Genomic DNA, 288,358 nt, shown 5'->3' with positions numbered 1-288,358 from the left:
TTCAGGCATGAGCAGGCGCACTTTCTGATTGGTCCTCCTCCACTCCGAGTATAACTGACAGTGATAGCGGAACGATACCTGAGGTACACGGAGACAGACATCAACAAAACTATCAGACGGTTTCATATGCACTGCAGATTCATTAAATATACCGTTGCTATCGCAGGCACGCAAAATACAAAGTTAGACAGATTGCATGACAAATTTGTATTTGGTCTGAATTTGATGATTGTGTAACTATTGTAAGCTTTTTTTCAGAGTACAAACAAACAATTCTTGTTGCAGACAAAAAAGATTTGTTGGCACATTACTTGTCTCCCCTGAATATAAAATGGGAAGGGCACAAAATACCATAGACAAGAAAACAAAACAAACGATGCGCCACAAATGTCTAATTTGTCTCACAATTGTAATAATAGCAATTGTAAAGCACACATTTACACTGCAAAAATATGCTGTCAATTAACAAAGGTGGAGTAAAGTAATCCATGGTAATGGTGAGAAGGGGTGTGTGTGTGTTAGTTACCAGTGTCCAGAGGACGTAGATGGTAAAGAGAGCAATGGTGAGGGCGATGAGGCCCACAGCCTCCAGCCGGCTGTTGAGGAACAGGTGGTCCTGGGCTCCCCTCAGACACAGCCAGCCAGATATGGCCGCTAGTGGCGTGATGAGCATGAAGCAGGCCATGTCGCACAGAAGCGTGCGCTTCTCACTGCGTGGGCCTGGGTCCCGCAACCACTGGGAGGATGCAAGGAAAGGCTCATTATTAATATGCTAATTATTCTGTCATTACTATGGTGATGGAGGACTTAAACAGGATTAACCATCAACCTGTCACTCACTCACACACTGCCATTTTACCTGTGTGAGGGGCTGGGGTCGCCGTTCGACGGTGAACTCGGTGTGGCAGAGCTCACAGTAGCTGGTGTTGGAGGAGGACAACCACTTCTCCAGGCAGCTCTTGTGCACCTTACCCAGGGTCCCTATGCAACTGCAAGGGGAGAGCAGCATCTCACCACTGGCCCCCTCGTGGCAGATCCGACACATGCCTTCATTACTAGACAAATAGGGGAAGAAATTGTGCCTGGTGACCACTCATTTCAAAACAAATGACACATTAAATGCACTATAAACAAAATACATTATTTTCATCAATATACAACATTTTTTAAATCAGATATGCTGAATCTGAAAATGAGTATGTTGCCCTCTCCTATAAGCTTTGAGATCTATTTGTCCATTGTTTATCTCCATTCAAGGAATTGTTTATTTATCAGATCGAAGCCACGGGTCACATTCCCAGTCATCCAGATTTACAAAGAAAGATAAGAACCCTCTCGAAGAACCTCCTTACCTCTGTGAGCCCATAGCCTTGACAACAGTGGAGAGTGGGCGGCCATCTTTGGCCGTAACCTTAGCGACGTACTGGGCCTGGCCGGCATCTGGCTCCTCTACCTCCTTGGGCAGGTCGGCAGCGCTGCCTGAGTAGTCACACAGGGATCCAGGCAGGTGGCAGCAGCCTGGTGTAGTCATGGCGCCCTGGTGTGGGTGACACGCCTCTCCTCCCACTGCTGTGGGCAACTGTTTGGACTGAGTGACAATGTAAGAATGTAATATTGTTACAAGTTACTTGTGATGGTTCATGACATGTGAGCTGATCAGTCCATAGAAATATAATCCATATTCTATTGATCATCCTTTTATCATGACAAAAACCTTTGGCAAAGGCTTTGCTGACAATGTCAAAACAGGATTTGACACGGGGAACTATGTGATAAAGAGGATTCGAATTAAAGGCCAGGTGCATACTTCATTTTGACAAGCTTATGTGGTGGTGCTCAACATGTCATCAACATCAAAGATAAAACTGACCGTCAGCAACTATAGACAAAGCTCGGCTCCAGTGAATCAATAAATGACCAACAGACACAGCCAGACAGGATAAATGGTTGGCTGTCTAGTTACTGTAGCTAACTAACTACGTTACTGTTAAGCATTCATGTTTTCACATCCTCTCTACGTTAACGTTAGCTAGCTACGACATTTCCACTAGTTAACAATCTATCTAAATAAATCAATACAATACAATGAAAAGCTCTGCATGATGAACAGTTATCTAGATAGCGTTTCTAAACAAGGGATAACGTACCGTCGACACCAGCTCCCCCTGGCCTTAGCTAGCTATTTGGCTAGCTAGAGACGAGAATGACATTGACATTTAGACAGAAAACGATGCTTTGGGAGGAATACAATATATGATGGCAAGTCGTGTATCTGCTGCAATGGCTGGAAAATGTATTCGTTCGTAACCATCTCCCCGTCTTCTTGCAGAAACGGTGTATTATTCACGGATTTATGACAGTCAGCTGACTTGCTCGCATCTCTCTCAGCTGTGCAGTGACTGTATCGTTATGGTCACGTGATCACCGTGTCTGGTGACGCATCACTATTACCACCATACAAGGGTAGCATGATTATTCATTTGGTACCAATTATTATACAAATTAGGCTAATATGTGAATACCCTGAAGTGGCAGTAGCCACTGTCTTAAGACACTATTGGCAAGAGAAAACAATGCAAGACAAGATGGTATACAAAAAGTGTGTTATATAGTATAGATACCTTAATAGAAAGTTACCCAAGTAAAAGTAAAAGTCACCCAGTAAAATACTACTTGAGTAAAAGTCAAAGTATTTGGTTTTAAATATACTTAAGCATCAAAAGTAAATGTAATTGAGTATTAAAAGTAAAAGTATAAATCAAACCTTTTCTGCTTCAACGTATGAATCTCAACCTAAGAACCTCATAGACAAGTAGCTGTAGCAATGTCCAAATATAAAACTGAGAATGTCCAAATATAAAACTGAGATATTGTCAAATATTTTGACAAAAGTATAAATGGTGTCAACCTAAGCATAGACAAGTATTATTCTCATATATATATATATAGCCGCTAGGTGACACCACTATTGTCAAATATTTCATATCTCAGTTTTATATTTGGACATTGTAGGAATACAGCTACTTGTCTATGAGGTTCTTAGGTTGAGATTCATACGTATATATATATAGCCGCTAGGTGACACCACTATTGTCAAATATTTCATATCTCAGTTTTATATTTGGACATTGTAGGAATACAGCTACTTGTCTATGAGGTTCTTAGGTTGAGATTCATACGTTGAAGCAGAAAAGGTTTGATTTATACTTTTACTTTTAATACTCAATTACATTTACTTTTGATGCTTAAGTATATTTAAAACCAAATACTTTGACTTTTACTCAAGTAGTATTTTACTGGGTGACTTTTACTTTTACTTGGGTAACTTTCTATTAAGGTATCTATACTTTTACTCAAGTATGACAATTGGGTACTTTTTCCACCACTGTCTACGGAAACACGGGTAACAACTCAGGGTAGAGTCTAGAGGAGCTGCAGTACTAAGGGGTCCTGAGGGTGGATACATGTGATGAGGTGGAGGTCAAGGTGCCAGTAGACATTGACTGAATCCTCGACAGCGCTGGACCAGATAGCCTCCTTGAGGAATCTTCAGGAGGAGATGAACAGACTGCTGGACATGGACACTTTGGATTGTCTCTCGAGAACAATTCGCTTTGAACGCAGCCTAATTCAGGAGAGGAATGGAAGCGCAAAGATATATTGCAGTGGTGTACGCACGGCCACCCCCTTCAAAACCAGAAGTATTTTGTTTGTTTACCCATCCTGTGACATGCCTATGCTTTTCTCATTCTTACTTTAATTTGAAATGTGAAAGTTGAAAACAAGTCCTAGATTTATATAAGTTATCTGAATAAACCAAATGGTGTTGTCTAGTGTAGATCCCTTACATCTATTGACGCAACACGGGGCTGAAAAGAAGGTGGAGGTCAAGGTGCTCTATATCGACTTCGCTTCATTCACCCTGAACCGGATTTCCTTCTCCAGTACTCTTCAGGAGAACGACAGAGTGCTGGACATGGACAAGGTGAATTGTCGCTCCCTGTTTTTACATTTTTATTTTATTTAACTCGGCAAGTCAGTTAAGAACAAATTCTTATTTACAATGACGGCCTACACTGGCCAAACTCTAACGACGCTGGGCCAATTGTGCACCGGCCTAATGTCGAGAACAATTAACCTTGAAACCAGACCAATTCCCGAGAGGAATGGAAGCGCAAAGACTTATTGCAGTAGTGTACGGTCGCCAGTCAAGATTGTAAGTTCATTTTGTTTGATTACGTTATTCATTCCATTCTTGAAAACAGGCCCTAAACAGATCAATGACAGTCACTTATCTGATAGTCAGAGTTTTGTTTCAAAACGCACTATCCACACACTCATGTGTTTTTTATCGCCGTTGTGTGTAAAATATTACTATATTATTCTCAGATTTTTAATGAGATTTTAGCTTTAAAACGTGTTTAGTTGCAAAGCGGTATATATCCAATGTTCAACAAATACATACACCATATAAGTGTAGTATACCCAGCTGAATGGTCACCTCTCATACTGATGGTTCATGAGTTTAATGCGGTACCATTTCCATACATACCGTTAGAGCTGGAGAGTAACATACCAAAATGCTCTTACAATATGAACAATACAGTCCACAAACAATACTTGTGTACGTAACTTTACATTAGCGTGATTCATACATCAAATACATCCATATGCGTGAGAATTTCTACCCACATAGTTGATTACATGCTAATGTGGCGCAAGTATACAAATATCCGTTCAGTACACGTTCAAAAGAATTAGAAAGATTTCTGAAACAAGACCAATATTGAAACACAGTAAATTCATTGTTCTCTTTCCAACTAGATGCTAAGATTGACGTTGTTTCTTGGACGCTTGAACAACGTTAAGTTATTTTCCTTTTTCTCTCGCGCCCGTTTCCCATATACCATTTGCGCGTAAAACAGATGGCAAAAAGCTGCTGTCAACATAAATGTCACACTAAACTGTCAAATATACAATGACGACTGAAAGCTTGTACAAAGTAAATAAAAGCCTGAAATTAAGAAAATTGGTGCAAATTGTAAGAGGAGATTTTATCACCCTCCCAGTTTTGTGACTGTATTATATTACTGATTAATATGGCTTTTTGGAATGAAACTATTTGTATGTTCCCAACAATGTTCTTCATAGTCTTTTGCATATTCCTTATCTCCACTGAGGCACATGATCAGTTTGCACACAGCTCAGGCAAAAAAGTGAGCCTCCGAATCCTGATTGACTCTCCGGAGGAGCTTTTTGGTATCACTCAGGATGTGATATATACACAGATGTCCAGGATAGAGTGATTGAAGTGCTGCAGGACATCTACTTGGCGGCTAACCAGCTAGAGCAACAGCTATTCCAGAGTGTCTCTGACAGGCAAGCTAGAGCCATTGTAAAGTCGGTAGCGCAGCAGATCAATGCCGCCCTGTCCAGGGCTCTCCAACAAACCCAATTACTTGCTATAGTGGGATCTGCAAAGATGGGCTGGCAGCGGTTGTCACAGATCCCTCCGGAACTTTCATTATGCACACCTGCCCCCTATTCCCACGGATTAGTACTTGTATAAGTGTGCCCTTTGTAACAATAATGGATCACCCAATGGAAACCAATGTGCGTGTGAGTACCTGTGCTGTGAGTTTTGGGGTGTCGTGCCCTTGTGGATTGCGCAGATGATTACAGGTCTCGTCCCTTGTGTTAATCATTGTGCGCGTGTTATTTATTCTAGGTACTCCTCACTCTTTTGTTTGGGTTTCAACCCTGTGTTTTTGTTACGTGTCTGTTTGGTCTTCGTTCCCGTGCCTTTACATGTCACGCTGTAATTTGGGTTTAATAAAAAAAACTATTACGCATTCCTGCGTCTGTCTTCCGATCCTTCCTACCAACGTGACAGTGGTTGAGGGCCAAGGAGTTCCTTTGATCACCCCCTCAGCAGATGGAGACGGGGATGGCAATGAGGAAGGAAACTATATTTTGTAAAAAATATAATTTGATCTGAGAAATAAAGCTAATTGATTACACCCGAATTGGCCATTTTAATTTATAGGGTTCTATAATATTCAATAATTATAGTACGTAAAATCTTGCTTGACGACTCAAACTGAATTCTTCTGCTGCTCAATGTTTGCGACATACTTCAGTCTGAGTGCCATCGCTGAAGTCATTTGTGGTGACGTCAAAACAAAGTAATTAGCGATTGGATCATCTCTAACCAATCAGAGTATTAAAGTCAATGACAATTTTCTAAATGCTGCATACCTTCGTGTGTTCTGGCTCTGGCACAACCCATCGGTTTCTGGGACCAATCAGAACGGTTAGATTGTGTTTGCGTTCTAGAAATTGGTAGGGCAGTACTCAGATCCAGACTCATTGCGGAGAAGAAACTAACATCTGTGGGCGTGGCATAGCATTTGGCCAGAGCAAGGAGTCTGGGTAGCTAGGCAACCGAACATCCAATTTGGACATTTTTCTAACAATGAGTAAGACATGATGAATCCAAAAACGTGTTCAAAAGCCATCCACGGACTCCCCACACCCATGTCAATCTCACCCCAACAGTTATTGGGTTTATGTCCCATCCTACAGCCTGTTACCAGGTTCTGACCACTAGATGGTGCTATTAGGTGATTTTTATTTATTTTAATATATATTTTTTACCCCCCATGGTTAAAGAATTCACCCAAATTCTAAAATTACATATGGGTTTTCTTACCCTTGAAGAAGTCTATGGACCAGAGCCCTATACTACGAATCAGGTTTGAGGAGTTAGCGAGGTGGCTCACCTTTTTAGCCAGGTATATTTTCTTTGATAACGAATCCTTGAGAACTAAACCTGCTCTGGGGCAGGCTAACTCGGGAATAACTCAAATTTGATCCTAAATGAAGTGTCTACCACAAGTTAAGGACCAATGAAATCAAATACCCTCCCTCTCACAAAGATTGTCATCATCCCCTTTATTTCAGGAAGGCAACTGATTTAAATATTTTATTAAATGTGTTTTTGTGTAAAAAAAAAAAAGTCATGTTAAAATACCTATCACATTACATATTTAGCAATGACAGCATTTACTTTCCAAACGGAATGTTTTTCGCCCAATTGTATTTTGCTTAAGGCAAACTTACAACGCACCCAACCATAGACATATAATCCATAGATGGTAATTCCCATTCAAGTCAAGACTGACAGCCATTGCAAGCGTATCTATGAGTTTAACAGTCATATTGCCAGAGTTAGAGGTTCCAAAACCCTTCTATGGATTGTGTCTATGGCCACAATGCAACAAGCTGTTCCACAGATAAAAGAAGCGATAGGAGTGGGGAAAAAGGTGATGGTGCATTGATAAGCACTCCAAAAGCCGCATTAATGACAAGTAATAAAATAAAGACGGCGCTTCTAAAAGCCTATTTCACACCATAGCCTGCTGAATTTGCAAGATAACTTTAATTTCGGGACAAATTAAAATGTGGCACTGACTCACCCGTGCATTGACATTTCAGCATAGAGTATCACAGTATGAGTCATAATACCCATAAAACCTAGCAGTCAAACAAGGAAAAGATTCCAATCGTATTCCCACCATTAATTTTCCCATAGGGGACTTTATGAACACTTAAAATAAGGGCTACGTTTTGTGTAATCTCTTGCGTGATGTTTTGATAACCATGTAAATCTCCATGACAAGTTGATTTAAAAAAAATCTATATAGTTGCCTGTATTTTCCCCCCCAAAAATGAAATGCTAATTAGCTGCTAATGTGGCTATCATAAAGAACTACAAATGTCACGATGATCTGGACGAGACTGCCAAATTGATTAACTAAGTGTAGTAATGAATATATTGGCTACATTTCTTTAAGATGACAATTATGTGAACTGTCTTGTGCAAGTTTTAAATTGACACACTACCTGTTAGCAAATATGTCAGCTAGAGATGATTTGGGTGCAATCAATTAGCTTAATTTCTCAGAGATAATTAAACCGAATAGTGTTAAAGGAATGCTAATCTTATCTGTTTCTGACAGAAATTATTTCCTGAAAAATGTGGGATGGTGGGAGTTGAAATCCTCTTTCTTCTGCTTTTTGAGCTGGAAGGTGTTCATTATTTTGGGCAAGGCATTGAGATCAACTTGTACAGTAAATGTATTGGTATTTGACTGCAATCAAGCTTGTTTGACATTCTCCTTTGAATTCTCATTTCCTCACATTTAACAGAGAAAGAAAGTCAACAAAGGGGATATCTCTCCCGTTGAGACCACCAAGGATCCTGCTGATGTTGACTAGAATAGTATGTATCTAATAGATTGCTATCTTTGCTTTCAAAAGCCACATCCTTTGTTCACAATATTCTGCACTACTCCAACACTGAGAATGCACCATGACAAGAGCAAGATCTTGCCTCCTGTTCCTCAGAGGAAGGAGAGGCCAAATAACCAATTATTTTTAATCAGGGTATACTCTGCCATGTCTAGGCATGACAACAGCTAGCGTCAGTAGAAATGTCCTTTTGGTTATTGATAGAGGAAAATATGTTTGAAATGACTAATTATGTATACATTCCAATCAGAAACTGATTAGTCCAAATGCTATAATGTACTGTCCCTCTTGCTCCCTTTCACAATTGTATATAATGTAGTCAGGAAGTTTAGTAACAATGAAGGTCTGTTCCTTAAGTTCATTCAGTTGTACAAATCTCCAGGTGGTGGGAACGGGCCATCTCCAAAATGGTCGGGAATGTTGATTTATGCTGACTGGCCTTGACTTCGTGCTGATAACGCGGAGGCTTGAGAATTAGAGGGGCCCTCTGTTTGTGAAACGGAACGTTTGGAAAACGCTGACGTCATTTTCAGTTTATAACCTGTGGTAATGTGTGTAAGCATGTAGTACTCACTTGAATTAAACGCTATTTACCTGGCTTTTAAGACTGGTCTCAATCTATTTCATGCATAATTAATGAACTTACAATTCATTAATGAATTAGATATGAGTGTTAATTGGTTTCGGCAATTAAAGCAAACAGGAATTTAGAATTCCTCTATCAGTTATTTGGCAACACAACCAGAGGACCATCTCGTCACCTACTCCACAACGAGGAAGTAGAGGCTCAAGGCGCAGTCCTTTTTCACCGCCATAACCAATCATTTCAACTCAGTCCTACTGTTATTTGCTGTTGTCAGTCTTCTACACTGATTTGGCAACTCAGAGGATCTTCCCTCCTACTCAATGAGGGAGGAGAGACCCAAGAATGTTTTCATTTGTCAACCAGTCCTTTCAACTCTTTCAAAACTGTCATTCCAAAACTCTCCTTTATCTATTAGTTCCCATTACGAAGCTTCCGAAGATCTTTATTTTTCAACAATACTGTAAGTGGATTTTAGGCAATTCCGGGTGAGACCACCAAGGATCCTCTGCATGCCCTTTTGATCATCCAGAGTGAGACGTAAAACACAGGTAGTTCTGTGCATGATCGGTATTTGCTATAATCTTTTTAAAACGCCACTTCCTCTTGTTCATAGTGTCTACACCACCACCAGAGGAGGAACTTGCCTCCTTCTCTCCAATGAGGAAGGAGATGCCCATGAAGCGTCCTTTCACTTCAATAATATACTGCCACTTCATGCATTTATAAGTGCTTTAGCGAAATTTAAAAAGTAGTCAAAGAGATGAACAAAACAAGGGAATTCATAGGCGTTCAAAGAAATCCTACATGACATTCTATGACAATTAATGAGACTCCAGCGGTCGAGTTCAAAACAGACTATGTAGGCCCTGCTGCCAAGCCTGTACATTCTATTCTAGTCTAGTCACCCCTTTGGACTCAAATATTGAGAAAGACCCTGGCAATCGGGTTCACGTGTGACACGAATGGTCTGACAAGAATATTGGCTGAGTAGAACACCACAGCAAACCTTGATGCAAGCTGACAATCTCCAATAAAGAAGATGTCCATCAACATTGTTACTGTTTAAAATGCTGTCCATAATATGTGATTCTATGTTCAATCACACATTTGGTTGTAACAGAAGATATATGTGAAGTAGGGGCCTTCATTGTAATTCAGGGTTTCCTAAACTTGGTCCTGGGGACCCCAAGGGGTGCATGTTTTGGTTTTTACCCTAGCTCTACATGGATTATTTAAAATAATTAACTAATCATCAAGCTTTGATCATTTGAACAACATTTATATAGCCCTTCTTACATCAGCTGATCTCAAAGTGCTGTACAGAAACCTAGCCTAAAACCCCCAAAATCAAGCAATGCAGGTGTAGAAGCACGGTGGCTAGGAAAAACTCCCTAGAAAAGGCCAAAACCTAGGAAGAAACGGAGAGGAACCAGGCTATGAGGGGTGGCCAGTCCTCTTCTGGCTGTGTCGGGTGGAGATTATAACAGAACATGGCCAAGATGTTCAAATGTTCATAAATGACCAGCATGGTCAAATAATAATAATCACAGTAGTTGTCGAGGGTGCAACAGGTCAGCACCTCAGGAGTAAATGTCAGTTGGCTTTTCATAGCCGATCATTGAGAGTATCTCTACCGCTCCTGCTGTCTCTAGAGAGTTGAAAACAGCAGGTCTGGGACAGGTCAGGGTTCCATAGCCGCAGGCAGAACAGTTGAAACTGGAGCAGCAGCACGGCCAGGTGGACTGGGGACAGCAAGGAGTCATCATGCCAGGTACTCCCGAGGCATGATCTAAGGGCTCAGATCCTCAGAGAGAAAGAAAAAGGGTTAGAGACTATACTTAAATTCACACAGGACACCGGATAAGACTGGCAAAATACTCCAGATATAACAGACTGACCCTAGCCTCCCGACACAAACTACTGAGGCATAAATACTGGAGGCTGAGACAGGAGGGGTCAGGAGACACTGTGGCCCCTTCCGATGATACCCCCGGACAGGGCCAAACAGGCAGGATATAACTCCACCCACTTTGCCAAAGCACAGATCCCACACCACTAGAGGGATATCTTCAACCATCAACTTACCATCCTGAGACGAGGCCGAGTATAGCCCACAAAGATCTCCACCACAGCACAACCCAAGGGGGGGCGCCAACCCGGACAGGAAGACCACGTCAGTGACTCAACCCACTCAAGTGACGCACCCCTCCTTGGGACAGCATGGAAGAGCACCAGTAAGCCAGTGACTCAGTAATAGGGTTTGAGGCAGAGAATCCCAGTGGAGAGAGGGGAAACGGCCAGGCAGAAACAGCAAGGGCAGTTCGTTGCTCCAGTGCCTTTCCGTTCACCTTCACACTCCTGGGCCAGACTACACTCAATCATAGGATTTACTGAAGAGGAGTCTTCAATAAAGACTTAAAAGGTTGAGACCGAGTCTGTCTCTCACATGGGCAGACCATTCCATAAAAATTGAGCTCTATAGGAGAAAGCCCTGCCTCCAGCTGTTTGCTTAGAAATTCTAGGGACAATTAGGAGGCCTGCGTCTTGTGACCGTAGCGTACGTGTAGGTATGTACGGCAGGACCAAATCATAAAGATCGGTAGGAGCAAGCCCATGTAATGCTTTGTAGGTTAGCAGTAAAAACCTTGAAATCAGCCCTTGCCTTAACAGGAAGCCAGTGTAGGGAGGCTAGCACTGGAGTAATATGATCAAATATTTTGGTTCTAGTCAGGATTCGAGCAGACGTATTTAGCACTAACTGAAGTTTATTTAGTGCTTTATCCGGGTAGCCAGAAAGTAGAGCATTGCAGTAGTCTAACCTAGAAGTGACAAAAGCATGGATGAATTTTTCTGCGTCATTTTTGGACAGAAAAATTTAGATTTTTTGCAATGTTACAAAGATGGAAAAAATCTGTCCTTAGAACAGTCTTGATATGTTCGTAAAAAGAGAGATCAGGGTCCAGAGTAACGCAGAGGTCATTCACAGTTTTATTTGAGACGACTGTACAACCATCAAGATTAATTGTCAGATTCAACAGAAGATCTCTTTGTTTCTTGGGACCTAGAACAAGCAGCTCTGTTTTGTCCAAGATTAAAAGTAGAACATTTGCAGCCATCCACTTCCTTATCATCAAATCAAATTTATTTCAAATTTTCATTTTCATCCACTTCCTTATGTCTTCCTTATGTCTGAAACACAGGCTTCCAGGGAGGGCAATTTTGGGGCTTCACCATGTTTCATTGAAATGTACAGCTGTGTGTCATCCACATAGCAGTGAAAGTTAACATTGTTTTTGAATGACATCCCCAAGAGGTATAATATATAGTGAAAACAATAGTGGTCCTAAAATGGAACCTTGAGGAACACCGAAATTTACAGTTGATTTGTCAGAGGACAATGGTCCACAAAGACAAACTGATATCTTTCTGACAGATAAGTTCTAAACCAGGCCAGAACTTGTCCGTGTAGACCAATTTGGGTTTCCAATCGCTCCAAAAGAATGTGGTGATCGATGGTATCAAAAGCAGCACTAAGGTCTAAGAGCACAAGGACAGATGCAGAGACTCGGTCTGACGCCATGAAAAGGTAATTTACCTTCTTCACAAGTGTAGTCTCAGTGCTATGATGGCGTCTAAAACCAGACTGAAGCATTTCGTATACATTGTCTTCAGGAAGGCAGTGAGTTGCTGTGCAACAGTTTTTTTCTAACATTTTTGAGAGGAATGGGAGATTCGATATAGGCCAATAGTTTTTTATATTTTCTGGGTCAAGGTTGGGCTTTTTCAAGAGAGGCTTTATTACTGCCACTTTTAGTGAGTTTGGTACACATCCGGTGGATAGAGAGTCATTTATTATGTTCAACATATTAGGGCTAAGCACAGGAAGCAGCTCTTTCAGTAGTTTAGTTGGAATAGGGTCCAGTATGCAGCTTGAAGGTTGAGGCCATGATTATTTTCATCATTGTGTCGATATAGTACTAAAATACTTGAGTGTCTCCCTTGATCTTAGGTCCTGGCAGAGTTGTGCAGACTCAGGATAACTGAGCTTTGGAGGAATACGCAGATTTAAAGAAGAGTCTGTAATTTGCTTTAATGATCATGATCTTTTCCTCAAAGAACTTCATGAATTTATCACTACTGAAGTGAAAGCCATCCTCTTGAGGAATGCTGCTTTTATAGTTAGCTTTGCGACAGTATCAAAAATACATTTTGGATTGTTCTTATTTTCCTCAATTAAGTTGGAAAAATAGGATGATTAAGCAGCAGTGAGGGCTCTTCGATAATGCACGGTACTGTCTTTCCAAGCTAGTCAGAAGACTTCCAGTTTGGTGTGGCGCCATTTCCATTCCAATTTTCTGGAAGCTTGCTTCAGAGCTCGGGTATTTTCTGTATACCAGGGAGCTAGTTTCTTATGACAAATGTTTTTGTTTTTTTTAGGGTGCGACTGCATCTAGGGTATTGCGCAAGGTTAAATTGAGTTCCTCAGTTAGGTGGTTAACTGATTTTTGTCCTCTGCCTACATCCTTGGGTAGGCAGAGGGGGTCTGGAAGGGCATTTGGGTTGTCTGAGCAGATTATTTGTTGCGATTGCAAACATAATAAACTGGTGGTCCGATAGTCCAGGATTATGAGGGAAAACATTAAGATCCACAACATTTATTCCACGGGACTAAACTAGGTCCAGAGTGACTGTGGCAGTGAGTAGGTCCGGAGACATGGACAAAAGCCACTGAGTCGATGATGGCTCTGAAAGCCTTTTGGAGTGGGACTGTGGACTTTTCCATGTGAATATTAAAGTCACCTAAAAATAGAATATTATCTGCTATGGGAACTCCGTGAGGAACACTGTATATGGCCCAGGAGGCCTGTAAACAGTAGCTATAAAAAGCGATTGAGTAGGCTGCATATTGTATTGTTTAAATTTCTAGAATCCTAAAATGTCCATTTATTATCACATGCAAATCCATTTAATTGATATTTTCCAATCAGTACAAATCAAACTTTTTGTCAAATGCACCGAATACAACAATGCAGTTCAAGAACGAGTTAACAAAAGATTTACCAAATAAACAAAAGTAAAACATTTTTTTAAAGTAACAATAACAAGGCTATAACGAGGCCCCTGAGCAAGGCAGTTAACCCCCTGTTCAATGGGCGCCAAAGACGTGGATGTCGATTATGGCAGCCCCCCGCACCTCTCTGATTCAGAGGGGTTGGGTTAAATGTGTTCATTTCAGTTTCAGTTGAAGGCATTCAGGTGTACAACTGTCTAGGTATCTATACAGGGGGTACCGGTACTGACTGAGTTTGGGAAACGCTGCTGTAATCTAGGTATCTCTACAGGGGGTACCGGTACTGACTGAGTTTGGGAAACGCTGCTGTAATCTAGGTATCTCTACAGGGGGTACCGGTACTGACTGAGTTTGGGAAACGCTGCTGTAATCTAGGCATCTATACAGGGGGTACCGGTACTGACTGAGTTTGGGAAACGCTGCTGTAATTTGTATAGTGTGTTTTATATTTCTAGGATCCTAAAATGTCAAATAAACTAAGGTAAGCAGTTCAAATCACATGTGCCGAATACAACAGGTGAAATGTTTACAAGGCCAGAAAATATTTACCAAATTAAAGTAAGAAATTATAAAAAGTAACAATAACGAGGCTATATACAGGGGGTACCAGTACCGAGTCAATGTGCGGGGGTACAGGTTAGTCAAGGTAATTTGTACATGTAGGTATGGGTAAAGTGACTATGCATAGATAAAACAGCGAGAAGCAGCAGTGTAAAAACACATTTGGGGGTGGGGGTTCAATGTAAATAGTCCAGGTGGCCATTGGTTTAATTGTAAAGCTCAGATCAAATTGTATTGGTCACATACACATATTTAGCAGATGTTATTGTGGTTGTAGCGAAATGCTTGTGTTCCTAGCTCCAACCGTGCAGTAGCACTGTTTTTCAGTATCTCAGTCCCAGCTTTGATGCACCTGTACTGACCTCGCCTTCTGGATGATAGCGGGGTGAACAGGCCGTGGCGGTTGATGTCCTTTGATCTTTTTAGTTTTCCTGTGACATCTGGTGCTGTAGGTGTCCTGGAGGGCAGGCAGTGTGCCCCCGGTGATGCGTTGGGCAGACCGCACCACCCTCTGGGGAGCCCTGCGGTTGCGGGCGGTGCAGTTGCTGTACCAGGCGGTGATACAGCCCAACAGGATGCTCTCAATTGTGCATCTGTAAAAGTTTGAGGTGCTGTTGCGCCTTCTTCACCACACTGTCTGTGTGGGTGGACCATTTCAGATTGTCCGTGATGTCTATGCCAAGGAACTTGAAGCTTTCCACCTTCTCCACTGCGGCCCTGTCAATGTGGATAGGGGTGTGCTCCCGCGGCTTTTTCCTGAAGTCCACAATTAGCTTCTTCATTTTGTTTACGTTGAGGTTATTTTGCTGGCACTCCGACAGGGCCCTCACCTCCTCCCTGTAGGCTGTCTCATCAATGTTGGTAATCAGGCCTATTATGTTTGTGTCGTCTGAACTTGATGAGTTGGAGGCATGTGTGGCCAGACAGTCATGGGTGAACAGGGACTACAGGAGGGGGATGAGTACATACCCTTGTGGAGCCCCTGTGTTGAGGATCAGCAAAATGGAGGTGTTATTTCCTACCTTCACCACCTGGGGGCGGCCCGTCAGGAAGTCCAGGACCCAGTTGCACAGGGCGGGGTTCAGACCCAGGGCCCTGAGCTTGATGATGAGCTTGGAGGGAACTATGGTGTTGAAGGATGAGCTATAGTCAATGAACAGCATTCTTACATAGGTATTCCTCTTGTCCAGGTGGGATAGGGCAGTGTGCAGTCCAATGGCGATTGCATTGTCTGTGGAGCTATTGGGGCGTAAGCAAATTGAAGTGGGTCTAGAGTCAATTAAGGTAGAGGTGATATGAGCCTTAACTAGCCTCTCAAAACACTTTGGGATGACAGAAGTGAATGCTATGGGGCGGAAGTAATTTAGTTCAGTTAACTTTGCTTTCTTGGGTACAGGAACAATGGTGGGCATCTTGAAGCATGGATTACGATTGGTCAGATCAGCATTGAATAGACCTTAGTATGAGTACTTCCTGTTTGAGTCTATAGGAAGGGAGGAGAAAAATGGAGTAGCGATCTGATTTCCCAGACGGAGGACGGGGGAGGTTCCCCAGAATCATGCTGTATATTGTATGTCTAACGAGTGAAGCCACTCGTGATAATAACATAGCTATGTCAAATGGCATTCTGTGTCTTTCCATTGAATGCTCTAATATGTCTCAATTGTAACATACAGTAGATAATCAATCCACTGATGGTGTTCCCTCTTAAATTATCTTCAAAGTAATTGAATTTGTGATGATTAGGTTATGAATGGATTGATTGTGTCAAAATGTTCCCATGAGCAATTTGTTATATATCAAGATGTCTGGGGTCAGTCTGCAATTTGTTCAGCAATGACTCAATGTATACATGATTCAGAAGTAAACATAACCCAGTGACTTTCTCCCTATTTATAGAAGTACTACAAAGCTGCTGTCTGCATTACACACAGTGGATGAAGTATATCCTAAGTATAGTATCTCTTTCACACACACAAAAGCTCATACACACAGCCATTTTCTTGTGTTTCTATATCTTCCACACAAAATTGTGGAGATAATGGTTACCTAACAATGCAGTAAAATGTGCTTTTAATCACATAATTCCACTGCTGCAATCTGGTGATTCTCCTAAACTGTTAGTGTGAGCGACTGCAGACAACTTCGTAGTGGTAAAACATGTCATTCCATTTCATTCATTTACTGTGCAATCGTCCTCACAGCAAGGTGACTTACATAATGTACATTGAAACCATGATTATTTGAGCTATATATTTACTCTTGCCAAGAACCTCACTTGGGTGGGTAAATGTAGAATTATGATCAAGGTTTTGATCTGTCAGCCCAGATTTATCTATCTGGGTTGCCAGTCGGGTACCATCATTTGTCATCTCAACTGTCAATGGGAACACATAACCCCTTATTCATGCCCTGTATCATGTTTACCAGCTATCACTGTACTGCAGTGTCCATTGTTGCTGACTTGTGCGAGATAACAACAAAGGGAGCTGGATATTGTTTAAAGGAAAAGTTTAAACTGGTTCCCTGGGATGTCCAACTCTGAAAGTGTACATTTAAAACAGTTACGATTAGGGTTGGGTAAGGGTTATGGTTAGGGGTTTAGGGTAGGGACATTCCAAGGATCCCAGATAGCACTAACCATTAAGAGATTGGTGTCCAGGAAAACTATAGGCTTCTTCTCCTCACACATTGCAGACCTGATCACATGGGTCCTCTTTGAATATTAATGTTTTACTAACTCTGGAAGGAAAAGTGATATGTCAAAGTCATTGTTGCAGTCTTTCAAGACGGTTGTACATGGTGGGAGCATACGCTATATAATCTATGCAGATGAGCCGATCTTGTTTTAGTCTGCCAGGATATTCATAAATAACGTTAGCCTCCATGCATGTGACTTCAACTTGTAAAACTGTGCCTCCAATTAAGAAACCACGAGATCCATTCATTCCATATGAGTTCAGCCTACCAGATATTCCCATAATGGATGTTACAACACACAGGAGGTTGGTGGCACCTTAATTGGGGCTAACAGGCTCGTGGTAATGACTGGAACATAATCATTTACATTACATTTACGTCATTTAGCAGACGCTCTTATCCAGAGCGACTTACAAATTGGTGCTTTCACCTTATGACATCCAGTGGACATAATCAGTGGAATGGTATCAAACTGTACATCAAACACATGGTTTCCATGGTTTCCAGGTGTTTGATGCCATTCCATTTGCTCAATTCTCGCCATTTATTATGAGCCGTTCTCCCCTCAGCAGCCTCCACTGCATTTTGCTGTAGCGTTGCAGGTGGGATGTGACAATTGTCCAGAGTCAAGTCAATTTCACATTTTGATTGGACCTCATATTTCTAATTTGACTGTAAATTGTAATCAAGCCCTCAAACACAGATAACAGTTTACCTCAAACTGTCACCAAGATGACGGTAAGAGACAGAAGTCAGGCATGTTTCTCCACCTGTGTGAAGCGAGCATTCGCTCAGCACTCGTCTTGGGCTTCAGCGGTGAGGGGTTCAGCGGTCAGGGGTTTAGCCTCCTGTTACAACCTCTCTCAGCTGATCGGGCTGCTCTCACAGGCAGAGACTTCTAGAGTAAGGCCAACTTTGAGAATTTAGAAAATTGTTTTAAATTTAGACATTCAGTTACATAGCATTGTTTAAATATTCCCAATGTAATATTAATGGGGAGCTCACATGGCTGCCATAGAATGTTAGTGTCATATAAATGCATCAATGCAGAAACCACATTGGCCCAACTCTCTAAATACATTTCTCTACTCACAGAGTTTCACATCATTGCCAGTCTGCAGCAAGCATGCTTTATAGGGCTATAGCAGGAAGCATGCTTTATAGGGCTATAGCAGGAAGCATGCTTTATAGGGCTATAGCAGGAAGCATGCTTTATAGGGCTATAGCAGGAAGCATGCTTTATAGGGCTATAGCAGGAAGCATGCTTTATAGGGCTATAGCAGCAAGCATGCTTTATAGGGCTATAGCAGGAAGCATGCTTTATAGGGCTATAGCAGGAAGCATGCTTTATAGGGCTATAGCGGGAAGCATGCTTTATAGGGCTATAGCAGGAAGCATGCTTTATAGGGCTATAGCAGGAAGCATGCTTTATAGGGCTATAGCGGGAAGCATGCTTTATAGGGCTATAGCAGGAAGCATGCTTTATAGGGCTATAGCAGGAAGCATGCTTTATAGGGCTATAGCAGCAAGCATGCTTTATAGGGCTATAGCAGGAAGCATGCTTTATAGGGCTATAGCAGGAAGCATGCTTTATAGGGCTATAGCGGGAAGCATGCTTTATAGGGCTATAGCAGGAAGCATGCTTTATAGGGCTATAGCAGGAAGCATGCTTTATAGGGCTATAGCAGCAAGCATGCTTTATAGGGCTATAGCAGGAAGCATGCTTTATAGGGCTATAGCGGGAAGCATGCTTTATAGGGCTATAGCAGGAAGCATGCTTTATAGGGCTATAGCAGGAAGCATGCTTTATAGGGCTATAGCTTTGGCTCCCATGCCCCAATTCTCCTTTTTATTACCACTTCCAGGCATAAATGTTTTCCCCCATATATTTTCAATAACAGTATAGTTTTTATGACATCCCATAAAGCACACAATTTGCATACAAATGTTAAATGCAGTGTAGGTAAACCTAAAGATTGTGTATTTGTTATAAATGTGCAATATGCCACTAGGGCTCCATTTACACAGGCAGTCTAATTCTGATCTTTTGCCAATCATTTGGGTTAAAGAATGAATTGGGCTGCCTGTGTAAACGCAGCCTATGAGAATATGACTAAGAATGACAATGTATTTTTATTTAAACGGAGCCACATTGAGATTACAAATATTTTACAAGAGACCTGTATACATTACAATAATTGAATAATTAAACTAATTCATTACAAATATTTAATAAAAGCAATTACGCTCAACTACATAGAGGTCCTCAATAAGTTAAACCGCTTGAGAGACGCATCTAACTGCAGTGAACTCCAAATTAGGGGCAAAAACACAGATTTTCCCAAATCTGTGGAGACTTAAGGGATCTCTAGTGTTATCTAGTTCTAAGAACGGGTTTGGTAATTTATGATCTTAACTTAATTAATGAAGTAACATATGGAGGGAGTTTCTGTAAGATTGCTTTGTAAATAAAGAAAATAGACTTCTCACCGACAGAGGTCCATTCCAGACTACAAAGAGTCCTAACATGGTCCCATGTGATAAAACGGATTGCGGAATGGTAGACTGCGTCCAAGGGTTTTAAAACAGAGTTTGTGCCGCATCCATGTAAACAATATCACAATAACCAATACAGGGAGAAGTGTTGTTTGAACAATCTTTCTCCTATTGTCAATACAGAGGCATGATTTATTTTGATATAAAAAAAACTCTTGGATCTTAGCTTCTTAGTCAGATTTTCTATATGCATTACCAAGGACAACTTGTCATCAATCCAGACACCAAGGTATTTACAGTGGCAAGAAAAAGCATGTGAACCCTTTGGAAATACCTGGATTTCTGTATAAATTGGTCATAAAATTGTATCTGATCTTCATCTAGGTCACAACAATAGACAAACAGTATGCTTAACTAATAACACAAACAATTATACGTTTGTCTTTATTGAACAGTGTAAACATTCACAGTGCAGGGTGGGGAAAGCATGTGAACCCTTGGATTTAATAACTGGTTGACCCTCCTTTGGCAGCAATAACCTCAACCAAATGTTTTCTGTGGTTACGGATCAGACCTGCACATTGATCAGGAGGATTTTGGACTATTCCTCTTTACAAAACTGTTTCAGTTCAGCAATATTCTTGGGATGTCTGGTGTGAACTGCTCTCGAGGTCATGCCACAGTATTTAAATCGGGTTGAGGTCAGGACTCTGACTGGGCCTCTCCAGAAGGCATATTCTCTTCTGTTGAAGCCATTCTGTTGTTGATTTACTTTGTGTTTTGGGTCGTTGTCGAATCTCCGAGCTAGCAATGTAAACATCTGTCATTCTGCCCCTGAACAAGGCAGTTAACCCACTTTTCCTAGGCTGTCATTGTAAATAAGAAGTTGTTCTTAACTGACTTACCTGGTTAAATAAATAAAAATGTACCTCATTGAGCATTCTGTGCTGTGCTCTTGCAGTCATCTTTGCAGGACGGCCACTCCTAGGGAGAGTAGCAACAGTGCTGAACTTGATCCATTTATAGACAATTTGTCTTACCGTGGACTGATGAATATCAAGGCTTTTAGAGATACTTATGTAACCCTTTCCAGCTTTATGCAAGTAAACTATTCTTAATCTTAGGTCTTCTGAGATCTATTTTGTTTGAGGCATGGTTCACATCAGGCAATGCTTCTTGTGATTAAAAAAAAATTGAGTTTTCTTTTGTGAGTGTCTAGGGCAAGGCAGGGCAAGGCAGGTTAGCCTAGTGGTTAGAGCATTGGACTAGTAAGTTCAAATCCCCGAGCTGACAAGGTACAAAATCTGTCGTTCTGTTACCCACTGTTCCTAGGCAGTCATTGAAAATAAGAATTTGTTCTTAACTGACTTACCTAGTTAAATAAAGGTAAAAGAAATAGGGCAAGGCAGCTCTAACCAACATCTCCAATCTCATCTCATTGATTGGACTTCAGGTTAGCTGACTCCAATTAGCTTTTGGAGAAGTCATTAGCCTAGGGGTTCACATACTTTTTCCAACCTTACACTGTGAATATTTATATGATGTATTCAATACAGATAAGAAAAATACAATAATTTGTGTGTTATTAGTTTTAGCACACTGTTTGTCTATTGTTGTGACTTAGAAGAAGATCAGATCAAATTGATGCATAAATCCAGGTAATTCCAAGGGGTTCCCATACTGTTGACTGCCACTGTATATTGAGAAACAAGCCAAATTAGGCCTCAATTTATAGTGCAAATATGCAGGTTCTCAGGGTCAACATTTTGTGACCTAGAGAACAGCATGAGTTTAGTTTTACTTGTATTTAACACTAATTTAAGATCTGTAAGTGTTTTCTGAATTGAATCAAAGTCATGCTGAAATTCACGAATGGCCTGCTGCACTGAGGTGGCACAGGAATACAAAAACTGTGTCATCTGCATAGAGATTATTGTTACAAGTATTAACAGTGTTTCCTATGTCATCAATATACAAGGGGAATAATAATGGACCCAAAATCGAACACTGAGGAACACCTTTTTGAATCTTAAGAAATTCAGATGTAACCTGTCAAGATGGCCTGAGTTATGTCGCCAAGATAAGTCTGAAATCATAAACAGGCTGTATATCCCAGGGCTATTCCTGATAACTTCTTCAGCAAAACAGAATGATCAACAGTGTCGAAAGCCTTTGACAGGTCAATAAACAAGGCAACACAGCTCATTTTAGCATCCAAGGCATTGACAATATCATTAACAACTAGCGTGGTTGTTGTGGTAGTACTATGCCCAGGCCTAAACCATGATTGGTTTATATTAAGAATCAATTATCAGATTAAAAGGAACGAAGTTGTACATTTACCAAGGATTCATGAATCTTAACTAAACAAGGTAGTCTTGAAATAGGGCAATAATTGTCGATATCAATTATATTCCCACCCTTATGGAGTGGTATGCAGATTTCCATGCTTTTGGAATACTTCCTGATAACAATGTTAAATAAAAAATGTGGGCTACTGAGCGAGCAATAAGGGGAGCTGCACACATAAACAGACCAGGCTCCAAATGACCAGGCCCTATGGATGTTTCTTTGTCTGTCTAATGTTAGCAAAGCATACAGGACTTCTTTATCAGTGAATTTCCCGAAAAGAAAACTCCTGACCAGCATTTTCAGTATCATTCAATAGATTTTCCCCATCAACCCCATCAACTACTATTTTCAAAGATGGCTTTGAAATGCATTCAAATATATAGCCCACCAAGATAAAATTGTGATTAAATGCATTAATTATATAAATTCTGTCAGTAATAGGCAGAAGCTAAATTAATTTCTGGGGGGAGAGAAGAGGAGACACAAACCTTCAGTGATGTAACAGCTTTCCAAAATGTAGCTGAGTTCCCTGTACATTCAGATAGTGTATTAACATAAGAATCTGATTTTGCTTTTTTAAACTAATTCAACACATATTTCTCAATTGCCTGAAAGACTGCCAATCTGGGTCCGAGTCTGTGAATCTAGCTTTAGCCCAGGCAGGCATCTGTGTATGACTTCAGATAGCTCTGGACTGAACCAAGGACAATACCTATTTTTAATTCTCAGTTTTTAAAGGGATCATGTTTATCTACAATACAATTGAAAACATTTGCGAACTTGTTCAGAGCCAACTCTGGGTACTGTATAGATGCAATACAATCAAAGTCACCAAAATAAAGGTCACAAAAAAGCCTGTTCATTGAAATGTTTAATTAATTAATATTGTTGATAAAACGAGGTATGGCTCTGGGCATCCATATATCCCTGACACATACAATGGGAGAGTGGTCACTAATATCCAAAGGAAATACTCAATATTTCTCTGGAGTATTTATCAAATATGAGGTTAATCAAAGTCAATTTTGTAGGGTCCTTATGCATTCATGCAGTGTGCATGACATGTCCATACAGTAGGTTCATCAGCAAAGCATTTTGAATAGTCAGGTATGACCACCAGCCATATTGTCACAACAATACTGTTAAAAAAAGTTAATCAGTTATTTATTCCTATAAAGCCTAAACTGCACCCTGTTTATTGCCCTGTGGCTGATTGATCGCGGCGTGATCATGTGAAAGATGCGTGATCGGGCGGAGACAAAGTGACGTACTTACGCTAACTGGCCAATAGCCGGCTCTGTCTTGCAGCCTATTCTACAGTACATACTGTGACCTATCCTCCCTCATTGCAGCGATGAACAGAACAGATAAGAGATGCGAGCGAGGGTGACTGTAGCAAATACCGATGGATAGAACTGAGAATACACAGAACATGTTAATTTATAATTCCTCATGTTTTGTAGTTTAACGTACATAGGAATTAAAATAAAACCCGTCCGTTCAAAGAGGGGATTGTACGAAACAGAAGGGTTTGTGTGACGTTAGATGACTAGCTAACGTTGGGCAACGTTAATCAAATCAGTTTTACTGATTTTCTAACCGACGTCGCTGATATTACGAAGTGCGCATATCGTCATCCAACCCGGTCTTCCTCATTGACGCAGTCCGGAGAGTGTGCTGGTTCGGAGAATGCTAAAAAATGAGTCAAAGGGATACCCTGGTTCATTTGTTTGCCGGAGGGTGAGTTATTTGTTAGGAATAATGTTAGCTAGTTAACATGACCTGACTGTCTTTTATAGAGTCAAAATAAGTTTGCATGGAGAAAACAATACATTTTTCCAGACGCGCGTGCATGTAACATTAGCAGCTGTCACTACCTATGCCATCCTCAGCAGCTAGTTAGCAAATTAGCTCTGTCTTGCAGCATCAAAAAAGGCAACCACGGTTTAGCTAGGTAGCCAGGCGCTAGCCACTAGTTTATTACACATCGCATTATTAAATTCGACCGAAAACAGGTTGATATTAGTACACATCACACTCCACAGGGTTCGTGGTTTGCCTTAAGACAGATGAGTATGCTCGTGAATGAAGTCCACGACAGTGACGCACGAGCCATTGTTGTCCTCTGCCAGCCGTTGACCGAGTAGCTATATCGTCGAATATTATGATTACAGTTCTTGACACTTTGTGCTTTGGCATACTCCGACAAGCCTTATAAAACACACCATTGAAAGATGGAGAACACGTCTTGGCCTATGCAATGCATCCTCTGTATCAACCACTAACCTACAGCAATATCTACCTTATTTGCCTTCCGAGGTGTTCAATGGACTGGATGAAAAGGTCAGGGCAAAACACAGGTTTGGATTCAATATAGCTAGCTACGTCAATCAATCAATTGTGTTTATAAAGCCCTTCTTACATCAGCCGATGTCACAAAGTGCTATACATAAACCCAGCCTAAAACCCCAAACCGCAAGTAAGGCAGATGTAGAAGCACGGTGGCTAGGAAAAACTCCCTAGAAAGGCAGGAACCTAGGAAAAAACCTTTAGAGGAACCAGGCTCTGAGGGGTGGCCAGTTGTCTTCTGGTTGTGCCGGGTGGAGCTTATAACAGTACGTGGCCAAGATGTTCAAAAGTTCATAGATGACCAGCAGGGTCACAGTGGTTGTAGAGGGTGCAACAGGTCAACACCTGAAGAGTAAATGTCAGTTGGCTTAAGTTGCTTGCATGTCAGTGGAAATATTGTGTTTACACAGTTTACACAGGTCTCCCGGTGATATCGTCAAGTGTCAATGTACAGTAGCTAGCTTATTTTTCATTCTCATTGTAGGAAAAACACAAAAAGAACATCTGTTGCGACTTTGACCACACTACCGGAGTGTCTGTTTCCGTTCCTGTACATCATTGGCATCTTCTGGTCAATGTGATACTGAAGTCATGTTCTACCTTTGCTACATTGTAGACTTTCACATTCAATACATTATGTTGACAATGAGGACATTGGAAGGGTTGAAGGGCACCTGTCTGAAGACTAGATTGCTGAATTTACTTTTTTTTTTTTTATCAATGTCTGACTGCTCCAAGTAAATTGAGATTGTAGATTTAAATCAATAAGTTAAGTGTCATTGAAAAGCAACCTGTTGGTTATTGGAGCCATTCTCACAATTGGACAAGAATATGCCTACTTGTCATGGAAATTGAATTCTAGTATGGTTTTGGCTCAAGTCTTAGGATAGCCTAACACTAGATAGCCTGTTTTGTATGCCAGTCTTTTTTAATATATTGTTTTACCTCAGAGAAAGGCTAGATTTATTCCATTGCAGTGCCAGCATATTTTCTTCCTTTTATCTTTTCCCCTTTGTCTTGTTTTCCATCAGCCTCTGGGCAAACGTTAAAAATGTCAACAAGTAAGGCCCATCTTGTCGAACCTGATGTTTTATTTTTTATTAATTGAGTTCTGAAAACGCAATGTTAGGGGCACAAATTGAGTTACTTCAGCGAGAAACAAATAATGATCTCTAAATCCCCTTGATGTTCCTCACAACAGGTCTCAAGGCCTGTGTGTCTTGTTTCCTCTCACTGTCTGTTGGTTGTACACTCAGGCGCAGGCAGCAGCAGCAGCAACCTGGAACAGCCCCTGAATCTGGGCCGAAGGTCGCTCTTGCCTGTATTTGGTTCGGTCTTTTGAAAGGCAGCAGCGGTAAACGGCCTCAATCCCAATAACCCCCTTAGCCCTCCCCCTCGTTTTCAAGTGTCCCTTGGTGGGGGAGTGACTCTCAAATGGAGCTACTAGTGTTAGGGAGAGAAATAACCCTAGGTAATGAATGGGACATCACTATGTCACTCGTGCACAGAAGCCGCCAAAGGATTATTCTAGCGATGCACCGATGTGACATTTTTGCCCGATACCGATATTTACCAGTATATTTACAACTTTAGCGGCCTTTTAAGCATTCTAGTACAGTTAAATAGTTAACACACACATGGATGCAGTGGTCTAAGGCACTGCATCTCAGTGCAAGAGGCGTCACTACAGTCCCTGGATCGAATCCAGGCTGTATCACATCCGGCCTTGATTGGGAGTCCCATAGTGCGGCGCACAATTTGCCCAGCGTCGTCATTGTAGATAAAGGTTACACATACACTGACCAAATTGTTATTTTGTTGGTATTTACATATGTCCCCATTACCAGTAAAACATAATCAAAAACAATTTATTTCACTTACTTGCTGTGCTGTTTCGTTGTTTTTGTTCAGTTTCATTCTCAACCAGGATTTCTATGGAACGCCGTTTGGGTCTTTGCGTGTCAAAAAAGATACGTGTCAAATAACACGACATCTGTTTCAGTAGCTATAGTTAGCTAGCTAACTATATAGCTATGTGTCATCTGAAATAACCCTAATTTATAAGACATTTCTTATTTGATTAATGGTGGTCGGACCCATCTATGTGAAGCTAGCCACGATAAAGATTAGCTACAATAGTAGACTTTGCGGTTAGCCTTCAAAATAAAAGTATGGCATAATTATATGTATTTAATTTGCATTACTTTCAATTACATACTTTTATTTTGAAGGCAAACCGCAAATTCCACTATTGTGCCTAATCATTATTGTGGCTAGATTCACAACCCGGTGCGGTCGAGCCTTACTAGACAGATGAAGCTAGCTGGCTGCTTATAATGTTAGCTTTGGCCAACAGGATTACGTAGCTGACTAGCAATTTATTTAAGTTAAATTTCAATAGGCGAACAACAAGTGGCAACCTAGCTAATACTTACTCACAAGGATTCCTAAAATCATTGCTAAGAATAATGAAATTGACTGCAGTTTCTACTGGTCATTGTTTTCAGGCTGGTTGTATTGGTGCTAGCTAGGTACCAAACTAAAGCTAGCTACTCCAGAAGTTGCGGTCGAACAAATGATGCTTTATTAACAACGTGGTATTGTAAGCACATCGTTCGCGGCTGGTGTTTGCTTGTTTGCAGACTTTTTTTGTACAGCTTTGACAGTGCTACTGTATCTTTTTTGACACGCAAAGACTCCGTTACTGTGCAACTCCAGTATGGAAACATCTGAAAAATAGCGCACTTGGTAGTGTGTACCGGTGCTTGATCATCACCCACGACAGAGAATGGTTGATTGTCAAGGGCAATGAATTCTATTATCTTGGCTTTAATGTATTTTGCCTTTTGAGTTATCTTGCTGAAATGTTGTTACTCTTTCAAATGACTGCTCGATCCACATAGCAGACATTGTTGGCTAGTTTAGGAATGCTGTGTTGCATGTGTCAAGTTCCTTGCAGACAGGCCATGCGTAGCCAATGGGATTTTTATTTTTATCAGGACATTTTCTACCTGCGGGCTACAATGTTTTTATTTGTTGGCTTTATGTAGGCTATTTTTACATATTGGCAATAGAAGTTCCTTTTTAGATTTGTATAATAATTTTTGATATAATTTTGATTTACCACACGACATTGATTTTGAGCGATGGAAGACTTATTATAAATTAAACTGTTCCACAAAAATGTATGTATGAAAATCAGAACTGGCACACAGATCAGTAGAAATGGTACGATAACTTGACACTCCAAATGGGAAAAGGTTGGTGTAGCTTATTACTGTTAATTTCAGGTAGCAGAAGGAGAGTCGGGAACAATTTGATGTTTTATTTATTTATATACATTTTTTTTTAAATCTGTGAAATCCCTTCTGGTCACACCATACCCAAACTGTCCGCAGGCAAATTGATTTCATCCCCCTACACCAAACGCGATCATGACACCGCAGGTTAAAATATAAAAACAAACTCTCAATCATTTATATTAATTTGGGGACAGGTCGAAAAGCATTAAACATTAATGGGAATTTGGCTAGCTAGCTTGCAGTTGCTAGCTAATTTGTCCTGGGATATTGAGTTATTTTACCTGAAATGCACAAGGTCCTCTACTCCGACAATTAATCCACACACAAAACGGTCAACTGAATCGTTTCTTGTCATCTCTACTAGAGGTCGACCGATTAATCGGAATGGCCGATTAATTAGGGCCCATTTCAAGTTTTCATAACAATCGGAAATCTGTATTTTTGGGGGCCGATTTGCCGTTTTTTTTAAATAAAAATTTGTATTTTATTTTATTTATTATTATTATTATTATTTTTATACCTTTATTTAACTAGGCAAGTCAATTAAATACACATTCTAATTTTCAATGACTGCCTAGGAACGGTGGGTTAACTTCTTGCGGCGAGCCATCCCGGATCCGGGATCGTGAATACAGCCTCAAGCTCATTACCATAACGCAACGTTAACTATTCATGAAAATCGCAAATTAATATCAATATGCTAGCTCTCAAGCTTAGCCTTTTGTTAACAACACTGTCATCTCAGATTTTCAAAAATATTCTTCTCAACCATAGCAAAACTAGCATTTAGCGTTAGCATTTAGCGTTAGCATTTAGCGTTAGCATCAGCAGGCAACATTTTCACAAAAACCAGAAACATTCAAATAAATCATTTACCTTTGAAGAACTTCGGATGTTTTCAATGAGGAGACTCTCAGTTAGATGGCAAATGTTCAGTTTTTCCTGAAAGATTAATTGTGCAGGAGAAATCGGTCCGTTTTCTGCGTCATGTTTTGCCAGCAAAAACCCCCGAAAATTCAGTTTAAAAAACGCGGAACTTTTTCCAAAATAACTCCATAATATCGACTGAAACATGGCAAACGTTGTTTAGAATCAATCCTCAAGGTGTTTTTCTACGTATCTCTTCAAAGATATATCGTTCGTGGAAGTGTGCTTTCCCCTCTGTATCCCATGGGAAAATGCTTGCAGCTGAAAATTACGCACCAATTTAGACAAAGGACACCGGGCGGACCCCTGGCAATTGTAGTCTCTTATGGCCAATCTTCCAATGATATGCCTACAAATACGTCACAATGCTGCAGACACCTTGGACGAACGGCAGAGAGCATAGGCTCCTTCATGGCACATTCACAGCCATATAAGGAGACGATGGAAAAAGAGAGCCTCAAAAATTCTGCTCATTTCCTGTTTGAGGTTTCGTCTTGGTTTCGCCTGTAGCATGAGTTCTGTGGCACTCACAGAACATCTTTGCAGTTTTGAAAACGTCAGTGTTTTCTTTCCAAAGCTGCCAATTATATGCATAGTCGAGCATCTTTTCGTGACAAAATATTGCACTTAAAACGGGAACGTTTTTTTATCCAATAATGAAATAGCGCCCCCATAGCTTTAACTGGTTAACTGCCTCGTTCAGGGGCAGAACGACAGATTTTCACCTTGTCAGCTCGGGTGATCCAATCTTGCACCCTTACAGTTAACCTGTCCAACGCAATAACGACCTGCCTCTCTCTCGTTGCACTCCACAAGGAGACTGACTGCCTGTTACGCGAATGCAGTAAGCCAAGGTAAGTTGCTAGCTAGCATGAGTAACGCTCCTTCGATGGTGGCTTGTCGTTGTGTTGCTGGTTCGAGCCCAGGGAGGAGCGAGGAGAGGGACGGAAGCTATACTGTTACACTGGCAATGCTAAAGTGCCTATAAGAACATCCAATAGTCAAAGGTTAATGAAATACAAATGGTATAAAGGGAAATAGTCCTATAATTCCTATAATAACTACAACCTAAAACTTCTTACCTGGGAATATTGAAGACATGTTAAAAGGAACCACCAGCTTTCATATGTTCTCATGTTCTGAGCAAGGAACTGAAACGTTAGCTTTCTTACATAGCACATATTGCACTTTTACTTTCTTCTCCAACACTTTGTTTTTGCATTATTTAAACCAAATTGAACGTGTTTCATTATTTACTTGAGGCTAAATTGATTTTATTGATGTATTAAATTAAAATAAGTGTTCATTCAGTATCGTTGTAATTGTCATTATTACAAATACATTTTTTTTTAAATCGGCCATTTAATCGGTATCGGTATTTTTGGTCCTCCAATAATCAGTATCGGCGTTGAAAAATCATAATCGGTCGACCTCTAATCTCTACTCCTTCCAGGATTTTTCTTCTTTGGACATTTTTTGGCGATTGGCATCTAACTTTCAAAGTTACCACGATGACCGACTGAACTCAGTTCATCTTTCAATCACCCACGTGGGTATAACACATGAGATGGCACATGGGTATCTGCTTCTATAAACCAATGAGGAGATGGGCGAGGCAGTACTTGCACCGCGTTCAGTGTCAGAGAACTGACTTCTATTTTAGCGTAACGCAGACACTAGTTGGTGCACGTGAGTGAAATAACTGAATAACATGTATGTTTAAATGTATTTTGCGACGTGAGCGGTGTGGTCAGCATGTTAGGCTATACTGATCTCTGGAGCTCTCTTTAGTAATTTGTCTTCAATTTTAATCGCAGTGCTTAAAGCAACAGACAAGCTCAGTAGCCTACATTTAGTTGATTTTATTCAGTGTTTCTATATATGGAAAAATACACGTTTTAAAATGTTGACCAATCGATTAGACAGTAAAAAAATTCTATGCGTTGTTTTTGACCCTGTTTCACACGGGATATTTTGGCACAATGTTTCTGGGGATAGCGCCAAAAAGGCAGTGCTAACTCTGCTGCAGGGCCAGGTATCCCTGGGCTAAGGTTGATGCTAACTCACATTAGAATGTGCAAGTACGAACACTCTCTTCGCCCCGGGCTAAGGAGCAGTGTGATTGCGCCCAAAGAGTATGCGTTCTACACAGCCCATGTTGAGGTTCATTGACAAATATTATTTGAAAGCGGAGGTGGGAAAACCTGTAGCCTAGCAACCACAGACGCCAGCCTACACCAACAGACATAATATGCCAAGGCGTTCATTACAGGCAGAAGGGCCACCACCTTAGTTTACACTGTCAGAGACGAGTAAATCCAGTTCAAAGTCTCCCCAGGTTACCACTGTTTGTCTGTATTTACAGTTGCACGTTTTATGTTCACCTCCAGTTGCGTAGTCTGTATTCTTTATCTGGCCCAGATCCAGCTGCTGCTAGCAGGGAACTCAATGAAAATCAATCTAGTTTCCAGAAATATCAGGTCTAGATGTGGGTGGGTCTTTCCCTACTTCTCAACAGCGTTGTTGGACCTTTCCTCAATGACGTCAACGGTGAATGATCCACCATTAAAACTTAAGAGGTGTTATGGCCAGTTTAGTATAAAAAAAGCATCAGAAAGTGTAAATACATCATCCCCCTTGGCGTTTTTGGTGTTCGCTTTGTATAAAAAATTATTTGTTAAATGTGATTGATGGCTTTGAAATAAATGCACTGTTCATAATAGCTATTCAAAATACATTTGTTTGTGACAACTCTGACAAATCATTTATTTTTTGTTCCCGTTTATCAAAAGCACTGCTGTGGGAGCTTATTTAGGCTAATGCCAAGTGTGCAATTCAAGGATATGAATAAACACTTCGACAATAAAATAAATGTTAGGTGATAAGTTTAATTTACACAGGTAACGTTTACTGCCACATTAATTGACCGTAGCCTAGTATAGGCCAATATTATTGGCTGTTTGGTTTGCAAGGAGTGATTTTCCGGCGGCACACTTAGGAAAAAACTAAGGCTTTGGTCAGGTGGACGGCAGAAACTTCCAAATTGATTATTCTCTTTACCATACCATGTTTTTATTTTGGCTATTCACAAACAACACACAACTTTCCGAGAACTCTGTTACTGGCCTCCTAGATTATTTGTACTCTTGCATTATGATAATAACAGGCTACCTACCTACGACATGTTTATTGAAATAGGCTATGGGAATGGGTAGGTCATTTGGTATGTCGCCCAGCTGTGCGCTGCCCGACTTCAGCGGTGCCAGTCAAGTTCACATAGGCTAAACTATCGTCTGTCAAATAACGATGACGGTCAAACATGGTTGATTTCCAATTGTACCATTATCACCCAGTTTCATTTAGTTTTATATATATATATATATATACTCTATTACACACAAGTAATTAAGACCAAAAAAACAAGATTCAGTGTTGCGGTAAAGAGTGAAATGACAAAATACAAATTAATAATTTAACTTAAAATATATTTGCTTTCAGTGTCTTACTCAGGCCATTTCATCAGGTGAGCAATGTAAAAATAATATTACATAGATTTAGTTTATTTTTGGGACTTTGAAAACTGTTGCATAATATCTGGTCAATAAACAATTATGAAATGGATGAATACAGATCCTAATCTTAGTGATCCGAGAGCAATTATGGGGTTTCTTGTTTTTGTAAAAATAATAATAAACAGTCTTGTGTACTCTGGCTATTCTGACCTGCTTGTCTTCCTCCCATCTTCTTTCTTTCTCTCAACCCATCTAGGTGTGGGGGAACAGTGGGTGCTATTCTGACTTGTCCACTGGAAGTGGTAAAGACCAGACTACAGTCCTCTCATGTCACCTTCTACATCTCTGAGGTGCAGCTCAGCACCGTCAACGGGGCCAGTGTGGCCCGCATGGCCCCCCCGGGACCCCTCCACTGCCTCAAGTAAGTTCACCAACACACAGGGGTCACAGAGAATAGCCTACACATTCCATTGTTTGGACAGGGTTTGTTGGGTCACCGTTTCAGGAAGAGTAGAAGTTTCTCGCCACGTTTCACTCAAGGCCACCTCCAGTATCTCACATGTCCTTTTGACACTTAACACCCAATGATTCAAAGATGAGTTTCTGTAGAAGAGTGTTGTCAGACAAACATCTTGACTTTTCCTTTTTAATGGTCATGAAGCGGTCGTCTTTTTATTGTCCTCTAAGCTTAAAGTTTACTCTTCCGCGCCCCCCCCCCCCATAATAGACTACGGTCTGGGAATCTTGCTTTGCTTTTCAGCATTTTGATTGCATCAATATGGTTCTCCCACATATTGAACCACATAGTGGGGTTCTATAATCTCAGATTGGGGATGTAGTTTAGCAGTCATCATTGCTAAGGCTGAAATATCCCTTATCATATTGGATAAGTACAAGTTGTTCTATAGCATACTTAAATCTGCATCACTCACTTGTAAAAATAGAATGAGAACAGGGCTTACTGTGGTTCTGTTTTGGTTTGCTGTGGAACGACCCACGTAAGTATCGTAGAGGGCAACTTTCTCCTTTGCCTTAGTTTTTAAAAACATTTAGTCTATACCACTGCACTGTGACTATTCCAACTCCTTCCTATCCTCCATATTGCTAAGGGAAAACATTAACCCCTTAATCTTCTCCTTTCGTATTGCTCTGTAAAAGCCCTCTGCTGATCGGACTAGAATAGAGGCTGAAATACATAGAGGACAAGGAAATAGACACGTTCTTTGCAGCTGTTATTGTAATGTGGACAGTGGCACAGTGAATGAATGTCCCTCATACCAACAGCTGTTTAGATGCCCTCACCTTAAACATTTTCCACACCACGGGGCCAGAAGGCACAGCCAGTTTCATAACTGGCGTAGTAAAGGGAGCAAAAAGCTAGGGCTGGCACGGTAATCTGGTAACCAACGATTATGGACATTTAAAATACCTGTTTTAATACAAAACAATATATATTTTCAAGTCTACAAACTACCCAACAGCAGTAAAGTAAAAGTAAGCCTGGTTCACATCTAATAGCCATTGTTTATTTTTTGAATAAGGCAAGAGGAGAGACATGAATATCCAGTTTTAGAATTTTGTGTGTGGAATGAGAAGCTGACTGAAGACGGCCAGACATGCGGTTGACTCCATTTCCGCGGTAACATGGACTCTTTATGACGTGATGAAATTGGTGCTTCTTGTTTTAGCAAGGTGGTGTGGCAAATGTGTGTGTGCATTGTAGGTTGAGTATTTTTTTTAAATAATTAGGCTGCAAAGTAACAATGTGGCAAAAGTGAAGGGTGGAATACTTTCTGAATGCAATGTATCATGAAATACATGCACCCAATGGCTTACCAAGAACAGGGCCCAATCTGACAGAAATATCTTCAAGCCATCCCCTCTACTAGCTGTCAGCTTAGCTAAACAGTAAACACAGGACACCCCCCCCCCCCCCCCTGCAGCACATACAGTCTGGAGCGAAGGAGAGGAGAAAATATGCATATTTTTGGGCTATTTGACTGATGACCATGGTCATCGTTATATGACAAATAACCGTCATCCAAAGTTCCTTGACTCACAGCCCTACAGTTTGAGGGGTAATACCAAATACATTGGGCCATAGACCTTGTAGTTGTATGGGCATATAATTTTCTTCACAAGGTCTGTTCAACAAATCTTGACCATCCAACCAAACATACTCTTTTTAGACATAATTAGGTGTTTCAAATTTTCAGTTAATATATTAACCTTGGAATTCAACTAGTTATGTACAGTTGAAGTCGGAAGTTTACATGCATTTAAACTCACAATTTAAATTCCTGACATTTAATCCTAGTAACAATTCCCTGTCTTAGGTCAGTTAGAATCACCACTTTATTTGAAGAATGTGAAATGTCAGAATAATAGTAGAGAATGATTTATTTCAACTTTTATTTCTTTCATCACATTCCCAGTGGGTCAGAAGTTTACATACACTCAACTAGTATTTCGTAGCATTGCCTTGTTTAAATTGTTTAACTTGGGTCAAATGTTTCAGGTAGCCTTCCACAAGCTTCCCACAATAAGTTGGGTGAATTTTGGCCCATTCCTCCTGACAGAGCTGGTGTAACGGAGTCAGGTTTGTAGGCCTCCTTGCTTCACACACTTTTTCTATGGGATTGAGGTCAGGGCTTTGATGGTCACTCCAATGCCTTGACTTTGTTGTCCTTAAACCATTTTGCCGCGATGTCGGAAGTATGCTTGGGGTCATTGTCCATTTGGAAGACCCATTTGCAACCAAGCTTTAACTTCCTGACTGATGTCTTGATGTTGCTTCTTCAATATATCCACATAATTTTACTTCCTCATGATTCCATCTGTTTGTGAAGTGCACCAGTCCCTCCTACAGCAAAGCACCCCCACAACATGATGCTGCCACCCCCGTGCTTCACGGTTGGGATGATGTTCTTCGACTTGCAAGCCTCCCCTTTTTCCTCCAAACATAATGATGGTGTGCATACACTTGTGTGTAAAAGGTAGTTGTTGTGAAATTGTTAGGTTAGATTACGCGTTGGTTATTACTGCATTGTCGGAACTAGAAGCACAAGCATTTCGCTACACTCGCATTAACATCTGCTAACCATGTGTACGTGACAAATAAGATTTGATTTGGTCATTATGGCCAAACAGTTCTTTTTGTGTTATCAGACCAGACAACATTTCTCCAAAAAGTATGATCTTTGTCCCCATGTGCAGTTGCAAACCGTAGTCTGGCTTTTTTTATTGCGGTTTTGAAGCAGTGGCTTCTTCCTTGCTGAGCGGCCATTCAGGTTATGTCGATATAGGATCATTTTACTGTGGATATAGATACTTTTGTACCTGTTTCCTCCAGCATCTTCACAAGGTCCTTTGCTGTTGTTCTGGGATTGATTTGCACCTTTCACACCATAGTACGTTCATCTCTAGGAGACAGAATGTGTCTCCTTCCTGAGAGGTATGACGGCTGCGTGGTCCCATGGTGTTTATACTTGCGTATTGTTTGTACAGATGAACGTTGTACCTTCAGGCATTTGGAAATTGCTCCCAAGGATAAACCTCCACATTTTTTTGTTGTTGAGGTCTTGGCTGATTTCTTTTGATTTTCCAATGATGTCAAGCAAAGAGGCACTGAGTTTGAAGGTATGCCTTGAAATACATCCACAGGTACACCTTCGATTGACTCAAATGCCTATCAGAAGCTTCTAAAGCCATGACATAATTTTCTGGAATTAGCTGAAGCTGTTTAAAGGCACAGTCAATTTAGTGTATGTAAACTTCTGACCCACTGGAATTGTGATACATTGAAATAATCGGTCTTAACAATTGTTGGAAAAAGTAGAAAGTAGGTGTCCTAACCGACTTGCCAAAACTATAGTTTGTTAACAGGAAATTTGTGGAGTCATTTGAAGAAAAAAAACAGTTTTAATGACTCAAACCTAAGTGTATGTAAACTTCTGACTTCAAATGTATCATTAATTGCCTCATCACCATAAACGCCAGTTCATTGATTAGGTACAAAGATTTTCCTTCTAGTGAAATATCGATGAAGATTTTTTTATTAAGATGGCTAAAGTCAGGTTTTGGCTGAAGGCTTCGTTCTGTTGGATCACCGCTCTGCTGCAGTGTTCTTGGGCCTGCCCCCCCCCCCCCTCCCCCCCCCTTTTCTCCATCAGTCAATCACCGTGCTTTTGCCCTGGAAGCACTAACTGAAACCCAACACCACCACTAAGCAGCACAGGGAGAGGAAAACAACTTGCAGAAGTGGGTCACCACCGACTGCAGCGTAGGCCAAATCGCATTTAGAACAGAGTAGCTCTGTATGAGCAGTCCTGACTGCGTAGTAGACTGAATTCGCAGATGAATTTAGAGGCCTTAATCCTTGAATTGAAGCTTAGCTCTGTCACTGCTTTGAATATCTCCATGAATGAAGTTAATGGTGGAATAACCTTGGGTGACACTAAACAACATGAACCCCATCAGCCATTACCATGTTACGTAGAGCAGCTCATTGCATTGCTGACCTTTTTATAATTCACATTTACATGTTAGTCATTTAGCAGATGCTCTTATCCAGAGTGACTTACAGCAGCAATTAGGGTTAAGTGCCTTGCTCAAAGACACAACAGATTTTCACCTAGTGTAGTCAGGGATTTGAACCAGAGACTGTTCGGTTTCTGGCCCAATGTTCTTAATCGCTAGGCTACCAGCCGTCCTAATAACGTCTTGTCTCCATTCGAGGCCTGCTGTCTTACCTGGGGCTAACTGGTCGGGAGGCCACCTAACCCTAGCTGACTGAGCCAGATCGTTGTATGTGAATAGACACCGGCTGGAAAAGCGGTTTTAACCAAACAGCATTCAGGATTAAAACAACACACTGTATTAAAAAAAAGGTCACATACACAAATGCTGAAATCCATCATCTAATGTAATGCATCATCAGCTAGCTATGTTGATCTGTTTTGACACTTTTGGTTCCTTTCATCCATCTTGCAAAAACACACAGTATCAGGAAATGTACCATAAATGCATCTGTTTATTACTGTATTAGTCGCCAATGGACAAATTTAGGCAATGGCCGATGTGCTATGGTCATGGCAGACTGATTATCCACGTTGGCACTAGCCCACTATCTTGATAAACATCTTTTCTCATGTTTCAGCATATCAGTAATCAACACTATGCTAGCTATTCATACACCTCTTCCTCTCTCCCTCAACAGGTTGATACTGGAGAAGGAGGGACCGCGCTCGCTGTTCAGAGGCCTTGGGCCCAACCTGGTGGGTGTGGCTCCTTCCAGGTATGACCTCCCAACCTGTGCAGTAATTTGTCCTGTTGTGGCTTCTGTTAGCCTACACAGAAAGACAAGAAAATGCTATTTTATGGAGTTTTTTTTCTGGCTTCAGATGTAAAGGGGTGTGGCTAGGAAACCTAGATGTATTTTGTATTTGGTTTTCCATTATTTGACCTTGATGATAGCAATTCCTTTTTGTAACCACATCGGAGGACGACACAATTCCCACAATTTTACATAATCTTCTTCCAGGTAACCCCCCCCACACCCAAATGAATTTCTGCAGTTTAATTGCCAGTAAAATTCCACTCCCTCCCTGTCTTAATCTTCCATCTCCACAGGGGCATTATTCACACTCACCCAGACTGAAATGACTGTTCTTAGTGTTAGCCCTATTACGCAACAGTAGCCTCCTGGTCCAGTCTGTTAATCACAGTCACTGTGGGCAGAGTATTGGCTGTCCACTGGGTCATGGCTAAAAGGGATACAGCTTTTGTCAAATTAATGACAGATTTGACTTTGCGTAGCAGGTTATTCAAATGAGGTTGTTAGGAGAAGGGTTGGGGTTAGCTGAAATGCAAAAAATGCGCTTTGTCAATTTTCTTTGAGTATCTGAATTTCTCTTTCCTTCTCTGTATGTAGATCATCTCTCTCGTTCTGCTAGTCTGGTCCTCTGTGGGGCGTTAAAATGCCCTTGACGGTCTTCCCTGTTTCCGTCTGTGTGTGTGTGACAGGGATTTCCGTTAGGAAAATGTGAAGCCGAACAACATGCCCAGAAAGATTTAAATATACCAGCCATTTGAGAAATGTACCGGAGCTGTCTGCGTTGCGTGCATAACCCATTAGGGCATCCACCCACGGTGCTCAGAATAACAGACATCACATTTACACTGGTAATACATCTGAACAGAACATGCAACTACTGTGATGAAGCAGACAATAAAACTTCATTTTCAAACTTTTGCCAAAAATGCCATTCTAAACAGCGCACTTGAAAAAACACGATTCAAACTGTGCACCTGCAGAGGTTCCATGACTTAGAAAGAGGGGGAATCTAAAGATCCAACAACTAGGATGGGTTGTTAGTGACGAGGGTTGTGCCTTCGGCTTCTGGACAATGAAATAATGTTGATATGAAAACCAACAGAACAGGAGAGAAATGGCATAGTGGTGGGTCCAATAGGGAAGTAAATGGAAATGCATTTGCCAAAATGATATAATTACTCCTGTCTATACAGAAATAGAATAATTCAAAATACTTCACCAGAAAGAATGACTTCGACACAGAGGAATCGAGGATCATTCGTTCCTTAATATTTTGTTGTTGTGGGTGGGATGGGGACAGGGGAAAACGAGGAGGGTGGGAAGAGGCGTGGAGAGGGAGGAAAACGATGTCGGGGAGAGGTAGGGAGGGTTGGGAGAGGGGATAACGAGGAGGGCGGGGGAAAGCGGGGAGAGGGGGGAAACGAGGAGGGTGGGAAGAGGCGTGGAGAGGGAGGAAAATGAGGTCGGGGAGAGGTAGGGAGGGTTGGGAGAGGGGATAACGAGGAGGGGGGGAAACGAGGGGCGGGGGAGAGGTAGGGATGGAGAGGTGGGAGGAAAGCGAGGAGGACGAGGGGAGGGAGGAGGACGACGACGAGGGGAAGGCGGGGAGAGGGAGGAACACGAGGAGGGATGGGAGAGGTAGGGAGGAAAACGAGGAGGGAGAGGAGGACGAGGAGAGTTAAGGAGAGGGGTGATAACGAGGAGGGTGGGGGAGGGAAACGAGGAGGGAGGAGAACCGGTGGGGAGAGGGGGAAAGCGAGGAGGGAGGGGGAAAGCGAGGAGGGAGGGGGAAAGCGAGGAGGGCGTGGAGAGGTAGGGAGGAAAGCGAGGAGGACGAGGGGAGGGAGGAAAGCGAGGAGGACGAGGGGAGGGAGGAAAGCGAGGAGGACGAGGGGAGGGAGGAAAGCGAGGAGGACGAGGGGAGGGAGGAAAGCGAGGGAGGACGAGGGGAGGGAGGAAAGCGAGGAGGACGAGGGGAGGGAGGAAAGCGAGGAGGACGAGGGGAGGGAGGAAATCGAGGAGGACGAGGGGAGGGAGGAAATCGAGGAGGACGAGGGGAGGGAGGAAATCGAGGAGGACGAGGGGAGGGAGGAAAGCGAGGAGGACGAGGGGAGGGAGGAAAGCGAGGAGGACGAGGGGAGGGAGGAAAGCGAGGAGGACGAGGGGAGGGAGGAAAGCGGAGAGGTAGGGATGGAGAGGTAGGGAGGAAAGCGGAGAGGTAGGGATGGAGAGGTAGGGAGGAAAGCGGAGAGGTAGGGATGGAGAGGTGGGAGAGCGAGGTGGGAGGACAGTGAAGTGGAGCGGTAGCTGAGGACAGGGAGGACAGGGAGAGCGGGGTTCTGGAGAGTGGGGGGGGGAGAGGTGTCGGAGAAACCGGGAAGGAGCGAGGTAGAACGGCAGGGGGGGGGTAAGGAGACAGACTAACCTAAGCGCACACTGCCATAAAAATTACTGCAGTGGAAAGGGGGAGAATAATGAATCATCCTTCATTACTCCTACAGGGTTCTGTTCCTCAATACTCTCCTCAATGTTGCACTGGAACAGAGCAAAAACACCAATGCCATTTCCTCAATAAGCCCTGCCAGCGACTAGACGCTCACCAGGCTTTACCAACATTAACACAGCAAGGAACCTTATCCAACCAGACAGTGACGTGACTGTAACACTGCTGCGTGCCATGGCTGTGGAAAGGTCCTGGCTGATTGGTCTCCCCCTTGGCCTTTGCAGCCTGCTGCCCAGCAGAGCATATTGTTTGCCATTAGAGCATGGTTGGCTGGGCAGTCAGCTGTTCATCTACAGCACACTCCACATCACAAGCTTTAGATGAGTCCGCGTCACCACTACTAAGATCGGCCATCACTTAACAAACACGCATGAATATGCACCCAGTCTCTCACATGCACAGTGTACATAATCTCACTCTCACAAACATACACTTGCACACTAAGGGCAGGGTGAGCGAGCCAAGCGCTGGCGGGTCGTTGGGTTTTAATCCCCACAGCGGATATGTTTACTTGCGTTAATCCTCTGGAATATGAGTTTAGTAGAGGAAGCGTTGGAGTTGCATGGGAGATGAATCTCCAGCTAAAGCAGGACATGTGATTTTGGTGCCTGGTTGTGGATGAATTGTACTTTTTAATAATAAAATGTATAATTTTTGTGTATATCGTTGACAAAAATAACAATTCAATCTGTTTTTGTCTTACTTTGTAACACAACATGTGAAGAAATCCAAAGGGTTGTGGACTTTCTATAGGTGCTGTAGATGTTTATTTTTATATAGGTTGGTAACACACAAACGATCCAAATGAATGCAACAGGAGTTCCAGGCCATATCAAATTGTGTTGGTCACATACACATATTTAGCAGATGTTATTGCGGGTGTAGCAAAATGCTTGTGTTCCTAGCTCCAACAGTGCAGCAGTATATACACAAATCTAAAAGTAAAAGAATGGAATAAAAAAGATAAGTATTAGATCGCGCAATGTCGGAGTGGCATTGACTAAAATCAAATGTTATGTCACATACACATGGTTAGCAGATGTTAATGTAGCGAAATGCTTGTGCTTCTAGTTCCGACAGTGCAGTAATAAACTTAGCGCGATTAAAAAGAAACGTCCTCTCACTGTAAACTGCAAACTTAACACGTGTAAATATTTGTATGAACTTAAGATTCAACAACTGAGACATAAACTGAACAAGTTCCACAGACATGTGACTAACAGAAATGGAATAATGTGTCCCTGAACAAAGGGGGGGGTTCAAAATCAAAAGTAACAGTCAGTATCTGGTGTGGCCACCAGCTGCATTAAGTACTGCAGTGTATCTCCTCATGGACTGCACCAGATTTGCCAGTTCTTGCTGTGAGATGTTACCCCACTCTTCCACCAAGGCACCTGCAAGTTCCCGGACATTTCTGGGGGGAATGGCCCTAGCCCTCACCTTCCGAACAAACAGATCCCAGACATGCTCAATGGGATTGAGATCCGGGCTTTCTGCTAGCCATGGCAGAACACTGACATTCCTGTCTTGCAGGAAATCACGCACATACCGCGTAGTACGGCTGGTGGCATTGTCATGCTGGAGGGTCATGTCAGGATGAGCCTGCAAGAAGAGTACCACATGAGGGAGGAGATTGCTTGCAATCACAACAAGCTCCGTCCGATGATGCTGTGACACACCGCCCCAGACTATGATGGCCCTTCCACCTCCAAATCGATCCTGCTCCAGAGTACAGGCCTCGGCATAACGCTCATTCCTTCGATGATAAACGCGAATCCGACCATCACCCCTGGTGAGACAAAACCGCGACTCGTCAGTGAAGAGCACTTTTTGCCAGTGACTGTGGGTTTGTGCCCATAAGCGAAGCTGTTGCCGGTGATGTCTGGTGAGGACCTGCCTTACAACAGGCCTACAAGCCCTCAGTCCAGCCTCTCTCAGCCTATTGTGGACAGTCTGAGCACTGACGGAGGGTTTGTGCATTCCTGGTGTAACTCGGGCAGTTGTCGTTGCCATCCTGTACCTGTCCCGCAGGTGTGATGTTCGGATGTACCAATCCTGTCGGACATTGGAATGTATTGCCCTGGCCACATCTGCAGTCCTCATGCCTCCTTGCAGCATGCCTAAGGCACGTTCACGCAGATGAGCGGGGACCCTGGGCATCTTTCCTTTGGTGATTTTTCAGTCACTAGAAAGGCCTCTTTAGTGTCCTAAGTGTTCATAACTGTGACCTTAATTGCCTACCGTCTGTTAGCTATTAGTGTCTTAACGACCGTTCCACAGGTGCATGTTTATTAATTGTTTATGGCTCATTGAACAAGCATGGGAAACATTGTTTAAACTCTTTACAATCTGGGAAGTTATTTGGATTTTTATGTATTATGTTTGAAAGACGGGCTCCTGCAAAAGGGCCATGTCTTTTTTTGCTGAGTTTATCTAACAACTAATCTAACAATCCCCAACAACGACCTAATACACACACATCTAAAGGGGTGAATGAGAATATGTACATGTATACATGTGATATGAGTAATGTAAGATCTGTAAAAATAAAAATACAGTAGAATAGAATACAGTATATACATATGAGATGAGTAAAGCAGTATGTAAACATTTATTAAAATGACTAGTGTTCCATTTATTAAAGTGGCCATTGATTCCAAGTCTATGTATATAGGGCAGTAGCCTCTAAGGTGCAGGGTTGCGTAACTGGGCGGAAGCTGGCTGGTGAAGACTATTTAACAGTCTGGTGGCCTTGAGAGAGAAGCTGTTTTTCAGTCTCTCTGTCCCAGCTTTGATGGGATGATAGCGGGGTGAACAGGCCGTGGCTCAGGTGTTTTGTTGTCCTTGATGATCTTTTTGGCCTTCCTGTGACATCTGGTGCTGTAGGTGTCATGGAGGGCAGGTAGTTTGCCCCCGGTGATGTGTTGGGCAGACCGCACCACCCTCTGGAGAGCCCTGCGGTTGCGGACGGTGCAGTTGCCATACCAGGCGGTGATACAGCCGGACAGGATGCTCTCAATTGTGCATCTGTAACAGTTTTAGTGGCCAAGCCAAATATCTTCAGCCTCCTGAGGTTGAAGAGGAGCTGTTGCACCCTTTTCACCACACTCTGTATGGGTGGACCAATTCAGATTATCATTGATGTGGAAGCTTTCCACCTTCTCCACTGTGGTCCCGTCGATGTGGATAGGCTTGTGCTCTCTGCTGTTTCCTGAAGTCCATGATCAGCTCCTTTGTTTTGTTGACGTTGAGTGAGAGGTTATTTTCCTGGCACCACTCTCCCAGGGCCCTCACCTCCTCTCTGTAGGCTGTCTCGTCATTGTTGGTAATCAAGCCTACTACTGTTGTCTGCCAACTTGATGATTGAGTTGGAGTCGTGTGTGTGACTATGCATTCATGGGTGAACAGTGAGTACAGGAGGGGGCTGAGCACCCACCCTTGTGGGGCCCCTGTGTTGAGGATCAGCGAAGTGGTGTTTCCTACCTTCACCACTTGGGGGCACACCGTCAGGAAGTCCAGGACCCAGTTGCACAGGGCGGAGTTCAGACCCAGGGCCCCAAGCTTAATCATGAGCTTAGAGGGTACTATGGTGTTCAATGCTGAGCTATAGTCAATGAACAACATTCTTTCATAGGTATTCCTCTTGTCCAGATGGGATAGGGCAGTGCGATGGCAATTACATCATCTGTGGATCTATTGGGGGGTAAGCAAGTTGAAGTGGGTCAATTTGGACAGAGGGCATTTGCCTGTGCTTTATACTGTGCAATTTTGCCCCAATCTCACAAAAATGAAAAATGTTCTGTTTGCCATATTGGTATCGACCGTCATGACCCCCAAAAATATAGTTTAACGGTAACGGCTCAGTTACGATATCGTTATTGATTGATTCGCTCTATTAGCTCACATCCATTCCCTCTTGTATCAACAGGGCCATCTACTTTGCATCCTACTCCACTGCCAAAGAGAAGCTGAACGGCGTGTTTGAGCCCGACTCGACGCAGGTCCATATGGTGTCTGCAGGCCTGGCAGGTAACAGTTGTTCCACAAACTCCTCCTCTGCTGTCTATAGCCTGCTTGTCAGTGCAGTTTCTACTGCTTGTTGCTACATTCAAAGTTGACTTGTTTAGACAATTCATTTCCAGCTACTTATTTTATTTTGACTGATTACATAGAGAAGGGGATATGTTAAGTATTTATTTAAAGATATTTTGTTTTTGTTTTTTAAAGTAACTGGCCATATTTGTTTTTTGATTAAATGTTTGTTTTGTACATTTGTATCTTGCGGTATGGGGTGAATGGGGTTTCCTGTTAATTTGAAGATAATTCAATATTTGATTAACATTGCTCTAGCCTCTATCCAGCTAGGTGTTAGACATTGCCACTATATGGGTTGCCTTGTGGACGTTTTCCAGTGTTTTGAATATCAACCACAGATGGTTTGCCCGAAAGCACAATTGAAGACTTTCAGGATCAGTCTCTAGTATAAACCCTACTTTATATCTATAGTGAAAGTGAAGAGGTTATTCTGCCCTTCAATATTGTAGTTCTTAAGTTGTATGTGAAAAAAATAATCTGTGTTCTCTGTCAAAGCACTTGGTAAGAAAAGACAGTGTGAAAAAGACAAAGCACAGAGTTAATTAACACTGTCAGTTACATTTTCTACTACTTCCACTCATATAGTGAACTGCTCTTGTGATTTCACACGGCAAATAGACCCACTGACCCACATTACTGCCTCTGTCCTACAATTCTATACAGCCAACTTGGCAGAGGCCCAACGCTTTAACTACATACAACTACAAGACGTACCACTAGCTAGCTGTCTGTTCCAGCAATAAAATAAATAACATCCTCAAAGTATGGGTTGTGCTTTCCATCCCACCCCCACTTTCCCCAGTTTTTTTCTCTTGAGGCTCTTCGACTCTCTCGAAGGACCCTAAATTGTGTTAACGTACCAGTTTGTTGCTAAACAGTGAGTTTGGCCCTTCAAGCGCTGTCTATGCTGTGTGTGTACAGTAGTAAAGGCCCCAGGGTGCTAACATGTCAGGGCCCTCACTGCGGGAGCCCCCGCCTCGCGGCGACACACCGGCCGGACGCCTCAGGTAGCACTCCATTTCCTTTCACTGGTATGACCATGATGATGCTATTGATGCTAATAATGATGATGCTGGTTATAGGTCACTAGCTGGTTTGCAGCTCTTTCATCACCTTTAACTTCTACATGATTGCACAGTCTTGATACACTGTACCCCTTCCCCCTTTTTTTACCAGTCTGTTTACCCCCCCCCCACCCCCACTGAAGGTACATGAACAATACGCATTTTTAGATGTTTCTTAGTTGGCATATGAAGTGAAATGCTAACCTTGTCACTATTAGGTTTGAGGGTCCTTATTTGGTTCATCGTCATTTACTCTTGAACCGCTGACACCACAGATGTAGGTTATTTAAGTTCAGCGATGTACGTCTGCCCTGTCCACTGTGCTGTAGATATCACTCATATAACATACGTATGTCTATATACAGGATATAGGCTATCGGTGACAACCTAATTCCAGACACTAGAAAATCCCTATGGGATTATGGCACTCCCAAAATGATTTGAAACACCTGAATCCTTTCCCTCAGTTACACATGCAGATATAGAATAATTACCCAAAGATGCTTTTTAGTCAGCATTTTAAAAATTTGATATAGTGCCAGTTCTCCAAGTACAAATTATAGAAACATGCTTACTGACTTTTTCAATTACAGATGTAGAATGAATAGACCATTTTAATTTAGACAACATACACCGAGTATACAAAACATTAAGAACACCTGCTCTTTCAATGACTGACTGACCAGGTGATTCCAGGTGAAAGCTATGATTCCGTATTGATGTCACTTGTTAAATCCACTTCAATCAGTGTAGATGAAGGGGAGGAGACAGGTTAAAGAAGGATTTTTAAGCCCCCAGACAATAAAGACATTGATTGTGTATGTGTGCCATTCAGAGGGTGAATGGGCAAGACAAAAGATTGAAGTGTCTTTGGATGGGGTATGGTGGTAGGTGCCAGGCTGCAACACTGCTGGGTTTTTCACGCTCAACAGTTTCCCGTGTGTATCAAGAATGGTCCATCACCAAAGGACATCCAGCCAACGTGGAACAACTGTGCAATGCTTTCGACATCTTGTAGAGTCCATGCCCTGGCGAATTGAGGCTGTTCTGAGGGCAAAAGGGGGGAGTGCTCAATATTAGGAAGGTGTTCCTAGTGTTTGGTATACTTGGTGTTATTCATAATCATACCCACTACTGGCCTATAAATCACGCCCATTTTGCACAGTCATTCAACTCCCTGAACCCTCTCTATAGGAGTTGAGGAGTGGAGCTAAGAACTGTTCTCCAGCTGCACATCTAAACCATTTTCCCTAGTAAATGTAACACATGAGTATGAGTTGCCACACATACTCATGCCTTCTCTTGAGTTCAACACAACCACAGTTTGCTCAGGACCTAGTGTCTATTTCTGTCCATAGACCTCCTGTATAGACTTGCTAGTTCATGTGGTTAATTTATGCTGGATCAGGACCCCATAGTATGTCAAGAGCCTTGAACTACGTTGTGGACTCTTGACAACCTCGAGCATAATATGTGACCCTCTTTGTGCACAGATATCACATCTATCATATATTTTAAGAGGGACCCCATTCAGCCTAAAGCACACTGCATTATAGCAGAGGTCTAGTGCTGTGCTGTAATAACACTGGAACTAGGTCACGCCATTGAATTAGTTTAGATATGAAACGGCTGACACTCCAGTAATATGTTTCATTTGGGGGAAAAGTTCTATGTATTTGAGACATCTGGCCTCCACACAGTCCTTTGTCTAACATAAAAATGGCATTAATGCTTAACTTTTAGAAGTTGTTCAGGCGATCAGAAACCGATGGGTGGGTCTTGTTGAATTGGCGTATCACAACACTGTTTATCAGAGAGAAACAAATTCTCCACTCAGCGATATTCCGTTTAACTTATTCCGCTTTGGTCCTCTTGAATAATTCAAGAAGGCCAGACTCCATTTAGTTTCCTCATGGCAGCCAATGAGGCCTTCAGCTGAGGCTCACACCATGACGTCGTTCATACAAGGACTTTCTCTTAAGATGTAGGCCTACTGTAGGGCTGAGCTCACCTCATCTGGGAGCTAGCTATTATTGTTCAAATTACATTTACTCAATTCAGTGACTAATTTATAGGGTAGAATTTAATCGGGCACACTTAACAAAGCTTGTCATTTTATAGACTTAAGTCTGCTTGACAAGGTTAGCATTTCAACCCTCGCATTATTTGACCTTTTTTTTTATTGTGACTCTTTCATTGTTGACTTTGTCCCCCATTTTATTTGACCCCATCGTTACTGTTTAGAATCAATAAAAGTGACTGTGGTAATGATGCCATTGGTTGACAATGATTGGCACCTGTAGCATTGTTGAAATATATTTTTTATTATTGTGTACCACACATGTTTATTTGTTTTGTCCTGCACCTAATGAATATACCAGTGGGGTGATGTTCATTTACAACAGATTTGCATGTTTCTTCCCTTACCAAGAACAACATACAGAAAACGTAGGGGAGAGAAACGACACGAGACGGCCTCTTGCATTTTAAAACGGGTGTGGGTTGGGCAAGGTCAAGAGTTTGAGGGTTAGAGTGGGGAGGAAGAGACCCCCCCCCCCCCCCCCCCCCCACACACACACACACCTTTTCTCCTCTCCCATCTTGGTAGGTTTATAAAAGGGTGGGTAAAAATGTGGGAGTGGGGAGGATTCTTAAGTTTATATATAAAAAGGGGGATTTGGGGAGGCTTAGGGGATCTTACCTGTTTATATCAGATTGGGGGAGATGGGGGTGATACCTGTCATCCTATTTTACCTGTTAAAAAATACAGGGATTGGGTAGGATCGGTAGGTTTCCTCTTCATCTATGTAAATAAAGGGAGTTTGTGGGTGGGTTGGTTGGTTGACTGCTGCCTGTGTGTGACTGGTCATTTTAGGGATTTACTGTAGCTTTCACCCCTGCGTGAGGGGGGAGAGCCCCCGCCACCTCAGCCCCCCCATATCTGCAGGCTTCTAGCTGCAGCTGTGAGGCGGAGTAGCTTTGCCCCTACTCTGTGAGTACACGCCATAGACGCTATCTCCTTCTTCTTCTTCAACAGACTTGTCATCCTCTTCATGCAGTTTCCTTAGGACTGTGTCCCTTGATACAGTAGAAGCTCTAGTCGTGCGTACTGTACTGTAGACGTCCCCTGGTTTCTTGTTTAGAGAAAATGCTATGTAGTGATCTAAATGTATGTTGATTTTCAAATGGTCATGTTTTAAATTATGTTCCTGTTTGGAGGTTTAGTATCTTGACCACATCGGTACAGAGCACAAGTGATGTGCAGGATTTACTGTCTGTCTTTTAAAAATGCACACATTATGATCACACTAGAATGACCTGCACCTTACACATTTTTCATATACCTTGTAATGTATATGACATAACACTCCTGTGTGAATTAGCATACTGACTTGTTGCATTGTCAGGAGACTCATTGGTCTCTGTTATTTAAAAAAAAAAAAAATCAAACCCAAATTTAGTACAAGCAACTTATTAATAACACTATTAAACTAGTAAATGTTTTGGTATTCATAAATACACCTAGTTTCCCTGGGAAATAACATCCGCCTACTTGTCCACTTTGTGATTTTTTTTCCCTCTTTGGTCCTCTTGAATAATTCAAGAAGGCCAGACTCCATTTAGTTTCCTCATGGCAGCCAATGAGGCCTTCAGCTGAGGCTCACACCATGACGTCGTTCATACAAGGACTTTCTCTTAAGATGTAGGCCTACTGTAGGGCTGAGCTCACCTCATCTGGGAGCTAGCTACTATTGTTCAAATTACATTTACTCAATTCATTGACTAATTTAAATGGTAGTATTTTATCAGGCACACTTAATCAGAGTGAAGTATAATAATGATGTTCATTGAGGGGGCTGAACAATAGCATAGCACTATGCTATATCATTCTGTAGTGCCTTCCGTGTACATGAGATTCAGGCCCACCTTGTTTATTAACACTAAGGAATAGTATTTATAGTAATTATAGGCTTTATCTTGGTTATATTTGTTGCAACTTGTAAATATGAAGAATGTGGACTGTATCTTTAAGCTGAGTTTTTGCCTGTACTGTAATAACCTTGAGGAATCTAATCAGTCCATATAATACCATTCCTGTGAGGGACAGTCTGCCCTTAACAAAGGTAATCAAGTTTAAATGTTTTAATCTCTGGTACCAGAGCACCAGCGATAAAAGGAAATATTTTACAAGATTGCCTGGTGAAATAGAGGTAAATAAACTGCTCGTAAAAGGCCAATAAACACAGCTTAAAGATGTCAACAAAGCTTACACACACTGCTGCCAGTTGCGAAGGAAATGTTTAGAGTGCACCGGGGTTGTATTTCACAAAACGCAGGATCCATAGGTAGGCCAGCAGTCAGTTCTAACTCTTACTTTTCTAGTTCATAAAGCCAGCTGAAGTTGAATGTCGTTGGGTTACTACTGCAAGTATTGAATCTGTAATATCCTTCCCTATATTCAAGTTGATCTTCCTTTATCATCCAGGAAATACAGTTGTTAGATGGCTGGCTTACTCATTGGTGGTGCTTTGTGAAATACACCCCCCATTGTATATATCTCTGTCCTTGGATAGGCTGAGTCCTTCTCACACAGTCACTCCCCCTGTCTGAACCTCTGAACTCTTCTTCCCAGGGTTCACTGCTATCACGGCGACCAATCCCATCTGGTTGATCAAGACCCGGTTGCAGCTGGATGCCAGGTAAGCACTGAGGAGGGAGGCTGTATCTAGGCCACATGCTGTAAAAGTCTTTGATTCCCCAAAGTCAGAATGCAGCCAATTTTAAATTCCCTAAGCTTTTACGTTAATCCACAGCTGTTTCATATTTTGTTGGTTCTCTAAATACTGTATGTTATGCATTGTCATGTTTATTGTAGCCTAGTGGTTAGAGCGTTGGACTATTAACCGAAAGGTTGCACGATCGAATCCCCGAGCTGACAAATCTGTCGTTCTGCCCCTGAACAAGGCAGTAAACCCACTGTTCACAAGTAGGCCATCATTGTAAATAAGAATTTGTTCTTAACTGACTTGCCTGGTTAAATAGAGGTAAAATAAAATATTGTTTTGATTCATTGTGCTAAGGGAAAAGGTCTTATTCTGAGTACTAGTAGAGCATATTACGTTATTGGATGTTGCGAATCCCTTAACATGTTACTTACTTGCCAAATGTATCCCGTTTAGCTATAAAGACCCCCCCCAAACGTGTTTTTACCACAGGAACCGTGGCGAGAGGCGCATGAATGCGTTTGAGTGTGTGCGGCGGGTCTACCAGGCGGAGGGCTGGCGGGGCTTCTATCGGGGTATGTCTGCCTCGTATGCCGGCATCTCCGAGACTGTCATCCATTTTGTCATCTATGAGAGCATCAAGCGCAAGCTGATGGAGTCCAGGGCCCAGGCCAGCATGGATCAGGACGAGGACGAGTCGGTGAGGGATGCCTCAGACTTTGTGGGCATGATGCTGGCCGCCGCCACCTCCAAGACCTGTGCCACCTCTCTCGCCTACCCCCACGGTATGCATGTTGTATCACCCTTATGGTTATTGTTTGATATATTTGTATTGCCAATGATACACATTTTTAAACTGAATCGGGGTTAATCAGTCTATCCTTTCTCTCCTGCCCTCCCCCTTTCTCTCCTGCCCTCCCCCTTTCCTCACCTGCCCCCCCTTTCTCCCCTCTCTCCTGTCCTCCCCCTTTTCTCTCCTGCCTCCCCCATTTCCTCTCCTCTTCTCTCTTCCCTTTGTAGAGGTGATCCGCACCCGGCTACGAGAGGAGGGCAGCAAGTACCGTTCCTTCTTCCAGACATTACTGACAGTACCTAAGGAGGAGGGCTACCGCGCCCTGTACCGTGGTCTCACCACCCATCTGGTCCGCCAGATCCCCAACACCGCCATCATGATGTCCACCTACGAGATGGTGGTCTACATGCTACAACGCTAGCCCCTCCCCTTCCTGTCTGGAGTACAAGTAGGAAGTGACTGACTTGGTTGGGCATATCTAAGATGGAGACCAAAGGAAAACTGATATGGACCAGAACCAAGAAGAAAGAACAGGAGCCCCCCTACTCCCCATCCAACAACCTCACACCCGAATCCTACAGGCTGACCCTCAAGGGGGCTCTATGGTCTGGGGACAGAGAGAAACAGTTGGGTCAGTCTTTTTATAGAGCCTGTCAAACAGGAGATGTCTCTGAAGGAAAGACGGATATCATGTTGTGGCCTTTAAAGAGTTTTAAGTTTGTCGCTGTGTCTTTTGTAGAATGAAACCAAACTGCTTTAGCCTGTATCGGAAATTACAATCTGAAAGGGAATGCTTGAAAACAATCGATCAAAAACTGGTGTCATAACACTGAACATTACATAAAATTCTCCAGTAGCTGCATTTGATTAAATTAGCGCTTTTTCACTAGGATTTAGCATGTAAGCTAATATTTGAAACAAGCTTAGCATGCTCTGTTTCAGTAACTTAAAACCAAGTTTGGTGGATGGGTATCTTTATTTTCAACTGATTTTTTTCCCCAGATCACTTTTTCAAGCAAGAATTTTGCTAGGACTGTTTGAGTGGGGAGGGGAAAGCTAGCTACTATTGGAAGAGAGGTTTGGAACTCTTTCTTATTGGTCTATTAACTGATTTCAAAGCTCCATCCCACCTAAACAGGCCGAAATTTCAGGTCTCTTCAAACAGCTCTTACACTAAAAGGGCATTATCATCATTTTTACAACTTCACAATATTCCAACCTCCATTGTGTATAAAACACAGTAAAATCATGTTTTTGACTGCACTGGGCCTTTAAAACCTTGTAACAATAAAGCAAACGCCAACCTAGTGTCTTAATAGGGTGTTGGGCCACTACAAGCAACCAAAACCGCTTCAATGCGCTTTGGCATAGATTCTGTCTGGAACTCTATTGAAGGGATGCGACACCATTCTTTCAGGACAAATTTCATAATTTGTTGTTTCGTTGATAGTGGTGGAAAATGTGGTCTCGGGCGTCGCTCCATAATCTCCAATAAGTCTTCAATCAGGTTGAGATCTGGTGACTAACCCCTCTATTTTCCTATGAAACCCCTCTTTTAAAGTCCCTGAGAAAAAACTGGGCATTTTTATACATGACCCTAAGCATGATGGGATGTTAATTGCTTAATTAACTCAAGAACCACACCTGTGTGGATGCACCTGCTTTCAATATACTTTGTATCCATTTACGCAAGTGTTTTCTTTATTTTGGCAGTTACCTGTATATCAAAAGAAAATAGCAAGCAAACCATACATGCACTACAACGAGTTTGTCTTCAAGCATTCCCCTGAAGGTTCGAGTTTCCCGTTATAGTCTGAAGCAATGCATATGGTGCACTGCTGCACAAGACTAGTGATCGCCGATCACAACACATGCCTCACACTTAACCAGTGGTTTATTTGTTTTGAAAGCTGACTATCATTTCAGTGTTTTTGTATAACGGTATTGTTTCTCTGATACTAGTCATTGTGAAGGACCTAGTTGTCTCGTGAATGAACTAGACTTCACTGCCCTAGAAGGGTACCAACATTTAGCAGGTTAGAGATCTATCTATCGGTGTGATGCCGCTACTTGATGATAATTTAAGTGTTGAAGCCAGGTTGTGTCAATGTTTATTTCATCACTACTCCCAACCTGAGTGTTTGCAAGACTCTGTCTGTGACCATAAGTGCGTGCAAGAGAAAGTGTGTGTGTGTTGCTGTGCATTTGACTCCGTTTGTGTATTTTTGTGTGTTTGTGGGGTGAGAGCGAACATCCCTGATATCTGGTAGAGTTCCCTCCACTAAAAGTGAATCATGTATACTGAACAAAAATATAAATGCAACTGATTTGACTGAGTTACAGTTCATATAAGGAAATCAGTCAATTGAAATAAATGTATGAGGCCCTAATCTATGGATTTCACATGACTGGAAATACAGATATGCATCGGTTGGTCAGATACCTTATTAAAAGAAGTGGTCCTCGCAATGGGCCTCAGGATCTTGTCACATTATTTCTGTGCATTCAAATGTTCATTGATCAAATGCAATTGTGTTCGTTGACATCAGCAAACGGCTCACCCACACAACGCCATACACGTGGTCTGCGGTTGTGAGGCTGATTGGACGTGCTGCTAAATTCTCTAAAATGACGGAGGTGGTTTATGGTAGAGAAATTATCTGGCAACATGTGGGCATTCCTGCAGTCAACATGCCAATTGCACACTCCCTCAAAATCTGAGACATCTGTGGCATTGTGTTTGACAAAATGGCACATGTTAGAGTGGCCTTTTATTGTCCCCAGCAAAAGATGCACCTGTGTAATGATCATGCTGTTTAATCAGCTTCTAGATATGCCACAGATGTCAGGTGGATAGATTCTTTGTGCACAACATTTTAGAGAAATAAGATTTTTTGTATGGAACATTTCTGGGATCTTTTATTTCACCTAATGAAACATGGGACCAACACTTTACATATTATATTTTTGTTCAGTGTAGATCATTAAGGTTAGGAGCAAGGCTGAGCTACTGTACATTTGTGGTCCATCCCAGCTCCTACACCCGAGCCCTGCCTTACCAATGGCTTCCAACTCAACATTTATGACCTTTTGGGTCTTGTGCTTAACATTCTTGTGTGTGTGTGGGACATTTTAATCTTGTATTATAAGAATAGTGTTACTGTTTATGCAAAAACTGTATTTTGCTCAACAGTTCCCATTGCAGATATTGTACAGTTGTACTTAATCTTGCAAAGGATTTTCATTTGTGTGTGTTGATATAGTACATGTTTATGCATATCAACTATTGTGTATATTTAGCTTAGATCCATGTATTATACTGCAGTTCAGTTGCAAATGATTTGTTTTGTTTGTGTACTATTGTCAAGATATTTTAACCTGTTGCAACATGGTGTGTTGACATTTTTATTTTGTTAAAGTTGTATATTATAATATTGTATTTAATTTGACATCATGTAAGGCTTGATGCTGAAAGATGGCCTTTAATTTTATGGCATTCATAAAATAATTGGATTTGGTGTAAAATACTTAATTTTTTGTTTTGTTTTTACCCTGTTTGCTATCCATAGTAACCTCCATATCTAAGTGTGTAGACTGCTACAACATCCTATCAGCTCTTAACATTATAGTCATTCAGTAGACGCTCTTATCCAGAGTGATTTTACAGGAGCAATGAGGGTTAAGTGCCTTTGTTCCAAATTCTCAATCAGGCATTTCAATAAAAACAGATGGGGTTCAATCTTACTGAACATTTCTATTATTGTAGTGTCAATATGACAAGATTGTTTTGGCATTCAAGTTGCCCTGAAGTAGTTTTAAACTGATTCTGGATTCCTGATTTTAAATACTTTTCGGCAGTGCAGAGGTTACATGGGATTATGATGCGTATAATTTAGATGGATGTAAATATCCTTCTGTACATGGAAGCTTTCAAGCACAGTGTCTTTATCTACAATAGTTGCTCATTTTCTCATGCCAATTTCAACTTGTTTCCTTTCCACTGAAATACTGTATTAAAACCGCAATGTGAATGAACATACTGGAGTCTTTTTCCCACAGACTACAGCGTAGGTGTAATCGTTACTGTCAGCGCCCTGATAGTCATACGGACTTGAATAACTAGTGTACAAAGGAATATCATTTTCACAAACCAACAACAGTTCCATGAACAATCAACTGTGATGTATTTTGTTGTAGAGCATAGGCTTGCATATAAATGACTGTCCTGTTCTGCTTTCAATTCAAGACTCTGTTGTATTGGAAATAAAACACTATACAGGCCATCAGATCTGCAGTATCATGAGCTGTCTTTCTCCACAGAGTCTTGGGTGATGGTGTATACAAAGACAACTGGGATCTCGGGGGAAAAAATGTAGTCATGACATCGGTGATCTTCAGGTCGGAAAGTCAGGAACCCTAGAAAGAGGCCCAAGTTTCTTAGTTGGATGACGGTTCCAAGTGATTTGTTGTATCCATGTTTTTTCCTGAAACATATATTTTTCTCAGATGCTTGATGACTCAATATTTAAAGGAGAAATACGGTAACTTGAGGTCAAATCTTTCAAAATGTGTAAATAGAAAAATGGATTACTAGTGATCTCATTTATTTCAAATGTTTTGTTTAGACTCTGCCATCAGCCTGTATCTGAAATGCCATTTGATCTCACCTGTTTGCTGTTGGTTAACGTGGTCTTTACTTTGCCGCCTATATCATCATCCCTCCTTTTTGTTCAACAGTTGATAAAACCCAAATTGTAACTCAAATGGCTTGCTTGTTAATTTATTTATATATATATAAATGGCCTAGAAGCAAAGCAAAGGCCATGTTTGTTCAGGCAATTTTACTATGGACTTTCTTGACTGCTGTTGTGTTGGCTATTTTATGCTGAGCCTGTTTTACACTGTAGGACATTGTACCACAAGGTGTCAGCAAAGGCAAAGCCAACGTACGTACTGCCTACATCCCATTAAACCATAAACTCCAGTGGCGCTCTGTCGCCATAACTAGATGCAAGGAGGTACGTTTCCAACCTGACCGATGGGAAGTGTCATCCAAACAACATGAGGTCCTGAAAATCTATTGATTAGTCGAGCTACAATTTTAGTCTCCTCAAAGCAATACAAAGGCATTGATGTCCTGTTTTTGGTCTTTGTGAGAAAATTTGAAGAACTCACAATTGTGACCATAAGTAACTTGGGTAGTAGACCATGTAGCCAACAATAAATCGGAGTAATAACAGTAATTACCTTGCAACGTTGTGGGTTAAATGTATACGTAGGTAGCTTTATAATAAACATGACAGTTACAGAGGCTCTAACATGGACGCTTTCACCAATCTTACCTTGCGAGGTAGGTTAATAGAAAGCGATTCCATAGCCTTTGTCATTAGAGTTGATGGTATGTGAATTATGTTGTATAAAATCCCATCAAACATTGAGTAGCCTACCTATATTCTATTAAAAAAAAAATCTACAGTCGGATTGTATAATTAATCGGGTCTGAGTGGGTGTGGTATGCTTGGATACAACCCTTAGCTGTGGTATATTGGCCATATACCACAAACCCCCAGGGTGCCTTATTGCTATTATAAACTGGTTACCAACGTAATTAGAGCAGTAAAAATAAATGTTTTGTCATACACGTGGTATACTGTCTATTATAAACTGGGTGGTTTGAGCCCTGAATGCTGATTGGCTGACAGCTGTGGTTATCAGACCGTATACCATGTATTTTTATTGCTCTAATTACATTGGTAACCAGTTTATAATAGCAATAAGTCACCCTGGGGGTTTGTGGTATATGGCCAATATACCACAGCTAAGGGCTGTATCCAGACACTGCTATGCGTCGTGCATAAGAGCAGCCCTTAGCCATGGTATATTGGCCATATACCACACCCCCTCGTGCCTTATTGCTTAATTATAAACTGGGTGGTTGACAGACGCGGTATATCAGACCATATACCACGGGTATGACAAAACATTTATTTTTACTGTTGTAATTACATTGGTAACCCGTTTATAATAGCAATAAAGCACCTCAGGGGTTTGTGATATATGGCCAATATACCATGGCTAAGGGCTGTATCCAGGCACTCTGCGTTGCATCGTGCTAAGAACTGCCCTTAGCCGTGGTATATTGGCCATATACAGTGGGGAGAACAAGTATTTGATACACTGCCGATTTTGCAGGTTTTCATTTATTCTGTTCATCTTCCTTTTGAGTTAGAGAGTCAAAGCAACTCTGGATCTAAACTCATCAAAAAAAGAAACGTCCCCTCACTGTCAACTTCATTTATTTTCAGCAAACTTAACATGTGTAAATATTTGTATGAACATAACAAGATTCAACAACTGAGACAAAAACTGAAAAAGTTCCACAGACATGTGACTAACAGAAATGGAATAATGTGTCCCTGAACAAAGGGGGAGTCAAAATCAAAAGTTACATTCAGTATCTGATGGTGCCACCAGCTGCATTAAGTACTGCAGTGCATCTCCTCCTCATGGACTGTACCAGATTTGCCAGTTATTGCTGTGAGATGTTACCCTACTCTTCCACCAAGGCACCTGCAAGTTCCCGGACATTTTTTGGGGGAATGGCTCTAGCCCTCACCCTCCGATCCAACAGGTCCCAGACATGCTCAATGGGATTGAGATCCGGGCTCTTCGCTGGCCATGGCAGAACACTGAAATTCCTGTCTTGCAGGAAATCACGCACAGACCGAGCAGTATGGCTGGTGGCATTGTCATGCCAGGATGAGCCTGCAGGAAGTGTACCACATGAGGGAGGATGATGTCTTCCCTGTAACGCACAGCGTTGAGATTGCTCAGTCCGATGATGTTGTGACACACCACCCCAGACCATGACGGACCCTCCACCTCCAAATCGATCCCGCTCCAGAGTACAGGCCTCGGTGTTACGCTCATTCATTCGACGATAAACGCGAATCCAACCATCACCCCTGGTGAGACAAAACCGCAACTCGTCAGTGAAGAGCACTTTTTGCCAGTCCTGTCTAGTCCAGCGATGGTGGGTTTGTGCCCATAGGCGACGTTGTTGCCTGGTGAAGACCTAACTTACAACAGGCCTACAAGCCCTCAGTCAAGCCTTTCTCAGCCTATTGCGGACAGTCTGAGCACTGATGGAGGGTTTATGCATTCCTGGTGTAACTCGGGCAGTTGTTGTTGCCATCCTGTACTTGTCCCGCAGGTGTGATGTTCGGATGTACCGATCCTATGCAGGTGTTGTTAAACGTGGTCTGCGACTACGAGGATGATCAGCTGTCCGTCCTGTCTCCCAGTAGCGCTGTCATAGGCGTCTCACAATTTATTGCCCTGGCCACATCTGCAGTGCTCATGCCTCCTTGCAGCATGCCTAAGGCACATTCACGCAGATGAGCAGGGACCCTGGGCATCTATCTTTTGGTGTTTTTCAGAGTTAGTAGAAAGACCTCTTTAATTGCCTACCGTGTCTTAACGACCATTCCACAGGTGCATGCTCATTAATTGTTTATGGTTCATTGAACAAGCATGGAAAACAGTGTTTAAGCCCTTTACAATGAAGATCTGTGAAGTTATTTGGATTTGTATAAATGATCTTTGAAAGACAGGGTCTTGAAAAAGGGACGTTTATTTTTTTGCTGAGTTTACAATCACAGGCCTTAAATGACCTCCATGTTGGATGGTATTTCCCAGTTCAAAACATGAATGCACCAAAGTCCTATTCACTTCTTCACAACCTTTAATTACCACCTCTCACTTGGTTATGAAAGCAGCATTAAATATACCACGGCTAAGGGCTGTTCTTTAACCTCAATCACACCTACAGTGTTTTTGCACAAAATGGTACGGATTAGTGTCCAACAAAAGTTCAACCTTCACGCCTCGATGACCCCGACAGCGTCATTGCATTTTGGTCCACCAGAAGAACATTCCCTTCCAATGGAACGCTGCACGGTTCATTGCAGTGCATTCTGTGTCACTAATATGTTGGATTTATCAAATGTATGCATTCAATTGTATGTGTAGACAGCTTGACAGAAATGGTAGCAGAAGGTCAATGTTTAATTTTTGTTGCACACATATCCAGATGATGCTGCATACAATTTTTCCAATGATGCTGTAGGTGTGATCGAGGAGTCACCTTCTGCAACTATTTCTGTCAAGCTGTCTACACATACAATTTGATGCATACATTCAATAAATACAACATATGCACCACACAGAACGCACTGCTACTGGCTACTGACTCTGCAACGCAATGCTGCAAGGCAAATGCAGCGTTGCATTGGAAATGAATCTACTTCTGGTGTACCAAAATGCAATGATGCTGTCGGTGTGATTGAGTCAGTTCTCTGCTTTGGGTGCATGGATAAAGCCATTACGCCTAGATCACACCGGTAGTGTAGAGAGCAAAATGGTATGCAGCATCATCTGGATATGTGTACAACAAAGTTCAACATTCACCTTCTGCTACCATTTCTGTCAAGCCGTCTACGCACAGTTTGATGCATACAGTTAGATAATTCCTAGGTATGCACCACACAGAACAGAAAGCAGTGCAACGCTGTAGGGCAAATGCAGCTTTCCATTGGAAATGAATGTACTTATGGTGTACTAAAATGCATAAACCTGTCGGTGTGATCAAGGCGTTAGCCGTGGTTGCCTATATTAGCCATATATCACAAACCCCGAGGTGCCTTATTGCCATTATAAACTAGTTAAACATAAATACAACAGTAAACAAGTATTTTTGCGTTATACCCGTGGTAAATTGTTTGATACACATGAATCAGCATCCAGGAACCAAAAGTACCCGGTTTAGAAACGCCCATTGAAGCGTGAAACGGGCCGACACTAGGACACACAAATAACCTAGCCAATCGCGTCACTCTTGATTTGTGTGTTGTGGTCGATAACCTACCTCGTTGAAGCGTTGTAGACGAGGTGAATGGATATTCACAATGCATCGACTGTTGGGGCGGTTCTGAAGTTACAATCGAATACGGTGAGTTGCTACGTTTGTTAAAATTGTATTCATATCAACCGTTTTTTTAATGCTTAACAACTTTGCGAGTTTCCTGTGGCGTTGACATTCTACGTAATGTCGATTTGAAGTTGACTTCTCGGCGGTGTTCTAATGTTTACATAGCTTCAACATAGAAAGTGCGAGCGTCTTGGCTTCAGCGATAAATTCCGTCATTTTAACAGTTTGACTGCATAAACAGCAAAAAACGTAATTATGTGACCAAACTTTGCATCTGCACTGTATTTTAGTGGACATTGTTACAAGTAGTCCTTGTGCATAGCGATATGGTTTGTTTAACTTTGCAATGAGTGGTTTTTGTTTGACAAGTAAAAGAATCAAGAGTCTCAGCATCACTCTGTTTACATGGAATTGGCAATTGTCAAAGCCCTCTGCCCCGGGTTGGGTTCAGAGGCTGGCGCAGCTGGCTGCCAGGCAGTCATTGACCAGGGAGGGTTTAGGCACTGAACAGCTGGGTACTGGGGGGGTCCACAGGGAGGGGACCAGGTGCAACATGTAGACTACTTTTTAATTTGACTAAGTGTGTGTGTATGGTGGGCGGCCAGCATTTTACAACCCTTTGACTTGGCTGTGCAAGTTTTAAAATGTATTGGTCGCCTTGGTGCACTAAACATCCCCTATTTTTATAGGAGGCTAAAGCCATGATTTGGTCAAACGGTAAAGTATATTATCCTCATGATTAATGTAATGGAAGGGTCTGCCTGCCTTCCCCTGTAGGATAATGTTACCTGTTTTGCTGGGGCCTGCTGCTGTGTTGAGTGAGCCACTCTCCCATTTCTGATTATATAACAATGAGTTCTGATTGTATAACATTTTAAAATCCAATTGCGGGGAAAACACCACTATCCTCTTGTCATGCTTGGAGAGGAGCGTCAGCTTTCTGTAGGTATACTTTTTACTTCTCAATTCTCACCTCTATAGCAACTACAGTGCATTTGGAAAGTGTTCAGACCCCTTGACTTTTTCCACATTTTATGTTACAGCCTTATTCTAAAATTGATGTTAAATTATTCCCCTCAATCTACATACAATACCCCATAATGACAGCAAAAACAGATTTAGACATTTTTGCCAATTTGTTTGAAATAAACTGAAATGGTACATTTACATAAGTATTCAGACCCTTTACTCAGTACTTTGTTGAAACCTTTGGCAGTGATTACAGCCTCGAGTCTTCTTGGGTATGACGCTACAAGCTTGGCACGATCCTCTCAAGCTTTGTCAGGTTAGATGGGGAGCATCGCTGCACAGATATTTTCAGGTTTTTCCAGAAATGTGCGATCGGGTTCAAGTCCGGGCTCTGGCTTGGCCAATCGAGGACATTCGGACACTTGTCTCAAAGCCACTCCTGCGTTGTCATGGCTGTGTGATTATTGTCGTGTTGGAAGGTGAACTCGGCGCCCCAGCCTGAGGTCCTGTGCATTCTGAAGCAGGTTTTCATCAAGTATCTCTCTGTACTTTGCTCCTTTCATCTTTCCCTCGATCCGGACTAGTCTCCCAGTTCCTGCCGCTGAAAAACATCTCCACAGCATGATGCTGCCACCATGTTTCACCTTAAGGATAGTGCCAGATTTCCTTCAGAGGTGACGCTTGGCATTCAGGCCAAAGATTCAATCTTGGTTTCATCAGACCAGAGAATCTTGTTTCTCTTGGTCTGAGAGTCCTTAGGTGCCTTTTGGCAAACTCCAAGCGGGTTCTCATGTGGCTACCGTCTGGCCACTCTACCATAAAGACCTGATTGGTGGAGTGCTGCAGAGATGGTTGTCCTTCTGGAAGTTTCTCCCATCTCAACAGAGGAACTCAGGAGCTCTGTCAGAGTGACCATTGGGTTCTTGGTCATCTCCCTGATCAAGGCCCTTCTCCCTCGATTGCTCAGTTTGGCTGGGCAACCAGCTCTAGGAAGACTCTTGGTGGTTCCAAACTTCTTCCATTTAAGAATGATGGAGGCCACTGTGTTCTTGGGGACCTTCAATACTTGCAGACAGTTTTTTTTGTACTATTTTCCAGATCTGTGCCTCGACACAAATCCTGTCTTGGAGCTCTATGGACAATTCCTTTGACCTTCATGACTTGGTTTTTGCTCTGACATGCACTGTCAACTGTGGGACCTTATATAGACAGGTGTGTGCCTTTCCAAATCATGTCCAATCAATTGACTTTACCACAGGTGGACTCCAATCAAGTTGTAGAAACATTTCAAGAATGATCAATGGAAACAGGATGCGCCTGAACTCAATTTCGAGTCTCATCAAAGGGTCTGAATACTTATGTAAATAATAAAAATTTTTTTTATACATTTGCAAACATTTCTAATAACCTGTTTTCACTTTGTCATTATGGGGTGTCGATTGAGTAAAAAAAAAATATTTAATTGATTTTATAAGGCTGTAACGTAACAAAATGTGAAAAAAAGTCAAGGGGTCTGAATACTTTCCGAAAGCACTGTGCTTTACAAACAAGATATTTGATATGGCTTTGTGAAATGCACATTGGTCATTGCGAGTGCATAGCCTCATTTGACAGTAGGCTACAACTGCAATTGAAATTGACATAAAATGTACTGTTTGACTAAAAAACCCTGGAGATGATGTCCGCTCCCACACGGAAATCTAATTAGCATAATAAAATCCCCATACAAATCTGTCTTTTTAAGCTAGAGATGTTTTGTTGTCTTAATCCATTCCATCCGCCGATGTTGCACTTCCACATCTGTGGTGAAAGGTGACAGAGCTAAAGCAGTGTTTGACAGAGCTAAAGCAGTGTTTGACAGAGCTAAAGCAGTGTTTGTCAGACCATGCCACATCCAGAAAATCCGTCTTCTCACAAAATCGTCTGCAGCGTCCAAACGGTTTTGCCTACAAACTATTATGACCCCCCTATGGAAAGATGTCACTCTCAGTTTTGCTCTATGACCCCCAACAAACATATTGGGACTTGTCTGAAGTTTGTACAGCTGTTCTGACAACTTTTTTTGGCGGTGGGCTTTATCTGTTCTATGTATTGAATATGTTCAATGCATTTGTATGGGCTAATAGCAGTAAGGCCAAATTACATTTGATTTTTTATACTTCAAGGGGTTTTACAATTCAAAATGAAAATGTCTAAATGATCCTTGGTATGGCCTTAAAACAATTGCATATACAGTGGCAAGAAAAAGTATGTGAGTCCTTTACAATTACCTGGATTTCTGCATAAATTGGTCATCAAATTTGATCTGATCATCTAAGTCACAACAATAGACAAACTGTGTGCTTACACTAATAACACACAAATTATTGTATTTTTCTTGCCTATATTGAATACATCATTTAAATATTCACAGTGTAGGTGGGAAAAAGTATCTGAACCCTAGGCTAATGACTTCTCCAAAAGCTCATTGGAGTCAGCAAACCTGGAATCCAATCAATGAGACGAGATTGGAGCTGCTTTGGCCTATAGCAAACTCACATTTTGAGTTTTTTTTTAATCACAAGAAGCATTGCCTGATGTGAACCATGCCTTGAACAAAGGGATCTCAGAAAACCTAAGATTAAGAATTGTTGACTTGCTGGAAAGGGTTACAAAAGTATCTCTATAAGCCTTGATGTGCATCACTCCACAGTAAAACAAATTGTCTATAAATTGAGAAAGTTCAGCTCTGTTGCTACTCTCCCTAGGAGTGGTTGTCCTGCAAAGATGACAGCATTCTGTGCTGTGCTCTTGCAAAGTGAGGTTAAAAAGAATCCTAGAGTCCTAGAGAGACTCTGAAACATGCTAACATCTCTGTTGACGCGTATACGTTACTTAAAACACTAAACAAGAATGGTTTTCATGGGAGGACACCATGGAAGAAGCCACTGCTGTCAAAAAAAACATTGCTGCACGTCTGAAGTTTGCAAAAGAGCACCTGGCAAAATATTCTGTGGACAGATGAAACTACAGTTGTGTTGTTTGGAAGGAACACACAACACTGTGTGGAGAAAAAAAGCCACACACCAACATCAAAACCTCATCTCAACCTCATGTTGGAGGGAGCATCATGGTTTGGGGCTTCCTCAGGGCCTGGATAGCTTGCTATCATCGACGGAAAAAAATATTTCCCAAGTTTATCAAGACGTTTTGTAGGAGAATGTTAGGCTATCAGTCCGCCAATTTGAAGCTCAACAGAAGTTTGGTGACGCAACCAGACAACCACCCGAAACACAGAAGTAAATTATCAACAGAATGGCTTCAACATAAGAAAATACGCCTTCTGGAGTGGCCCAGTCAGAGTCCTGACCTCAACCCGATTGAGATGCTGTGGCATGACCTCGAGAGCAGTTCACACCAGACATACCAAGAATATTGCTGAACTGTAACAGTTTTGTAAAGAGGATTGGTCAAATTCCTCCTGACCGTTGTGCAGGTCTGATCCGTAACCACAGAAAACGTTTGGTTGAGGTTATTGCTGCCAAAGGAGCGTCAACCAGTTATTAAATCCAAGGATTCACATACTTTTCCCACCCTGCACTGTGAATATTTACACTGTTCAATAAAGACATGAAAACATATACTTGTTTGTGTTATTAGTTTAAGCAGACTGTGTTTGTCTATTGTTGTGACCTAGATGATCAGATCACATTTTATGACCAATTTATGTAGATATCCAGGTATTTCCAAAGGGTTCACATACTTTTTCTTGCCATTGTAGCTTAGTACAGTGGTTCACAAACTTTTTATAGTCCCGTACCCCTTCAAACATTCAACCTCCAGCTGCCTACCCCCTCTAGCACGAGGGTCAGCGCACTCTCAAATGTTGTTTTTTGCCATCATTGTAAGCCTGCTCCACACACACACAATGTTGTATTGGAGTGAGTCTCAATCTTAAATCATTTTCCACACAGTCTGTTCCTGTAATTCATTTTCATGCTAGTGAGGGCCAAGAGTCCACTCTCGCATAGGTACGTGGTTGCAAAGGGCATCAAAGTCTTAACAGTGCAATATGCCAAGGCAGGATACTCTGAGTGCAGCCCAATCAAGAAATCTGGCAGTGGCTTCTGATTTAAATTCAATTTTCACAGAACCGCTTGTTGCAATTTTGATGAGGCACTCTTGTTCAGATATCTATAAGTGGACTGGAGGCATAGCATGAAAGGGATAACGAATCCAGTTGTTTGGGTCATCCGGTTTGGGAAAGTACCTGTGTAATTGTGCACCCAACTCACTCAGGTTCTTCACTATGTCACATTTGACATTTGTCCGTAAGCTTGAGTTAATTTGCACACAAATCATACAATGTTGGAAAGACCTGTGTGTTGTCCTTGTTAATGCAGACAGAGAAGAGCGCCAACTTCTTATTAATAGCTTCAATTTTATCCCGCACATTGAATATAGTTGCAGAGTCGCTGTAATCCTAGATTCAGATCATTCAGGCAAGGGGGAAAAAACATCACCCAGAAAGGCCAGTCCTGTGAGAAACTCATCAGTCAAGTGGTCAGACAAGTGGAAATAATGGCCAGTCAAGAACTTTTAAGCTTGTCTCTAAATTCCCCAAAATATGTCAATACTTTGCCCCTTGATAACCAGTGCACTTCTGTATGTTGTAAAAGTCTTACATGGTCGCTCGCTGCCCATATCATTGCATAGTGTAGAAAATACACGAGAGTTCAGGGGCCTTGCTTTAAAAAAGTTAACCATTTTCACTGTATGTCAGGGCTTAGTCTGTAGAGGGTTATTAATACATGGCTACTAGCAGTGGCTATTATCTTTGGAGTTTGTGATCTAGGTAATGGGTTTTGAATTTCCACTTAGGCCAACTCGGGTGATGAATTAGCCCCAAATAAATTTGCCTATGATATTAGATCACATAAAGATGTAGTCAAATTCATCTCTATTTAACCAAAAATATATAATTCTGGAGCCTTATTTTAACAGTAAAATATAACAACAATAGCATAATTGTCTACCCACAATGCATTTCAATCACTGGAATAGGTTGCACATTAAAATAGTTAACAACATAAGATGATGAAATAAAGTATTTATTCAATACCATCTCAGTATATTATACTTTTCAATAAAGCACTGAGAATGATACTCATATTTTCTATTGCGTGACAGATTATATATATTTTTTGGGTGCGACCAAATCATGGGCTGGTGCCACAAACTGAAACTTAGTGCCACCAGTGGGAAAATGTTAGTCTGGAACACTGTGTGGGTCCTCATACCATCATGGCCACCTAATCATCCCCAGCTTCCAACTGGCTCATTCATCCCACCTCCTCTCCCCTGTAACTATTCCACAGGTCATTGCTGTAAATGAGAATGTGTTCTCAGTCAACTTACCTGGTAAAATAAGGATACAAATGTTTTTTTGTTCGGGATGATTGATGCCATGTCAAGGGTATTGGAGAGGAGCGGCAAGAATGACGGATAGGAAGAGGGAGGAAGAGGGATATGGTGACATGGAGTCATTTATCTGTGTGCTGGATCTGCCCAGCCAGTCACTACGGGAGACCAGAGGCACCTCAGGACAGTCTGTCTGTTTTAGCAGCGCGCTCTCTCTCTCTCTCTCCTGTGCCTTCATCTCTCATTCTCTCTTCCATCTCATATTCTCTGTCTGACTTTCTCTGTGGTGTTTTTAAACACATGAGCATGTCTCATTAAAAAAAGAAAGTCAGACCGAGATTGACTTTGTTTCTCCTGTCTTTCTCTCTTCTTTCATTCTGTCTGCCTCATTTACTGTCTTAAACCCCCGCAGCGCTCTCCCTGCCCCAACCACCCCCGCGGCGTTCTCCCTGCCCCAACCACCCCGCATCGCTCTCCCTGCCCCAACACCCCGCGGTGCTCTCCCTGCCCCAACCACCCCGCGGCGCTCTCCCTGCCCCAACCACCCCGCGGCGCTCTCCCTGCCCCAACCACCCCGCGGCGCTCTCCCTGCCCCAACCACCCCGCGGCGCTCTCCTGCCCCAACCACCCCGCGGCGCTCTCCCTGCCCCAACCACCCCCGCGGCGCTCTCCCTGCCCCAACCACCCCGCGGCGCTCTCCCTGCCCCAACCACCCCGCGGCGCTCTCCCTGCCCCAACCACCCCGCGGCGTTCTCCCTGCCCCAACCACCCCGCGGCGCTCTCCCTGCCCCAACCACCCCGCGGCGCTCTCCCTGCCCCAACCACCCCCGCGGCGCTCTCCCTGCCCCAACCATCCCCGCGGCGTTCTCCCTGCCCCAACCACCCCCGCGGCGCTCTCTTTGTTTTCATCACTGTCCTTCCTCTCAGCCAATCAATCTATCATACCACAACTTTCTTTCTTGTTCTTTCCTCCCATCCACCCTCTTCTCTGTCTTTGCCACCATATCGGTGCACAACTATATTTCCTCCCTCCATCTCATTCTCATGCTATCCAACTCACTTCCCTGTAGCATATATTCTCTTTTTTACTTCATTCATTTGTCTTGTCATCTCTTTTTTGCATTTTCTTCCCTCTTTCATGCTCTCTCATTTTCTGTCTCTCACAGCTAAAGTTATGAGAATGTATTAAGGAGAGATGTTTATTGTGAAGTGAAACGTCTAGGAGCAACAGCGGCTCAACTGCAAAGTGGTAGGCCACACAAGCTTACAGAACGGAATGCCGAGTGCTGAAGCACGTAGCGCGTACACATCTGTCCTCAGTTGCAACACTAATTTATTCTCATACACAGAGAATAAAAAAAATCTTTAGCGACATCAGTTCTCATATGTGAAGGAAAAGCAGCCAACAAGTGCTCAGCATATGTGGGAACTCCTTCAAGATAGTTGGAAAAGCATACCGGGTGAAGCTGGTTGAGAGAATGCCAAGAGTGTGTAAAGCTGTCATCAATGCAAAGGTTTGGCCACTTTGAATAATCTAATATTTAAAATATATTTTGAAATAACACTTTTTTGGGGGTGGTTACTACATGTTTCCCAATGTGTTAATTCATAGTTTTGATGTCTTCACTATTATTCTACAATGTAGAAATGGTAAAAATAAAGAAACCCTTGAATGAGTAGGTGTGTTCTAACTTTTGACTTGTATGTGTGTGTGACTAGTAATTAAAAGGTTGCTTGAATCCCGACCTGACAAGGTAAAAATCTGTCGTTCTGCCCCTGAACAAGGCAGTTAACCCACTGTTCCTAGGCCGTCATTGAAAATAGGAATTTGTTCAGAACTTGCCTAGTTAAATAAAGGTAAATAAATGTGCGTGTTGCAGTGTGATATGGAATGTGTGTAATGCTGCAAAATGATTTACTGTGTGATCCAATACCAGTGTGTGTGATTGTGTGTACTCTGTAAGTAGGCTATACCTCATGTATGTGAATGACTGTGGTTTGCCATGTCTGGGGTGTATGTATTCATTATGTACAGTGTGGTTTCATAATGTCTCTGTGTTCTTCTAACACAGACTTACAGTGCCTTCAGAAAGTATTCAGACCCCTTGACTTTTTAAAACATTTTCTTATATTACAGCCTTATTCTTAAATTGATGAAATAAAAGAAATTGCAGTAATAATACACACAATACCCGATAATGACAAAGTGAAAACAGGTTTTTATAAATGTTTGTAAATGTATTAAATATAAAAACCGATACCTTATTTACATAAGTATTCAGACCTTTTGCTAAGCGACTCAAAATTGAGCTCAGGTGCATCCTGTTTCCATTGATCATCCTTGATGTTTCTACTAGAGGTCGACCGATTTAATCGGTTTTCATAACAATCGGAAATTGGTATTTTTGGGTGGCGATTTGCCAATAGTTTTTATTTTAATTTTATTATTATATATATTTTTAAACCTTTTAATTTAACTAGGCAAGTCAGTTAAGAACACATTCTTATTTTCAATGATGGCCTAGGAACGGTGGGATAACTGCCTTGTTCAGGGGCAGAACGACAGATTTTCACCTTGTCAGCTTGTCTTGCAACCTTAACTAGTCCAACGCAATAACGACCTGCCTCTCTCGTTGCACTCCAAGGAGACTGCCTATTACGCGAATGCAGTAAGCCAAGGTAAGTTGCTAGCTAGCATTAAACTTATCTTATAAAAAAACAATCAATCAAAATCACTAGTTAACTACACATGGTTGAGGATATTACTAGATATTATCTAGAGTGTCCTGTGTTGCATATAGTCTGACTGAGCATACACGTATCTGACTGAGTGGTGGTAGGCAGAAGCAGGCACGTGAACATTCATTCAAACAGCACTTTCGTGCGTTTTGCCAGCAGCTCTTCGTTGTGCGTCAAGCATTGCGCTGTTTATGACTTCAAGCCTATCAACTCCTGATATGAGGCTGGTGTAACCGAAGTGAAATGGCTAGCTAGTTAGCACGTGCTAATAGCGTTTCAAACGTCACTCGCTCTTTGCCTTCTAGTAGTTGTTCCCCTTGCTCTGCATGGGTAACGCTGCTTCGATGGTGGCTGTTGTGTTGCTGGTTCGAGCCCAGGGAGGAGTGAGGAGAGGGACGGAAGCTATACTGTTACACTGGCAATACTATAAGAACATCTAATAGTCAAAGGTTAATGAAATACAAATGGTATAGAAGGAAATAGTCCTATAATAACTACAACTTAAAACTTCTTACCTAGGAATATTGAAGACTCATGTTAAAAGGAACCACCAGCTTTCATATGTTTTCATGTTCTGAGCAAGGAACTGAAACGTTAGCTTTCTTACATAGCACATATTGCACTTTTACTTTCTTCTCCAACACTTTGTTTTTGCATTATTTAACAAATTGAACATGTTTCATTATTTACTTGAGGCTAAATTGATTTTATTGATGTATTAAATTAAAATAAGTGTTCATTCAGTATTGTTGTAATTGTCATTATTACAAATACATTTTTAAAAATCAACTTTTTTATTTTTAAATCGGTATAGGCTTTTTTGGTCCTACAATAATCGGTATCGGCGTTGAAAAATCATAATCGGTCGACCTCTAGTTTCTACAACTTAATTGGACTCCACCTGTGGTCAATTCAATTGATTGGACATTTGGTATTTTATTAGGATCCCCATTGTTGCAAAAGCAGCAGCTACTCTTCCTGGGGTCCACACAAAACATGAAACATAATACAGAACATCATTAGACAAGAACCGTTCAAGGACAGAACTACATAGCCTACATATCTATACACACAAACTATCTAGGTCAAATATGGGAGAGGCGTTGTGCCACGAGGTGTTGCGTTATCTGTTTTTTGAAACCAGGTTTGCTGTTTATTTGAGCAATATGAGATGGAAGGAAATTCCATGCAATAAGGGCTCTATATAATACTGTATGTTTTCTTGAATTTGTTCTGGATTTGGGGACTGTAAAAAGACCCCTGGTGGCATGTCTGGTGGGATATGTGTGTGTCAGAGCTGTGTGTAAATTGACAATGCAAACAATTTGGGATTTTCAACACATTGCATCACTTTTTATAAGAAACAGTCAGTCTCTCCTCAACTCTTAGCCAAGAGAGACTGGCATGCATAGTATTTATATCAACCCTCTGATTACAATTAAGAGCAAAACGTGCTGCTCTGTTCTGGACCAGCTGCAGCTTCACTAGGTCTTTCCTTGCAGCACTGGACCACACGACTGGACAATAATCCAGATTAGACTAAACTAGAGCCTGCAGGACTTGCTTTTAGGAATGAGGTGTCATCTCTTTATTAAGGCTAGACTTCCCCATCTTTGGAACCATTGAATCAATATGTTTTGACCATGACATTTTCCAATCTAAGGTAACACCAAGTCATTTAGTCTCCTCAACTTGTTCAACAGCCACATCATTCATTACCAGATTCAGCAGAGGTCTAGAACTTAGGGAATGATTTGTACCAAATACAATGCTCTTAGTTTTATTATGTTCAGGACCAGTTTATTACTGGCAACCCATTCCATAACAGACTGCAACTCTTTGTTAAGGGTTTCAGTGACTTCATTAGCTGTGGTTGCTGATGCGTATATGGTTGAATCATCAGCATACATGGACACACATGCTTTGTTTAATGCCAGTGGCAGGTCATTGGTGAAAAGAGTAGAGGACCATGATTTGGAAAGGCACACACCTGTCTATATGATGTCCCACAGTTGACCGTGCATGTCAGAGCAAAAACCAAGCCATGCTGTCGAAGGAATTGTCCGTAGAGCTCCAAGACAGGATTGTGTCCAGGCACACATCTGGGGAAGAGTACAAAAACATCTGCAGCATTGAAGGTCCCCAAGAACCCTGTGGCCTCCATCATTCTTAAATGGAAGATGTTTGGAACCACCAAGACTCTTCCTAGAGCCGGCCACCCGGCTAAACTGAGCAATTGGGGAGAAGGGCCATGGTCAGGGAGGAGACCAAGAACCTGATGATCACTCTGATAGAGCTCTACAGTTCCTCTGTGGAGATGGAGGAAACTTCCAGAAGGACAACCATCTCTGCAGCACCAATCAGGCCTTTATGGTAGTTTGGCAAAAGGCACCTAAATACTCAGACCATGAGAAACAAGATTCTCTGGTGTGGTGAAACCAAGATTGAACATTTTGGCCTGAATGCCAATTATCACGTCTGGAGGACACCGTAAGGATGGTGCCAGGTTAAGCATGGAAGTAGCAGCATCATGCTGTGGGGATGTTTTTCAGTGGCAGGGACTGGGAGACTCGTCAGGATTGAGGGAAAGATGAAAGGAGCAAAGTACAGCGAGATCCCTGATGAAAACCTGCTCCAGAGCGCTCAATCCCAGTCTGAGGTCCCAAGGTTCACCTTTCAACAGGTCAACGACTCTAAGCACACAGCCAAGACAACGCCGAGTGGCTTTGGGACAAGTCTCTGAATGTCCTCGAGTAGCCCAGCCAGAGCCTGGACTTGAACCCGATCGAACATCTCTGGAGAGACCTGAAAATGGCTGTGCAGCAACGCTCCCCATCCAACCTGACCGAGCTTGAGAGGATCTGCAGAGAAGATTTGGAGAAACTAATACAAGTGTCTTTGACAGTAACACCATATGACCGTGTTGATGTTATCTCTTAGCACTGTGTGATTTGAGATTAACAGGACACATGATCCAGCAGCACCGTATATATCCTAATGTCCATCTCTTTAACCCTGGCTGTATCATGAAAGTGTTTATAGTCATGAATATTTAGATCTAAAGAGAAGATGACGGTGGAGACTCGTGGCTGGACTGCAGGGGTGGACGTACACACACCTTGCCACCAGTCGGCAATGGATGATGCACCTGGTTTAGGGCAGCAGCTGGTTCTATCTGCTCCCTACTGTTAGACAATGAGGAGATGACAGAGGAGGGTGTTTGTCTGGAGAGTGAATGAGACGGAGACCAGCATATAAGACTTCTCATAGTTATGATGATGATAATAATAACCCATTAATAATCTTCCCATATGTCAGCCTACATTAGTCTACCACGCACGTATGTATACACGCACACCTTGCGTAACACACATGCAGACCAGATGTGTTGTGACGTCCTGTTAAAGAGTATGTTGGGGTGGAAGCCGTCATGGGAGAGTGCCTTTGATTAGTCTAGGACCAGCAGCCCTGTCTAAGATTTTTCAGAGAGGGGAAGAGAAGCAGAAGCAATGTTCACAGTAAGAATGCAATACATCCAGTAGACTTGTGTCTAAGTGAATGATAAAGAATTAACTGCTATTTCCACCCTGACGTTGTCATTGAAGGCATCTCACTCCATGGACTTGATCTTACAGAATGATCTGATTTCGATACGATGACGATCTTGGCTATAATCTTAATTTTCGATGAAATGGGCCTATAATATTCCAGAGATTAACATAAACACACATTCTCTCTCCTCACTGTGGGGCGTACTCGCATAGTGTTAAAAAAGACTTGAGGACTCCAAGGTATTATGTAATCCCAATTAGTTCTGAATATTCTCTTTACGAGGAAGACTTGTGTGGCGTAACTGGGCATGTGTAACTGTGTGGTTTGAGCTAGGGGAATTAAAATTTAAACGTTAAAAATTCTAAACAAAGTTGGGATCCTTATCGTTAAGAAAAATCACTAACCGAAAAACTTTGTTCCCCCCACATTAAAATCAGTGCCATTATCACAAACTATTATTTTCTGTGTTATAGCCTAACTAGATGATAGGCTATGAAGGTCTGGGGAAAGTTTTCATAACTAGAGGATAAAGCAAACTTTAGACTACTTGTTGGAATTTGCGAGGCATGCAAGACAAGACATTATGACATGCAGATTACCAAGACATATGTCAGTGAACATATCGGAATCATACGATATTAGCTAAAAATGCCACCATCGGTATCGGCCGATGTCTAGTTTAACGCCGATGTGCAAAACCGATAACAAAGCTGACGTACATACCTATATAACGTAGGTACATGACGTAATGACGCCACGTAAACTTTTGGGCTACACGTGCAACACAGCATTCCTAACCTAGCCCACAATGTCTGCTGTGTGGATTGAGCAGTCATTTGAAAGAGTAACAACATTTCAGCGAGACAACTCAAAGACGAAATCCATTAAAGCCAAGATAATGGAATTCATTGCCCTTGACAATCAACTGTTCTCTGTCGTGGGTGATGTTGGCTTTCACTGACTGGTCGAGCACCGGTACACATTACCAAGGGCGCTATTTTTCAGATGTTGCCCTACCGGAGTTACACAGTAATAGCGCCATTGCTATTAGCTTCACGACAAACGATACTATGGAACACCGCTTGTCTCTTTTGCATGTAAAAAAAGATACACTGGCACTGTTCAAAGAAGTCAGCAAACACCGTCCACGAACGATGTGTTTACAATACCGCGTTGGTAATAAAGCATAATTTGTTCGACCGCGACTTCTGGGGTAGCTAGCTTTAGCTTGCTACCTAGCTAGCACCAATACAACCAGCCTGAAAACAACCAGTAGAAACTGCAGTTATTTTCATTATTCTTAGCAATGATTTAAGAATCCTTTTAAGTATTGCCTAGGTTGCCACTTGTTGTACGCCTATTGAACTTCAGTTAAAGAAAATAAATGGCTCGCCAGCTACTTAGCTTTGGGCAACAGGGTTAATGTTATGAGCAGCCAGCTAGCTTCATTCATATATTTTTATGTACATATTCTTATTCATTCCTTTACACTTGTTATTAAGGCAGTTGTTGTGAAATTGTTAGATTCCTTGTTAGATATTACTACATGGTCGGAACTAGAAGCACAAGCATTTCGCTACACTTGCATTAACATCTGCTAACCATGTGTATGTGACAAATAAAATTTGATTTGATCTGGCTAGTGAGGCTTGACCAGACCGGGTTATGTGTTGTGAAGCTAGCCACGATAAGGATTAGGCACAATAGTGGAATTTGTGGTTTGCCTTCAAAATAAAAGTGTGTAATTGACAGTGATGCAAATTAATACAAATAGTAGAATTATGCCATACCTTTTATTTTGAAGGCTAACCACAATGTCCACTATTGTGGCTAATCCTTATTGTGGCTAGCTTCACATAGATGTGTCCGACCACCATTAATCAAATAAGAACGGTCTTTTTATAAATTATTTTAGATGACACCTAGCTATTTAGTTAGCTAACTATAGTTACTGAAACAGATTTCGTTTTGCTATGTTTTTGCTAATGAACTCGTTAAATGATTGTGACGCACAGTCATATTCAGGTCCTGATTGGTCAACAAGCTTATTTGGCACGTCAAACTGTGTTATTTGACACATTGTTTTATACAAAAAATACAAATAGTAAACGAGAGGACGACAAACCACATCTGCACTGCTACGTCATCTTGGTCCATTAGTAGAAAGAAAACACATCTAGCTACCCTAACGTAAAAAAACAGCATAAAAACAACACAGCAGCACATCAATCAGCAAAGTTTATTGTTGTCAGGGAAACAATAAAACATTGTATGCCAGAGCAGAATTCTACTGTCTGAAAAGGTATAGGCGCTTCTGATGTGGCACTTTTGAAAAAATTGTCTGAGAAGTGATCAATTATGGACATGTTACTGTAGCTGCATTCTATGTCCGTAAAGGGTCACGGATTATATAATTTCAATGCCCATTTCAATGCCCTAGCGGTCATACATATGTAATCCATTGTGAATTGATGTAGAATTTTATGTAAAAAAATAAATAAATAAAAATGTTTCAGCGGAAAACCAGTTTTAAAAAATGGCCTGTTTTTAAAAATGTAAATGTCCATTTGTCAAATCCCTAGTTTGAGCGTTTGTGTGAGAGAGTGAGAACCCACCGCTGATTGGAGATGAGCTCTGCTGGAGAGTGTGTGGGTGGGTATGCACATGTAAAATTGTAGTGTGTGTGTCCATATATTTCTATGTCTATGTGTGTGTGTGATAAACCACCACTGCCTTCTGTAGTCTCCATTAGCTGGAGATGGTACTGTAGATTAGTGTTGTGGTCAATCCAGAAAGTAAACCTATTTCTGTTTCTTGTTAGCTTGCAAACATTATTCTAGCCAGTTAGCTAGCTACATCACGTGGGCAAATGTCAACTGCTTCACCGGCAGAATCTACAATTGATGGAACATTTACCTAAACCATAAATACTTGTGTAGTATGCTTTTATTTTATATAACTTTAATATGCAATTAATGATGTGTCCTTGCTTTGTAATACATTGAGCTGGTTTAAGCTTGCCCCACCCAGCTGGGAATGGAATGTTTGAAATGGAATAAAATTTGAAAACGCCATATTTAATTTCGGAAATGGAATTGAAATGTCATTATACTTCCTGAATTTAAATGGAATTGACCCCTGCCCTGCTATTGAGCCACCCAGGTATGTTGAGGTAGGTTGTATCCATCCACCCAGACAGTGTAGTAGCAAGGCGCTGTGCGAGGGCACCAGGTTCAGAGAATATAGAGCACATCCCGCACTCGTGATTTATTCATTCATTTCCTTTGGGAAAGGGATCTAGGTCAGACCCTATAGTGTGATACAGAGGAAAGTGAGAGGGAGGGAAAGAATAAAAAAATCTATTAAAGTCCCTGGCAGCTAAGTGCCAGACGTGACAATCCATCTGCTGGTACTTGAACAATTTAATGAAGGGTAAATGGTGAAACAATGTTATTAGCTTCCCACCTGGCAGGTTACAATGTGTGTCAGGTTGGATGTGTTTTTGGGGGGCGGAAAGCTGATTGTTGTGTTGGATGGTGTTAGATTACCTAATTTCCGTGAAAGGAAAATTAGCAAGTCAAAAACCCTCACTCGCACAGAGTCAGTTCCACACTAGACAACCCATCTGGATAGCTTTTCTCTAGGTCTCCTGGGTCACATAAAACCGCAGGAGGATGTTGGCACCTTAATTGGGGAGAATGGATTCATGGTAATGACTGTAGTGGAATCGGTGGAATGGCTTCCATGTGTTTGATGCCATTCCGTTTACACCGTTCCAGCCATTATTATGAGCCATCTTCCCCTCAGCAGCCTCGACTGCTTAAAACGGTGTTTTCCCAAATAGTGACACTGTGCAAATTTAAAAGCAAAATTTGTAGACCTGGTGCTGCTCAAATACATTTCTATGGCTTTTTTTTTTAGGTGACTATATACTCTAAAAGCATACACATCCTGCAAACTCTTGTTTTTAGACCATGTGAGTATAGAATCTCACCTTACACTGGCACCTTGTTAGTCTCACATTAATTCCATTTCGAAAATTGTAGAGGACACTGCTGCTGGCCTGGGGAGATGGGGAAGGAAGGAAGGAAAACGTTTTCTACGTTTTGTTAGGTTACCGCCTTATTCTAAAATTGATCCCAAAAAATGTCCTCATCAATCTACACACAATACCCCATAATGACAAAGCGAAAACAGGTTTTTAGAAATGTTTTCAAATGGATTAAAAATACATAAAAGAAATACCTTATTTACTTAAATATTCAGACCCTTTACTATGAGACTCGAAATTGAGCTCAGGTGCATCCTGTTTCCATTGAGCACCCTTGATGTTTCTACAACTTGATTGGAGTCCACCTGTGGTAAATTTGGACAAAAAATTGGGACAAGAGTTGGAAAGGCACACACCTATCTATATATTGTCCCATCGTTGACCATGCATATCAGAGCAAAAACCAAGCCATGAGGTCGAAGGAATTGTCCGTAGAGTTCCGAGACAGGATTGTTTCGAGGCACAAATCTGGGGAAGAAGACAAAAAATGTCTGCAACATTGAAGGTCCCCAAGAACCCAGTGGCCTCCATCATTCTTAAATGGAAGAAGTTTGGAACCACAAAGACTCTTCATAGAGTTGGCCGCCCAGCCAAACTGAGCAATTGGGGGAGAAGGGCCTGGGTCAGAGACGTGACCAAGAACCCGATGGTCACTCTGACAGAGCTCCAGAGTTCATCCAGAAGGACAACAATCTCTGCAGCACTCCACCAATTAGTCCTTTATGTTAGTGGCCAGACGGAAGCCACTCCTCAGTAAAAGGCACATGACAGCCCGCTTGGAGTTTGCCAAATGGCACTTAAAGGACTCCCAGACCTTAATAAACAAGATTCTCTGGTCTGATGAACCCAAGACTGGCACCATCCCTACGGTGAAGAATGGTGGTGGCAGCATCATGCTGTGGGAATGTTTTTCAGCAGCAGGGACTGAGAGAAAGGAAAACGACCCTAAGCACACAGCCATGACAACGCAGGAGTCGCTTCGGAAAAAAGTCTCAATGTCCTTGAGTGGCCCGGACTTTAACCTCATCGAACATCTCCGGAGAGACCTGAAAATAGTTGTAAAGTGATGCTCTCCATCCAACCTGACAGAGCTTGAGAGGATCTGCAGAGAGGAATGGGAGAAACTCCCCAAATACAGGTGTGCCAAGCTTGTAGCGTCATACCCAAGAAGACTCGAGGCTGTAATCGCTGCAAAAGGTGCTTCAACAAAGTACTGAGTACAGGCTCTGAATACTCATGTAAATGTGATATTTCACTTTAATTTTTTTTTTATACATTTGCACAAATGTCTCAACTACTTTTTTGCTACGTCATTATGGGGTATTGTGTGTAGATTGATGAGAAAACAACAATTTAATTAATTGTAACGTTAACTGTGGAATAAGTGAAGGGGTCTGAATACTTTGCAAATGCACTGTATGGGAAGAGCGAGTAGAAATAGATGGACAGTCAGCAACATTTATAGAGTGAAAGCATTGGAGGAGATACAGTGCATTCGGAAAGTATTCGGATCCCTTGACTTTTTCCCTAATATTTTGTTAAATTACAGCCTTCTTGTAAAGTTTATTAAATAGTTTTCCCCCCTCATCAGTCTACACGCAATAGCCCATAACGACAAAGCAAAAACAGGTTCGTAAAAAACATCCCCCAAAAAACAATTAAATATCACATAGTGGGTCTGGGCAGGTGTGACGTAATGATGTTTGTATGGGTATGTTTTGTATGGTTTATAAAATAAAAAAATAAATTGAAAAAAGACAAACTTTCTAACCTCTTACCCTCTCACCTCTATATCTACTAACTGCTCCCATTTCATTTAGTCAAATCTATGAGTCTCATTGAGCTGTGAGGCTGTTCAGATTGGGCCACTGCCCCAGATCCCCAAATCTCCCTAATCCCTCTGGTATTAACAAAGCCACTTAATCCCCAGGGAGCCGGAGCCGGAGAGTTTGAAGAAACAACACTGGAAGCTTGGTGATGCAGGGCCGTATATACAAAACAGAGTAACTCAACCCTCCATCTTGGCTCCTAACATCTCCCATGGCAAACATTCTACTGTAGTTTACATTCTGAATAAAATGTTGGTGTAATTGCCTTGGGATCTCTGATGTCATGCAGGTAGAACATTCTAAATCTCAAATAAATTTGGTGTTTTCTTAAAAGGAGGAAGGAGAACAGATACTGTATATCCATTTCATTTGGATGTATTCATTATATTTTATGGTTCCACATCTGTACTTTAGTGGCAGTCTCTAGCCTGAACCTCGACCCAGATGTACAGTGGGGCAAAAAAGTATTTAGTCAGCCACCAATTGTGCAAGCTCTCCCACACTTCAACTATGACAGACAATGAGGAAACAAAATCCAGAAAATCACATTGTAGGATTTAATGAATTTATTTGCAAATTATGGTGGAAAATAAGTATTTGGTCAATAACAAAAGTTTATCTCAATACTTTGTTGTATACCCTTTGTTGGCAATGACAGAGGTCAAACGTTTTCTGTAAGTCTTCACAAGGTTTTCACACACGGTTGCTGGTATTTTGGCCCATTCCTCCATGCAGATCTCCTCTAGAGCAGTGATGTTTGGGGGCTGTTGCTGGGCAACACAGACTTTCAACTCCCTCCAAAGATTTTCTATGTGGTTGAGATCTGGAGACTGGCAAGACCACTCCAGGACCTTGAAATGCTTCTTACGAAGCCACTCCTTCGTTGCCCGGGCGGTGTGTTTGGGATCATTGTCATGCTGAAAGAGCCAGCCACGTTTCATCTTCAATGCCCTTGCTGATGGAAGGAGGTTTTCACTCAAAATTTCACGATACATGGCCCCATTCATTCTTTCCTTTACACGGATCAGTCGTCCTGGTCCCTTTGCAGAAAAACAGCCCCAAAGCATGATGTTTCCACCCCCATGCTTCACAGTAGGTATGGTGTTCTTTGGATGCAACTCAGCATTCTTTGTCCTCCAAACACGACGATTTGAGTTTTTACCAAAAAGTTCTATTTTGGTTTCATCTGACCATATGACATTCTCCCAATCTTCTTCTGGATCATCCAAATGCTCTCTAGCAAACTTCAGACGGGCCTGGACATGTACCGGCTTAAGCAGGGGGACACGTCTGGCACTGCGGGATTTGAGTCCCTGGCGGTGTAGTGTGTTACTGATTGTAGGCTTTGTTACTTTGGTCCCAGCTCTCTGCAGGTCATTCACTAGGTCCCCCCGTGTGGTTCTGGGATTTTTGCTCATCGCTCTTGTGATCATTTTGACCCCACGGGGTGAGATCTTGCGTGGAGCCCCAGATCGAGGGACATTATCAGTGGTCTTGTAGGTCTTCCATTTCCTAATAATTGCTCCCACAGTTGATTTCTTCAAACCAAGCTGCTTACCTATTGCAGATTCAGTCTTCCCAGCCTGGTGCAGGTCTACAATTTTGTTTCTGGTGTCCTTTGACAGCTCTTTGGTCTTTGCCATAGTGGAGTTTGGAGTGTGACTGTTTGAGGTTGTGGACAGGTATCTTTTATACTGATAACAAGTTCAAACAGGTGCCATTAATACAGGTAACGAGTGGAGGACAGAGGAGCCTCTTAAAGAAGAAGTTACAGGTCTGTGAGAGCCAGAAATCTTGCTTGTTTGTAGGTGACCAAATTACTTATTTTCCACCATAATTTGCAAATAAATTCATTAAAAATCCTACAATGTGATTTTCTGTTTTTTTTCTTCCTCATTTTGTCTGTCATTGTTGATGTGTACCTATGATGACAATTACAGGCCTCTCTCATCTTTTTAAGTGTGAGAACTTGCACAATTGGTGGCTGACTAAATACTTTTTTGCCCCACTGTATGTAGCCTGGTGACTAGCCTCCAGTTTAGTAAACTAGATTGAGGCTCATCAACTTGCTCTCTGAAGCCATCAGCTCTGTGGTTGTGACCCAGTCACTTTTGCCTCAGCTCCGCTTCAATCATGTCCATGATAAACACTGTGATAAGGTAAACCCCAAAACATTCACAGCTCTTTTCATTTAGGAAAATGCTATGGCCCTGTTATGATACTTTTTTAAATGCTTCCTTCCCTGAGGTAATCACTGACCTCACACTATTGGATAGATGAAAGAAAGGATCCAGTAGATAGTGATATCCTCAGCTGTTAGAGGAGGTACTAAGGATGCATTTTCCAAATAGCCTTTTTAAACCTAGCCTACCTACACTGTCAAGGGCCTTTTCTAATTTGTGCAAAAGTCTCTCCTCCGTGACCCAGAAACCGATAAGTGGTCAAGGAGAGTGTCAATTCATTAGTAGGGGAACGGAAGAGTGGCCTTCAACTGACTAGGTATCCCCCTTTCCCTACTCGATAGCCACCTTTCATTGAGTATCGTCAGTCCTTCACAGTTTTTAAAATGTGCCACACTCCCTTTTAAATCAGCTGTTGTGTTGTCGGAGAAGAAAAATATGAACACGTTAAACAATATGCTACTTATTTTATCTATAAAATGTAATGTACAAGTGCATTTTCGTCCTCTTTCCCTCTCCTCGCTGCCTTTAGAACTGGCTTTGCTGAGAACTTCTTTTTGAGGAGATATGCACTGACTTCGACTGATATGTGGCACTGACTACGACTGTAATATGTGGTTGTGTCACACTAAGTGTAAGACTCTGGATAAGACCGTCTGTTAAATGACTAAAATGTAAACATTTAAAAAATGACCATGCATATACCTCTTTCTGCCGCAGGGGGCCTCTGGGAAATGTAGCAGTGAGTGGGATGATGGTTGCTGCCGTCAATTGGTTGGGCATGTGGATTAAGTGAATGGTGGGAGAGAAGATAGTGTGGAGGAGGACATGGATCTGATGGAGAGATGATAAGAACCCAGCTCATTATACTGTTCCTATATTTGGCCTACTTCCTCACCCTCCCTCTGCTTTCCCTCTTTTCATCCCCTCATCCCTCCCCCTCTCTCTTTCCTGCCTTCATGAGAGAAGTCGTCTTCAGCGCGCATCAATCCCCGACAGTACGCGCGTGTGCCATCCCTTCCTCCATGGTTGTCATAGAAACATTAGAAGAGCATCCTCCTTATATAGGGTTAGGGGGTTGTTAGATGGGATGGATAACATACAGTATACGCCTTTGTTTCTCCCATCAGGATATTCAGCAGAGTTTCATACTGTAGCTTTAAAATGGATGTATGGAGTCATGTATGCCACTAATTGAAATGAGGAGCCTTGTATGCATTGTCACAAATATTGTGATCTATTACGGTTATTGATTGTATTTCTACTGGCTACTTAAACATTCTAGACAACAGTGATCTGAGATCTTTGATAACATCTGTTTTGTAGAGATTGTGCGGTCGTGTTTCTGTACGCATCTGTATTTGTAGTTATTTGTTACGGATCCCCAAAGCAGCAGCTACTCTTCCTGGGGTGCAAACACGATTTAAGGTGATTACATACAAAACATTGCACAACACATGATGTACTACACACAATCCATAATACAGCCATATAATAATATTACAATGTACAGTACCAGTCAAAAGTTTGGATTTGAGAGAATGCCAAGAGTGTGAAAAGCTGTCAAGGCAAATGATGGCTACTTTGAAGAATATCAAATATTAAAATATATTTTCATTTGTTTAACACTTTTTTTTGGTTACTATGTGATTCCATATGTTTTATTTTATAGTGTTGATAATTGCACTCGTTCTACAATGTAGAAAATCGTACAAATTTAAAACCCTTGAATGAGTAGGTGTCCAAACTTTTAACTGGTACTGTGTGTGTGTAGTCTGTGTTTGAGTCTCCTCACAGTCGGTGCTGTTCCATAAGGTGTAGTTTTAACTGCTTTTTTTCCAATCAGATTTGACTGCTTGCATAAGTTACTTGATGTGGAATGGTGTTCCATTTAGTCATGTCTCCTATGTGGAATTGTGTTCCATTTAGTCATGTCTCCTATGTGGAATGGTGTTCCATTTATTCATGTCTCCTATGTGGAATGGTGTTCCATTTAGTCTGTTCTGGACTTTGGCACTGTGAAGAGACCTCTGGTGGCATGTCTTGTGGAGCATGCATAGGTGTCTGAGCTGTGTGTTGGTCGTTTGAACAGACAGCTCGGTGCTTTCAACACCTCGCACAAAGACAAGTAGTGATGCAGTCAATCTCCTGTTATTGATGTTAGCTCTCCATGTACATTTAAAGGGATACTTCAAGAATTTTTGGCAATGAGGCCATTTTTCTACTTCCCCAGAGTCGGATGAACTTGTGGATACCATTTGTATGTCGGTGTCCAGTATGATGGAAGTTAGGGGTAGTTTCGTGAGCCAATACTAACTAGCATTAGCACAATGACTGAAAGTGTATGGGTATCTGCTAGCATGAGGTTTAGTCTCCAACTTGCTCAATATTCACATTATTCATTTCAAGATTTAGTTGAGGATTGGGGTTTAGTGAATGTACCAAATATAGTGTACCAAATATAGTGTACCAAATATAATGCTTTTATTTTTTTTTAAACATTTTGCTTATTTCTTGCCACCCATTCTAAAACTGACTGCAGCTTTGTGTTGCAGTGATTTCAGCTGCTGTGGTAGTTTGTGGAGAGTGGTAGCTGATGTGTATAGTCTTGAGTCAATAGCATACATAGACAGTCTTTACTCAGTGCCAGTGGTAGGTCATTAGTCAAGTTTTTAAAAGGTAAGAGGCTTAGACAGCTCCCCTGGGGAATGCCTGACTCCACCTGGATTTTGTTGAAGAGGCTTCCATTAAAGAACACCCTCTGTATTCTGTTACAGGTATTTTTTTATTTAACCTTTATTTAACTAGGAAAGTCAGTTAATGAAGAACAAATTCTTATTTACAATGACGGCCTAGGAACAGTGGGTCAACTGCCTTGTTCAGGGGCATAATGACAGATTTTTACCTTGTCAGCGCGAGGATTCGATCTAGCAACCTTTCAGTTACTGGCCCAATGCTCTAACCACTAGGCTACCTGCTGCCCCAGGTAACTCTCGATCCTTGATATAGCAGGGGATGTAAAGCTTTTTTTCCAGCAGCTGATTATGATCAATAGTGTCAAACGCTGCACTGAGGTCTAACAAACCATCTCCTTATCAATTTCACTCATTTGTGTAACCTGTTGAGTGTCCTTCCCAATAAGTGTGCTGAAAGTCTGTTCTAAATTTGTTTACTGAGAAATATCTGGTCTAGAGGTCTACCGATTTATGATTTTTCAATACCGATTATTGGAGGACCAAAAAAAGCCAGTACCGATTAATCAGCCATTTTATTTATTTAATTTATTTGTAATAATGACAATTGCAACAATACTGAATGAACAGTTATTTTAAGTTAACATAATACAGCAACAAAATCAATTTAGCCTCAAATAAATAATGAAACATGTTCAATTTGGTTTAACTTCTTGCGTCGAGCCATCCCGGATCCGGTATCGTGACTACAGCCTCAAGCTCATTACCATAACGCAACGTTAACTATTCAGGAAAATCGCAAATGAAATGAAATGAATCTATTTGCTCTCAAGCTTAGCCTTTTGTTAACAACACTGTCATCTCAGATTTTCAAAATATGCTTCTCAACCATTGCAAAACAAGCATTTGTTTAACAGTATTGATGGCTAACGTAGCATTTAGCGTTAGCATTCAGCATGCAACATTTTCCACAAAAACCAGAAAAGAATTCAAATAAAATCATTTACCTTTGAAGAACGTCAGATGTTTTCAATGAGGAGACTCTGTTAGATAGCAAATGTTCCGTTTTTACAAAAAATATTATTTGTGTCGACTAATCGCTCCGTTTTGTTCATCACATTTGGGGAGGGAAAAAATATATATATATATTAAGTCATTAAAACGCAAACTTTTTTCCAAATTAACTCCATAATATCGACAGAAACATGGCAAACCGATGTTTAGAATCAATCCTCAAGGTGTTTTTCACATATCTATCGACGATAAAATCCATCGTGGCATTTTACTTTCTCTTCTGAAGAAATGGAACGCGCATGGACCTACAGATTACGCACACAGGACACCGGGCGGGACACCAGGTAAATGTAGTCTCTTATGGTCAATCTTCCAATGATATGCCTACAAACACGTCACAATGCTGCAGACACCTCGCAGAATAGACAGAAACCGCAGGCTCATTCCTGGCGCATTCACAGCCATATAAGGAGACATTGGAACACAGCGCCTTCAGAATCTGGGGCATTTCCTGTATGAAACTTCATCTTGGTTTCGCCTGTTGCATTAGTTCTGGGGCACTCACAGATAATATCTTTGCAGTTTTGGAGACGTCAGAGTTTTGTCTTTCCAAGGCTGTCAATTCCATGCATAGTCGAGCATCTTTTCGTGACAAAATATTGCGCTTAAAACGGGCACGTCTTTTTATCCAATAATGACATAGCGCCCCCATAGGTTGAACAGGTTAAATAATGCAAAAACAAAGTGTTGTAGAAGAAAGTTAAAGTGCAATATGTGCCATGTAAGAAAGCTAATGTTTGAGTTCCTTGCTCAGAACATGAGAACATATGAAAGCTGGTGGTTCCTTTTTAACATGAGTCTTCAATATCCGGTAAGAAGTTTTAGGTTGTAGTTATTATAGGAATTATAGGACTATTTCTCTCTCTACCATTTGTATTGCATATACCTTTGACTATTGGATGTTCTTATAGGCACTTTAGTATTGCCAGTGTAACAGTATAGCTTCCGTCACTCTCCTCGCTCGAACCAGGAACACATCGACAACAGCCACCCTCGAAGCAGCGTTACCCATGCAGAGCAAGGGGAATAACTACTCCAAGTCTCAGAGCGAGTGACGTTTGAAACGCTATTAGCGTGCACCCCGCTAACTAGCTAGCCATTTCACATCGGTTACACCAGCCTAATCTCGGGAGTTGATGGGCTTGAAGTCATAAACAGCGCAATGCTTGAAGCACAGCAAAGAGCTGCTGACAAAACGCACGAAAGTGCTGTTTGAATGAATGCTTACGAGCCTGCTGGTGCCTACCATCGATCAGTCAGACTGCTCTATCAAATCATAGACTTAATTATAACATAATAACACACAGAAATACGAGCCTTAATTAATTAATTAATATGGTCGAATCCGGATACTATCATCTCGAAAACAAGACGTTTATTCTTTCAGTGAAATACAGAACAGTTCCGTATTTTATGTAACGGGTGGCGTCCATAAATCTAAATATTCCTGTTACATTGCACAACCTTCAATGTTATGTCATAATTACGTAAAAATCTGGCAAATTAGACGGCTCAAACTGTTGCATATACCCCGACTCTGCGTGCAATGAACGCAAGAGAAGTGACACAATTTCACCTGGTTAATATTACCGGCTAACCTGGATTTCTTTTAGCTAAATATGCAGGTTTAAAAATATATACTTCTGTCTATTGATTTTAAGAAAGGCAGTGATATTTATGGTTAGGTACACATTGGAGCAAGGACAGTCCTTTTTCGTGAATATGCACCGCATCTATTATATGCAACGTAGGACATACTAGATAAACTAGTAATATCATCAACCATGTGTAGTTAACTAGTGATTATGATTGATTGTTTTTTAAAGATACGTTTAATGCTAGCTAGCAACTTACCTTGGCTTACTGCATTCGTGTAACAGGCAGGCTCCTCGTGGAGTGCAATGAGAGGCAGGTGGTTAGAGCGTTGTACTAGTTTAACTGTAAGGTTGCTAGATTGAATCCCCGAGCTGATAAGGTAAAAATGTGTTCTTCTGCCCGTGAACAAGGCAGTTAACCCACCGTTCCTAGGCCGTCATTGAAAATAAGAATGTGTTCCTAACTAACTTGCCTAGTTAAATAAAGAGTCAATAAAGGCATTAAAAAATTAATTGGCCAAATTGGTGTCCAAAAATACCGATTTCTGATTGTTATGAAAACTTGAAATCGGCCCTAATTAATCGGACATTCCGATTAATCGGACATTCCGATTAATCGGTCGACCTCTAATCTGGTCAAACAAATATTTACCAAGGGTTGGTAATGGACTGATAAGTCGGCTGTTTGAGTCAGTGAAGGGTGCTTTGCTATTCTTGGGTAACGGAATGAATTTTGCTTCCCTCCAGACCTGCGAGCACATGCTTTCTTGTAGGCTTATATTGAAGAGATGGAAATGAGGGATGACAATAGTTCACCATCATTCTCAGTCATTTTCCACCCATGTTGTCACACCCAGGTGACTTGTCATTGTTAATAGACAATATATGTCTGCCAATCAGCTGTGTAGCCAGACTTATTTGCCATTCCTTTTTCCTCATCCCTCTCAACCATACAATTTTTCAATTCTACATCAATCCACAGGGATTTAATAGTTTGTACAGGTATTGTCTTAATGAGTGCGTGCTTATTAGAAACTGGAATAAGCAATTTCATAAATGCGTCAAGTGCAGCTTTTGGTTGCTCCTCATTACACACCGCAGACCAGCAAATATTCTTCAACATAGGAATCACTACAACACCTCTTGTATGACCTCTTATACACTATATTAGGCCCAGTCTTTGGAACGTTGGTTTTCCTAAATATGGATACTATATTTTGATCACTAAGTCTGATGGATGTGGATACTGCTTTAGAGCAGATTTTTCAGCATTAGTAAAGATGTGATGAATATATGTGGATGACTTCATGCCTGTGCTGTTTGTTAAAACTTGTTAGAGAAGTGCTCCCGCTGTGGGGATCAAATCAGCGGAAATTTCAAGTACGCCACGTATAGTTTTTGATAAAACTCAAACTTTCATTAATACACACATACAACGTACTGAATTAAAGCTACACTCGTTGTGAATCTATCAACCAAGTCAGATTTGTAAAATGCTTTTCGGGGAAAGCATGAGAAGTTTTTATCTGATACCATGCACCCTCAAAATACAGCAACGTCACCTAAAACGACAGATTTTGCGTTATCCGTCGCTACCCGAAACGCTGAAATAAAATGTAAAACATTCATTACCATTGACAAGCTTCTTTCTTGGCACTCCTATATATCCCATAAACATCCCAGTTGGGTCTTTTTCCCGATTAAATCCGTCATTGTATAGTCAAAATGTCATTTTCTGAAGACCGGTCTGATGCAGGAATATTCTGTTTTCCAAGACGCAACGTCACTTTTTAAAATGACAAAAGGTGCCTATATACTTTTACAAAACACTTCAAATTACTTTTCTAACCCAACTTTAGGTATTAATAAACGTTAATTAGCTATACAATTCATCACGGGGCGATTTGTATTCGATAGCAGCTAGTCTGGAAATCAACGGCCATCTTTCTCATTTTAATAACTTCCTGTTGACAAACTGAAACCGGAAAGGGTAAAACGTAATAGAACCAAGGATTAAGTCTGCTCAAAATGCCAGCACTGGCGACATCGTGTGGAAGCTGTAGGCGTTTACATTACGGCCTGATGTATTTCCGTTAGTCTTTAACAATACATTGACTGGGGTAGTAATATATTTTTTGTGTTTTTGGAGAACAGTTTTTCGAGGGATTTTTACTGCTAAACACGTTGTGTTATAGCCACAGACACGATTTAACCAGTTTTGGAAACGTCTGAGTGTTTTCTATCCACAGATACTAATCATATGCATGTACTATATTCCTGGCATGAATAGCAGGGCGCTGAAATGTTGCGCGATTTTTAACAAAAAGCTGCGAAAATTCACAACATCCTTATAATACCCTGATTTGATTCACTGATAACCTGAACCAGGTTGCAGGCACTGGTTACACTTTGAAGCTTTTTCTTGAGTGGACAGCTTGATGAAAGCCAGTCAATATTTTGGTTGCCCAGAAAATATACCTCTCTGTTGATATCACATACATTATCAAGTATTTCACAGACGTTATCCAGATACTGACTGTTAGAACTTGGTGGTCCTATAGAAATTTCCCAAAAGAATAGGCTTTAGGTTAGGTAGGTGATCCTGTAGCCATATTACTTCAACAGCATTTGACATGAGATCCTCTCTATGCTTTACAGAAATATAACTGAATATAAACAGCAACACCACAGCCATTGACATTCCTATCTAATTTGTAAATGGTGTAACCGTGTATTGCTACCATTGTAACATCAAAGGTATTATCTAAGTGAGTTTCAGAGATAGTCAGCATATGAATGTTTTGTTTCTAGGAAGTTAGCGGTTTCTAGCAAATTAGCGTTTAGAAGTTATCGATCTGTGTGTGTGAGAGAACTCCTCCTTTCCCCCATTCCCAGGTTAAAGTGGTTTACTTAGCTCCCCAGCCCAACTCAGTCTTGAGGAAATGGAAAAACCATAAGTAAGTAAGCCAGCCAGCCAGCCTGTGGTAGAGAGCAGCCCTGCTGGTACAAAGCTCCGGTCTGTCCTCCAGGGCTTTACCTAGGCCTGGCCTGCACAGCAAAGTGCTGAGTTTTGTCAGCGTTTTCTCTCCCTCTCTCTCGTGTGTGTGTGTTTGTGTGTGTGTGTGTGTGTGTGTGTGTGATGTGCAAAGAGCCCCCATCTGAAAAGCCTCCTTGACAGACAGATCTGTGTTTATGTGGAAACTCTTATGAAAAGACACTTTACAAAAACATCTGTGTTTATGTATGCGAATGAGATGAACCTACCGTTCCATATTTGCCAAACATCACACACACACACGTCTTCTACCTGTGAAATTATCTATTGAGAATCTAATTGAACAGCATCCTGTCTCAGGCCAGTGTTTATTCTCCCTAATGTAGACAAGCCACCGCCTCACACATTTTGAGCAAGATTAAGTCATTAATATTTTAGTGCCCATGAATTTCTCTCCTCGTGATTCTTTACTGTCCACTTGCTCTGGGCCCCATTCACATGCACTTCAGCCAACGACCTCTGTCAGCCACTGGGACTGAACCATCTGTCAGGCACTGGGATTGGTGCCCACATTCATATCTGGATGACATTGTTTTATGTATTCCACATCCCAAACCATAACCCAAAACCACACCTTTCTCCCAATATGTTGGGCACACAACAGTCGAATCAATGGATACATAATCTGAAAAATTGCTTCTATTGAATGGGACCTGATTCTGTCTTGGACATCAAGTCAAATTTTATTTGTCACATACACATGGTTAGCGGATGTTAATGCGAGTGTAGCGAAATGCTTGTGCTTCCAGTTCCAACTGTGCAGTAATATCTAACAAGTAATCTAACAATTTCACTACAACTACCTTATACACACAAGTGTAAAGGAATGAATATGAATATGTACATATAAATATATGGATGAGCGATGGCCGAACGGCATAGGCAAGATTCAGTAGATGGTATAGAGTACAGTATATACATATGAGATGAGTAATGTAGGGTATGTAAACATCATATAAAGTGACATCGTTTAAAAGTGACTAGTGATACATTTATTACATCCAATTTGTTATTATTAAAGTGGCTAGAGATTTGAGTCTGTTGGCAGCAGCCACTCAATGTTAGTGATGGCTATTTAACAGTCTCTTGGTCCCAGCTTTGATGCACCTGTACTGACCTCGCCTTCTGGATGATATCGGGGTGAACAGGCAGTGGCTTGGGTGGTTGTTGTCCTTGATGATCTTTTTGACTTTACTGTGACATCGGGTGGTGTAGGTGTCCTGGAGGGCAGGTAGTTTGCCCCCAGTGATGTGTTGTGCAGACCTCACTGCCCTCTGGAGAGCCTTATGGTTGTGGGCGGAGCAGTTGCCGTACCAGGCGGTGATACAGCTCGACAGGATGCTCTCGATTGTGCATCTGTAAAAGTTTGCGTTTTTTTGGTGACAAGCCAAATTTCTTCAGCCTCCTGAGGTTGAAGAGGCTCTGTTGCGCCTTCTTCACCACCCTGTCTGTGTGGGTGGACCATTTCAGTTTGTCTATGTGTACGCCGAGCAACTTTCCATCTTCTCCACTACTGTCCCGTCTATGTGGATAGGAGGCTGCTCCCTCTGCTGTTTCCTGAAGTCCACGATCATCTCCTTTGTTTTGTTGACATTGAGTGTGAGGTTATTTTCCTGACACCACACTCCGAGGGCCCTCGCCTCCTCTCTGTAGGCCGTCTCCTCATCGTTGTTAGTAATCAAGCCTACCACTGTAGTGTCGTCTGCAAACTTGATGATTGAGTTGGCGGTGTGCATGGCCACGCAGTCATGGGTGAACATGGTGTACAGGAGAGGGCTGAGAACGCACCCTTGGGGCCCCAGAGTTGAGGATCAGCGGGGAAAAGGTGTTGTTTCCTACCCTCACCACCTGGGGGCAGCCTATCAGAAACGTCATGACCCAGTTGCACAGGGTGGGGTCGAGACCCAGGGTCTCGAGCTTAATGACGAGTTTGGAGGGTATTATGGTGTTAAATGCTGAGCTGTAATCGATGAACAGCATTCTTACATAGGTATTCCTCCTGTCCAGATGGGTTAGGGCGGTGTGATGGCGATTGCGTCGTCTGTGGACCTATTGGGGCGGTAAGCGGAGTGGGTCTAGAGTGTCAGGTAGGGTGGAGGTGATATGATCCTTGACTAGTCTCTCAAAGCACTTCATGATGACGGAAGTGAGTGCTACGGGGCGAGAGTCGTTTAGCTCAGTTACATGTGGGAAGCTTGTGGGATAGGGATTGATTGAATATGTCCGTAAACACACCAGCCAGCTGGTCTGCTCATGCTCTGAGGACGCAGCTAGGGATGGCGTCTGGGCGGGCAGCCTTGCGAGGGTTAACACATTTAAATGTTTGACTCACGTTGGTTGCGGTGAAGGAGAGCCCGCAGGTTTTGGTAGCGGGTCGTGTAAGTGGCACTGCATTGTCCTCAAAGCAAGACGTCGGTGTCCGCGACGGGGCTGGTTTTCTTTTTGTAATCCGTGATTGACTGTAGACCCTGCCACATACGTCTCGTGTCTGAGCCGTTGAATTGCGACTTTTACTTTGTCTTTATACTGACGCTTAGCTTGTTTGATTGCCTTGCGGAGGGAATAGCTACACTGTTTGTATTCTGTCATGTTTCCGGTCACCTTGCCATGATTAAAAGCAGTGGTTCGCGCTTTCAATTTTGCGCGAATGCGGCCATCAATCCACGGTTTCTGTTGGGTAAGGTTTTAATAGTCACCGTGGGTACAACATCACCGATGCACTTGCTAATAAACTTGCTCACTGAATCAGCGTATACATCAATGTTGTTGTCTGAGGCTATCCGGAACATATCCCAGTCCACGTGATCGAAGCAAACTTGAAGCGTGGAATCAGATTGGTCAGACCAGCGTTGAACAGACCTGAGCACGGGCGTTTCCTGTTTTAGTTTCTGTCTATATGCTGGGAGCAACAAAATGGAGTCGTGGTCAGATTTGCCGAAAGGAGGGCGAGGGAGGGCTTTGTATGCGTTGGCGGTAGTTAGAGTAGCAATGATCCAGAATGCTGCAGCGCATTCAATATTCTGATCAAATTTAGGGTGCCTTGTTTTCAAATGTAGCTTGGTTAAAATCCCCAGCTACAATGAATGCAGCCTCAGGATATGTGGTTTCCAGTTTACATAGAGGCCAATGAAGTTCTTTCAGGGCTGTCGAGGTGTCTGCTCGGGGGGCGGGGGGGGGGGGGGGGTGTATACACGGCTGTGATTATAATCAAAGAGAAATCTCTTGGTAGATAATGTGGTCGGCATTTGATTGTAAGGAATTCTAGGTCAGGTGAACAAAATTACTTGAGTAAGCCTTGCCCTTTTTAGTTTCCCCTAGACACTGTACCTAGGTCAGTGAGTTTGCCTTAAAGGATAAGATTAGGATTCAGGTAAGCTGATCCTAGATATGTGCCTAAGGGAACCCTCCACCAAGAGCAATACCTTCTGAAGTTCACGTTGGCCTTGTTTTCTACACACACTTAACTTACATTATACTGGGTGGTTCGAGCCCTGAATGCTGATTGGCTGACAACTGTGGTATATCGGGGTATGACCATGGGTATGAGAAAATGTGTATTTTTACTGCTCTAATAACGTTGGTAACCAGTTTATAATAGCAATAAGGCACCTCTGGGGTTTGGTATATGGCCAATGTTCCACGGCTATGGGCTGTATGCAGGTACTCCGCGTTGCGTTGTGCATAATAACAGCCCTTAGCCGTGGTATATTGGCTATACACTACCGGTCAACAGTTTTAGAACACCTGCTCATTCAAGGGTTTTTCTTAATTTTCACTTTTCTACATTGTAGAATAATAGTGAAGACATCAACTGTGAAATAACACACATGGAATCTTGTAGTAACCAAAAAAGTGTTAAACAAATCAAATGATATTTTATATTTGAGCTTCTTCAAATAGCCACCCTTTGCCTTGATGACAGCTTTGCACAACCTTGGCATTCTCTCAACCAGCTTCACCTGGAATGCTTTTCCAACAGTCTTGAAGGAGTTCCCACATATGCTGAGCACTTGGTAGCTGCTTTTCCTTAACTCTGTGTTCCGACTCATCCCAAACCATCTCAATTAAGTTGAGGTCGGGGGATTGTGGAGGCCAGGTCATCTAATGCAGCACTCCATCACGCTCCTTCTTGGTCAAAACAAATGATAGTCCCACTAAGCCAAAACCAGATGGGATGTCATATCGCTGCAGAATGCTGTGGTAGCCATGCTGGTTAATTGTGCCTTGAATTCTAAATAAATCACAGACAGTGACCCCAGCAAAGCACCTCCATAACATAAAACCTTCTCCTCCATGCTTTACAGTGGGAAATACACATGCTAAGATCAGCCATTCACCCACACTGCGTCTCACAAAAACACGGCGATTGGAACCAAAAATCTCCAATTTGAACCAAAGGACAAATTTCCACCAGTCTACTGTCCATTGCTTGTGTTTCTTGTCCCAAGCTAGTCTCTTCTTATTATTTGGTGTCCATTAGTAGTGGTTTCTTTGCAGCAATTCGACCAAGAAGGCCTGATTCATGCAGTCTCCTCTGAACAGTTGATGTTGAGATGTCTGTTATTTGAACTCTGTGAAGCATTTATTTGGGCTGCAATTTCTGAGGCTGGTAACTCTAATGAACTTATCCTCTGCAGCAGAGGTGACTTTGGGTCTTCCATTCCTGCGGCGTTCCTCATGAGAGCAGTTTCATAGCGCTTGATGATTTTTGCGACTGCACTTGAAGAAACTTTCAAAGTTCTTGAAATTTTCCATATTGACTGACCTTCATGTCTTAAAGTTATGATTTACTGTCATTTATTTTTGCTTATTTGAGCTGTTCTTGCCATAATATGGACTTGGTCTTTTACCAAATAGGGCTATCTTCTGTATACCAACCCTACCTTGTCACAACACAACTGATTGGCTCAAATGCATTGAGGAAAGAAATTCCACAAATAAACTTTTGAGGCACACCTGTTAATTGAATTGCATTCCAGGTGACTACCTCATGAAGCTTGGTTGAGAAAATGCCCAGTGTTCAAAGCTATCATCAAGGCAAAGGGTGGCTATTTGAATCTCAAATATAAAATATATTTAGATTTATTTAACAGTTTTTTGATTACTACATGATTCCATGTGTTATTTCATAGTTTTGTTGTATTCACTTTTATTCTACAATAGAGCCACGAGCTGGCAACGCTCATTCACGTGAGAGTTAGCTTGAGTTCCATTGCATTTCTGAAGACAAAGGAATTCTCCGGTTGGAACATTATTGAAGATTTATGTTAAAAACATCCTAAAGATTGATTCTATACATCGTTTAACATGTTTCTACGGACTGTAACGGAGCTTTTTGACTTTGTCTGCTCCTAGTGATCGCGCGTCAGAATTTGGATTACTGGGCTAAACGGGCAAAGAAAAATTAGGTATTTGGACATAAATGATGGACATTATCGAACAAAACAAACATTTATTGTGGAACTGGGATTCCTGGGAGTGCATTCTGATGAAGATCATCAGTAAGTGAATATTTATAATGATATTTCTGACTTCTGTTGACTCCAACATGGCGGTTATCTGTTTTGCTTGATTTGTTGTCTGAGCACTGTACTCAGATTATTGCATGGTTTGCTTTAAAAAAAATCTGACACAGCGGTTGCATTAAGGAGGAGTGGATCTAAAATTCCATGCATAACAGTTGTATCTTTTAGCAATGTTTATTATGAGTATTTCTGTAAATTGATGTTGCTCTCTGCAAAATCACCGGATGTTTTGGAACTACTGAAAATAACGTGCCAATGTAAACTGAGATTTTTGGATATAAATATGAACTTTAGCGAACAAAACATACATGTATTGTGTAACATGAAGTCCTATGAGTGTCATCTGATGAAGATCATCAAAGGTTAGTGATTAATTTGATCTCTTTCTGCTTTTTGTTACTCCTCTCTTTGGCTTGAAAAATGGCTGTGTTTTTCTGTGACTAGGTACTGACCTAACATAACCTAGAGAGGTTAAACTTTTGACTGGTAGTGTATACCACACCCCCTCGTGCCTTATTGCTTAAATATTTCCTGTTTTTTTCCTGTGTATTTTCCTTGTTAACTCTATCCCTCTCTTGTTTCTGTTGCAGACTCACACCACACATTGGACTGCTCTTTCAACTTTGAACCCTGAGTCTCACCTTCAGACTGTAGATGTGGCTTTCCTAAGAACCAACAGGTAACACATTCCTCTATCTTGTTTGATTCTTGACTGACCAATTGATTCGGAAGTGTATTGTTAGTATGTGAATGTTGCTGTCCCATGGTTTGGGCGACTGTAACTAATTGGTGATTATTATAAGTGTATAGCAGACTACTCCAATGACCTGATTCAGGGGTAGGCATCTCCAGTCCTCAACCTTTTCACACTTAAAAAAAAAAAGTATTTTTATTTAACTAGGCAAGTCAGTTAAGAACCAATTCTTATTGACAATGACGGCCTACCGGGGCACAGTGGGTTACCGGGGCACAGTTAACTACCTTGTTCAGGGGTAGACCAAGAGATTTTTACCTTGTCAGCTTGGGGATTCGATCCAGCAACCTTTTGGTTACTGGCCCAACACTCTAACCACTAGGCTACCTGCTTATTGTGTCGATCCAAACCTAACTGCTGGCTGGTTCAGATAGTATCTTTTTACATTGCCCACAATAAGCATCATGGTAAGGTCAATAAGCATGTGGATGGATGGATGCATAATCAGGCCAGCTCAGTACAGTATGGCTCAGTACAGTATGGCTCACCTCAGTAGTGTAAACAGCCCTTTAGATTATTTCATAGATCCCTAAGGGTTTCAATAGTCTTCTCTTTCAATAGGTTGGCTTATATAGAAATGCACACACAGTGAAACTAGGTCAATAGCAGCATGTATGACACAAGCTCTCCACTGGTATGGTGTTGTCAGCTGCCCATTGATTATTTGCATTGACCCCGATAAGCCAGGTAAATAATGTAACTGGGACAGTGCTTAGTGGGCATATACACACTTGAGTGGATAAAACACACACAGTGCCACAGTGCCTGCTCACTGTAAGCCTCCTAAACCTGGTGAATGTAGGGTGAAACCTGATAGCACCGTGCCCCTGTCCAGTGACTCTGCCCTGAATATTTCAGAGGCTAGGCAGCAATGCTGTCCCCTGCCATTCTTTCTCTCTCTCTCTCTCTCTCTCTCTCTCTCTCTCTCTCTCTCTCTCTCTCTCTCTCTCTCTCTCTCTCTCTCTCTCTCTCTCTCTCTCTCTCTCTCTCTCTTTTATATATATATTCATTCACCACCATCACAGACTTTGGACTTGAGTTACCTGCCCTGTTCTCCCTTGGCAGCAAACATCCACACAGATAGTCACTCTCATAGACACTCACTTTACAGATAGATACGTATACTGTAGAATAGATAGGATTACTTTGATGACTCAACATATTAGGGAAAGGGGGTACAACTGTATGCATTCAACTGGAATGTGTCTTTGGCATTTAAACCCAACAACTCTGAATCAGAGAGGTTCGGGAGGCTGCCGTAATCGACATCCAGTGGGCAGAACGACAGATTTTTACCTTGTCAACTAGCGCTCTAACCACTATGCTACCTGCCGCCCCTTTGGTACCCAATAATATTGTCACTCCCTATTGTGCTTGTCTATGTAGTCTGTTCGCAGTGGCTGCTGTAGTAGTGGCTTGGTATTGTCTGTATGTGTGCTGCCTTCTCGGAACCACTGTTTGTTAAAACACATTTCAAAACCAAAGAAGATTTTCCTCATTGACTCAATTAAATCGTATTTGCTTAAGGTCTTTTACAGATGCGTTTGTCGAAACACACAAGCTTGTAAACATTGTGATGTGCCACAAACACATCTGTAAAAAATCAATTTGTAAATTAGACTTGATTGAATTGATCAAACATTCAACAATTAAAACTGGAACAAGGAGTTCCCTTTCAGTCGGTCACTCAACGACCAATCATATTCACCTGAAAACTGATGTCACACACACAGTATATCATCATATTCACCTGAAAACTGATGTCACACACATAGTATATCATCATATTTCTTTTTTTTTTGTTAAATCGATTTGCAAATATTTCTAAACTGTTTCTGGTTCGTCATTATGGGGTGTTTTGTGTGTAGATTGATGAAGGTGGAAAAACAATTTAATCAATTTTAGAATAATCTACGTAACAAAATCTCAAAGTCAAGGGGTCTAAATAATTTCCAATTGCACTACATATACACAGCCTTCAGAAAGTATTCAGACCCCTTGACTTTTTCCAAATGTTACGATACAGACTTATTAAAAAATTGATTAAAACAATATTCCTCGTCAATCTACACACAATACCCCATAATGACACAGTGAAAATAGGTTTTCAGAAATTTTACTAAATGTTTTAAACATAAACAGAAACCTCATTTACTTAAGTATTCAGACCTTTGCTATGATACTTGAAATTGAGCTCAGGTGCATCCTGTTTCCATTGATCATCCTTGATGTTTCTACAACTTGATTGGAGTCCACCTGTGGTAAATTCAATTGATTGGACATGATTTGGAAAGGAACACAACTGTCAATAAAAGGTCCCACAGTTGACAGTTGTCGTCAACGTTGTATTAGTTAATGTGACAACTGTTGTTCATCGAATGATTAAAAGTTTCTAATTGCGTGTTTAACTGAATCAAGCAATTATTAACTCATTAACCTGGGGCACCATGGGAAAACTTGTTTTTATTGAGTTTCCATTTCCCAAATTAACTCAAATAATATCAGAATATCGATTTTTACAACAGCCGCTAATTAACCAGTTACCTCAACAACCTCATTCTGAACGTCGTATAGTCCGTGAATCTGCACGGCCCCGGGTCACACCAATGAGTTCATACCAGGGTCTCACCAATGAGTTCGTACCACACCAATCTTAGTTGAATATTCATTTACTAAAAAGCTAAAATGATGATAAAAGATACACATTATAGGCTATTGATTAGAACTTAGTATAACGGGCCAACACACTATGGTGCGTGTTACCCAAAATGGGGATTTCAAAGAGAGAAAGAGAAAATCCACGAGAGAAATATACATTTGGATGAATTTAGAATAAGGATGGAACAAAGTGTGGAAAAAATCTAAGAGTCTGAATACTTTCCGAAGGCACAAATATAATACATACAGTACCAGTCAAAAGTTAGGACATACCTACTCATTCAAGGGTTTTTCTTTATTTTGACTATTGTCTACATTGTAGAATAATAGTGACGACATCAAAACTATGAAATAACACATATGGAATCATGTAGTAACCTAAAAAGTGTTGATCAAATCTAAATATATTTTAAATTCTTCAAAGTAGCCACCCTTTGCTTTGATGACAATATTGCACACTCTTGGCATTCTCTCAACCAGCTTCACCTGGAATGATTTTCCAACAGTCTTGAAAGAGTTCCCACATATGCAGAGTACTTTTCTTTCACTATGCAGTCCATCTCATCCCAACCCATTTCAATTGGATTGAGGTTGGGTGATTGGGGTGGCTAGGTCATCTGATGCAGCACTCAATCACTCTCCTTTTTGGTCAAAAAGCCCATATCCAGCATGGAGGTGTGTTTGATCAGTGTCCTGTTGAAAAACAAATGATAGTTCCACTAAGCGCAAACCAGATGGGATGGCGTATCGCTGCAATATGCTTTGGTAGTCATGCTGGTTAAGTGTGCCATGAATTCTAAATAAATCAGATGGTGTCACGAGCAAAGCACCTCTACACGATCACGCCACCTCCTCCATGCTTCACGGTGGGAACACATGCGGAGATCATCTGTTCACCTACTCTGCTTCTCACAAGGACATAGCGGTTGGAACCAAAAATCTCAAATTTGAATTCATCAGACCAAAGGACAGATTTCCACCCGTCTAATGTCCGTTGCTCGTGTTTCTTGGCCCAAGCAAGTCTCTCTTTATTGGTGTCCTATTAGTGGTTTCTTTGCAGTAATTCGACCATGAAGGCCTGATTTACAGTCTCCTCTGAACAGTTGATGGTGAGCTGTATCTGTTACTTGAACTATGTGAAGCATTTATTTGGGCTGCAATCTGAGGTGCAGTTAACTCTAATGAACTTGTCCTCTGCAGCAGAGGTAACTCTGGGTCTTCCTTTCCTGTGGCGTTCCTCATGAGAGCCAGTTTCATCATAGCTCTTGATGGTTTTTGCGACTGCACTTGAAGAAACTTCTTGACATTTTCGGCATTGACTGACCTTCATGTCTTAAAGTAATGATGGACTGTCGTTTTTATTTGCTTATTTGAGCTGTTCTGGCCTTTTGAACGGACTTGGTTTTTTACCAAATAGGGCAATAGTTCTGTATACCACCCCTACCTTGTCACAACACAACTGATTGGCTCAAACGCATTAAGGAAAGAAATTCCACAAATTAAGCCTTCCTGGTGACTGTCTCATGAAGCTGGTTGAGAGAATGCCAAAAGTGTGCAAAGCTGTCAAGAGAAACGGACAAATATGTAAGTTCATAGTTTTGATGTCTTCACTATTACTCTACAAGGTAGACAATGGTAAAATAAATGTAAAACCCTTGAATGAGTAGGTGTGGAGTTTTGACTGGTCCTGTACTGGAAACGAAGGTCTACGGAAGTGAGACTTTGTCCTTGTGTTTCTTGGCTATTTACATTGTTTTGTTCACAGGTTGTTTTTCTATGTTTGAGTTTCTACTGCTAGGGAAGAGAAGACGTCTAGTCAGACTCAATCTCACAGGCACAAAAATGACTAGTCGCGCTACTACGGTAATCTACCGCCCTTAAAGGGGAAGGTGGAAATCATCTCATCAGTAATATTGTGGTTAGAAGACTCCGATCACACATTGTTTTTATTAACCAATATACCACATTCATTTTTTGTGTAAGTAAAATAAGAATATACATTTTAGAAAATTGAGGTAAAAAGCGTCTTGTGTGCACTTCCTGTTAAACCGTATGCAAAAGTAACGACTTTAACACCCTAGAGTCAATGTCCACACACCCGCGGAAATCTAATTAGCATAATTAAAATATCCCAATATAAATCTGTCAGTTTAAGATGGTCAGAGAAAAAGTCACCTGCTGTCCTCTCTTTGCCCAGCAATGTTTAAAAGGATTCAATCTCAGTGAGAAATAATTGACTCACTCACGAGAGAATGTCAGCTGCTAAATGTGAAAAGAAAAGTTTGCTGAGAGAATAGAGTTAGGAAATAAAGACACCCCCTCCAGGTAGTGTGTGTAGGAGGTTGTAACTTCTAAGCCAGAATGAAGGTTGCAGGTCCGTGTGGGTGCCATGGACATTGACGTTCAAGCACTCTAATTTGATAACTTATAATCAGTTTTTCAATTGTGTGTGTAGTGGAAAACTTTACAACACCCATTTGAGTGTCACAAATGTGAGAATGAGCATAAATATTTTATCCTTACCAGAAATCCACCTTTTTAAACACGGTAACTGATCAATACATCGTCATTTAATTCTTAAAAACAAATGGATGAATAAGATATTTGGCTACAGATGTGTAATTTCTTAACAATTTCTACATCTTCCATCCAAAAACAAATCCGGTGAAATGGCATGAACACATACTGGAGGAGTTAGCAAGTGGCTCGCTTACCTAACAAACTAGCTAATTCGAAGGACACATCGATGAACGACCAAAGACGCACCTTATTTCTGTTTGAAAATTGAGAAAGAGGTGGAGTTTCGTGTCCAAAGTTGGTCCCACCCACCCCCCCATCCCCCATGTCAATTCTGTCTATTATTTATGTCCACACGTGTGGAATGAGGTTACTCCTGCTACTCCTCCCCCTCTCCCCCTCTCCTCCCCATCCCATTCTGCAAACTGATCCTTTCCTTTTTTTGTTTATTTGCCATCCGTCCACGGTCACTTTGACGACTGCCAAATGAGCATAGCTCTTTTCTCAATCTTCCTCTAGCCTAACCCGTAGGGTTCAAGTACCAAGGTTTAGTTCTTTCTCTCCATCTTCCTCTAGCCTAACCCGTAGGGTTCAAGTACCAAGGTTTAGTTCTTTCTCTCCATCTTCCTCTAGCCTAACCCGTAGGATTCAAGTACCAAGGTTTAGTTCTTTCTCTCCATCTTCCTCTAGCCTAACCCGTAGGGCTCAAGTACCAAGGTTGAGTTCTTTCTCTCCATCTTCCTCTAGCCTAACCCGTAGGGTTCAAGTACCAAGGTTTAGTTCTTTCTCTCCATCTTCCTCTAGCCTAACCCGTAGGGTTCAAGTCCCAAGGTTTAGTTCTTTCTCTCCATCTTCCTCTAGCCTAACCCGTAGTGCTCAAGTACCAAGGTTTAGTTCTTTCTCTCCATCTTCCTCTAGCCTAACTCGTAGGGCTCAAGTACCAAGGTTTAGTTCTTTCTTGCCATCTTCCTCTAGCCTAACCCGTAGGGCTCAAGTACCAAGGTTTAGTTCTTTGTCTCAGTTGTCCATCCCCCTTCCCCTCCTCACTTTCTCACTCCCTTGGGCCTTGTGTGGACAGTTGGGAGGCTTTGTCTACGACTCATTTGTTGGCAGGAGGTGGTTCACACACATACAAACACACACACACTTTTGCCCTCTGGCCCCTCTATTGTCAGAAGCTGCTCAGATGGGGGGCCCTTGGCCCCTATTCTCTCTATGGGGAGAGAGGGAGGGGCCCTTTGTCCTGCAGATAACCACACACACACACACCCCAAGTCCCTGGACCTCATGTGGCTTCCCAAGTGTTAAAAAGCTTTGGAGCGGAAAACGAGGAGGCAATTTATGCCAGGGCTCAGGAGGGAGGAGAGGAAAACAGAAACCTGAAACACACATAAGCATTGGTTATGTATATTATGCTACGGTGGTATTTTTCATCCTATAGCTTGTTCTCCTTTTTTTAATAATGAGCCAACATGTTTTCAGAACTTTTATTTCCGTGAATGATCAAAACTAATTTTCTCATCCCCTCTCTTGTCTCTGCAGCATACATAAAGTGAACGACATGTTTGGAACATCAAATCGCAGTGAAATAGCAATCGAATCACCATTCATATAGAATCATGAGAATCGTAGTATATATCGTATCCAGGGGCTATATATATATATATATATATATTCTAGCTTGTATGGCTCCCTGGGAGAACCCCTCTTCAGCCCACCCCCCCACTCATAAATATCAAAAAGAAGTAACAAAGACCAATAGAAACAAGTTGTAGTATTTAAATACAAATAAAAAAGAGAATGGAATTATTACACTATTACCCTATTGCTAACAACAAACACACAAAGAAAACTAAATTGCACAAATCCTATAATCACACAAATATACAAATAGAATAACACACTTATAAAGAAGAGAACCTGATTATTACACTACTGCACTTCAAACAAGAAACACACAAATTAAATTGCACAACTAATTGCATTAGTACTGTACAAAGTTAGAGGTGTGCTATTTGATTCCCCCTCTCCCCTGACCTCAGGCTTCCAGTGGGGAGACCTGAGGTCAACCTACCCCCGCCCACCTCCCCATCTCGTACTTCTGAGTGGGGAGACCTGAGGTTAACCTACACCCGCCCACCTCCCCATCTCGTACTTTTGAGTGGGGAGACCTGAGGTCAACCTACACCCTCCCACCTCCCCATCTCGTACTTCTGAGTGGTGAGACCTGAGGTCAACCTACACCCGCCCACCTCCCCATCTCGTACTTCTGAGTGGGAGACCTTCCCAGGCAGTAGCCTGCCTAGCTCACAAACTAGAATTAGGGCGTCCACTCCGACAAGGTTAATTGACCCACAGTCCCACCAGGTGACATGATATCATTGAAGTGATGTGCAAATGAGCGATAGAAAACCAATTGCGCAAATGTCACCTTTCGGAATATATATATATATATATATATATTTGTGCAGTTGCCCCATGCCGCCCCCGGCAAGATGCCGCCCTGGGTTAGAAGTGTGTTTCTACAGTGCTATGCATTTCCCATTTACCTCGGTACATGGTAGTAGGCCGAGGTGGGACAGTTGGAATGAAAGGGGGCAATTGTGTACTATCACCTCCTTCTCATTGGATATGTCTGATATGACAGGAAAAAACTGTAAAAGTAAAATAATGAAAGTGTCTTTTATACTGTAGACCGCTGTATGTGTGTATGCAATGTATGTTGGTGTTACATTGTATGTGCAAATGTGTGTTTAGATTCTATGTGCGTCAAATGTGTGTTTGTATTGATTGTTTTTGCCATATTAGTATGTTTATTTATTTTTATTGTGCACTATGTATTAGTATAGTATAGCTTAGGCTATATGCTTGTAGGTGTGTGGTATCCTATCAGTTTGTACTTATATTTTGTATGTGTGTGTCATGTGTCTATCTGTTTGGCAGAGGGGGGTTGGTTGGGCTCAGATGGGGGTGGGGGAAATTAAATGGGCGTGTCCCCTCAGCTGCCCGTCTGTCTGGTTGCCGTCGGTAACCCTGCTTGATGAGATCAGAGGGGATCTGCTTTCAGCATGAGGCAGCCAGCCCTCCCTCTTATCCTCTTTTCTCTCTCTGTCTCTCGCTCTCTCGCTGTGTGTGTGTGCTGAACTGAAACTTACTCAGTCTCGAAGAAGAGGAGTGCCCGATAGTGACGGACACCGTAGCGAAGGACGTCACAGCAGCGAGGAAGAGGCGCCGAGGGCAGGAGCAGTAGCGATATCGAATGGCTTAGCTTCTGCCAGGGAGGGAAGAGAGGGGGTTTACCTCTCTGGGGAGAGGCTTTCCCTCAGCAGGACTCAACCTGCTTCTGTTCTCCTCTTCTTCTTTTTCTCCTTCAGTTCTTTCCACAAAGGAGAGAGGAAGAGCTTTTGTCACCGCTCTTCTCTTTTGGTTTGTTTTATATCGGCTTTGAGGGGGAACAGGAACGAGACGCAGTGGAGTTGCACAGAGGGGAGCTACGCTACTGTTACCTCTGTAAGTGGCTTGTTTAAGAGTGTGTGTGTGTACGAGGGAGAGCACGGTAAAGAGGAAGTTGCTGGGTTGTGTGAAAGTGACTTTATGTATGTATCCCTGAGAGAGGATGATACTGCGTGACACAGTTTACTGTTTGTTACACTCTATATACTCTATAATTAAAACCTCTGTGTTGTGTTGTGTGTGTGTGTGAGAGACCGGGTGTGTGTTTTGGCATCCTCCATGCAGATCTCTCACGGCTGGCCAGCTTTCTCCCAGACACTGTGTTTCCTCTCATCTCTCTCCTGTCTTTTCCTGTCGTCTTTAATGGCCCAGAGGCCCCAGCTGGACAGGATACGACTCTCTTCCGCTCAATGTGTGTCGGGAATTCTCCCATTAGCCATCCTGGGATTTCCCCCCATTACTTACATTAAAAGTATAGCTAATCCTGATATCTATTTTTAAACCAGATTTTCTTGGGACTAATTTGTCCACCCCCCCCCATTTTCGCTGTTGTCCTACAATGTTTAGATTGGAGGGGGGGGGTGAACTCTGAGCTGTGCTGCTGGGACGGTTAGACCAATGACTGTATATATGAATGGACAAAGTCATCAATCACGTGACCCCATTAATTCCTATATGACAACCCAATAGCGCATTGAAGCCAAATGAAGTCCATTATGATGGCGTCTCATGGAGACATGCGCAGTCATTCTCCCATGGGTTAGACAGCAGGGCTTCATTCTGACTTCATCCCTTTTCTTTTGTCAGCTGCTGACCTCTCGCTTGGCTTGTTATCCCTCCCTCTCTCCTCCTCCTCTGTGTCTCACTCTCTCCCCTTCTCTTTCAGGGTGAGATAAGGTGATTTAGAGAGCAGTAGAGAGGTTGTGGGGGATTCTCTGGCACATGCATTGTTAGTCTCTATTGTTTATCTGTGTTTTTTTTATTTATCTGAGAAGTCCCTGACCGCTGGCTAACATTATGCTTGGGAGAAGAGAGCTTTTTATGGAGTCAAGTGTCCCATCTGCGTTTTGGTTTGGTAGGCCTGTGTATGTGTGTAACAGAGTTAAGAACGTACTGTAAGCTCACTCCACAGCTAGCTTGAAATTGCGCAGATGGAGAGCCATCCAACTGGTACCTTTTCAGGTGGCTCAAATGGTTGGAACGTTGTCAAGGAGGGCGGTCACATGTGTTAGCAAATCAGAGGTCCCCAGTTCCAGCCAGGTATTGGCCGAATTGGTGGGAAGTGGTTAGGGCAAAGCAAGCAATGTGATGTCCCTAACATAGGCATGTGTGAGTGTTCAACCCTAGCATGCAGACGTGTGTGTTGTACCCTTTTATGAGTTTATTCATGTATGAATGTGTGTCTGTGATTTACACTTGTATTTTTTTAAAGATTTTTTTTTTTTAGCATTCAAACAATTTCATCCTCCTTTCAGAACACAGAAGACATTCAGTCTGTGCTTGAACAGGAACAGGAACAGGTAAGGTGTGCAGCGGCGTGTCATGTTAAGCTACCATATATTAAATGTCATTACTGGCTGCAGCCCGAGCTGTGAATCTGCCATCTAAATCTTTCGTGCTCCTTGAGAGGTTTATGGATGTGGCCACAGGGGTATGTTTGTGAAAAATAAATGAATGTACTTTGTGTGGGTGTCGGCGAGGAGATATTTCATCACTAACGTTAATAACATTCCCCTTAGTGCGATACTCACTATAATGCTTTAAAGGTCTATCAGAAATTGGCGATTCCATGCCATAAATATTCAGGGTTTCTCTGATTTGTTCTGGCAATTCTCACATACTAACTTTGTTGGGAGGAAGGATGTTTGACATGCTTTTACATTTGTATCACAAACAATTGTTGAGGAAATCATGATGAAATTGGCCATTTTATGCCATTTTTAGACCTGTACAGTGCATTCGGGAAGTATTCAAACCCCTTCACCTTTTCCACAATTTGTTGCTTTACAGCCTCATTCTAAAATTGTAATAATAATATCCTCATCAATCTACACACAATACCCCATAATCCCAAAGCGAAAACAGGTTTTTATAAATTTTTGCCCCCCCCAAAAAATATGTACCTTACTTAAATAAGTATTCAGACCCTTTGCTATGAGACTCGAAATTGAGCTCAGGTGCATCCTGTTTCCATTGATCATCCTTGATGTTTCTACAACTTGATTGGAGTTCACCTGTGGTAAATTCAATTTATTTGACATGATTTGGAAAGGCACACACCTGTCTATATAAGGTTCTACAGTTGACAGTGCATGTCAGAGCAAAAACCAAGCCATGAGGTCGAAGGAATTGTCATGGAGCTCTGAGACAGGATTATGTTGAGTCACAGATCTGGCGGAAGGGTACTAAAACAATTCTGCAGCATTTAAGGTCCCTGTTTCCGTTCATCGTCCTTGAGATGTGATTGGAGTCCACCTGTGTTAAATTCAATTGATTGGACAGGATTTGGAAAGGCACACACCTGTCTATATACACTGTCAACTCTGTATTAATGTTAGAGCTAAAACCAAGCCATGAGGTCGAAGGAATTGTCCGTAGAGCTCTGAGACAGAATTGTGTCACAGCACAGATCTGGTGAAGGGTACCAAAACATTTCTTCAGCATTGAAGGTCCCCAAGAACACAGTGGCCTCCATCATTCTTAAATGGAAGAAGTTTGCAACCAACAACAATCCCGGCCAAACTGGGGGAGAAGGGCCTTGGTCAGGGAGGTGACTGAGAACCCGATGGTCACTCTGACAGAGCTCCAGAATTCCTCTGTGGAGATGGGAGAACCTTCCAGAAGGACAACCATCTCTGCAGCACTCCACCAATCAGGCCTTTATGGTAGAGTGGCCAGACGGAAGCCACTCCTCAGTAAAAGGCACATGATGGCCGCTTGGAGTTTGCCAAAAGGCATCTAAAGGACTCTGACTGTGAGAAATAAAATTCTCTGGTCTGATGAAACCAAGATTGAACTCTTTGGCCTGAATGCCAAGCGTCATGTGTGGAGGAAACCAGCCACCGCTCCACACCTGGTGAATACCATCCCTACGGTGAAACAGTGGTGGCAGCATCATGCTGTGGGAATGTTTTTTAGCTGCAGGGACTGGTAGACTAGTCCGGAGGGAAAGACGAACGGAGCAAAAATACAGAGCATCAGGTTGGCTCAGATTGCAACCCTGGCGAAGGCCCCATCCCTGCTTGAAGAATTCTGTTCTTTTTTTGACAATTTTAATGATGCACATATTGCCATTTGATTTAATTATGTCATATGTTTTACCCCCTACAACACTTTCAATGACTTTGTAGAACAGTCCTGTATGCCAAATAGAATCAAATGCTTTTTGGAAGGTGATAAAGCAAGCGTATATTTTGGTATTATTTTGGTGAACATGTTTATCTATCAGGGTGTAAATATGATCAGTCGTGCGATGTTTTGGTATAAATCTAATTTGGCTTTTACTCAAGACATTGTGCTTATTAAGGAAGTTTAGAACTCTTACATTTATAATACTACAGAAAACCTTCCCCAGGTTACTGTTCACACAAATGCCCCTGTAATTGTTTGGGGTCAAATTTGTCTCCGTTCTTAAAGATTGGGGTTATGAGTCCTTGATTCCAGATGTCAGGGAAATAACCTACAGTCAGGATCAAATTAAACAGTTTTAATATAGCCAATTGACATTTTGCACTAGTGAGTTTGAGCATCTCATTTAGGATGCTGAGAGAGCCTTGATATAAACGGAGCGCTCAGGACCTGGGGACGAAGGTTTACCTTCCAACAGGACAACGACCTATGCTTCGGGACAAGTCTCTGAATGTCCTTTAGTGGCCCAGCCAAACCCCGTCAAACATCTCTGGAGAGACCTGAAAATAGCTGTGCAGCGACACTCCCCATCCAACCTGACCGAGCTTGAGAGGATCTGCAGAAAAGAATGGAAGAAACTCCCCAAATACAGGTGTGCCAAGCTTGTAGCGTCATACCCAAGAAGACTGGAGGCAGTAATCGCTGCAAAGGAGCTTCATCAAAGTACTGAGTAAAGGCTCTGAATACTTAAATACATTTACAAAAATGTCTAAAAACCTGTTTTTGCTATGTCGTTATGGGGTATTGTGTGTAGATTGATGAGGGGGGAAAACAATTGAATCAATTTTAGAATAAGTGAAGCGCTCTGTATACTTTCTGAATGTTCTGTATGCACAAACGGTTTAGTCTGGAAAGCATGCGGCCGCCTTTATAGAATCCTGTAACACATGGAGTACGTCTCGATTCTGAAATATACACTGAGTGTACAAAACATTGACATAGACTGACCAGGTGAATCCAGGTGAAAGCGATGATCTTTTATTGATGTCACTTGTTAAATCCACTTCAATCAGTGTAGATCAAATCAAATGTTATTTGTCACATGCGCCAAATACAGCAGGTATTCCTTAACCAACAATGCAGTTTTAAGAAAAATACGTCTTAAGTAAAAAATGTTTAAAAAAGAAGGGGAGAAGACTGGTTAAAGAATGATTGTTTTCCCTTGAGACAATTGAGACATGGATTGTGTATGTGTGCCATTCAGAGGGTGAATGGGCAAGACAAAAAAACTTAAGTGCCCTTTGAAGGATGCCAGGCGCACCGGTTTGTGTCAAGAACTGCAACCCTGCTGGGTTTTTCTACAGTTTTCCGTGTGTATCAAGAATGGTCCACCGCCCAAAGGACATCCAGCCAACTTGACACAGTTCTGGGAAGCATTGGAGTCAACATGGGCCACCAGCATCCCTGTGGAATGCTTTCGACACCTTGTAGAGTCCACGCCCCAACGAATATAGTCTGTTCTGAGGGAAAAGAAGGTGGTGCAACTCAATATTGTGAAGGATTTCACATTAATGTATTTAGTATTAGAGGTTTTGCATCAGTCATTGCCCAAGTAAAAATAGCCTTTGAATGACTAAAGAAATCACCCGTCATATTTTTACGCTATTAAAATTCTCAGAAAATGTACAAGTCATTCAATTCTATCATCTCTATCAGGAAGCCTGACAAAACAGGCTGAGTGGGCAGGGAGCTTATATTCATGAGCTCACCTTGACTGACGGCTCATTGAAACACCCTTGTGGTCGTTGCCAGGTAACAAGGTAAACAATGAGCTACATCATTGATAACCAGGTAAACTATGGGCTACATGTCATTCAGAGCCTAAATAGTATACCTCAACCCCTTTTCTCTGCAAAATGTTCTCATGGTCAACAGAGCTGATCAAAGACTGTTGGATATGTGACAAACCGCAGCAATACACAATTACATTTCTATTGTTTTGTAACTAATTACAGAATACAGTTCACTGATACACTTCACCATAATGAATCAACTCTGAGTCAGCTTAGACACAAGGGAATATACATGAAAACAGCATAACATAAGTGTACTAGAAAATGTGTTGGTGCCTCTGCATTAGCATCATCAATGACAATATGTTCAGAATTATGTATTTATGATACATTAATTTGATCATTTACATTAGGCCAGCATAGACAAAATATTTATCAACATGAACACTCATGAGAAATAATGGTGAGACATCATATGACCAAAAAAAGCAATTTTGAGCCACTCATCTCCCATCAGAATGCTTGAAAATAACAATACAAAGTAACAACATTTGATATCAAGTAAAAGTGAATTACTCAGACTTTAGGTATTGCAGCCAACTACAGAGATTGATGGTGAGGGGAGCTGCAGAGGAGAGAGACCCAGGTACCCCACATCAATCAAGCAGACTTCAGTCACCCACTTGCCTTCAGTCACTTACTTGACTTCAGTCACCCACTTGGCTTCAGTCTTCCTCAAGATGAAAGCGGGAGACAAATCCAGCGGTGGCCTCCTCCTTGTCAGGCCTCTCACACTGGGCAGACAGGGGTCCTGTGATGGGCAGCTCGCACAGCTTCCCCACATAAGGTGCTGGATCAAGGGTGACCTCGCTGGGGAGGAGATCCAGGAGCCCTTCTACGTAGCCTGTAAAGTTTTTGAAAAGTGAAATGTTTGTTAAAGGGGGAGTGCTTAATTTCCTTACTTAATTTCCTTTTATTTACTGATGCGATCAATTTATTGATGTAGTGATCTACTCATTCTACAATGTGTTTTCTGGTATTTTTGAAGTACTCAATTTCAAATATGCAATATTTGGTCGTGCACTTTTTTGTGAAACTTTTCAATGTTTGTATTTGGAAATTTGTTGTGCCTGAAATGCTCAATTGATTTGAAGTGAATAACTAAAAATAATAATTGATCACATTTATATAGCGCTTCCCATAGATTCTCAACGTGCTCCAAGAGCAAAAAACAGACCAATATATGACAGGTCAACCAATATGACTTACTGTATGTTGGGTCTGTTGTCACAGGCTTCTCAGCATATCCCGTCTTCTTTGCCTTGGGAAAACTGATTTTGTATCACAGCATTCCTGCTGGTGTGTTTGCCTGGGAAGCTGTGCAGACAGAGTAGATGTTGAATTTTCTAAAATGTCTATCATTATAGCTTGATGATAGTGGGAAAGACAAAAGGAGATGGAAAGTGCGATAATAATACCCAACAAACTCCTTTTATGGTCAACATTCCTGCGTGTCGGCTGTGTGCTGGCACTACTCAGACGCAACGTAGGGGGCTGAAAGCCAATTTTATGTTTAATCTGAATATGTGGTCGGCGGCTCCATATGGATTGTCTGACGCAATTGCGGATCCTCCAGAGGCACGCGGACGCCAAATTGAGCTCTGAACTGCAAATGTTGTAACCATGTGGAGGCTCCGTATAGCTTCGCATCGACGTGATTGGTTGATGGTAGGTGGGGGTGGGAGGTCCAGTATAAGCACACACTCACTTCTTTGACAACTTTCCTCACAACAGCTCTGTGCTGCTCTGTGAAGGTCAAGAAGTATGAATGCCCTTACTTCTGCGGAGGCCGTATCGCCCTAAATGCTGCACTGCCAATGCTGGCGTCGTTGTGACTTAACAGGTGTGTTACAGAAAATATATCGTTCACAAGTCAAAACAGCCACAGTTCCAGCCACAGCCACCGAGTCAGACTCATCAAACTCTGATACTTACATTATGGTCAGCCCTTGCAAGATCCACTGTCAATAATGGCACAGCATCCGTCTTCAGGTTTAGCTTCCTGGCAAGATCTATCGAATGTCCTCACCAGTTGATAAAGCAACTTCGCTCTAAATGTACACTGCACTTACATGATCGAAATTTTCAGTGGAGCCTGAAATGAAAAGCAGCCACTGCTGTTAAATGTTAATTCTTCGGAATATAGTGTAACTTTAAATGAATGCTATGGCATCCAGTCACAACATTGTGCTTTTTCTGCCATGCTGGTAAGTACAGTAGCTAGCTAACTAAAAGGCACAACACACATGAAAAGGGTTTAGTTTGCTTGAGCTATCTTACAGTTTGTAAACAAAGCCGTATAATGCGCACGTGATGACTGTTTTGAGGCGTTACATATTTAAATGAGTTAAGATTATAAGATGCTCTCCCGAGTGGAGCAGCGCTCTAAGGCACTGCGTCGCAGTGCTTGAGGTGTCACTACAGACCCGGGTTTGATCCCAGGCAGTGTCACAACCGGCCGTGACCGGGAGTCCCATAGAGTGGTGCACAATTGGCCCAGCGTTGTCCAGGTTAGGGGAGGGTTTGGCTGGGTGGGCTTTACTTGGCTCATTGCGCTCTAGCGACTCCTTGTGCAGGCTGACTTCGGTCGTCAGTTAAGTGGTGCTTCCGCCGACACATTGGTGCTGTTGGCTTCTGAAACGACATTCATCGTAAAAATAAAAAAATAGAACATCCTTTCTCCCATTGAAGTTTATATGTAAGAATTGCAAGAAAAATCTATTGTGTGTGTCAATGACTACGTGCCTATGGTTTTGATGTCCATGTTTAATAATGCCTGCTGTGTGTTTGTGGCTGCAATATATCAGGTCATTTAAAACTGAGTTCAAACTGATACATTGGTGCGATTTAAAAAATATATATATTATTATTTTTTAAATTATTTTTTAACCAAGTGCTCCTGACCATTAAAATCGCCATAAAGGCTAATCTTCCAAAACACACAGGCCTATCACAGTTTTGTGTGTGTAAAGCAGACGTCTCTGCCTGTCAAGCTTTCGTTGATTGCAGCACTGCAAATCGACTGGCCCATTTTTGTTGGCAGCATGATGTAATTTGTACCAATTTACAGGGTGTTAGTGCTGTTTTTACCTTTCGCTGATGGTTTACTGCTGCTACAGAGAGGGGGATGGAGGGGAAAGAGGGGGATGGGGGGATGGAGGGGAAGGGGGAAAGAGGGGGATGGAGGGGAAAGAAGGGGAAAGAGGTGGGATGGAGGGGAAAGAGGGGGAAAGAAAGGTTGGGATGGAGGGGAAAGAGGGGGATGGAGGGGAAAGGGTTGGGATGGAGGGGAAAGAGGTGGGATGGAGGGGAGAGGGGGATGGAGGGGAAAGAGGTGGGATGGAGGTGGGATGGAGAGAGGGGGATGGAGGGGAAAGAGGTGGGATGGAGGGGAAAGAGGTGGGATGGAGGGGAAAGAGGGGGATGGAGGGGAAAGAGGGGGATGGAGGGGAAAGAAGTGGGATGGAGGGGAAAGAGGGGGGATGGAGGGGAAAGAGGTGGGATGGAGGGGAAAGAGGTGGGATGGAGGGGAAAGAGGGGGGATGGAGGGGAAAGAGGTGGGATGGAGGGGTGGGAGGAGGGACAGAGTAAGGAAGAGTTTCTTTAGCCTAACAGGAGAGAGGGAATGATGGATTCAAATAAATGGAAGAGGGAGATTTCCCACATTTCTTGTTCTCTTTATATGGTCCAATGGGAGTAACGGGCCGCTTTCAGATGGAGTATAACTTCTTCTCTCTTAAAGACCAATCATTCTGTGGAATTCAGTCTATATTTTGACATAACTCTAAATAATGACATACTGCATACAATCTACCTACCCCTGGCATATCCTCACATGGAATGAATCTCAACTATGTAGACACTAAAGGTTGTTTGGAATAGTTTGTATAGTCTTCAGTCTTCACTGCAGTTCACCCCTAGCAACACACACACACACACACACACACACACACACACACACACACACACCACACACACACACCCCTCTAATTGGAACCAGGGTTGCTACAAGCCTGTGTTTGTCTGTGTGAACGCATTGCTTTGGATTCCCATTAACAGACTGGTCTTGGTTCTTCCTCCTGTAAAGCTGACCGACTTTGTTTGATCATTTGTTCATGTTCCAGACATTATTATGGGGAGTGAGGAGTTTTCCCTAGGACTGTGCGTGTGTGGCTGTTCCTAGGTAATGACTGTGAGAAGAATGTCAGCCTGATGAACTGTGTGTGTGTGTGTACAGTCATACACTGACTTATTTCAGATTTTGTTGAGTTACAGCCTGAATTCAAAATGGTTGCGATTTGTTTGTTTTGTTTTTATCCATCTACTACAATGCCTACGATGACAAAGTGAAAACATGTTTTCAGACATTTTTGCAAATGTATTAAAAATGAAATACAGAAATATCTCATTTACATAAGTATTCACACCCCTGAGTCAGTACTTTGTAGAAGCACCTTTGTCAGTGATTACAGCTGTGAGTCTCTTTTTGGGGTAAATCTCTAAGAGCTTTCCACACCTGGATTGTGCAACATTTACCCATTATTCTTGTTAAAAGCTCTGTCAAATTGGTTGTTGATCATTGCTAGACAACCATTTTCAGGTCTTACTATAGATTCTCAAGAAGATTTAAGTCAAAACTGTAACTCAGCCACTCTGGAACATTCACTGTCTTGGAAAGCAATTCCAGTGTAGATTTGGCCTTGTGTTTTAGGTTATTGTCTTACTGAGAGGTGAATTCATCTCCCAGTGTCTGGTGGAAAGCAGGCAACCAGGTTTTCCTCTAGGATTTTGTGCTTAGCCCCATTCTGTTTCTTTTTCATCCTGAAAAACTCCCCACTCCTTAACGATTACAAGCATACCTATAACATGATACAGCCACCACTATGCTTGAAAATATAGAGTGTGGTACTCGGTAATGTGTTGTATTGGATTTGCCCCAAACATATATGTATCACTTGGTATTCAGGACAAAAAAGTGAATTGCGTTGCCACATTTTTTACAGTATTACTTTAGTGCCTTTTTGTGAACAGGATGTATGTTTTGGAATATTTTTTATTCTGTACAGGCTTCCTTTTCATTCTGTCAATTAGGTTAGTATTGTGGAGTAACTACAATATTGTTGATCCATTCTCAGTTTTTTTCCCCCATCACAGCCATTAAACTCTGTAACTGTTTTAAAGTCACCATTGTCCTCATGGTGAAATCCCTAAGCGATTTCCTTCCCCTAGGCAACTGAGTTAGGAAGGACGCCTGTATGTTTGTAGTGACTGGGTGTATTGATACACCCTCCAAAGTGTATTTGGTAACTTCACCATGCTCAAAGGGATGTTCAATGTCTGTTTTGTACTAATGTTTTTTTTATCTACCAATAGGTACCCTTTGTGAGGCATTGGAAAACCTCCCAAGTCTTTGTGGTTGAATCTGTTTGAAATTCACTGCTCGACTGAGGGACCTTACAATTATCTGTATGTGTGGGGTACAGAGATGTGTTCATTCAAAAATCATGTTAAGCACTATTATTTAGTCCATGCATCTTATTATATCACTCGTTAAGCAAATCTTTCCTTCTGAACTTATTAGGCTTGCCATAAAAATTTTTGAATACTTTATTGACTTTCAGCTTTTAATTTTTAAATTAATTTGTAAAAAATTCTAAAACGATTCCATTATGACATTATGGGGTATTGTGTGTAGGCCAGTGACAAATCCATTTAAAATGTAGGATATACCAAAAAAAAGTTGGGGGGGAGTCAAGGTGTGTGAACACTTTCTGAAGGCAATGTAAATGTGTGTGTCACATCGAAGCCTGTCTACAGAGTCAGGGCTTGTCGGAGAGATATGCATGAAAGCCTGTCCATGAGGCAGAGGGCAACTATAATGTGTAGACTTTCCCCGATACAGTTTATAAGAATGTCTCAGATGACAAACGAACTGACATCATATTCTTTAAGTACTAATGCATATTTTCAACTGGTTGGATTACCGAAATATGGTTCCTTTCTCCCCATCTTTTGATGTTCCCCCACTCTTTAGGCTTTTCAAGAGTCCTTCAGTAGAGTCAAGAGAGGAAAGGGAGAAAGGTATTTATGGGGGGTCATAAACCTTACCCACAGGCCAACGTCATGACAAAGGAGATGGCCATGCTCATGTCAGTGTAACAACAAAACTTATTCTCAATTGCCATGCATGTGAGTGTGTGTGCCTGACACCTCTGCTGTCTGCTCCTCTTACTGCCACACCTGTCTAACCCAGCTAAACGAAGGGATGATGACAGAAGAGCACTCTCCTAAATGAATCAGCAGAAGTCTGGGGGAACCATGAAGTGTGCCAGAGACATGAGAAAAATAGGGGAAGAGAGGGCATGTGTAAACAGCAGCTGCTGTTGCAGCTCTTCACGCCAAACACCGTGTCCAGGTCCCTTCAGAGGGGTAACCGTGGTAATGATGACCGTGGCGACGGAGGTCAGTGGTGAAGCAACCCCCTGACAACGAGTGTAATGCATAGGTTGCCAGCCACATGTCCTCCCAAACTGGTTCTGGGCCAGCTGAGTAGAGGAGCCATCTGGGGGGAGAGGGGATAAGTGGACATGAGTGCGCGCACACACACACACACACAGACACAAACTGAACTCTGGTGCCACACAGACACAGACACAAACTGAACTCTGGTGCCATACACAGACACATACTGAACTCTGGTGCCACACACACACACAGACACAAACTGAACTCTGGTGCCACACAAACTGAACTCTGGTGCCACACACACACACAGACACAAACTGAGCTCTGGTGCCACACAGACACAGACACAAACTGAACTCTGGTGCCACACAGACACACTGAACTCTGGTGCCACACACACACACACAGACACAAACTGAACTCTGGTGCCACACAGACACAAACTGAACTCTGGTGCCACACAGACACAGACACAAACACAAACTGAACTCTGGTGCCACACACAGACACAGACACACACTGAACTCTGGTGCCACACAGACACACACACACTGAACTCTGGTGCCACACACAGACACAGACACACACTGAACTCTGGTGCCACACAGACACAGACACACACTGAACTCTGGTGCCACACACAGACACAGACACACACTGAACTCTGGTGCCACACACAGACACAGACTGAACTCTGGTGCCACACAGACACAGACACAAACTGAACTTTGGTGCCACACAGACACAGACACACACTGAACTCTGGTGCCACACACACACACAGACACAAACTGAACTCTGGTGCCACACACACACAGACACAAAATGAACTCTGGTGCCCCACACACACACACACACAGACGCACTCTGCTCTCATGATGTCATTCCTCTTCTCATTTGATGGGAGGAAGACAGAGGGGGAGGGAGAGAGAGAGAGAGAGGGGTGAGCCAGGGCTGTCTGGTCACCCTCCTTCCTGTTAACTTACATAGACAGATCTCTCTTTCAGGCTGTGTCTTCCCTCCCTGTGTCGGAGTGTTGACTGTTTTACTGTGTCTGTGCTTACCTTAGCTTACATAGCAACAGTAGACCTCTCTTTCACAGTCTGACATCTGTGTGTCCAGTACAGTACCGTTCCGTATTTACTGTAACTGTCAGCTGTGTATACCTTTGTGTGTCTTTACCCCCAAGAGGTGTGTCAGTGCCACTTCCCAGTCTGAGGTATGAGTGTACCTTTCCCTGTGTTCAGGAAGTTACGTATACATCACTTCAGCTGAGCAGGAACTGTGTGTGTGTGTGTGTGTATGTGTGTGTGTGTGTGCATGCGTGCAGCCAAGTGGGACCTGTGTGTGTTTGTCGGAACAGGAACTGCCTGCTAGCGTTATGTAGAGCACTAGTGTTTTTAACTTATTATCAGCCAATCTTATATGATCTCCTAGTTCAGTGTTCTTTTTCACATCACCTTTGATTAATGATGTTTTGGCTGTGGCAAACAGGGACTTTGTTTTGAAGAGGTTTTTTAGGCCCGGGAGTCTCAAGGAATTGGGGCAATAAATTATTACCTTTTTTTCCCTTCCTGTTTTTGCCAACTCTGCTCCTTTTCTAAAAGGCGCTCATTAAAAATGAATTATCTAAATGAACGCTAGCCGCCTCTGAGTTGTAGTCTTGGCTGTAGAGGAACACCACTCAGGATGCTTTAACCCTTTACACTCCTGGGAATTGGCCAATATGGATGAGGGCTGGGAATGGGCTAAAATGGATGAGGGCTGGGAATGGGCTAAAATGGATGAGGGCTGGGAATGGGCTAAAATGGATGAGGGCTGGGAATGGGCTAAAATGGATGAGGGCTGGGAATGGGCTAAAATGGATGAGGGCTGGGAATGGGCTAAAATGGATGAGGGCTGAGAATTGGCCAATATGGATAAGGGCTGGGAATTGGCCAATATGGATAAGGGCTGGGAATTGGCCAATATGGATAAGGGCTGGGAATTGGCCAATATGGATAAGGGCTGGGAATTGGCCAATATGGATAAGGGCTGGGAATTGGCCAATATGGATAAGGGCTGGGAATTGGCCAATATGGATAAGGGCTGGGAATTGGCCAATATGGATAAGGGCTGGGAATTGCCAGGGACTTCACGATATTACCATGATACTTCGGTGCCAATATGATATGTACTGCAATTCTCTATGTATAGCGATTTGATGTTCCAAACATAAATACTCACCATATATATGGGGTGGGAGGGTAGCCTAGTGGTTAGAGTGTTGGGCTAGTAACCGAAAGTTTGAATCCCCGAGCTGACAAGGTACATATCTGTCGTTCTGCCCCTGAACAAGGCAGTTAACCCACTGTTCCTAGGCCGTCATTGAAAATAAGAATTTGTTCTTAACTGACTTGCCTAGTTAAATAAAGTACAAATAAATATATGTCTGCTGCAGAGGGACAAGAGAGCCATGAGAAAATACATTTTGATCAGTCATGGGAAAAAAAATGTTTGCGTTTTTGTGCAGGTACAGCCAACTAGCACAAAAATATTATATTGTCAAAGCGATACGACCCCCCCACCCCCTCCCCATCACAAAATATATTTCTCACAGAATAGATATGAAAAGCATATTCAATGCACTTTTATGACTCAAAGAAGAGTCATTTTTGAATTCTCCTAGTTGTGCTCACTTGTAGTTGTTTTGCTTGGAGCTCAGCCCTGCACCTCCGCATCACACAATTAGTTGTTTATGCAATCCAAAAACGGGCCATTATAAATCGTAATCTGGGTCAGGTGGGCATCATTTGAAATCTTGTTCTATTGCCAACATGAATAGCTAAGTTATGATCTCACAGTGTTAAACTTTCTCAATTCAGAGAAACAGATTGGAATCTCGGTACGCATAGAAAGGAGTCGTGTGCTTTCAGGTGCCTGTTCCTCTATGAATTTTCTCACAATAGAAAAAACATTGATCATAAACATTGACACTTTATATTACATGAGTTTTATGATATGGAAATGTGAGGTGCACATTTGGATGTTTGGCTTGCTCGTATGACATCAAAGCGGTATTTATTATAATCTTCAATGTCTCATCTTTCATAATTGAATATTCCTCTTAATTTACTGCATTTCCTTCAGACGATAAATTTTTTCAAATGTTGCCTATTTAGCGGGAGTGACCGGTAGCTTCTTGTCTTGTGTGGTGCTGAAGTTCAGAACGGCTGTCAGTCAACTCATACAGCGCTGTGAGGCGCAGAGCCTGAGGGCTGACATCATTCAGAGAATGTTCATGTACAGCCACTGCGTTCCAATTTAGGCACTTATTTTTATTTATTTAACCTTTATTTTATCAGGGAGTCATGCTGAGACCAAGGTCTCTTTTACAGATGAACAGATGAACCCTAAATTACACAAATGACAGAAAATACACACAATATAAATAGAAAATGCAAGGAGAAAGAAAGAAAAACCAGTGTCCAAATCTGCCATTTTCAACCTGTATATGGGTACGAATGTAGAGGGTTAACAGTATGTGTGTGGGCATCTGTACTCTTTGATGCAGAAGTTGAAAGAGTAGGCCTACCTTCCATCAGTGTGTATGTGTGTGGGTGTGTTAGTCTGGAAAGGGGGTAGGTTAGTCAGGAAGTGTTTGTTTGCAGTACACCCGTCCCTTTCGTTGATTTGTTCCTGTTAACACCCACACATGTTTGTGTTTTGCATAAAGAGCTGTGGAGTAGCCTTCATACTACCCCCTGATCTACTCTGTTATCTCTCTCTCGCTCCCTCTCTCGCTGCCCTTCCACCTCTCTCCATCTTTTTCTCTGTCGTTCACACTTTGTCTCTGTCTGTCTCTCTCTCTCTCTCCCTGTCTGTCTTGTCTGGCTGTCTCTCTCTCTCCCTGTCTGTCTTGTCTGGCTGTCTCTCTCTCTCCCTGTCTGTCTTGTCTGGCTGTCTCTCTCTCTCCCTGTCTGTCTTGTCTGGCTGTCTCTCTCTCTCTCCCTGTCTGTCTTGTCTGGCTGTCTCTCTCTCTCTCCCTGTCTGTCTTGTCTGGCTGTCTCTCTCTCTAGTACTTTGTGTGACTGTGTTTTTCAGGGAGGCAGTGATTTCGGCCAGAACAGAGTAGTCATAACAATCTGTAATCTTACATGTACTCACATTCTCCTCTCTCTGCGCTCTCCTCGCAGGCGTGTCTTCGTTGGCCCCTTTTGAAGGCGGCTTTGTGGCGTGAGCCTGCAACAGGAGTGCATCATCACCACTCCCTGTGGTTCCCCTGGTTACTGCACTGAAAATCTGCTTTGATGAGGTAACGCCGGGGCGACGGAGGACCAAACCGACCCAAACTAACAGCTTCCTCCTCCCCCCTTTCCACTCCCCCTTTCTCACCGCCACCATGGGCCAGAAAATCTCTGGCGGCATCAAGTCAGTGGACAGTCGCGGCGAGGGCGGCTCACCCTCATTCCGTCCCTCGGCCCACCGCCGGCTCCTCCACCCCGAGCTGCGGGGCCCCGACTTCCACAAGCCACCACGGTTGGACCTACTTCTAGACATGCCTGCCGCGCCTCCAGACCTACAGCTCCGCCATGCCTGGAACCCAGAGGATCGCTCGCTCAACGTCTTCATCAAGGAGGAGGACAAACTGACCTTCCACCGCCACCCTGTAGCCCAGAGCACCGACTGCATCCGCGGTCAAGTGGGCTACACGCGGGGACTTCACGTCTGGCGGATCCACTGGCCAGTGAGACAGCGAGGAACACACGCCGTGGTGGGAGTTGCCACCGCTGACGCCCCCTTACACTCGGTCGGCTACATGGCGCTAGTGGGCAGTGACTCAGAGTCCTGGGGGTGGGACTTGGGCAGGAACCGACTGTACCATGACAGTAAGAACCGGGCCCAGGCTTCCCTACCTTCATATCCGTGTTTCTTAGAGCCCGAGGAGGCTTTCGTATTGCCGGACGCTCTACTAGTGGTGTTGGATATGGACGAGGGCACGTTGAGTTTCACGGTGGACGGACAGTACCTGGGAGTGGCGTTCAGAGGCCTGAAGGGGAAGAAGCTGTACCCCATCGTCAGCGCCGTGTGGGGCCACTGTGAGATCAGCATGAGATACGTCAACGGACTGGATCGTAAGTGTCCTCTCCTCTTTAATCTCTCGTTCTACTGTCTCTCACAGGAATGAATAAGTAGAGGTCTAGACATGCCTTGTATTTTGCGTCATTATATACAGTTGAAGTTGGAAGTTTACATACACCTTAGTCAAATACATTTAAACTCAGTTTTTCACAATTCCTGACATTTAATCCTAGTAACAATTCCCTGTTTTAGTTCAGTTAGGATCACCACTTTATTTTAAGAATGTGAAATGAATAATTGCTCCCGAGGATGAACCAGACTTGTGGAGGTCTACAATGAGGTCTTGGCTGATTTATTTTGATTTTCCCATGATGTCAAGCAAAGAGGCACTGAGTTTGAAGGTAGGCCTTGAAATACATCCACAGGTACACCTCCAATTGACTCAAATGAGGTCATTATGTCAATTAGCCTAACAGAAGCTTCTAGAGCCATGATGGAATTTTACAAGCTGTTTAAAGCTGTGCACAGTCAACTTTGTGTATGTTAACTTCTGACCCACTGGATTTGAGATACAGTGAAATGGTCTATCTGTAAACAATTGTTGGAAAAATGTGTTGTGTCATGCACAAAGTAGAATGTCCTAACAACTTGCCAAAACTATAGCTTGTTAACAAGATATTTGTGGAGTGGTTGAAAAACTAGTTTTAACGACTCCAACCTAAGTGTATGTAAACTTCCGACTGTAAGATGGTAATACAATAGTAATACAATAGTAATACAATAATACCTGGGGGTACAGTAATAGTAGAAAAATGGCTAAATTAGCTTCCTCTACACCTCTTCATTACCACTGATCTGAGAAGCATGGTGGGAGGTATTTTTAACCAAAGTGATCATGAAGGGGAACCAATGAGGAAAGCAAAGCCCTTTGAAGGCAACATAGAACATGGAACTTTACCTTCAGTCATTATTGGATGCTTTCCTGGAAAATATACAATGACTGTTCAGAACACGAGAGGGCAGATCCTGAAGCAAAGCAGAAGCTACAGTATCTGATTTGGTCGTTATAGACCGATGTAGAGATAGTGGAGACACTGAAGTCATTTAGCTTGGCAATGAACAGGGTTCTTTGTTTCCTGCACTGTTAACATTTTATTTAGATGATTTGCTAACAACACCTAGTCATATCACTTTGAGATATTACATAAGATAGTGTAGAAGCATTATATCCATTCCAAATGATTAAGGATATAAAAGAAAACACTTAAGACTTCCTTGATGGTTTTATATTGACCAGATATTAACCTGGTTAAGCTAGGGGGCTTGACCAATGGCCCCTTTACGTAATGAGCAATGCTGTCGATGTTGAAGTGCTGAGTCGTTGAGAACACCAACATACTCCAGGGCCCAGCAGCTCCGTGTTGTTTCTGGTTACATAAGACAGCACGTCACACATTTTTTTTTTAACTTGAGGTATACTTCACCAAACAATTTAGTTAGATGTATAACTGCACAATGAAACCATTCTTGGCAACATTTATTACATTTATTACAGATATCTTTAGATTCATTCTGGGAGTTTTGAGGAAGTGAAAAAAGGTTTCCGTGTCTGCAGTGTCTCATTGGGGGAAAACATCATTAACCAACAGCAGAATCGGTCAGGAAACACGCCTCCAAGACTGAAATCTGTTTTTCCAATTGCGGTGTTCATTCGCTCTCTAACCACTCTCCCTCCATAGAATATAATTCTCATCCCATAATGCATGTGTGTGGCGAGAATCACAGAGTAAAAAAAAAAAAGAGTTTCTTTATTTATTTCACCTTTATTTAACCAGGTAGACTAGTTGAGAACAAGTTCTCATTTGCAACTGCGACCTGGCCAAGATAAAGCATAGCAGTGTGAACAGACAACACAGAGTTACACATGGAGTAAAAAATTAACAAGTCAATAACACAGTAGAAAAAAAGAGTCTAAATACATTGTGTGCAAAAGGCATGAGGAGGTAGGTGAATAATTACAATTTTGCAGATTAAATTAAATGATCATATGGCCTCTGGTCTCAGTCTAAACACTTTCTTTGAAGAACATGTTTAAACTCCCTCTCCCCACACACCTGCAAAGACTGTTTTTAGAACACACACTTTTGATCTGACTTTTGGGTCTACGAAGTTTAGGGTTCAAAACTAAACTTGGATCCACATTAAATAGCCATGATATCCTTTGCCACCTTTGTCGTACGACACCACAGATAGCGTGAAACCGTCATGACTTTTCAACAAACAATATAATTTTCAAGTTTCTTTCCAGCGAATTTCTTAGTTCCATGATTGTATAACTAGCAAAGGAGTTTCAAAGTTGAGTGTGCAGTATTTATGCATTTTGGCAAGTTTGACGAAAACAAGCGTAGTTCAGCTAGTTTAATCAGGGAAAACCGGGGCAGACAAAACTCGGGACAGGATATAGCTGGATGCACATTAGGCTAATTCAGGACACCGATTGTAGTTTATATGCCCTGATATCAGGAGCTGATGGCGCAAAGTATGATAAACGATTCAGAGACTGAAACAAATACATTAGATGACAAATGTTAAAGGAGACCGAATTGATATACAATCCCGAAATCAGCTGTAACTATCAATAGTAAAACAAAGCTTAAACTATGTTTGAGTGAAATGAATGGTGAAGACACTTCCGGACTTGGTAGACTCCTCGTCAGTCTATGGATTTGCCAGTTTCCATGAAACAGCTGCCTGTGTTAGCTGCCAAGTTAGTGCAGTGTCCTTTGCTAGCAAGCTACATTAGCTAGCTAGCCACATTAGCTTGCTATATTGTGCTAGCTAGCGAATATGTTAACATTAGCTAGCTAATCATTTGGCTATGGGCTGGCACTGGCAGTGTGGGATTATGGAGAGTGAATTAAATAGTTTCTAAATCATCTGGCTAGTTAGTCATCTAGATGTGCTCATATAGCTAGTATCAACATGGGCTTTCTACAAAATAGCAAGATTAGTACAGATAACTTGGAATCTAGACCATAAGCAATACGCATGGATATTCATTGCTAAACAACACTACTGCCACCTTCTGGTTTGGAGTATTTTAACAAGGCTAAGTGGATGAAGACGTCCAAGGTCTTTGCTGTGTGAACACAAAATAGATTTACTGCCGACGCTGTTCATAGGTGCTAAGTACTGCCAGCAGGCGTGCCTTTGACAATCCTACCTGTGTGTCTGAGGTTTGTTGCGTCTTTTCATGCTAGACGAGTCACTTCACATCTCTGCTGCTAACACACTGACCTTTCTTTGAAGTTCTCAGCTTTTTAGGTAGTGAAACCTATTGTTTTCACACCACCTGAGCACATTACATGAGACCCCGTGTTACAAATCTGGTGTTGTGCATCTTTTTTTCCCTTGTCCCTTTTTGTGCCACAGTGGACATTGGCTTATGTTGGTCTTTTCCTGGGTTAGGCCCTGTTTAAAGCAGCCCATTTATAGTCCAAAGTGGTTTAACTTAATCGTTCACATTTACCGGTCCTGCTGTGGAATTTCACAGATAGGAACAGCAAAGGTCTAAGTCTGAGAATCTCTAAGCCTGTTCAAAGCACCAATTGAAAAGTATTTTCTATGCTTGGAAATGGTTACGGCAGTTGTGTACTTCCAAGCTTAGTGTGGAAAAAGTGGAATGAATGTTGAAAGCTCTTGTCCTTGAAAGGTAGTCGTTCTAAAGAATCGGTTTGATGGTGTACAGTCGGAGGTTGAAAGCCTCCGCTAAAGAGAAGATGTATGACGTTTCACTTTAAGGATGAGACATGGTGTGTGTGAATATGTGTGTCTGCATGGAACTGCAGCCTGATATGTTTATGCAGGTTTTGTGTGCAGATGCGCAGCGTGTGATAAGAATGCTTTCAATTTACTGCTAAACAATGCGGAAGGTAGATCCCGTGTGTCAGATGCAATTTTTGGGGAGATAAATTAATAAATGCAAATGTGGAGATGGGAAATCCAGTTGCTCTCCAGAGGTGTGTGTTGTGTGTTTTGTCGTACTACAGTTTCTTTCTTTTCAGGAATAGAAATTAATCAAAAAATAGATGCACATTTTGAGCACTGCCAACAACTGATGATTAAAATGTTGGAATTGAGATGAAGTTTGAATAAAGCTAGCTGCAGCTGCTGTTTAGCACGCATGACTCACTGTTATGAAGTCATCATGGATGTCTGTCTGCTGCTGGGGTGACGTGTGTGTGTGTTAATTTGTCTCTGTGGGTGCATGTCCTTTGTGTGATTTTGTGGTTGTTCGTGTGTGTGTGTCTTGGTACACAGTATGTGGGAATCTGTAGACCGTGTGTGTGTGTGTGTGTGTGTGTGTGTGTGGACAGAGTGTGTTGAATTGATGTGTGTAAGTGAAAGGTCTGAAAGTACTGATTGTGTTGAGCTTTCAGAGCAGGCAGAGGAGGGTAAAGGAGGGAGGCTGGAGGAGGGACTAGAGGGACACAGTGGGCTTTGGCTGAGACACAGGCAGGCACTGTCTATACTCAATGTGCATCATTTTATCATGTGCCTTTGTCCCGTCCAGGGATGCTCACAGAGCCCCAGTGTCATGACCAGCGAGATGTGACTGGCATATGTCTTGTGTGTGTGTATGAGGTAAAGGTGAGAGCGTCTGTCAAACAGGGAGCCGTGTGTGTCCACAGAACCCCAGTGTGTGTATGTGTGTGATCGGTGGGCTGAATCTGTTAGGCGCTTTGCTACTGATGGGGTCTCCTCTCTGGTGCCCAGGAACGTGTGTCAGGAAGCTGGTAGACACACACACACACACACACACACACACACACACACACACACACACACACACACACACACAGCCTGCAATAAAAATGCCTGCGCTCAAATCCAATCACATTTTATTGGTCACATACAGTTGAAGTCGGAAGTTTACATACACTTAGGTTGGAGTCATTAAAACTTCAACCACTCCACAAATTTCTTGTTAACAAACTATAGTTTTGGCAAGTCGGTTAGGACATCTACTTTGTGCATGTCACAACACATTTTTCCAACAATTGTTTACAGACAGACTATTTCACGTATAATTCACTGTATCACAAATCCAGTGGTTCAGAAGTTAACATACACAAAGTTGACTGTGCCTTTGAACAGCTTGGAAAATTATGTCATGGCTCTAGAAGCTTCTGATAGGCTAATTGACCTCATTTGAGTCAATTGAAGGTGTACCTGTGGATGTATTTCAAGGCCTACCTTCAAACTCAGTGCCTCTTTGCTTAACATCATGGGAAAATATAAAACGATCAGGATTTTTTTTTGTAGACCTCCACAAGTCTGGTTCATCCTTGGGAGCAATTTCCAAATGCCTGAAGGCATCACGTTCATCTGTACAAAAAATAGTACGCAAGTATAAACACCATGGGACTACGCAGTCATCATTCCGCTCAGGAAGGATACGCATTCTGTCTCCTAGAGATGAACGTACTTTGGTGCGAAAATACATTTAGTATTTAGTATTCAATTCACACCGACATTCTGCAGCTGTACATTATACATTTAGTATTCAATTCACACCGACATACTACAGCTGTACATTATACATTTCTAGTTGAAGTTGCATAAATACAAAGCACGTGCCAAGGTACCATGTATCTGGCATGATGCCAAACCATATAGCTAATTATTACTCATATGGTAATTGGCTAACTCCTTTCATTACTCTTATGTGCAACCACCTCTGTACAATAACAAAGCATATTACACTAGAAACAGTAACAAAACTACAGTATTGTATGTTTTACAATTAGTTTACATGACGCACGAGCAAAGTAATACAGCTAACGACATACATGAAAGGCAAGGCAATATGTGTGAGTAAATGCAACCCACTAACATTGATAAAATAACAATTATATCAATAACAAGGTTATCATCACAAGCAATATGCTTGAATCAAACTTACAAACAAATATTTTCTGAGGCTGAATCGTGACAAGAAATAACTGCACTGAAAGCCCTGCACCGTAGCTTTGTTTTTAGCTGCTTCTCTGCGTGCAGAACGACTACTCTACTTCCTGTTTCCGTACAGTCTTTCTAACGACCAGAAAGCTCCGATAGGGAGCAATAAACACTATGGAACACAATGAAAATCCATCTTAACCACTGTAATAAAACCTTCTGTTACCTTCTAACCGGATGGCAGCACAATATACATATGAGATGAGTAATGTAGGATATGTAGACATTATTAAAAAAAGTGGCGTTATTTAAAGTGTCTAGTGAAACCTTTATTAAATCCATTTATTATTTAAAGTGTCTAGTGAAACCTTTATTAAATCCATTTATTATTTAAAGTGTCTAGTGAAACCTTTATTAAATCCATTTATTATTTAAAGTGAGTGATACCTTTATTAAATCCATTTATTATTTAAAGTGTCTAGTGAAACCTTTATTAAATCCATTTATTATTTAAAGTGTCTAGTGAAACCTTTATTAAATCCATTTATTATTTAAAGTGTCTAGTGATACCTTTATTAAATCCATTTATTATTTAAAGTGTCTAGTGATACCTTTATTAAATCCATTTATTATTTAAAGTGTCTAGTGAAACCTTTATTAAATCCATTTATTATTTAAAAGTGTACCTTTATTAAATCCATTTATTATTTAAAGTGTAGTGATACCTTTATTAAATCCATTTATTATTTAAAGTGTCTAGTGAAACCTTTATTAAATCCATTTATTATTTAAAAGATACCTTTATTAAATCCATTTATTATTTAAAGTGTCTAGTGAAACCTTTATTAAATCCATTTATTATTTAAAGTGTCTAGTGAAACCTTTATTAAATCCATTTATTATTTAAAGTGTCTAGTGAAATTTATTAAATCCATTTATTATTTAAAGTGTCTAGTGATACCTTTATTAAATCCATTTATTATTTAAAGTGTCTAGTGAAACCTTTATTAAATCCATTTATTATTTAAAGTGTCTAGAAACCTTTATTAAATCCATTTATTATTTAAAGTGTCTAGTGAAACCTTTATTAAATCCATTTATTATTTAAAGTGTCTAGTGAAACCTTTATTAAATCCATTTATTATTTAAAGTGTCTAGTGAAACCTTTATTAAATCCATTTATTATTTAAAGTGTCTAGTGAAACCTTTATTAAATCCATTTATTGAATGTATTAAAGTGGCCAGAGATTTGAGTCAGTATGTTGGCAGCAGCCACTCTATGCTAGTGATGGCTGTTTAACAGTCTGATGGCCTTGAGAGTTGTTTTTCAGTCTCTTGGTCCCAGCTTTGATGCTCCTGTACCGACCTCGCCTTCTGGATGATAGCGGGGTGAACAGGCACTGGCTCGGGTGGTTGATGTCTTTGATCTTTTTGGCCTTCCTGTGACATCGGGTGCTCGAGGTGTCCCGGAGGGCAGGTAGTTTGCCCCCAGTGATGGTGATGCGTTGTGCAGGCCACAATACCCTCTGGAGAGCCTTGCGGTTGTGGGCTGAGCAGTTGCTGTACCAGGCGGTGATACAGCCTGACAGGATGCTCTCGATTGTGCATCTGTAACAGTTTGTGAATGTTTTAGGTGACAAGCCAAATTTCTATAGCCTCCTAAGGTTGAAGAGGCGCTATTGCGCCTTCTTCACCACGCTGTCTGTGTGGGTGGACCATTTCAGTTTGTCTGTGATGTGTGCGCCGAAGAACGTACCACCAGCGGGGTGGAGATGTTGTTTCCTACCCACCTGGGGGCGGCCCTTCAAAGTCCGCGACCCAGTTGCACAGGGCAGTGTCGAGACCCAGGGTCTCGAGCGTAATGTCCAGTTTGGAGGGTACTATGGTGTTGAATGCTGAGTTGTAGTCAATGAACAGCATTCTTACATAGGTATTCCTCTTGTCCAGATGGGATAGGGCAGTGTGATGGCGATTGCATCATCTGTGGACCTATTGGGGAGGTAAGCAAATTGGAGTGGGTCTAGGGTATCAGTTGATATGATCCTTGACTAGTTTCTCAAAGCACTTCATGATGACAAAAGTGAGTGCTACGAGACGATAGTAATTTAGTTCAGTTACCTTAGCTTTCTTGGGAACAGAAACAACAGTGGCCATCTTGAAGCATGTGGGAACAGCAGACTGGGATAGGGATTGATTGAATATGTCCGTAAACACACCAGCCAGCTGGTCTGCGCTTGCTCTGAGGACGTGGCTTGGTATTCCGTCTGGGCAGGCAGCCCTGCGAGGGTTAACCGTTGGCCACGGTGAAGGAGAGCCCACAGGCTGTGTCAGTAGTACTGTATTGTCCTCAAAGCGAGCAAATAAGTTGTTTTAATTTGTCTGGGAGCAAGATGTCGATGTCCGCGACAGGGCTGGTTTTCTTTTTGTAATCCGTGATTGACTGTAGACCCTGCCACATGTCTCATGTTTCAGCCGTTACTACTGATGGGGTCTCCTCCACCTCTCACACACACTGACACTCTGCCTCTCTCGCTGTGTGTGTGTGTGTGTGTGTGTGTGTGTGTGTGTGTGTGTGTGTGTGTGTGTGTGTGTGTGTGTGTGTGTGTGTGTGTGTGTGTGTGTGTGTGTGGGGGGTGCTTGGCAGTACAGTAATGACTTTACGTTAATAGGTATTTTCGCGGCATTGAATGGAATGGAGTTTATTGGATTATTTCTGAGTTATTGTTGGACAATATAGAACATCAAATAATAAGAGATTGATCACCATTGTATCTTCTAAAAAGCTGTTTGGCTTTTCTCATCTTTTCTGCTATGGCCCATTTCCCCAGTGTAGTTCATCACAATATGCTACTGTAATTCACACGGTTTCACATAGAAATAGAACTCCTGGTACTCCGGATGCATGGCTGGTATGCAACCTGAGTTATGACCTTTATTTACTAAGGGATCAAGCCTTACTGCAGTTTTAGTGTAAATATCCCATTAACATCCATGCATTTTAAGTGAAGTACCCAAACATCATAAGTTAGTCTCTCTTTCTCTCTCTCTCCCTCTCTTTCAATTAAAGGGGCTTTCTTGGCATGGGAAACACATGTTAACATTGCCAAAGCAAGTGAGGTAGATACTATGCAAAAGTGAAATAAACAATAAAAATGAACAGTAAACATTCCACTCACAGAAGTTCCAATTTACAAATGTCATATTATGTATAAATATATAGTGTTGTAACGATGTGGAAATAGTTAAAGTACAAATGGGAATATAAATATGGGTTGTATTTACAATGGTGTTTGTCTCTATGTGGTCGTTATCTCACAGCAGGCGAGTTGGTAATAAGCTGATACTGTGCTGTACTTCCTCCTCACTCACCCATATAGGGGGGCTATGGTGAACAACAGGGATAAGGTAGCAATATACAGTATGGTTAAACTCCTGGTAGTCTACACCTTCATGCAAACATACACCTTCATGCAAACATACACCTTCCTAATATTGAGTTGCACCCCCTTTTGCCCTCAGAACAGTCTCAATTCTTCGGGGCATGGACTCTGCCAGGTGTCAAAAGCGTTCCACAGGGATGCTGGCCAATGTTGACTCCTAAGCGTCCCACAATTTTTGTCAAGTTCGCTGGATGTTCTTTGCGAGCTCTGGTAACGGTCATGAATTTTGTTGTTTGTACATTCAAAACCAGTTTAAGACCATAAAGGGAGGCCAACAGCCTGAACCAGAGAAGGAGCACATGAATATATGACTCTTATCATCTGCATATAGATGCTACTTTGCTGGTTAATAAAAATTGAGAACAACACAGGAGCTTAAATGGAACCCTGGGGCACACCTCTATCAATCTCAACAAAGCTAGATGTGTGATTTTCAGTGTATATACACATTGTGTTCTTTCAGAAAGATAGTTCCAAACCAGTTTACTGCCGCTTCACTGTGAACAATGTTTGAGTCTAGCTAGGAACAATTCATGGTCAATTGAATCAAATGCCTTTGATAAATCAACAAACAGAGCAGCACAATATTGCTTTTTATCAAGTGCATTTATGTCATTTGCCCCTGCCGTAGCTGCAGTTGTGGTGCTCTGCCCTGATCTAAAGCCAGACTGAACCTCGCTCAGTATGTTCTTTTCAATTAAGATGTTTTTTAACTGCAAGTTCACTAGGGATTCATAGACTTTTTAATTTTTTTATTTTTATTTCACCTTTATTTAACCAGGTAGGCTAGTTGAGAACAAGTTCTCATTTGCAACTGCGACCTGGCCAAAATAAAGCATAGCAGTGTGAACAGACAACACAGTTACACATGGAGTAAACAATTAACAAGTCAATAACACAGTAGGAAAAAAAGGGGAGTCTATATACATTGTGTGCAAAAGGCATGAGGAGGTAGGCGAATAATTACAATTTTGCAGATTAACACTGGAGTGATAAATGATCAGATGGTCATGTACAGGTAGAGATATTGGTGTGCAAAAGAGCAGAAAAGTAAATAAATAAAAACAGTATGGGGATGAGGTAGGTGAAAATGGGTGGGCTATTTACCAATAGACTATGTACAGCTGCAGCGATCGGTTAGCTGCTCAGATAGCAGATGTTTGAAGTTGGTGAGGGAGATAAAAGTCTCCAACTTCAGCGATTTTTGCAATTCGTTCCAGTCACAGGCAGCAGAGAACTGGAAAGAAAGGTGGCCAAATGAGGTGTTGGCTTTAGGGATGATCAGTGAGATACACCTGCTGGAGCGCGTGCTACGGATGGGTGTTGCCATCGTGACCAGTGAACTGAGATAAGGCGGAGCTTTACCTAGCATGGACTTGTAGATGACCTGGAGCCAGTGGGTCTGGCGACGAATATTTAGCGAGGGCCAGCCGACTAGAGCGTACAAGTCGCAGTGGTGGGTGGTATAAGGTGCTTTAGTGACAAAACGGATGGCACTGTGATAAACTGCATCCAGTTTGCTGAGTAGAGTGTTGGAAGAAATTTTGTAGATGACATCGCCGAAGTCGAGGATCGGTAGGATAGTCAGTTTTACTAGGGTAAGTTTGGCGGCGTGAGTGAAGGAGGCTTTGTTGCGGAATAGAAAGCTGACTCTTGATTTGATTTTCGATTGGAGATGTTTGATATGAGTCTGGAAGGAGAGTTTACAGTCTAGCCAGACACCTAGGTACTTATAGATGTCCACATATTCAAGGTCGGTACCATCCAGGGTAGGGAGTTTGGAGATAGGACTATAGTTATTAGCATCTGAGGGATCTTCACCCTTTAGCAGCGGGAGGATATGAGCTGATTTCCAAATGCTGGGTATGGAATTGGTCAAGAGACTGAGCCACAGGTTCAGTAATAATACCAGCTGCTACATTTTAAGGGGTAGGGATCCAGGTTGTCTGGACCTGCAGACTTTTTAGTGTCTATTGCCTTTAGGTCTTTATAGACCTCAGCATAAGAAACAGGCTCAAAGTTAAAATGGTTCACGAGGGCCTATATCATAGTTTACTTTACTTTAGCAGAGCTTACATTAGAGGCCTGGGCCCCACCATTATCAAAAACTGAACTAGCAGATATCAAGTGCTTGTTAAAAACTCCTACAATATCAGCTCTATCCTCCACTTCATTAGAATCCATCATTAAATGGTCAGGAAGGCCAGAGGAGACATTAGAACCTGACACTGATCTGATTAGCTTCCAGAACTTGGTAGGGTTGTTTGGGTTCTCTGTGACTGCATTTAGATAGAAATCTGATTTGGACTTCCTGATCAATCTTGTGCATTTGTTTCTTAGCGCTCTGAAGGAGGCCCAGTCAACAGGAGCATTTGTATGTCTAGCTTGAGACCAAGAGACATTTCTCTTTCTAATGAATTCTGCCAAGTTATGTGAAAACCAGGGATTGCCCCTTCCACTGATTCTACATTTCTTCACAGGGGCATGCTTATTACAAATGGACACACATTTAATATAAAATAGTCCAAGGCAATATTATGGTAAGAACGCTTGCTCATAAAATTGTCTAAAATGTATTTTAAAAAATATAACGGGGTTTGGCTTTGGTCATTTTTGTATTTCTAACACAAGCAATTGCACAGTGATCACAGTGATCACATCATTACAGAATATCCCAGTCGATGTGTATTTGTGAGGGGGATTCGTTAGAATAACGTCCAATAGCGTTGATTTGTTAGGTGCTCTGGGATTCGGTCTTGTAGGTGAAATAATTAATTGCACGAGATTCAGAGAGTCACACAGTTCTTTAAAAGAGTCTGATACAGATGTAAGCATGTCCCAGTTCAAATCTCCTAAAATAACGAATTTAAAGTCTTTTAGCTTGTGCAGGACACCAGAAAGAGAGTTTAGTGCGTCTCCCAAAGCCGAGTGCGGTCCGTAGCAGCCGAGTGCGGTCCGTAGCAGCCGAGTGCGGTCCGTAGCAGCCGAGGGCGGTCCGTAGCAGCCGAGGGCGGTCCGTAGCAGCCGACTACAGTGATGTGGGAGTCCTTATATACGTTCACTTTAACCGCAAGCAATTCAAAATGTTTGGCTTTGGTAATTAAGAGAATTTCAGATGTGTTAAACTTGGAATTCACATAAATTGCAACCCCTCCTCCTCTACTCATCCGATCCGTTCTAAAAACCGTGTATCCATCAATAGAAATAAAGTTATTTAACACAGAGTTCTTTAGCCAAGTTTCTGATAAAACCATAATATCTGCATTTGTCGTTTTGGCTCGTATTCTAATCATGTCTATTTTTGGAAACTTCTGACATTGACATGCAAGAGGCTGAAACCTGTGCTTTTTTAAAAATCCTACGGAGTCGGTATAGATTGTATGGTGTCTACCGGACCAGGGGTTGGTCCTATATTACCAGAGATCAACAATACATCTCAGTTGTCCAATGTGTGAGGACTTGGTGGAGCCAGCATCATTGTCAATAAAACAAGCGGAGTCTTTCGACACAGAAAAAAAGTTATTCAAGAGTTTGAGATTTTGGAAGGATGCCATCAAGTGTAGTCCCACGTGTTTGAGAGTGGAACAAATGCAGCTGCAGAGAGAGACCAAGTTCCTGGTGGTATTGACATGATGGTCCCGTCGGAGTGTTTGCAAATTGTAGGGCATAAGGCGAAGATAATTCACTCACCCATTGATCATCCAGCCTATTTAATCCAGGATGGCATTGAGTAAAGAGCAGGCACAGTAACAGATACATAATGCCGGTTTTAGGTCTTTCAGCACAGGTGTGCAACGACCAGTAGACGTTGTGTAGAACGACATAGATTTTCACACGGCGCATCAGGTTTTCCAATCTGGCAATCGCTTCTCCGCTCCTAGCCATCAGTGCGCACCTGCGCTCACGTAGCAGGCCTTGCACGCAGACAGGCGCTCCTGACTCTGCACACTCTAACTCCAAAAAGGTGTAGGGCTTCTCAATCAGAAATCAATCAGATATCTTTGTACAAGCAAATTTCGTAAAAAAGAGACAGATCTAAAAATAGTTGTTATATACAGCATCCACCTTCACATCAAAAGTATGTCTTAAAAATCTTATCTCAAGGGACAGACTGATTGGCTGCCATCTTGGATTGTTATGAGATTAAAGTGAGAAGTTCTCATCTCTCATTTCACGATGGGCATGGAAAGTAGCCTACATCATGGAGGCATCAAAACAGGTCCTGCATGGATAAAACATGTGTAGATAAAAAGGGAATGTCATTTCACTGTTTTACAAACTTTATATTTGAATAAAGCTTTGGTGATTTAAGATTTATTTCCAAGCGGTCTCAGGTGCCAAACCCTTTATCACCAGTCTTGACTACTACAGTCTCGACTTCTACGCTTAGTTTTTAACCAAATAAAATGAAATGTGGAAAAAACATTAGTTTATGTTTCTAAATACGAAGTATACAGGCAACAAATTCACTTTAGGCTACTCTTGTTCCATGCGCATATGGGCAGTGTGCGTCACAGCTGGATAGGCTGCGTTTCTGCTGTCAAAATACATGCCCTAACCAACTGTGTTACCATTAAAACCACCCCTAAAATATCTCCCCCCTCCCATCTGAGCGCAAGCATGCTGATATAAGACCGGTAAATTGTCAAACCTGGCGTTAGGGCTGGAAAATGCCAGTGCGGCAGTTTCTACACTGTCAAACTAACGTGCGTTTGACACTAGTTCCATCTTAATGCCAGCCAAAAATAAAGCCCCCTGTGTGATTTGACAAATGCAGGATCAGCAGCAATTTAAAATGCTGGAGAGGGGAGAGGCCCATGCTAGCCACTTATTACCCTGAAGCTTCGAAGGATCTCACTCCCTCCCCACTCCCGGAGGACCTGAGCCTTAGGATCATTCTTCAGGACTACCTGGCCTGATGACTCCTGGCTGTCCCCGTCCCCAGTCCACCTGGTCGTGCTGCTGATGCAGTTTTTGCTGTTTTGCCTGTGGCTATGGAACCCAGACCTATTCACCAGACATGCTAACTTATCATGGACCTGCTGTTTGACCATCTCTCTCACTCTCTCTACCACACCTGCTGTCTTGACCTCTGAATGCTCCGCTATGAAAAGTCAACTGACATTTACTCCTGAGGTGCTGACCTGTTGCACCCTCTACAACCACTGTGAATATTATTTGACCCTGCTAATCATCAATGAACGTTTGAACATCTTGAAGAACGATCTGGCCTTAATGGCCATTGTACCCCTCACAGCCTGGTTCCTCCCTAGGTTTCTTCCTAAGTTCCTGTCTTTCTAGGGAGTTTTTCCTATCCACCGTGCTTTTACATCTGCATTGCTTGCAGTTTGGGGTTATAGGAAGGGTTTCTGTATAAGCACTTTGTGACATATACTGATATAAAAAGGGCTTTAGAAATACATTTGATTCATTGATTGATTGATTAGCACGTTGGAGTTACAGCTTCTCTGATCTACTGATAGGAGATGGACATGGAAAGAGGGAGCGTCAGGGAGGGAAAGAAATGCAAGAGGGATAATGAGGGAGAGAGAGATTTGGAGAGCGAGGCAGGCAGGTGGGAAAGAGACGGAGGGAGAAAAGACGGGGAGAGAAGACAGGAGGTAGAGAGGAATGTGTGAATCCGAGTGGAACATTGGAGTTGGCAGTCCTTTTTGGAGAGGGACAGAGGGCATAGATGTGGCAGCCTTCCCCAGTCTATGGGATAGTTTGTGGCCAAACACATACAAACATAAGGGATCTCTCTCTCTCTCTCTCAAAATAAATATGAGAGAAATTCATTTCTCACTCTAAATATTTAATGTTGTGCCAACATGCAAACACCATTTAAATTATCACAGAAGAGACAGAGAGGAGAATCAGTGTAAAACATCATATATGATATGAAACCTCAGCGTTCAACACCATAGTGCCCACGAATCTCATCACTAAGCTAAGGACTCTGGGACTAAACACCTCCCTCTGCAACTGGATCCTGGACTTCCTGACGAGCTGCCCCCAGGTGGTAAGAGTAGGAAACAACACGTCTGCCACGCTAATCCTTAACACTGGAGCCCCTCAGGGGTGTGTACTTAGTCCGCTCCTGTATTCCCTGTTCACCCACGACTGCATGGCCAAACACGACTCCAACACATTAAGTTTTCTGACGACGCAACAGTGGTAGGCCTGATCACCGACAACAATGAGATGGCATATAGAGAGGAGGGCAGAGAACTGGCAGTGTGGTGCCAGGACAACAACCTCTCCCTCAATGTGAGCAAGACAAAGGAGCTGATCGTGGACTACAGGAAAAGGTGGACCGAACAGGCCCCCATTACCATCGACGGGGCTGTAGTGGAGTGTGTCGAGAGTTTCAAGTTCCTTGGTGTCCACATCACCAACGAACTATCATGGTCCAAACATACCAAGACAGCCGTGAAGAGGGCACAACAAAACCTTTTTCCCCTCAGGAGACTGAAAATATTTGGCATGGGTCCCCAGATCCTCAAAAGGTTCTACAGCTGCACCATCGAGAGCATCCTGACCGGTTGCATCACCGCCTGGTATGGCTACTGCTCGGCATCTGACCGTAAGGCACTACAGAGGGTAGTGCGAATGGCCCAGTTCATCACTGGGGCCATGTTTCCTGCCATCCAGGACCTATATAATAGGCGGTGTCAGAGGAAAGCCCATAAAATTGTCAGAGACTCCAGTCACCCAAATCATAAACTGTTCTCTCTGCTACCGCACGGCAAGCAGTACCGGAGTGCCAAGTCTAGGACCAAAAGGCTCCTCAACAGCCAGAAGACTGCTAAACAATTAATCAAAGCCAGAAGACTGCTAAGCCAGAAGACTGCTAAACAATTAATCAAATCGGCACCAGACAATTTACACTGACCCTCATTTACACTGATACTCTAAACCAGAGATCATCAACTAGATTTGTCCACTGGCTGTTTTTTTTTCTTGAGCGGATGGTTTGGGCTGTAAAATAATTTCTACAAATTGACCACAAGAAGACCAAAAATATATAATATTTGACTAAAACATAATCATTTCAACCCTTGCTACATTTTTATATGATCACATATATTTATATTATGCGTGGAAATACTTCGGAATGGAATTCCAAAATTTCAGTAACTTGGAGCTGATTTGCTTGTGTTTTTACAGTCTTATGTCCAACAATAAAAATGAAAAATACAATAAAAATAAACCTGTATTTTTTTCTCAGAAAACTTGGCTAGTACCAGCATAGCCCAGCGCTAAGCGCTAACCCATTGACCTACATACTGTTTAGTAGCACACTGTTGGTGTTTACTCATCCCTCCATGCTAACTCGCCTACGGCCTGACTGGCGGGTCACAGCTTGGGCCAGTCTGGGGCACAGACACACACTGCCTGTTATGTTCAGTGATCTATAAATCATCTAAACTGCAACTGGGCATAAATGGATCCTTATTGTATAGAGATTCCACTTCTAGCTCAGGAAAAAAAAGAGTAAATAGGAGGGATAGCAAAGCCAATGGCGTCAACTGCCAGAAGAGAGAGCTAACATGTGGAGAGACCAAATGGTTTCTATGGCGTTTCTGACATTGCATTAGCGTAGGTAATGAATATGGAATACTTAAGGAAGAAGTTGAGGTGTCTTGGTCTGCGTCTCCCCCTTTCTGTCTCTCTTGCTCTTTCTGTATCTATCCTCCACCTCCATCTTTCCCTTCCTTCACTCAGCTACATTCTCACCTCAACCCACACACTCATCTAATCCTTACTCATTTCTCTCTTGCTCTCTGCCGCCCATCCTCAGAGTTAATTAAGTAGTCAGCGTCTGAAGCAACAACATGGAATCCAAGCAAAGCTAATTGGTGCATTCATAAAGAGGAAAAAAGAGAGAGAGGGAGGGAGAGAGACGATGATGGGACATGTGGACCTGCATACATACACTATGCACAGAACACCGGAACACACACACACACACACGGCATATGTTGTGATATTCAATTATACATTTACTGTTTATTTGCTTCATTGTAGAAATGTTTATTTCTATTTTATTTGGATCCCCAATTGTCCAAAGCCAATGGCGACAGCTAGTCTTCCTGAGGTCTGACAATGAGCTAGGTAGCAGGTGTGTGTATGTAATGGAAGCATCATCTGTCTCCACAGCTGTTTAGTTATAATGATGGGGGCAGCCCCCCACCCCTTTGGAAGCAACGCGGGGCTCAGGTGAGAGACTTGCTACAGAAAGCCAGGAGGCTCAATAAAAACACTTCTCCTCTTCTGTTATACGACAGATAAGCCACACTTGACCGTGACTATACATGACAATAAAGGCATCCTCACTGGGAGATTCTGTGCTCACTGTGCCACCAGCTTGCCTTAGTTCAGAAAGACTAGAGTAGATCCCACCTACCACTACAGTTTCACTCTCTCTGCCTGTGGGCTGTTGTGTCACAAAAACCTGTCAACTATACAGAGAGTCTCCAGACCACACTGCTTTGTGGGAACATGTCTAGCTGCTTTGTGTACAGGAAAGAGGTCACTCGTTTTACTATGTTTAGCTCTAGACTGTGCTCAGTGCCTGAGGCAGACAATGGTGTCTTAAAGGCCCAACGCAGCCGTTTTTATCTCCATATCAAATCCTTTCTGGGTAACAGTTAACTACCTTACTGTGATTGTTTTAAATTAAAATAGTTAAAAAGAAACAAAAATAGCTTCTTAGCTAAGAGCATTTTCTCAAGCAAGAATTTTGCTAGGACTGTCTGGGAGTGGTCTGGGTGGGGAGATTAAAACGGAAAACTAGCTGTTATTGGCAGAGGTTTGAAACTCTCTTCCTTATTGGTCTATCAACTAATTTACTTACTGCCTGGTGATGTCAGACTGAAATTTCAGGCGGTCTTTTCAAACAGTTCTTAAAGTAAAAGGGCATTATCATAATTTTCACAATTTCACAGTACGATTCCAACCTCATAGTGTGGAAATGTATATAAAATACAGGCTATTCATGTTTTTGATTGCGCTGGCGCCTTTAACAGTAGTCATTGTGTGCCCAAGAACACTTCTTCCCTGCTTGAGCTCTGATAAATGTAGAGTTTATAGAGAATTAAAAAGAGCTTCTAACGTGTTGAAAGACAGTGGGGGAGACAGAATACCTATGTGATTTCATACATGATTTTCCCTCCATTTCTTTCTTCCCGAGTGTTCCATTTCCCCCAATCCGTTTCGCCATATTTGCTCACCTAATAGGCTAATAGATTTTCCATGGAAACAGACAGCCGTCACTCACAAACTGAATGAATCAGTCCATGGAGTTTGAATTTAATGTTTTGGTAGTTAAGTTACAGCTATGAATGTTGCTTTAGGGACCTTCGTTTCTAAGAAAAATGTGGAGGAAACCATAGTTTATAAATTCTCTTAGTAGTCTCACTCAAGTATTTTGGTGTGAAAGTAAACGGTAACCATGGTTGCAGTTTCTCTGTAGACTTCTACTTGGGCTGATGTCACAGTTGCTCTACTACGTTACCTCCGCTCTATCCATCTGCACACATTCACCACTCCAGCAGAGGATATGGCTTGATGCATTTATTTCACTCTATATTTCTGTTGTTAAATATATACATTCTCCCCATTCCATCAGTAGGCTATTGTGTTCTTTCATCTTGATCCTGGAGGGTGTGCAGGGTGTGATTCAACTAATCTCACTGCTCATCAAGCACTTGATTGGTTTAATCAGATGTTTTCGCATTGAACAAAAACATGCACACCCTGTGGGTCTCCAGGATCAAGATTGAAGAACACTGTTGTGTGATGTATCAAGGTTGAAGAACACTGTTGTGTGATGTATCAAGGTTGAAGAACACTGTTGTGTGATGTATCAAGGTTGAAGAACACTGTTGTGTGATGTATCAAGGTTGAAGAACACTGTTGTGTGATGTATCAAGGTTGAAGAACACTGTTGTGTGATGTATCAAGGTTGAAGAACACTGTTGTGTGATGTATCAAGGTTGAAGAACACTATTGTGTGATGTATCAAGGTTGAAGAACACTGTTGTGTGATGTATCAAGCCAAACCCATGTTGGCGATAAAGAAGATGGGCCAGTATGCTTCTTGACCAAATTTACCCAGTCATCTGGACTCAACACCAACCCTACTCTGACTTAGCTCTTCAATGAATAGACTCGGGCAGGAAGTGTTTGACCAGATCCAGACTGTTCTGAAACAACATGCTCTGGCTGACAGTGTAAGAACTCATGTCCTATATGCTCTAGCCCAGACAAAGGTGACCAAAAGCTGTTTATAGCCGCTTTTTAATTCATTTTTTAATTGAACCTTTATTTAACTAGGCAAGTCAGTTAAGAACAAATTCTTATTTTCAGTGACGGCCTAGGAAGAGTGGGTTAACTGCCTTGTTCAGGGGCAGAACGACAGATTTTTACCTTGTCAATTTGGGGATTCAATCTTGCAACCTTTCAAGTTATACAAAAAGAGTATAACATAACAAGTCCAACACTCTAACCAATAGGCTACCTGCCACCCCAAGGAGATTTGAGGAGATTGCATTATGCGGCGCCATGGCCTTTTCTGTCCTCTCCTGCTACATGAGCTAGCATCGTCAGCGGTGTGTATTCATGCATGACAAGATAATCCAGGCAAGGAAAAAAAAACATACTAAATAAATTAATTAATATTTATTCTCACTGTGTTTCATACATTTTCTTCAATTTGCAAGAGGCTGAATGTATCTCACCGGAGAAAGCATCCAAGTCAATGAAACCGCTCCCCTCTGTCTCTCTATGTACAGTGGGGCAAAAAAGTATTTAGTCAGCCACCAATTGTGCAAGTTCTCCCACTTAAAAATATGAGAGGTCTGTAATTTTCATCATAGGTACACTTCAACTATGACAGACAAAATTAGAAAAAAAATCCAGAAAATCACATTGTAGGATTTTTAATGAATTTATTTGCAAATTATGGTGGAAAATAAGTATTTTCCACCAGGATCAGCTCGGGGGATCCAATCTTGCAACCTTACAGTTAACGAGTCCAACGCAATAACGACCTGCCTCTCTCTCGTTGCACTCCACAAGGAGACTGCCTATTACGCGAATGCAGTAAGCCAAGGTAAGTTGCTAGCTAGCATTAAACTTATCTTATAAAAAAACAATCAATCATAATCACTAGTTAACTACACATGGTTGAGGATATTACTAGATATTATCTAGCGTGTCCTGCATTGCATATAATCTGACTGAGCATACAAGCATACAAGTATCTGACTGAGCGGTGGTAGGCAGAAGCAGGCGCGTAAACATTCATTCAAACAGCACTTTTGTGCGTTTTTCCAGCAGGTCTTCGTTGTGCGTCAAGCATTGCGCTGTTTATGACTTCAAGCCTATCAACTCCAGAGATGAGGCTGGTGTAACCAAAGTGAAATGGCTAGCGATTTAGCGCGCGCTAATAGCGTTTCAAACGTCACTTGCTCTGAGCCTTCTAGTAGTTGTTCCCCCTGCTCTGAATGGGTAACGCTGCTTCGATGGTGGCTGTTGTCGTTGTTGCTGGTTCGAGCGAGGAGAGGGACGGAAGCTATACTGTTACACTGGCAATACTAAAGTGCCTATAAGAACATCCAATAGTCAAAGGTTAATGAAATACAAATGGTATAGAGGGAAATAGTCCTATAATTCCTATAATAACTACAACCTACATTTTTTTTACCTGGGAATATTGAAGACTCTTGTTAAAAGGAACCACCAGCTTTCATATGTTCTCATGTTCTGAGCAAGGAACTGAAACGTTAGCTTTCTTACATAGCACATATTGCACTTTTACTTTCTTCTCCAACACTTTGTTTTTGCATTATTTAAACCAAATTGAACATGCTTCATTATTTACTTGAGGCTAAATAGATTGTTTGTATTATAATAAGTTAAAATAAGTGTTCATTCAGTATTGTTGTAATTGTCATTATTACAAATAAAATAAAAATTGGCCGGTTAATCGGCGTTGAAAAATCATAATCGGTCGACCTCTAGTCCAAACCCACCAAGACAGTTGTGAAGAGGGCACGACAACACATTTTCCCCCTCAGGAGACTGAAAAGATTTGGCATGTGTCCCCAGATCCTCAAAACATTTTACAGCTGCATCGAGAGCATCCTGACCGGTTGCATCACTGCCTGGTACGGCAACTGTTCGGCAGTTGGGTAGTGCGTACAGCACTAGGGCCAAGCTTCCTGCCATCCAGGACCTATATACTAGGCAATGTCAGAGGAATGCCCAGTCACCCAAGTCAGACTGTTCTCTCTGCTACCGGACAGCGGTATCGGAGCATTAAGTCTGTCTAAAAGGCTCCTTAACAGCTTCTACACCCAAGCCCGTAAGACTGCTGAACAATTAATCAAAATATTGACCTCTCCAAGTAATGTGAATATGGCTTTAGCCTTTCAAAGCATTATCAGAATGTACTTGACTCTGGGCAGGTGTGATGTATGGTAATCCCTATAGGACAACTACGCTGTAGTGTGCCCGGACAGCCAGAGAATAGGGTGACCTTCAAAATATGGTGTCACTGCACAGAACGTGGCCTGAAATGGTCTCTTACCGAGAGGCACAGGCGGTAGTGATGATGTTACTAATTAGATGATCCAAAGAAACTCCCCTTCACTTGATGGGACTGGAGAGGCAACGGAAATATGGTGGACATTGCTTACACACCTACCCAGTAGCCTCATGTCTGTGTCAAGGGAGTGGATGAGAGCAGGAGGTAAGGGCACAACCATTTGAAATGAAATGCCACAGGGCCCAGCCAGTGCTAGACAGCTTCTCTGTCGCCCCCCCCTTCAAGCCTCCAGCCGTGTACTGTTACAGCCGACAACTAGGTCACGGCATTTGTCTTCCATTCGGGGTCACCTCTGCGAAGTGAAAAATAAGTTAGTGGAACTCCAGCTCACAGATACAAACCTTTTTCAAAAGGAGAGATGAAATGATGGTATGTCAAGGATTTGGAACACACAACTGGGCTGCTTCAGTCTGGTTTGAGTTGAGATATAGAGTAATCTACCTCCTTATCATCTCCAAGAAAGTTGTATCGCATTTCAGCCCACACAGCCTGAGGGAACAGATTTATTCATTCCCCATCATCCTTATCGCTAATGCTAATCAGCATGTGCCGGGTTACGCTATAGCCACAGGGGTAGATAATGTTAGTGCAGATTTATAAACCATTTTGACCTTTGCTAGCAGAGTATCCAGCAGGTTTTTGCCTCTGTAGGCCCTGGATTGGTTTAGCTTGGAGTAACCTCTGCAGGCTTGGCTTTTCTATCTATCCATCTACCTACCTACCTACCTACCTACCTACCTACCTACCTACCTACCTACCTACCTACCTACCTACACACACACAGTTGAAGTCGGAGGTTTACATACACTTAGGTTGGAGTCATTCAATCATTTGTGGTTTTTCAACCACTCCACACATTTTCTGTTAACAAACTATAGTTTTGGCAAGTCGGTAAGTAATTTTTCCAACAGCTGTTTACAGACAGGTTATTTCACTTATAATTTACTATCACAATTCCAGTGGGTCAGAAGTTTACATGCACTAAGTTGACTGTGCCTTTAAACAGCTTGGAAAATTCCAGAAAATTATGTCATGGCTTTAGAAGCTTCTGATAGGCTAATTGACATAATTTGAGTCAATTCGAGGTGTACCTGTGTTTTGTATTCTCTAGGCCTACCTTCAAACTCAAATTTCAAACATCATGGGAAAATCAAAAGAAATCATCCAAGACCTCAGAAAACCAATTGTTGACCTCCACAAGTCTGGTTCATCCTTGGGAGCAATTTCCAAACGCCTGAAGGTACCACCATGTTCAGCTGTACAAGCAATAGTTCGCAAGTATTAACACCATGGGACCACGCAGCCGTCATACCGCTCAGTAAGGAGACGCGTTCGGTCTCCTAGAGATGAACGTACTTTGGTGTGAAAAGTGCAAATCAATCCCAGAACAGCAGCAAAGGACCTTGTGAAGATGCTGGAGGAAACGGGTACAAAAGTATCTATATCCACAGTAAAACAAGTCCTGTTTCGACATAATCGGAAAGGCTGCTCAGCAAGGAAGAAGCCACTACTCTAAAACCGCCATAAAAAAGCAAGACAATGGTTTGCAACTGCACATATGGACAAAGATTGTACTTTTTGGAGAAATGTCCTCTCTTCTGATGAAACAAAAATAGAACTGTTTGGCCATAATGACCATTGTTATGTTTGGAGGAAAAGGCGGAGGCTTGCAAGCCGAAGAACATCATCCCAACCGTGAAGCATGGAGGTGGCAGTATCATGTTGTGGGGGTGCTTTGCTGCAGGAGGGACTGGTGCGCTTCACAAAATAGATGGCATCAGGAGGAGGGAAAATAATGTGGTTATATTGAAGCAACATCTCAAGACATCAGTCAGGAAATTAAAGCTTGGTCGCAAATGGGTCTTCCAAATGGACAATGACGAGCATACTTCCAAAATTGTGGCAAAATGGCTTAAGGATAACAAAGTCAAGGTATTGGAGTGGCCATCACAAAGCCCTGACCTCAATCCTATAAATGTGTGGGCAGAAATGAAAAAGTGTATGCGAGCAAGGAGGCCTACAAACCTGACTCAATTACACCAGCTCTGTCAGGAGGAATGGACCAAAAGTCACCCAACTTATTGTGGAAGGCCAAAACGTTTCATCCAAGTTAAACAATTTAAAGGCAATGCTACCAAATTGAGTGTATGTAAACTTCTGACCCACTGGGAGTGTGATGAAGAAATTAAAGCTGAAATAAATCATTCTCTCTACTATTATTCTGACATTTCCCATTCTTAAGATAAATTGGTGATCCAAACTGACCTAAAACAGGGGATTTTTACTAGGATTAAATGTCAGGAATTGTGAAAAACTGAGTTTAAATGTATTTGGCTAAGGTGTATGTTTTATTTGTATTTATGTATTTCACCTTTATTTAACCAAGTAGGCTAGTTGAGAACACCTTTATTTAACCAGGTAGGCTAGTTGAGAACACCTTTATTTAACCAGGTAGGCTAGTTGAGAACACCTTTATTTAACCAGGTAGGCTAGTTGAGAACAAGTTCTCATTTGCAACTGCGACCTGGCCAAGATAAAGCAAAGCAGTTTAACACATACAACAACACAGAGTTACACATGGAATAAACAAACATACAATCCATAATACAGTAGAAAAATCTATATAGAGCATTTGGAAATGAGGTAGGATAAGAGAGGTAAGGCAAGAAATAGGCCATGGTGGCAAAGTAATTACAATATAGCAATTAAACACTGGAATGGTAGGATGTGCAGAAGATGAATGTGCAAGTAGAGATGCTGTGGTGCAAAGGAGCAAGATAAATAAATAAATACAGTATGGGGATGAGCTATGTACAGGTGCAGTGATCTGTGAGATGCTCTGACAGCTGGTGCTTAAAGCTAGTGAGGGAAGTAAGAGTCTCCAGCTTCTGAGATTTTTGCTGTTCGTTCCAGTCATTGGTAGCAGAGAACTAGAAGGAGAGGCGGCCAAATTAAGAATTGGCTTTGGGGGTGACCAGTGAAATATACCTGCTGGAGCGTGTGCTACAGGTGGGTGCTGCTATGGTGACCAGTGAGCTGAGATAAGGCGGGGCTTTACCTAGCAGAGACTTGTAAATGACCTGGAGCCAGTGGGTTTGGCGACGAGTATGAAGCGAGGGCCAGCCAACGAGAGCATACAGGTCGCAGTGGTGGGTAGTATATGGGGCTTTGGTGACAAAATGGATGGCACTGTGATAGACTACATCCAATTTGTTGAGTAGAGTGTTGGAGGCTATTTTGTAAATGACATCGCCTAAGTTGAGGATCGGTAGGATGGTCAGTTTTATGAGGGTATGTTTGGCAGCATGAGTGAAGGAGGCTTTGTTGCAAAATAGGAAGCCGATTCTAGATCTAATTTTGGATTGGAGATGTTTAATGTGAGTCTGGAAGGAGAGTTTACAGTCTAACCAGACACCTACGTATTTGTAGTTGTCCACATATTCTAAGTCAGAACCGTCCAGAGTAGTGATGCTGGACGGCCGGGCAGGTGCAGGCAGCGATCGGTTGAAGAGCATGCATTTAGTTTTACTTCCATTTAAGAGCAGTTGGAGGCCACGGAAGTAGAGTTGTATGGCATTGAAGCTCGTCTGGAGGTTAGTTAACACAGTGTTCAAAGAAGGGCCAGAAGTATACAGAATGGTCGTGTCGTCTGCGTAGAGGTGGATCAGAGAATCACCAGCAGCGAGAGCGACATCATTGATGTATACAGAGAAGAGAGTCGGCCCAAGACTTGAACCCTGTGGCACCCCCATAGAGACTGCCAGAGGTCCGGACAACAGGCCCTCCGATTTGACATACTGAACTCTATCGGAGAAGTAGTTGGTGAACCAAGCGAGGCAATGATTTGAGAAACCAAGGCTGTTGAGTCTGCCAATAAGAATGTTGTGATTGACAGAGTCGAAAGCCTTAGCCAGGTCGATGAATACGGCTCCACAGGAATGTCTCTTATCGATGGCGGTTATGATATCGTTTAGGACCTTGAGCGTGGCTGAGGTGCACCCATTACCAGCTCTGAAACCAGATTGCATAGAGGAGAAGGTACGGTGAGATTCGAAATGGTCGGTAATCTGTTTGTTAACTTGGCTTTCAAAGACCTTAGAAAGGCAGGGTAGAATAGGTATACGTCTGTAGCAGTTTGGGTATAGAGTGTCTCCCCCTTTGAAGAGGGGGATGACCGCAGCAGCTTTCCAGTCTATGGGAATCTCACACGATACTAAAGAGAGGTTGAACAGGCTAGTAATAGGGGTTGCAACAATTTCGGCAGATAATTTTAGAATGAGAGGGTCCAGATTGTCTAGCCTGGCTGATTTGTAGGGGTCCAGATTTTGCAGCTCTTTCAGAACATCAGCTATTTGGGTAAAGGAGAAGTGGGGAAGGTTTGGGTGAGTTGCTGTAGGGAGCGCTGGCCTGTTGACCGGGGTAGGGGTGGCCAGGTGGAAAGCATGGTCAGTCGTAGAAAAATGCATGTTGAAATTCTCAATTATTGTGGATTTATCGGTAGTGACAGTTTTTCCTAGCCTCAGTGCAGTGGGCAGCTTGGAGCTCTTATTCTCCATGGACTTTACATGTCCCAGAACTTCTTTGAGTTTGTACTACAGGTTGCAAATTTCTGTTAGGAAAGCAAAGGCTAGCTTTTTCAAACTGCCTGTGTATATTGTTTCCTGACTTCCCTGAAAAGTTGCATATCACAGGGGTTTTTCGCTGCTAATGCAGAACGCCACAGGATGTTTTTGTGCTGGTCAAGGGCAGACAGGTCTGGAGTGAACCAAGGGCTATATCTATTCCTGGTTCTACATTTTTTGAACGGAGCATGCTTATTTAAGATGGTGAGGAAGGCACTTTTAAAGAATAACCCGGTATCCTCTACTGACGGGATGAGGTCAATGTCATTCCAGGATACCCGGGCCAGGTCGATTAGAAAGGCCTGTTCGCTGAAGTGTTTTAGGGAGCCTTTGACAGTGATGAGGGGTGGCGCATATCCATTACGGATGCATGCAATGAGGCAGTGATCTCCGAGATCTTGGTTGAAAACAGCAGTGGTGTATTTGGAGGGCGAGTTTGTTAGGATGATATCTATGACTGTCCCTGTGTTTACGGATTTGGGGTTGTACCTGGTAGGTTCATTGATTATTTGTGTGAGATTGAGGGCATCAAGCTTAGATTGTAGGATGGCCGGGGTGTTAAGCATATCCCAGTTTAGATCACCTAGCAGCACGAGCTCAGAAGATAGATGGAGGGCAAGCAATTCACATATCATGTCCAGGGCACAGCTGGAGGTAGAGGGTGGTCTATAGCAAGTGGCAACGGTGAGTGACTTGTTTCTGGAAAGGTGCATTTTTAGAAGTAGAAAATGTTATAGTTAGGGATGGAAATTTCAGGGGTTTTGGTGGTTTTCCTAAGCCAGGATTCAGACACGTCTAAGACATCCGGTTTGGCAGAATGTGCCAAACCTGTAAATAAAGCAAACTTAGGGAGTAGGCTTCTAATGTTAACATGCATGAAACCAAGGCTTTTACGGTTACAGAAGTCAACAAATGAGAGCACCTGGGGAGTTGGAGTGGAGCTAGGCACTGCAGGTCATGGATTAACCTCTACATCACCAGAGGAGAAGTAGGATAAGGGTACGGTTAAAGGCTATAAGAACTGGCCGTCTAGCACGTTCGGAACAGAGAGTAAAGGGAGCAGGTTTCTGGGCACGATAGCATAGATTCAAGGTGTACAGACAAAAGTATGGTAGGAAGAGAGTACATTGGAGGTAACCCTAGGCATTGAATAATCATGAGAGAGATATAGTCTCTAGAGACGTTTAAACCAGGTGATGTCATCGCATATGTGGGAGGTGGAACAACATGGTTGGTTAAGGCATATTGAGCTGGGCTAGAGGCTCTACAGTGAAATAGTAATCACTAACCAGGACAGTAATGGACAAGGCGTATTGATATTAGGGAGAGGCATGCGTAGCCAAGTGATCTTATGGGTCCAGTGAGTGGTTGGGCTGGCTGGGGACACGGCGATTCAGACAGTTAGCAGGCCGGGGCTAGCAAGCTAGCCGTATGCAGGCCGGAGCTACCAAGCTAGCATAAGGGCCTTAGAGGGACATCGCGATGGGTGTCAGTCTTATTTTGCCGCCTCTGTGCGGTGACGTCGATAGAACAGCCGTGGAATTAGTAGGGTTCCAAGTAGTAGAGGGGTCCAAGTCCAATTGGAAAAATGGGTATAGTCGTCCAAAAAAACTGGCCAATGGATCAGCTAACAGTCCAATATGCTCTAGATAGCTAGCAGGCTGCGGTTAGCAGAATGGGCTTTCAGGGGACGTCGCGCCTGAGGGGCCTGTTGGGATCCTCAGGCAGATTATGTCGGTATTCCAGTCGTGATGGATCGGCGGGGTTCCGTGCCCCGTACCGGCAGTAGAACGGGTCCGTGGGATAGCTCCAGGCTAGTTGGTGCTTGCTGTAGTCAACCCTGGTTGCAGTTAGCTAGCTGCGATGATCCAGATGAAAAGATTCAGTGTTTGCGGTAGGAACCCGGGGACATGGAGACAAAAATATGTCCGGTATGTTGTCGTTTCCGGCGCCGACTGAGATGGCCGCCTCGCTTCGCGTTCCTAGGAAACTATGCAGTTTTTTGTTTTTTTACGTGTTATTTCTTACATTAGTACCCCAGGTCATCTTAGGTTTCATTACATACAGTCGAGAAGAACTACTGAATATAAGATCAGCGCCAACTCACCATCAGTACGACCAAGAATATGTTTTCCGCGACGCGGATCCGGTGTTCTGCCTTACAAACAGGACAACGGAATGGATCGCATGCAGCGACCCAAGGAAAGCGACTCGAAAAAGAGGGAAACGAGGCGGTGTTCTGGTCAGACTCGAAAAAGGGCACATCGCGCAGCACTCCCAGCATTCTTCTTGCCAATGTCCAGTCTCTTGACAACAAGGTTGACGAAATCCGAGCAAGAGTAGCATTCCAGAGGACATCAGAGACTGCAACGTTCTCTGCTTCACAGAAACATGGCTAACTGGGAAGACGCAATCCGAGGCGGTGCAGCCAACGGGTTTCTCCACGCATCGCGCCCGACAGAAACAAACATCTTTCTGGTAAGAAGAGTGGCGGGGCGTATGCCTCATGACTAACGAGACATGGTGTGATGAAGGAAACATACAGGAACTCAAATCCTTCTGTTCACCTGATTTAGAATTCCTCACAATCAAATGTAGACCGCATTATCTTCCAAGAGAATTCTCCTCGATTATAATCACAGCCGTATATATCCCCCAAGCAGACACATCGATGGCTCTGAACGAACTTTATTTAACTCTTTGCAAACTGGAAACCATTTATCCGGAGGCTGCATTCATTGTAGCTGGGGATTTTAACAAAGCTAATCTGAAAACAAGACTCCCTAAATTTTACCAGCATATCGATTGCGCAACCAGGGTGGTAAAACCTTGGATCATTGTTACTCTAACTTCCATGACGCATATAAGGCCCTGCCCCGCCCCCTTTCGGAAAAGCTGACCACGACTCCATTTTGCTGATCCCTGCCTACAGGCAGAAACTTAAACAAGAGGCTCCCACGCTGAGGTCTGTCCAACGCTGGTCAGACCAAGCTGACTCCACACTCCAAGACTGCTTCCATCACGTGGACTGGGACATGTTTCGTATTCGTCAGATGGAAATATTGACGAATACGCTGATTCGGTGTGCGAGTTCATTAGAACGTCGCCGAAGATGTCGTTCCCATAGCAACGATAAAAACATTCCCAAACCAGAAACCGTGGATTGATGGCAGCATTCGCGTGAAACTGAAAGCGCGAACCACTGCTTTTAATCAGGGCAAGGTGTCTGGTAATATGTCCGAATATAAACAATGCAGCTATTCCCTCCGCAAGGCTATTAAACAAGCTAAGCGTCAGTACAGAGACAAAGTGGAATCTCAATTCAATGGCTCAGACACAAGAGGCATGTGGCAGGGTCTACAGTCAATCACGGACTACAAGAAGAAACCCAGCCCAGTCACGGACCAGGATGTCTTGCTCCCAGGCAGACTAAATCACTTTTTTGCCCGCTTTGAGGACAATACAGTGCCACTGACACTGCCTGCAACGAAAACATGCAGTCTCTCCTTCACTGCAGCCGAGGTGAGTAAGACATTTAAACGTGTTAACCCTGCAAGGCTGCAGGCCCAGACGGCATCCCCAGCCGCGCCCTCAGAGCATGCGCAGACCAGCTGGCCGGTGTGTTTACGGACATATTCAATCAATCCCTATACCAGTCTGCTGTTCCCACATGCTTCAAGAGGGCCACCATTGTTCCTGTTCCCAAGAAAGCTAAGGTAACTGAGCTAAACGACTACCGCCCGTAGCACTCACTTCCGTCATCATGAAGTGCTTTGAGAGACTAGTCAAGGACCATATCACCTCCACCCTACCTGACACCCTAGACCCACTCCAATTTGCTTACCGCCCAAATAGGTCCACAGACGATGCAATCTCAACCACACTGCACACTGCCCTAACCCACCTGGACAAGAGGAATACCTATGTGAGAATGCTGTTCATCGACTACAGCTCGGCATTCAATACCATAGTACCCTCCAAGCTCGTCATCAAGCTCGAGACCCTGGGTCTCGACCCCGCCCTGTGCAACTGGGTACTGGACTTCCTGACGGGCCGCCCACAGGTGGTGAGGGTAGGCAACAACATCTCCTCCCCGCTGATCCTCAACACGGGGGCCCCACAAGGGTGCGTTCTGAGCCCTCTCCTGTACTCCCTGTTCACCCACAACTGCGTGGCCATGCACGCTCCAACTCAATCATCAAGTTTGCGGACGACACAACAGTGGTAGGCTTGATTACCAACAACGACGAGACGGCCTACAGGGAGGAGGTGAGGGCCCTCGGAGTGTGGTGTCAGGAAAATAACCTCACACTCAACGTCAACAAAACTAAGGAGATGATTGTGGACTTCAGGAAACAGCAGAGGAACACCCCTATCCACATCGATGGATCAGTAGTGGAGAGGGTAGCAAGTTTTAAGTTCCTCGGCATACACATCACAGACAAACTGAATTGGTCCACTCACACTGACAGCGTCGTGAAGAAGGCGCAGCAGCGCTCTTCAACCTCAGGAGGCTGAAGAAATTCGGCTTGTCACCAAAAGCACTCACAAACTTCTACAGATGCACAATCGAGAGCATCCTGGCGGGCTGTATCACCGCCTGGTACGGCAACTGCTCCGCCCTCAACCGTAAGGCTCTCCAGAGGGTAGTGAGGTCTGCACAACGCATCACCGGGGCAAACTACCTGCCCTCCAGGACACCTACACCACCCGATGTTACAGGAAGGCCATAAAGATCATCAAGGACATCAACCACCCAAACCACTGCCTGTTCACCCCGCTATCATCCAGAAGCGAGGTCAGTACAGGTGCATCAAAGCTGGGACCGAGAGACTGAAAAACAGCTTCTATCTCAAGGCCATCAGACTGTTAAACAGCAATCACTAACATTGAGTGGCTGCTGCCAACACACTGTCATTGTCACTGACCCAACTCCAGCCACTTTAATAATGGGAATTGATGGGAAATGATGTAAATATATCACTAGCCACTTTAAACAATGCTACCTTATATAATGTTACTTACCCTACACTATTCATCTCATATGCATATGTATATACTGTACTCTAGATCATCGACTGCATTCTTATGTCACTAGCCACTTTAACTATGCCACTTTGTTTACTTTGTCTACATACTCATCTCATATGTATATACTGTACTCGATACCATCTACTGTATGCTGCTCTGTACCATCACTCATTCATATATCCTTATGTACATATTCCTTATCCCCTTACACTGTGTATAAGACAGTAGTTTTGGAATTGTTAGTTAGATTACTTGTTGGTTATCACTGCATTGTCGGAACTAGAAGCACAAGCATTTCGCTACACTCGCATTAACATCTGCTAACCATGTGTATGTGACAAATAAAATTTGATTTGATTTGATTTTGTTTGAAACGCGTTGTACGAACTGGTGAGAGCTTTCAGAGCTTAAGGTTAGCTGATGACCGCTAGCAGTGGTTAGCTGTCTGATAGCTGATAGCTAGTTAGTTCGCTAGCTTCAGTTGAGGGATTCCAGTTTGGAGGTAAATATAAATACTTTTGAAAAAAACAGATCCACACCACATTGGGTGAGGCGGGTTGCAGGAGAGTATTTGGAAGTTGATGTTTAGGAAAAATATTAAAAAGAATGTGAAGAAAAAGATATATACAAGACAAAGACGATGACGTCTGACTGCTACGCCGTCTTGGATTTAAAAGGTATCGCAGTATCTCATGATTATGTAAACTTCCGACTTGTATGTATGTATGTATGTATGTATTTATGTATGTGTATGTGTGTATATAGATATCTCTGTTTCCTCTCATGGGAGTACTCTGTCCTTTCCTCCATCCTCTCTCCTTCTCCTCTCATTTTGTCTTTACCTGTTCTCTCTCTCTCCCCATCTACACACCCTTTTTCTTTCCCTCTCCCACTTTGAGCCTCCTCCTCTCACGCTCTCTCTTTTCATCTTCTAAATGAAATGTTTCCCCTTGGGAGTCAAATGCACCTCTTTTAGATCAAGATACAATGCAAATTGAGATTCATTAAACAGCTGTTAATTTAAAGTACATAAACCTCTGAGAGTGTAAGACAGTTACGGTAAAAACAACAAAAAAACAGTCAACAGAGAGGGGACCTAAAATAATGCTGACTAGAGACTACATTAAGATATGTCTCTTGACAGATTCATTATGTGTTTCTTTAAGGTGGGTATGAAACTGTTGTAGACAAGTAACTGGACCCAAGTGGGGTCTGATATTGCTCCATTTATGGTTTCTTGGATTTAATTGTGCCAATGAATATTGCATAACATACTGTACAAGCAACAAAAAATGATGTAAGACAAATGTCATAGGGTTGTGGGTCAGGTGGATGATGAAAGGTGAATCATATCTGGATTGAAACGGAGGGCTTTTACCGTACCTATCCCAGAGCAGACGAAACCCCTCTGTGAGATTCAATAACCCAGAGATTAAATCAAACTATTAATACTTGTTTCTGTATAAATATTATGCACAACAACAACAAAAACATACTAAAAATAAGGAGTGTCTGGGCCTGTTGGTCAATATTTATTGCTCTCTTGTTACTTCGTATCTTGCCCCCAAGCTGACCTTCTATGACATTGCACTTGGCTAGCTAAAAGCTCCAGTTCCCCACAGCATTGAAATCAGTCCACTAAGCATAGAAAGTGCATCTAACTTAGTCTCAAGGACATTTCTGTGTGCGAAGCTTAGGTTACTGTATTTGTACCTCAGGGTTCTCCACATTTTAAGTTAGTTTGGTTCCCAGTAGTGTAGCAATTAGCGAAAGCTTATTCTGGATCCTGTTTCTGACACCAAATGTTACCGCCTGTGTGAAACCCCAAAGCTCTTTATAGGTCTCCAGTTTGTGGGCTTATTGACTTAAAGTGACTTATGCTTCATGTTCTATACTATAACTGGTGTTGAAGTGATGCTCCTAAAGCGTCCGTTTTAAAAAGTTGGAACCTGGCAGCTCTCTTGTAGCAGATTCATCTGCTAATGACTTAAATGTAAATGGTTTCCAATCCCACAGCAGTAGAAACAAAGACCAGGTGCTAACAGAGGAACTAACAATGGGCTCAAGATGAAACAATGACTTTCAGGAACAAAAGGGATTTAAAATGTTTTAAAAAACATTTTAAAAAATTGTTATGCACCATGAATGTATAATTGGTCTATTAGGTTGGATTTATTCCAAGATGGAGCTGGAGAACAATACGTTTTATGTATTCCTAACCGGTTGTGTTATTTTTTGTTTCTTTGCTTTGTTTGTAACTTATTGTTTAACTTATTTTGTATATAATGTTGCTGCTCCCGTCTCTATTGACTGAAAATAACTTCTGGACATTAGGACTGCGATTACTCATCACGGACTGGCAGAATCCTTTTTTTCCCTTTAACGAGTCCGCTGAGCCCGACGTGAATGATGTACTTCTTTCCCGGGAACAGGCCCAGATCCCCGTCATCTTCCTTCCATTCTGCTAGTAAACATGCTAGCAGAATGGAAGGAAAATAAAATGGATTACCTAAACGGAAGATTAAACTACCAACGGGACATTCAGAACTGCAATATCTTATGATTCACGGAGATGTGGCTGAACGACGATGTTATCAACATACAGCTGGCTGGTTATATGCTGTATCGGCAGGACAGAACAGTGGCGTCTGGTAAGACAAGGGGCGGCGGACTATGTATTTTTGTAAATAACAGCTGGTGCACTATATCTAAGGAAGTCTCAAGGTTTTTCTCGCCTGAGGCACAGTATCTCATGATACTGTAGACCACACTATCTACCTAGAGTTTTCATCTGTATTTTCGTAACTGTCTACATACCACCACAGACTGATGCTGGCACAAAGACTGCACGTGAAAATACTGCTGTCAGTAGGCTTCGCAAATGCCATACAAATTGAATAGTAAACGCATGGCTTTCTTCATTGTATGACAGCCATTTCCGATTGGTGCCGTCTTTAAAGCAGAAAACCCTCTGTACCACAGAGGTTTTTTTTTTACATTTCTGCATAGGATGGAAACAAAAAAATGTTTTTATGTCATCTGACTTATGTCTCTTGAAATAATCAAAAATTGGTCTGGCATCCTGGCCTTCCCTGACTCTCTTCTACTGAAACTGGACTGGGCCTGTCATCAACCTGGATATGAATAAAATAATATATAAATTAACTAATAAAGGCCCAGTTTTGAAAGAAAAATCAAGTGAATGAATGACGACAACACGTTTTTTTGTGTGACTTTACACACCGTTCACACCGGACTATTGGCATGATGATGAGTTTCAATGCGTTGTCTAGTATGAGGAGAAGTGGTAGGAACCCTGGCGATGAGGATCATAGCTAGCAAACCATTGTAGCCATATTCTCCCGCACAAAATATGAATTTGAGAGGGAAATGACTTCATTGGTTTTACAATATGTATACTATTTGCAGCCAATGGCTGTATAGACATGAAATAAAATTAGCTAATTAATATTTGTATATGTCTAATGCAATTTAGCATTTAGAACAACAAGGCAAAAGCAAACAGAATCAAATGAATGCTTATTTAGCTAAGTAAAATAATACGACAGTAAATCACTGATACTCAGGTACTCAGAATACTCTGCCATTTCCCACAAAATTCCCACAGGACAGCGAAATCTAGGCATTCAAAGCTTTGCTAGGCATCAAATTTCAGTTTTTCCACTAGCCGGTTTGAAGACCCAGTAAGTTACGTCTTTACCTCAATTCTTTCTTTCTGGTACATTTACACATCAGTAGCTGACCAATGGTATTTGCATTTCACTCATAAATTCTGATTTAACATGTTGTATTGTAACACATTTAGGCACATATCTACCGATTCGGCTGCACTGTCTTTGGCTTCGCTGTCCTCTCCGTCTACTTTTATCCGCAAACCGGGTTGTGGCATCTGTGTCTGTGGTACTGCTAGTAGTACTACTACTACTGAATAAGACAGTTAGTTTTTTACATTTACTTGCATTTGAGTGAAGGGTTTTGACTTTTGTCTCTTAACTTTTCAGCCCCACCCTTAAGTTTTTTACTTTTCCATTTTCATTTGTAGCTAGTTTTCGCGCTGTTTGTGTCAATGTGTGTGTGAGTCAGACAGGGGGCGGGGCTAAGGGTTGCATAGACATTCCTTTGGAATAGACTAACTGGCCTGGGGGAAAGGGGGGTTGGCCCGTGTCGCTCAACCTTCGGCCAACTTTTTTATTAGTAGTAAAAATATATATAAGGCAGGCGGCCCACCGGCCCAGAGGTTGACCAGCCCACTGGGAATTGTCCCGGTGGCCAGTCCGCTATTGCCCTCAAAGCTCATCAATAAGCTAAAGACCCTGGGACTAAACATCTCCCTCTGCAACTGGATCCTGGTCTTCCTGACGGGCCGCCCCAGGTGGTAAGAATAGGCAAAAACACGTCTGCTGATCTTTAACACTGGGGCCCCTCAGGGGTGTGTGCTTAGTTCCCTCCCTCCCTCCCTGTTTATCCATGACTGCATGGCCAAACACGACTCCATCATTAAGTTTGCTGGCGACACAACAGTGGTAGGCCTGATCACCGACAACATTGAGACGACCTATAGGGAGGAGGTCAGAGAACTGGCAGTGTGGTGCCAGGACAACAACGTCTCCCTCAATGTGAGCAAGACAAAGGAGCTGATCGTGGACTACAGAAAAAGGCGGGCCAAACAGGTCCCCATTAAGATCAACGGGGCTGTAGTGGAACGGGTTGAGAGTTTCAAGTTCCTTGGTGTCCACATCACCAATGAACTATCATGGTCCAAACATACCAAGACCGTCGTGAAGTGGGCACGACAAAACCTTTTCCCCCTCAGGAGAATGAAAAGATTTGGCATGGGTCCCCAGATCCTCAAAAGGTTCTACTGCTGCACCGTCGAGAGCATCCTGACCACCGCCTGGTATGGCAACTGCTCGGCATCTGACCGTGAGGCGCTACAAAGGGTAGTGCAAACGGCCCAGTACATCACTGGGACCAAGCTTCCTGCCATCCAGGGCCTTCATAATAGGTGGTGCCAGAGGAAAGCCCATACAATTGTCATAGACTCCAGTCACCCAAGTTATAGACGGTCTTCTCTTCTACCGCACGGCAAGCGGTACCACAGCACCAAGTCTAGGACTAAAAGGCTCCTCAACAGCTTCTACCCCCAAGCCATAAGACTGCTGAACAATTAATAAAATCGCCCCCGGACAATTTACATACACTGCAGCCACTAGTGTACATGGCAAAACAGATGACAAACTCAAAAGTCTGGGATTGGTCTATATTATTAATTTTCCACATACAGTTATGGAAAAAAGTATTTGATCCCCTGCTGATTTTGTACGTTTGCCCACTGACAAAGAAATGATCCGTCTATAATTTTAATGGTAGGTTTATGTGAACAGTGAGAGACAGAATAACAACAAAAAAATCCAGAAAAACGCATGTCAAAAATGGTATAAATTGATTGGCATTTTAATGAGGGAAATAAGTATTTGACCCCCTCTCAAGCTGAAAGATTTCTGCCTCCCAGGTGTATTTTATACAGGTAACGAGCTGAGATTAGGAGCACACTCTTAAAGGGAGTGCTCCTAATCTCAGTTTGTTACCTGTATAAAAGACACCTGTCCACAGAAGCAATCAATCAGATTCAAAACTCTCCACCATGGCCAAGACCAAAGAGCTCTCCAAGGATGTCAGGGACAAGATTGTAGACCTACACAAGGCTGGAATGGGCTACAAGACCATCGCCAAGCAGCTTGGTGAGAAGGTGACAACCGTTGGTGCGATTATTCGCGAATGGAAGAAACACAAAATAACTGTAAATCTCCCTCGGCCTGGGGCTCCATGCAAGATCTCACCTTGTGGAGTTGCAATGATCATGAGAACGGTGAGGAATCGGCCCAGAACTACACGGGAGGATCTTGTCAATGATCTCAAGGCAGCTGGGACCATAGTCACCAAGAAAACAATTGGTAACACACTACGCTGTGAAGGACTGAAATCCTGCAGCACCCGCAAGGTCCCCCTGCTCAAGAAAGCACATATACAGGCCCATCTGAAGTTTGCCAATAAACATCTGAATGATTCAGAGGACAACTGGGTGAAAGTGTTGTGGTCAGATGAGACCAAAATGGAGCTCTTTGGCATCAACTCAACTCGCCATGTTTGGAGGAGGAGGAATGCTGCCTTATGACCCCAAGAACACCATCTCCACTGTCAAACATGGAGGTGGAAACATTATGCTTTGGGGGTGTTTTTCTGCTAAGGGGACAGGACAACTTCATTGCATCAAAGGGACGATGGACGGGGCCATATACCATCAAATCGTGGGTGAGAACCTCCTTCCCTCAGCCAGGGCATTGAAAATGAGTCGTGGATGGGTATTCCAGCATGACAATGACCCAAAACACACGGCCAAGGCAACAAAGGAGTGGCTCAAGAACAAGCACATTAAGGTCCTGGGGTGGCCTAGCAAGTCTCCAGACCTTAATCCCATAGAAAATCTGTGGAGGGAGCTGAAGGTTCGAGTTGCCAAACGTCAGCCTCGAAACCTTAATGACTTGGAGAAGATCTGCAAAGAGGAGTGGGACAAAATCCCTACTGAGATGTGTGCAAACCTGGTGGCCAACTACAAGAAACATCTGACCTCTGTGATTGCCAACAAGGATTTTGGCAGCAAGTACTAAGTCATGTTTTGCAGAGGGGTAAAATACTGATTTCCCTCATTAAAATGCTGATCAATTTATAACATTTTTGACATGCGTTTTTCTGGATTATTTTCTTGTTATTCTGTCTCTCACTGTTCAAATAAACCTACCATTAATATTATAGACTGATCATTTCTTTGTCAGTGGGCAAATGTACAAAATTAGCAGGGGATCAAATACTTTCCCCCCTAACTGTAGCCTTCCTGATACTTGGAACGCATTCAACAGTCCTTATTCTACGGTCATGGCTAACTGCTGCTAGTGTAGAGTGCAGGCTAATTAAGCTAGTCTAGGTGGCGTCTGATGGTGCCTAAGGCCCGTCTCTGTCCTTTTCAGGCCATAAGGTGTCTCCATTCTAACCATTGACCTCTTTTCTCTCCCTATTGCTCTGAGTCTGTCTCCCACTCCTCCTGGCCCAGCCAATCTTTCACAGTCTCTCTCTCACTCTCTCTCAATCCGACCTGTCCACCCTCTCTCTCTCCTCCTTTTCTTTCACATTCTCCCCCTCTCCCTCCATCCTCTCTCAGCTCCCGCTCTCTCCGGCTCTACTCCTCTTCTAGCCTGTGATATATACTGTATATCTACTTATATCTACACTACCGTTCATAAGTTTGGGGTCACTTAGAAATGTTGTTGTTATTAAAAGAAAAGCCAGCATCTCATAGTCGCCTCTTCACTGCTGACGTTGAGACTAGTGTTTTGCGGGTACTATTTAATGAAGCTGCCAGTTGAGGACTTGTGAGGCGTCTGTTTCTCAAACTAGACACTCTAATGTACTTGTCCTCTTGCTCAGTTGTGCACCGGGACCACCTCCCACTCCTCTTGCTATTCTGGTTAGAGCCAGTTTGACCAGTTCTGTGAAGGGAGTAGTACACAGTGTTGTATGAGAACTTCAGTTTCTTGGCAATTTCTCACATGGGATAGCCTTCATTTCTCAGAACAAGAATAGACTGACGAGTCAGAAGAAAGTTCTTTGTTTCTGGCCATTTTGAGCCTGTAGTCGAACCCACAAATGCTGATGCTCCAGATACTCAACTAGTCTTAATAAGGCCAGTTTGATTGCTTCTTTAATCAGTACAACAGTTTTCAACTGTGCTAACATAATTGCAAAAGGCTTTTCTAATGATCAATTAGCCTTTTAAAATTCTAAACTTAGATTAGGTAACACTGTGCCTTTGGAACACAGGAGTGATGGTTGCTAATAATGGGCCTCTGTATGGGCCTCTGTACACCTATGTAGTCATTTACAACATTACAATGTCTACACTGTATTTCTGATCAATTTGATGTTATTTAAATGAGGGAAAAAGGCGTTTTTCTTTCAAAACAAGGACATTTCTATGTGACCCCAAACTTTGAATGGTCGTGTATATCTACTTATATCTACCCTACCTACATATATATACATGTATATACTTACAGTGCATTCAGAAAGTATTCAGATCCCTTGACTTGTCCGTAGAGCCATAGAGCTCTGAGACTGTCCGTAGAGCTCTGAGACAGAGTTGTGTCACAGCACAGATCTGGTGAAGGGTACCAAAACATTTCTGCAGCATTGAAGGTCCCCAAGAACACAGTGGCCTCCATCATTCTTAAGTGGAAGAAGTTTGGAACCACCCAGACTCTTCCTAGAGCTGGCTGCCCGGCCAAACTGAGCAATTGGGGGAGAAGGGCCTTGGTCAGGGACGTGACGTGACCAAGAACCCGATGGTCGCTCTGACAGATGGGACAACCTTCCAGAAGGACAACTATCTTTGAAGCACTCCACCAATAAGGCCTTTACGGTAGAGTGGCCATACGGAAGCCACTCCTCAGTAAAAGGCACATGATGGCCGCTTGGAGTTTGCCAAGAGGCACCTAAGGACACTTAGACCAAGAGAAATGAGATTCTCTGGTCTGACGAAACCAAGATTGAACTCTTTGGCCTGAATGCCAAAAGTCGTGTCTGGATTAAACTTGGCACCATCCCTACGGTGAAGCATGGTGGTGGCAGCACCATGCTGTGGAGATGTTTTTCAGCGGCAAGGACTGAGAGACTAGTCAGCACAGAGGGAAAGATGAACGGAGCAAAGTACAGCGAGATCCTTGATAAAAACCTGCTCAGGACCTCAGGCTGGGGCCAAGAATTCACCTTCCAACAGGACAACGACCCTAAGCACACACTCAAGACAACGCAGGAGTGGCTTCGGGACAAGTCTCTCAATGTCCTTGAGTGGCCCAACCAGAGCCCGGACTTGAACCCGATCGAACATCTCTGGAGAAACCTGAAAATAGCTGTGCAGCGACACTTCCCATCCAACCTAACAGAGCTTGAGAGGATCTGCAGGGAAGAATGGTTGAAACTCCCCAAATTCAGGTGTGCCAAGCTTGTAGAGTTATACCCAAGAAGACTCAAGGCTGTAATCGCTGACAAATGTGCTTCAACAAAGCACTGAGTAAAGGGTCTGAATACTTATGTAAATGTGTTATTTATATTTATTTATTTTAATCAAGCTTATGCTAAGAAAGATATGATCCGTACGGGGAGGAGAAATCCCTCCATGCTAGATTGAATACCAAGTAGCCAATAACCTATCCACCCTCCTACTAGACCTATCATTAAAGCCAATAACCTATCTACCCTCCTACTAGACCTATCATTAAAGCCAATAACCTATCCACCCTCCTACTAGACCTATCATTAAAGCCAATAACCTATCCACCCTCCTACTAGACCTATCATTAAAGCCAATAACCTATCCACCCTCCTACTAGACCTATCATTAAAGCCAATAACCTATCCACCCTCCTACTAGACCTATCATTAAAGCCAATAACCTATCCTCCCTCCTACTCTAGACCTATCATTAAAGCCAATAACCATCCACCCTCCTACTAGACCTCATTCCATCCACCCTCCTACTCTAGACCTATCATTAAAGCCAATAACCTATCCACCCTCCTACTAGACCTATCATTAAAGCCAATAACCTATCCACCCTCCTACTAGACCTATCATTAAAGCCAATAACCTATCCACCCTCCTACTAGACCTATCATTAAAGCCAATAACCTATCCACCCTCCTACTAGACCTATCATTAAAGCTTTAAGACAAGTTAGTCATGAACAGTAGCCTATTTCCAAAATATTCTAATAGCCTAAGAAGGTACTGTTGCCCCTGTATTTATTTTTATTTTACCTTTATTTAACCAGGCAAGTCAGTTAAGAACAAATTCTTATTTTCAATGACGGCCTAGGAACAGCGGGTTAACTGCCTGTTCAGGGGCAGAACGACAGATTTGTACCTTGTCAGCTCGGGGGTTTTGAACTTGCAACCTTCCGGTTACTAGTCCAACGCTCTAACCACTAGGCTACCCTGCCGCCCCTTAAAAAAAATAGCAAGACTGAAAGTATGAGTCTATAGACCTAGGCATTTCTCAATCATAGCTTTATGAGATCTATAACAAACAAGAGAGGAGGATGAGGCCAAGCAATTATTACCCAGTTCTGAAGACGATCATTTATAACCTAACTCAGTACGGTAAGACAGCCCGTTCCTCATCAGTTGACTGTCACTTTGCTCCATCAGGAGAGTGACACATGCACCTGTTCCATGCTGGGTCGGCAGGTAGCCTAGTGGTTAGAGGCAGGTAGCCTAGTGGTTAGAGGCAGGTAGCCTAGTGGTTAGAGGCAGGTAGCCTAGTGGTTAGAGGCAGGTAGCCTAGTGGTTAGAGGCAGGTAGCCTAGTGGTTAGAGGCAGGTAGCCTAGTGGTTCGAGTTTTGGGCCAGTAACCGAAATGTTCCTGGATCAAATTCCTGAGCTGACAAGGTAAAAATCTGTCGTTCTGCCCCTGAACAAGGCAGTTAACGCACTGTTCCCCGATAGGCCGTCATTGGAGAAAAGAATGTGTTCTTAACTGATTTAGTTAGTTAGCCTAGTTAAATAAAGGTAAAAAAAATAATAATAATCTGAATCTACACCATAAGGGAATACTAGAAAATATTTGCCTGTGTTTCCTAAACTCGGTCCTGGGGACCCATTTTGGTTATTGCCCTAGCCTGTTTTGGTTGTTGCCCTAGCCTGTTTTGGTTGTTGCCCTAGCCTGTTTTGGTTGTTGCCCTAGCCTGTTTTGGTTATTGCCCTAGCCTGTTTTGGTTATTGCCCTAGCCTGTTTTGGTTATTGCTCTAGCCTGTTTTGGTTGTTGCCCTAGCCTGTTTTGGTTAATAGCCTGTTTTGGTTATTGCCCTAGCCTGTTTTGGTTGTTGCCCTAGCCTGTTTTGGTTATTGCCCTAGCCTGTTTTGGTTATTGCCCTAGCCTGTTTTGGTTATTGCCCTAGCCTATTTTGGTTATTGCCCTAGCCTGTTTTGGTTATTGCTCTAGCCTGTTTTGGTAGCCTGTTTTGGTTATTGCCCTAGCCTGTTTTGGTTGTTGCCCTAGCCTGTTTTGGTTAATAGCCTGTTTTGGTTAATAGCCTGTTTTGGTTATTGCCCCAGCCTGTTTTGGTTGTTGCCCTAGCCTGTTTTGGTTATTGCCCTAGCCTGTTTTGGTTATTGCCCTAGCCTGTTTTGGTTATTGCCCTAGCCTGTTTTGGTTATTGCCCTAGCCTGTTTTGGTTAATAGCCTATTTTGGTTATTGCCCTAGCCTGTTTTGGTTATTGCTCTAGCCTGTTTTGGTAGCCTGTTTTGGTTATTGCCCTAGCCTGTTTTGGTTATTGCTCTAGCCTGTTTTGGTAGCCTGTTTTGGTTATTGCCCTAGCCTGTTTTAGTTATTGCTCTAGCCTGTTTTGGTTATTGCTCTAGCCTGTTTTAGTAGCCTGTTTTGGTTATTGCCCTATTGCTCTAGCCTGTTTTGGTTATTGCCCTAGCCTGTTTTGGTTATTGCCCTAGCCTGTTTTGGTTATTGCTCTAGCCTGTTTTGGTTATTGCTCTAGCCTGTTTTGGTTATTGCCCTAGCCTGTTTTGGTTATTGCTCTAGCCTGTTTTGGTAGCCTGTTTTGGTTATTGCCCTAGCCTGTTTTGGTTATTGCTCTAGCCTGTTTTGGTTATTGCCCTAGCCTGTTTTGGTTATTGCCCTAGCCTGTTTTGGTTATTGCCCTAGCCTGTTTTGGTTATTGCCCTAGCCTGTTTTGGTTGTTGCCCTAGCCTGTTTTGGTAGCCTGTTTTGGTTATTGCCCTAGCCTGTTTTGGTTATTGCCCTAGCACTACACAGCTGATTCATATAATCAACTCATTAAGCTTTGATTATTGGAATCAGCTGTGAAGTGCTAGAGCAAAAACAAATGTACACCCAGGGGGGGAGGCGGGTTTGGGAAACCTTGACTTAGCCTCTACCCAGGCTTTCAACAACATTATCTTTTGTCAAAATGCGTCCAGTTGTAGCATGCGATTCAAATCAAATCAAAGGTTATTTATCATGTGCGCCGAATACAACAGGTGTAGACCTTACAGTGAAATACTTACTTACAGGCTCTAACCAATGGTGTGGGGAAAAAAAGGTGTGTGTGTGTAGGTAAGTAAAGAAATAAAACACGCGGTGGTTTTAGCAGATTTTAATTTTTTTTTTTGGGGGGGGTTGGTCAATAGGGGGCGGTAGCATCAAATCACTATTGTTTTATGAATACGGGATCACAATAGGACAAAGGTTGATATTGCCAAACCCTGCTCCTCGCCTTCGTGCAGGTGGCTCTACACTTCAGCCTCGTGTTCCACTCTGTTCACACTCCACTCACACACCCTTTTCATACATTTTACAGCCTTCATTACAGCAGAAGTGTGTTTGTGTGTACACCCCCCCATTACGTTTTACAGCCATGGTTACAAGAGAGGTGTGACCCTCCCCGAATTTAGACTATAAACACATTTGTCTTCAGCTCATTTTACAGCTGACAAGTAAAGTGTGTGTACACTTCAAATCAAATCAAATTTTATTTGTCACATACACATGGTTAGCAGATGTTAATGCGAGTGTAGCGAAATGCTTGTGCTTCCAGTTCCGACAATGCAGTAATAACCAACAAGTAATCTAACTAACAATTCCAAAACTACTGTCTTATACACAGTGTAAGGGGATAAAGAATATGTACATAAGGATATATGAATGAGTGATGGTACAGAGCAGCATAGGCAAGATACAGTAGATGGTATCGAGTACAGTATATACATATGAGATGAGTATGTAAACAAAGTGGCATAGTTAAAGTGGCTAGTGATACATGTATTACATAAGGATGCAGTCGATGATATAGAGTACAGTATATACGTATGCATATGAGATGAATAATGTAGGGTAAGTAACATTATATAAGGTAGCATTGTTTAAAGTGGCTAGTGATATATTTACATCATTTCCCATCAATTCCCATTATTAAAGTGGCTGGAGTTGAGACAGTGTGTTGGCAGCAGCCACTCAATGTTAGTGGTGGCTGTTTAACAGTCTGATGGCCTTGAGATAGAAGCTGTTTTTCAGTCTCTCGGTCCCAGCTTTGATGCACCTGTACTGACCTCGCCTTCTGGATGATAGCGGGGTGAACAGGCAGTGGCTCGGGTGGTTGATGTCCTTGATGATCTTTATGGCCTTCCTGTAACATCGGGTGGTGTAGGTGTCCTGGAGGGCAGGTAGTTTGCCCCCGGTGATGCGTTGTGCAGACCTCACTACCCTCTGGAGAGCCTTACGGTTGAGGGCGGAGCAGTTGCCGTACCAGGCGGTGATACAGCCCGCCAGGATGCTCTCGATTATGCATCTGTAGAAGTTTGTGAGTGCTTTTGGTGACAAGCCCGAATTTCTTCAGCCTCCTGAGGTTGAAGAGGCGCTGCTGCGCCTTCTTCACGAATGCTGTCTGTGTGAGTGGACCAATTCAGTTTGTCTGTGATGTGTATGCCGAGGAACTTAAAACTTGCTACCCTCTCCACTACTGTTCCATCGATGTAGATAGGGGGGTGTTCCCTCTGCTGTTTCCTGAAGTCCACAATCATCTCCTTAGTTTTGTTGACGTTGAGTGTGAGGTTATTTTCCTGACACCACACTCCGAGGGCCCTCACCTCCTCCCTGTAGGCCGTCTCGTCGTTGTTGGTAATCAAGCCTACCACTGTTGTGTCGTCCGCAAACTTGATGATTGAGTTGGAGGCGTGCGTGGCCACGCAGTCGTGGGTGAACAGGGAGTACAGGAGAGGGCTCAGAACGCACCCTTGTGGGGCCCCAGCTGTAGTCGATGAACAGCATTCTCACATAGGTATTCCTCTTGTCCAGATGGGTTAGGGCAGTGTGGTTGAGATTGCATCGTCTGTGGACCTATTTGGGCGGTAAGCAAATTGGAGTGGGTCTAGGGTGTCAGGTAGGGTGGAGGTGATATGGTCCTTGACTAGTCTCTCAAAGCACTTCATGATGACGGAAGTGAGTGCTACGGGGCGGTAGTCGTTTAGCTCAGTTACCTTAGCTTTCTTGGGAACAGGAACAATGGTGGCCCTCTTGAAGCATGTGGGAACAGCAGACTGGTATAGGGATTGATTGAATAGGTCTGTAAACACACCGACCAGCTGGTCTGCGCATGCTCTGAGGGCGCGGCTGGGGATGCCGTCTGGGCCTGCAGTCTTGCGAGGGTTAACACGTTTAAATGTCTTACACACCTCGGCTGCAGTGAAGGAGAGTCCGCACGTTTTCGTTGCAGGCCGTGTCAGTGGCACTGTATTGTCCTCAAAGCGGGCAAAAAAGTTATTTAGTCTGCCTGGGAGCAAGACATCCTGGTCCGTGACTGGGCTGGTAGAGACTAGACTTCTAGTCTGTGTTTACACTACAAGCTTTCCCTCTCAGCATGTTTTACACAAGTCAGTTTTTTAGAGTTTTAAACCCTCTCTTTTTCTGTTGTATCTCTCTCTCTCTGTTTTGTCCCACCTCTCTTCACCTAACTTTCTCACCACTCACCCCCTCGTATCCTCTTATATAATCTCTCTCTTCTCTCTCTCTCTCTGTCTCTCTACCTTCTGTCTCTCTACCTTCTCTCTGTCTCTCTCTACCTTCTGTCTGTCTCTACCTTCTGTCTGTCTCTACCTTCTGTCTCTCTACCTTCTCTGTCTCTCTACCTTCTCTGTCTCTCTACCTTCTCTGTCTCTCTACCTTCTCTGTCTCTCTACCTTCTCGGTCTCTCTCTACCTTCTCGGTCTCTCTCTACCTTCTCGGTCTCTCTGTACCTTCTGTCTCTACCTTCTGTCTGTCTCTACCTTCTGTCTCTCTACCTTCTGTCTCTCTCTACCTTCTCTGTCTCTCTACCTTCTCTGTCTCTCTACCTTCTCTGTCTCTCTCTACCTTCTCTGTCTCTCTGTACCTTCTCTGTCTCTCTGTACCTTCTGTCTCTCTACCTTCTGTCTCTCTGTACCTTCTCTGTCTCTCTACCTTCTGTCTCTCTACCTTCTCGGTCTCTCTGTACCTTCTCTGTCTCTCTGTACCTTCTCTGTCTCTCTGTACCTTCTCTGTCTCTCTACCTTCTGTCTCTCTACCTTCTCTGTCTCTCTGTACCTTCTCTGTCTCTCTGTACCTTCTCTGTCTCTCTACCTTCTCGGTCTCTCTTTATCCCCTTTCTGTCTCTCTACACTTTCTGTCTCACTCTGCTCTGACCTGCCCTCGCTCTACCCTGTTAGGTCAGAAACTGCACAGTCAGTGTGTTCTCTGGTAATGAGGACTCAAGTTGGTAGGGGGTGGATCAGACACACACACCCACACACACACAGACTCTGTTTGCACACACACTTCATTTATGAGCAAGAGAGCGTGAAAGAGGAAGATGTAGGGAAGCTGTCATCTCCTGAATACGAAGGTGACCCAGACTCTGATCCGGTTAGTTCTCACATCTGGCTCCCCCATTCTCCCCTCTTCATCTTTCCCACATACATTTTTCTCTCGCTCTTGTGCTGTCTCTCTGTCCCCCTCTCTCTGTCCCCCTCTCTCTCTCATTCATCAATCCTGTGCATGCTGTGTCATAAATTTGGTCAATTTATTTTATTTTATTCTCCACAGGGTGTCTGACTTCCCTCTGTTTTTGTGAAGTGCTTTAATTCCCTATCAAACCACTGTTTCTCACCCCTCACCCCCATAGGCCTAATAATGAGAACAATACCACTGTTACTCACCCCTCCCCCCATAGGCCTAATGATGAGAACAATACCACTGTTACACACCCCTCACCCCTATAGGCCTAATGATGAGAACAATACCACTGTCACTCACCCCTCACCCCCATAGGCCTAATGATGAGAACAATACCACTGTTACTCACCCCTCACCCCCATAGGCCTAATGATGAGAACAATACCACTGTTACTCACCCCCATAGGCCTAATGATGAGAACAATACCACTGTTACACACCCCTCACCCCTATAGGCCTAATGATGAGAACAATACCACTGTTACACACCCTCACCCCCATAGGCCTAATGATGAGAACAATACCACTGTTACTCACCCCCATAGGCCTAATGATGAGAACAATACCACTGTTACACACCCCTCACCCCTATAGGCCTAATGATGAGAACAATACCACTGTTACTCACCCCCATAGGCCTAATGATGAGAACAATACCACTGTTACACACCCCTCACCCCTATAGGCCTAATGATGAGAACAATACCACTGTTACACACCCCTCACCCCCATAGGCCTAATGATGAGAACAATACCACTGTTACTCACCCCCATAGGCCTAATGATGAGAACAATACCACTGTTACACACCCCTCACCCCCATAGGCCTAATGATGAGAACAATACCACTGTTACTCCCCCTCCCCCATAGGCCTAATGATGAGAACAATACCACTGTTACTCCCCCCATAGGCCTAATGATGAGAACAATACCACTGTTACTCCCCCTCCCCCATAGGCCTAATGATGAGAACAATACCACTGTTACTCCCCCTCACCCCCATAGGCCTAATGATGAGAACAATACCACTGTTACTCCCCCTCCCCCATAGGCCTAATGATGAGAACAATACCACTGTTCCTCCCCCCTACTTCATAGCCCCTGTCAGACATCATTAGCAGCCTAAAGCATTCAACCTAGAATACATTATAGAATAAGTAACTCGAATAAAGACCTGAAACAAAAAACAAGCTGAATAATAGGATGGAATAAGATATATGCCGACTTCAGCCCAGAGTCTCAAACCTGTTTGCGCTGTCTTACCAACTCTTATGGTCAATGTAACGCCAAGGGCAAGACACTAGCACAAACGGATCTAGTAAGGGTTTTGTTGGATGGTACCGTGCGTATCCCGTACATATGACTCATAAAGCATGAACAACTTTGTCTGGGACCAGGCTACTTCAGTCCTGCTTGGTGAAGGGCATCCCAGGGACAGGCTACCTTTACAGAACCAACAACTTCACTCCTCCTACAGGAAACTGTAACTGTTAACAGATTTGCTGTAATTAGGGAGGGAGGGGGGAAACCTATGGCCAGCGAGGGCTTTAAAAATAATGTGACAAAGGTTTATATTACCCCTCTCACTGTTCCTGCTCTGTCTCTGAGGGGTGCTGGGCACTGGATGTTTGTTGACACGGCTGGCAGGAAGAGCAGGAAGCTGGTGTTGTTGGTAGAGCAGGAAGCTGGTGTTGTTGGTAGAGCAGGAAGCTGGTGTTGTTGGTAGAGGAGGAAGCTGGTGTTGTTGGTAGAGCAGGAAGCTGGTGTTGTTGGTAGAGGAGGAAGCTGGTGTTGTTGGTAGAGGAGGAAGCTGGTGTTGTTGGTAGAGCAGGAAGCTGGTGTTGTTGGTAGAGCAGGAAGCTGGTGGTGTTGGTAGAGGAGGAAGCTGGTGGTGTTGGTAGAGGAGGAAGCTGGTGGTGTTGGTAGAGGAGGAAGCTGGTGTTGTTGGTAGAGCAGGAAGCTGGTGGTGTTGGTAGAGGAGGAAGCTGGTGGTGTTGGTGGTAGAGGAGGAAGCTGGTGTTGTTGGTAGAGGAGGAAGCTGGTGTTGTTGGTAGAGGAGGAAGCTGGTGTTGTTGGTAGAGGAGGAAGCTGGTGTTGTTGGTAGAGGAGGAAGCTGGTGTTGTTGGTAGAGGAGGAAGCTGGTGTTGTTGGTAGAGGAGGAAGCTGGTGTTGTTGGTAGAGGAGGAAGCTGGTGTTGTTGGTAGAGGAGGAAGCTGGTGTTGTTGGTAGAGGAGGAAGCTGGTGTTGTTGGTAGAGGAGGAAGCTGGTGGTGTTGGTAGAGGAGGAAGCTGGTGGTGTTGGTAGAGGAGGAAGCTGGTGGTGTTGGTAGAGGAGGAAGCTGGTGTTGTTGGTAGAGCTGCAGGAAGCTGGTGTTGTTGGTAGAGCAGGAAGCTGGTGGTGTTGGTAGAGGAGGAAGCTGGTGGTGTTGGTAGAGGAGGAAGCTGGTGTTGTTGGTAGAGAGGAAGCTGGTGTTGTTGGGAAGCTGGTGGTGTTGGTAGAGTAGAGAGGAAGCTGGTGGTGTTGGTAGAGGAGGAAGCTGGTGTTGTTGGTAGAGGAGGAAGCTGGTGTTGTTGGTAGAGGAGGAAGCTGGTGTTGTTGGTAGAGCAGGAAGCTGGTGGTGTTGGTAGAGGAGGAAGCTGGTGTTGTTGGAAGCTGGTGGTGTTGGTAGAGGAGGAAGCTGGTGTTGTTGGTAGAGGAGGAAGCTGGTGGTGTTGGTAGAGCAGGAAGCTGGTGTTGTTGGTAGAGCAGGAAGCTGGTGGTGTTGGTAGAGGAGGAAGCTGGTGGTGTTGGTAGAGAGGAGGAAGCTGGTGTTGTTGGTAGAGCAGGAAGCTGGTGTTGTTGGTAGAGCATGAAGCTGGTGGTGTTGGTAGAGGAGGAAGCTGGTGTTGTTGGTAGAGGAGGAAGCTGGTGGTGTTGGTAGAGGAGGAAGCTGGTGGTGTTGGTAGAGGAGGAAGCTGGTGTTGTTGGTAGAGGAGGAAGCTGGTGTTGTTGGTAGAGGAGGAAGCTGGTGTTGTTGGTAGAGGAGGAAGCTGGTGGTGTTGGTAGAGGAGGAAGCTGGTGGTGTTGGTGGTGGTGTTGGTAGAGGAGGAAGCTGGTGTTGTTGGTAGAGCAGGAAGCTGGTGGTGTTGGTAGAGGAGGAAGCTGGTGTTGTTGGTAGAGCAGGAAGCTGGTGGTGTTGGTAGAGCAGGAAGCTGGTGGTGTTGGTAGAGGAGGAAGCTGGTGGTGTTGGTAGAGCAGGAAGCTGGTGGTGTTGGTAGAGGAGGAAGCTGGTGTTGTTGGTAGAGCAGGAAGCTGGTGGTGTTGGTAGAGCAGGAAGCTGGTGTTGTTGGTAGAGCAGGAAGCTGGTGGTGTTGGTAGAGGAGGAAGCTGGTGTTGTTGGTAGAGCAGGAAGCTGGTGGTGTTGGTAGAGGAGGAAGCTGGTGTTGTTGGTAGAGGAGGAAGCTGGTGTTGTTGGTAGAGCAGGAAGCTGGTGGTGTTGGTAGAGGAGGAAGCTGGTGTTGTTGGTAGAGCAGGAAGCTGGTGTTGTTGGTAGAGCAGGAAGCTGGTGTTGTTGGTAGAGCAGGAAGCTGGTGGTGTTGGTAGAGGAGGAAGCTGGTGTTGTTGGTAGAGGAGGAAGCTGGTGTTGTTGGTAGAGGAGGAAGCTGGTGTTGTTGGTAGAGCAGGAAGCTGGTGGTGTTGGTAGAGGAGGAAGCTGGTGTTGTTGGTAGAGGAGGAAGCTGGTGTTGTTGGTAGAGGACATGTCTTCATTATTTGTTCCACCGCCTGTGTATTGTTTTATTGAGGACATTTGTGTGTGTGTGTGTGTGTGTGTGTGTGTGTGTGTGAGAGAGAGCGCTTCTGTATCCTCTTTGTGTTTATGACAGTTTCTCCATAATTTGTTATTGTTTGTTATTATTGGGGAACAGTAGGCTATAAAAGCTGTTTTATATTGCCAACCTCTGATAGTATCACAAAGGAATTACAAACATGGATTCCAAATGCTTTATGTAATCTTGGAGTAGCCCCCAGCCTTGTCATGCCTATGAGTTTACATGAGCAAAATCAAGTGAGTAGTTGACTGAATGTGAAAATCTTTCAGCCCAATCTTACTCATAAATGGTGATGCCAAGGCCTTGTCCCATGCTTCCAGTTAGCCTTGGTTGCTTCAATTCCATAACCTTTGTTTATGTCCTTAACCTTATTGGATGCCTTACTATTTACTGTCTGTGTTTGTATGACTCCCGTTGGAGAGGGAGAGACCTCCATTGGACCTCCATCCATTATATTGCACTATGTCGAGGAAAAAGGACTATCTATCCTGACAAAAACGCACACACATTGATACTGTACACACACACACACACATTGATACTGTACACACACACACACATTGATACTGTACACACACACACATTGATACTGTACACACACACACACATTGATACTGTACACACACACACATTGATACTGTACACACACACACACACATTGATACTGTACACACACACATTGATACTGTACACAAACACACACATTGATACTGTACACAAACACATTGATACTGTACACACACACACACACACATTGATACTGTACACACACACACACTGATACTGTACACACACACACATTGATACTGTACACACACACACATTGATACTGTACACACACACACACACACACACACACACACACACACACACACACACACACATTGATACACACACACACACACACACACACACACACACATTGATACTGTACACACACACACACACATTGATACTGCAAACACTAACACATTGATACTGTACACACACGCACACACATTGATACTGTACACACACGCACACACATTGATACTGTACACACACACACACACACACAGCGGACCCCCGGTTGATGGATACTTCCACACGAGACACATCCATTTCCAGGGGACACAGCATCCCCAAGTGTGCCAGCCTCTCTCCAGCTCTCTGCCGGTGTGACAGAGCTGTTTACCATGCTGCGGAAGGACTCAATCACTGTTTACCATGCTGCGGAAGGACTCAATCACTGTTTACCATGCTGCGGAAGGACTCAATCACTGTTTACCATGCTGCGGAAGGACTCAATCACTGTTTACCATGCTGCGGAAGGACTCAATCACTGTTTACCATGCTGAGGAAGGACTCCAGCACTGTTTACCATGCTGCGGAAGGACTCCAGCACTGTTTACCATGCTGCGGAAGGACTCAATCACTGTTTACCATGCTGAGGAAGGACTCCAGCACTGTTTACCATGCTGCGGAAGGACTCCAGCACTCTTTAAACTATGCTTGTATGTCTATGCAAGTTTTCCCAGAAAATTCTATAATTGTTTGCATAACGCTACTGTATGTGAATTTCCCTCAGGGTCTGCAGGAAATGTTAGCCAGCAAATGAGCATGTGATTGCCACTGTATTCCTGGCCAATGGAAAGTGCCTTCGTCCTGTTAAACCACATGAGTCCTGATGAATCTGTAATCATCCCCAGCCATTCCTCTCTCACCTACACTGTAACTAGTATCTACCACTGTGATGTACAGGGATCAGAATAGAGACTTTCTGTCTATACTGGGGATGAGGAGAGACTTTCTGTCTATACTGGGGATGAGGAGAGACTTTCTGTCTATACTGGGGATGAGGAGAGACTTTCTGTCTATACTGGGGATGAGGAGAGACTTTCTGTCCATACTGGGGATGAGGAGAGACTTTCTGTCCATACTGGGGATGAGGAGAGACTTTCTGTCTATACTGGGGATGAGGAGAGACTTTCTGTCTATACTGGGGATGAGGAGAGACTTTCTGTCTATACTGGGAATGAGGAGAGACTTTCTGTCTATACTGGGGATGAGGAGAGACTTTCTGTCTATACTGGGGATGAGGAGAGACTTTCTGTCTATACTGGGGATGAGGAGAGACTTTCTGTCTATACTGGAGATGAGGAGAGACTTTCTGTCTGTACTGGGGACGAGGAGAGACTTTCTGTCTATACTGGGGATGAGGAGAGACTTTCTGTCTATACTGGGGATGAGGAGAGACTTTCTGTCTATACTGGGGATGAGGAGAGACTTTCTGTCTATACTGGGGATGAGGAGAGACTTTCTGTCTATACTGGGGATGAGGAGAGACTTTCTGTCTATACTGGGGATGAGGAGAGACTTTCTGTCTATACTGGGGATGAGGAGAGACTCTGTTGATACTGGGGATGATGAGAGACTTTCTGTCCATACTGGGGATGATGAGAGACTTTCTGTCCATACTGGGGATGAGGAGAGACTTTCTGTCCATACTGGGGATGAGGAGAGACTTTCTGTCCATACTGGGGATGAGGAGAGACTTTCTGTCTATACTGGGGATGAGGAGATACTTTCTGTCCATACTGGGGATGAGGAGAGACTTTCTGTCTATACTGGGGATGAGGAGAGACTTTCTGTCTATACTGGGGATGAGGAGAGACTTTCTGTTGATACTGGGGATGAGGAGAGACTTTCTGTCTATACTGGGGATGAGGAGAGACTTTCTGTCTATACTGGGGATGAGGAGAGACTCTGTCTATAGTGGGGATGAGGAGAGACTTTCTGTCTATACTGGGGATGAGGAGAGACTTTCTGTCTATACTGGTGATGAGGAGAGACTTTCTGTCTATACTGGTGATGAGGAGAGACTTTCTGTCCATACTGGGGATGAGGAGAGACTTTCCTTCTATACTGGGGATGAGGAGAGACTTTCTGTCTATACTGGGGATGAGGAGAGACTTTCTGTCTATACTGGGGATGAGGAGAGACTTTCTGTCTATACTGGGGATGAGGAGAGACTTTCTGTCTATACTGGGGATGAGGAGAGACTTTCTGTCTATACTGGGGATGAGGAGAGACTTTCTGTCTATACTGGGGATGAGGAGAGACTCTGTCTATACTGGGGATGAGGAGAGACTTTCTGTCTATACTGGGGATGAGAGGAGAGACTTTCTGTCTATACTGGGGATGAGGAGAGACTTTCTGTCTATACTGGGGATGAGGAGAGACTTTCTGTCTATACTGGGGATGAGGAGAGACTTTCTGTCTATACTGGGGATGAGGAGAGACTTTCTGTCTATACTGGGGATGAGGAGAGACTTTCTGTCTATACTGGGGATGAGGAGAGACTCTGTCTATACTGGGGATGAGAGGAGAGACTTTCTGTCTATACTGGGGATGAGAGGAGAGACTTTCTGTCTATACTGGGGATGAGAGGAGAGACTTTCTGTCTATACTGGTGATGAGGAGAGACTTTCTGTCTATACTGGGGATGAGGAGAGACTTTCTGTCTATACTGGGGATGAGGAGAGACTTTCTGTCTATACTGGGGATGAGGAGAGACTTTCTGTCTATACTGGGGATGAGGAGAGACTTTCTGTCTATACTGGGGATGAGGAGAGACTTTGTGTCCATACTGGGGATCAGTTCTCATTTGTCCTTGAAGAGCGCCTCAAAGCCTTGCCTCTGTAAATATCCCAATGGCCGAACTGGGAAGCTGGTCAAATATTAACTCAGCAAGTCATTTGGTCTTGTGGTAATGGGTGGCAGTGTGTGTGCCTGTTTACAGTTTTATTTGCACTTGTGTGTGTTTATCAGCAAGTGTCTATATGTCTGTGTGTGTGTGTTTGTAGACATGTCTTCTCATAAATCATCCCCGAGACATTAAATCCATAACCAACTGCCTCCAAGGTGACCCAGCTAAATTAGACCCAGAGGAGGACGATCAACTCCATTATCATTTTTATATTGTCACATACACTGTATAGGAAATGTGTTGTTTTACAGGGTCAGCCGTAGTAGTACGGTGCCCCTGGGACAAATTGGGGTTAAGTGCCTTGCTCAAGGGCATATCGTCAGCTCGGGTATTCAAACCAGCGACCCATCAGTTACTGGTCTAACGCTCTAACCGCCAGGCTACCTGCCTCCCATTCATTTCCCCGATGCGGCCAATTTGGTATTATCATTGTGTAGCTGCAGGACTCTGTAGGCCATGATAGATGTGTTTACTGTATGTGCATTGAATACAAAAGGCATGGAATTGGATGCTGTTGGATGCTTTGGAATAACGTGACGCTTGGGTGCTTTTCCACGCTAATCACTAATGGTAGCCTCGGGGGAAACCATGTGTGTGCCTCTTCACAGTACTGTGTATGTAGAAAAGCCACCGTGACTGCCATCGGTGCAGTATTAGCAGACTGTGAGGCGATTCTGTGACCTTGGGAAGGAGGAAGAGACTAAGAGGACTTCACTCTTGTTAACAGCGCCTCTCCTTCCTAAGGCGGCTGAAGAAATTTGGCATGCCATCCTGGGTCCTCTCCAAATACTACCGTTGCACCATCGAGAGCATCCTCACCGGTTGCATCACAGCCTGGTACGCAATTGCACCGTCCATGACCGCAAGGCCCTCCAGCGGGTGGTGAAGACGGCTCACTACGTCACTGGGACCATGTTCCCACCCATCCAGGAGATCTACTTGAAACGGTGCCTGAGGAAGTCCCGCAGCATCGTAAAGGACCCCCCACACACACCAGCGACGAGCTGTTCACTCCGTTACTGTCTCTGAGCCTATCTACAAGCTATCAGACTGCTGAACACTTAAACTGGACTGACCTCCTGCACTCTCTACATCTTAACACACATGCACTCTCTCACACACACACACACACACATTCATGCTACACACACATCACAACTGCTGCTACCAGACTGCTGCTATCTGTCTTTGTGCCAGTTTGTTCAACGCACACACCCAATACACTCACTTAACACCCGATACACACAGTGGAAAACCTCCCATCTCTGTAGACCTGCTGCCTATACTGTCTGACAAAATTACTATTTTAGTAGTTCCATCCCTTTCCATCCCTCTCCATACCTCTCCATCCCTCTCCATGCCTCTCCGTTCCTCTCCGTCCCTCTCCGTCCCTCTCCGTCCCTCTCCATCCCTCTCCATTCCTTTCCATCCCTCTCCATCCCTTTCCATCCCTTTCCATCCCTCTCCATGCCTCCCCATTCCTCTCCATTCCTCTCCATTCCTCTCCATCCCTCCTTCTCCATGCCTCTCCATCCCTCTCCATGCCTCTCCATCCCTCTCCATCCCTCTCCGTCCCTCTCCGTCCCTCTCCGTCCCTCTCCATTCCTCTCCATCCTTCTCCATCCCTCTCCATCCTTCTCCATTCCTCTCCGTTCCTTCTCCGTTCCTCTCCGTCCCTCTCCATCCCTCTCCATCCCTCTCCATTCCTCTCCATCCCTCTCCATCCTTCTCCATTCCTCTCCGTCCCTCTCCATCCCTCTCCATCCTTCTCCATCCCTCTCCATCCCTCTCCATTCCTCTCCATTCCTCTCCATTCCTCTCCATTCCTCTCCATCCCTCTCCATCCTTCTCCATTCCTCTCCATCCCTCTCCATTCCTCTCCATCCTTCTCCATCCTTCTCTATCCCACTTTATTCTCTCCGTTTCCAGGCCGGACAGTAGGCGCACAATTAATTATGGTCATTGTAGTTAATTACCACATTTTCTGTGCTAAACAACTCTATATATACAACAAAGGTTTATGGACCCCCCCCCCTTCAAATTTGTGGATTTGGCTATTTCAGCCACACCCGCTGCTGACAGGTGTGTTAACTCGAGCACACAGCCATGCAATCTCCATAGACAAATATTGGCAGTAGAATGGCCTTACTGAAGAGCTCAGTGACTTTTAACGTGGCACCGTCATAGGATGCCACCTTTCCAATAAGTCAGTTCGTCAAATTTCTGTTTCTGTGCTGTTATGGTGAAGTGGAAGTGTCTAGGAGCAACAACTGCTCAACCGCGAAGTGGTAGGCCACACAAGCTCACAGAACGGGACCACCAAGTGCTGAGCTTGTAAAAATCATCTGTCCTCAGTTGCAACACTCACTACCGAGTTCCAAACTGCCTCTGGAAGCAACCTCCACACAAGAACTGTTCATTGGGAGCTTCACGAAATGGGTTTCCATGGCCGAGCAGCCGCACATAAGCCTAAGATCACCATGAGCAATGCCAAGCGTCGGCTGGAGTGGTGTAAAGCTTGCTGTTATTGGAATCTGGAGCAATGGAAACGCGTTCTCTGGAGGGATGAATCACGTTTCACCATCTGGCAGTCCGATGGACTAATCTGGGTTTGGTGAATGCCAGGAGAATGCTACCTGCCCGAATGCATAGTGCCAACTGTAAAGTTTGGTGGAGGAGGAATACTGGTCTGGGGTTGTTTTTAATGGTTCGGACTAGGCCCCTTAGTTCCAGTGAAGGGAAATCTTAATACTAGAGCATACAATTACATTCTAGACGATTCTGTGCTTCCAACCTTGTGGCAACAGTTTGGAGAAAGCCCTTTCCTGTTTCAGCAATACAATGCCCACGTGTACAAAGCGATGTCCATACAGAAATGGCTTGTCAGATAGAAACATTTGGGGGCACAGATAGAAAGTTAGTTTCTACAACTTTGAATACGCCCAGCACTTGTGCAGTTCTCCCACCCCTTAATTTGATCTTAAGTTGTCTGATGAGTTTGTCCTTTTGATGAATTCTATGATCCATCCTTTCATTAATCAAAGACTAGCTACACTAATAATCACTCAGGACTTCCTCACTCAGATTACAAAACTCAGTTTTAAGAAATACTTTGATTGATTTGATCTCAAATTCTTAGTTTCTGGAAAATTCTGGAACCTTCTCTCTCTCAGCTGTTCTATAACATCCAGTGCTCCACCAAGGATTGTTCTAGAACCATCCAGTGCTCCACCAAGGATCGTTCTAGAACCATCCAGTGCTCCACCAAGGATCGTTCTAGAACCATCCAGTGCTCCACCAAGGATCTTTCTAGAATCATCCAGTGCTCCACCAAGGAGCATTCTAGAACCATCCAGTGCTCCACCAAGGAGCGTTCTAGAACTATCCAGTGCTCCACCAAGGAGCGTTCTAGAACCATCCAGTGCTCCACCAAGGAGCGTTCTAGAACCATGCAGTGCTCCACCAAGGAGCGTTCTAGAACCATCCAGTGCTACACCAAGGAGAGTTCTAGAACCATCCAGTGCTACACCAAGGAGAGTTCTTAGTTCTACTGGTGACTCCGTCTTCCCTAAGCTCCCGAGACGGGTGCTGCTTTAGAAAAGTCTCCAGGTTACAGAGCACTAAAGAGCTCAAATTAATTTGATTCACTCCGAAAGGGACCACTTTGATATGGTCAGTCCCTCGGTTTGTCAATCAGGCTCCAGGAATTGCTCAAGCAATAATTATAATGATGAAGCCAAACAATCCAATCCAATCCTTCCCCCTCCCTCAAATAGTTATTTTGCAGAAGAACTGCAGAAGAACAAATTATAATTTTTTCCCCCAGCTAATGGGCCAGACAGTGGATGTCATAGATGAAGTCTGTCAGACGCAGGAACGAGTGCATCCCTCAAACCGATGGAGTGAAGTCTACTGTCTAAAGGTCTACACTCTCTCTGAACAGTCTGCCCGGAGTATTTGGAAGTTTGGAAGACTTTACTCTGGAGAACAATTAGCCTCAATAACTGGCTAAAGACTTTTCCTTTAACAATGCTCCATTGTTGACTGTGGAATGGTGGTCCACGGCTCCGGACGGTCCTCAAGGGCCGCAGTGTCTGCTAGTTTTTATCCTTTTCTGTTATACCTGAGTGACCAAGTCGGTAGACGCTCTAGCCAAACAATAACAGTCATATACGTTCCAGGGAGAAATGAGACCAGCAGGACTGTGGCCCATGGAAGAGTTGTGCACTGCTGCCTTAACAAGGAAGCAGACTGTCAACCAAGTTCTAGGGTACAGTGACATTGTAGCATGTTAATCTGTCCTTTGCTAAACCTCCTCGCTTCAGGTAAGACCAGGGCTTAAACCACACACCAAGCAATGGAGGCCCCTCAGAGGAGGAAGGGGAACACCGACCACCCCTGACACCAAGCCTTGTGTACGTGAGAAGGATATACACTGCCTTGCAATGGCATTCAGACCCCTTGGATATATCCAACTCTTATTGTGTTACAAAGTGGGATTATTATTGATGTATTTTGTTTGTGATCTACACACAATACTCCTATGTCAAATTGGAAGAAAAATTATATATATTTTTGTGTTTTGACATTTAGAGTAAGACTCCCAGCTAGAAGATAGGCCTTACTACCGTCAATAGGCGCTTAAAGGTAGTATATATAACTAAAATATAGTTGTTGCATAAGTATTCAGCTATCTGAGTCAATACATGTAAGAAACACCTTACAGATGTTGTATGTATGGGGGACAGAGTCATTAAACAATCACCTCATGCCCTACTATTTACACAGAGTGAGTCCATGGAACTTATGTGATATGTCAAGCCAAATTGACCCCTGAACTAATTTAGGCTTGCCTAAACAAAAGAGGCAGAATACTTATGCAACGACTATATTTTAGTTATTCGTGTTTTATTTATCAATATTTTTGTCTACTTTGACATGAGAATATTTTGTATAGATTGTTGACAAAAAAGTCACATCCAAATCCATTTCTATCCCACTTTGTAACACAATAAAATGTGAAGAAATCTAAGGGGTCTGAATACTTTTGCAAGGGAACCATATGGAACATCTTAGGATGTATAGATCCTGATTTTCACACTGGTCCAATTTTTGTTCAATTTTCAGAAGAAATTACAGCTGAAAGACAATAAGAGCAAAGTGCCAAACCAAGGACATGGAAAACTATTCAGATCCTCTAACGTAAATAGAAATTCATTGTTAACAAGTGTAAAGGCATGGTCTTGCCCACACTGTTGCAGTGCGTCTGAAATGCTTTTAAGGTTTGGAAGATGTAGGAAAATACCAGTCTTTATACCCTCAGAGCTAGCACGACAGAGTAGCCTCCATTGGCTAGGGTCTTGACAAATGGTAGGTCTACTGTACCATTTGAAAACTGATTGCTCTCTACTGTGCTACCCTGAGGACAACATCGAGAAACTTTGTTCCAATACACCATTCAAACTCCTTATTCTAATCATCAACACCTTTTTCAGCTGAATCTGGAGTGTAAGTGCTGTTCTTGAGCAAAAGCCCGCACACACACATTTTCATGGCCAGTGTTTTTGACTAGTGGTATACTGTATAGACTTAGTAGGCATGTTTTAGAAAGTGCCTCAGTGTTCCTTAAAAAAGGCATTCAATGAGTGTCGAGTCAAACGTTTCTTTGTCTATCTTTTTGTCTTAGCTGAGTAAGGCTGCTGGTGTGCTTTCACAAGCACATTCAACTTTCTGCTCTCACTTTAATTCTCTCCAAGAGACACACACACACACACACACAGAGCTATGTCTTACTATACTTGATGACTTTTTGGGGACCAACAACCTAACCTTAATTCTAACCTTAACCTAATTCCTAATTCTAACCCTAATTCTGCACCTAAACCTAACCCCTAAGCCTAAAATAGAGAAGAATGGCAAAATGTCCTCACTTCTCTGAATTTTAGTTGGTTTACTATTGTTGTGAGGTACTCACAAGTATAGTATAACGTGTACACACACAACACTCAGTACCTGGGGGCAGCAGCCATTTTAGCACCTGTCGTTATTCTGTTGTCTAAATCTAGCCAAGATAATGAGGACCTTGTTCTTTTATAGGCTTTGCGATTCTGGTTAAGTCCAGTAGTAACCTGACACAGTGTTAACCTGTTGCGATGAGCCATCCCGGATCCGGGATCGTGAATACAGCCTCAAGCTCATTACCATAACGCAACGTTAACTATTCATGAAAATCGCAAATGAAATGAAATCAATATGCTAGCTCTCAAGCTTAGCCTTTTGTTAACAACACTGTCATCTCAGATTTTCAAAATATGCTTCTCAACCATAGCAAAACAAGCATTTGTGTAACAGTATTGATAGCTAGTGTAGCATTTAGCGTAGCATTTAGCGTTAGCATTCAGCAGGCAACATTTTCACAAAAAACAGAAAAGCATTCAAATAAAATAATTTACCTTTGAAGAACTTCGGATGTTTTCAATGAGGAGACTATCAGTTAGATAGCAAATGTTCAGTTTTTCCTGAAAAATTATTTGTTTATGACAAATCGCTCTGTTTTCTGTGTTACGTTTAGCTACGAAAAAAACCTGTATCCAGGATTGTGTAAATCTATCCGCAAGCTCATTAAATCAAATCAAATCAAATCAAATGTATTTATATAGCCCTTCGTACATCAGCTGATATCTCAAAGTGCTGTACAGAAACCCAGCCTAAAACCCCAAACAGCAAGCAATGCAGGTGTAAAAGCACGGTGGCTAGGAAAAACTCCCTAGAAAGGCCAAAACCTAGGAAGAAACCTAGAGAGGAACCAGGCTATGTTAGCATAATGCAACGTTAACTATTCATAAAAATCGCAAATGAAATGAAATAAATCTATTTGCTCTCAAGCTTAGCCTTTTGTTAACAACACTGTCATCTCAGATTTTCAAAAATATGCTTCTCAACCATAGCAAAACAAGCATTTGTGTAACTGTATTGATAGCCTAGCATAGGATTATGCCTGACATTCAGCAAGCAACATTTTCACAAAAAACAGAAACATTCAAATAAAATAATTTACCTTTGAAGAACTTCAGATGTTTTCAATGAGGAGACTCTCCGTTAGATAGCAAATGTTCCGTTTTTACAAAAAGATTATTTGTGTTGACAAATCGCTCTGTTTTCTTCATCACGTTTGGGTAAGAAAAAAAACGAAAATTAAGTCATTAAAACGCGAACTTTTTTTCCAAATTAACTCCATAATATCGACAGAAACATGGCAAACCGATGTTTAGAATCAATCCTCAAGGTGTTTTTCACATATCTATCGACGATAAATCCATCGTGGCAGTTGACTTTCTCTTCTGAAGAAATGGAACGGCGCATGGACCTAAAAATTACGCAATAATTTCGACACAGGACACCGGGCGGACACCTGGTAAATGTAGTCTCTTATGGTCAATCTTCCAATGATATGCCTACAAATACGTCACAATGCTGCAGATACCTTGGAGAAACGACACAAAGGGCAGGCTCATTCCTGGTGCATTCACAGCTATATAAGGAGACATTGGAACACAGCGCCTTCAGAATCTGGGGCATTTCCTGTATGAAACTTCATCTTGGTTTCGCCTGTAGCATTAGTTCTGGGGCACTCACAGATAATATCTTTGCAGTTTTGGAAACATCAGAGTTTTTTCATTCCAAAGCTGTCAATTACATGCATAGTCGAGCATCTTTTCGTGACAAAATATGTTGTTTAAAACGGGAACGTTTTTTTATCCAAAAATTAAAAGAGCGCCCCCTATCTCGAAGAAGTTAAGTGCTGGTTCTCATGTTCACACTCCCTGTGGTGTGCGTGTTATTATAGTTTTTATTACTTTACATATTACATTTCTATTTAGTGTTTCTATAATTTAGTTTCAGTTTTAGTGTTTGGTGTTTGGGACAGAAAGTGGCAAGTCAGCTTGTCTTCATCCTGACATTCTTTGTAGGTGCTGTTAGATGAACTTTGAGGTTGGTTGTGTTTTTGGTTTTTATCTCTGTTCCACGCATCTTCTGACAATTGCTTTTGTCCTTTTCAGCGATGTACTTAAAAGAATCCCATATGGGGCTTTGCCATTTGCGACCAACCACTGCTGATGTTGGGTTTGATGACGTCATTGTTCACATTTGCGACCAACCACTGCTGATGTTGGGTTTGATGACGTCATTGTTCACGCCTTTGGTTCACGATCATGCTCGCCCTTAGATTTCTTCCCTTTTGGCAACTGATAGCTAGTTATAGTGATTTAATTTTAATTTGACCTTTATTTAACCAGGCAAGTCAGTTAAGAACAAATTCTTATTTTCAATGACGGCCTAGGAACAGTGGGTTAACTGCCTGTTCAGGGGCAGAACGGCAGATTAGTACCTTGTCAGCTCGGGGGTTTGAACTTGCAACCTTCCGGTTCCTAGTCCAACTCTCTAACCACTAGGCCACCCTGTCGCCCCAGGGTGCACAAGCTAGGCCTATATGAAACACCTCCAGATTCAGAAGCTCGAAAACCCCATTAGAAAAAAAACCTTGAAAACCCCATTAGATTTTTGCCCAAGTTTACAACTAAACAACATTTCTGATGGTTTTTATTTTGTTGTTGTTAGTTTTGCTGTTAAAGTTTTAGTACAGTGGCAGGTAGCCTGTTGGTTAGAGTGTTGGGCCACTGGATCAAATCCCCAAGCTGTCGTTCTGACCCTGAGCAAGGCAGTTAACCCACTGTTCTCCGGGCGCAGATGTCGATTAACACAGCCCCCTGCACCTCTCTGATTCAGAGGGGTTGGGTTAAATGTGGAATGTGGACACATTTCAGTTGAATGCATTTGGTTGTACAATTGACTAGGTAACCCCATTCCCTAATTTTTGCTTTTCCAAAGTTTATCTTACTAAATAGTTTTTCACCAAATTTAGTTTTGAATTTAGTTTCAGTTTTGGTCAACTATAATAACCTTGGTGTGCGTGCGACCGTGTGTAATGTGGTGCTTTACTCACCCATTGTAATTGATATCGTGTATCCTCTAATCACTAGAATATTCATGTTGGTTGAACCCATCTAGTCTTGCCCACTATAATGTCATGAATTTGCTTTCTATTATTTGATAGTTAACTGACAAAATGAAAGAAACACTTGAGTAAATCAGGGATACAAGGTATATTGAAAGCAGGTGCTTCCACGCAGGTGTGGTTCCTGAGTTAAGCAGTTAACATCATCATGCTTAGGGTCATGTACAGTTGAAGTCAGAAGTTTACATACACTTAGGTTGGAGTCATTCAAACTCATTTTTCAACCACTCCACAAATTTCTTGTTTACAAACTATAGTTTTGGCAAGTCGGTTAGGATATCTACTGTGTGCATGACACAAGTCATTTTTCCAAAAATTGTTTACAGACAGATTATTTCACTGTATCACAATTCCAGTGGGTCAGAAGTTTACATACACTAAGTTGACTGTGCCTTTAAACAGCTTGGACAATTCCAGAAAATGATGTCATGGCTTTAGAAGCTTCTGATAGGCTAATTTACATAATTTGAGTCAATTGAAAATGTACCCATGGATGTATTTCAAGGCCTACCTTCAAACTCATTGCCTCTTTGCTTGACATCATGGAAAAATCAAAAGAAATTAGGCAAGACCTCAGAAAAAAAATTGTAGACCTCCACAAGTCTGAGTCATCCTTGGGAGCAATTTCCAAATGCCTGAAGGTACTACCTTCATCTGTACAAACAATAGTACGCAAGTATAAACACCACCCAGCCGTCATACTGCTCAGGAAGGAGACGCATTCTGTCTCCTAGAGTTGGACGTACTTTGGTGCGAAAAGTGCAAATCAAACCCAGAACAACAGCAAAGGACCTTGTGAAAATTCTGGAGGAAACAGGTACAAAGTATCTATATCCACAGTAAAACGAGTCCTATATCGACCTAACCTGAAAGGCCGCTCAGCAAGGAAGAAGCCACTGCTCCAAAACCATCATAAAAAAGCCAGACTACGGTTTGCAACTGCACATGGGGACAACGATTTTACTTTTTGGAGAAATGTCCTCTGGTCTGATGAAACAAAAATAGAACTGTTTGGCCATAATGACCATCGTTATGTTTGGAGGAAAAGGGGGATGCTTGTAAGCCGAAGAACACCATCCCTACCGTGAAGCATGGGGGTGGCAGCATCATGTTGTGGGGGTGCTTTGCTGCAGGAGGGACTGGTGCACTTCACAAAATAGATGGCATCATGAGGCAGGAAAATTATGTGGATATATTGAAGCAACATCTCAAGACTTCAGTCAGGAAGTTAAAGCTTGGTCGCAAATGGGTCTTCCAAATGAACAATGACCCCAAGCATACTACCAAAGTTGTGGCAAAATGGCTTAAGGACATCACAGTCAAGGTATTGGAGTGGCCATCACGAAGCCCTGACTTCAATCCCATAGAAAATTTGTGGGCAGAACTGAAAAAGCGTGTGCGAGCAAGGAGGCCTACAAACCTGACTCAGTTATACCAGCTCTGTGAGGAGGAATGGGCCAAAATTCACCCAACTTATTGTGGGAGCTTGTGGAGGGCAACCTGAAGCGTTTGACCCAAGTTAAACAATTTTAAGGCAATGCTACCAAATACTAATTGAGTGCATGTAAACCTCTGACCCACTGGGAATGTGATGAAATAAATAAAAGCTGAAATAAATAATTCTCTATACTATTATTCTGACATTTCACATACTTAAAATAAAGTGGTGATCCTGACTGACCTAAGACAGGGAATTGTTACTAGGACTAAATGTCAAGAATTGTGAAAAACGTAAGTTTAAATGTATTTGGCTAAGGTGTATGTAAACTTCCGACTTCAACTGTATGTGCAATGCCCAGTTGCCCATTATTTTGGCTACCATGGCTAGAAGAAGAGAGATCTCAGTGACTTTGAAACAGGGTGGTTAAAGGATCATAGGGGTTAAAGGGTGTGTTCGTGTGTCTGTCACCAGATTTAAAACCAACTGAACACTTATGGGAGATTCTGGAGCGGCACCTGAGACAGCAACTGAGACAACAACAAAACACCATATTATGGAATTGCTTGTGGAAGAATGGTGTCGCGTCCCTCCAATTCCGATGGGCGCTCTGTTGTGATGGGCGCTCTGTGTGTTGTTGTGATGGGCGCTCTGATGTGATGGGCGCTCTGTTGTGTTGTTGTGATGGGCGCTCTGTTGTGATGGGTGCTCTGTTGTGATGGGCACTCTGTGTGTTGTTGTGATGGGCGCTCTGTTGTGTTGTTGTGATGGGCACTCTGTGTGTTGTTGTGATGGGCGCTCTGTTGTGATGGGCGCTCTGTGTCATTGCCCGCTTTCCCCCCTCTGATGACCAGGTGGCGAATCGCATCTCTGCATGTCTGGCAGACATATCAGTGTGGATGACGGATCACCACCTCAAGCTGAACCTCGGCAAGAAGGAAGCTGCTCTTCCTCCCGGGGAAGGACTGCCCGTTCCATGATCTCGACCATCACGGTTGACAACTCCATCGTGTCCTCCTCCCAGAGCGCTAAGAACCTTGGCGTGATCCTGGACAACACCCTGTCGTTCTCAACTAACATCAAGGCGGTGGCCCGTTCCTGTAGGTTCATGCTCTACAACATCCGCAGAGTACGACCCTGCCTCACACAGGAAGCGGCGCAGGTCCTAATCCAGGCACTTGTCATCTCCCGTCTGGATTACTGCAACTCGCTGTTGGCTGGGCTCCCTGCCTGTGCCATTAAACCCCTACAACTCATCCAGAACGCCGCAGCCCGTCTGGTGTTCAACCTTCCCAAGTTCTCTCACGTCACCCCGCTCCTCCGCTCTCTCCACTGGCTTCCAGTTGAAGCTCGCATCCGCTACAAGACCATGGTGCTTGCCTACGGAGCTGTGAGGGGAACGGCACCTCAGTACCTCCAGGCTCTGATCAGGCCCTACACCCAAACAAGGGCACTGCGTTCATCCACCTCTGGCCTGCTCGCCTCCCTACCACTGAGGAAGTACAGTTCCCGCTCAGCCCAGTCAAAACTGTTCGCTGCTCTGGCCCCCCAATGGTGGAACAAACTCCCTCACGACGCCAGGACAGCGGAGTCAATCACCACCTTCCGGAGACACCTGAAACCCCACCTCTTTAAGGAATACCTAGGATAGGATAAAGCAATCCTTCTCACCCCCCCTTAAAAGACTTAGATGCACTATTGTAAAGTGGCTGTTCCACTGGATGTCATAAGGTGAATGCACCAATTTGTAAGTCGCTCTGGATAAGAGCGTCTGCTAAATGACTTAAATGTAAATGTAATGTAAATGTTGTGATGGGCGCTCTGTTGTGATGGGCGCTCTGTTGTGATGGGCGCTCTGTTGTGATGGGCGCTCTGTTGTGATGGGCGCTCTGTTGTGATGGGTGCTCTGTTGTGATGGGCGCTCTGTTGTGATGGGCGCTCTGTTGTGATGGGCGCTCTGTTGTGATGGGCGCTCTGTTGTGATGGGCGCTCTGTTGTGTTGTTGTGATGGGCACTCTCTTGTGTTGTTGTGATGGGCGCTCTGTGTGTTGTTGTGATGGGCGCTCTGTGTGTTGTTGTGATAGTAGCACTGTGGGTTGTTGTGATGGGAGCACTCTGATGTTGTGATGGGCGCACTGTGTGATGTTGTGATGGGCTGTGTGTTGTTTCTGATGGGCGCTCTGTGTGTTGTCAGTCTCTTCCAATGACGCCATGGCTATCCAGGTCTAATGTTAGGAAAGGTTACGTCAATGTTATTGTGATGAGTCAATTTCATCACACACAATTTTCATCACCCATTCTGTTGCTCCTCCGCTCTCTCCACTGGCTTCCAGGCGCACAAGACCATGGTGCTTGTACGGAGCTGTGAGGGGAACGGCACCTCACTACCTCCAGGCTCTGATCAGGCCCTACACCCAAACAAGGGCACTGCGTTCATCCACCTCTGGCCTGCTCGCCTCCCTACCACTGAGGGCAGTTCCCGCTCAGCCCAGTCAAAACTGTTCGCTGCTCTGCCCCCAATGGTGGAACAAACTCCCTCACGACGCCAGGTCAGCGGAGTCAATCACCACCTTCCGGAGACACCTGAAACCCACCTCTTTAAGGAATACCCAGGTCTAATGTTAAAAGGATGCACTATTGTAAAGTGGCTGTTCCAATGTCATAAGGTGAAAGCACATTTTTCGCTCTGGATAAGAGCGTCTGCTAAATGACTTAAATGTAAATGTAATTTGGGAATTAGTCATTTTGGATAACTCTGAGACAGATGTGAAATTTGTTGCATTTACTTAGTACAGGGGTAGGCAACTAGATTCAGCTGCGGGATGATTTTTGTCATGGGGGGCTGAACATAATTATAATAATTAGTACACTGCAAATTGATCACAACCAAGCCCAAAAATAGATTATATTTGAAAATAGCTATAAAATATGTATACAAATATTTGTGGAAATATTTGCAACAGTGGGATGTAATCTTACTGCGGGCATCACTGCAATAGACTCTCGCTCTCGCTCTCTCGCTCGCAGTGATGGTGAGGGTCACAGAGTTTTGCGGGCAAGGGCATGCCCCTCCAATCCAGCCAGCCGTGTGATGCAATTAAGCCAATCAAAGGTTTAGAATATGAGCTAATGGGCGAATCAGAGAGCAGTATGAGCTAACAAGCTCATGGCAAGGGTGAAATAAAACATGTAATTTCTGTTAGTTAGATTACAAGGTTGCTGTCCCAATACAATACCCAGCAAAAGCAGTGTAGCCATTACCAGCCCTTCTGGTTTGGCATAGAGTCCCGAATTATTAGGCTAAACTAGAGCAGGATGAGTACAAACAGTAAAGCTATTCTGGGATATTTTTCTAATGCATGACTAATATGAATACATGCAATGTGATCAATGTTAATCGACTCCCGCAATCTCCCTGATTTTGATTTCAGTCCAAGTTGGCAGCCCTATATGAAAGGGTCTCATAATTCACTAGCAACACTACCTTTCAACAAGACCTGCAGGAGACGAGCCAAACAGAACTGCGAAAATTAACTCTGTCCTTTTTAGATTGGCATTTGCAATTAGTTTCTCCAAAGGTGGCTCCACTCTACTAATAAGATGTCAACAAATATACATTTTCATTAGGTAATAGCTACCTGTCCTTGTCTCCTCCTTCACCGCACCGGTATGATAACATCCATTATTTTCACATACAAGTAGTCCAGACTCCAGAGGGAAAGGAGACTGGTGAAGACATTGAAGAGTATTGGGATGCCACCCAACTTTTCTCCTATAAATGATAGTCAAGAGTGAAAGGACACCAGTAAAGTTCTAAGATGGCGGATCAGGCGACGAGTGGCTAATCTGCCTTTGCCTTCCGTCTTGCTAGCTAACGTTCAATCGCTGGAAAATAAATGGGACAAACTGAAAGCATGTATATCCTACCAACGGGCCATTAAAAACTATAATATCTTATGTTTCACCAAGTCGTGGCTGAACGACGACATTCAGAACATACAGCTGTTGGTTTATACACTATCGGGCAGGATAGAACGGCAGCCTCTGGTAAGACACAGGGCGGGGCCTATGTATACATGTAAACAACAGCTGGTGGTTTATACACTCTATCAGCAGGATAGAACGGCAGCCTCTGGTAAGACACAGGGCGGGGCCTATGTACATGTAAACATGGTAATCACAACAGCTGGTAAGACACAGGAAGGGGTTTATAAACAACAGCACTCTATCAGCAGGATAGAACGGCAGCCTCTGGGAATAAACAACAGCTGATGGTTTATACACTCTATCGGCAGGATAGAACGGCAGCCTCTGGCTGGTAAGACACGGGGCGGGGCCTATGTATACATGTAAACAACAGCTGGTGGTTTATACACTCTATCAGCAGGATAGAACGGCAGCCTCTGGTAAGACACAGGGCGGAGCCTATGTATACATGTAAACAACAGCTGGTGGTTTATACACTATCAGCAGGATAGAACGGCAGCCTCTGGTAAGACACAGGGCAGCCCTAAACAACAGCTGGTCAGCAGGAGACACAGCCTCTGGGACACGGGGGGGCCTATGTATACATAAACAACAGCTGGTGGTTTATAACAACATGTAAACAACAGCTGGTGGTTTATACACTCTATCAGCAGGATAGAACGGCAGCCTCTGGTAAGACACGGGCGGGGCCTATTACATGTAAACAACAGCTGTTGGTTTATACACTCTATCAGCAGGATAGAACGGCAGCCTCTGGTAAGACACAGGAAGGGGCCTATGTATACATGTAAACAACAGCTGGTCAGCAGGAAGACACAGGGGCCTATGTATACATGTAAACAACAGCTGTGGTTTATACACTCTATCAGCAGGATAGAACGGCAGCCTCTGGTAAGAAGGGGCCTATGTATACATGTAAACAACAGCTGGTGGTTTATACACTATCAGCAGGATAGAACGGCAGCCTCTGGTAAGACACAGGAAGGGGCCTATGTATACATGTAAACAACAGCTGGTGGTTTATACACTCTATCAGCAGGATATGTATACATGAACAGCAGCTCTATCTGGTAAGACACAGGAAGGGGCCTATGTATACATGTAAACAACAGCTGGTGGTTTATACACTCTATCAGCAGGATAGAACGGCAGCCTCTGGTAAGACACAGGGCGGGGCCTATGTATACATGTAAACAACAGCTGGTGGTTTATACACTCTATCAGCAGGATGGTGGAACAGGATAGAACGGCAGCCTCTGGTAAGGGGCCTATGTATACATGTAAACACAGCTGGTGGTTTATACACTCTATCAGCGGGGCCTATGTATACATGTAAACAACAGCTGGTGGTTTATACACTCTATCAGCAGGATAGAACGGCAGCCTCTGGTAAGACACAGGGCGGAGCCTATGTATACATGTAAACAACAGCTGGTGGTTTATACACTCTATCAGCAGGATAGAACGGCAGCCTCTGGTAAGACACAGGGCGGGGCCTATGTATACATGTAAACAACAGCTGGTGGTTTATACACTCTATCAGCAGGATAGAACGGCAGCCTCTGGTAAGACACGGGGCGGGGCCTATGTATACATGTAAACAACAGCTGGTGGTTTATACACTCTATCAGCAGGATAGAACGGCAGCCTCTGGTAAGACACAGGAAGGGGCCTATGTATACATGTAAACAACAGCTGATGGTTTATACACTCTATCGGCAGGATAGAACGGCAGCCTCTGGTAAGACACAGGGGGGCCTATGTATACATGTAAACAACAATGGACAGGATAGAACAGCCTCTGGTGGCCTATGTATACATGTAAACAACAGCTGATGGTTTATACACTCTATCAGCAGGATAGAACGGCAGCCTCTGGTAAGACACGGGGCGGAGCCTATGTATACATGTAAACAACAGCTGGTGGTTTATACACTATCAGCAGGATAGAACGGCAGCCTCTGGTAAGACACAGGGCGGGGCCTATGTATACATGTAAACAACAGCTGGTGGTTTATACACTCTATCAGCAGGATAGAACGGCAGCCTCTGGTAAGACACGGAGCCTATGGGTAAACAACAGCTGGTGGTTTATACACTCTATCAGCAGGATATACATGTAAACAACAGCTGGTGGTTTATACACTCTATCAGCAGGATAGAAGGAGCCTCTGGTAAGACACAGGGGGCAGCCTATGTATACATGTAAACAACAGCTGGTTTATACACTCTATCAGCAGGATAGAACGGCAGCCTCTGGTAAGACACAGGGCGGGGCCTATGTATACATGTAAACAACAGCTGGTGGTTTATACACTCTATCAGCAGGATAGAACGGCAGCCTCTGGTAAGACACAGGAAGGGGCCTATGTATACATGTAAACAACAGCTGGTGGTTTATACACTCTATCAGCAGGATAGAACGGCAGCCTCTGGTAAGACACAGGGGGGGCCAGCCATGTAAACAACAGCTGGTTTAAGACATCAGCAGGATAGAACGGCAGCCTCTGGTAAGACACAGGGCGGGGCCTATGTATACATGTAAACAACAGCTGGTGGTTTATACACTCTATCAGCAGGATAGAACGGCAGCCTCTGGTAAGACACAGGGCGGGGCCTATGTATACATGTAAACAACAGCTGGTGGTTTATACACTCTATCAGCAGGATAGAACGGCAGCCTCTGGTAAGACACGGGGCGGAGCCTATGTATACATGTAAACAACAGCTGGTGGTTTATACACTCTATCAGCAGGATGTAGCTGGTGGTTTATACACTCTATCAGCAGGATAGAACGGCAGCCTCTGGTAAGACACATGTAAACAACAGCGTGGTTTATACACCTATGTAGAACATGTAAACACGGGCGGGGCCAGCTGTAAACAACAGCTGGTTTATACACTCTATCAGCAGGATAGAACGGCAGCCTCTGGTAAGACACAGGGCGGGGCCTATGTATACATGTAAACAACAGCTGTTGGTTTATACACTCTATCAGCAGGATAGACAGCCTCTGGTAAGACACGGGGCGGGCCTATGTATACATGTAAACAACAGCTGGTGGTTTATACACTCTATCAGCAGGATAGAACGGCAGCCTCTGGTCAGGGCGGGGCCTATGTATACATAAACAACAGCTGGTGGTAAGACACAGGGGCGGAGCTGGTGGTTTATACTCTATGTATACATGTAAACAACAGCTGTTGGTTTATACACTCTATCAGCAGGATAGAACGGCAGCCTCTGGTAAGACACAGGGCGGGGCCTATGTATACATGTAAACAACAGCTGGTGGTTTATACACTCTATCAGCAGGATAGAACGGCAGCCTCTGGTAAGACACAGGGCGGGGCCTATGTATACATGTAAACAACAGCTGTGGTTTATACACTCTATCAGCAGGATAGAACGGCAGCCTCTGGTAAGACACAGGGCGGGGCCTATGTATACATGTAAACAACAGCTGTTTATACACTCTATCAGCAGGATCGGCAGCCTCTGTAAGACACAGGAAATGTATACATGAAGCTGGTGGTCTTGAGGTTTTGCCTACATGTAAACAACAGCTGAGGTAGTAGAACGGCAGCCTCTGGTCTACAGCTATGTTACATGTAAACAACAGCTGTTGCTCGATACTCTATCTCCCTAGAGAGTTTTCATTTGTATTTTTTGTAGCTGTCTTACATACCACCACACACCGATGCTGGCACTAAGATGGCACTGAATGAGCTGTATACCGTCATAAGCAAACAGGAAAACGCTCATCCAGAGGCGGCGCTCCTAGTGGCCGGAGACTTTAATGCAGGGAAACTTAAATCAGTTTAACCTCATTTCTATCAGCATGTTAAATGTGCAACCAGAGGGGGGGGATTTCTAGACCACCTTTACTCCATACACAGAGACGCGTACAAAGCTCTTCCTCACCCTCCATTTGGCAGATCTGACCATAATTCTATCCTCCTGATTCCTGCTTACAAGCAAAAATGTAAGCAAGAAGCACCAGTGACTCGGTCTGTAAAAGAGGTCAGATGAAGCAGATGCTAAACTACAGGACTGCTTTGCTAACACAGACTGGAGTATGTTCCGTGATTCTTCCGATGACATTGAGGAATACACCACATCAGTCACAGGCTTTATCAATAAGTGCTTCGAGGACGTCGTTCACACAGTGACTGTACATACATACCCCAACCAGAAGCCATGGACTACAGGCAACATCCGCACTGAGCTAAAGGGTAGAGCTGCTGCTTTCAAGGAGCGGGACTCTAACCCGGAAGCTTATAAAAAATTCCTCTATGCCCTCAGACGAACCATCAAACAGGTAAAGTGTCAATACAGGACCAAGATCGAATCGTACTACACCGGCTCTGACACTCGTCAGATGTGGCAGGGCTTGCAAACTATTACAGACTATGAAGGGATGCACAGCCGAGAGCTGCCCAGTGACATGAGCCTACCAGACGAGCTAAATAACTTCTATGCTCGCTTCGAGGCAAGTAACACCTGGAACATGCATGAGAGCATCAGCATTCCAGATGACTGTGCGATCACACTCTACGCAACCGATGTGAGTAAGACCTTTAAACAGGTCAACATTCACAAGGCCGCAGGGCCAGACTGATTACCAGGACGTGTACTCCGAGCATACGCTGACCAACTGGCAAGTGTCTTCACTGACATTTTCTGTGATACCAACATGCAGACCACCATAGTCCCTGTGCCCAACAACACTAAGGTAACCTGCCTAAATGACTACCGACCCATAGCACTCACGTCTGTAGCCATGAAATGCTTTGAAAGGCTGGTCATGGCTCACATCAACACCATTATCCTAGAAACCCTAAACCCACTCCAATTTGCATACCGCACCAAAAGATCCACAGATGATGCAATCTATATTGCACACCACACTGCCCTTTCCCACCTGGACAAAAGGAACACATGTGAGAATGCTGTTCATTGACCTCAGCCCAGTGTTCAACACCGTAGTGCCCTCAAAGCTCATCATTAAGCTAAGGACCCTGGGACTAAACACCTTCCTCTGCAACTGGATCCTGGACTTCCTGACGGGCCGCTCCCAGGTGGTAAGGGTATGTAACAACACATTCTCCATGCTAATCCTCAACACAGGAGACCCTCAGGGGTGCATGCTCAGTCCCCTCCTGTACATGTTCACTCATGACTGCATTGCCAGGCACGACTCCAACACCATCATTAAGTTTGCTGATGACACAACAGTGGTAGGCCTGATCACCGATAACGATGAGACAGCCTATAGGGAGGAGGTCAGAGACCTGACTTTGTGGTATAAGGACAACAATCTCTCCCTCAACGTGATCAAGACAAAGGAGATGATTGTGGACTACAGGAAAGGAGTACTGAGCATGCTCCCATTCTCATCGACGGGGCTGTTTGGGAGCAGGTTGAGAGCATCAAGTTCCTTGGCGTCTACATCACCAACAAACAACCATGGTCCAAGCAGTCGTGAAGAGGGCACAACAAAACCTATTCCCCCTCAGGAGACCGAAATGTTTTGGCATGGGTCCTCAGATCCTCAAAAGGTTTTCCAGCTGCACCATCGAGAGCATCCTGACGGGTTGCATCACTGCCTGGTATGGCAACTGCTCGGCCTCTGAGCGCAAGGCACTACAGAGGGTAGTGCCAGTACGTCACCGGGGCCAAGCTTCCTGCCATCCAGGACCTCTATACCAGGCGGTGTCAGAGGAAGGTCTTAAAAAGGGTCAAATTCTCTCTGCTACCGCACGGCAAGCGGTACCAGAGCGCCAAGTCTAGGTCCAAGAGGCTTCTAAACAGCTTCTACCCCCAAGCCATAAGACTCCTGAACACCTAATCAAATGCCTACCCAGACTATTGCACCCACCCCCCCTCTCACGCTGCTGCTACTCTCTGTTATTATCTACCTTAATAACTCTACCTACATGTACATTTTATCTCGGCTACCTCGACTAACCGGTGCCCCCTAACATTGACTCTCTACCGGTACCCCTGTATATAGCCCCGCTATTGTTATTTGCTGCTGCTCTTTAATTATTTGTTATTCTTATCTCTTACTCTTTTTTGTGGTATTTTTTAAAAAACGACATTGTTGGTTAAGGGCTTGTAAGTAAGCATTTCACTGTAAGGTCTACTACACCTGTTGTATTCGGCGCATGAGACAAATACAATTTGATTTCATTTGAACGTGGTCGGAGAGACTTGTTTCTACTGTAGATGTTGGTCATGTCTTTATGGGAAACGGGTATAGGCAGATGGGAGACGATAGTGTCACTCTACCAGGCTGTGAAACGGAGCAGGCACTAAAGGTGATATTAAATATTTAGAGGGGAGCATCAGCTGGGGAGTGGGTGGGAGAGGAGGGGAATTACAACAACGCTAGCACGCTCTCTTTTGTGCATATTCAAACACGTACACAGATGCAGTCGCATGCACTGTTCTGATCCACATGTGCAAGGGAACACATAACCAACCACACTGTCGGAGATCCTCTTCCCTTGTCACACACATTAAAAAGTTACATCTGTATTTTGCTAACTTTTTACCTTGTAAAAACCACCAACTAACCTTTCCTCTTCTCTTCCTGGTTACAGCGGAGCCCCTCCCCCTGATGGACCTGTGTCGTCGGGCCGCCCGGGTCGCGTTGGGTCGAGAGCGCCTCCAGGAGATAGAGACCCTGCCCTTACCACAGTCTCTCAAAAATTACCTTCAGTACCAATGACCAGAACCGTACCGCCTGACCAGACCCGTACCAATGACCAGACCAGTACCGCACACCACCAACTGGGACCATCCGGACAGAAACCATGATGAACTAAGTGTAATGGAAGAACGAGAGGGGGGTTGAATGAATGCGGGCAGACAACGGAAGTGGAATGTTTACACTGTGGGCTGTCGCTCTGCGATTAATGGATGGACACTTGAGTTCAGATTTTTGACGGGAGGATGATGGATACTCGAGTATCGGGGTTTTGACCCATTTTGGACTTTTTTAATGATTGATGGCTGTAGCTCTCCTCCAATGAAGACCCTATTTGACAGAATGGTATGGTCCACAGTCACTTTTAAGTATGGCAATAAGTGGTGGTTTTAGGAGGCTACCTGCTGGTTGGAGTGAGAACTGCGCCTAGAAAGCACACAAACTATCCCGAGAGGCTTTTGAACTCAGATCACTGCTACTGGGTACACTATACTCAAGGTCTCCTACCATGTCAGTCCAATCAGCAGACAGACACAGGACATTTCTACAGGGCTCAAATGTGTCCATTTTGAGTTCAACGGGCCTCGAGTCCACTGGTACCATACAATATCTTCCCCGCTGTGTTAAAGGACCCATTAAAGAACAATGCCAGTCTAGACAAACCTAGTTTTTCTGGATCTACATCAAGTAATGCAAGGGGAAACTGTAGTACACAACTACATGAACAATGGCACAGCAGCCATTTGGGGAGGGGGGTGGGTTCAAGGATGGTTATGGATGACCACACACACACCTAGCAATCATTTTTTTTCTCAAAAAGCTTGAGTCACTTTTGTTACTTCTAAGTTTGTACCCTATATTTTATAGTGAGTGTGGATTATAATTTTGATGACGATGATGATATGATGAAGATGTTATTTATTTATCATGAGGTAGTTCCTTTTTAAAATTGATCATGATGGTTACGTTCAGGTAAATATACCACACCAATATGGGAGATGATGATCAGCTCTGTCACCCTAAGGCTTTTCTTAACAGGATGCTGCTTTTATTATTATGATCGCTGATGGTTTTAATCTATCTGCCTGCTGGGATGAGACACCCGGGTCATACTGGGGCACACAGTGGAATGTATGGACAGTGATGTCATTAGCAGATCTGAAATGTGAATAAAAGCAAAGTGAATGAAAAACGTTTTCTGGGACGGTGATCTCTGTGGCACAAGGTTGGGCTGCCAGCTGTGTGTTTGTTTAGGGAGGCTGGGGAAGGTGCGTGTTTGCCTTTCCAGGGAGGCAGATTTTTTTGCTGTGTTTTTTTTCTCTGTATGTTTACACTGTCAGTCACGCTCAGAGGAACCAGGTCATCCTCAAATCCAGCTGTGACAGTTTGTGTAACCTCATCGAACCTCGACCTCAGCTGACTTAACTCCTTACCCCATTTATATCTGCACCCAGATCTCTCTTCTCTACCTACCTCTCTCTTTATCTACCTACAGTTGAAGTTTGCATACACCTTAGCCAAATACATTTAAACTCAGTTTTTCACAATTCCTGACATTTAATCCTAGTAACAATTCCCTGTCTTAGGTCAGTTAGGATCACCACTTTATTTTAAGAATGTGAAATGTCAGAATAATAGTAAAGGGATTTATTTCAGCTTTTATTTCTTTCATCACATTCCCAGTGGGTCAGAAGTTACACTCAATTAGTATTTGGTAGCATTGCCTTTAAATTGTTTAACTTGGATGAAACGTTTTGGGTAGCCTTCCACAAGCTTCCCACAATAAGTTGGGTGAATTTTGGCCCATTCCTCCTGACAGAGCTGGTGTAACTGAGTCAGGTTTCTAGGCCTCCTTGCTCGCACACGCTTTTTCAGTTCTGCCCACAAATTTTCTATGGGATTGAGGTCAGGTCTTCGTGATGGCCACTCCAATACCTTGACTTTGTTGTCCTTAAGCCATTTTGCCACATCTTTGGAAGTATGCTTGGGGTCATTGTCCATTTGGAAGACCCATTTGCGACCAAGCTTTAACTTCCTGACTGATGTCTTGATGTTGCTTCAATATATCTACATAATTTTCCTGCCTCATGATGCCATCTATTTTGTGAAGTGCACCAGTCCCTCCTGCAGCAAAGCACCCCCACAACATGATGCTGCCACCCCCATGCTTCACGGATGGGATGGTGTTCTTCGGCTTGCAAGCATCCCCCTTTTTCCTCCAAACATAACAATGGTCATTATGGCCAAACAGTTCTATTTTTGTTTCATCAGACCAGAGGACATTTCTCCAAAAAGTAAAATCTTTGTCTCCATTTGCAGTTGAAAACCATAGTCTGGCTTTTTTTATGGCGGTTTTGGAGCAGTGGCTTCTTCTTTGCTGAGCATCCTTTCATGTTTTGTCGATATAGGACTCGTTTTTACTGTGGATATAGATACTTTTGTACCTGTTTCCTCCAGCATCTTCACAAGGTCCTTTGCTGTTGTTCTGGGATTGATTTGCACTTTTCGCACCAAAGTATGTTCATCTCTAGGAGACAGAACGCGTCTCCTTCCTGAGCGGTATGACAGCTGCGTGGTCCCATGGTGTTTATACTTGCGTACTATTGTTTGTACAGATGAACGTGATACCTTCAGGCATTTGGAAATTGATTCCAAGTATGAACCAGACTTGTGGTGGTCTACAATTTATTTTTGGAGGTATTGACTGATTTCTTTTGATTTTCCAATGATGTCAAGCAAAGAGGTACTGAGTTCCACAGGTACACCTCCAATTGACTCAAATTATGTCAATTAGCCTATCAGAAGCTTCTAACGCCATGACATCATTTTCTGGAATTTTCCAAGCTGTTTAAAGGCACCGTCAACTTAGTGTATGTAAACGTCTGACCCACTGGAATTGTGACACAGTGATTTATCAGTGAAATAATCTGTCTGTAAACAATTGTTAGAAAAATTAACAGACTTGCCAAAACTGTAGTTGGTTAACAAGAAATGAGTGGAGTGGTTGAGAACGAGTTTTAATGACTCCAACCTAAGTGTATGTAAACTTCCGACTTCAACTGTACCTCTCTCCATCTCTACCTACCTGTCTCTCTTTCCATCTCTACCTACCTGTCTCTCTTTCCATCTCTACCTAGCTCTCTCTCTTTCCATCTCTACCTACCTCTCTCTCTTTCCATCTCTACCTACCTCTCTCTCTTTCCATCTCTACCTACCTGTCTCTCTTTCCATCTCTACCTACCTCTCTCTCTTTCCATCTCTACTTACCTCTCTCTTTCCATCTCTACCTACCTCTCTCTCTTTCCATCTCTACCTACCTCTCTCTCTCTTTCCATCTCTACCTAGCTCTCTCTCTTTCCATCTCTACCTACCTCTCTCTCTTTCCATCTCTACCTACCTCTCTCTCTTTCCATCTCTACCTACCTCTCTCTCTCTTTCCATCTCTACCTAGCTCTCTCTCTTTCCATCTCTACCTACCTCTCTCTCTTTCCATCTCTACCTACCTGTCTCTCTTTCCATCTCTACCTACCTGTCTCTCTTTCCATCTCTACCTACCTCTCTCTCTTTCCATCTCTACCTACCTCTCTCTTTCCATCTCTACCTACCTCTCTCTCTTTCCATCTCTACCTACCTCTCTCTCTCTTTCCATCTCTACCTACCTCTCTCTCTCTTTCCATCTCTACCTACCCCTCTCTCTCTTTCCATCTCTACCTACCTCTCTCTCTCTTTCCATCTCTACCTACCTCTCTCTCTCTTTCCATCTCTACCTACCTCTCTCTCTTTCCATCTCTACCTACCTCTCTCTCTTTCCATGTCTACCTACCTCTCTCTCTTTCCATGTCTACCTACCTCTCTCTCTCTTTCAATCTCTACCTACCTCTCTCTCTCTTTCCATCTCTACCTACCTCTCTCTCTCTTTCCATCTCTACCTACCCCTCTCTCTCTTTCCATCTCTACCTACCTGTCTCTCTTTCCATCTCTACCTACCTCTCTCTCTTTTCATCTCTACCTACCTGTCTCTCTTTCCATCTCTACCTACCTGTCTCTCTTTCCATCTCTACCTACCTGTCTCTCTTTCCATCTCTACCTCTCTCTCTTTCCATCTCTCTCCATCTCTACCTACCTCTCTCTCTCTTTCCATCTCTACCTACCCCTCTCTCTCTTTCCATCTCTACCTACCTGTCTCTCTTTCCATCTCTACCTACCTCTCTCTCTTTCCATCTCTACCTCTCTCTCTTTCCATCTCTACCTAGCTCTCTCTCTTTCCATCTCTACCTACCTCTCTCTCTTTCCATCTCTACCTACCTCTCTCTCTTTCCATCTCTACCTACCTCTCTCTTTCCATCTCTACCTACCTCTCTCTCTTTCCATCTCTACCTACCTCTCTCTCTCTTTCCATCTCTACCTACCTCTCTCTCTTTCCATCTCTACCTACCCCTCTCTCTCTTTCCATCTCTACCTACCTATCTCTCTCTTTCCATCTCTACCTACCTCTCTCTCTCTTTCCATCTCTACCTACGTCTCTCTCTTTCCATCTCTACCTACCTCTCTCTCTTTCCATGTCTACCTACCTCTCTCTCTCTTTCCATCTCTACCTACCTCTCTCTCTCTTTCCATCTCTACCTACCTCTCTCTCTCTTTCCATCTCTACCTACCCCTCTCTCTCTTTCCATCTCTACCTACCTGTCTCTCTTTCCATCTCTACCTACCTCTCTCTCTTTCCATCTCTACCTACCTGTCTCTCTTTCCATCTCTACCTACCTGTCTCTCTTTCCATCTCTACCTACCTGTCTCTCTTTCCATCTCTACCTCTCTCTCTTTCCATCTCTACCTACCTGTCTCTCTTTCCATCTCTACCTACCTGTCTCTCTTTCCATCTCTACCTACCTGTCTCTCTTTCCATCTCTACCTACCTCTCTCTCTTTCCATCTCTACCTACCTGTCTCTCTTTCCATCTCTACCTACATGTCTCTCTTTCCATCTCTACCTACCTGTCTCTCTTTCCATCTCTACCTCTCTCTCTTTCCATCTCTACCTACCTGTCTCTCTTTCCATCTCTACCTACCTCTCTCTCTTTCCATCTCTACCTACCTCTCTCTCTTTCCATCTCTACCTCTCTCTCTTTCCATCTCTCTCCATCTCTACATGCCTCCCACTCGCCATCTTTCTCAGCCTCACATCTTGTCCATTACGCAGAGAAATCTGCAGTTACAAGCGGAGGAGTTTTCCCCCTAGTGATAATTTTCTAAGATCCCTCGAAATTATTAGAGATATTAAGTGGATGATCAGTGCTGAATTTAAGTGGACACTTCCTTGGAACATCTTAAATAAGTTTGAAGAGGATTTACCCTCTTGAGAATGGCCGAGGCCAGCAAATGGGCTTCCCCTCCACTAAGCTCAGCCATTGAATCTCAAAGCCTGCAGTTTTATTTTACATTTTAACAAAAGTGCATTTTTATGCGTTGATCAGACAGCTAGCTATAAATATAGCTGGTTCAGCCTATAGCTTAGCACGGATACATGGACCCGTGCTAAGCTAATACATGGTCTTGTGCGTAAGTGAAAATGATAGATCTTCAAAGGGAGCACTAAGTGCACATCCCAAATGTGGCAGTCGGGATAATGGAGCAGACATCTGCCAGACCGGGGCTTACATCTCTGTTGTACAATGTGATATCAGAGTTTCACATCCGCTCAAGTCTCCAGTCTCCCTATCTCGATATGTAAGGGATTGCTGTATTGGAAATCAATGCCAGACAGCGTGATACTACTCTTCCGTGCCGGCCTTGAAATGGGCTCGGGTTTCTTTTTTCTCTCCCCAACTCGTGTTTTGGAAGCAGCTCAAATGTAATTGAAAAACAAGACTACATGGGGTTTGATCAAAGGTCTGTCGGCATCATTCTGTTTGAGTCCAAGGACACGTGGAGGATATATATATCTATATGTATTGATCACTCTCCAAACTCTCATTTACTCTTCTCTATAAACAGTGTTCTTTAATCCTGGTCCTGTGGATCCGCAGAATTCACAAGTGGGTATAGGAACTTACAGGAGCTTCTAGGAACTTACAGGAGCTTCTAGGAACTTACAGGAGCTTCTAGGAACTTTACAGGAGCTTCTAGGAACTTACAGGAGCTTCTAGGGACTTACAGGAGCTTCTAGGAACTTTACAGGAGCTTCTAGGAACTTACAGGAGCTTCTAGGAACTTACAGGAGCTTCTAGGAACTTACAGGACCTTCTAGGAACTTTACAGGAGCTTCTAGGAACTTACAGGAGCTTCTAGGAACTTACAGGAGCTTCTAGGAACTTACAGGAGCTTCTAGAAACTTCTTGGGAAGGGGTATTGTTAAAGATCCTGAACATCCATTTGGATGAAACCAGTTCAGAGTAGGTTGATCCAAGTATGAAAAATGACGGTAGATGGTACAATACTTGGATTTAGGAGGCAGAACTTACTTCCTGCATTATGAAACTTCCTTATTTTCTGACATTTTATACACCAATGGTACAACGCCTTAAAAACCATTGCGCACCGTTGCGCATCATACGACTTTGTTTAAAAACCGTCATCACGTTGCGCATCACACGACTTTGTTTAAAAACCGTCATCACGTTGCGCATCATACGACTTTGTTTAAAAACCGTCATCACGTTGCGCATCATACGACTTTGTTTAAAAACCGTCATCACGTTGCGCATCACAGGACTTTGTTTAAAAACCGTCATCACGTTGCGCATCATACGACTTTGTTTAAAAACCGTCATCACGTTGCGCATCATACGACTTTGTTTAAAAACCATCATCACGTTGCGCATCACACGACTTTGTTTAAAAACCGTCATCACGTTGCGCATCATACGACTTTGTTTAAAAACCGTCATCACGTTGCGCATCATACGACTTTGTTTAAAAACCGTCATCACGTTGCGCATCATACGACTTTGTTTAAAAACCGTCATCACGTTGCGCATCACACGACTTTGTTTAAAAACCGTCATCACGTTGCGCATCATACGACTTTGTTTAAAAACCGTCATCACGTTGCGCATCATACGACTTTGTTTAAAAACCGTCATCACGTTGCGCATCACACGACTTTGTTTAAAAACCGTCATCACGTTGCGCATCACACGACTTTGTTTAAAAACCGTCATCATGTTGCGCATCACACGACTTTGTTTAAAAACCGTCATCACGTTGCGCATCATACGACTTTGTTTAAAAACCGTCATCACGTTGCGCATCATACGACTTTGTTTAAAAACCATCATCACGTTGCGCATCATACGACTTTGTTTAAAAACCGTCATCACGTTGCGCATCACACGACTTTGTTTAAAAACCGTCATCACGTTGCGCATCACACGACTTTGTTTAAAAACCGTCATCACGTTGCGCATCACACGACTTTGTTTAAAAACCGTCATCACGTTGCGCATCATACGACTTTGTTTAAAAACCGTCATCACGTTGCGCATCATACGACTTTGTTTAAAAACCATCATCACGTTGCGCATCATACGACTTTGTTTAAAAACCGTCATCACGTTGCGCATCACACGACTTTGTTTAAAAACCATCATCACGTTGCGCATCATACGACTTTGTTTAAAAACCGTCATCACGTTGCGCATCATACGACTTTGTTTAAAAACCGTCATCACGTTGCGCATCATACGACTTTGTTTAAAAAACGTAAGATAGCTGAAGCAGAACGATACTGGTAACTAACCCCTTTTCATCTGTTGTGACTTCAGAAATTATTCAAACCCCGTTTCAATTCATTTTAGAATAAGATGTATAGTTTTTTTCCCCCCTCATCAATCTACACACTCCATAATGACAAAGCAAAAACAGTTTTAAAAATAATAATTTTGCAAATGTATAAAAAAAAAAACTGATATCACATTTATATAAGTATTCAGACCCTATACTCAGTACTTTGTTGAAGCACCTTTTGCAGCGATTACAGCCTTGAGTCTTCTTGGGTATGACGCTACAAGCTTGGCACACCTGTATTTGGGGAGTTTCTCCCGTTCTTCTCTGCAGATCCTCTCAAGCTCTGTCAGGTTGGATGGGGAGGGTCCGCTTCACATCTATTTTCAGGTCTCTCCAGAGATCTTCGATCGGGATCAAGTCCGGACTCTGGCTGGGCCATTCAAGGACATAAAGAGACTTGTCCTGAAGCCACTCCTGCGTGGTCTTGGCTGCATGCTTTGGGTCGTTGTTCTGTTGGGAGGTGAACCTTCGCCCCAGTCTGAGGTCCATGCTTCACCATAGGGATGGTGTCAGGTTTCCTACAGATGTGACGCTTGGCATTCAGGTCAAAGAGTTCCGTCTTGGTTTCATCTGATCAGAGAATCTTGTTTCATGGTCAGAGTCCTTTAGGTGCCTATTGGCAAACTCCAAGCAGGCTGTTATGTGACTTTTTACTGAGGAGTGGCTTACGTCTGGCCACTCTGACATAAAGGCCTGATTGGTGGAGTACTGCAGAGATGGTTCTCATTTTGGAAGGTTCTCCCATCTCCACAGAGGTACTCTGGAGCTCTGTCAGAGTGACCATCGGGTTCTTTGGCAACCTCCCTGACCAAGGCCGTGCTCCTCTGATTGCTCAGTTTGGCTGGGCGGCCAGGTCTAGGGGAGTCTTGGTAGTTCCAAACTTCTTCCATGGAGGCCACTGTGTTCTTGGAGACCTTCAATGCTGCAGACGTTTTTTCGTACCCTTCCCCAGATTTGTGCTTTGACAAAATACTGTCTTGCCGCTTTATGGACAATTCCTTATACCTCATGGCTTGGTTTTTGTTCTGAGAGGAGGGAAGAGGGAGAGGGCTGTCAACTGTGGGACCTTATATATATATCAATCAATTGAATTTGCCACAGGTGGACTCCAATCAAGTTGTAGAAACATCCCAAGGATGATCAATGGAAACAGGATGCATTTATTATTATTTTTTACACACTTTTCTCCACAATTTCGTGGTATCCAATTGTTAGTAATTACTATCTTGTCTCATCGCTACAACTCCCGCACGGGTTCGGGAGAGACTAAGGTCGAATGCCATGCGTCCTCTGAAACACAACCCAACCAAGCCGCACTGCTTCTTAACACAGCGTGCATCCAACCCGGAAGCCAGCCGCACCAATGTGTCGGAGGAAACACTGTGCACCTGGCGACCTGGTTAGCGTGCACTGCGCCTGGCCTGCCACAAGAGTCGCTAGTGTGCGATGTGACAAGGATATCCCTACCGGCCAAACCCTCCCTAACCCGGACGACGCTTGGCCAATTGTGCGTCGCCCCATGGACCTCCGGTCACGGCCGGCTGCGACAGAGCCTGGGCCCGAATCCAGAGTCACTGGTGGCACAGTGCACTAGACCACTGCCCCACCCGGGAGGCCTGAGCTCAATTTAGAGTCTCATAGCAGAGGGTCTGAATAAATAAGGTGTTCCTGTTTGACTTTTTTTTTTCATTTTTCTAAAATCCGTTTTTTGCTTTGTTGTTATGGGGTATTTTGTGTAGATTGAAGAGGATTTTTTTTTATTTCATTCATTTTAGAATAAGTCTATCATAACAAAATGTGGAAGTCGTCAAGGGGTCTGAATACTTTCCGAATGCACTGTAGCTTGTGTCATTGTGTCTTTCCACTATCATCAAGCTGTAATGATAGACATTTTCGAAAATTCAACATTGACTCTGTCTGAATAGCTTCCCAGACAAACACACCAGCAGGAATGCTGTGATACAAAATCAGTTTTCCCAAGGCAAAGACGGGATATGCTGTGAAGACAGACCCAGCATACTGTCATATTAGTGGACCTGTCATCTTCCCAGGCCACTATCACCACATATTGCTTGTTTGTTTTTTGCTCTTGAAGAGCTTTGAGATTCCATGAAAAGAAGTATAGAAATGTAATATAGTATTATTCATTTCAAATCAATTCAGCATTTCAGGCACACATATTCCAAATACAAACATTGAAAAGTTTAACCAAAAAGTGCACAACCAAATATTGCATATTTCAAATGGAGTATTTCAAAAATACCAGAAAACACATTGTAGAATGAGTAGATCACTACATCAATAAATTGATAGCATCATAACTCAGAACAGTGAATAAAAGGAAATTAAATTCACTCCCCATTTAACAAACATTTCACTTTTCAAAAACATTACGGGCTACGTAGAAGGGCTCCTGGATCTCCTCCCCAGCGAGGTCACCCTTGATCCAGCACCTTATGTGGGGAAGCTGTACGAGCTGCCCATCACAGGACCCCTGTCTGCCCAGTGTGAGAGGCCTGACAAGGAGGAGGCCACAGCTGGATTTGTCTCCTGCTTTCATCTTGGGGAAGCCAAGTGGGTGACTAAAGCCAAGTGAGTGGGTGACTGAAGCCTCCTTCCTCTCCTGCTCCCCATCAATCTCTGTAGTTGGCTGCTTTACCTAAAGTCTAAGTAATTCACTCTTACGTGATATGACATTATACTTTGTTACTTTGAGTTTTTTTTTTTAAGCCTTCGGACGGGAGATGAGTGTTACAAATTGTATGAATCAATGGGGTCCTGTACACTGTAGGGTGGCCAGGTGCCTATATTTGGTTTTTGTCTCCAATAAAAATAAATCCTGTCAAATTTGTTCCCACCTTTTATTTCTCATGAGTGTTCATGTTGATCAATACATTGGCTATGCTGGCCAATTGTAAATGATCAAATGCATGTCTGATCCATACAATGCTGAACATATTGTCATTGGTGATGCTAGTGCAGAGGCACCAATAAAGTGTCCAGTGCGCTTATTGTATGCTGTTTCCATGTATATTCCCTTATGTCTAAAAAATGTAAGGGTGGGGATCAGAAAACCAGTCAGTGCCTGGTATGACAACCATTTGCCTCATGCAGCACGACACATCTCCTTCGCATAGAGTTGATCAGGCTGTATCGGCTTCCAGGAATTGTGTGCAGATCCTTGCGACATGGGGCCGTGCATTATTATCATGCTGAAACATGAGGTGTTGGCGGCAGATGAATGGCACAACAATGGGCCTCAGGATCTTGTCACGGTATCTCTGTGCATTCAAATTGCCATCAATAAAATCCAATTGTGTTCATTGTCCGTAGCTTATGCCTGCCAAACCATAACCCCACTACCACCATGGGGCACTTTGTTCACACCGTTGACATCAGCAAACCACTCACCCACACAACGCCATCTGCCCGGTACAGTTGAAACCGGGATTCATCGGTGAGGAGAACACTTCTCCAGCGTCTGGTGAGCATTTACTCACTGAAGTTTGTTACGACACGGAACTACAGTCAGGTCAAGACCCTGGTGAGGACAACGAGCAGATGAGCTTCCCTGAGACGGTTTTTGACAGTTTGTGCAGACATTCTTTGGTTGTGCAAACCCAAAGTTTAATCAGCTATCCCCAGGAGAAAAGACCTGATTTGGAAGTCCTGGGCTAGCGTGGTTACACGTGATCTGCAGTTGTGAGGCCAATTGGATGTACTGCCAAATTCTGTAAAACGTCATTGGTAGAGAAATGAACATGAAATTCTATGGCAACAGCTCTGCTGGACATTCCTGCAGTCAGCATGCCAATTGCACACTCCCTCAAATATTGAGACATCTGTGGCATTGTGTTGAGTGACAAAACTGCACAGTGTAGAGTTATTTTATTGTCCCGACACAAGGTGCATCTGTGTAATGATCATGCTGTTTAATCAGCTTCTTGATATGACACACCGTCAGGTGGATGGATTATCTTGGCAAAGGAGAAATGCTCACTAACGGGGATGTAAACAAATTTCTACACAAAATATGAGAGAAATACGCCTTTTGTGCGTAAGGAACAATTCTGGAATCATTTTATTTCAGTGCATTTAACATGGAACCAACATTTTACATGTTGTGTTTATATTTTTGTGCAGTATATTTAGGCTTGGAATGATGTGGTCAATTGTTTACCTTGTCTTCAAGGACGTCAAATCATACAAAAAAATGTACTAGTCACACGTGCCGAACACAACAGGTGTAGACCTTACAGTGAAATGACTACTTACGAGCCCCTAACCAACAATGCTGTTACAAAAAATACAGATAAGAATAAAAAGTCACAAGTAACTAAAGAGAAGCAGTAAAATAACAACAGCAAGACTATATACGACGGTGTACCGTCAATGTGTGGGGGCACCGGTTAGTTGAGGTAATATGTACATGTAGGTAGAGTTATTAAAGTGACTATGCATAGATGGTAACAACAGAGAGTAGCAGGGGAGTAAAATGGAGGAGCAATGCAAATAGTCTGGGTAGCCATTTGATTAGGTGTTCAGGAGTCTTATGGATTGGGGGTAGAAGCTGTTTTGAAGCCTCTTGGACCTAGACTTGGCGCTCCGGTACCGCTTGCCGTGCAGGGCCAATTTTAGGGCCAATTTTTAGGGCCTTCCTCTAACACCGCCTGGTATAGAGGTCCTGGATGGCAGGAAGCTTGGCCCCAGTGATGTACTGGGCCGTTCACACTACCCTCTGTAGTGCCTTGCGGTCAGAGGCTGAGCAGTTGCCATACCAGGCAGTGATGCAACCAGCTCTCGATGATGCCTTTTGAGGATCTGAGGAACCATGTCAAAACTTTTCAGTCTCCTGAGGGAATAGGGTTTTGTCGTTCCCACTTCACGACTGTCATGGTGTGCTTGGACTATGTTAGATTGTTGGTGATGTGGACACCAAGGAACTTAAAGCTCTCAAGCTGCTTCACTGCAGCCACGTCGATGAGAATGGGGGTGTGCTCGGTCCTCTTTTGCCTGTAGTGTGTCCCCATTGTTTACCTTGTTATCTGGCAATGATCACAAGGGTTTTTTAAGAGCTGTCAGTCAAGGAGAGCTCAGACTTCCTAATAGTTAGAGATGAGGAAAAGGTATAATTTCTTAAATTCTGAGCATTTTTATAGTGTACAAATATTATGGGTGATGTTTTGGCCGTTCAAAAGCTATTTTTACTTGGGAAATAGGATGATTGTGCGGGGACCTTTTAATAGGAAGGATCGAAATAGGGCTTTTCAGAATTATGTCTATGGACTATTGCTTTAGCTTTCACAGATATGAATCAACTGTGGCAGTCGGCCTAACTAATTCAATGGTTGCTCGCATCTCTGCAAGGCTCTCAGGTACGTACATTACTAATGGATGTATATAACTGTAAAGCCTATAAAGCCAAATTGTTACGAACAGAATAAAACGGGAGAATAACCTTGGAAACAGATACTTCATCTCTCCTCCCATATGCTTTGTGGACATCATCCAGCATCCATTTTCTCTTAAGTGGTAAAATGGTGATAAAGCAGCATTTAGCTGCTGTTGAGGGACCTTGGCAGACAAGGCGTGAAAAGGGTCAAGATGCGTATCTCTTCTGGAGATTGTGACTTTCCTTGGGGAGGATGGGAATTGCAGGGGTGCAAATTTTACTGGGACAGAGGGACTTGACCTCCCCCCCTCCCCCAGTTTTATAACTGCAGTGTGATACAAAACATGGCCCCGGTGTGCTTTAGGACCATGCGGACGCCACAGAGAGGTTGGGGTGACCCTGCTATGTTGTGTGCAAGTAAAACGTGCTCTACAGTACTATTAGAACTATGATATTCATAAATTATTTATTTCTTATTTCAACTTTATTTAACCAGGCAGGCCAGTTGAGAACAAGTTCTCACTTATAACTGCAACCTGGCCAAGATAGAGCAAACACATGGGATAAGCAAACATACAGTCAATAACACAATAGAAAAATCTATATACAGTGTGTGCAAATGTAGTAAGATTAGGGAGGTAAGGCAATAAATAGACCATAGTGGCAACATAATTACAATTTAGCAACTAAACACTGGAGTGATAGATGTGCAGAAGATGAATGTGCAAGTAGAGATACTGGGGTGCAAAGGAGCAAAAGTGGAGTTGGCTTTGGGGGTGACCAGTGAAATATACCTGCTGGAGCGCATGCTACGGGTGGGTGCTGCTATGGTGACCAGTGAGCTGAGGTAAGGCGGGGCTTTACCTAGCAAAGACTTATAGATGACTTGGAGCCAGTGGGTTTGGCGACGAGTATGAAGCGAGGACCAGCCAACGAGAGCATACAGGTCGCAGTGGTGGGTAGTATATGGGGCTTTGGTGACAAAACGGATGGCTCTGTGATAGACTACATCCAATTTGCTGAGTAGAGTGTTGGATGCTATTTTGTAAATTACATCGCCGAAGTCAAGGATCGGTAGGATAGTCAGTTTTACGAGGGTATGTTTGGCGGCATGTGTGAAGGAGGCTTTGTTGCAAAATAGGAAGCCGATTCTATATTTAATTTTGGATTGGAGATGCTTAATGTGAGTCTGGAAGGAGAGTTTACAGTCTAGCCAGACACCTAGGTATTTGTAGTTGTCCACATGTTGTAAGTCAGAACCGTCCAGAGTAGTGATGCTGGTCGGGCGGGCAGGTGCGGGCAGTGATCGGTTGAAGAGCATGCATTTAGTTTTTCTTGCATTTAAAAGCATTTGGAGGCCACGGAAGGAGTGTTGTATGGCATTGAAGCTCGTCTGGAGGTTTGATAACACAGTGTCCAAAGATGGGCCAGAAGTATACAGAATGGTGTCGTCTGCGTAGAGGTGGATCAGAGAATCACCAGCAGAAAGAGCGACATCATTGATGAATACAGAGAAAAGAGTTGGCCCGAGAATTGAACCCAGTGGTACCCCCATAGAGACTTACAGAGGTTCGGACAACAGGCCTTACGATTTGACACACTGAACTAGTTGGTGAACCAGGTGAGGCAATCACTTGAGAAACCAAGGCTGTTGGGTGTGCCGATAAGAATGCGGTGATTGACAGAGTCGAAAGCCTTGGCCAGGTCGATGAATACGGCTACACAGTATTGTCCTTTATCGATGGCGGTTATGAAAGCATTTGGGAACTTGAGCGTGGCTGAGGTGCACCCATGACCAGCTCGGAAACAAGATTGCATAGCGGAGAAGGTATGGTGGGATTCAAAATGGTCGGTGATCTGTTTGTAACTTGGCCTTCGAAGACTTTAGAAAGGCAGGGTAGGATAGATATAGTCCTGTAACAGTTTGGGTCTAGAGTGTCACCCAATTGGAAGAGGGGGATGACCGCGGCAGCGTTCAAATCTTTGGGGATCTCAGACAATACGAAAAAGAGGTTGAACAGGCTAGTAATAGGGGTAGCAAGAATTGCAGCGGGTAATTTTAGAAAGAGAGGGTCCAGATTGTCTAGCCCAGCTGATTTGTAGGGGTCCAGATTTTGCAGCTCTTTCAGAATATCAGCTATCTGGATTTGGGTGAAGGAGAAATGGGGAGGCTTGGGAAAGTTGCTTTTGGGGATGCAGAGCTGTTGACTAGGGTAGGGGTAGCCAGGTGGAAAGCATGGCCAGCCGTAGAAAAATGCTTATTAAAATTCCCGATTATCGTAGATTTATCGGTGGTGACAGTGTTTCCTAGCCTCTGTGCAGTGGGCAGTTGGGAGGAGGTGATCTTATTCTCCATGGATATGAATTATATGGAGGGTGTACTGTTTCTGTGTTAATGTGTTTGTGTGTTTTATAAAACTTTTGTTTTCCAAATCTTTCCTTGAGACATAAAAAAAAGATGGGAAGGAAGTTGTGTTGGGGAGAGAGTTGAGTTATTGACTAGGCTGGTGGGGGTTGGGCGTGCAGGCGGCTCGGGCTGTGTCGGCCGTCTGGCTGAAATTTGATATAGATGATCTTAATAAAGACCATCAAAGGTCTTTGTACTTTCTTTGTAAGAGTTGTTCATATGTTAGGGTATTGGTTCAAGGTGCAACACTATTGATTGTTGAATTATTGTTGATCTAGTTCAGCCTTATCAATCACTTAAACATATTTAATAATGTTGTTGTTATGTTGTTCTAAATAGAGACGGCTAGAAGGGTCATGGATCATGTTAGATTGTGTATAAATGCAGGAAATTAGCTTTAGATGCCCCCCAAAATGTGAGGACACCCAGACCCCCCCCTCCAAGTTATGTCCCCCCACTTTTAAAACCAAAGTTGCGCCCCTGGGGAATATAAATAGAAGGATGGTTATTCCAGCCTCAGTCATGAGTAAGGCCCTGGGTTTTCCCTGGTTGTGAAATGGACAGAAAAATCTTGGGACCTTAGACCCTACAAACAGCAGCTGCATACAGGGCTCATAAACTGTAGTAAAATGCCAAAGGTTATTGGACACTATTCAATTCCAGTTGACAGTGCTGAGCTGTTCTCATTAAAATGACTCTTTGTGTAACATCGGGACCACACATTCTGACAGGACACAAGGGGACCTCTGGCCACTCCCCTGGTCACACTGACGTTGGAAAGACCAGCTACAAGTCCTCCCAGAGGTGTTTACAGCAGGGGTCAATTGTGACAAATATCTTTAAGTGAAACGAGAGACATGTTCAATTCAATACACTTTATTTCTCCTCAAGAGGCCAATTAATGAGTAGAAACACAGATATGAACTGCAGGGAAAGAGGACTGGTAAGAGAGAGATGGAGAGAGATGGAGAGAGATGGAGAGAGCTGGAGAGAGATGGAGAGAGATGGAGACTGTCAACCTATTTCTATGGTGTCCCGCAAAAATTCTGGGCTCCACTTGCTCTTGCCTTGTTTGCCGATCCAGTTCATGTATTTTAGTCAACAACCCCATTTACCCCCCTCTCTTTTAAACAATATCTACTTCTGATTAGCCCTCTTTCCATTTGAACTGACACATAATTACCTGCTATTTGGGAAATTGCTCAATATGGAAGTATTGTCAGAATCTGTGATGTCACTATACCCAATAATGTCTCAAGTCCTACAATTACTCACCAGACATATTGAATAAACACAGCTCCCCCAAACTGGAGAGAACCCAGGTTGCCAAGGAAACGATGTTGAACGTAAGAGAAGGGCAATAAATAGGATGACAAGGAAATGAGGGGATGGCACGTGTCGATGACAGTGTTGCTAATACGACTAATAGTTCTTATAAGTTGAGAGGTGTGTATGTGTTTGTGCTATAGATAGATAGATAGATATATACTGTAGATAGATAGATTGTGCCTGTGTGTTTGTGCTATAGATAGATAGATAGATAGACAGATAGATAGATAGATATATACTGTAGATAGATAGATTGTGCCTGTGTGTTTGTGCTATAGATAGATAGATAGATTGTGCCTGTGTGTTTGTGCTATAGATAGATAGATTGTGCCTGTGTGTTTGTGCTATAGATAGATAGATAGATTGTGCCTGTGTGTTTGTGCTATAGATAGATAGATAGATTGTGCCTGTGTGTTTGTGCTATAGATAGATAGATAGATTGTGCCTGTGTGTTTGTGCTATAGATAGATAGATAGATAGATAGATAGATACTGTAGATAGATAGATTGTGCCTGTGTGTTTGTGCTATAGATAGATAGATAGATTGTGCCTGTGTGTTTGTGCTATAGATAGATAGATAGATAGATAGATAGATAGATAGATAGATAGATAGATAGATAGATAGATACTGTAGATAGATAGATTGTGCCTGTGTGTTTGTGCTATAGATAGATAGATAGATTGTGCCTGTGTGTTTGTGCTATAGATAGATAGATAGATTGTGCCTGTGTGTTTGTGCTATAGATAGATAGATAGATAGATTGTGCCTGTGTGTTTGTGCTATAGATAGATAGATAGATTGTGCCTGTGTGTTTGTGCTATAGATAGATAGATAGATTGTGCCTGTGTGTTTGTGCTATAGATAGATAGATAGATTGTGCCTGTGTGTTTGTGCTATGGACATACAGCCAGCCAGACAGACAAGGGAATTGTTTTGCAACTACTGTTGTAATTTATTTTAATATGGAGCTGTGTTCCAAAACTTCAATGCCAGTTTCATTGGTGTTCTAGTGCCAGTGACACATTTTCACTGGTTTGATTGAACACACCAACAAAGCATTCTCGTGCCAAAACTCCAGCACACAAGTCACCTTAGTTTGGAACTATGTACTGTACATTGGGCGTTTGTGTTCTCTCTTACAGCACAGGAGAATCTCAAATAAGGTTATCCCCCTTGTTGCCAGGAAGAGCATTTAATGATATCTAACCTGCACTGCTTCAGTGAACACACGCATGCACACTCGTAAAAACACACATACCATGTACACACCAAGTACACATAGTTATATACACATGCACTACACTTACACACACACAATTACATACCATTTCAGTCCATTTAATCTGTGTATTTTTACGGTAACACTGTTAAAAGATACCAACCTTCGCCTATGGAATTGTGTAATCATCAACATCACATTTATTTCAACTGAAAAACATTTAGACACAAACAAACACAGCTCAGTGCCCTTAGTAGTGAATAGTAGGTGTGTGATTTGTGTGTGTTATGTCCCGTATGGTTCTGGTAGATGACATGCACGGCCACTCAAGCTCAGTAATAGATCCCTGTTTTTATGACCTCAGATGAGGTGAGGGACTGTGTGTGTGCAGTATCTGTAAGTGAGTGTGTGTGTGTCTGTGCATATATGTGTATGTTAATGTGTGTTTCTGTGCTCAGGTGTGTGTGTGTATATGTGTGCCTGTGTATGTTTGCCTGTGCGTGTGTGTGTGTGCCTGTGTGTGTGCTTGTGTGTTTGTGCATATATGTGTGTGTGGGTGTGCCTGTATGTGTGCTTGTGTGTTTGTGTATAGATGTGTTTGTGCACCTGTGCGTGCGTGTGTCTCTGTGTCTGTGTGTGTGTGTGTGTGTGTGTGTGTGTGTGTGTGTGTGTGTGTGTGTGTGTGTGTGTGTGTGTGTGTGTGTGTGTGTGTGTCCATCCATCCATCCATCCAGTACCCATCCAGGGTCTATCCGTAGGCTCAAGGCATGAGCTTAATAAATTGTGACCCATAAACGGCAGGATGAACGGATGTGACGGATTAGACCTGGGACAGGACCTGCACAGGAAAGGACAGAAAGGACACACACACAAACGGATGGATTGATGGATCAACCCGGCCGAGAGACATAGAGATACAGATACAAGGAATCAGGGAACTGTATATAAAGTTCTATTAGAAGTCGTGACTGGTCCTGTGATATATACTGTACGGGCAGTGAGGTTAAACCAGAGGAGAGAGGCAGCACCGGATGCCTTTTATAACGGTTTACATAAAACTGCACTTGGATCCTCTCCCAGCCCAAGAAAGGTAGTGCTCTCCCTCTTCTGGCCTTCTTCGGTAAGTACATCTTTGTATTATACGCATGCCGACCTTGGAATAGTGAAATATAATCGCTTTGGGGCAATGCTTTGGACTGAACCTTTTTTATAAACAGTCAATTGTTCTTTTTAGTGTTACTTTTCAAGTGGACACACGTCTATTGGATCTAGTGAGAAGTCTATTGGATCTACTGAGAAGTCTATTGGATCTAGTGAGAAGTCCATTGGAGCCAGTGAGAAGTCTATTGGAGCTAGTGAGAAGTCTACTGGAGCTAGTGAGAAGTCTATTGGAGCTACTGAGAAGTCTATTGGATCTAGTGAGAAGTCCATTGGAGCCAGTGAGAAGTCCATTGGAGCCAGTGAGAAGTATATTGGAGCTAGTGAGAAGTCTATTGGAGCTAGTGAGAAGTCTGAGAAGTCTATTGGAGCTAGTGAGAAGTCTGAGCTAGAGAGAGCTGGAGCTGAGAAGTCTATTGAGAGCTAGTGAGAAGTCTAGCTTGGAGCTAGTGGAGAGAAGTCTGGAGCTAGTGAGAAGTCTATTGGAGCTAGTGAGAAGTCTACTGGAGCTAGTGAGAAGTCTATTGGAGCTAGTGAGAAGTCTGGAGCTAGTGGAAGCTAGTGAGAAGTCTAGTGAGAAGTCTAGTGAGAAGTCTACTGGAGCTAGTGAGAAGTCTATTGGAGCTAGTGAGAAGTCTATTGGAGCTAGTGAGAAGTCTATTGGAGCTAGTGAGAAGTCTATTGGAGCTAGTGAGAAGTCTATTGGAGCTAGTGAGAAGTCTATTGGAGCTAGTGAGAAGTCTATTGGAGCTAGTGAGAAGTCTCTGGAGCTAGTGAGAAGAACTAGTGACTGGAAGTCTAGTGAGAGCTACTGGGAAGTCTTGGAGCTAGTGAGAAGTCTATTGGAGCTAGTGAGAAGTCTATTGGAGCTAGTGAGAAGTCTATTGGAACTAGTGAGAAGTCTATTGGAGCTAGTGAGAAGTCTATTGGAGCTAGTGAGAAGTCTGTAGGAACAAATCGAACTGAAGAGGAATATATTATGCATTTGAAAACTATTCAGACCCCTTAACTTTTTCCACATTTTATTACATTACAGCCTTATTCTAAAATTGATTTATTAAAAATAAAAAACAGAAATACCTTATTTGCGTAAGTATTCAGACCCTTTTCTATGAGACTCATTTGATTTACAGAAATTTGCAGAAATTTATTGATGTCTGTTTTTGCTTTGTCATTATGGGGTATTGTGTTTAGATTGATGAGAGAAAAAACCCAATTTAAACAATTTTAGAATAAGGCTGTAACGTTACAAAATGTGGAAAAAGTCAAGAGGTCTCAACACTTTTCATAATGCACCGTATTTTATTTGGATGTTGTAGCGTCACTTGCATTTGTGAGGGATAACTTGGCTATAACTGTGGTCTTGGTAGAGGCCCTCAACTTAATACTACCTGTGCAGTGAGTTATGGGAACAGATACAGTGGGGCAAAAAGGTATTTAGTATTTAGTCAGCCACCAATTGTGCAAGTTCTCCCACTTAAAAAGATGAGAGAGGCCTGTAATTGTCATCATAGGTACACTTCAACTATGACAGACAAAATGAGAAGAAAAAATTCCAGAAAATCACATTTTAGGATTTTTAATGAATTTATTTGCAAATTATGGTGGAAAATACGTATTTGGTCACCTACAAACAAGCAAGATTTCTGTCTCTCACAGACCTGTAACTTCTTCTTTAAGAGGCTCCTCTGTCCTCCACTCGTTACCTGTATTAATGGCACCTGTTTGAACTTGTTATCAGTATAAAAGACACCTGTCCACAACCTCAAACAGTCACACTCCAAACTCCACTATGGCCAAGACCAAAGAGCTGTCAAAGGATACCAGAAACAAAATTGTAGACCTGCACCAGGCTGGGAAGACTGAATCTGCAATAGGTAAGCAGCTTGGTTTGAAGAAATCAACTGTGGGAGCAATTATTAGGAAATGGAAGACATACAAGACCACTGATAATCTCCCTTAATCTGGGGCTCCACGCAAGATCTCACCCTGTGGGGTCAAAATGATCGCAAGAACGGTGAGCAAAAATCCCAGAACCACACGGGGGGACCTAGTGAATGACCTGCAGAGAGCTGGGACCAAAGTAACAAAGCCTACCATCAGTAACACACTACGCCGCCAGGGACTCAAAGTAACAAAGCCTACCATCAGTAACACACTACGCCGCCAGGGACTCAAATCCTGCAGTGCCAGACGTGTCTCCCTGCTTAAGCCAGTACATGTCCAGGCCCATCTGAAGTTTGCTAGAGAGCATTTGGATGATCCAGAAGAAGATTGGGAGAATGTCATATGGTCAGATGAAACTAAAATATAATTTTTTGGTAAAAACTCAACTTGTCGTGTTTGGAGGACAAAGAATGCTGAGTTGCATCCAAAGAACATACCTACTGTGAAGCATGGGGGTGGAAACATCATGCTTTGGTGCTGTTTTTTTAAAAAGGGACCAGGACGACTGATCTGTGTAAAGGAAAGAATGAATGGGGCCATGTATCGTGAGATTTTGAGTGAAAACCTCCTTCCATCAGCAAGGGCATTGAAGATGAAACATGGCTGGGTCTTTCAGCATGACAATGATCCCAAACACAACGCCCGGGCAACGAAGGAGTGGCTTCGTAAGAAGCATTTCAAGGTCCTGGAGTGGCCTAGCCAGTCTCCAGATCTCAACCCCATAGAAAATCTTTGGAGGGAGTTGAAAGTCCGTGTTGCCCAGCAACAGCCCCCAAACATCACTGCTCTAGAGGAGATATGCATGAAGGAATGGGGCAAAATACCAGCAACAGTGTGTGAAAACCTTGTGAAGACTTACAGAAAACGTTTGACCTCTGTCATTGCCAACAAAGGGTATATAACAAAGTATTGAGATAAACTTTTGTTATTGACCAAATACTTATTTTCCACCATAATTTGCAAATAAATTAATAAAAAAATCCTACAATGTGATTTTCTGGATTTTTTTTTTCTCATTTTCTCTCTCATAGTTGAAGTGTACCTACGATGAAAACTACAGGCCCCTCTCATCTTTTTAAGTGGGAGAACTTGCACAATTGGAGGCTGACTAAATACTTTTTTACCCGACTGTATGCTCTTGGGTCGACTTCATCTCTGTTACTACAATGACTTTAGATGTATCTCTCGTCTATGGTCGTTTACATTGGTGAGGCTGAGAGATGAGTTATTAGTTAGAAATGGAAGACAAGGACAAAGCCATTGGCCATGCAGGCAGCATGCTTCATAATAACACTGTTTGTGCCTCATCATTGGGCTTTAACAGCCCACTAATACAAATGCAATTAACCTCAACGACCATCAAGGGGATACAGTAATTGACTGTTAACATTTGCTGTCTGGCCAAGGTTTTGGAGTTTCTAATTAACATTATCAGTAATGATGCGATTAGGCTGCGGCTCCCGCCACAATGAAAACAACCGAGAAGCTGTAATGTAATTATTTTTTCGAGATGTATCCTACAAAGCATCATCTATGAGGCTGAGATCTCATCATTCCTTTTTTTGGCTGTGTTTATTGTTGTAAAACTTCCGTCTGCCTAATTGTGCTTGCTAGTATAGGCTGCTTTCTCTTATGACTATGATATGGACAGGAATGATGATGCACTACTTGCTAGTATAGGCCGAATGCTTTCTCTTATGACTATGATATGGACAGGAATGATGATGCACTACTTGACTATGATATGGACAGGAATGATGATGCACTTTCTAGTTATGACTATGATATGGACAGGAATGATGATGCACTACTGTGCTCACCTGTATTCCTCTGTATAAGCAACTTTTGAAATGCATGTCTTTTTATTGTGCCATACTGTATATGAAAATGAAACATCTTTCTATGAAAGATTCATTGAGAACATTGGAGCAGGTGAGATGATGTAATTCTCAGTCCAGTCACCTTGTTTTTAACCTCTGCGGTGTCGTCGCCAAGGCTTTCGGTGTTGAGCTGTGAAAAATGTATATATACACCTCGCAATCTCCTGTTCCGTCACTGAAACAGTAGCTCCATAATGGGCGCCAATAAAACATGAGAACAGTACGGGCCCCGGGTTTGAGGGTTCTTCAGGAATATCTAGCAGTAATTGAGCTCGCAGGTCTGGCAGAATTTCACTGCTCACCTGCCCATGTGGCACAAACCACAAAGGGACTTCCTCCCCCCTGGCTGACTCTGTCTCACAGCCATATCATTCTGCTCTGTCAGGTGCTGGAGGACATGTCAGTGGGAAGTCCCACTCTGAAGAGGTTGGGAAACAGTTTGTGGCGCTCAGGGCATTGGCCGTGTGACTGCGCGTCCTCACAGTAGCAATCCCTCTCAATGGTGCTCATGCACAGGTCACATGTGAAGTGGCCACAGAGGAGAGGGAATATTCTGTGGAGGCCTTTGGCACATGATGGGCAGTGTAGGTGAGAGACTAGCATGGGCAAAAATGTTCTCCTTGCGAGTTGTTGATGCACAAGATGCTGGCAATCTGAGCTGAAATTTAAATGCAGCCCATCTATTTATGTAGGCTGTTTTTCATGAAAAAGCCTACAGCTTCAAACAAGATCCACATACAGTATAATTTTTTTATATTTTTAACTTAAAATGTAACCTTTATTTAACTAGGCAAGTCAGTTAAGAACAAATTCTTATTTACAATGGCAGCCTACCCCAGCCAAACCCGGACGAAGCTGTGCCAATTGTGCGCCGCCCTGTGGGACTCCCAATCACGGTCGGATGTGATACAGTCTGGATTCGAACCAGGGATTGTAGTGACACCTCTTGCACGGAGATGCAGTGCCTTAGACCGGGCACAGCGAGTGGTGCAACGGGTGAAACAACGGAAGCCCATTAATTATTTTTGAATGAAGGAGCGGGGGACCGGGGGCGATGTGTTCACGGGCGAGGGACGTAAACAGAGCGGTACCAACTTTGGAGAAAACTGAACTGTATGTAAATAATCCGCAAGATCGCATTTTTATTGAAGCGCACTATTTTCCAAACCCTATTGAATAGGCTGTTGATACCTAGCTCAACCTAGCTTGCTTGCTAGCACCAACATTAGGGTACTAAGGGGTAACTAGCCCCCCCTAAGAACAATGTCTAATTGCTAACACAAAACATCTACGTTTGTAACTCTCTTATGGTCTGCTATTGCACAATTCTAATTTGTACCTGTAGGTCACAAATAAAGCTATCCCCAGTCAAATTGAAGCAGTCACACTGTAAAATGTAGCCTATCAAAGTCCTTATACAATTCTAGGCATACTAGGTTATGAGGCAGCCAGACAGGATATCACACATTATTGTCCTCAGAATATAGAGAGAAGACACATATACTGTAGATTCTAAAACAAGTCTTTATTGGTCAATGTACAGAAAGTGCTGCTGTGACCACCAAAGAGAAGAAAAAAAAAACTTTACAAAAACAAAAATAAATGAAACATATATATAAAATAACTGTCTTTAACTGTTTTGACACAGTTTATATGCAAAAGTTTATTTTTACTCCTCTATGACACACTTGGTGTAAAGATGGGGTGAAACAAGGCAATGGGAAAGGCTCGTCTCACGATGATGACATCACAACCACAGGCATTAAGGCCGACGGGGAAGAGTTCTAACCACTGCTACAGACATAAACATGTAACGGATGCAGAGTTTAGTGGCATTCTGGGAAAATCAAGGGGTCAGAAAGGAGTTGGCTAGATTCAGCTACAGCAGCCCTGTTACAGGCCACCAGAGAATGAGCGTGAGGATCAATAGTTTCTGGTTTCTTACAGTGGCACTCCGGACAGAGGTGGTTTATCATAGAATAACAACAACATGAGAGGGTATCTCAATAGTCAGAAGTGGATTCCTCTCTTTGTCTCCTTTCCTTAATCTGTATGGACATGAAGTGAGCTGGTGAAAGCAAAATTTGGGTAGGCAATGGAACCCATCAGTTTGCTTTCACCTTACCGGTGTTTTTTCGATGGACATGTGAAGGAAAGGAGACAAGGTGACATGTGAAGGAAAGGAGACAAGGTGAAGAAGACAATTCAGTCCTTTGAGATGCACCCAGGCAGCCCATTTTGGGGTTTTCCACTAATTGGTAATTTGACCAATCATATCTTTTCATATCAGATATTTTTCAGAGCTGATCTGATTGGTCAAAATACCAATCAATATATATACAATGATTTAAGACAGAAATTCCAAGTGTTGAAAGGTGCCATGTGCAGAAATTGCTCCATTTCCTGGTTTCTAAAATTTGCCTAATTTCATTGTGAAGAGAATCATTTTACCATCTAAACCGCTTTGAAATGTATTTTCCATAACCAAACATATCGTATTTTCAGCTGTTTGAAGCTGGTGTACAAAACCAAAAGTAAAAGATGCAAAAACAAAACTTAAGAACGGGAAGCATAGAAAAAGTGCACATAGAACTGAACTACCGCTTCTTAGACTTGCTTTCAATGAGTGACAGCTCCATAACTCATATTTCTATGTGAATTTGGTTGTGTCCCCAAAAATGGTCTGCCTGTGTAAAGACAGCCAAAGAGAATGTGATAAATTGTCTCTGCCCAGGCTAAAAATGCCAACCTGTCAAACCGAGAATAGGGATTTTGTATGATGTTGCCCTCAGGTGGTGACTAAAGGGATAGTTCACCCCAAAATGAGCTGTCAGACCCATACATTTTAAACAACACATGGCATGAAACATTTACACAACTTATGGACTTTATACCACTTTTGATGTATAAAAACAATGGACAAACTTTATTATGGGGTTAACTATCCTGTTAAGTGTCTATTCTCAGGCCCTCATCTCAGACTAAGAAGTAGATGGACACAAGTCAACGGAAAATACAGATAGAGGCATGACCATGAGTGCTGATCTAAGATCAGTTTAGCATTTTCCTTTCTAACGGTTAAAGTTAGGTGAAGGAGGGTAAGCTGATCCTAGATCTGTGGTTAGGAGAAACTCAACTACTCAAAATGCCCTGTCTCTGATGCAAGCAAGTTTAAACATACAGTTTGAAGAGAGGTAGGTGGGAGACAAGGGGCTCGATTCAATCCGTAGCGCTGAAGATCTGCGCTATAGTGCGATTGGTAAAGGTAATTGAGCCATCCTATGCAGCGAACATTGCCTTTACATCTGTTGCGTATTGAAGCGCAGGTCTTCAACGCCACGGATTGAACCAAGCCCAAGGTGAATGATAGTTCAGCTACACTATTTGCTATATTCACGAGGGATTTATAAAAACATACAGGAACTTCTCTTGGTTTCATATGTCCAAGAACATGAACCAGGCAGACAGAAAGAAAAATTAGACTATCAAAAATGTTCAAAATTAGTTTTGTAAATACACTGGCTCTTAAAATACCTTAAATAAATTAAATATGCTAATGATAATTTGTAAGTCCATTTTTCAGAAGACCTCAAATATATTTCCAAGATTTTAAATGAATGAAATACAATCTCAAAATCCAAAGAAATGCATAATTTTGTATTAATGCAAAAGAAGGTATTTACAATGAATGCATTCAACAAACTTTTTGTATTAGTAACTCAACAGCAATTGAGGAAGATAAGAGGAAAATGTGCTGTCCAATGTTTCGTGTCCAAACCCAGAAATAATGAAACACAGATGAACAGATTGGATATAAGGTGGAAATGTGCTTGTGCAACTGAATTTTCAATTGGCCCTACCTATTGTGTTGTCAATGGTGGTTTTAAATAGGAACTATTAGTTACACCAAAATATGAGAAAATAAGCTCCACTGGTTAGTCAGAAAACAATTCAACCTTGTGTGTAATGCCTTATTTTGACCAGAAGAGAGCGACATTGGACATAAAAACATTGGACAGTGGCAAAATTGATGGGTAGTTGTGTTCACAACAGATTGACTGACTTTCAGCAAATTCTGTATATGTAGGTGTGTGTGTATGTGCATGTGCTCATGCGTGAAAGATTAATATGTTATCGAAGAGCTATCCCATTCCAGCTTGCTCTTCAGCTTGCTCTCCTTCACTTCCTTCTCGTCGTCCTCCTCTTCCTCTGTTTCATCACTGTCGTCAGACTCTGCACTCGTGATGTCGCCTGCCTGTTCATCTTCCTCTTCCTCATTTACCTCCTCCTCCACCGTCTGAGGCTCTCCGACGTTCTACGGGAAAGAACACAGTGGAACAGAGAATTACTCTTCCAATATGTAGAAGACACTAAAAATACTGTAACATAAGGGCGTGTCTGTAAAACATCCAAAATGACTCATTCAAGGCAGAGAGTTGGGGCACTCAACAAAAATGGGAGAGATGTATTTATTTTTGCTCAGTTGAATCCATTGTTCAGGATGAGAAGTACAGGTGAATGACATGATGTCAAGCTGACATCTTCCTCAGTGTTACCTGCATTGCACTTAGCTCCTATTTATAGTGGTTTACTGACACACAGCAATGTAAATAACATGATTCAAGGTGAATGGAAAATAATCATAGGAACAATCTTAGACACCATGGATCCTAAGATTAAGGTTAATAGAAAGTGAAGAATAATTTCTCTCATTTCTATTACCCTACATGTTTTAGGGTCTCTGTACCGCCGCTTTCACAGACACCCAAATATTTGTGTTACAGAAGGAATTTTAAATGGATTACATTTAGATTGTTGAATTTTTACCAATGAATTAAAAATGAAAAGATGAAATGTCTTCAGTCAATAAGTATTCAAGCCTAAATAAGTCCAGGAGTAAAAATGTGTTTAATAAATTGCATGGATTTTTTGAATAGCTCCTCTGTACCCCAAATACAATTAATGACCTGTAAAGGTCCCTCAGTCGAGCAGTGAGTTTCAAACACAGATTCAACCACAAAGGCCAGGGAGTTTTTTTAAATGATTTTTTTTTATGCCTCGCACCTATTGGTAAATGGTGACTTTAAAACATTTACAGAATTCAATGTCTGCGATGGGAGAAAGTGAGAGTGGAAGGAAGCCTGTACAGAATAAAAATATTCCAAAACATGCATCCCGTTTGCACTGAAGTAATACTGCAAAAAATGTGGCAAAGCAATTCACCTTTTGTCCTGAATACAAAGTGTTATGTTTGGGCCAAATTCAATACAACACATCACTGAATACCACTCTCCATATTTTCAAGCATAGTGGTGGCTGTATCATGTTATGGGTATGCTTATAATCGTTAAGGACTGGGGCATTTTTCAGGAATAAAAAAGAAGTGGAATGGAGATAAGCACAAAATCCTAGAGGAAAACCTGCTTCTCTCTGCTTTCCACCAGACACTGGGAGATTCATTCACCTTTCAGCAGAACAATTACCTGAAACATAAGGCCAAATCTACACTGGAGTTGTTTACCAAGAAGACAGTGAATGTTCCTGAGTGGCCGAGGTACAGTTTTAATCTACTTGAAGATCTATGGCAAAACTTGAAAATGGCTGTCTAGCAATGATCAACAACCAATTTGACAGAGCTTTGTTAGCTAGCTAGAAACTTACTGTTTAAAAAGGTTTGAATCCTAAGCAACTTGCATACACATTGTTTGAAGTACAATAGACCGACATAGCTGTAGTAGGTAACTGTAGTAGGTCAAAGCTGTGTGCTGGAAAACCTTGGTAGAGCATGGGTGGAATAGGCATCGTGGTGCTGGAAAACCTTGGTAGAGCATGGGTGGAGTAGACCTTGTGATGCTGGAAAACCTTGGTAGAGCATGGGTGGAATAGGCATTGTGGTGCTGGAAAACCTTGGTAGAGCATGGGTGGAGTAGACCTTGTGATGCTGGAAAACCTTGGTAGAGCATGGGTGGAATAGGCATTGTGGTGCTGGAAAACCTTGGTAGAGCATGGGTGGAGTAGACCTTGTGATGCTGGAAAACCTTGGTAGAGCATTGGTGGAGTAGACCTTGTGATGCTGGAAAACCTTGGTAGAGCATGGGTGGAAAACCTTGGTAGAGCATGGGTGGAATAGGCATTGTGGTGCTGGAAAACCTTGGTAGAGCATGGGTGGAGTAGACCTTGTGATGCTGGAAAACCTTGGTAGAGCATGGGTGGAGTAGACCTTGTGATGCTGGAAAACCTTGGTAGAGCATGGGTGGAAAACCTTGGCAGAGCATGGGTGGAATAGGCATTGTGGTGCTGGAAAACCTTGGTAGAGCATGGGTGGAGTAGACCTTGTGATGCTGGAAAACCTTGGTAGAGCATGGGTGGAGTAGGCCTTGTGATGCTGGAAAACCTTGGTAGAGCATGGGTGGAATAGGCATTGTGGTGCTCACTTGAATTTACTTTCTTTTTGGGCTTCAGAACAATGCCTACTTCTCACCAATCAACAACACCTTGAATTAGTCTTTGACAGTTTTTTCTTGGCAAGTCTTTGTTGAATTTCTGTCATTGTTGTCGAGCACCCCTCCTATTTATATGTTTGTTGTTGTGTGGAGGCCTACCTGAACACTTAAAAGCTATAGATCAGAAATCATTGATAATATAACTTATCAAAGGACAAAAATAATGTCCTTGCTACAAAACCCAATCCCTAAATATAATACCAAAACAGGTTCAATGTAATAAATGTAATGAAACACATGTAATAAAACCCAGTCACAAATCAACCCCTAGCCATTCCACTAGACCTGGAGTAGGCCTAATCAATCATTCAACCCCTAGCCATTCCACTAGACCTAGAGTAGGCCTAATCAATCATTCAACCCCTAGCCATTCCACTAGACCTAGAGTAGGCCTAATCAATCATTCACCCCCTAGCCATTCCACTAGACCTGGAGTAGGCCTAATCAATCATTCAACCCCTAGCCATTCCACTAGACCTGGAGTAGGCCTAATCAATCATTCACCCCCTAGCCATTCCACTAGACCTAGAGTAGGCCTAATCAATCATTCAACCCCTAGCCATTCCACTAGACCTGGAGTAGGCCTAATCAATCATTCACCCCCTAGTCATTCCACTAGACCTGGAGTAGGCCTAATCAATCATTCAACCCCTAGTCATTCCACTAGACCTGGAGTAGGCCTAATCAATCATTCACCCCCTAGCCATTCCACTAGACCTAGATTAGGCCTAATCAATCATTCAACCCCTAGCCATTCCACTAGACCTGGAGTAGGCCTAATCAATCATTCACCCCCTAGCCATTCCACTAGACCTAGAGTAGGCCTAATCAATCATTCACCCCCTAGCCATTCCACTAGACCTGGAGTAGGCCTAATCAATCATTCACCCCCTAGCCATTCCACTAGACCTGGAGTAGGCCTAATCAATCATTCAACCCCTAGCCATTCCACTAGACCTGGAGTAGTCCTAATCAATCATTCACCCCCTAGCCATTCCACTAGACCTAGAGTAGGCCTAATCAATCATTCACCCCCTAGCCATTCCACTAGACCTGGAGTAGGCCTAATCAATCATTCAACCCCTAGCCATTCCACTAGACCTAGAGTAGGCCTAATCAATCATTCAACCCCTAGCCATTCCACTAGACCTAGAGTAGGCCTAATCAATCATTCACCCCCTAGCCATTCCACTAGACCTGGAGTAGGCCTAATCAATCATTCACCCCCTAGCCATTCCACTAGACCTAGAGTAGGCCTAATCAATCATTCAACCCCTAGCCATTCCACTAGACCTAGAGTAGGCCTAATCAATCATTCAACCCCTAGCCATTCCACTAGACCTAGAGTAGGCCTAATCAATCATTCAACCCCTAGCCATTCCACTAGACCTGGAGTAGGCCTAATCAATCATTCACCCCCTAGCCATTCCACTAGACCTGGAGTAGGCCTAATCAATCATTCAACCCCTAGCCATTCCACTAGACCTAGAGTAGGCCTAATCAATCATTCAACCCCTAGCCATTCCACTAGACCTGGAGTAGGCCTAATCAATCATTCAACCCCTAGCCATTCCACTAGACCTGGAGTAGGCCTAATCAATCATTCAACCCCTAGCCATTCCACTAGACCTGGAGTAGGCCTAATCAATCATTCAACCCCTAGCCATTCCACTAGACCTGGAGTAGGCCTAATCAATCATTCAACCCCTAGCCATTCCACTAGACCTGGAGTAGGCCTAATCAATCATTCAACCCCTAGCCATTCCACTAGACCTGGAGTAGGCCTAATCAATCATTCAACCCCTAGCCATTCCACTAGACCTAGAGTAGGCCTAATCAATCATTCAACCCCTAGCCATTCCACTAGACCTGGAGTAGGCCTAATCAATCATTCAACCCCTAGCCATTCCACTAGACCTAGAGTAGGCCTAATCAATCATTCAACCCCTAGCCATTCCACTAGACCTGGAGTAGGCCTAATCAATCATTCACCCCTAGCCATTCCACTAGACCTGGAGTAGGCCTAATCAATCATTCAACCCCTAGCCATTCCACTAGACCTAGAGTAGGCCTAATCAATCATTCAACCCCTAGCCATTCCACTAGACCTGGAGTAGGCCTAATCAATCATTCAACCCCTAGCCATTCCACTAGACCTGGAGTAGGCCTAATCAATCATTCAACCCCTAGCCATTCCACTAGACCTGGAGTAGGCCTAATCAATCATTCAACCCCTAGCCATTCCACTAGACCTGGAGTAGGCCTAATCAATCATTCAACCCCTAGCCATTCCACTAGACCTGGAGTAGGCCTAATCAATCATTCAACCCCTAGCCATTCCACTAGACCTGGAGTAGGCCTAATCAATCATTCAACCCCTAGCCATTCCACTAGACCTAGAGTAGGCCTAATCAATCATTCAACCCCTAGCCATTCCACTAGACCTGGAGTAGGCCTAATCAATCATTCAACCCCTAGCCATTCCACTAGACCTGGAGTAGGCCTAATCAATCATTCAACCCCTAGCCATTCCACTAGACCTGGAGTAGGCCTAATCAATCATTCAACCCCTAGCCATTCCACTAGACCTAGAGTAGGCCTAATCAATCATTCAACCCCTAGCCATTCCACTAGACCTGGAGTAGGCCTAATCAATCATTCACCCCCTAGTCATTCCACTAGACCTGGAGTAGGCCTAATCAATCATTCACCCCCTAGTCATTCCACTAGACCTAGAGTAGGCCTAATCAATCATTCAACCCCTAGTCATTCCACTAGACCTGGAGTAGGCCTAATCAATCATTCACCCCTAGCCATTCCACTAGACCTAGAGTAGGCCTAATCAATCATTCAACCCCTAGCCATTCCACTAGACCTGGAGTAGGCCTAATCAATCATTCACCCCTAGCCATTCCACTAGACCTGGAGTAGGCCTAATCAATCATTCACCCCTAGCCATTCCACTAGACCTAGAGTAGGCCTAATCAATCATTCACCCCTAGCCATTCCACTAGACCTAGAGTAGGCCTAATCAATCATTCATTCCCCTAGCCATTCCACTAGACCTAGAGTAGGCCTAATCAATCATTCACCCCCTAGCCATTCCACTAGACCTGGAGTAGGCCTAATCAATCATTCACCCCTAGCCATTCCACTAGACCTAGAGTAGGCCTAATCAATCATTCACCCCTAGCCATTCCACTAGACCTGGAGTAGGCCTAATCAATCATTCAACCCCTAGCCATTCCACTAGACCTGGAGTAGGCCTAATCAATCATTCAACCCCTAGCCATTCCACTAGACCTGGAGTAGGCCTAATCAATCATTCACCCCCTAGCCATTCCACTAGACCTGGAGTAGGCCTAATCAATCATTCACCCCTAGCCATTCCACTAGACCTGGAGTAGGCCTAATCAATCATTCACCCCTAGCCATTCCACTAGACCTGGAGTAGGCCTAATCAATCATTCACCCCCTAGCCATTCCACTAGACCTGGAGTAGGCCTAATCAATCATTCACCCCTAGCCATTCCACTAGACCTAGAGTAGGCCTAATCAATCATTCACCCCCTAGCCATTCCACTAGACCTAGAGTAGGCCTAATCAATCATTCACCCCCTAGCCATTCCACTAGACCTAGAGTAGGCCTAATCAATCATTCACCCCCTAGCCATTCCACTAGACCTGGAGTAGGCCTAATCAATCATTCACCCCCTAGCCATTCCACTAGACCTAGAGTAGGCCTAATCAATCATTCACCCCCTAGCCATTCCACTAGACCTGGAGTAGTCCTAATCAATCATTCAACCCCTAGCCATTCCACTAGACCTGGAGTAGTCCTAATCAATCATTCAACCCCTAGCCATTCCACTAGACCTAGAGTAGGCCTAATCAATCATTCAACCCCTAGCCATTCCACTAGACCTAGAGTAGGCCTAATCAATCATTCAACCCCTAGCCATTCCACTAGACCTAGAGTAGGCCTAATCAATCATTCAACCCCTAGCCATTCCACTAGACCTGGAGTAGGCCTAATCAATCATTCACCCCCTAGCCATTCCACTAGACCTGGAGTAGGCCTAATCAATCATTCAACCCCTAGCCATTCCACTAGACCTAGAGTAGGCCTAATCAATCATTCAACCCCTAGCCATTCCACTAGACCTGGAGTAGGCCTAATCAATCATTCAACCCCTAGCCATTCCACTAGACCTGGAGTAGGCCTAATCAATCATTCAACCCCTAGCCATTCCACTAGACCTGGAGTAGGCCTAATCAATCATTCAACCCCTAGCCATTCCACTAGACCTGGAGTAGGCCTAATCAATCATTCAACCCCTAGCCATTCCACTAGACCTGGAATAGGCCTAATCAATCATTCACCCCCTAGCCATTCCACTAGACCTGGAGTAGGCCTAATCAATCATTCACCCCCTAGCCATTCCACTAGACCTAGAGTAGGCCTAATCAATCATTCACCCCCTAGCCATTCCACTAGACCTGGAGTAGGCCTAATCAATCATTCAACCCCTAGCCATTCCACTAGACCTGGAGTAGGCCTAATCAATCATTCAACCCCTAGCCATTCCACTAGACCTGGAGTAGGCCTAATCAATCATTCACCCCCTAGCCATTCCACTAGACCTGGAGTAGGCCTAATCAATCATTCACCCCCTAGCCATTCCACTAGACCTGGAGTAGGCCTAATCAATCATTCACCCCTAGCCATTCCACTAGACCTGGAGTAGGCCTAATCAATCATTCACCCCTAGCCATTCCACTAGACCTGGAGTAGGCCTAATCAATCATTCACCCCTAGCCATTCCACTAGACCTAGAGTAGGCCTAATCAATCATTCAACCCCTAGCCATTCCACTAGACCTAGAGTAGGCCTAATCAATCATTCAACCCCTAGCCATTCCACTAGACCTAGAGTAGGCCTAATCAATCATTCAACCCCTAGCCATTCCACTAGACCTGGAGTAGGCCTAATCAATCATTCACCCCTAGCCATTCCACTAGACCTGGAGTAGGCCTAATCAATCATTCAACCCCTAGCCATTCCACTAGACCTAGAGTAGGCCTAATCAATCATTCAACCCCTAGCCATTCCACTAGACCTGGAGTAGGCCTAATCAATCATTCAACCCCTAGCCATTCCACTAGACCTGGAGTAGGCCTAATCAATCATTCAACCCCTAGCCATTCCACTAGACCTGGAGTAGGCCTAATCAATCATTCAACCCCTAGCCATTCCACTAGACCTGGAGTAGGCCTAATCAATCATTCAACCCCTAGCCATTCCACTAGACCTGGAGTAGGCCTAATCAATCATTCAACCCCTAGCCATTCCACTAGACCTGGAGTAGGCCTAATCAATCATTCAACCCCTAGCCATTCCACTAGACCTAGAGTAGGCCTAATCAATCATTCAACCCCTAGCCATTCCACTAGACCTGGAGTAGGCCTAATCAATCATTCAACCCCTAGCCATTCCACTAGACCTGGAGTAGGCCTAATCAATCATTCAACCCTAGCCATTCCACTAGACCTGGAGTAGGCCTAATCAATCATTCAACCCCTAGCCATTCCACTAGACCTAGAGTAGGCCTAATCAATCATTCAACCCCTATCCATTCCACTAGACCTGGAGTAGGCCTAATCAATCATTCACCCCCTAGTCATTCCACTAGACCTGGAGTAGGCCTAATCAATCATTCACCCCCTAGTCATTCCACTAGACCTAGAGTAGGCCTAATCAATCATTCAACCCCTAGTCATTCCACTAGACCTGGAGTAGGCCTAATCAATCATTCACCCCCTAGCCATTCCACTAGACCTAGAGTAGGCCTAATCAATCATTCAACCCCTAGCCATTCCACTAGACCTGGAGTAGGCCTAATCAATCATTCACCCCCTAGCCATTCCACTAGACCTGGAGTAGGCCTAATCAATCATTCACCCCCTAGCCATTCCACTAGACCTAGAGTAGGCCTAATCAATCATTCACCCCCTAGTCATTCCACTAGACCTAGAGTAGGCCTAATCAATCATTCAACCCCTAGCCATTCCACTAGACCTGGAGTAGGCCTAATCAATCATTCACCCCTAGCCATTCCACTAGACCTGGAGTAGGCCTAATCAATCATTCACCCCCTAGCCATTCCACTAGACCTAGAGTAGGCCTAATCAATCATTCACCCCCTAGCCATTCCACTAGACCTGGAGTAGGCCTAATCAATCATTCAACCCCTAGCCATTCCACTAGACCTGGAGTAGGCCTAATCAATCATTCAACCCCTAGCCATTCCACTAGACCTGGAGTAGGCCTAATCAATCATTCACCCCCTAGCCATTCCACTAGACCTGGAGTAGGCCTAATCAATCATTCACCCCCTAGCCATTCCACTAGACCTGGAGTAGGCCTAATCAATCATTCACCCCCTAGCCATTCCACTAGACCTGGAGTAGGCCTAATCAATCATTCACCCCTAGCCATTCCACTAGACCTGGAGTAGGCCTAATCAATCATTCACCCCTAGCCATTCCACTAGACCTAGAGTAGGCCTAATCAATCATTCACCCCCTAGCCATTCCACTAGACCTAGAGTAGGCCTAATCAATCATTCACCCCTAGCCATTCCACTAGACCTAGAGTAGGCCTAATCAATCATTCACCCCTAGCCATTCCACTAGACCTGGAGTAGGCCTAATCAATCATTCACCCCCTAGCCATTCCACTAGACCTAGAGTAGGCCTAATCAATCATTCACCCCCTAGCCATTCCACTAGACCTGGAGTAGTCCTAATCAATCATTCAACCCCTAGCCATTCCACTAGACCTGGAGTAGTCCTAATCAATCATTCAACCCCTAGCCATTCCACTAGACCTAGAGTAGGCCTAATCAATCATTCAACCCCTAGCCATTCCACTAGACCTAGAGTAGGCCTAATCAATCATTCAACCCCTAGCCATTCCACTAGACCTAGAGTAGGCCTAATCAATCATTCAACCCCTAGCCATTCCACTAGACCTGGAGTAGGCCTAATCAATCATTCACCCCTAGCCATTCCACTAGACCTAGAGTAGGCCTAATCAATCATTCAACCCCTAGCCATTCCACTAGACCTAGAGTAGGCCTAATCAATCATTCAACCCCTAGCCATTCCACTAGACCTGGAGTAGGCCTAATCAATCATTCAACCCCTAGCCATTCCACTAGACCTGGAGTAGGCCTAATCAATCATTCAACCCCTAGCCATTCCACTAGACCTGGAGTAGGCCTAATCAATCATTCAACCCCTAGCCATTCCACTAGACCTGGAGTAGGCCTAATCAATCATTCAACCCCTAGCCATTCCACTAGACCTGGAGTAGGCCTAATCAATCATTCACCCCTAGCCATTCCACTAGACCTGGAGTAGGCCTAATCAATCATTCACCCCTAGCCATTCCACTAGACCTAGAGTAGGCCTAATCAATCATTCACCCCTAGCCATTCCACTAGACCTGGAGTAGGCCTAATCAATCATTCAACCCCTAGCCATTCCACTAGACCTAGAGTAGGCCTAATCAATCATTCAACCCCTAGCCATTCCACTAGACCTGGAGTAGGCCTAATCAATCATTCACCCCCTAGCCATTCCACTAGACCTGGAGTAGGCCTAATCAATCATTCACCCCTAGCCATTCCACTAGACCTGGAGTAGGCCTAATCAATCATTCACCCCTAGCCATTCCACTAGACCTAGAGTAGGCCTAATCAATCATTCACCCCTAGCCATTCCACTAGACCTAGAGTAGGCCTAATCAATCATTCATTCCCCTAGCCATTCCACTAGACCTGGAGTAGGCCTAATCAATCATTCACCCCTAGCCATTCCACTAGACCTAGAGTAGGCCTAATCAATCATTCACCCCTAGCCATTCCACTAGACCTGGAGTAGGCCTAATCAATCATTCAACCCTAGCCATTCCACTAGACCTAGAGTAGGCCTAATCAATCATTCAACCCCTAGCCATTCCACTAGACCTGGAGTAGGCCTAATCAATCATTCACCCCTAGCCATTCCACTAGACCTGGAGTAGGCCTAATCAATCATTCACCCCTAGCCATTCCACTAGACCTAGAGTAGGCCTAATCAATCATTCACCCCTAGCCATTCCACTAGACCTGGAGTAGGCCTAATCAATCATTCAACCCTAGTAGGCCTAATCATTCCACTAGACCTGGAGACCTGGAGTAGGCCTAATCAATCATTCAACCCCTAGCCATTCCACTAGACCTGGAGTAGGCCTAATCAATCATTCACCCCTAGCCATTCCACTAGACCTGGAGTAGGCCTAATCAATCATTCACCCCCTAGCCATTCCACTAGACCTGGAGTAGGCCTAATCAATCATTCAACCCCTAGCCATTCCACTAGACCTGGAGTAGGCCTAATCAATCATTCACCCCTAGCCATTCCACTAGACCTGGAGTAGGCCTAATCAATCATTCACCCCTAGCCATTCCACTAGACCTAGAGTAGGCCTAATCAATCATTCACCCCTAGCCATTCCACTAGACCTAGAGTAGGCCTAATCAATCATTCACCCTAGCCATTCCACTAGACCTAGAGTAGGCCTAATCAATCATTCACCCCTAGCCATTCCACTAGACCTGGAGTAGGCCTAATCAATCATTCACCCCTAGCCATTCCACTAGACCTAGAGTAGGCCTAATCAATCATTCACCCCTAGCCATTCCACTAGACCTGGAGTAGTCCTAATCAATCATTCAACCCCTAGCCATTCCACTAGACCTGGAGTAGTCCTAATCAATCATTCAACCCCTAGCCATTCCACTAGACCTAGAGTAGGCCTAATCAATCATTCACCTCCTAGCCATTCCACTAGACCTAGAGTAGGCCTAATCAATCATTCAACCCCTAGCCATTCCACTAGACCTGGAGTAGGCCTAATCAATCATTCACCCCTAGCCATTCCACTAGACCTGGAGTAGGCCTAATCAATCATTCACCCCTAGCCATTCCACTAGACCTGGAGTAGGCCTAATCAATCATTCACCCCCTAGCCATTCCACTAGACCTGGAGTAGGCCTAATCAATCATTCACCCCCTAGCCATTCCACTAGACCTGGAGTAGGCCTAATCAATCATTCAACCCCTAGCCATTCCACTAGACCTGGAGTAGGCCTAATCAATCATTCAACCCCTAGCCATTCCACTAGACCTAGAGTAGGCCTAATCAATCATTCAATCCCCTAGCCATTCCACTAGACCTAGAGTAGGCCTAATCAATCATTCACCCCTAGCCATTCCACTAGACCTGGATTAGGCCTAATCAATCATTCAACCCCTAGCCATTCCACTAGACCTGGAGTAGGCCTAATCAATCATTCACCCCTAGCCATTCCACTAGACCTGGAGTAGGCCTAATCAATCATTCAACCCCTAGCCATTCCACTAGACCTAGAGTAGGCCTAATCAATCATTCAATTCCCCTAGCCATTCCACTAGACCTAGAGTAGGCCTAATCAATCATTCAACCCCTAGCCATTCCACTAGAATAGGCCTAATCAATCATTCACCCCTAGCCATTCCACTAGACCTGGAGTAGGCCTAATCAATCATTCAACCCCTAGCCATTCCACTAGACCTGGAGTAGGCCTAATCAATCATTCAACCCCTAGCCATTCCACTAGACCTAGAGTAGGCCTAATCAATCATTCAACCCCTAGCCATTCCACTAGACCTAGAGTAGGCCAATAATCAATCATTAATCACCCCTAGCCATTCCACTAGACCTGGAGTAGGCCTAATCAATCATTCACCCCCTAGCCATTCCACTAGACCTAGAGTAGGCCTAATCAATCATTCACCCCCTAGCCATTCCACTAGACCTAGAGTAGGCCTAATCAATCATTCACCCCTAGCCATTCCACTAGACCTGGAGTAGGCCTAATCAATCATTCACCCCTAGCCATTCCACTAGACCTGGAGTAGGCCTAATCAATCATTCAACCCCTAGCCATTCCACTAGACCTGAGAGGTAGGACCCTAATCAATCATTCAACCCCTAGCCATTCCACTAGACCTGGAGTAGGCCTAATCAATAGCCATTCCACTAGACCTGGAGTAGGCCATTCATTCACCCCTAGCCATTCCACTAGACCTGGAGTAGGGCCAATCAATCAATCAATCAATCACCCCTAGCCATTCCACTAGACCTAGAGTAGGCCTAATCAATCATTCACCCCCTAGCCATTCCACTAGACCTGGAGTAGGCCTAATCAATCATTCACCCCTAGCCATTCCACTAGACCTGGAGTAGGCCTAATCAATCATTCAGCCATTCCCCTAGCCATTCCACTAGACCTGGAGTAGGCCTAATCAATCATTCACCCCTAGCCATTCCACTAGACCTGGAGTAGGCCTAATCAATCATTCAACCCCTAGCCATTCCACTAGACCTGGAGTAGGCCTAATCAATCATTCACCCCCTAGCCATTCCACTAGACCTGGAGTAGGCCTAATCAATCATTCAACCCCTAGCCATTCCACTAGACCTAGAGTAGGCCTAATCAATCATTCACCCCTAGCCATTCCACTAGACCTGGAGTAGGCCTAATCAATCATTCACCCCCCCTAGCCATTCCACTAGACCTGGAGTAGGCCTAATCAATCATTCACCCCTAGCCATTCCACTAGACCTAGAGTAGGCCTAATCAATCATTCAACCCCTAGCCATTCCACTAGACCTGGAGTAGGCCTAATCAATCATTCAACCCCTAGCCATTCCACTAGACCTGGAGTAGGCCTAATCAATCATTCAACCCCTAGCCATTCCACTAGACCTGGAGTAGGCCTAATCAATCATTCACCCCTAGCCATTCCACTAGACCTGGAGTAGGCCTAATCAATCATTCACCCCTAGCCATTCCACTAGACCTGGAGTAGGCCTAATCAATCATTCACCCCCTAGCCATTCCACTAGACCTGGAGTAGGCCTAATCAATCATTCACCCCTAGCCATTCCACTAGACCTGGAGTAGGCCTAATCAATCATTCACCCCTAGCCATTCCACTAGACCTAGAGTAGGCCTAATCAATCATTCAATTCCCCCTAGCCATTCCACTAGACCTAGAGTAGGCCTAATCAATCATTCAACCCCTAGCCATTCCACTAGACCTAGAGTAGGCCTAATCAATCATTCAACCCCTAGCCATTCCACTAGACCTGGAGTAGGCCTAATCAATCATTCACACCCTAGCCATTCCACTAGACCTAGAGTAGGCCTAATCAATCATTCAACCCCTAGCCATTCCACTAGACCTAGAGTAGGCCTAATCAATCATTCAACCCCTAGCCATTCCACTAGACCTGGAGTAGGCCTAATCAATCATTCAACCCCTAGCCATTCCACTAGACCTAGAGTAGGCCTAATCAATCATTCACCCCTAGCCATTCCACTAGACCTGGAGTAGGCCTAATCAATCATTCAACCCCTAGCCATTCCACTAGACACTAGGAGTAGGCCTAATCAATCATTCAACCCCTAGCCATTCCACTAGACCTGGAGTAGGCCTAATCAATCATTCAACCCCTAGCCATTCCACTAGACCTGGAGTAGGCCTAATCAATCATTCAATCACCCCTAGCCATTCCACTAGACCTGGAGTAGGCCTAATCAATCATTCACCCCTAGCCATTCCACTAGACCTGGAGTAGGCCTAATCAATCATTCACCCCTAGCCATTCCACTAGACCTGGAGTAGGCCTAATCAATCATTCACCCCCTAGCCATTCCACTAGACCTGGAGTAGGCCTAATCAATCATTCAACCCCTAGCCATTCCACTAGACCTAGAGTAGGCCTAATCAATCATTCACCCCATTCCACTAGACCTAGCCATTCCACTAGACCTAGGAGTAGGCCTAATCAATCATTCACCCCTAGCCATTCCACTAGACCTGGAGTAGGCCTAATCAATCATTCAACCCCCTAGCCATTCCACTAGACCTAGAGTAGGCCTAATCAATCATTCAACCCCTAGCCATTCCACTAGACCTGGAGTAGGCCTAATCAATCATTCAACCCCTAGCCATTCCACTAGACCTGGAGTAGGCCTAATCAATCATTCCCCCTAGCCATTCCACTAGACCTGGAGTAGGCCTAATCAATCATTCACCCCTAGCCATTCCACATTCCACTAGACCTGGAGTAGGCCTAATCAATCATTCAACCCCTAGCCATTCCACTAGACCTGGAGTAGGCCTAATCAATCATTCACCCCTAGCCATTCCACTAGACCTGGAGTAGGCCTAATCAATCATTCAACCCCTAGCCATTCCACTAGACCTAGAGTAGGCCTAATCAATCATTCACCCCTAGCCATTCCACTAGACCTGGAGTAGGCCTAATCAATCATTCACTAGACCCTAGCCATTCCACTAGACCTGGAGTAGGCCTAATCAATCATTCACCCCTAGCCATTCCACTAGACCTAGAGTAGGCCTAATCAATCATTCACCCCCTAGCCATTCCACTAGACCTGGAGTAGGCCTAATCAATCATTCACCCCCTAGCCATTCCACTAGACCTGGAGTAGGCCTAATCAATCATTCACCCCTAGCCATTCCACTAGACCTAGAGTAGGCCTAATCAATCATTCAACCCCTAGCCATTCCACTAGACCTAGAGTAGGCCTAATCAATCATTCAACCCTAGCCATTCCACTAGACCTGGAGTAGGCCTAATCAATCATTTAGCCATTCCCTAGACCTAGCCTAATCAATCATTCACTAGCCATTCCACCTGGAGTAGGCCTAATCAATCATTCATTCACCCCTAGCCATTCCACTAGACCTGGAGTAGGCCTAATCAATCATTCACCCCTAGCCATTCCACTAGACCTGGAGTAGGCCTAATCAATCATTCAATTCCACCCTAGCCATTCCACTAGCCAGACCTGGAGTAGGCCTAATCAATCATTCAACCCTAGCCATTCCACTAGACCTGGAGTAGGCCTAATCAATCAATCAACCCCTAGCCATTCCACTAGACCTAGAGTAGGCTAATCTAATCAATCATTCAACCCCTAGCCATTCCACTAGACCTGGAGTAGGCCTAATCAATCAATCAACCCCTAGCCATTCCACTAGACCTAGAGTAGGCCTAATCAATCATTCACCCCTAGCCATTCCACTAGACCTGGAGTAGGCCTAATCAATCATTCACCCCTAGCCATTCCACTAGACCTAGAGTAGGCCTAATCAATCATTCAACCCCTAGCCATTCCACTAGACCTAGAGTAGGCCTAATCAATCATTCACCCCTAGCCATTCCACTAGACCTAGAGTAGGCCTAATCAATCATTCAACCCTAGCCATTCCACTAGACCTAGAGAGTAGGCCTAATCAATCATTCAACCCCTAGCCATTCCACTAGACCTGGAGTAGGCCTAATCAATCATTCAATTCCACCCTAGCCATTCCACTAGACCTGGAGTAGGCCTAATCAATCATTCACCCCTAGCCATTCCACTAGACCTGGAGTAGGCCTAATCAATCATTCAACCCCTAGCCATTCCACTAGACCTGGAGTAGGCCTAATCAATCATTCACCCCTAGCCATTCCACTAGACCTGGAGTAGGCCTAATCAATCATTCAACCCCTAGCCATTCCACTAGACCTGGAGTAGGCCTAATCAATCATTCAACCCCTAGCCATTCCACTAGACCTGGAGTAGGCCTAATCAATCATTCACCCCCTAGCCATTCCACTAGACCTGGAGTAGGCCTAATCAATCATTCACCCCTAGCCATTCCACTAGACCTGGAGTAGGCCTAATCAATCATTCATTCCCCCTAGCCATTCATTCACTAGATTCCCTAGAGTAGGCCTAATCAATCATTCACCCCCTAGCCATTCCACTAGACCTGGAGTAGGCCTAATCAATCATTCACCCCCTAGCCATTCCACTAGACCTAGAGTAGGCCTAATCAATCATTCAACCCCTAGCCATTCCACTAGACCTGGAGTAGGCCTAATCAATCATTCAACCCCTAGCCATTCCACTAGACCTGGAGTAGGCCTAATCAATCATTCAACCCCTAGCCATTCCACTAGACCTGGAGTAGGCCTAATCAATCATTCAACCCCTAGCCATTCCACTAGACCTGGAGTAGGCCTAATCAATCATTCACCCCTAGCCATTCCACTAGACCTGGAGTAGGCCTAATCAATCATTCACCCCTAGCCATTCCACTAGACCTGGAGTAGGCCTAATCAATCATTCAACCCTAGCCATTCCACTAGACCTAGAGTAGGCCTAATCAATCATTCACCCCCTAGCCATTCCACTAGACCTGGAGTAGGCCTAATCAATCATTCACCCCTAGCCATTCCACTAGACCTAGAGTAGGCCTAATCAATCATTCACCCCTAGCCATTCCACTAGACCTGGAGTAGGCCTAATCAATCATTCACCCCTAGCCATTCCACTAGACCTAGAGTAGGCCTAATCAATCATTCAACCCCTAGCCATTCCACTAGACCTGGAGTAGGCCTAATCAATCATTCAACCCCTAGCCATTCCACTAGACCTGGAGTAGGCCTAATCAATCATTCACCCCCTAGCCATTCCACTAGATCTAGAGTAGGCCTAATCAATCATTCAACCCCTAGCCATTCCACTAGACCTGGTGTAGGCCTAATCAATCATTCACCCCCTAGCCATTCCACTAGACCTGGAGTAGGCCTAATCAATCATTCAACCCCTAGCCATTCCACTAGATCTAGAGTAGGCCTAATCAATCATTCAACCCCTAGCCATTCCACTAGATCTAGAGTAGGCCTAATCAATCATTCAACCCCTAGCCATTCCACTAGATCTAGAGTAGGCCTAATCAATCATTCAACCCCTAGCCATTCCACTAGACCTGGAGTAGGCCTAATCAATCATTCACCCCCTAGCCATTCCACTAGACCTAGAGTAGGCCTAATCAATCATTCAATCATTCCTAGCCATTCCACTAGACCTGGAGTAGGCCTAATCAATCATTCAACCCCTAGCCATTCCACTAGACCTGGAGTAGGCCTAATCAATCATTCAACCCCTAGCCATTCCACTAGACCTGGAGTAGGCCTAATCAATCATTCAACCCCTAGCCATTCCACTAGACCTGGAGTAGGCCTAATCAATCATTCACCCCCTAGCCATTCCACTAGATCTAGAGTAGGCCTAATCAATCATTCAACCCCTAGCCATTCCACTAGACCTGGAGTAGGCCTAATCAATCATTCAACCCCTAGCCATTCCACTAGACCTAGAGTAGGCCTAATCAATCATTCAACCCTAGCCATTCCACTAGACCTGGAGTAGGCCTAATCAATCATTCAACCCCTAGCCATTCCACTAGACCTGGAGTAGGCCTAATCAATCATTCAACCCCTAGCCATTCCACTAGACCTAGAGTAGGCCTAATCAATCATTCAACCCCTAGCCATTCCACTAGACCTGGAGTAGGCCTAATCAATCATTCAACCCCTAGCCATTCCACTAGACCTGGAGTAGGCCTAATCAATCATTCACCCCCTAGCCATTCCACTAGATCTAGAGTAGGCCTAATCAATCATTCAACCCCTAGCCATTCCACTAGACCTGGTGTAGGCCTAATCAATCATTCACCCCCTAGCCATTCCACTAGACCTGGAGTAGGCCTAATCAATCATTCAACCCCTAGCCATTCCACTAGATCTAGAGTAGGCCTAATCAATCATTCAACCCCTAGCCATTCCACTAGATCTAGAGTAGGCCTAATCAATCATTCAACCCCTAGCCATTCCACTAGATCTAGAGTAGGCCTAATCAATCATTCAACCCCTAGCCATTCCACTAGACCTGGAGTAGGCCTAATCAATCATTCACCCCCTAGCCATTCCACTAGACCTAGAGTAGGCCTAATCAATCATTCAACCCCTAGCCATTCCACTAGACCTGGAGTAGGCCTAATCAATCATTCAACCCCTAGCCATTCCACTAGACCTGGAGTAGGCCTAATCAATCATTCAACCCCTAGCCATTCCACTAGACCTGGAGTAGGCCTAATCAATCATTCAACCCCTAGCCATTCCACTAGACCTGGAGTAGGCCTAATCAATCATTCACCCCCTAGCCATTCCACTAGATCTAGAGTAGGCCTAATCAATCATTCAACCCCTAGCCATTCCACTAGACCTGGAGTAGGCCTAATCAATCATTCAACCCCTAGCCATTCCACTAGACCTAGAGTAGGCCTAATCAATCATTCAACCCCTAGCCATTCCACTAGACCTGGAGTAGGCCTAATCAATCATTCAACCCCTAGCCATTCCACTAGACCTGGAGTAGGCCTAATCAATCATTCAACCCCTAGCCATTCCACTAGACCTAGAGTAGGCCTAATCAATCATTCAACCCCTAGCCATTCCACTAGACCTAGAGTAGGCCTAATCAATCATTCAACCCCTAGTCATTCCACTAGACCTGGAGTAGGCCTAATCAATCATTCAACCCCTAGCCATTCCACTAGACCTGGAGTAGTCCTAATCAATCATTCAACCCCTAGCCATTCCACTAGACCTGGAGTAGGCCTAATCAATCATTCAACCCCTAGCCATTCCACTAGACCTGGAGTAGGCCTAATCAATCATTCAACCCCTAGCCATTCCACTAGACCTAGAGTAGGCCTAATCAATCATTCAACCCCTAGCCATTCCACTAGACCTAGAGTAGGCCTAATCAATCATTCAACCCCTAGCCATTCCACTAGACCTAGAGTAGGCCTAATCAATCATTCAATCCCTACACATATTCAGTCAATTCAATAGGTCTCAACAATTCAGATTTTCCCAAGTGCCTTGGAGTTGATTTTAGTTGACAATGTCTTCTCTGGGAATTCCTTTGTGTAATGTCCTCTCACCTCCATAGGGTTGACTGTGATGGTGAGGGTGGAGTCGTCCCAGTCCATCTCTGGGTCCTTGGCTCCATCCTCCTCACTCTTGGAGCTGTCCTGGTGGGTACTGTGGAGCCTGTAGATGCCTAGCACCACTATACACACCAGGGCGGCGATACAGATCACTACCACGACTGTGGCAGCTGGAGGGGTGCCTGTGGGGGGAGAAGTGTGTTTAAAAGATAAGTTAATCTGAAATTACAAAATCACTTCACTGTTTCATTACATTGAAAGTAGTGTATATTAGTATTATTAATGTAATATAAAAAAAAGTATGGAGGGACTGGCTTTCTGTTCTTGTGGTAAAACCGTAGAAATCTGCTGCCACATTCTTTCCATTGAGTTGTGTCTCTACACTCGGTTCTCTCTGTACACAATAGGGCAGAGATCCCCAGTTCCCTCTGCCATGTGCTCTGTCCTCCCTACCCTTGGGAGGATCACTCAGTCCTGTGTATGTGTGTGTGTGTTTGCCTGTGTGTGACCCTGAGAGAGGGAGACAGAGACAGCATGTGTCTGTATGATCTGAAGGCTTAGCCTAATCTGGATCCCCCTCCAGTTCAACCAAACACACCCTCAGGTCTTCACCGTATGTGTGTGTGTGTGTGTGTGTGTGTGTGTGTGTGTGTGTGTGTGTGTGTGTGTGTGTGTGTGTGTGTGTGTGTGTGTGTGTGTGTGTGTGTGTGTGTGTGTGTGTGTGTGTGTGTGTGTGTGTGTGTGTGTGTGTGTGTGTGTGTGTGTGTGTGTGTGTGCGTGCGAACTGCTGGGTGCCTTACCTGAGATGTGGGAATTGACAGAGTGCACCATCAGTGGATGATGCACTGACCGCATGTACTGGGATTGGACAGCCATGTGATTGACATGCTCTACGGGTGCTGCCTTGTGAACGAGGCTAACCTGAGGGCGGGACAAAGAACATATCAGTCAGTATGGAGATGGCACTGATGCAGACAAAGACAGACAGGGATAAAGGGTAAATGGGGCTGGGTGATAAGTGATGGTGCAGAAATGTGGCGAAAAAGAGTGTTCAGGAGTGTGAGAAAAGGAGAGAGAGGTGTTAAAATAGGTATGAAGACAGAAGAGAGGCAGTGGTGGAAATATGAGAGAATAGAATGTGTGAGTGGGGGTGAAGTAGAAAAGAGAACCGTTTCATCCCTGACCTCTAAGTTAAACTCATTACTGGTGTAGCGTCCATTGAGCTCAGAGCAGGTGAGCCTGAACCTCCTGTTACTCAGGGTCGCCGGGCGCCAGTTCCTGTAGCGCACCTGCCTGAGGGCCTCCTCATAATGGGCCATGGAGTCCACACCTAGGGAAAAAGACAGGTGAAAAGGCATTATTACCAAGGGTGTTCCTGGTGTTCCCAACCAAATATAGATGGTGTCCCCCAGGGCTCAGCACTGGGCCCAGTGTTTTTCTCAAGACACTAATATAAATATCTTGACCTCAATCCCATAGAAAATTTGTGGGCAGAACTGAAAAAGCGTGTGCGAGCAAGGAGGCTTACAAACCTGACTCCGTTACACCAGCTCTGTGAGGAAGAATGGGCCAAAATTCACCCAACTTATTGTGGGAAGCTTGTGGAAAGCTACCCGAAACGTTTCACCTAAGTTAAAAAATTTAAAGGCAATGCTACCAAATACTAATTGAGTGTATGTAAACTTCTGACCCACTGGGAATGTGATGAAATAAATAAAAGCTGAAATAATCACTCTACTATTATTCTGACATTTCACATTCTTAAAATAAAGTGGTGATCCTAACTGACCTAAGACAGGGATTTTTTACTCTGATTAAATGTCAGGAATTGTGAAAAACTGAGTTTAAATGTATTTGGCTAATGTGTATGTAAACTTCCGACTTCAACTACACGTACCATATATGGATATTCCTGAGGTGGAGTTCGTGGCGTCCAGGTGTTTCCCCATTAGAGAGCTGTGGTGAATCTCCAGACTCTCTTGCTCCGGGTTGAGCTCCTCTCCGATCACCAGGACATCACAGTAATCCAGGTTGTGCATCGCCTCCAGAACACCAGGCCTGTAGACTAAACACATATACACAAACGCACACAAAATCAAACACAGACACGGATGCACAAACACACACTTTTACAACTTGACTATTTGGGATCACATCATGCTGATCAACATGTATCCACGGTAACCGGCCCCTCATCCACCTGCGCTGAATGGCACACCGTCACCCTTGGTTACAGTGCTGGTGATGCGCAGCTCCTTGAAGGGTGCCACGCCCATGGCTCCACGCAGGTCGGCGGCAGGCCTGACGAGTTGATCTGAACCAGCGATGGTGATCCGTGGCTCGCTGGGTGGCAGGACCATTACTAAAGCCTTAATGTCTGGGATGGAGATGCATATGTCCTCCCCGAAACACCTGAGCTCCCAGGAGGAGAAGAGAAAAGTAGTAGAAAATAGAGATAGACATTAGTGTATTGACAGATGATGCAAAAAGTGCACCTTGTTTTCCTCAGGTCACGATTGTTCAGGGCAGTTTTTGTAGATAATTGGCCTACAGATAAGGAACAAGAGGGTAAGAGAGATTAGGGGAACATAATTGCCATTTGATACTGGAATCAGAATAAATTGCATTGTGTGGCACCATTAATGAGTGCTTTCACCCAAGAGGACACAGCCTAAATACTCTTTCTGGTCCTGGTAATGAATGACTTGGCACTTTTAATTTTAATTTCAGAGATCAGAGACAGTTACTGTGAAGACAGATTGTGATAGAGGCAACTGTGAAAGTGGACATCACATTGTTTTTGCAAGTGGTCTCTGTTGGCAACAAACTCTACAGCTTTTCAGAATATTTGGGAGTGAGTGATGTGCTTTTGAGACAGATGGCTCGAAACTGCCCATTTCCAATAACACACACATTCACATTTGTATACTAATTATCACATTTTCTCATCAACACAATTTAACACTTTCTCAGCCAACGGTTAACATGAAAACCCCAAACAAAGAAACATTTTAATGTTATATTTCTACATTCACTGTACCTACCTCACACACTTGTGCCTAGGGGTAAGGGCTTAGGGGCTAGGAGTTGTTTCTGGATTTGACATTCTCTCTGACACCTTTCACAGTTACTACTGTTTAAGTAGTCCTCAGATGAAGTTTCCCCTAGTCACTGATTTAAGATCAATTTTGCACTTATCCATACTGGATTACGACTTGGGGAGGGTAAGCTGAACCTAGATCTGGGATCTAGATTCTAAGGATATCCTACCCAGAGCGAGGAGCTTCCCTGCCACCCAGGCTGTCTGGGGGAAACAAGCTGGCTGTCTAAGTTCATTACAGTTTGAGGGGGGCAGTGCAGTCTCTCAGGATTAATACAAACGCTGGCACCTAAAGCCTCGAAATGACGCTTTTCAAGGGTCGGTGAAAAGTGCTCTTCACTAACTTATTTATTCATATATTTACTTTCCCACGCTAATTAAAAACAGTCTATTTGTTTATATGATAACAGTGCTTCTGGCTTTACTAGCTAAACTTACTGATTGGACTGCTTTCCCATGGTACTTGCACTAAGTCTAGGCCTAAATAAAGCATGTACTTAGATGCATTGTTCTCCTTAACTAAATAACAGACTGGCTTTGAATGGGATGTGTGTGTCTGTGTATTTACATGTATTGGAATAGGAAGAGTGTGTGTGTGTCAAATCAAAATCAAATCCAATTTATTTGTCAAAGGCGCTGAATATAACAGGTGTAGCCTTTACTGTGAAAGGCTTACTGATGAGCCCTTTCTCAACAATTCAGAGTTAAAAAGTGAGACAAATGATCAATAAGGAAATAGTAACACAAAATAACAATAACGTGGTTTATATACAAGGAGTACCGGAACAAAGTCAATGTGCAGGGGTACGAGGAGTTGAAGTAATAACGTGGTTTATATACAAGGAGTACCGGAACAAAGTCAATGTGCAGGGGTATGAGGTAGTTGAGGTAATAACGTGGCTTATATACAAGGAGTACCGGAACAAAGTCAATGTGCAGGGGTACGAGGAGTTGAAGTAATAACGTGGTTTATATACAAGGAGTACCGGAACAAAGTCAATGTGCAGGGGTACGAGGAGTTGAAGTAATAACGTGGCTTATATACAAGGAGTACCGGAACAAAGTCAATGTGCAGGGGTACGAGGAGTTGAAGTAATAACGTGGTTTATATACAAGGAGTACCGGAACAAAGTCAATGTGCAGGGGTACGAGGAGTTGAAGTAATAACGTGGTTTATATACAAGGAGTACCGGAACAAAGTCAATGTGCAGGGGTATGAGGTAGTTGAGGTAATAACGTGGCTTATATACAAGGAGTACCGGAACAAAGTCAATGTGCAGGGGTACGAGGAGTTGAAGTAATAACGTGGTTTATATACAAGGAGTACCGGAACAAAGTCAATGTGCAGGGGTACGAGGAGTTGAAGTAATAACGTGGCTTATATACAAGGAGTACCGGAACAAAGTCAATGTGCAGGGGTACGAGGTAGTTGAGGTAATAACGTGGCTTATATACAAGGAATACCGGAACAAAGTCAATGTGCAGGGGTACGAGCAGTTGAAGTAATATGTACATGTAGGTAAGTGTAAAAGTGACTAGGCAATCAGGATAGATAATAAACAGAGTAGCAGCAGCGTATGAGAAGTGTGTGTGTGTGTGTGTGTGTGTGTGTGTGTGTGTGTGTGTGTGTGTGTGTGTGTGTGTGTGTGTGTGTGTGTGTGTGTGTGTGTGTGTGTGTGTGTGTGTGTGTGTGTGTGTGTGTGTGTGTGTGTGTGTGTGTAGAGTCAGGTGAGTGTGCATAGAGCCAGCCAGTGCAGAGTCAGGGCCAAAATACCCCAGGGTCAATGCACACCAGTATTTCTACTTGCACATCCTCATCTGCACATCGATCACTCCAGTGTAAATTGCTAAATTGTAATTACATCGCTACTATTGGCCTATTTATTGCCTTACCTCCTTACTTCATTTGCACACACTGCATACAGATTTTTCTATTGTTTCTATTGAGTGTATGTTTGTTTATGTGTAACTCTGTGTTGTTGTTTTTGTCACACTGCTTTGCTTTATCTTGTCCAGGTCACAGTTTGTATATGAGAACTTGATCTCAACTGGCCTACCTGGTTAAATAAAGATAAACAAATAAATTATTTTTTTAAATGTATGTATGTGTGTGTATGAGTATGTCTGATTAGTTGATCTCCATAATTACCTTACAAACTGGCTTTAAATAGGAAGTGCGTGTGTGTGTGTGCCTGCGTGCGTGCACCTGCAATCGTGTGTGTAGATTTATCCGAATTGGCTGTAACTCCACAAACAATTACCCTGAACAACATCAGTAAAATATTTGTGGGGTGTAGCACAGTCTCCACACTAAACTAGGGCCTGTCATGCCAAATAGTGTCCCTCGGCCAAATTGTGTCCTCTCTGCGTCACAATGGGATCCGGACCTCACTAAATAAATGCCACTTGACCAGAAACACTACTAAGGGGTTGCTTCCCAAACAACACCCTGTTGCCTACATATTCCCTATGAGCCCTGATCACAAGTAGTGCACCATGTAGAGTATAGGGTGCAGTTTGGGACATAGCCAGGGACATATTTCTGCTGAGTACGAGGAGCCGTCTCTCTCTATACAAGGCAGCGGTCTGAGTTCTGAGTTCGAGTAATCCTATTACAGCTCCTGTGACAGGAGTCCACTATCCACCACAATGGTGGTTTGGCCGACCCCTCCCTCACTGTTTAACTGTGAACAGGTGTAGACACGTATGCAGGGGGCACACACACACACACACACACACACACACACACACACACACACACACACACACACACACACACATACACACACACACACACACACACACACACACACACACACACACACACACACACACACACACACACACACACACACACACTACACACACACACATACTACACTCACACACTACAGACTCACACACATACTACACTCACACACACACACACACACACACACACACACACACACACACACACACACACACACACACACACACACACACACACACACACACACACACACACACACACACAGACAGACACACACACATACTACACTCACACACATACACACACCTTTTTGACTTTTCTCCCAATCCATTCTCAGCCCTGTTCTTATTTGGGCCTGTTTCATTCCTTATATCACACTATTTCTTTCTCTCCACTCATTCACTCTCACTTACTGTCTTGTTTTGGGCCTGCATTTGTTTACCAATACATTTCATTTACTCCTATAAGACTGCATAAGTCTCTCTCTTCTCTTCTCTCTCTCCTGTTAGGTAATGGCATAAACACATGAGCTGTTACATATACATGCAAAACATTACAATCATTGAAGCATTGAAAGCATTGAAATCCAATAACTTTCTTGAAATGGTGACTAGAGGGGGAGAGAAAGACAGAGGGGATAAGGGAATAGAGGGAGACAGAAAGAGAGACAGAAAACGAGCCCGCCAGTCACCCACCCACCCAGCCAGTCACCCACCCACCCACCCAGCCACCCAATCAGCCAGTCAGCCTCCCAATCAGCCAGCCAGCCAGTCACCCACCCACCCAGCCAGTCACCCACCCACCCACCCAGCCACCCAATCAGCCAGTCAGCCACCCAATCAGCCAGCCAGTCACCCACCCACCCACCCACCCAGCCAGTCACCCACCCACCCAGCCAGTCAGCCACCCAATCAGCCAGCCAGTCTTAACAGAGCTATATTTGTCTAATGATCAACTTTCCCTCTCTGAGTGCTCTCTGGCGTGAGAAACCCTGACATAGCAGATTGCCTTCATGGCCCTCATTCATATCCTCATCATCAGCTGACGAGATGTTGGCCCCTGTGCCACAGCTCCATGGCAACCACAGCGCAACGGCATCCCAGCGGCCCTCTCAGCCGTGGCGTGGTGGGTTGGAATGGTGTGGTTACTGAGGGGAGATGTAAAGAGAGGGACATGCCTCTCCCCTCTAACACTCCTGATTAGCACATCAGACACAGAGAGACCACAGGCCGCGCCAGACAACAGACCCACACACAACCTGGAACGTACGCATGTACACACTAACCTTGAGAGCGCGCCACAAACACGGATACACACTGACCCGGGGACACACAGCGAGCAAAGGCAGAGACTCGGATGTACACACACCCCTACACCCACACCACACACTGACCCGAGGACATGCCTTTGAAGGACTCCACTTTCACACAGTAGATTCTCTATCTTTTCTCTCACTCTCCCACCATCAAAACACTTCCCCCTCTCTTTCCCCAGAGAACCACATTTCTTTACCTCTGCTGTATTTGTTTGTGTGAAATACACAAATGAAAGCTTGATAAAGTAAAATAAGTCTTTCTGTGTGCTTGGTGTGAATCATGTTTGTGTGTCTGTGCGCTCAAGCACCTATGTCTGCGCTTGTAAACTGTGTGTGAGAGAGCAAGGAAAAGAGGTTGAGGAGTGTGAGCATGTGGGTGGGAGACAGATTACAGTGTGTCTGTGTGTGGGAGACAGATTACAGTGTGTGTCTGTATGTGGGAGACAGATTACAGTGTGTGTCTGTGTGTGGGAGACAGATTACAGTGTGTGTCTGTATGTGGGAGACAGATTACAGTGTGTGTCTGTGTGTGGGAGACAGATTACAGTGTGTGTGTGGGAGACAGATTACAGTGTGTGTCTGTGTGTGGGAGACAGATTACAGTGTGTGTGTGGGAGACAGATTACAGTGTGTGTCTGTGTGTGGGAGACAGATTACAGTGTGTCTGTGTGTGGGAGACAGATTACAGTGTGTCTGTGTGTGGGAGACAGATTACAGTGTGTGTCTGTGTGTGGGAGACAGATTACAGTGTGTGTGCGTACACATACACATCTATAGGGTTCCATACTCACTGTACGGTGGTGGTGATGTGTAGCTGTCTGAGCCCTGCTGTGGGGAACTGGCGTGAGTTGATGTAGGAGACCTTGGCCATGGCTGTGTTGACACTCTCCAGGTCCTCTCCCTCCATCACCAGCACTGACTGGGCTGGGTTGAAGTGGAACTGCACACACAGAAGAACACATGAATCAACACATCGATACTAGAGGTGAAGTTAATTTACTGTGATGTCTTGAACCTCTCGATTTGTACCGTTTCTACATGGATCGCCTTAAAAATAAATACTTGACCAAAGAGTATAATCATATTTATCAGATTGATGGTGATTTTTCAGATCTCCTAACAGTAATGTTTGTAGAACACAGATGTTATGACTTATAAGGGTAAGGTGTGTTTGTAGACTTATGTCTGTTTATACAGTGCCTTGCGAAAGTATTCGGCCCCCTTGAACTTTGCAACCTTTTGCCACATTTCAGGCTTCAAACATAAAGATATAAAACTGTATTTTTTTGTGAAGAATCAACAACAAGTGGGACACAATCATGAAGTGGAATGACATTTATTGGATATTTCAAACTTTTTTAACAAATCAAAAACTGGAAAATTGGGCGTGCAAAATTATTCAGCCCCTTTACTTTCAGTGCAGCAAACTCTCTCCAGAAGTTCAGTGAGGATCTCTGAATGATCCAATGTTGACCTAAATGACTAATGATGATAAATACAATCCACCTGTGTGTAATCAAGTCTCCGTATAAATGCACCTGCACTGTGATTGTCTCAAAGGTCCGTTAAAAGCACAGAGAGCATCATGAAGAACAAGGAACACACCAGGCAGGTCCGAGATACTGTTGTGAAGAAGTTTAAAGCCGGATTTGGATACAAAAATATTTCTCAAGCTTTAAACATCCCAAGGAGCACTGTGCAAGCGATAATATTGAAATGGAAGGAGTATCAGACCACTGCAAATCTACCAAGACCTGGCCGTCCCTCTAAACTTTCAGCTCATACAAGGAGAAGACTGATCAGAGATGCAGCCAAGAGGCCCATGATCACTCTGGATGAACTGCAGATATCTACAGCTGAGGTGGGACACTCTGTCCATAGGATAACAATCAGTCGTATATTGATTAAAGATATCCATAAAAAGTGTTGTTTAAAGCCACCTGGGAGACACACCAAACATGTGGAAGAAGGTGCTCTGGTCAGATGAAACCAAAATTGAACTTTTTGGCAACAATGCAAAACGTTATGTTTGGCGTAAAAGCAACACAGCTCATCACCCTGAACACACCATCCCCACTGTCAAACATGGTGGTGGCAGCATCATGGTTTGGGCCTGCTTTTCTTCAGCAGGGACAGGGAAGATGGTTAAAATTGATGGGAAGATGGATGGAGCCAAATACAGGACCATTCTGGAAGAAAACCAGATGGAGTCTGCCAAAGACCTGAGACTGGGACGGAGATTTGTCTTCCAACAAGACAATTGATCCAAAACATAAAGCAAAATCTACAATGGAATGGTTCAAAAATAAACATATCCAGGTGTTAGAATGGCCAGGTCAAAGTCCAGACCTGAATCCAATTGAGAATCTGTGGAAAGAACTGAAAACTGCTGTTCACAAATGCTCTCCATCCAACCTCACTGAGCTCGAGCTGTCTTGCAAGGAGGAATGGGAAAAAATGTCAGTCTCTCGATGTGCAAAACTGATAGAGACATACCCCAAGCGACTTACAGCTGTAATCGCAGCAAAAGGTGGCGCTACAAAGTATTAACTTAAGGGGGCTGAATAATTTTGCACGCCCAATTTTTCAGTTTTTGATTTGTTAAAAAAGTTTGAAATATCCAATAAATGTCGTTCCACGTCATGATTGTGTCCCACTTGTTGTTGATTCTTCACAACAGTTCTTTACAGTTTTATATCTTTATGTTTGAAGCCTGAAATGTGGCAAAAGGTCGCAAAGTTCAAGGGGGCCGAATACTTTCGCAAGGCACTGTATGTGTTTGTATGTGTGTGTGTGTGCACCAGCGTGTCTGCAGAGCTGTCACCTTGATGTCCTTGCCCAGGCTCTCCAGTGAGTGGATATCCAGTCCTTCCTTACAGGCCTGTAGACAGGAGATGACTTTCTGGGTCTCGATCCTCCCTGGCCGGATGGTCAGCCCAGACAGACTGCCCCGGAAGAACTGGGTGAACCGTGGGGTGGACACCTCACCACCTAGGGAGGAGAAGAGGAAGGGTGGGAGCTCAAGGTTTGTTCAGTTCAAAGCTGCATCTCAAAACGGCTTCCGAGGAGATCATGTCCTCTCCTTCATCCGTTCTGATCTGAAACTACAGAGCAGGTGAAAGCAATATTGTGCCTGCCTCTATTATAATATAAGAATATGCTTTGGTAATTCTTTATCATACAGTCCTTTACACTTTATTTACTCGGTCTAAGTTAGAAATGACACTTTAAGAAAAGAGATGAACCTACATAACTAACCTTTCAACAAGACTAACCTTTACAAATAAAGGTTTCAATAAAGGCTAACAGAGGGTGACCTTTGTTACCACATTTCCTAACCATCAGGTAAATACCAAGCCAAACAGTACTGTAAAATAAAGCCGATAGCGTGACTACGGAAATGCCAGCCAGTTTAGTTTGCCAGCTCCCATCTGCTCTCCCCACTTCTTTTTTAAAGCGACTGTCAAAACAACAAAAGAAAAACATGTCCGATGTGAGGTAGATTTGGGCTCAGAGCGTCAGGGACATGAGACCTGTGAAACGCTGCCGTTGTCTTATTCAGACGAGTGTGTGCGAGTCTCCTCTTTGATCCACTGGCAGATGGAACTGGCAGTTCGCTAGTCGCTATAGTAACGTGCTAACGGCCCCAGAGCCGGGTCTCGCCCCCTGCATCGGCTCCAGACTTATTGCTTCTGATTTTTTTTTTATTATTATGGCGCTATCAATTAACTGTTGTGGCACCGAAGGACAGATTGAGGGAGCATATTTTGGGTCATTTCAGTATCGTCCTACCAAAAGAGGATTCTTTGAACACGTTCAGTGTGTAGGCCTCAGTGCTGATAGCATATGCCATTTCTGCACATCTGGCTGTATAGTATTTACACCTGCAGTGAGAAAGATAGCAATTAAGTTTAAATCAACAGTTTGACTTAGCTGTATTAGGAAAAGAGAGTAGGTTCAAGATTATGGTTAAGAAGAGGTAGGATATGACAGTTGGCCTAAGGACAACCAAAGTTTCTCTGCACTATACTTCCCTAGTAGAGACGTATAGTAATTACATGGCATACATTGCTTGTCTACTCTGCTGAAGAGCACCATTCAAAGCAATCTCCATAAACATTTCCCCAACGAAAATGGGTAAAAAAAAAAATCAAATAAACTCTGTCGCTCTAGTCTCAAGTCACAAATCTCGTTTTGATTTGGGGGAGCTAAAATGATGTCTGGGGCCTTTCGTTCCGTGTGTCTCTTCATTACGTTGTTGATTGTGTGCAGGGTGGTGGGTACTTAGAAAGGCAATCCTGTTCACTAATGGTCTGCAAAGTTATCAGTTGCGGCTTAGTGAAGCTTAAAGCAGCTTCACTGGGTTGTAATAGCCAAAGAACTTGTCTTCCATTCAGACTGTCTTAATCCCTTCTGCAGGGCTTTCTCACACAATGACAGATTCATGGAAAGAGAGAGGAAACAGGAGAAAAAAGAGAAAATTGCAATCAGGAGCCAGATTAAAATAAATTCAAATGACACGGAAATGCCCTTGACGTTGGACCTCGATGCCTCGAGTGGGGCTCATGTGATTTAGCATTAACCACCTCGCGGACCTGCTCTCCCCAGCAAACACATTTAAATCATAATTATTTTGAATCATAAAAGCTATGGTAAGTAGTGCTTCTTCGTTCAAATGGCATCATTAGCCCCCTCTTTTCAAGCGGCTGGAATTGACAGGCTGTGTTTCCTGTTCGATGTCTCCAAGCTTGAGCCTCTTTGATTTGAAAAAGAATGACTCGATGTCAGAGGTTGTTTCGTGAGCCAATGCTAACTAGCGTTAGTGCAATGACTGGAAGTCTATGGTAACTAGGTCGACCGAGAGTCGTCTGTTTTGTTGACCAATTTGACCAAACGTGTATTTTTCCATTTATAGACACATCCTATGTGTTAATCAAATCAACTGTATTCACTGAGCTTGTGTGATGCTTTAAGCACATTGTTTCATGATATAATTAAGACACACAAATGACTAGAGGGAGTCTGACCGCAATTGATTTGATTGTGCCGGGCCGGGCTGAGAATTGTTGCCTGATGTCTCCTCCCTGCTGCAGCGACCACCACAGAATTTCAACAGTGTTTATCGCGCTGTCCGTGTTGCTGAAGCTGCAATGTAATTACAGCCATTTCTAACTGAAAAGTTCTGTTACCGAAATACCCCATTTGTTTAGGAAAAACATTACATATTCCCTCAACCCTTGCTCTCTTTATGTGACACATGTACGCATCGCATGCACATGACCAATCGAGCCTGACCTATACCATATCATAATCACATCAATAAATACGTTATAACCAACTCTGAACACGTGATAGCAAAATGGATGCAGAGGATGTGACAAATAAACTTGAAACGGGGGAATGTTTGTTTACTGGTTGCTCAGGAGGTAAAGCGGTAGTCGATTTGTGGAATACATTTTACTCGTTGTGACAAAATACTGGAGATCAAGGTAAGAAGCTCTGCGTGCATATTATGTTTGACAAACAGTTACTGTTAGATTACAATATAATTATTCTGACCGTTTGGAACAATGCAAACATTAAAAAAATTATAAGCATACCAGAGAGTCTGTTGTAACGTTTAATTTTTTAAATTTTTGGAAAAGCAAAGACTATAAACAGTCACATTCGTGAATGCAATTTCCGAAACAGAACAGTTTATTTATTGTTTACTCTAATTATTCAAAAGTTGCATTGTTATTTTATTTTTTCTCCTTTTGAATTTGACCTTTTTCTCTCCCCAATTTCGTGGTATCCAATTGTTTTAGTAGCTACTATCTTGTCTCATCGCTACAACTCCCGTACGGGCTCGGGAGAGACGAAAGTTGAAAGTCATGCGTCCTCCGATACACAACCCAACCAGGGCGCACTGCTTCTTAACACAGCGCGCATCCAACCCGGAAGCCAGCCGCACCAATGTGTCGGAGGAAACACTGTGCACCTGGCAACCTTGTTTAGCGCGCACTGCGCCCGGCCCGCCACAGGAGTCGCTGGTGCGCGATGAGACAAGGATATCCCTACCGGCCAAACTTTCCCTAACCCGGACGACGCTAGGCCTATTGTGCGCCGCCCCACGGACCTCCCGGTCGCGGCCGGTTACGACAGAGCCTGGGCGCAAACCCAGAGTCTGTCACAGCTGGCGCTGCAGTACAGCGCCCTTAACCACTGCGCCACCCGGGAGGCCATTGTTATTTTATTTTAAATAAAATGCTTGATTGCATTTGAAATTATGATTGACTTGTATGCTCTGTAATGACATTAATGAATGAATGATTGAAATCAAATCAAACTTTATTTGTCACGAGCCGAAAACAACAAGTGTAGACTTTACCGTGAAATGCTTACTTACAAGCTCTTAACCAACAGTGCAGTTCAAGAAGAGTTAAGAAAATATTTACCAAGTAGATTAAATAAAAAATTAGAAGAAAAAGTAACACATTAAGAATAACAATAACAATAACGAGGATATACACAGGGGGCACCGGTACCGAAGTCAGTGTGCGGGGTTACAGGTTAGTTGAGGTAATTTGTACATGTAGGTGGGGGTGAAGTGAATATGCATAGATAATAAACACCGAGTAATAGCAGTGTACAAAAGGGAGGGGGGGTCAATGTAAATTGTCCGGTGGTGATTTTATTAATTGTTCAGCAGTCTTATGGCTTGGGGGTAGAAGCTGTTGAAGAGCCTTTTGGTCCTAGACTTGGCGCTCTGTGCGGTAGCAGAGAAAACAGTCTATAACTTGGGTGACTGGAGTCTCTGACAATTTTATGGGCTTATCTCTGACACTGCCTATTATATAGATCATGGATGTCAGGAAGCTTGGCCCCAGTGATGTACTGGGACATTCACACTACCCTCTGTAGTGCCTTACAGTCAGATGCCGAGCAGTTGCCATACCAGGCGGTGATGCAACTGGTCAGGATGCTTTCGATGGTGCAGCTGTATAACCTCTTGAGGATCTGGGGATGCCACATTTTTCAGTCTCCTGAGGGGGAAAAAGTTTTGTCTTCACGACACTCTTGGTATGTTTGGACCATGATAGTTAGTTGGTGATGTGGACACCAAGGAACTTTCTGTCTGTAAGATATCAGTTTGTCCTCTGACAAATCAACTGTAACTTTCGGTGTTCCTCAAGGCTCCATTTTAGGACCACTATTGTTTTCACTATATATTTTACCTCTTGGTGATGTCATTCGGAAACATAATGTTAACTGTCACTGCTATGCAGACGACACACAGCTGTACATTTAGATAAAACATGGTGAAGCCCCAAAATTGCCCTCCATGGAAGCCTCTGTTTCAGACATAAGGAAGTGGATAGCGGCAAAATGTTCTACTTTTAAACTTGGACAAAACAGAGATGCTAGTTCTAGATCCCAAGAAACAAAGAGATATTCTGTTGAATCTGACAATTAATCTTGATGGTTGTACAGTTGATCTTGATGGTTGTACACTCAAATAAAACTGTGAAGGACCTCTGCGTTACTCTCGACCCTGATCTCTCTTTTGATGAACATATCAATACTATACCAAGGAAAAGTTTTTCCATCTACGTAACATTGCAAAAATCAAAAAGTTTCTGTTAAAAAATGATACATAAAAATGTATCCATGCTTTTGTCACTTCTAGGTTAGACTATTGCAATGCTCTACTTTCTGGCTACCCTGGTAAAGCACTAAATAAACTTCAGTTAGTGCTAAACACTGCTGCTAGAATCTTGACTAGAACCAAAACATTTGATCATATTACTCCAGTGCTAGCCTTTCTACACTGGCTTCCTGTTAAGGCAAGGGCTGATTTCAAGGTTTTACTGCTAACCTATCTTTCCGATTTGGTCCTGCCGTACATACCTACACGTACACTATGGTCACAAGACGCAGGCCTCCTTATTGTCCCTAGAATTTCTAAGCAAACAGCTGGACGCAGGTCTTTCTCCTATAGAGCTCCATTTTTTGGAATGGTCTGCCTACCCATGTGAGAGGCACACTCGGTCTCAACCTTTAAGTCTTTACTGAAGACTCGTCTCTTCAGTAGGTCCTATGATTGAGTGTAGTCTGGCCCAGGAGTGTGAAGGTGTACAGAAAGGCACTGGAGCATCGAACCGCCCTTGCTGTCTCTGCCTGACCGGTTACCCTCTCTACACTGGGATTCTCTGCCTCTAACCCCATTACAGGGGCTGAGTCAATGACTTACTGGTGCTCTTCCATGCCATCCCTAGGAGGGGTGCATCACTTGAGTGGGTTGAGTCACTGACGTGATCTTCCTGTCCGGGTTGGCGCCCCCCCTTGGGTTGTGTTGTGGGGGAGATCTTTGTGGGCTATACTCGGCCTTGTCTCAGGATGGTAAGTTGGTGGTTGAAGATATCCTTCTAGTGGTGTGGGGGCTGTGCTTTGGCAAAGTGGGTGGGTATCCTGCCTGTTTGGCCCTGTCTGGGGGTATCGTCGGACGGGGCAACAGTGTCTCCCAACCCCTCCTGTCTCAGCCTTCAGTATTTATGCTGCAATAGTTTATGTGTAGGGGGGCTAGTGTCAGTCTGTTATATCTGGAGTATTTCTCCTGTCTTATCCGGTGCCCTGTGTGAATTTAAGTATGCTCTCTCTAATTCTTTCTTTCTGTTTCTCAGACCTGAGCCCTAAGGCCATTCCTCAGGACTACCTGGCCTGATGACTCCTTGCAGTCCCCAGTCCACCTGGTCGTGCTGCTGCTCCAGTTTCAACTGTTCTGCCTGCGGCTATGGAACTCTGACCTGTTCACCTGACGTGGTACCTGTACCAGACCTGCTGTTTTCAACTCTCTAGAGACAGCAGGAGAGGTAGAAATACTCTGAATGATCGGCTATGAAAAGCCAATTGACATTTACTCTTGAGGTGCTGACCTGTTGCACCCTCTACAACCACTGCGATTATTATTATTTGACATCTATGAACATTTGAACATCTTGGCCATGTTCTGTTATAATCTCCACCCGGCACAGCCAGAATAGGACAGGCCACCCCTCATAGCCTTGCTTCCTCTCTAGGTTTCTTCCTAGGTTCTGGCCTTTCTAGGGAGTTTCTGTACAGCACTTTGTGACATCAGCTGATGTAAGAAGGGCTTTATAAATACATTTGATTGATTGAACTTGAAACTCTTGACCCGCTCCTCTAAAGCCCCGTCGATGTTAATGGGGCCTGTTCAGCCTGCCTTTTCCTGTAGTCTGTAGAAATATAGGCCTAAGTAAGTTATGTTATTAAGACTTAACAGGATGCCTACAGCTTGATGGTGGTTATACAAGGCTGTTATATTAAGCTCACAAATGATAACAACATGACTTATTATTATAATGATGATCATAATAATTTTAATAATTACAATAAGAAGGAGATAGGAGATTATTATACATTTTATTTTTCAGACAATTTGGAACCGTGTAAACAACACTAAATAAATTATAAGTAATAACAAAGAGGCTGTTCTAACAAAAACATTGTAAAGCCTTTATTACAGCATTGCCAAGATTAAAAACTGTTTATCCGACATGTTGTGGTTACGTGAGGCTTGGTGCTCACAGAATCAGTAGGCTATCGAACAGAAGCAGGATCTGTCCTATTTCTGTAGATATACAGAATATAGATGATTTATAAAGCCAGGCATATTTAACAGTTAGGCTATTGATTATAGGCCTAATTGAGTTGGGGTTTCCTCTCTCCTCATTCATCTTAGACAACTAATTCAAGGGCTGTTTCCTTGTTTCCTACCTCCGCTGCTGCCTCCGTTCTCAACACCAATATGGTGGTTCATTATTATGCACATAGCAACATGGTCTAGGAAAAGGCGCCAATTCAACAGTGCTGCGGACAACGACCACTATCCAACGTGGGAAAAAGCGTTGTTCTTACCATAATATAACCATATACTGTACAATTAAAGTAGCACATGTCTTAGCGTGATGGTCTGTGCCATCCCCATGGCCTCCACAATGGATCAGTCCACTCAGACAGGCGCGAATCAGACAGGTGTCTTGTACACCCTGAACAATTTTTGCCACTGCCCGACTCATGAAATCTCAGTCGACCAACAGCCTATCGACCAGTCAACTAAATGGGGTCATCCCTAATGGTAACAGCTAGCATGCGCTAATGCTAGTTAGCAACCGAGATAAAGCTAGTTAGCAACTTCCTTCAAACTGCACGAAGACACCCCAATGGTAATGCTCAGGGAAATGGCTGAAACATGATATGAAACATACATAGGGCCCTTTTCAATCAAATCCAATATGCAGGGGTTTCTGGGATATTGAAAACCGCTGCATTCTTTGTGTGCTCTGTGATAGAATGTCTGAATCCAAGAGAAACTCCCTCCCCTCCCTTTATTTTACAGTACAAAATATTGTTATTCTGGTATGGTGTCCATATTAGGACAGCCTCAGAGTTTCAAGGAGTTGGAATGAACACAGGACAGTATATAAGAGTCTATAATGACCTTGCCAGCAGGCACCCACTGTCAGCTGGGTGTCGATTGATGAGGGATGGATGGGCCAATCGTCTGTCACCAGGTAGGGTTCGTAGGTCACGCCATCCACAAAGAGCGTCACGGCAGGAAACTCCACGTTGATCACGTAGTAGTGCCACTCCTTATCACAGATCTGTAAGACATGATGTTAGCATTGAGTTAAACCCACCAAGGAGTTGTGTAGATCTAGTTGGTATTTAAGCACATTGATAATCACCTTCCCACATACTCATACTGTAACAAACAAACCCATGTGGATGATATTTCTTAAATTAACTATTTATTTATGGTTATCATAAAGCCCAAACCCAACAATGTATGTTTGGAAGTCTCCCTCCCAATCTCAGTAATGAAAAACACATTAAACTTAATTCAAATTCATCCCGCTTCTCTCTTGTTAATTTGTTCTCAGGATAATTAATGAAGTTTAACTGTAAGGAGTCGCTCATTAGGGGACATGGATTTACGAGCGCTGAGTCAGGGGACCATCACACAACTTTTTCATTAAGCCCAAAACACTAACTTATTCCAAAACCTCCCTGGGGGAAGAACCAAAGCCTGTCAAATCCAGCCCAGCAGTCAGTCAAGCACCAGCCAATCGAAAGGAAATTGACCCAGCTCAGCTCTTATAATAATAGTGTTATGTTCCCCCCCTGGCAAGTGTCTAGTGTTGAGATACTTCCAGGGAGAAGTTGGCCCCACGCTCTGATCTTAAATCAGCTTCAAACTCCCCAACTGTGAGTTGTAACTATCAGGGGGTACACTGCGAAACTGACCTTGGATTAGACGTTTGAGGGGCAATTGCGGCGTACATGGTTGAGATCTATTGTGGAGGGAGATAGCTGTCAAATAGTAGTACTGCAGCACTGTGGATGATTGGATAGAATCCCCCACGCACAGAGCTAGAATCAGCTTTCAACTCCCAATTCAATTCCAAACTGGCTTTAGATCAGAAGTTGAGGGAAACTTCATTCTATTAAATCAACTATATGGAGGGAGATAACTGTCAAACAGTGTGTTTGTAGATGTCTCCAGAGTGCTCTGAAGGGTTTATCATTCAAGTAATGCAATCTCATGCTGCTGATTTACCAGTGAGCCTTGAACAACCTCTCTAGTCGGCGCACAAGGCAGTCAGGCATGGCTAACTCCTTCCCTGATGCCTCGCACACCCAGGAAGCCTTTCATGCTCACAAACATGAGGCATCATTTAAAATGTTGTTTTCTTTCATCAGTGTGAGTAAGACCGCATTAGGTCGCTCGCTGTCGGTAAATACGCGGCCCACGCTGTGGTAAACACCGATACGCGGCCCACGCTGTGGTAAACACCGATACGCGGCCCACGCTGTGGTAAACACCGATACGCGGCCCACGCTGTGGTAAACACTGATACGCGGCCCACGCTGTGGTAAACACCGATACGCGGCCCACGCTGTGGTAAACACCGATACGCGGCCCACGCTGTGGTAAACACTAATACGCGGCCCACGCTGTGGTAAACACTGATACGCGGCCCACGCAGTGGTAAACACCGATACGCGGCCCACGCAGTGGTAAACACCGATACGCGGCCCACGCAGTGGTAAACACCGATACGCGGCCCACGCTGTGGTAAACACTGATACGCCCACGCAGTGGTAAACACCGATACGCGCCCACGCAGTGGTAAACACCGATACGCGGCCCACGCTGTGGTAAACACCGATACGCGCCCACGCTGTGGTAAACACTGATACGCGGCCCACGCAGTGGTAAACACCGATACGCGCCCACGCAGTGGTAAACACCGATACGCGGCCCACGCTGCGGTAAACACCGATACGCGCCCACGCAGTGGTAAACACCGATACGCGGCCCACGCAGTGGTAAACACCGATACGCGGCCCACGCAGTGGTAAACACAGATACGCGGCCCACGCTGTGGTAAACACCGATACGCGGCCCACGCTGTGGTAAACACCGATACGCGGCCCACGCTGTGGTAAACACCGATACGCGGCCCACGCAGTGGTAAACACCGATCACGCGGCCCACGCTGTGGTAAACACCGATACGCGGCCCACGCTGTGGTAAACAACGATACGCGGCCCACGCTGTGGTAAACACCGATACGCGGCCCACGCTGTGGTAAACACCGATACGCGGCCCACGCAGTGGTAAACACTGATACGCGGCCCACGCTGTGGTAAACACCGATACGCGGCCCACGCTGTGGTAAACACCGATACGCGGCCCACGCAGTGGTAAACACCGATACGCGGCCCACGCAGTGGTAAACACCGATACGCGGCCCACGCTGGGGTAAACACCGATACGCGGCCCACGCAGTGGTAAACACCGATACGCGGCCCACGCAGTGGTAAACACCGATACGCGGCCCACGCAGTGGTAAACACTGATACGCGGCCCACGCTGTGGTAAACACCGATACGCGGCCCACGCTGTGGTAAACACCGATACGCGGCCCACGCTGTGGTAAACACCGATACGCGGCCCACGCAGTGGTAAACACTGATACGCGGCCCACGCTGTGGTAAACACCGATACGCGGCCCACGCTGTGGTAAACACCGATACGCGGCCCACGCTGTGGTAAACACCGATACGCGGCCCACGCTGTGGTAAACACCGATACGCGGCCCACGCTGTGGTAAACACCGATACGCGGCCCACGCAGTGGTAAACACTGATACGCGGCCCACGCTGTGGTAAACACCGATACGCGGCCCACGCTGTGGTAAACACCGATACGCGGCCCACGCTGTGGTAAACACTGATACGCGGCCCACGCTGTGGTAAACACTGATACGCGGCCCACGCAGTGGTAAACACTGATACGCGGTTCATGCAGGCATAGATGTGAATATATATATATACTGTGTATACCTATACAAAAGGCACTTGTAGTCACCCACACATAAACATTCACATCCCTATGTGTGCACGGATGCATGCAGGCACACACACACACAGGTGTCGCTGTCACGCTGTGGAGAGTAAAATGAGACCTCCTGTAACTGACTGATGTCTCCTGGGAACAACCACTCTCAGTAGCTTCTCTCCCTTCTCTCTGACTATTCTCTCCAGGGAGATACTACGGCACTCTTCACGGCACAGACCCTCCTCTGATCCCCTCTCTGGGTACTACCGTCTCTCTATGGGACAGGTTGACTAACTAAGCATTTTGCACCAGGTGAAACATTTTCCAGTCATAAAACACCAAACAGAAAGCTAAAGCAAAATCATGTAACAGTATTAATTTAAAATGCTCCTTGAAATGTCTTAACCATCCTCTTTGCCCTTACTGTTTACTTTTTGTTCTGGTCTCTATGGTTAATATCATCTGGGAAACACAGGTGTACATTTTTTCACCTGGAGAAAAACAGCAAATCTGTCCCTATGTGTCACAGTGATCTCAGATAGGCTGGATTACATGTAATGATGGTGGTGGTTGTTATTTGAATGACTATGAGCATGTTGAATTACAGATCATACTTTTGATAACTCTATAAGCTTAAATGTCGTGTAAGTTAGACTTATGTCCACAAATGTGCCTATTATATGACACTTGAAGTCAGAAGTTTACATACACCTTAGACAAATACATTTACTTAGTTTTTCACAATTTCTGACATTTAATCCTAGTAAAAATGTCCTGTTTTAGGTCAGTTAGGATCACCACTTTATTTGAAGAATGTGAAATGTCAGAATAATAATAGAGTGAATGATTTATTTCAGCTTTTATTTCTTTCATCACATTCCCAGTGGGTCCGAAGTTTACATACATTCAATTAGGATTTGGTAGCATTGCCTTTAAATTGTTTAACTTGGGTTAAACTTTTCGGGTAGCCTTCCACAAGCTTCCCACAATAAGTTGGGTGAATTTTGGCCCATTCCTATTGACAGAGCTGGTGTAACTGAGTCAGGTTTGTAGGCCTTCTTGCTTTGCAGAGGTGGGACCAAGTCATTGTTTTACAAGTTACAAGTCTTAGCACTCAAGTCCCAAGTCAAGTCCCAAGTCAAGACAGGCAAGTCCGAGTCAACTCTCAAGTCAAGACCGTGAAGTATCAAGTCAAGTCTCAAGTCCTAAACTTTGAGTTTGTGTTCTTCACCAAATGTAATACCATTTCATATTTTTAATAAGAGTAATAGTTAGTATATTACATTTACGCAAATCATGAATGCTTTTAAAAATATCTATATATTTATTACTTTCCAAATAAACTGTATATTTCCATGGAAATACATGGGTAGCCATGAGAACGCTTGGGCAGGGTATCAAGTCAGGCCGAGTCAAAAGGCTCAAGTCCAAGTCGTCATGAGGCATTGGTGTTAAAGTCAAAGTCGAGTTGCAAGTCATCATATTTGTAACTTGATTCTGACTCGAGTCCAAGTCATGTGACTTGAGTCCACACCTCTGGGGCTTTGTGATGGCCACTCCAATACCTTGACTTTGTTGTCCTTAAGCCGTTTTGCCACAACTTTGGAAGTATGCTTGGGGTCATTGTCCATTTGGAAGACCCATTTGCGACCAAGCTTTAACTTCCTGACTTGAGACATGTCTTGAGATTTTGAGTTATTTCAGTATATCCACATCATTTTCCTTCCTCATGTTGCCATCTATTTTGTGAAGTGCACCAGTCCCTCCTGCAGCAAAGCACCCCCACAACATGATGCTGCCACCCCCGTGCTTCACGGTTGGGATGGTGTTCTTCGGCTTCCAAGCCGCCCCCTTTTTCCTCCAAACATAACGATGGTCATTATGGCCAAACAGTTCTATTTTTGTTTCATCAGACCAGAGGACATTTCTCCAAAAAGTATGATCTTCCCATGTGCAGTTGCAAACCGTAGTCTGGTTTTTTTAATGGCAGTTTTGGAGCAGTGACTTCTTCCTTGCCGGGCGGCCTTTCAGGTTTGTCGATATAGGACTCGTTTTACTGTGGATATAGATACTTTTGTACCTGTTTCCTCCAGCATCTTCACAAGGTCCTTTGCTGTTGTTCTGGGATTGATTTGCACTTTTCGCACCAAAGTATGTTAATCTCTAGGAGACTGAACACGTCTCCTTCCTGAGCGGTATGACGGCTGCGTGGTCACATGGTGTTTATACTCGCGTACTATTGTTTGTACAGATGAACGTGGTACCTTCAGGCGTTTGGAAATTGCTCCCAAGGATGAACCAGACTTATGGAGGTCTACAATATTTCTGATTTATTTTTTATTTTCCCATGATGTCAAGCAAAGAGGCACTGAGTTTGAAGGTAGGCCTTGAAATACATCCACAGGTACACCTTTGATTGACTCAAATGATGTCAATTGGCCTATCAGAAGCTTCTAAAGCAATGACATCATTTTCTGGAATTTTCCAAGCTGTTTAAAGGCACAGTCAACTTAGTGTATGTAAACTTCTGACCCACTGGAATTGTGATACAGTGAATTATAAGTGAAATAATCTGTCTGTAAACAATTACTTGTGTCATGCACAAAGTAGATGTCCTAACCAACTTGCCAAAACTATAGTTTGTAAACAAGAAATGTGTGGAGTGGTTGAAAAATGAGTTTTAATGACTCCAACCTAAGTCTATGTAAACTTCCGACTTCAACTGTAAATAGTTTATTATTGGTGAATGCCATAATCTAGTTATTTTCTAGATACTCCTCCTTATTAGCTGAAATCATATTTTTTCAAAGCCATTTTAGCTGTGGCGCTAGCCATTTGGTCCGAACCTAGCATTGAATCATGGGTATTTTTTGAGCTATCCAGACGTTTCCTCCCTCCGAGGCTCGTGTTGCTAGGCACACCCCCTGCACTTGCCCGGGCAGGACCCAGCTAAAGCCAGTTTGGGAAACCTACTAGCAAACGTATGTGCTATGAAACTAAATAAATACTGCACTCTGACATACAAAACGTATTTGCTAGATTCATGATGGTGTTAGACAAAGCAAGGAAAGTGAACTTCAAAAAGTGAAGTAGTTTTATTGGGATTTTCAGCTGTTGTTGGTAAAAGTAATGAATCTGCTAGCTTCTGAAATAATTTATTCATCCTTTAAGCATCTCCTATAGCTCCTATAGCTACACGGATTGAGAACTGTCGTGGAAAATTACATAATTAGTCATGCTATCCTGTGTTTTACTGCTTAAAGAACAGTCTCTTGTTATATGCTAGTGTTTTTTCTAACCTGATACAAGCTTGTCTGTGTGACTTAGTCATAAGACTGGGCGTACAGCTAAGATCCGTTTCGGTGCAACCGCAGCATGTGAGATATCCCGTGGGTTTACTGTCTGCAGGAAGCCAGCTGTGTGGAACCTTGCAGGAAGGAGCACATTATAGTGTGAACAGTGACAAAACGCAGTTATACGGTTGAGCCCTCGTACTATCAACCTCTATCTTAATCTGCACAGACAAAGTCATCACCTTTTAAACTACGTTCCGCCCGTTTCCACACATCTGCTAAACCGTCACGTAGACAAAATAAGTTGTACTTTTTCTATAAAAGCAGAGACCCGACTATGTTTGTTAAGCTTTCAAACCTGAACCATTCTTGGTGATGGTTGATTGCTTCATGTTTGCAAATCTTATAATACAATTGTTGTTTGAAAGAATCTGCAGTCTCTCTTCCTATATAATTATTTCTCTGACAGAACTCAAAGCTAAGATCCTATCAAGCTATAGGACGACAACAAAGAGAGAATATTTAATCACCTCATCACTTTATGTTTGCCATCCATGGTTGACTTTAACTACAACAGAATAAGATGCCACTTTGGTTTAGCTGGTGTTATGTGACAGTGAGGTGTACACACTGTTCATTCTCCATACCTCCTTCACAACATAACTAATGTCCCTAAAGCAGCGATTATGTAGCTGTTACAGAAAGGTGAACGCAGAATTTTCCACCAGCTTACAGTACATGCGCCCTGTAATGAAAAACACATAAGGCATTAATCTTAGCATGACAGGAGGAGGATCAGCAAGTTTAACACACACACATAAAAACAATCTCTGACACACACATACACACAATCAATCTCTCTGCATCTGTCTCATGCATACACACACGTAGATGCAGACAAAGACACACACACACACACACACACACACACACAGCTAGGCACTGTGTAAATATCAACAGAGACATCTGTTTTCTCTCCACCTCTTGATTCACTTTGGTTTCACCGTTAATCTGTCTGTTGTCAGCAGATTTCATCTTGACCTTCAGATCTAACAAAAGACATGAATAAAAACCCAAGAACAGGTTGGAGTGAAAAGCGTGGTCTTCCTCGATACCTTTCAGTTCTTTTGGAGCGATGAGAGAAATGCCTTGCAGGCTACACACTGACATTCCTGTTTTTTCTCGTCAGGCATATACAGTAGGTCTGCACTGTGTTGTGTCCCATTGACTTGCTCACTAGCCACGTAGAGGCACAAGCGTAATGTTCTTCTGAAAACAATTGCAAAATTGTGCTACGCCACTAAAGAGAGTGGACCGTAACAGTGTATCTGTTCGACCCATTCAGCCAATTCTGTTTCTATGACGCACTAGCGGAAAGGGATTCTGGTCCTAAACGACCCACCCACTTCCTTTGAAAGCATTGTACAACCCTGGACTCTGACACAATAGAGGTGGGAGAAGGGGGTGAAATGAGGTGACAGCTCTCCCTCTCCTTTCTCTTCTCCCTGATAAGGAGTGTATGTTATATGTGCTCCAGTACACAGCTACACATCACAGCCTACTGAAGCATGAGATTGGCTGACTGTTGGAAGTGGGCCGATGGTGTCAAATAGAATTCTGGGGTCCCCACTGTCAAGATCTCTTCCGGGCCAGTCAAACAATAAGGTCCTCGCGGAGAGCTGAACATGGTGTAACACTCTCTTAAGGGATTTCCTCTGGTACGAATGATTAAGCGTGTAAATAGTAGTGTAAACTACAAGACTGTCGTGTCAAATGAATAGAGAGTTTAATAGTCCATGTTTCGGTCCCGGGTTATTAGATTTCTGCAGTGGCCCACAGAATGGAATGTGATATAAAACAATGGAGTTTTGAGGCAAAAGAGTTGATGTTAGGTACATCTGAATGTTATTGGATGTGAGGTGATAGTGTACATTTGAATGTTATTGGATGTGAGGCGATAGTGTACATTTGAATGTTATTGGAGGCGATAGTGTACATTTGAATGTTATTGGAGGCGATAGTGTACATTTGAATGTTATTGGAGGCGATAGTGTACATTTGAATGTTATTGGAGGCGATAGTGTACATTTGAATGTTATTGGAGGCGATAGTGTACATTTGAATGTTATTGGAGGCGATAGTGTACATTTGAATGTTATTGGAGGCGATAGTGTACATTTGAATGTTATTGGAGGCGATAGTGTACATTTGAATGTTATTGGAGGCTATAGTGTACATTTGAATGTTATTGGAGGCGATAGTGTACATTTGAATGTTATTGGAGGCGATAGTGTACATTTGAATGTTATTGGAGGCGATAGTGTACATTTGAATGTTATTGGAGGCGATAGTGTACATTTGAATGTTATTGGAGACGATAGTGTACATTTGAATGTTATTGGAGACGATAGTGTACATTTGAATGTTATTGGAGGCGATACTGTACATTTGAATGTTATTGGAGGCGATAGTGTACATTTGAATGTTATTGGAGGTGATAGTGTACATTTGAATGTTATTGGAGGTGATAGTGTACATTTGAATATTATTGGAGGTGATAGTGTACATTTGAATGTTATTGGAGGCGATAGTGTACATTTGAATGTTATTGGAGGCGATAGTGTACATTTGAATGTTATTGGAGGCGATAGTGTACATTTGAATGTTATTGGAGGTGATAGTGTACATTTGAATGTTATTGGAGGTGATAGTGTACATTTTGATCTGGTGGCACTGGGTCTCAAAACACTTGAACAGGACTATACAGTACATTCAGAAAGTATTCAGACCCCTGGACTTTTTCCACATTTTGATATGTTACAGCCTTATTCTGAAATTGATTAAATGTTGTTGTTTTTTATCATCAATCTACACACAGCACCCCATAATGACAAAGTAAAAACAGGTTTTTAGAAATTTTAGAAAAAACTGAAATATATTATTTACGTATGTATTCAGACCCTTTGGTATGAGACTCAAAATTGAGCTCAAGTGCATCCTGTTTCCATTGATCATCCTTGAGATGTTTGTACAATGTGATTGGAGTCCACCTGTGGTAAATTCCATTGATTGGACATGATTTGGAAAGGCACACACCTGTCTATATACCAAAGAATGTCTGCAGTATTAAAGGTCCCCAAGAACACAGTGGCCTCTATCCTTCCTAGATGGAAGAAGTTTGGAACCAGGAAGATTGTTTCTAGAGCTGGATGCCCGGCCAAACTGAGCAATCGGAGGAGAAGGGCCTTGGTCAGGGAGGTGACCAAGAACCCGATGATCACTCTGACAGAGCTCCAGAGTTCCTCTGTGGAGAAACTTTCAGAAGGACAACCATCTCTGCAGCACTCGACCAAATCAGGCCTTTACGGTAGAGCAGCCAGACGGAAGCCACTCCTCAGTAAAAGGCACATGACAGCCTGCCTGTAGTTTGCCAAAAGGCACCTAAAGGACTCTCAGACCATGAGAAACAAGATTCTCTGGTCTAATGAAACCAAGATTGAATATTTGGCCTGAATGCCAATCGTCACAGATAGAGGAAACCTGGCACCATCCCTACGGTGAAGCATGGTGGTGGCAGCATCATGCTGTGGGGATGTTTTTCAGCGGCAGGAACTGGGAGACTAATCAGAATCAAGGGAAAGATGAACGGAGCAAAGTATAGAGAGATCCTTGATGATAACCTGCTCCAGTGTGCTCAGGACCTCAGACTGGGGCAAAGGTTCACCTTCCAACAGGACAACGACCCTAAGCACACAGCCAAGACAACATAGGAGTGGCTTCGGGACAAGTCTCTGAATGTTCTTGAGTGGCCCAGCCAGAACCCAATCGAACATCTCTGGAAAGACCTGGAAATAGCTGTGCAGCGACGCTCCCCATCCAACCTGACAGAGCTTGAGAGGATCTGGAGAGAAGAATGATACAGCTGTGTCAAGCTTGTAGTGTCATACCCAATAAGACTTCAGGCTGTAATCGCTGCCAAAGGTGATTCAAACAAAGTACTGAGTAAAAGGTCTGAATACTTATGTAAATGTGATATTTAATTTAGAATTTTTTGAGTTGCAATTTTTTTTTTTAATCTGCTTTTGCTTGGTCATTTTGGGGTATTGTGTGTAGATTGATGAGGGGGGAAACTATTGAATCATTTTTAGAACAAGACTGTAACGTAACAGAATGTGGAAAGAGTCAAGGGGTCTGAATACTTTCTGAAAGTGTGGTCATATTAGTTTGTAGCCCAAACGGTTTGTACACTACAGACAGAAGTTGGCACATCCACATTACCTGCTTCAGATGTTTTTGTGAGAAGACCTATTTTCAGGATACCTTATAGTTTGACAAACACCACTGTAGCTCTGCCACCTTCCACCGCAGATGCAGAAGGCCGACATAGACGGATGTGTTGTATTGAGACGCAGCCCCAGATATCTGGAGCAGAAATTGACAGATTTTGATGGGGATTATTTTATTATGTTATTTAGATTGACTCTTAAGGATTTAAATGATTCAGGGAGTGTTTCTCTTTTAGCCCCACGGCACGCTAGCCTTCTTTAGATGCACACACACACCCACCAGCTGAACATTGCATTAAAACATAGCATTATCCAGAGAGGGATGGGATTAGCCCTCCAGCCTCCTCTGAGTCCACTGACTATCTACAATTACCAACATAAGGGAGCTGAGTCTGTTGGGTGGAGCTGTCATGGGAAGCATGTTACACTGTCATTTAAAGGAGTAGGATCAAGATCTGTGTAGACTAGAGAGAAGGTTAGACTCTCGTCCATGCATACCAAATGGACCCAGTTCATGTTATGTGATCGTTATGAGCCAAAAGGGGCTTATGGGTAAGCCTCAGTGAAAGTTTGCCAGTGTAGTCTGGAGGCCAGTATCAGCTACTTGTCAATAGCCTGTCAGGAAGAAGAGTCTGTTTTGACAACAAAAAAAGTCTGCAAGAGCATGGTTTATTCTATATGTCCTATACTTTACAGAACAAAAAATATAAATGCAACAATTTCAATGATTTTACTGACTTACAGTTCATATAGGGAAATAAGGCATATAAAATATATAATCCATCGTTGAATAGATCAGCTGATCAACTTAATGACTGACTGATTGTGTAAGACAATCTACAGATCTGTGCATTTTGCTATATCCCTAATAATACAGTAGCCTTCCCCTATGACTGACTGACGGATGTGACTGACTGATGTGACAACCGTTAAGCTAACCAACTAGCTAACACACATGCATGTGTTACTGTATATTCCTGGCCTAACTTTGTAAGAGGCTGTGTGTGTGAGAGAGAGACTGCACTATAGGTGTGTTCCTCCTCCCGTCCCCCTCCCCTCCCTGGGTGCGACCCGCTGTTGTACCCCTGCATTATTAATGCCAGTCCATTACATGGCAGAGCAATGGCACCAAGGTGATTCAGTTCTAGGCTCTTCAGAGGTACAGAGTGATGTATCTCAATACACCATGGAACCATGGCAGCATGAAACACTGTAGGAGGAGGGAGGGAATTTAAAGACGCACATCTTGGTTAATAAAAGAGCTGACTGGAAAATATGACATGTAATTACTTTTGATATATAGGTAGGAGTTTATTTTTGGAGAAAGTGCTAGCAAAAGTGTATACTCAACTTACTTTTGTGGGTTTGGAGACCTGTGCCCCAGCCCCTTTCTGTCCCAAGAGGGCCACTTTTTGGCTTCCTAGAGACCAGAAGTAATAGCGTGCACATCCTAATTGATGTTGGGCGGTGAGAGCTAGGATATCCAGCCAAAGAAATCATTGCCCCACTCCAAACACGTCCTGTTTACTGAATTAAGGACAGTCTGATTTTACAGGCTCTTTGATGAAAGGATTTTTGTTGGAACCTTTGAAATGAAATCTCTCTCTTTTATTTTCTCTCTCATACTCACACGCTCTACCTTTATCTCTCTCTCTCCCCTCCCTCTCTCTGGCAGATGAGTGGAATTTGCTCTGTTAATGTGGCGATAGAGCTGTAGTCTGTATGAATAATTTAGTATTCATGATTATTTCAAGCTTTAAACAGCCCTTTAGGTACATCAGGAATGGGCTTTTATCCCAGAGAAGAGAGGGAGGAAGAGAGAGAAAGAGAGAGTGTCAATAAGTCTGCCAGCTGAATACAGAGAGCTGAGATTCGTCTCATGTTTTTCTCTTTTCTATTCTCTCATTTAGTTGAGTTTACTTGTCACAGAGCTTGGCCAAGGTGACATAAAAATACACATTACTCCGTGGATTTGAGAAAACTAAACAAAGCACACTATATGGCTGGTCCTATAGACTGTTGTAGGTCTCAAAAAATACATAGCCAAAGGTAATTTAGAGAGTGTTGAAAGAAACTGTAGCCACCTATATATTCCCTACAAATCAGCTGGGTTAGACAATCTGGACCCTCTATTTCTAAAATTATCCGCCGAAAATTGTTGTAACCCATATTACTAATCTATTCAACCTCTCTTTCGTATCGTCTGAGATTCCCAAAGATAGAAAAGCTGCTGCGGTCATCCCCCTCTTCAAAGGAGGTGACACTCTAGACCCAAACTGATACAGACCTATATCCATCCTGCCCTACCTTTCTAAAATCTTTGAAAGCCAAGTTAATAAACAGATCACCGACCATTTCGAATCCGACCGTACCTTCTCCACTATGCAATCTGGTTTCAGAGCTGGTCATGGGTGCACCTCAGCCACACTCAAGGTCCTAAACGATATCATAACCACCATCGATAAAAGACAGTACTGTGCAGCAGTCTTCAATGAACTGGCCAAGGCTTTCGACTCTGTCAATCATCGCATTCTTATCAGCAGACTCAACAGCCTTGGATTCTCTAATGACTGCCTCGCCTGGTTCACCAACTACTTCTCAGATAGAGTTCAGTGTGTCAAATCGGAGGGCCTGTTGTCCAGACTACTGGCAGTCTCTATGGGGGTGCCACAGGGTTAAATTCTCGGGCCAAGTCTTTTCTCTGTATATATCAATGATGTCGCTCTTGCTGCTGGTGATTCTCTGATCCACCTCTACACAGACGACACCATTCTGTATACATCTGGCCCTTCTTTGGACACTGTGCTAACAAACCTCCAAACGAGCTTCAACATCATACAACACTCCTTCCGTGGCCTCCAACTGCTTTTAAATGCTAGTTAAACTAAGTGCATGCACTTCAACCGATTGCTGCCCACACCCTCCCACCCGACTAGCATCACTACTCTGGACGGTTCTGACCTAGAATATGTGGACAACTACAAATACCTAGGTGTCTGGTTAGACTGTAAACTCTCCTTCCAGACTCACATTATGCATCTCCAATCCAAAATTAAGTCTAGAATCGGCTTCCTATTTTGCAACAAAGCCTCCTTCACACATGCCGCCAAACATACTCTCATAAAACTGACTATCCTACCGATCCTTGACATCGGCGATGTCATTTACAAAAAAAACAACAACGCTCTACTCAGCAAACCGGATGTAGTCCATCACAGTGCCATCCGTTTTATCACCAAAGCCCCATATACTACCCACCACTGCGACCTGTATGCTCTCGTTGGCTGGCCATCACAACATATCCGTCGCCAAACCCACTGGCTCCAGGTCATCTAAAGTATTTGCTAGGTAAAGCCCCGCCTTATCTCAACTCACTGGTCACCATAGCAACACCCACCTGCACGTGCTCCAGCATATATGCTGCACTGGTCATCCCCAAAGCCAACACTTACTTTGGCTGCCTTTCCATCCAGTTCTCTGCTGCCAATGACTGGAACGAATTGCAAAAATCTCTGAAGCCGGAGTCTTATATCTCCCTCTCTAATTTTAAGCATCAGCTGTCAGAGGAGCTTATCGATCACTGTACCTATACACAGTCAATCGGTAAATAGCACACCCATATTATTACTTACCCTCTTGCTCTTTTGCACCCCAGTATCTCTACTTGCACATCATCATCTGCACATCTATCACTCCAGTATTAATGCTAAATTGTAATTATTTTCGCCTCTAGGGTCTATTTATTGCCTACCACCCTACCCTTCTACATTTGCACATACTGTACATAGATTCTTCTATTTTTCTTTTCTTTTGTGTTATTGACTGTATGTTTGTTTATGTGTAACTCTGTGTTGTTTTTGTCACACTGCTTTGCTTTATCTTGGTCAGGTCGCAGTCGTAAATGAGAACTTGTTCTCAACTGGCCTACCTAGTTAAATAAAGGTGAAATTTAAAAATGTTTAAAAAAACATATATAGTTTTCTTGTGAGTCATAGCACAACTAGAATAGAAATAAAACAAATAGAACACACTGGACATCATACAAAGCAATGCTCAATTGCAATGTGCACAACATCTTCTTCTGGCTCGCCACAATAGAGAGCCACACTTCTAAGTGTCCGTGCCTTACAAATCACTCCATGTGCAACCATGAATCAATTCAATTAAGCAGCCTAGTCCGGATAGGCGCTAAATCACACATCGAATGGAAGTGATTCCCTTCGATCCATTCTCTATCTACACCAAACAGAGCACCGAGCCCAATCAATCTCATCTAAAACAATGGAGCTTAACAGGGTTCTGGTACGAAAGGAGGGGTGTCACCCAGCGTGGTAAATATATATATATATTTTATTTTTATATTTTTTTATATTTATTTTTATTTTATTTAACTAGGCAAGTCAGTTAAGAACTAATTCTTATTTTACAATGACGTTCTACCCTGGCCAAACCCTCCCATAACCCGGACGACGCTGGACCAAATGTGCGCCGCCCTGTGGGCGTAAGTAGATGTAAGCAGATAAGCACTCAATAGATGTTGTATCGACAAGCGCTGAGAGTAATTTTCTGCTAGTACCACCCGGACCAGCAATCGAAGCCAGATTCGATGATAATGGCACTGAGAGAGTCGCTCAGCATCGGCCGATGTGATTGGTTGGATCAGGAGATACTGGACCAATCACGACCCCCTTTCTCTGATGTGTCCTAAGAGGATCAGGTGTAGTCATATATATACGCGATTACTTCGGGACACCACTCGATGTGTTGACCCCGCAAACGCAAACAAATCTTTGGCCATCGACCTCATGCGCCATCTCAAGATTCTGTGAGATTAATATCTGGTTTGTCTGTGCACTCGGCTCACAGCTTCTAGTTTTCATAGATTTCCTCGCTCTGTCTATGGGTCGATCTGCTGAGAATACATGATACCTCGTTTGTATGGGTTTAAATCAATGGCACCCCATCAAGGCTCTTATTCCTGGTCTTATTAGGCGGGCAGCGTCGATACGGCCTCATAAGCATATAAATAGGGCTGGGATAAAAAACGTCCACACATGAAAAGCTTGAGGGGTTTGTTTTTAGCTGTGTGGCAGTGTGTAGTGTGGCTTGGTGGTAGTACAGCTTTGTGGTAGTGTGGCTTTATGGTAGTGTGTAGTGTGGCTTTGTGGTAGTGTGCCTTTGTGGTAGTGTGGCTTTGTGGCAGTGTGTAGTGTGGCTTTGTGGTAGTGTGTCATGTGGCTTTGTGGTAGTGTGTAGTGTGGCTTTGTGGTAGTGTGGCTTTGTGGTAGTGTGGCTTTGTGGTAGTGTGTAGTGTGGCTTTGTGGTAGTGTGTAGTGTGGCTTTGTGGTAGTGTGTAGTGTGGCTTTGTGGTAGTGTGTAGTGTGGCTTTGTGGCAGTGTGTAATGTGGCTTTGTGGCAGTGTGGCTTTGTGGTAGTGTGTAGTGTGGCTTTGTGGTAGTGTGGCTTTGTGGTAGTGTGCCAGTGTGTAGTGTGACAGTGTGTAGTGTGACAGTGTGCAGTGTGGCTTTGTGGTAGTGTGTTGGTTGGCAGTGTGGCTTTGTGGTTGTGTGGCAGTGTGTAGTGTGGCTTTGTGGCAGTGTGTAGTGTGGCTTTGTGGTAGTGTGGCTTTGTGGTAGTGTGCAATGTGGCTTTGTGGTAGTGTGGCTTTGTGTTAGTGTGGCTTTTTGGTAGTGTGGCTTTGTGGTAGTGTGGCAGTGTGGCTTTGTGGTAGTGTGGCCTTGTGATAGTGTGGCTTTCTGGCTTTGTGGTAGTTGGTAGTGTGGCTTTGTGGTAGTGTGGCAGTTGGTAGTGTGGCTTTGTGGTAGTGTAGCAGTGTGGCTTTGTGGTAGTGTGGTAGTTGGTAGTGTGGCTTTGTGGTAGTGTGGCAGTGTGTAGTGTGACTTTGTGGTAGTGTGGCTTTGTAGCAGTGTGTAGCGTGGCTTTGTGGTAGTGTGTAGTGTGGCTTTGTGGTAGTGTAGCAGTGTGTAGCGTGGCTTTGTGGTAATGTGGCTTTGTAGCAGTGTGTAGCGTGGCTTTGTGGTAGAGTGTAGTGTGGCTTTGTGGTAGTGTAGCAGTGTGTAGCGTGGCTTTGTGGTAGTGTGTAGTGTGGCTTTGTGGTAGTGTAGCAGTGTGTAGCGTGGCTTTTTGGCAGTGTGGATTTGTGGCAGTGTCTAGTGTGACTTTGTGGCAGTGTCTAGTGTGGCTTTGTGGTAGTGTGTCTTTGTGGTAGTGTGTAGTGTGGCTTTGTGGCAGTGTGTAGTGTGGCTTTGTGGTAGTGTGGCTTTGTGGTAGTGTGTAGTGTGGCTTTGTGGTAGTGTGGCAGTGTGTAGTGTGGCTTTGTGGCAGTGTCTAGTATGACTGTGGCAGTGTGTAGTGTGGCTTTGTATTAGTGTCCAGTGTAATTTTGTGGCAGTGTGTTAGGTTATGTTCAGTAGGGACTAAAGGAGCGGCTGCGTATATCCATTTTGTGCTCGGGGAGTGTGGAGTGAAAAATAGGTGCGTAGATCGGAGTGATCCATCGCTCAGTCCATTAACGGGAGGAAGGGAGGAAAAGGGAGGGAGAGAGGAGGGGAGAGAAAGAGAGAAGTGTGTGTGTGTAACTGAGTGTGTTTGTGCGGCTCGTGTGTGCATGTATGCCTGTCAGGTGAATAGTGAATGGATGGCACGCCCTCACTCTGTTCCATTGGCAGAATAGCACTCTTTCTCTCTCTCTCTCTCGTTTGGAGAAAGGAGGAAGGAAGATTGCAAAATCAATAGGGCTAAATGGAGTTGCAGCGGAAGCTTGCTGATGGAACATGGAGTGCAGGATTCAGCTGTGACACCTCTCTCTCCCTCCCTCCCTCCCTCCCGCTTATTATCTACCTAAAGAGGCTCTACTCCTCTTCCATCCCTCCCTTCTTTTCCCTCCCCTCCTTTAATGTCTACCGTCCAGAGGAAGAAAGAGAGTGCTATTCTGCTGATGGAAACACACACACACACACACACACACACACACACACACACACACACACACACACACACACACACACACACACACACACACACACACACACACACACACACACACACACACACACACACACACGGCAGGTGGCCCAGAGGGTTGCCAGTTCAATTCCCGGGCTGATGGGAAAAATCTGTCAGGAAGTGAGCTGACAACCAGAGGGTCCTAGATGCCATTGCCTGCTGTTGGGCACTTGAGGAAGGCACTTAAGTGTGGTGCCCCCTGTATTGTGTCTTTCGGAGGGGTTGGGTTAAAATTTTGGTTGAACCTTGTGTGCAATTGACCAATAGTGATCTTAATCAGTGCAAGGGTGTCATACACACTCAAAACCCAATACCTTAGACCTAATGGGAGCTGACTGGGCTGATTGGCTAACAAACACACATGTATACATATGCACATACACACACACTGTCATTGTGACACCTCACATACTGCAGCAGCCTGCCCCCTTCAACCAGTAAGTAGAGCCTGTCACTTTGTGGAACACTGGCCTGCTGTCAGTCTGTCATAGACATGGCCTTGCCACTCATACTATGGTCTGCACTGATACAGTAGTCTGCTCCGCTCTCATACAATAGTCTGCATCACAGTCACATTCAAAGTTATGGCTCTGTGTGAATTGTGAACTCGACCTATGGTGTACCCATTAGTGTCACGCCTGCTCCCGATCCCCTTCTCTGGAGCTCTCAGGCGCCAGGCGGTCCATCATTACGCACACCTGTCACTATCGTTACACGCATCCCCTATATTCCTCAGTTTCATCCTCGTGTCAGCATTAATGTCGTTATGTTTCCGCTGTCCGTGTTTTGTTTCATGTGGGTTATTTTTTTAAATATTCACTCCCTGTACTTGATTCTTGTCTCCCGGCGTCTGTCCTCACAATTAGACTGCAAGACAGTGCTGCATTACAACTGTACCGTATTACATTCCAAACCAGTCAACTATGGGACCTAATAAACATGTTCAAAATGACTTCCACATCCTGTCGGCCATTTTGGAGAGAAGAAAGGGAATTGTAGACTTCTGTTCCCGTGGTGACACAGCACTATACTGTGTACCACATAATCAAGGACCCCATATTGTATTAACTGTCAGCAACAAGAAAGACAGAGATATCAAAGGAAAACACACACACACACACAAACATGTCAGACAAAGCACAGAGATAATAAAAAGTGTTGGATCGTTAAGATAAAACACACAAGCCTGGAAAGTGTCGAAAGTGGTCGCTCCATTTTCAAAACATCTAAAACCAAGAGCTAATGTTAGCATCCAATGTCCTCTTTTAACTTTAGGGTGATGAGTTAGCGTAGTGATGTAGCACGTAGCCTCCTCCCTATGCTCCCCCAGCCTGTCTCATGTTTGCCTGGCAGATGTTTTGTGGAGTCTTTGTATTGACTTGAGAGGTTGTTTACCGAAGCAGCTGAATCTGTTTCCTGCAACCCCTTCTCTTAGTCATAGCAGCCTCTTAGGAGAAAATAACATTGGCTTGGAGAAAAAATGACTTTTCCTCCTTTGACCTACAGCAAACAACTCTATTGCTCCTGGCCATTATAAACCGAGAGGATCCATACTTGTTAGACCAGCCTGATATTCTAGTAAGCTGTTGCTTTGTTACAGTTGGTTTTATAGCTGTGTAGTAACACCGCAATGACACTACTGTATGCTCACGTTGTGACATTAGTCACTTCATTGTTTTGTCATTGTATAGTCATGGAATTAAACAGTTTACAATGTTACACATTTTAAATATAGGTCTATATAAAGGAGTAGAAAGTTATGTTTGCGTCCCAATATTCTCTCTTTTCTCCAAAAGTGTGTTCACTTCCCTTCATTGATTTGAAAGGAAATTACTGTTATATGGAAACTCCCTCAAGCCTGTGTCTACACCAATACAATACTTTTACATGTGTGGGGAGTAGTGAACGAGTGCACAGGAAGGACAGCTTATTGGGCCGCAACCTATATATTGTGAGAGTACACTGAGAGCAAATGTGCACCACCACATTGACTCTCTTTGTGCTTCAGGGACTTAAAAGCACTCTACTTGATTATGAATAAATGAACAAAAACGACTATTACAGTAATTTTGCCTGTCTCATTTTTATCATGACTGACTGAAGTCAATTATCCTACCGTAAGTTTCTTAGCAACACGGCCACATACTTGGTCTTTATTCATTTCTATTCCTTTTGAAGAAAATTACACCTGGTTTTCTATATCAAAGACCCCGCTAGTTCTTTGTCATTTTGTCATTTTTTACACATACAGTATATGCTGTGTTGTACTGAAATAATGACTTCCTCAGTAATTTAGTTCATCAACTTTCTCAAACATAAACACAGAAGAAAGACTAGGTGAGCTATTACTCGTGTGTGCTATATCCTATCCTCTTATCTCCTGCTGCGGGGAGAGGAGTAGAGGCAATCAAGATGAAGACTTCTCCACAGCAAAGATCTCTTACTGCAGCAGTAATGATAGTCCTTCACCTGGAGAAAAACGTCACAAACCAAGGCCCTCAGGCAGACCCACACACACAGAGCTAACCATTGTGGGAGATGAGAGGTGGTATTATAACACAGTACCTACAAACAACGAAAGATGTCTCGCAAACAAAATCTACTGCTCTACTGCTGTTTGTCTACCTGACAAAAAACTCAGTGAGACAGACATGACTGGAATAGTCATTTACCAACACAAGACTTCCAAAGCAACACAACAGTAGCTGCTTACATTTAAGTCTTATCCACCTCAAGTTAATTTAGCAAAGCAGCACAACAGTAGCTGCTTACATTTAAGCCTTACCCACCTCAAGTTAATTTAGCAAATCAGCATTGTCCAATGGGTAACATATTGACTGTTTACTAATTTGAGAAAGTCAAAGACACAATTCCCACTCCCTTAGCCCCTACCATTATATAAGGCATGTATTCTAAGTGGTGTCCTAGTATGGACATTGGAACATAGGCCCAGTGGAGGTTCCCATCATCATGACTTGACTACTGGGTCAAAGGTCAGCTCACCTGCTCCAGTTTCCAGTGGAACTCTGCGGGGCGGAAGGTGTCGACCTGGGTGAAGTCTCTCCTGAGTAGGAACACCAGACGGCAGTTGTGGACGTACAGGGAGTAGTGGTGCCGGTTCATCTCTGCACACGGATACGGAAAAACATAGATACTTTACTTCTACTGTATGAAACTAGAATTATATTGGACCTTATCCAACTATGTTATATAATGGACCTTATCCGACTATGTTATATAATGGACCTTATCCGACTATGTTATATAATGGACCTTATCCGACTATATTATATAATGGACCTTATCCGACTATATTATATAATGGACCTTATCTGACTATATTATATAATGGACCTTATCCGACTATATTATATAATGGAACTTATCCGACTATATTATATAATGGATCTTATCCGACTATATTATATAATGGAACTTATCCGACTATATTATATAATGGACCTTATCCGACTATGTTATATAATGGACCTTATCCGACTATATTATATAATGGACCTTATCCGACTATATTATATAATGGACCTTATCCGACTATATTATATAATGGACCTTATCTGACTATATTATATAATGGACCTTATTCGACTATATTATATAATGGACCTTATCCGACTATATTATATAATGGACCTTATCCGACTATATTATATAATGGACCTTATCCGACTATATTATATAATGGATCTTATCCGACTATATTATATAATGGAACTTATCCGACTATATTATATAATGGAACTTATCCGACTATATTATATAATGGACCTTATCTGACTATATTATATAATGGACCTTATCTGACTATATTATATAATGGATCTTATCCGACTATATTATATAATGGAACTTATCCGACTATATTATATAATGGACCTTATCCGACTATGTTATATAATGGACCTTATCCGACTATATTATATAATGGACCTTATCCGACTATGTTATATAATGGACCTTATCCGACTATGTTATATAATGGACCTTATCCGACTATATTATATAATGGACCTTATCCGACTATGTTATATAATGGACCTTATCCGACTATGTTATATAATGGACCTTATCCGACTATATTATATAATGGACCTTATCCGACTATGTTATATAATGGACCTTATCCGACTATATTATATAATGGACTATAATATATAATGGAACTTATCCGACTATATTATATAATGGACCTTATCCGACTATGTTATATAATGGAACTTATCGACTATATTATATAATGGACCTTATATATAATGGTTATATAATGGACCTTATCCGACTATGTTATATAATGGAACTTATCCGACTATATTATATAATGGAACTTATCCGACTATATTATATAATGGACCTTATCCGACTATGTTATATAATGGACCTTATCCGACTATATTATATAATGGACCTTATCCGACTATGTTATATAATGGACCTTATCCGACTATGTTATATAATGGACCTTATCCGACTATATTATATAATGGACCTTATCCGACTATAATATATAATGGAACTTATCCGACTATGTTATATAATGGACCTTATCCGACTATGTTATATAATGGACCTTATCCGACTATATTATATAATGGACCTTATCCAACTATATTATATAATGGACCTTATCCAACTATATTATATAATGGACCTTATCTGACTATATTATATAATGGACCTTATCCGACTATGTTATATAATGGAACTTATCCGACTATATTATATAATGGACCTTATCCGACTATGTTATATAATGGACCTTATCCGACTATATTATATAATGGACCTTATCCAACTATATTATATAATGGACCTTATCCAACTATATTATATAATGGACCTTATCCAACTATATTATATAATGGACCTTATCTGACTATATTATATAATGGAACTTATTTGACCAAAAAGCTATATTCCAGTTAAGAGTGAAAATAAATGATATTCTCCTAAAGCAGTGCTCTATCTAAAAGGATGTCTGTCATTATGGGCAAAGGGGCTTGTTAATGTGGTATGTCCTGTAAGTGCTATTGACATGTGCCATTTTGAAATAAATCCTGCCACCTTCACGAGGCAGCTCAATAAATGTCACATGCTCCCTGTGCCATTGTGGCATCATAACCCCCCCTCCTCCGTGCCTTTCCTGGGAGCCGCTGGGCTGACACAGGGCTCTTTTGGCCGTGCGTATCGATGGACCCTCCTTTTCTCTCAGTGATCGATGGGATCAATAAGAGCCTGTCAGGCTGCCTGTCTCCAGCCAAACCCTCACAGCTTCACTCAATCTAACTCTGTAACTAGAAGTGGTCGACAGACGACAAAACAATCTGTGCATCTATGTGACGACCACCATCAACCCCCAAAAAGTGTGTGAATACTTTCTAAAAGCACTGTATGTGACTACGCCATCACTACTCCAGATTTGGCACCAAATGTTCCTGTCTCCCACATTGGACACTAACTGTCCTGACGTTGGACGGCATTTGCTACTGTGCTACAACGCACCTTTTGAAATCATCATATTAAATAGTAGCTAAAGGTCTTTGGTTCGTTTTTGGGTTTCTAAACCATAAATGGTAGCTGTAAAAATGACATTGACCTTCTCTAAAAATCACGTGACAGGAAACAAAAAGTCTCACCACCTCCACCACCATAAAATCCTGATTTCATGAACAATGACCTAGGATGGACCAAATCTCCCAACTCAACCCCTTCCTGTTCTCACCGGTCTTGTCGGAGTTGCAGAGCAGGGTCTCTTTCTCGGCCCTCAGACCGGGGCTAGGCCCGTGTTTCATCCACGTGGCGATGGTGAACTGGTCAGTCAGGTTCTGTGGAACCACCTGCTCTGGCACGTTGGCCGCCTGCCTCCCGTCGAAGTTGAAGATGAGGTCACTGTCCCGCCCGCTGTCCGTCAGCAGTGAAGCCGTCCAATTGGTGGAGATGCTGGGGGCGGGGAGGAGGTCCGTGCTGCCGGACGCCGCACCTAGAGGAGGAATTGAAAACGAGTATAATCAGTCGGTGACATCCTCACACACGAGAAGTGGCACCAGGTTAAAAGGAGACTGGTCAGATTCAAAATCACATTGATTCACCAAGTACATTTACACATACTCAGAACTTTACTTGGTGATATGGTGCTGCTAGTGAAAGACAAAATACAGACAACAGAGTTTAAACAAAGTTTACATACAAGTAGGTAGAGTGAGCATAGAGCTATTAGAAACTGAACAGATATAGAAATGTATAGTGTGAATATGGTTGATATACAGTGGATGTACTGTACACATTTACTGACACAGTATTTCTAACGTTTGAATTGGAAGTTATCTAAAACCCTCTAATCCTACGATGTCCATGCAGGGTGTTTAGAATGCAACAGTACAGAAATAGGATGTGGAACTGTTGTGAACTGAACAGTTTTATATGGTTAAGGTATTTGACAGCATCACCCTCTCCATGTCACACAAGGGGTGACTGTCTGAAGTTGATGAGTGGTGAATGACCCAGTTTGTTAGGACCCTTGGTTCTCACCACCAAATTCCCGTCCTGCCCACCCTTCAGAAGAAACAAGCTGGCTCTTTTAAGCTATATAACATTTATGTCTGTCAATTGATAGGCCAGCATAAATACACACCCAGGCCTCTTAACTCTCTCAGGACTTTCACTGTGATCTTGAGAAGTTGATGAGATTCAGTCTCATACTCTCACTATGTACAGTTTTCAGAGAGCTTGTCAAATCCACGACCCCTCTCTCTTTTCATCTGTTTCGACCAGCCCACGTCTGGCCATGGGAACTATGAATACATCACACTTTCAACCTTTCTCTGCTTAGGAAATAAAGTTGATTTATTTTTTAAACAATGGGCCATAGGATGTTGTTTGTTTACCTTTAAGTGGCTCTAAAGATAATAGGGTTAACCCTAACCCTAACCCTTACTCTAACTCTTATTCTAAACCTAACCCTAACCCTTACTCTTATTCTAAACCTAAACCTAACCCTAACCCTTACTCTTACTCTAACTCTTATTCTAAACCTAACCCTAACCCTTACTCTTACTCTAACTCTTATTCTAAACCTAACCCTAACCCTTACTCTTACTCTAACTCTTATTCTAAACCTAACCCATACTCTAACTCTTATTCTAAACCTAAGCTTAACCCTAACCGTAACCTTAGTAAGCAGTTTCTTGTCAACAGATAGTTTGTTGCTAGCATTAACATCTGTAGAGCATCTGCAGATGGGAAATCCAAATAAAGTGTGACTAATACATTTTTTTACAATGTGTTTTATTGCATATTAGATAATGATTATTGAGGTTTGGAAAAGTTCCTGGCTTGCAAACTTTGCATACTAAATAAGTATGGAAATCACTTTGCATACTAAAGAAGTATGGACATCACTTTGCATACTAAAGAAGTATGGACATCACTTTGCATACTAAATAAGTATGGAAATCACTTTGCATACTAAAGAAGTATGGACATCACTTTGCATACTAAAGAAGTATGGAAATCACTTTGCATATTAAAGAAGTATGGAAATCCAAATGAGTATATGAGGAAATTAAGTATGCCTGTGTAGCCATCGTTACACAAACACTTAAAGACTTAGACTAGAGTCCACCAATGAACTGTTATTGCTGCATAATGAATTGTTCAAATCAACCATACCACGCTTCAGTTTTACACAACAGGAAAATAAATCCAAGGAAGAAATATAGTACAAATCTGAGACATTTCACATGTTCAACTCTTCACAATGAACATGTTCACTTATTAATAAAAATGATTCATAAGGTTGATTTAATATACACTTTCCTATGTGTTACAAATTACATTTAAATACCCCTACTTGTTTATAATTTGACAGTTATATATTGGTGGTAATTAACGAGGCAGAAAATGTGAAATTAGAGTAAATAATCGGAGACAACTAATGGGACACAATTGTCTGTATGACTTCACTAGTCACAAGTGTAATTATGAATGACACATTATGTAACCGCACACAGGTTGAAATGTTCTAGGTACATTTGATTGTTTTCTTTTGTCCTCTCTTTCCTTATTAATTGGCTTACCACAGAGTTTCTGCATGGACTTCTCGGAGTAGGTCTCTCGGTCGCAGCCCTTCCCAATGTGGCTGGTCTGCAGCTCCACCATGGCTCTCACCGCCGACAATGGGCCGTCACAAGTCTCCAGGTGCATCTTGGGAAACAGCTGCTTACTTCCTGTCCCGGGCTCGTAGTCCACTTGTTTGTTCCAGCCTGGGAGAAAGAGAGTAGAATATTATTGTAGTTTATTATTCCAATAGAAAATGAATTTGTCCAAATAACTGGAAGGCTCATTCAGATCCCAAGGCTAGCTTGATTGCACAACAATACACTGAACTCTATCATCATTTTGCTACTTTCAAAATATAAATGTTCTTATTCCTTCTAAAACAAAACAACGAAATTAAATAAATCACCTAGAAATGATACATGTATTCAGCCACTGACCAATTCAGTCTCTCCTACTGTTATATTATTTGCCATTTTCTTTGGTCCTGTATGGCTCAGTCGGTAGAGCATGGTGTTTGCTCCTCCAGGGTTGTGGGTTTGATTCCCGTGGCCACCCATATGTAAATTGTATGCCAGCATGACTGTACGTTGCTTTGGATAAAGGTGTCTGCTGAATGGCATATATTGTTATATACCATTCTGGTTTAGTATTCACTTTGCGTGAAGGTCAGTCGTATCCTTCGCTAGGCTAGCTCAACCACAGTGACAATACTACAGAGGCAAAGGGTTCCACTGAATGCCTCTGAATTGAAGGCATCACGGAGCACACCTCACTAAAGCTGAAAGGTGACTTCACACACCAAGGAGCTTAGGAAGAAGTGAGGTTCTGATACAGGAGGCTATGCTACGCTAACCAACCGTGCTTTCTAATCCATGTCACACAGCTGTTTTGGCGACACGCATGACAGGGACCTGCTATCATCCCAGCTAGCATAGTGGATCTGGGCCGATTCCGTCTGAAAGTCGGGGCACTCGGCTGAGAGTCAAACTCAGCCGACATCATGTGGCCCGATTCAGTGCCGCCTTCAGCAGTATTACTTATGGCTAGGATGCGGGGATTGAGCTCGGGCCAATTCCGGTGTGAGTTATCTGTCCCAAATGTATTACTTGGGGCTCGGGCCGATTGGGGCTGATGATTACACGGGCTACTTTATATAATTAACATTTCATTATTTATTTTTCCATACTTTCTCATTGTTTCTGTGATTAAAAAAATGCAATTAACATTTAAATGAAATTCTTTAAGAGTCCTGTGTAGTATTTTAGTATTTTGATACTTTGTGAATCTGATGAGCATTAAAAACTTGGAGTCTCCCGAGCATGGAGTCTCCCGAGCATGGAGTCTCCCGAGCATGGAGTCTCCCGTGCATGGAGTCTCCCGTGCATGGAGTCTCCCGAGTGGCGCAGCGGTCTAAGAGACTGCATTGCAGTGCAAACTGCGTTGCTACAGATGCTGGTGCAAGACACGTGTCGGCCACGACTGGGAGACCTATGAGGCGACGCACAATTGGCCCAGCGTTGTCCGAGTTAGGGGAGGGTTTGGCCGGCCGGGATGTCCTTGTCCCATCATGTAGCGACTCCTGTGGTGGGCCAGGCGCATGCACGCTGACACGATCACCAGGTAGGTAGGTGTATGATGTTTTCTCTGACACAAACTGTTTTTTTGTGGGTGGGTAAAATTTGCATGTATAAAATGTATAATAGTAAAAATGACTAAATCAGGTAATTTTGTAGACATTTATTTACATTTGCATCGGGCTGCTCCTGGGGGGATTCTGGTACGATACCCAGAAAAGTCGGCTGAATTCTGGTAGACGGAAACGGCCCGATGTACTTTGGCCGATTCTGGGCAGTCCTTTATTTTGATTCTGGGCCGAGTCCAAAACCCGATTCCGGGCAAATTCAATCAGTTCCAGCCCCCCGTAAGAGGGCCGCTTCTGGGCCAATTCCTCATTGCTAGCTGGGAAGGCCTTCCAAATCAAACCAATAACCCTTACCTGAGACAGAAAGAATGAA

At 43.3% G+C, this 288,358-nt stretch overlaps 4 protein-coding genes and 1 long non-coding RNA gene across 9 annotated transcripts in view; 2 read left to right on the top strand and 3 right to left on the bottom strand.

Annotated features, from left to right (window-relative positions):
• The window catches only part of LOC115103235 (E3 ubiquitin-protein ligase MARCHF2-like), a 3,106-nt gene extending 683 nt beyond the window's left edge, over window positions 1-2,423 (bottom strand). Inside the window, exons 1-5 of the mRNA XM_029624043.2 lie at window positions 2,148-2,423; window positions 1,353-1,588; window positions 860-1,055; window positions 527-736; window positions 1-78 (exon numbers count right to left, since the gene is read on the bottom strand). The exon at window positions 1-78 is cut by the window's left edge and continues 683 nt beyond it. Coding sequence (XP_029479903.1) covers window positions 1-78; window positions 527-736; window positions 860-1,055; window positions 1,353-1,531 — 663 coding nt within the window. The 5' untranslated portion in view covers window positions 1,532-1,588; window positions 2,148-2,423. The remainder of the gene's footprint in view (window positions 79-526; window positions 737-859; window positions 1,056-1,352; window positions 1,589-2,147) is intronic.
• A 20,987-nt stretch (window positions 2,424-23,410) lies between these two features.
• Window positions 23,411-54,969, top strand: LOC115103234 (solute carrier family 25 member 36-A). The gene is made up of 7 exons (XM_029624041.2): window positions 23,411-23,819; window positions 32,426-32,590; window positions 37,388-37,465; window positions 43,936-44,036; window positions 49,800-49,866; window positions 50,383-50,675; window positions 50,911-54,969. The coding sequence occupies exons 1-7, from the start codon at window positions 23,779-23,781 to the stop codon at window positions 51,102-51,104; spliced, it is 939 nt and encodes a 312-aa protein (XP_029479901.1). The 5' UTR covers window positions 23,411-23,778; the 3' UTR covers window positions 51,105-54,969.
• A 4,572-nt stretch (window positions 54,970-59,541) lies between these two features.
• Window positions 59,542-197,685, top strand: LOC115103233 (SPRY domain-containing SOCS box protein 4-like). Of its 5 annotated transcripts, XM_029624037.2 has the most exons (6): window positions 59,542-59,693; window positions 94,925-95,013; window positions 103,638-103,773; window positions 105,192-105,236; window positions 119,558-120,496; window positions 196,393-197,685. In XM_029624037.2, the coding sequence occupies exons 5-6, from the start codon at window positions 119,764-119,766 to the stop codon at window positions 196,518-196,520; spliced, it is 861 nt and encodes a 286-aa protein (XP_029479897.1). In that variant the 5' UTR covers window positions 59,542-59,693; window positions 94,925-95,013; window positions 103,638-103,773; window positions 105,192-105,236; window positions 119,558-119,763; the 3' UTR covers window positions 196,521-197,685. The 5 variants fall into 5 exon arrangements, with proteins under 5 accessions (XP_029479897.1, XP_029479898.1, XP_029479900.1 ...); XM_029624038.2 differs by lacking the exon at window positions 103,638-103,773; XM_029624040.2 differs by lacking the exon at window positions 105,192-105,236.
• Window positions 125,328-126,624, bottom strand: LOC135562728 (uncharacterized). The gene is made up of 2 exons (XR_010460079.1): window positions 126,409-126,624; window positions 125,328-125,831 (listed from the first exon to the last, which is right to left on the bottom strand). It is a non-coding gene; the product is annotated as an uncharacterized LOC135562728 (long non-coding RNA).
• A 23,434-nt stretch (window positions 197,686-221,119) lies between the features above and the next one.
• The window catches only part of LOC115101588 (calsyntenin-2-like), a 315,037-nt gene continuing 247,798 nt past the window's right edge, over window positions 221,120-288,358 (bottom strand). Inside the window, exons 6-17 of the mRNA XM_065005859.1 lie at window positions 286,361-286,546; window positions 284,008-284,265; window positions 281,274-281,395; window positions 260,759-260,921; window positions 253,082-253,248; window positions 251,049-251,197; window positions 245,291-245,502; window positions 244,988-245,155; window positions 244,275-244,420; window positions 243,891-244,011; window positions 243,085-243,272; window positions 221,120-223,928 (exon numbers count right to left, since the gene is read on the bottom strand). Of these exons, the coding sequence (XP_064861931.1) occupies window positions 223,737-223,928; window positions 243,085-243,272; window positions 243,891-244,011; window positions 244,275-244,420; window positions 244,988-245,155; window positions 245,291-245,502; window positions 251,049-251,197; window positions 253,082-253,248; window positions 260,759-260,921; window positions 281,274-281,395; window positions 284,008-284,265; window positions 286,361-286,546 (2,072 nt within the window). The 3' untranslated portion in view covers window positions 221,120-223,736. The remainder of the gene's footprint in view (window positions 223,929-243,084; window positions 243,273-243,890; window positions 244,012-244,274; window positions 244,421-244,987; window positions 245,156-245,290; window positions 245,503-251,048; window positions 251,198-253,081; window positions 253,249-260,758; window positions 260,922-281,273; window positions 281,396-284,007; window positions 284,266-286,360; window positions 286,547-288,358) is intronic.

The sequence above is a fragment of the Oncorhynchus nerka genome, linkage group LG20, assembly GCF_034236695.1.
Source record: "Oncorhynchus nerka isolate Pitt River linkage group LG20, Oner_Uvic_2.0, whole genome shotgun sequence".
Lineage (NCBI taxonomy): Eukaryota > Metazoa > Chordata > Actinopteri > Salmoniformes > Salmonidae > Oncorhynchus > Oncorhynchus nerka.
This window is presented reverse-complemented; position numbering and strand designations above follow the sequence as displayed.

Bases quoted from the DNA above. Each gene is read 5' to 3' on its own strand.
- LOC115103234 (XM_029624041.2), top strand. From the start codon at position 23,779: ATGAGTCAAAGGGATACCCTGGTTCATTTGTTTGCCGGAGG. The intron at 32,591-37,387 runs GTAAGTTCACCA...CTCCCTCAACAG, and splicing joins GGACCCCTCCACTGCCTCAA to GTTGATACTGGAGAAGGAGG. The intron at 49,867-50,382 runs GTAAGCACTGAG...TTTTTACCACAG, and splicing joins CGGTTGCAGCTGGATGCCAG to GAACCGTGGCGAGAGGCGCA.
- LOC115103233 (XM_029624039.2), top strand. From the start codon at position 119,764: ATGGGCCAGAAAATCTCTGGCGGCATCAAGTCAGTGGACAGTCGCGGC. The intron at 120,497-196,392 runs GTAAGTGTCCTC...TCCTGGTTACAG, and splicing joins ATACGTCAACGGACTGGATC to CGGAGCCCCTCCCCCTGATG.